Source organism: Ochotona curzoniae, unplaced genomic scaffold (genome assembly GCF_017591425.1).
Source record: "Ochotona curzoniae isolate NIBS_2020 unplaced genomic scaffold, NIBS_Ocur_1.0 contig_883, whole genome shotgun sequence".
In the NCBI taxonomy this organism is placed as follows: Eukaryota; Metazoa; Chordata; class Mammalia; order Lagomorpha; family Ochotonidae; genus Ochotona; species Ochotona curzoniae.
This window is the reverse complement of record NW_024466599.1, coordinates 72,560,309-72,821,142: the sequence shown is the minus strand read 5'-3', so window position 1 is coordinate 72,821,142 and position 260,834 is coordinate 72,560,309. Positions and strand designations below refer to the sequence as shown.

The 260,834-nt window shown below is 42.3% G+C and overlaps 3 protein-coding genes across 3 annotated transcripts; 1 reads left to right on the top strand and 2 right to left on the bottom strand.

The window, feature by feature from the left end:
- The first annotated feature begins 17,891 nt into the window (after nucleotides 1-17,891).
- MFSD9 (major facilitator superfamily domain containing 9) lies at nucleotides 17,892-42,027 on the top strand. The gene is made up of 6 exons (XM_040993878.1): nucleotides 17,892-17,950; nucleotides 22,276-22,363; nucleotides 26,865-26,908; nucleotides 33,385-33,514; nucleotides 36,427-36,636; nucleotides 38,865-42,027. Exons 2-6 carry the CDS (start codon nucleotides 22,294-22,296, stop codon nucleotides 39,650-39,652), a joined length of 1,242 nt encoding a protein of 413 aa, XP_040849812.1. The 5' UTR covers nucleotides 17,892-17,950; nucleotides 22,276-22,293; the 3' UTR covers nucleotides 39,653-42,027.
- Nucleotides 42,028-50,062: 8,035 nt separating this feature from the next.
- SLC9A2 (solute carrier family 9 member A2) lies at nucleotides 50,063-144,254 on the bottom strand. Its single transcript, XM_040994148.1, has 12 exons — nucleotides 143,804-144,254; nucleotides 111,799-112,262; nucleotides 105,121-105,371; nucleotides 90,121-90,338; nucleotides 89,341-89,543; nucleotides 71,546-71,635; nucleotides 70,951-71,021; nucleotides 65,113-65,274; nucleotides 56,617-56,713; nucleotides 54,349-54,480; nucleotides 51,889-51,979; nucleotides 50,063-50,424 (listed from the first exon to the last, which is right to left on the bottom strand). The coding sequence occupies exons 1-12, from the start codon at nucleotides 144,093-144,095 to the stop codon at nucleotides 50,063-50,065; spliced, it is 2,433 nt and encodes an 810-aa protein (XP_040850082.1). The 5' UTR covers nucleotides 144,096-144,254.
- Nucleotides 144,255-205,744: 61,490 nt separating this feature from the next.
- Nucleotides 205,745-250,027, bottom strand: SLC9A4 (solute carrier family 9 member A4). Its single transcript, XM_040993378.1, has 12 exons — nucleotides 249,772-250,027; nucleotides 246,053-246,516; nucleotides 230,831-231,090; nucleotides 229,853-230,070; nucleotides 226,448-226,650; nucleotides 225,805-225,891; nucleotides 222,957-223,027; nucleotides 221,035-221,196; nucleotides 214,399-214,495; nucleotides 210,262-210,393; nucleotides 208,713-208,803; nucleotides 205,745-206,067 (listed from the first exon to the last, which is right to left on the bottom strand). Exons 1-12 carry the CDS (start codon nucleotides 250,025-250,027, stop codon nucleotides 205,745-205,747), a joined length of 2,364 nt encoding a protein of 787 aa, XP_040849312.1.
- Nucleotides 250,028-260,834: the final 10,807 nt, after the last annotated feature.

Genomic DNA, 260,834 nt, shown 5'->3' with positions numbered 1-260,834 from the left:
GATATATAAAAACCCTGTTATTTGCTGGATTAAGGTTAATTCATGTAGTCTAGCCTTTCATTTTTCTTTATTTTAAATGTATAAGTCCACAAAATGAGTTCTAGAAACTATTCACAAAGGCCACGTAATAGCAATGAATCTACACTTCGTTCAAATCTGTCTGTAATTCATTTGTTTTCATGTATGAATTTGTGACACAGAATTTTTAAGAAATTGAGTATAACTTTGTCTTTTTAAATTTACTTTATTCACTTGACAGAGGGAAAGAGAGAGAGAGAGAGAGAGACATTTCACCTGTCATTACGAAATCCAACTTCCTGTGAAAGCTGAAAATCTTTTGGGAAAGATCTGACTAGCATGAGTCAACAAGGTCCTTACAGTACAGAGCTTTACTTGTATTGCATGTGAACGTGTTTACGGGAACACTCATGTTCCACTGTGGTGTCAGCGAATATTGAATATATGCATTACAGGGTTTTAATAAAATTCCAAATATTTAGGGGGGAAGGCATTTGGCTTAACAGTTAAGACATCTGTTGAGACACCTGTGTCCCATATGCCTGGATTCAGTTCCTGACTCCAAACAGCTTCCTGCTCCTGCAGACCATGGAAAGCAGTGGAGATGTCTTAACTAATTGGTTTCTTGCCATCCATGTGGGAAAGCTGGAGTGAGTGCCTGGAATTGGCTTTGGCCAAGAACAGGCCCTGGCTTTGGTGTAGATGTTGGGATATGAATCAGGAGATGAGAATTCTCTCCTGAATTGTATGTCTGTCTGCTTTTCCCTCTGTGCCTTAGAACTTCTCAAAAAAAAAAAAAAAAGAAAATCAGTAAAATAATTTTAGAAATATTAAATTTCCTAAATTCCGAGTTCCAAATACAGATAAGAGGGTGTTGTATAACATTAAAACTAAAACATTAGTCTGAATGATGACACTGAATACGAATTGCTTCCCTGGAACAGGTTACTCTCTAGAAGTATGCATCTCTAAAATAATGAACTGTTTTCATCTTAGGTTTGTTTGGTTTATAGTTTATGGCTCTTGGATAACATTCTCCTTATTACCTCCTTGACCCATCACTACATCATAAGTTTTTTGCGATGTTATCCACATACCTTTTGGTCTTACACATAGTACAAAGATGACAAATTTATAATGGGGGAAGGCATTTGGCACGCTATTTAAGGTGCAGTTTAGGATGGCTGGATCCCATAGCAGAGTACCTGAGCTCAAACCCCATCTGTGCTTCAGACCCATCTTCCTGCTAATGCTTTCCCTGGAGGGCAACAACTGATGGACTCCTACCGTTCACATGAGAGATCAGGACTGAGTTCCAGGTTTTCGCTTTTAAAGGCCTGACACACGCTGGCTGTTGCAGACATGTGGGGAGTGAACCAGGAGATTGCAGCTCTGTCTCTTCTCCCACACTCCTGCCATATCTGCCTCTCAAATAAGAAGGAAATAAACGAATGGAAACTAAAAAGAAAATAAAGCTGGGATTCCCACTCCCCCCCCCCCAGACACTAGCAGTTTAAGGAGGGTAATAAATCATTGTGTTTTGTTTACTGCTGCATCCCTGACACCTAGCTCTCTGCCGCAATGATGCTAATAACTTGGTAGAGTGAAGCACAGCAGGTGCAGAAAGAGATATCACATGTTCTCAACTAAACGTGGAAAATAGAGACATTGATCTCGTGGAAGTAGAGAGTAGTTCAGTGGTTAGCAACATCTTGAAATTGTGTAGAATGGTGATGATGGTTAACAGCTACAGGGGAAGCATTGGATTCAAGGAATAATTGTTATAACACACGACGGGAGCTAGGTTTGGCAAAAACTACTTGTATCATTCAAAACAACTCATAGAGGGGTTGATGAGTGCTCCCAGTGTGAACAAATGGTAACTATTGGAGGTGATGGTTATACCAGGTAATCTTCAGTGATGGGAAATATCTGACCTAGGGACCACATAAAACCTACTAAATCATTTGAGCTGGTCCTTCCTAGATAAACACGGTGGGAATCAAAATGCATCAATCTTTATTAGGCTAATTTTTAAGCTGATAATTTTGTAAAGTCTGTAAATGATACAATGAATATCCAAATGCCCTTTAGAAAAAAAAAAGAAAAAAAAGAAGAAGAAAAAGAAAACAGTTCCCCACCATAGTTTATGGAACATTATACACATGTATTTAAATTTCACATTGCACCCCATAAATATGTAAAATCAATATATGTCAATTAAAAGTTTTTAAAAACACATTAAAAAAGAAACGTATCTAACAGGTTGAGTTGTATTGAAATGGTTTAAACACTGCCATCTTCTGGCTATAGGGGAAATTTGCATTCCACAGTTACTGGATCAATCAAAATGTTGCAGAGTAGATACTTTGTATTTCACAATCAGATACTTTTTGTTTTCACAATATTGGACACAAAATATCCTTAACTAAGACGAAAAACTTGACAGATCCCAGCTGTAGCCAGGTATGGGGTGTGTGGGTGCCTCAGTCATTGATCTGGGTGTTTCCTCCCCACCCCACCGGGAGCTGACTCCAGCAGGTAACTCATGGTAAGAAAGCTGTATGACAAACTCACCTGCTTAGTCCAAGCGACAATGGATTGAAGGGTCTCTTATCCCAATCCCAGAATCTAAATTTGGACTTAGTCCTCTCTCTGAGTACCCACTAAAGAAAGGCAAAAGCAACCCCATGAGTCATCATTTTTATAGGATTTTACTCTGACAGTTTGGGGAAAATGTTCTATTTGTGGCAAGTGAGACACAAGGACAAAAGAAGACAATGAAGAAAGAAAAGGTTCCAGAAAGGAGCCCTTGTCATTCACATGGCAGTGGTAGTATTATCAGTTTAAAAGGCCATGGCCAGAACTGACTCAGCAATTGCAATCACCAGCATATGCATTGGCTGATAGGGGCAACAGACTGCACCGGACCCTGGACTGGCAAGCACACTCAAGAATCTGGTCTGGGATGGCTGCAGACCAAGTTTCTTTGGAGATCCTCCTAATCAAACTGCCAGACTCAGAATCCCAACCATGAAGAGAATTGCAGCTTCCATGGTCTGACTGTGGAGTACGCATGTCAAGGCTGAGCCTCCTTGGTGGCTCAGATGGAGCAGTGGACAAGCATACCCAGGTGCACATGGAGGATATGGGAGTACATTAGAGTCTGCAGAGGACACCACAGAGGACAAAGCAAATTGATCAACAAATGAAGCATCCTGGAAATGCGAGTTACTTGGCTGAAGTAGTGTATTAATCCAAAGAAATATGACTTCCTTTTATTATTGAGTTCAGCTTGCTCCCTTTTCCAAACTCATTAGAGCTCAGTAGAGCTTCTGCGAGGAAAACGGAAGTGCTCAGACTAGGGCAGCACAGTCTGGGATAATCCAGACCCGGCTGTCATTGTTGGAAATGTTTTCCTGTACGTTCTTTCATTCTCTGTCCGTGTGTCCACAGGCACATCTAATAATTCTATGTTCAGGACACAGGGTAACTTTATACTTTTGACAATGAAATGAGATTTAATTTTTAAATTTTACTTGAAAAATCTGTACTCGAGTCCCTTTATGTTGTCATATTAATAGAAAATCAATTTTTTTCTGAAGCAGAATTAACTATGTGAACCATGCATATACCAATATACACACAAATGCTATTATAAATACAATTATCAAAACTTTTCTCTAAAATGTCTTCACTGGAACTAGTGCAATAGCCTAACACACCTGCTGCCTTCCACAGTGGGCATCGGCAGGAAGCTGAGTCAGATATAGAGGCAGAACTCACACTCTGGGATTCTGATACGAGTGTGGGCATCCCCTAAGGCAACTTATGTGGATGCAGAATCAGCACTTCAGAAAATGAGGAGACCGTTTAGGACCGACCAACCCTAAAGAAAGAACAAAAGGCTATCTTAGTGGAATGAATGTTATTGTAAAGCCTTCATAAATAATGCCATTTCCTTAGCTTAATTTCAGAACTCAAGAAACAAGAAGGGGAGCAAATGTGTGAGATAGGAAGGCCTCTGACTGTCTTAGGCAGCCATTGTACCTGCAGCAAATCCTGATTCCCTAATATTACTTGCATCCAACATGAGGAAAATGAGGCAGAAAGCAATTAAGAATTTCATTTGATTTGTTCTTAGACATAGTAAAAACTAGTACAGATGGGCAAATACCAGTTTTAAAATGTCTTAAATGGACTTCCAATGAAACTGTTTACTCTATCTTGACAATAGGATGCTGGACTCTCTGCCATTGTCCATGTCTGCAATGATGGACATATGACTGTGTATGAAGAACTATACTATAATAATAATATAGGGGAACTTAGTGAGGGAGGAAGCAGTTCAGGAGGGAATAATGGAAATCCTAGGGCCCATGGAACTATATCATAAAATGATAACAATAAAAAGAAGTAAAAATTTTTAAAATGTCTTAACAAAGTGCCAAAAGAGTATTGGCTATGTATGTATGCATATAATCTATTTAAAAATTGTTCCATTTTCCCTTCCCACTCTAAGTACTCTGTTCACTTTCTAAATTCTCTTCAAATCAAAATGTTTGATTTTTCATTGCTGACTTACACCTGGGCCACAGGAAGACTTGAGGAGCCAAGAGAATAACGAAAGTCACTCACAGAAACAGACTCCAGGTCCAACATGACTCCGCCATGCCTGCCTTCTCCAGGCTCCCTCGACATGGGATTGGATCCATCACTCCGCCATGCCTGCCTTCTCCAGGCCCCCTCGACATGGGATTGGATCTGTAAGTCTGCACTCAGCTAAAAGTTGCTTCTCAGCTAAGGCTTCTTACAATGGGTCAGATTTCCTTTCTCTTGCTTTGCTTATGGATACAGTCATGAAACCTCAGTGTCCACAGAGCAAAGCCAGGCAAGGGAAGAGACAGGCATCCCCGAGTCATCAGAGGGGAAAGCTTCCACGCCAAATCACAGAGCTTGCACGGCTTCACTGGTGCTTGCAGCAGAAGGGATAGGTGCCCTTGAAGACTCACAGGACTGCAGGATAGTCACTAAAGTTCCACATAACAGCGTGGTCAGATAAGACCATCACGGAGTAAGTGCATCCAAACAAGTTGGCATGTCTGGAAAGGAGACTTCCAGGCAAACCTATCTGGGCAGAGCTCTCTGGATTCCTGTTGTAGCTCTTCTGCCTTCCAGCTCTCTCTCTCTCTCTCTCTCTCTCTCTCTCTCTCTCTCTCTCTCTCTCTTTCTGTCTCTCTGTCAAATAAACACTAGTACTGTTCAAGGAGTTTTTAAAAAGATTTTTGGAGTAATCAGACAAACTAGTTATAGACTTGGTAATAGATAATCCCCAGGTAACCTAAAAGCCTAAGGATTTCCATTTGTTCAGTATGAAACAACATTACAATTTTGGAAGAAAATATGCCTTTTTTAAGAAATGTACCATGTATGTAACAGATAGCGACAAAAAATCCTGATAATTATTGAAACAAACGATGTTTACCAATGTACTAATTTTAAGCACACTTTAAAATATTCATAGTGAATAGTTAAAACTTTAAAGCAATCCAATGTCCATCTAAGGATGAATGCAAAAATAAACCTTGGTAAGAAAAACTGATAGAATATTATTAAGCCTTAAAAAGAAGGGAGTTCTCACACATGCTGCAATGTGAATGAGCTTTGCAAAGTTATTCTAAGTGAAAAGAACCTGTCCCAGAATGAAAAACATCATTTGAGTTCACTTATATGTGATAGCTAAAATAGTTAAACCCAAAGAGATAGAAAAACACAAGAATGATTCCCAAAGACTAGGGAGAGGGGATATTGGACAAGCATCTTTAATGAATTCTGAGCTTCCTTTGAGAAGACGAAAAAACAATTCTCTACATGAATGATGCCAATGGATACACGACTGAGTAAATGAACCTACTGATGCTGTACACTGATAAAACAGTGACTGATGTGTTGTGTCCCTACACACAGGAAAATGTGGGAGTGGGTGTTTGGCTCAGTGCTTAAGCCCTAGTTAGGACAGCTCTATTTCATAGTGTTTAGCTTTGTATTTCCACATCCCTCCTGATTTCAGTTTTTTGCTAATATTCCCCTCGGGGGGCATGAGTGATAGTTCAGATAGGTGAGCCACAGTCATCTACGTGGCCGACCTAGTTTCCAGCTAATGACTTCAACCTGTCCAGCCCCTAGCTTGTGTGACCACTTGGGAAGTGTACCAGTGCCTAGTGTCCTGTCTGTCTCTTGATAGGAATACAAAACAGCAAAGCCAATTACAAAAACAGCTTGACAGTACTTGCAAAGTTTAAATGTATGGGTACCATATGATGTTAACAACATTACTGCAAGAGGAAATAAACATATTTCGACACCAAAATTTGCACACAAACCATCGTAGCAGCATTCTCTACGATTTCTAAGAAATGAAGTCAACCCAAATGCCCATCAACTGATGAACTAATAAAATGTAGTATATACATGTATATATGTATAGAAATCAAAAATGAAAGTAAAATCTTAAAGATAAGCAACAAAGAATACAAATTAGAATAAGCATAAGAGTTACAACAGATTTCTCATCAAGAAACATGCAGGGGTGTAGGAAATAAGCAAATAATGCTGAAAGAAAAAATACATATACCACTGAGAGTTCCGTACTTTCCCTTTCTATTTCAATTGGTCTATTTAAGCCACTGATGTTGGAAGGGATTATTCAATTGGTTTAGTGTTGGCTTATGCTGTTTATGAGTTTTTCTGTCCCCTCCCTTTTATCCTCTCTCTTCTGCTTTCTCTGGTTTTAAAGGAGCATCTTGAAATTCCATTTTGTCAGTTCTATTAAATCTCAAAATTTTTTTCTCAAATTTTTATTTGGTTTCTTGAGTATTCACAATACACTCTCTTAGAAAATATGAAATATGCAAAAACAGACTTTTACAAGTCCAATTTCAAACATCATTTTTCACCAGTAGCATTGGTATTCTTCAGTTTCTGCCGCCAGTTTCTGATATCACTGTTATAATCAAGTACACTTATCTGTATATTATAATTGGTCAATGCAGGGCCCAGCGGCGTGGCCTAGTGGCTAAAGTCCTAGCCTTCAAGGTGCCAGGGTCCCATATGGACGCTGGTTCTAATCCCAGCAGCTCCACTTCTCATCCAGCTCCCTGTTTCTGACCGGGGAAGGCAGTCGAGGACAGCCGAAAGCTTTGGGATTCTACACCTGCACGGGAAAACTGAAGGAAGTTCCTGGCTCCTGGCTCTGGATCCGCACAGTACCGGCCATTACACTCACTTGGGGAGTGATTCATCAAACAGAAGATCTTCCTCTGTATCTCTCCTCCTCTCTCTATATCTGACTTTGTAATAAAAATAAAATAAATCTCTAAAAATAAAATTGGTCAATGCATTGATACTACTGCTATTTTGAACAATCATTTGCAATAAAATGGATAGAACTGGAAAGCATTACACAGAGGGAAATAAGCCAGTGCCCAAAACACAAAGTGTATTTTCCCTATCTATGATGACTAAACAGAGTACAGAAAGAAAATTTTATGAGTGAAATTGACATTTTGAGGTTTGATTATTATTTATAGCCTTTGAGTGTACTCCTGAAAAATAGTTTTTTTTTCCTACTATCTGTTGAATTCCTTACCTAAAAGAGTGTTAAACTCATGATCGTCAAGCGAGCTGAAAGCACGTCATTACAGAGTTTTTTAAAAGAAGTCAAGAAGAAGCTGTGTATCCCCATTTTTATAGGAGTTTAATTCAGAATAGCTAATAAATGGAGTCAACCCAGATGCCCATCAAGGGATAGCTGGATTAAGAAAATGCTTTGGAATATTACTTAGCAACAAAAAGATTGAAATATTATGTCTGATGAAATAATATAGTCTATAAAAAGACAAATATCCTGTTTTCCCTGATCTGCAATAATTAATAGGCAGAAAACAAAAAGTGTATTCTATAGGTGTCGGCCAGAAAATCTGGGATGTGATTACTGTGTAAAGCCCTTGTTTATACTCCCAAGGAATAGCATCTCTTTTTTTTTTTTTTTTTTGTTCAATTGGGTTTTAAAGTTTTCTTCTGTATTACAGCTATTATTTGCTACTTGCGTTGTATTGATATCTATCTAATGGAGTGTAAACCTACAAAATAAATAATAAAAAAAATAAGGATCAGGGCCTGGCACTATGGCCTAGTGGCCAAATCCTCACCTTGCATGCTTCAGGATCCTATATGGGCACTAATTCGTGTCCCGGCTGCTCCACTTCCCATCCATGTCCCTGTTTTTGTGCTGCGAAAGCAGTAGAGGATGGCCCAAATAACAACAATAAAATAAGCATCAGGGTGAGAAATGCAGGCAGGAGGGCAGGCAAGATGGGAAGCAACACTCTATCCCTGAATCTGACCTGTGAAATACATGAAATTTGTTCACTTTGTATGTGGAAGCTCACCCCTGGATCTCGGCCTACTTGGCCCATGTGGAAGGTCATACAGAGATGCCATGCTCCACATACTGTGTCCTCAGGGGAGCCTCCTGGCAATGGTCTTGGCACACCAAGACCTGTCAACCTGACCAGATCGCTGGCCATGCAGGCGAGAGCTGTGAGATGCATCTTGGACAAGCTGTGCTGGCACTTCCTTGAGAGGAGCTTTGAGAGGCCGGTGTGGTCCCAAATTACCTGCCAGCCACATGTGGTATACATGTCCGACAGAATACCTGCCAGCCATACACATTGTACGTGACCTTCAGCATGACTGGAAGGTCCAGATAGACAGACATGCCTTCTAGCCAATTACAGTGCCATCAGTGGGTGGGAGGATTGTCAGGAGACGCTCTTCTGCCTTCCCCTTTTCTTAGTGCATGTAAGTTCGTGCTTGCTTTACAATAAATGGACATGTTCCATCAGACCGTCTCTGGAGGTTCTTGCCTATAAACATTGCCTTCCTCATATCCTTGCTGGTCGTGGTGGGCTGCCGGCCAGAAACCTCCGAGAGTTGTATAAATGTAATAATTTAATAAAAATCAGATATTACAAAGAGGAAACAACAGAATAATAAATGATTTTTCTTACTATATCTTATATTCATTTTCTGACATTCTTCTCTACATAATATTGACTTGATTATCTGGGCCTATGCAATTTTTCTTTTTCAAAAATTTATCTTCCCATATTTTAAAAGTACTTAACCATTGTAGATGAATGCACTTATGGTGTGTGTGTGTGTGTGTGTGTGTGTGTGTGTGTGAGAGAGAGAGAGAGAGATCGAGAGAGAGATCAATTTTTTATTTCACTTCCATTTTTGAAAGATACTTGTACTAAATACATATTTCTATTTTTCAATTAATACTTTAACTATTTTACTTCTTTCTTTTCTCCTTTGCATATTTTCTGTCAAGAAGTCAGATGGATTCCACAGCCTTGTTTCTCTACAGAATATTTTTATCAGGGCAACTGTCAAGGTGCAGTGTGTTAAACTGTTGCCAGTGACACCAGCATCCCGTATGTGTCCTGGTTCATGTCCCAGCCACTCTACTCCCAGTCCAATTCCCTGCCAAAGAACCTGCAAAAACAGCAGAAGATGGTCCAAGAGCTTGGGCCCTGTACCCATGTGGGAGACCTGGATGAGGCTCCTGGTTCTTGGCTTCAACCTGACCCAACCATGATCACTGTGGCCACTTAGGGAGTGAACTGGAGGTTGCAATTTTTTCCCTCTTTCTCTCTCTCTCTCTTCCTCTCTCCCATCTTCTCACTCTTCCTCTCGCTATGTAACATTATCTTTCAAATAAATCAATCTTAGAAAATGTTTTTATTTTCAAGCTTATTTCAACATTTAACTGGCCTTTTAAATATATTGTCTCTCAGGCCCGGCGGTGTGGCCTAGCGGCTAAAGTCCTCGCCTTGAATGCACCGGGATCCCATAAGGGCACCAGTTCTAATCCCGGTCGCTCCACTTCCCATCCAGCTCCCTGCTTGTGGCCTGGGAAAGCAGTCGAGGACAGCCCAACGCTTTGGGACCCTGCACCCATGTGGGAGACCTGGAAGAAGTTCCTGGCTCCTGGCTTTGGATCGGCCTAGCATCGGCCGGAAGATCTTCCTCTCTGTCTCTCCTCCTCTCTGTATATCTGACTTTCCAATAAAAATAAATCTTAAAACACAATATGTTGTCCCTTATATAATCATTCTTTCTTCTTCTGGTATTTCTGATACTCAGTTATGAATATTTATATCTTAAAATTTATTTTTATTTCATTCAGGTCCTCTTCAAATTTGTTTCCATAGGATTTTTTTTGTTGTTGTTGTTCTGGCATTTGTCACTTCTGGTATGTTCTTTTCTTTTCCCTTTAAAGATTTATTTTATTTATTTGGAATGTGGAGTTAGAGAGAGAGGAAAAGGGAGAGAAACTTTCATCTGCTGGTTCATTCCCCAGATGGCCACAAGGCTGGGTCTGAACAAAGCTAAAGTCAGGTACCAGGAGCTTCTTCCAGGTCTCCAATGTGGGTGAAGGGCCCAAGCATTTTGATTGTTTCTCCATTGTTTTTCCATGCACATTTGCAGGGAACTGGGTTGGAAGTGGAGCAGCCAGGACTGCAAATAGTGTCCATATGCAATGCTCTATCAAAGGCAGTGGAATCACCTGCTACATCCCAAGCCTGTCATCAAATCTGACATTTTTTTTTTTATTGACACTTCTGGTTCAATGATTGGAATGGCATATTTACAGGGAGAAAGAGAGACAGAGAGAAAGATTTTCCCTCACCTGGTTCACTCCCCAAATAGCTAACACAGCCAGAGCTGAGGTGGTCCAAAGGCAGGAGCCAGGAGCTTAGGAGCCTCATCCTGGTCTCCCACATGGATGCAGAGGCATTGGGCCATCTTCGACTGCTTTCCCAGAACACAAGCAGGGAGCTGGATCAGCAGCAGAGTGGTTGGACATGAACTTGTGCCAGGACGGAATGCCAGCATTTACAGGCAAAGGGATAGCCAATTGAGTCATTATGACCACCCCAGAAACCATTTTTGTTAATGTTCTTGATTTTATCACTTCTGTCCATTGTTTGTTTCCATCTCTGCTTACATCACCTCTGTCTTCTCATACAGTATCTACTTTTCAGATAGTGCCTATGATATTAAGCAGGAATAGTTTAAACTTCATTTCTGATCATTCAACTTGTGTCATGTTTGCATTGTATGTGTGCTTTGTTCAGTCAGCATTTAGTTTATCATTTTAACATGCATTATAATTTTCAGATATGATGTAATGGATAATAAGGTCTCAGGTAACAAGTGTTTAATATGAGGTCTGATGTTAATCCATGAGGATTTAAGCTGTGTTTACTATTTTCATAGTGGGAAATGCCTTAGGTTTCAATTTTCTTTAGTTCTCTTATTTATTTTTTCTCCCCTATGCGTTTTGGGTTTCCATAGAAACTTCTTAAATAGATTCTGCGTCTGGCCTGTCTCTCAGGTATAATTTTCTGTTATTATAGTAGAGTTCTGTTAATATTTTCATCAGCTATTGAAAGGGGAAAACGTTCTATAATTTTATGAATACATTATGGTACTTTAGTGAATTTAAGGCCATGAGTTGTCAAGAAGTAAGTGTAAGTTACTTGCATTAAAAGCATTTTTTAGACTTTTTGATCCCCATTTATGAGACAGAAGGTTTAGAGAAGGGTTGGATAGTGGAATTTCCCTTTGTCATATCAGAGAATGTTCTACAGTAATTTCCATCAGAGAATAAACCATTGTAATAGAGAATACTGTGAGTATTTTTCTGTGACTCGCTTTCAAATGAATAACATAGAAAATCTGTTTTAAAAAGACATAAAAAGACATAATTTCATATATTTAGAGTACTGTTGCTATTTGGTGCCATAATTTGAGCCTTCAGTAAGCCACCTTGGTTCAATTAGAACAGTGTTTTCTAAGTGATAAGGAATGATTGCTAATTCAGTAAGGATGAATATGGGGCCTCATCTTGTTGTCTTTATATTAATTTATTTTTATTGGAATGGCAGATTTATGGAGAGAAGAGACAGAGAGAAAGATCTTCCACCCACTGATTCACTCCACAAATAGCAACAATGGCCAGAACTGAACTGATCTGAAGCTAGGAGTCATAAACTTCTGGGTCTCCTAAGTGGATGCAGGGTCCCCAGGTTTTGTGCTGTCCTCTACTGCTTTCCTGGGCCACAAGCAGGGAGCTGGATGGGAAGTAGAACAGCTGGGGCATGAACTAATGCCTATACAGAATCCCAGTACGTGCAAGGAGAGGACTTTTAGCCACTAGGCTATTGAGCCTGGTTGCTTATCATATACATTCTGAAAAGAGAGTGGCAGGATCTGTGTTCAGGCACAGTAGGTTAAGTCATGATGCAGTGGTTTGCCACGCTGGCATCCCATATAGAAGTGCACATTCAAGACCCAGTTACTCTGCTTCTGAGTGTTTGCTCCCATATGGGAGATCCAGATGGGGTTTCCCAATTCTGTATTCAAACTGGCTCAGTCCTGACTGTTTTGGCTTTCAAGTAAATAAAATAAATATTTGTTAAAAGAGGGAGATAGTGAGATATTTGATGTGTTCACAAAATAAAAGGCAATGTGGATGTAGAGTGGAGAATGATCTAAGGTTTGCAGCCTTACAGATGGGAATCAAGGAGCCAGTGTCACAACATAGCTTATAAAGCTACCACATACTAGCTGGACACCCCATGCGAGTCCTGGTTCATGTGATCCAGCTGCCTGCTAATGGGCTGAGAAATCAACAGAACATTTCCCAAAGCAGAGGATTGCTACCCATGTAGGAAATCCAGATGAGGCTCCTGGCTCCTGTTTTTGGCTTGGCCCAGCATAAGCCACTGCGGCCATCTAGGGAGTGAATCAGCAGATGGAGGATCTCTCTTTCTCTTGCCCCAAGTACTAAATAAATTAAGATTAATTTATCTTTAAGATTTTATTTTTATAGCAAAGTCAGATATATAGAGAGCAGGATAGGCAGAGAGGAAGATCTTCTGGCCATTGATTCATTCCCCCAAGTGACTGCAATGGCCGGTGCTGCGCCAATCTGAAGCCAGGAGGAGAAGGAACCTCCTCCATGTCTCCCACACAGGTGCAGGGTCCCAAGGCTTTGGCCATCCTCGACTGCTTTCCCAGGCCACAAGCAGGGAGCTGGATGGGAAGTGGGGCAACTGGGGTTAGAACTGGCACCATATGGGATCCCAGCACTTTCAAGGTGAGGAATTTAGCCACTAGGCCACTCTGCCATGCCCCAAGATTTATTTATCTAAAAAAAAAAGAAAGAAAGAAGGAAGGAAAAAAAAAAGGTTGGAGTGACAGAAATGCAAACCAATAAATGCTGATATTCACCAAAAACCAAAACCAAAAGAGGCAAGAAATAAATTTTAAAGTTTCTAAAAGGGACACAGTTTTTCTTATCCCTTGAAATGGACTCAATGATACCTTTTTCAGGTTTCTTGATACCAGTACTATAGGAAACTAAATTTCTTCTGCTTTCAACCACTCACTTTTTGGGAATTTTTCATGGAAAATATCAGAGTTAAAACATCAGAGTTAAAGAAAGCAATCAGCTCATAGTGGTAGATTCAGGCCACATGAGCACCTCACATTCGAGTGTTCAACTTAAAAAAAAAAAGAATTTATTTATTGTTCTTGGGACAGAACGATATAGTATTTACAGAGAGAAAGATCTTCTATCTGCTGCTTCACTCTGCTGGATCACTGGCTGCAATGGCAGGAACTGAGCCAACCTGAAACCAGGAGCCAGGAGATTCTTCCAAACCTCCCACATAGGTGCAAGATCCCAAGGCCTTGGACCATCCTCTACTGCTTTCCCAAACCACAGGCAGGGAGCTGAATGGGAAGTAGAGCAGCCAGGACACTAACTGGTATCCATATTGCATTCCAGAACGCGCAAAGTGAACAATAGCCACTGGACCATTATGCTGGGCTCACGTCATTGTTTATCTTATAGAGCATACCAGGCCCAGAAAATAAGCTAGAAAAAAATAATAATAATAGATATAGACTAAACAGGAAATTATTTTGTGGATCTGCAAGACCTGCGCTATGATACTTATACTGGAACTTTGCAAGGCATGAGCCAGTATCTCTACATCACAGAGACTATAAAAGTCATTCATATAGCCTGTTTCAGGGAACACGTCCATCGCTCTGCGGACTCGCTGCTCAGTGTTCTCACATTTTTCTGTACTTGGGAGACTGGCAACCTTCCAGGTGACATTCTAGTTGGCTTGCAATAGCACACTCAAATGTGATACATGTTGCTTCCAACACCCAAGAAGGCTTGCCAAGTGATGTGCCTTTTCTTTCATCATAATTGGCAAAATTTATCATGATGCATCTTTCCCCTTTTGGGGAAAGGCAAGCTTCAGATCACTAGTCCATTGGAAACTACAGTGTGAATGGTCATGAATTATTGTGGCTTTATCTCCCATTCTCTATCTTTTACCTCTTACTAGTTTGTTAACAAAACACATTACATCCTATTTATCAGATGAAACAAGCATAAAGTTTTAAATACATAACATGTGGAGTGTCTTGTGGAATGTCGGGATGATCAAGATTTCTGTGAACAACATGGCAAGAGGCAGAAGAACTGCAAGAGCTCTGAGGCAAAACTGTGAATGCTGCTTTTGACACTGTGAGGTATAAGCAAACTTCTCTTTTCAATTTGTCTTTGCAAACTGCTGCAGGAAAAAAAAAATCATTACCCAGATCAAAGGTGTTCACCATTTCAGGAGCCATGTTGGTTTAATCTATTAGAAGCAACCTGGCACACCAGTTTGGGTGACAATTGGAACCTCAGCTTTTTAAGGGCATCTCACAATCCTAACTTGTCAAGTGTTGCATTGTGCCTTACTATTTGTTCAAACCATGTGTTATGACGAGTGTATCCTACTTTAAGGAGTTTCCTTTAGGAGTTGTAATAGGTGCTAAACAGTAGGTGGCCCATACAATCAGCCCATATAATCAAAATTATGGACACAAAGTCTACAGTGAAGTTCCCTGGTAGAGCAGCTTTACAATCCATGGCTAGAGGAATAATATCCAATGGGACTTCACTGGAGGAAGTCTCTTGGCATCTCATGCTTGTTTTTCTCCAGAGCTTATCCTGTGCCAATCACTTTGCTGATTTTCCTTTGTATCTTTTCCTTAATAACTTTACATCACATGCAGGATCATGCAAGTTCTCCTCGTGACTCATTGAGTCTGGGCAGAGGAGGTCTTGGACACTATCAACACAGTTCTATTTTGGTGGGACACAGTGGCTTTTGAGATTTTAGAATTCATGTCAATGGAGAGCCAGTCTAGGAATCCCCTCAAGATGAAGATAATCCCTTTTCCACATTCCACATTCTAAGTCAACGGCTTCAGCTTCCCAGGGGCCAGCTTGGAGGCAGCCTTATGGAATGGATGCAAGTGAGTGCTAGAGGATCCTACTTCAAGGGTACCCGAGCTCCCCTTTAATCAAGAGATATTTTTTGCTGAATTGAATTAGATCGAGTGAGCGACTAAGAGGTTATAACACTTTTGATTTATGTCAGACAAGTCAAGATTTGGAGTTCCAGTCTAGAGTGTCTTCTAATATGTAGCTTAAGCAATATTTTAATGGGATTTCTATTTTATTCCTAGATTTCCCAGGAATTAGCCATAATCAGAGATCCCTGCAGGTTGAGGCATTCTGACTCGTTATGCTTTCTTGATACCCCTTATAGTTAACATGCCCACCCTGTCTTTGGAATGTAATTGCTGCCACTTTGCTCCAATAATCTACAAATCTTATCCTCACTTAAATCAGGTAGTACACCTCAATGGTCGTACCCAATCAAGTTTCAATGAACTAATTAAACTATTAAAGCTACAGGCAGATCTGTTTCACTTGGGATCTTTCATACATGCAGCCACATCAGTGACTTCTCCTAATTTCATGTTATATTTTCCTTTCTGACTCAAAACGCTCTTAGAATTGCATTCTGCCCACCCAACACCCCAGCACAGCTGTTTCTAAGGTTTCCACTGGTTATACATTAGTGGAGTCTTTCAAATCTGGTGTGTAAGCAATCTTCTCCCATTACCTAGGGCTGATTTCACCTTACCTGTGATCTAGTGGCCTCTGAGGTGAGCGTGGCATACCTTGAAGCCCATGAATATCCTCTTCACTGCCTCTATCCCAGAAGAATGATGCATCAGAGAGTACCCAGAGACCAAAGCACAACCTCTCCTACCGCCAGGAGAGCCAGGGTGAGCTGGGCTTCCAGGCTGTCAGTTGTATAGCTCTGGTGCGGTGCACTGCCTTCAGTTGTCGTTCGCAATGCCAGCATTCCACACTGAAGTGCTGGGTGGAGTTCCAGCTACTCCACAGTAGTTGCCCCCATTACATGAGACTCCAGCAGAAGTCAGCATTCAGCAACCTGCACAATTGTGAGTAAAATCTCAGTGAAATCGGACCCATCTTGAGTGAGAGTAGTATGGAATGAAGTGAGTTTCTGAATATAGGAAAAGCCAGGAACTGTGGTTACTATTCACTAAGTCCTCACTGTGCGTCAGACACCAGGCTCCGATTTATACATACTGGTGTCCCACTGCATTCATTTTACTACGGGCAGAATAAGACACCCCCCCCCCCCATCCCCGCCAAACTCTGTCAGAGCCTCTTAGGACCCAAGCAACCTGCCCCCTGCCGGTCCTTCTGACCTCTGTTTAGGAGGTTCCATCCACGTCTCAGCTGAACAAGCCACCCCCTGCAAGCTGCCTTTCTCCAGTACCTCTCTCTCCACCCACCTCCACACTAAGGTTGCTTTCTTTTGTAATCTATTATATTACTTATTGTTCATTTTTTAACATTCATTGTTTCCTATTTTATTAGTTTATTGTTTCCTGTTTTGTGCCCCTCAGAAAAATTCTGTAACAGGAAATTTTATCAAGAAGACCGCCTCCATGTGTCAAATGAAGCTAACGGGTCGAACAAGAGGCACAATAAGGAGTTTGGAATTGTCACAAAACTGGGAAGCTCCTGATTTTTTGATGCTAATGATTTTTAATGAGCAGCATGGGGCAACCCGCTTCCTTTGGCATCATTCCGGGCACCTCCATACCCTCTGACAAATCTGAGCAGACAGAGAGCCTGGCCTGGACACACCCAGCCTCAAGATGGACTTCCGCCTTCGCCACCGAGGTCACTTTGGGTGAGAAAAGGCGTTTCTGTGCACCGACGCCTGCTGGACACTGTAACCGTGACCCAGGCAGACAAGGCCTCTGTCTTGTTGATGATACACCAGAACTGCTCCGTAAACGCCAACATGCTCACGGTGCTAACCTTGGGCAGCGGGACTTCTCCCGACTTTTCAAAACAGGCAAGCCATTGCTGGGCGAGCCACATCAACTTATCCCAAAGTGCGTGCGTCCTAGACACTTGAGCAGCCAGGGTCTGTGGCTCTTCCTCCACGGCCTGGGAGGCGCTCAGCCCAGCAGGTGCAGCTCATCACAATTCCCAGCGACAGGAACGGCGGGGCGGGGGGCGTCGCCTCCCCACGAGCAGCCGCAACATCACCATCACAAAGCTGGCACGCGTGGAACGCGCAGGTGCCCGGGCCGCCGTCCTCGCCGCCCAGCGCGCCTGCCCAGCGCCGCGGAGCCCCGCCTGCGCAGGCGCGAGCGCCGGCTTCCGCTCGAGGCGGGGCGGGCGCGCCGGGTCCGGGAGGCTGTCCCGGGGTGCGCGCCCCCCGCCGGCGCCTCCATGGAGTCCCAGGCTGGTCGGGGCGTGGGCTGGGCCCGGGGGGCGGCCTCGGGGACCCCGGTGCCGCGGCAGGGGCAGGGGCCAGGGGCAGCGAGCCCCCGTGCTGTCGGAACCCCCCGCTTCCTGCTGTGTCTCTACCTGGTGGGCTTCTTGGTGAGTGCCAACGTTGGGGTCTGGGACTTTGGACCCTGTGGGACTTTTTCCCCCTACCTGCTATGGGAATGCTGCGGGGGAATGAGGAACTCAGCTGAGGCTGGGAATTCGTCATCTTCCGTTGCCAGTCTAGGCACATGACCCCGTCCTATCTGCACCTGGCCTTATTGGTACTCGTGTGTTCGGGTGGAAGCAGTCTGCTGCCCTTTGCCCCTTTTGCCCTTTGCCCCGCTGCCCTTTGCCCTCTGGCCACCCCGGAACCACCCTCAGGAATGGCTCCTGGAGCTAACCTCGCTGGAGAGCGAGCTCAGGTGTTCAGCGTTGAGCAGGTGCAGGGCTGGCTTGGCAGGTGGCAGGGGTCTCAGGCAGGCTTGGAAAGGCCAGGCCGATGCCCTGTGTGCTGCTGCCGTTTCTCTGCCAGTTTTCCATATGCTGTGTTTCATGGCCTTGGCTTGGGGCTGATCCAACAAGCCCAGTGTCAGTTTTTAATCACTTCGATAATCAAGTAAAGTAAGAAAGAAAAAAAAAAATCAGATTTCCAGGAAGTTTAAAGACAGTGAGATGTTTCTCATGCAAAATGCTTCTAATAATTAAAACATATGAGCTCTGTGTATCTTTGAAGTATTCAGTGACTGTTAGGTGATAGTACAGAATGCCGTGTACAGCTTAGCTGATGTTTTTGGTATATATGGAGATTAAAAAAAAAAATAAGACTTTTGGGAAGATCATTTCGGATCAGGAAAGAAGGAGGGCAGCTTCTGGAAGCCACTTGCCAGAATGGCTCTCCTCTGCCCTCCCAGGTTTCAGCTTGTTTCGTGGGAACCTGCAAGTGACTCTTTGACTTGGGTTTTGGGATTTGGTTTGGATTGTGCACATTGAAGCCAGTGATTTCAGCTCTGTCTTTCTGGCAGCCTGTGTGCAGTTTCCTCTGCTTTGCGGGGGCTAATTCATACTGATTGAGGTAGTCCAGCCTTCAGGAAATGGTGCAGTTGCTATCGCCAGTGCCTGCGTCAGCTTTCATGGAAGGATGCTCAGATGAAGGTTGAAGTGGCGACCTTTAAACTGGTTCCTTTATAAATGATTGCAAGCACACGACTTATTGGCCGATGCCAAACGGTGATTTTAAGGAAGTTACCCGGGAAGATAAGGAAGGGGTACCTGTATAGGGAAGCTGGCGATTGTGGAAGATTCCTGCAGGGAGGAGGCCAGAGACCAGCCTTGCTGGGAGAAGAGAATGCATTGCCACACTCAGGTTATGAGTCTGTGGGTTTTTTTTTTCTTTTAAAGATTTGATTTTTTATTGGAAATTTAGATATACAGAGAGGAGGAGAGACAGAGAGGAAGATCTTCCATCCGATGATTCACTCTCCAAGTGAGTGCAACGGCCGGTGCTGCGCCGATCCGAAGCCAGGAGCTCTTCTGGGTCTCTCACGCAGGTGCAGGGTTCCAAAGCTTTGGGCCGTCCTCGACTGCTTTCCCAGGCCACAGGCAGGGAGCTGGATTGGGAGTGGGGTCACTGGGATAGAACCAGTGCCCATATGGGATTGCGATGCATGTAAGGTGACTTTAGCCACTAGGCTACCACGCCGGGCCCATGAGTCTGTTTTCATACCTACCTTCCATAGATTGCAGCCTATTGATTGGAATACTTCTCTCTCACCCTTAAAACAGTAATTGAACATTAAGTGACATGTGCTGGGATGATTTTTAAGATCTTGCAATTGACCCTTGGTGAAAGAGCCAGGAGACTCATTTAGTTGCTTATGTGTTAGGACTCAAAACAAAGCAAAACTTAGCTTAGGATTTTTTTTTTTTTAAGCAGGGTCTTTATTTGAAAAAAGAGGGACAGACAGAGATCGGGAGGGGAGAGATCTTCATCGGCTGGTTCACTCACCAAGTAGCTGCGTCCGCCAGGGCTGGGCCTGCGTCTCTGATGTGGGTGCAGTAGCACAAGCACTCAGATTCCTTCCGCCACTTTCCCAGGCGCACCAGCAGGAAGCTAGATCAGAAGCAGAGCAGCTGGGATGTGAATTAGCCCCTAAATGGGATGCTGGCATGGTAGGCAGTAGCTTAACTCACTGTGCTATAATGCTCACCCCAGAAATATTAAGTACTCATATATAAAATTAAAATAATAAACCATACGTCTGGTAGTGCAAGTTTGTGAGCTATTGAAGATAAGTGATTTTTATTTTAAAAATTCATTTCTTTATTTGAAAGTCAGAACTAGAGACAGAGAGACAAAGATATTCCGTCTGTTGGTTCATAATGCAGATGGTTGCAACAGGCACGGCTGGGCCAGGCTCAAGTCAGGAGCTTTCTCTGGATTTCCTACTTGGGTGCTGGGGACTCAGATCATTGGTCCATCTCTGCCTCCTGTTTCTAGACCGTAAGTCTAGAGAGCTGTGTCAGGGTAGAGCAACTAGGATGCGAAGTAATGCCAGTGTGGATGCCACCATCACCCTTACCTGCCAACACAGCTGTTTCACTCACTGTGTCACAGTAATGGCCCAGGAGATCACTGAATTTTAGGATATATGTCCCCTGAAGAAGTAATTACAGAAAACGAGCACCAACGTGTAGCTTGAAGTCCATGTTTTTATACTCATGTGAATTCACAGCTACTGGCTCGGGGAAGCACAGTACTAACCTGTGTCTAAGTGAAATCTGTTTCATGTGTGTTTTGCTTCAACAGGGTTTATAGCAGAAGGAACTCAGGTTGAATATAGAGAAAGCTATGTGTGGATAATATGTTTTCTGTCCCCCCTGAACTGGATGTAGCAGGTAACTAAATAACAGAATGAAATGTAAAACAAAACCAAACAAAAATCAGTCTTTATTAACTCAGTATATTAGCAAAAAGGATTCATCCTTATCCCAAGACTCAAGAAAAGAGCTTGAGCTTCTGTATTGTGCCAAACATTTCTTCCCATTGTGCTTTAGCAGATTCCCATTGTGCTAGGCAGATATTATTATTAACAAAGCTGGAGTTGAGAATTAGCTGTCTGACCCCAATAACCATGTACTTTCTGTGGCTGAATTATAAAATGATGGCCTTCCCCACAGAAGAGCCTCTCACTTGTCTGAGATATTCTTCTTGTGTAATGCTTTGCTGAGAGTGTGAGGCAAAGCTGCCAGCACATTAGCTACCTTTTCTAACTCTCAGGGGTTTCCTGACCCAGAGACCCCCAAAATCCCTGAGGGGTGAGGCAACAGCAGTAAGAAGCACAGGAGACAGTCTAGTCAGGCGTGTCTGTTTATTATAAAGCCTGCACAAATTTATATAGACTAGAAAAGGGCAAGGCAGAAAGGCATCTCCTGACAGTCCCCCCACCCTCCAATGGCGTTGTAATTGGCTAAAAGGCATGTCTGTCTCTCTGGACCCTCCAGTCATGTAATAGGTCACATACAACACTTTTGGCTGGCAGGTATGCCTCAGGTCATGTTCACCTCATGTGGCTGGCAGGTAGGCTGTGGGTCCCACTTGCCTTTTCATAGTTGCTATCAAAGAAGTCCCAGCACAGCTCATCCAAGGGCAGAGAAGAGACTGTATGGCCAGTGGTCAGGCCAGTTTGAGGTCTTGGTGAGCCAAGACCATTGTCAGGGGGTTCCCCTGGGACACAGTGTGTCCTGTACCTTTAGCCTCCCACACAGGCCCAGCAGGTAGAGGTCCAGGGGCCATCTCCCACATCTAACTACAGAAGAGTTATTTCTTTACTAAGCAGATCTCTTAGCCGTCCACTGGTTTACTCTCCAAATGTCCATTGTAACAGCTGAAGCCAGAAGCCTGGCCCCCCATAGTGAGTGGAAGGAACCCCAGCATTGGAGTCTCCACTCTCAGGGTCTGGATCCACAGGGAGCTGTTCAGGAGTCAGAGCTGGGAAACGGGCCCAGGCACTCCACTGTGGTGTTTCACCTGCTAGGCCAAGCACCCGCTCCAAAGATTGTTCATTCATTGTGAGCATGTGGTGCTTCCCCGCTAAGTTTGAATTTCTCTCCCTCCTTTACTTACCGATCTCTCTCTCCCATTCACAGAGAATAAGAAATGTGTTTTCTTGTGTACTTTGGGCACAATTTGCAGCATGTCCTGTTTGAAAGTTGACAGTCATAAAGATGCCAGAGTTCAAATGCATCCTACCGAATGGTAACTCAGGGGTTTATAAGTGGCAACAAGATTAGCATGAGGTACTATAGAATATATAGTGTGAAAACTTATTTTTTTGCAGAATCTTAGGTGCACTTTTATTTGAAAATATCATCATGGTTTTAGAGATACCATTTTAAAGATGCCCAGGTCATGGCTAAGCTAATCTGTTTGTTTTTAGGATTTATTTGGCGTCAGCATGGTTGTCCCTCTACTGAGCCTTCATGTCAAGTCCCTTGGAGCAAGTCCAATAGTTGCTGGAATAGTAGGTGAGTGGGTAATACTGCTTCCTTTCAGAGTGCTCGATTTTAAATCCCTGCACCAAGTACCCAAAACAGCTTAATCTTACAGGAAATTTAAACGTATTAACCTGCAACAATTCTTTCCCAGATTTAGTCCTTTTCCTAGACTCCCTTTGTTCAGAGAGCTTTTGAAATGTAAGCGTTGTTTCCATTCCCCGATACTGGTGCTTACTGATTCCGTTCAAGAAGCTGGCTGTGCTCATTGAAAGGTACATACTTGTGCCTACAGGATCTCTAGCCTGGTGTGAGAGACCAAATAATGTACAGAAATCACAGCCGTAGGAAATGGCTGGGGTGAATCTTGGCAACTCAGTTGGAAACTTCCCTCACCACTACCATCCTTTCTTAGGAGCCTAATGGGTTTTCCTGTTTGTATGGCATAGAAATTCTACCCAGAAGCCATTGTTTCACAAAAGGGATAGAAAATCACAAAGCCTAAAGCTGTGTAATTTCATTAGAAATTGTTAAGGTGGACAGTCCTTGTTACGATTTGGACAAGTGAAAGTAGCGAGCCAGTTTGGTACACAGCTGCTAACCTGGTCGGTGCCGTCATCTGTGTTGTCCAGCAAAGGATGCTAAGAATTTTCTGGACTGTTTGGCAGCAGCATGGTGGTGAAAAGGGCATGTTATACAATCATCGAAGTACAAGGCCTATGTCACAGTTTGTTATTTATAAAGTTAAAAAGTATTTTGTAAAATTTTAGAGATATAGAAAATGATAACTTTTTAAAGTTTTATTTTTGATGATGTTTATGAAGTTGATTAGGGTGGAAAGAATTGAGGATTAGGGGAAGGTGGTTAAAACCACTGTTTCCAAATTGTATTTTTCTTCTTTCTGTATCAGGGGGAAAGAAGGGGAGAAGCCACACTCAGCCACCCAACTGCCTCAGTACCCGGGGATGGGGAACAGCTACCCATGGTCATCCCAGGGTTCCACTTCTGCTCAAGTGGTTTTGATAGTTTGGAAATGCTGTTGATCTTGCTGACCCAAGGATAAGGAAATAAATCCCTGGTCCACTGGTTGTCATAGTCCACCTTAGAGTCTCCATTCACCCAGATATTTGCTGCCAACACTTAGCTGGGATGCTTGACCAATTTGTTCTGCCTTCCTTCTTCCACCGTGGTACCAGATGTCCTCTGCAGGCCCCGTTGGACTGCCACGTCCTCCATGTATATTTGGGCCTGCCGAGCACAGCTCCATGTAAGCCACTGGGAAGGCCCGGTTCTGACACATGCACTCCACAACCAGACCACAGATCTTACAATTCCCCCCACTGGTTGGAGTTCTGATTTCAGCAGTTCAGTTGGGAGGATCCCTGAAGAAACCTCATCTGAGGTGATCCCAGACCTGATTACTGTGTGTGCTTGCGAGTACAGGGTTTGGCTCAGTCTGTCACCTACATCAGCCTATACACGCACTGCTAGTTGCAATTTCTGAATCAGTTCTATTTCCAGCCTCATCTCTTACACAAACCACTGGGTATCACGGCCCAGCCAGACCCTGCCCACCACACACTTGGCCCTCACATACACCAGTGGGAATTACAGCCTACTTAGAGCAACCCCCAATAACTCCCACCAGGCCCACCCCCCACCCTGTATCCTGTGCTTGCAACAAACTGGTCCAGTCTGTCTCACACCCCATTCAGCTTCCATGCACATCAATGGGCATTGAAGCCTAGCTCAACCCAACCAACACCACTATCCATCCCACACTCATGCCAGCAGATGCAACTGCCTGTCTAGCCAGGCCTACCCCCAACCCTGGTACTCATGTTCACCAGTGGGAGTTGCAGCCCATCAGAGAGGTGCCTGCTCTTTACATACTGGATCTACTTCTAGTCCCGAATCTTGCACCTTCCAGGTGATTCTGCAGTCTAGCTTGACAGTACTTTCCCCCAGTCCCAGCACTTACCAGTTGATGCTGTGGCAAAGCCCACCCAGCTTGCACTTACTGTGGCTCATGCATGCACCAGTGGATACAGTTACTTAGCTCAACCTGATCTCCCCCTAACTGAGTTCACATGCAGGCCAATAGATGTTGTAGCCCTGCCCAGCCTAGTCTGTTCCTGGTTGCAGTTCTCACACTCACCAGTAAGAGCAGTGGCCCAGTAGGAAAGCTCCCTACTGTCCCCAGTAGGACAGTCCCCCTCCTGGGCTCATCCACTTCCTCACCCTTGTCTCTTGAGTACTGGTAGATACTGCGACCCAGCCTGGCTTGGCCCATCTCACCTCGGCATTTGCTGGTGGGTGCTGTAGTCAAACCTGGCCTGGTTTGCCCCCAGTTCCAGCTCATGCTGCTGGTTGCTGCAGCCCAATCAGCCCTCAGCCCTACACCCAGTGTGAACTGGTTTGTGTTGAGGCCTGACCTGATGAGTCCTGTACCCCATCCTGGTTCTCTGATCTGCTAGTATGTGTCATGAACTGGCCCAGCCTGGCCTATCCCCATACCTGACCCATATGTATGCTGGTGGGTACCGTAACCTGGCCTGGTCTGGGCTGCTCTCTATTTTGGTTCTTGAACTCACCTGCAGGGACTGCAGACAACAGAGTTTCCCCAGGCTGCTCTAATAGGTCTCTTTCCCATGGCAAATTTTGTGTACACTGTGGATCCTTGGCCAAAGTTGACGTTGTCCAACTCTTGTCCTGGCAGGGATAGTGGACTCGCCCAAATGGCCCAAACCCAATCTAGTTCTTACTGTTGGGTGCTATAGACCAGCTGCGCCTGGTCCACACCTAGCTCAGTGTGTCACTACCCCCAGCTATTAAACAAACCAGCATAAATTGCATTTGCACAGGGGTGAACCCACATATCCCCAGTATTGTCTGTCACCAGATCAGATTCTCTTGTGTGCTGATTAGTGTCATGGCTTAGCCTAACATGACCTGTACCCTATTCTGACCCTCACTGATGGGTACTATGATATAACCCTGCCAAGTAGGCCCCCAGCCCTGCCTTTAATGTGCACTGGTGAGTGCTGGTCGGCAGTGCTCCATGCTAACTAGCCCAGCTCAGGTCTCCCACGTGGGCTGGTGCATTGATCTGACCCATAAAGGTCCTCCAGCTTCCCACCAATACATTGCTCAGTCTCACTCTTACCTACAAATGCAGTGTCCTTGTTGATGCAAGTCCCTCAGAAATCATTCCTCACCTGCAACATACTCCTTCAGCACTCCTCCTTCCCACGCATCTCCTTACCCCCTTTTCTGATCAGTCCATAATCCCTGTGCCCAGGAGCGCATGGGTTCTGCAGCCCAGTCTTCCGAAGCCCATTGTTCCGATGGGGTGATATGCTAGGTTGGTTTTTGATGCAGGTGGACCGGGCAGGGCTGGGCCAAACCTTACCCCACTAGCCTGTGCAGGAGCCAGGCTGGAGCGCGGGTCATGCCAGGGGCTAGGTTAGCACACCCACTGGTTTGCATGAGCCAGGGACAGGAGCAGATTGGGCTGCAACACCCACTAGCGAGAGTTGGGACTGGGGCTGGCTAGGACAAGCCTGACCTTTGCCTGCTCACTAGGGTCCCAAGCTTGTGGCACATGTGCTTGCCTGGGACCTTACCCCGCCACGCACCCAAGATCCCGGCCCATTCAAAGTACCCAAGCCTGGTCCACTAGCACAGCAGGCTAGCATGCCAACCTAGAGCTCTCCTTTCCTCTCCTTCTATCCCACCAAGGACCAAGCATGGGGGAAATCCCCAGGCTCACTCTGCCTGCCTGGGCCTGGGTGTCCAGGTCCCTGCAAGCCCGCTGCTCAGCCACCCCTGCAAAGCACAAAGGCACCCGGGCCCCAACTGACAGTGTTAACTTGTAAGACAGAATCTATCTGGGGTTCATATTTTCACTCCCCTGAGTAATCCCTACAGATGTGAAAGTCGTAGTCATTTGGTTCTCACACGAAGGACCGGCTCCGCAGTCCCTAGGGTCACCCCTTGCCTTTATTCTCACTTCCGCCACCTCTCCATTTTATTCTAAATACATTTTACTAACCATTTCATGTCTTAATTTCTTCCAGCTAGGTAAAAAAAAAAAAAAAGGTTGGGATAATTTCCTTCTGATTTTTTCCAAGATTAATTAGTTTATTTGAAAAACAGAGTGACAGGGGGATCTTGCATCTGTTGGTTCGTGTCATGGATGAACCCTGACACCCAGGGCATGGGCAGGCTGAAGCCAGGAGAAGAGTACTCCAGCTGTGTCCCCTTGTGGGAGGGCATGTCAGCAGGACCTCTGCCACCCTCAGCTGCTTGCCCGGGGACATTCCCAGGGAGCCACATCAAAATCCGATATGGACATCCTGAGTGCTGTCTGAATCCGCTGTGTCACAACACTAGCCCCCGTTTCCTTTTTTTTTTTTTTTAAAAAAGGCCTTTTCCTCCTCTGTATCTTTCCTCTTCTCTTGCTGTTACCATGTTGTCCATCTGGGGCCATGTCTAGCTGGTTTTGTTGACCTCCAGTTCTGTTCTTTTACAGGGTCCTCCTATGGCATCTTACAACTATTTTCAAGTACGTTGGTGGTAAGTGCTTGTCCATCTGGTCACCTGTCTTGGAAATACAGTCTTATGCCTCTGAGTGTCCACCTTCATAGCTATCTAAAATTTAAGTCTCAAAGTCCGCCAAACAGAAGCAGCAGGTGCAGAGATGATCAGAATGTACATAATTAGATCAAAAGGATCTTTCCCCCTCTGTCTTCCACGTGTGACCAAGGAAAAGGCACAGGCCAACAGGGCTTAGATGACTAGTCCCGAATCGAACACTGACTCAGTGATGGATTAAGAACAGTTGCTGCTATAATTGCTGGGAACCTTTCTACTGCAGACAGCCATGAAAGCAGAAGTATTACCAACTGTACTCTGGTTCTTAACTGACAGCAAATCCATTTAGATTTGTAGGTTCTTTGTGAAGTTGTGCATGACGAATGGCATGCTTTATTGTTTAAAAAAAATAAAAAGACTTAAGTGAGCCTGGCATAATAGCCTAGTGTCTGAATCCTCATTTGGCGTATGCTTGGATCCAATGTGGGTGCCAGTTCATGTCTCAGCTATTCCACTTCCCGTCTAGCTCTCTGATTGTGGCCTGGGAAAGCAGTGGAGGACAGCCCAAAGTCTTGGGGCCCTTCAGCTGCATGGGAGACTCAGAAGAGGTAACTGGCCCCTGGCTTCGGATCAGCTCAGCTCCAGCCATTGTGGCCACCTGGGGAGTGAACCAGCAGACGGAAGATCTTTCCATCTCTTTTTCTCTCTTTTGTAAATCTGTCTTACCAATAAAAATAAATACATCCTTAAATTAAAAAAGAAAAAGGACAAGGGAGTCTTTAGGAATGATTTGCTGTTTAATTGCTCCATGGAATAGAAAATTGTGGAGGTGATGCTGTCACACTCCTGCTCTGACCTCCCCGCTAGGACTTGAGAAACATGAAGTGACCTTGTTCTGTCGGTGTGGCACCTCTGATCTGAAGATGCTGGTGCCCAGCGCCGCACAAGCCCAATAGGACAGCCAGTCGGGTCTCAGAGGTTAATCATTAGTGACCGTGGAACCGAGTGGCTGGCACAGAGTCCTCACAGTGCTTGATCACACTGTTGATCTACTGCTCTGAGTTTCCCAAGTTGCTTTCTGGTAAAATATGTTTGTAAAAGAAACTTGATCAAATTGCACAGTGACATCTTGGATAAGTATGCAGTTCCCTCCCTGATTTGTGTTTAAGATGGTAAATAGTTACTTCCTGCTTTGTGTTTTCTATTTAGGGTAACAATAGTCATGTTGTTAAGCTTTATAGTTGTCTAGCAAAGTAGTTTAGTATCACCCTTTTAAGAAGAAAAGTAATGAATTGTGAGGAAATTGATTCACAGAGTTTAAATACTTCAACTAAGTACCAGATTCAGCATCCAGATGCTAAACCCTTTTTTCCCCCTAAACATCATCTTACATTATAATGAAAGAAGCAAGTGGGTAACAAGCTATCAGATGATATAGGAAAGTAGGACACTTGCTTGGGAGGTATGATGTTTTATTTCACAATCTTGTGAGAGAAAAATTTAGAATGTTTGAGATACACTTTTTATGCCTTATTTGGCATAAAAGTACTTAGTACCTAAAGTACTTGGTGTGTGGTAAAGTTCCTGTTAGGCCTTAATAAATGTTAGTCATTCTGGTGCTTTTCTCCTACGGGACTCTAGCCTTGGAAATAAAGCTCACACTTGATATCAAAGTACTTGACACAGAATTATCATTGTATGTGTGCAAAGTTGTGTTGCCAACTGTAATCCACCCTCTCCAACTGATCCTTTGTTGAGTTCTGTTTGTTGTTTACAAAGTACTCTCCATACAGCTACAAGCTAAGTTTTAATGACAATCTTAAACCCTTATAAATCCTTCCTATAGAGAAATATCTATTTTCTTTGTAACAAATACTTTTATGAATTCATTTTTAATGATCAGTTTTGTAAAGAACCATTTTCGAGGGCATCATGTGTCATGTGACTCAGAAGATATGCTTCGGTTAGAACACTGACATCTGATCTTGTGGTGCCTGGGTTGCGGCCCAGCTCCTGGTGCCAGGAACCTGGTGGTGCAGTCCCTAGCAGCAGGCTGGAGTGGTTAGGTCCCCTCCATTCAGTTGGGAGACCTGGATTGAGTGCCTGGCTCTTGGCATAAGCTCAACCCGGTCCCAACCATGGTGGGTATTCGAGGAGTAAATCCATGGGTGGGAGTTCTTTCTCTGTCTGTTCCCCCTTATCCCCACCAAAGGAATCGAATTTTAATACAACTGACTACTGTTGATTAATATATAATTCAGTTCCTGTGTCTGGCTCTGTTCTGAGCAGTTGATGTCAGTCAATGTTCGTAGAACTATCCAGAGAATATGGTTGTGGGTCTTTCATGACTGATTTCATATTAAACACTTAGTGAAGGCTAGTAGGAGCTTTCAGGCAGGTGCTGTTCCTGTTTTACTGATAGAGAAACTGACACTGAGAAAGATTAACACGTCCAAGGCCACGAAGCAGGGGCTAAGAGCTCAAAACGTTGAACCTAAGCGACCTGACCAGGTTGTAAAGGCAGCGTAACCAGGCAGGCACAAGGGAGTCTGTGTCTCCTCCGACTTCTCCGGATCAATCTCTAAAGCCCGTTGAAATGAAACTTGGGGAAAGCATAGATGGCATGTGTAGCAGTGCAATTAGTGCATAAACTAATGGAGACACTTGTAGAATGAGCTGTAAGCAGAAAATGTATTTAGGTTGGCCAAGGCAAAAACAAGGAACCAGGCTCCCTGAGCAGTGGAGAATTAACAGATTTTATGGAGTTCATTTTTAGGAGACTCATGCATAATATTCATTATTTTTGAGGAAGTCCTGGCAAAGTTTGTGAGTGTTTAGAAAGGGACGGGCACTCTCAGCTGTCCTCCAGGTCATTGTATATGTTTCTTATATCTCATGTTGAGGGCTCACATTTAACATTAAGGTGGGGAGTTGTGGGGTTTTTTTGTCAGTAAGGCGAAGGTGAAGCTATCCTGGAGCTCTCTGCCCCCCTCTGCACAGGCTTCCAGAACGCCATGGTTGCCACAGACCCTGTGCCTTCATGGTTGGAAGCATCAAACACTGAGCTGGATCTCCAGCCAGTCAGCGCCTCACATCCACCTGCACCAACACCTGCTTCTCCTGGAGCAGGATTTAGTTGACGTTAGGGCATTGAGAGTGAAAAGGATTGTTAGAAGGCTAACAATTTTTTTTTAAGAATTCACTCTGAGCTTTTTGTTTTTATTTGTGTATGTGTGTGTTTCTGAATGTGGTGGTGGGTGGGTGGGATGTGTTGTGTAAAAGCTACTTATTCGAAAGGCAGAGTGAACGAGATCTTGTTCCGTGTTGGAGTTGCAGGCTGCATGTTAAGCCTGCTGTGCCCACTGTTGTGCTGCACCCCTCCAGTGTGTCATGGTGGAATTTTAAGACAGTTAATAATCTTAAGTAATAACAACAACCTTAGGGCACTTCCACAAAGAGAAATCTATCAGTAAAAATAGAGAAAGTGCAGGAATGGACATAGTTAACTTTTTGTTTTGTTTTAAGATTTATTTTTATTATTTTTTTATTGGAAAGGCGGATATACAGAGAGGAGAGACAGAGAGGAAGATCTTCCGTCTGATGATTCACTCCCCAAGTGAGCGCAACGGTCGATACTATGCCGATCCGAAGCCAGGAGACTCCTCCGGGTCTCCTACACGGGTGCAGGGTCCCAAAGCCTTGGGCCGTCCTCAACTGCTTTCCCAGGCCACAGGCAGGGAGCTGGATGGGAAGCGGGGCTGCCGGGATTAGAACCGGCGCCCATATGGGATCCCGGGCGTGCAAGGCGAGGACTTAACCACTTGCGCCACCGCTCCGGGCCCCATAGTTAACTTTTAAACAAAAAGTGGCAGGCCAAGGGTCTGTAGTTAATTGGAGGGGATAGAGAAAGCACCCCTGGAGCTAGACTGAAGAATGAAGAAGACGGGAAACATTCTCAAGCCACCTGCCGGTGAGGACTAGCAGAGACCAGAGAGGAGCACATTGCTTAGGACCCAGGGGTCACCCAACACTGGGAACCCTCTTTTTGATCCTTCTAGGTAAGACTTGTTTGCTATCATAGTGCTTAGTGACTTTTATTTTAAAGCACTTGCAGGTTTTCTTGCAAACTCGGTTTGCTTGTGTAGCTTGGGTCAGAAGGTTGTCGGGGTGCACCTGGGTGCCTTGGTTTGGCTGGTTCTGCCTATGGATACATAGCCCTTCCAAAGCCAGACAAGGCAGGGAAGTTGCAGTGCAAACATCCTGAATGGCCACCAGAGGGCCCCATGCTGCCGTCTCACTGCCCTGCCACCCTTAGCCAGACAACTGCACAGCCTACAGCACCACAGGAATGTCCTAGCCAGGAACTCAAGAGGAGGAAAAGCAAAAGCCGGTCAGCCACCACCCTCTATCGCTTTAAAAAAGATTTATCTTTTTTTAAAAAAAATTTATTGGAAAGTCAGATATACAGAGAGGAGGAGAGAGAGAGGAAGATCTTCCATCTGTTGATTCACTCCCCAAGTGACTGCATCGGCTGGAGCTGAACTGATCCAAAGCCAGGAGCAAGGAGCCTCTTCCTGGTCTCCCATGTGGGTGCAGGGTCCCAAGGCTTTGGGCCATCTTCAGCTGCTTTCCCAGGCCAGAAACAGGGAGCTGGGTGGGAAGTGGGGTCACTGGAATTAGAACCAGCTCCCATATGGGATCCCGGCATGTGCAAGATGAGGACTTCAGCCAAGGGTTCCACACCAGGCCCCCTCCACCACTTTTCTTTTCTTTTTTTTTTTTATTGTTGCTTACATTGTATTATGTAGTACAGTTTTATAGGCGCTGGGGATTCCCCCCACCCCTCCACCACTTTTCAATGAACTTTTCCAGAAGCTTCTCTAGGTGACTTCATCTGCCTCTGCCAAATCTTAACAGGAGGCTTGTTTTTGTTGTTGCTTTTGTTTTGTTTTAGTTTTTTTAGTGAGAAGTTTTGCTACAGTTTATGGAGAAAGTTCAAGGAAAGACCATGCAAGAGATCAAAGCAGAGTCCTGTCGCCCTTGGCTGGCTTCGTCCCACCAGGTGCCCCTGCTCCGTCCCTGCACACGTTAGAACCACACACCACCGAGCTCCATCGCTGTGCCCTCTGTCATTGCCCTGGGCACCTCAGCTTCCACTCCGTGTGGCTGTTTTTTCTCTCTCTCTGTGTGCCCCACATTCCCCCTCTCAGAGAGGCTCTGAAAGCAGGTGCAACCTCTGTCCGTCAGGCAGGCCTTTCCCTAGTGGGCAGGCTTTCCTGTGGCCGCCTCTGGAGTCTGGCTGAATATCCTTTCTTGAGCACAGGATGGCTCAGAAGGGAGCCCGTGCCCGTCAAGACCCTCAGGCCTCCCAGCTGTGGCGACTGGAACTGGCAGACTCACTTAGTTGCTTGCTTTTCTCGAGAGAACATGCAAACAGTTCACCAGTTACAAAGGGGGAAGGAAAACTAATGTGAGAAAAATCTGCCACTTAAGACATTTTGTGCCTTTTTTCTTAAATTGATGGAAGACAGAGCTGTTTGCCTTATGGAGAAACCAAGAGTCGCTTGATTATACTGTTGTTGAGACTATAGATCTTACTGAGGAGTTATTTCTCTATGTATGTCAGAGGCCTCAACACCAAATAAACTGTAATTGTCTGATTCTAGGGATTTATTCTGAGTACATTTATAAAAAGTGTTGTATTACTTATCAGAGCGTGATTTGTATTTGGGACAAATTTAAAAGAACTGAATTAACCACATGTAGACTAATTGAGTCGCCATCAGCTCATAGTAGGATATGGATTGTAACTCAGAACAGCAAAGGCAAGTTTTTAATGACTTGAAATGGTGTCCAAATCACGTCCAATGAAGAGGCAAGTAAGAAAATACAGTGTACTTGTATGACCATTTGGTTCCAAAGAGATAGATTTGGGATCGTGAGTTATTTTGATATGCTTCATTTTATTTTTTCAGAATTTTCTAGATTTCCAAACACTAAACATTGTTTCTGGGGATTATCTAAAGAAATGAGAATGAAGATTAAGGCTTTAGAAGTTAGACAAGGACCTTCAAATGGTTAAGAAAAAAAAAAAGAATTCAGATATTAAGAAGTGACAGGTTAAACTGAGTGGAAAATGACTTTTAAATCCAAATGGAGCACGTTCATGGTGTGCTTTGCATGAACTTAAGACCCCTGATGATTTGTGTTTCCGGTTGATCTCAGTTCCTAGGTGACCGGGCTTTGATTCAGGCAAGGAAAACTGCACTGTGCCTTGCTACTGCCTTGTGGGTAGACCAGAGAAACCTAATTCCAGCAAAATGGAGCTGAGCGGCCAAGAACTTGAAACCGAATAGCCTGCCATTTTCCACTGGTCACTTTGTATTGTTGGGCGTTTGCCTAGTTGCGGGTTGTTACCGAAAAGTGGGTCAAAGGGCTATCTCGGTGGCTTCCCCCAGGGCTGCTGGAGCGACGTGGTCGGAAGACGCTTCTCCCTGCTGCTCTGCATCCTGCTCAGCGCGCTGGGTTATCTCCTCCTGGGAGCTGCCACCAGTGTGTTCCTGTTTGCTCTGGCTCGGGTCCCTGCAGGTGAGTCCTGGTCCCTGTGCGTGTGCATGCCGTAGGTCAAAAGAAGTCCATCCCTGAAGCCGATGTCTGCTGAACATGGCCTCTTAGATCAGGTTTCCAGGAAGGCGCCGTCATGGCCACAGCTCTTACGATGATGACTGTAAGGGCAGCAGCTGTGCATGGGGCTCTTAGGGTCGGGCAGATGCTCCGTCTGCAAGGACCACCCTCGTACTTAGCAGAGCTCAGAGTCCATTCATGTGAGTAGCACTGTGCCTGCATGAAGGCCTGTCTCCTGCCTCTGGTGCGCTCTGCATTCTCTCAGTAAAAGTACGTTTGATGTTTCTGGCCAGCAGTGAGATTACAGGAGTGTGTAGCTTTATCAACAGGCTTCCCAGCATCAAGTTGGGATTTGTCTCCACAGGTGGGATCTGAACTGTGCTTGGTGGGTAAAGGTTGCCCGTGGAAGTTCCTCATTGCCCCATCTGCCCTTCTGAGCAATCACAGCCCTGACTCATACTGTGTCGCATCTGGCCTTCCCCAGGAAAGCACACACACATTTCCCTGCTTCCGCCTGCCCGTGTGAGGCACCAGCTGTTTGCCTACATCCTGTTAAGATGCTCCTTCCAACCTACCCCCCAGATGAGGAGAATGTACAGTGCAGCACAGAATGGTGTGGTCATTTGGGATTTCTACACCATTTCTGTCACGTATGTTGCACACTTGGCGAAGAGCTCATTCTTCAGAATTGAAGTGCTTCTGAAGCAGGGCACTCATCCTCGCAGACCCACCTCTGCGCTCAGAATCCCGCAGAGTAGATGCCCAGTGTGCGTGGGATGTCGAGCCTGTTGTGTGTTCTTGGTGTGGTTGGCTATGTGTCTTTTCATAATAGTTCACTCTACCAGTCCATGCTTTATACTGTTCATCATTCTGAAGATGCACATGGCAATGAATAAAAACCTACAAAATGGATAGAGATTTCTGGGGACGATTAAGCTTTGTAATATTTAATATGAAGCGTGTCAGTCTTGTCTAAGTAGCAGTGGTTCCATGATTGTGGTAACCAGGGGAGTGAACCGTAGGATTTCCTGTGGGTGGGCATTTTGACTAATGAAAACGCCCACTGGGACACCTTCAACCTGTAGTTCCTGGGTGCCAGTCTTGGCTCTGCTCCTGATTCCAGGTTCATGTTAATGTAGACCCTGGGAGGCTACAGGCAAAGACCTCAGTGATTGGGTCCCTGCCACCCGAGTGGGAGACTTGCACTGAGTTCTCGGCTCTGAGCTGACCCAACCCTGGCCACTATGGATATTTATGGATTAGACAGTGGGAATGCTCTCTCTCTCTCACTGTGTTTCTCTGCCTTTCATCTAAACTTAAATAAAAATCCCTTCTCGTCCACTAGCCCCCAGTGTGCTGGCTGACCCCTGAACAATAGGAAGCCCAGGTGGGGGCAGATTCCGCTGCACACATTCTTTTGTGCCTCCATAGCCTTGTGTCTGACAATGAGTCGCTGCCTTTTAATGTGCCTGGGTAGCCCCTCCCCTCTCTGTCCACCACTCCAACCACAGAATTACAAGGAAACCCTCCAAGTTGTTCATGTGGCACTGCTGCCATCGTCTGCCTTCCTCACGTGCAAGGTAGCATATCCTGCCATGTAAGATATCAGTCATTGTCTCAGAGTTGCCCTGAGACATCTTGAGCATTCCCCCCCTAGCCCGTTTCATTCGTCACTTAAGGGAGCAGGTATAGACAGAGGCAGGCTACCTATAAAGGATAGCTAAACTGCTCCCCAAGAGGCTGGCTGATAGGTGCCCACTTACACTGGCTTCCATGCAGAGCTGAGAATACCCAGGACTACGGCAGAGTTGGACTGCCTCCAGAAGATCAGCAGAACCCCTTGTGTCACCTTACCGTTGGTGACTAAGGAAGACCCACCGGCAACACGTACTGTATTCAGCTCTGTGTTCTCAGGAGCCTCAGTGGTTATTCCTTCCTTGGCGTCTGTGTGCGTGGGCGTCACATACATATGCAAAAGCATGAGAATAAAGTTGCTACATACACTTTAAATGCCCACCAAAAGTCCCGTGACAGCTTTGAGTTCACTTGTGGAAAACCAATTGGTATTTATCATATGGCAGTGCTGTGAAACCTGAAATGAATGACCAAGAGATTGATGTTTTAGAATAAAAGTTTGTTCAGGAGCAGCAGCAAAGGATTGCAGCCCAGGCTAGAAGAGACTGCAGAGGACAAAGTCTTGTGAGTTGCTTTGAGACAATTTTCATCTGTTCCCAGCCTTCACTCTAGGAGTTGGTGGTCACTCTTTAGTAAGTCTTGGTTGTGAAAAGGAAACATCTTCAGAGAAACGGCTTCTCTGGGAACTTTTCTAGTTTCTGGAAGCGCAGGCATGCCCTTCCTTCATGGCCTGCCATCTGCATCTTGTTTGGGCTTGCCAGAAGTACTTCCGTTTTGGTACTGACAACTTCCTCTCTCTGTGCTCTTCCCTGCTGTTTCTCTCAGTCACCTTTCTCACATCCTGCTGTACACCCGGTGGAAATCCAGGCTCTGTCGCGTCAGGGGGAGGGCATTTTTTTCTTTCTTGCTTTATCTCTAAGGTGCTGAGCACACCAAAAGAACACCGTGACTTACGTTTGTTTTCTTTTAAGTAAGCAAATGAATGAAGAATGAAAACTTTGTTAAGGAGGACTGGAGACATTGGAACATTGTGGTAGTCTGAAGGCTTAAGAGCAGTAAGGGGATGGATTAGAATCATGGCATGTAGAAGCCCAGTTCCCACAGGATGGAAGCTGCAGGCCACAGCAACTCAGAGAAAACCAAGGTCAGAACTCCAGCACGGACAGAGAGCAAGCGCCAAGTCGCAAGGAAGATCCTTCCGTTCTGGAGAAAGTGACAACACATTTCTTGTCCCCTTGCAGGTATTTTTAAGCACACACTGTCCATATCAAGGGCTCTACTCTCGGATCTGGTGGCAGAGAAGGAGCGGCCACTGGTGCTTGGGCGGTTCAACACGGCTTCCAGCGTGGGCTTCATCTTGGGCCCCATGGTCGGCGGCTATCTCACTGAATTAGACGGCGGATTTTATCTGACAGCCTTCATCTGTTTTTCTGTCTTCATGCTCAACGCTGGTAAGTTGATGCTTAATCTGGACAAGGTTGTTCTGCATACACGTATTGCCAGCTTTTTTCTCTGTTGTGCTCAGAGTGGGCAGCCTCAGTCACAGAAATTCCAGATTGTGATGAGGAGCCTGCTGTTGGTGTGCGTAGTGTCTGGGCTGCTTTCTGTTCCTGGCAACTGTGTGCCAGAGCTTCCCCTTTCTCCTCATCCTCACTGGCACCTCTTACAGAGAATGGTCCTTCCAACAGGTTTGAGCTGAGGTCGCATTTCGTAGCATTGGGCCATCTTCCATTACTTGGCCCAGATCAAAAGTGGAGCAGCTGGGACAGGAACCAGTCCCTCTATGAGATGCCAGAAACGCAGACAATAGTTTTACCCACTACTGCCAGCCTCTCTGCCTAGCGCTTCTGAAATCCCATTATTAAATTGTCTTCTGGACTCCGGATTCTGCTTGTTTCTCTTGCCCCACACTTACAGTAAGCAGACTAATTAAGGAGAGGGATTTGGTCGTGTTCGCTCCCAGCCGTCACTGCTGTGCACAGCAGGTCTGGCAAGCTGCAGACATATTAATGCTGTTTGATAAGAGGTATGTACCAGACTGGGAGCCCCCTTGGGTGCAGGGCCTTGCTCAGATCTGCCACTCTGCCTGCAAAACCCTTCTCAAGCACGGAGGGAGTCTGATAGACACAGATTCAAATCCCTACACTGACACTTCTTCCTGTGAGCCTTGCTTCCATTTTCACATCTGTAAAATGGGGTAATAGCCTTCTTAGAAGCACCAGGAGTTTTCGTAGTAAGCGATGTATGGGTCTTGTGTTGAAAAGCACTCAGTAGATATTAGTTCCTGTCATCATTGTCCTTTTCATTCTCTTCTTTTAGTTTTTCAGCAACGGATCTGTCTCATTTTTACCCACGTTTTGTGACGCATCTAAGATTCTTATAGAAATATTCCTAAGTGACAAGTCCAGGTCCACATTGTGATTGATTTTCTGTTGTGTCACACATTTTTCCTTGTTGAAACACTTACACAATACCTGGACACAAGCCTGCATTTAGAAGCATTTTGAGCACAGATTGGTACGAAGTCATGCTACTCGGCTGGCATGGGGGAACTGAGCAGCTGGTGGGTCTGCATCAGCTGAGAGGTAGTGTAGTCTGCAAGGCAGGGCTGCTGGGAAGACTGTGTGTCCCACAAGTGTCACCTGTGAGAGGACCTGGCACCCCTCAGTGGGGAAGATTCCTAGCATGTGATTTCTGAGGGTCACTGCTGTAGCCCTGTCCCTGCCTGTCCCAAGCCAAGGCCAGCTCTCATGGTACACAGCCCATGCCTCCCCACTGCTGCCCTGGTGTTGTCATTTAACCACCTGTTTCCTTGTCTGAGTCTCATTTTAGTCTTAAGTTCACTCACTGGATAAGGAATTTTCCAGGCCTTGTTTATTGATTTGATCAAAGCAGTGATCAGTGCTTGGGAGGCATTGGGTCAGCATGCAGATGATAGAGAGGGAAAAAATTCCTTAAGTTAATTAAGAAAAGGATTTCATGTAAATTTAAATTTATAAAATTTAGACATGAAACTAAGGGATATTGGAGACTGCCATAGGCTTTTCATCTGGGGAGACACTTTCCCAGAGTACCTGGGTTCAAAACCTAGCTCCAGCCGGTGCTCTGGTTCAGCAGGCTAATCCTCCTCCTCCAAGTGCCGCCATCCCGTATGGGCACCGGTTCGTGTCCCGGCTGCTCTGCTTCCCATCCATCCAGCTGTCTTCTCATGGCCTGGGAAAGCAGCAGAGGACGGCCTAGAGCCTTGGGACCCTGGACCCATATGGGAGATCTGGAAGAAGCTCCTGGCTCCTAACTTCGGATCAGCTCAACTCCCTCCAGGTCCCTACTAATACGTACCCCGGGGAGCATCGGGCATGGCTCAAGCGATTCAGTTCCTGCCACCCACACGGAAAACCTGGACTGAGGCCAGCTTCTACCTTTGGCCTAGTTTAGTGCTGGTCTTGAGCGACATTTGGGGAATGACCCAGCATGTAGGCATTCTCTATCTTCCTTTCAAGTAAATACATTTTTTTAAAAAAAGTAAACAAGGTCTTGTAAAAGGTCTACAAGGCAGTAGATCTAATATAAAAACAGACATTAGTAATTCAGTGCCAGCAATTTGCTTCTCTAGATGGCTTCAGTGAGTCAGGTGCAGGCAGCCACGTTCATTGTTTACGTACATTTTATTTTTTAACAGCTCTGGTCTGGCTGGTCCCATGGAATGAAACACACTGCGATGGAGCAAAGCAGAATGTGCAGATTGCAAAGGCTGGAGTGCTGTCAGTAAAGACACGCTCTGAAGTACAGGATACAGCCACCGCCCATGGGCCCAGGGAGGGAGAGAAGGCGCGGCCATCCTGGGTACAAGTCACGTGGGCCCTGCGGGACATGAAGAGCCTGGTGTTTTCCGAAATGTGGGACCTGTTTCTGATCCGCTTCCTGATGGGCGTGGCGGTCATGCTGTATTACAGTAACTTCGTCTTGGCCCTGGAGGAGCGCTTTGGGGTGCGGCCCAGGACCACTGGCTACCTCATTAGCTACAGCAACGCACTGGGCGCCCTGGCCGGCTTTGCGCTGGGGCCGATCCTGCGGCTATACCAGCATAACTCACACGCCGTGCTGCTGCGGTCCAGCGCGCTCACCTGCGCGCTGCTGGGCCTCCACGCCTCGGCCCATACCATGGGCGTGGTCATCTTCTCCTCCACACTGCTGGCCTTCTCCACCTCCATCGGCAGGACATGCGTCACCGACCTCCAGCTGACTGTGGGCGGAGCCCAGGCCAGTGGTACAGTCATCGGAGTGGGCCAGTCGGTGACAGCAGTGGGTCGCATCGTAGCCCCGCTCCTCTCCGGAGTGGCCCAGGAGGTGAGCCCGTGCGGCCCGCCGAGTCTGGGGGCAGCCTTAGCCTTAGTGGCGATTTTTATAATGTCAGTACACAAACGTCACTCCGGCAGTCCCGAGAGCAAAAAATTAAAAACTGAGTAATATGCTTTTGGATAACAGGAAGAGATAGTACCGCAGGTGTGCAAGCCCAGGACAGGGGGGCCCTTGTGAGAAGCGGCTTTGGATTAGGGTCAGTGGTGTCAGGAGAGGTTGCTCTGTTGGCCTTCCATCTGGGTGCTCATCTGGCCACAGCTGGATCTGCGAGTTGATGCAAACCCCAGGCCCACAAAGGAAGGGCAGGCTTGGGGCAAAGCTTTGCCAAAGAGAATGTTCCGCACTTACCTTCCTGTCTGGGCCAGTGAGATTCAACTTTTCAAGGGCAGGAAAGCACTCACCAGCTATAGGACAGAGATGCGATGATAGAAACCACACACATTTCTCTGCTCAGCACTGTGTTAATTCAGACTGTCTGGAGGAACACGGGTGCCCTGTTGGATTCCATAAGCTAAGAAGGAGCGTTTCTGCTCTCAGAATCCTGGACATTGAAAAGCTGCTGAATGACGTCTAGCCTGTTTCCCAAAGGCTGCTTAAGAACCACATACTGACCTCACCATCCGCCCAACCCCACCATGCCCGGACACTGACCCAGTGGCCTGGTGAAGTGGAGAAATCTTGGGGATTATGAAGCAGCACAGGCACGGCCTCATGGCGGTTGGGCAGGCACCGCAAGGAGGCATGCTTCCAGAGCCTTGACTGGCTTCATTCCTACCTGTCCATGACTGTTGGGATGCTCTCTGTAGCCACAGTGTGCTGGGCCCTTGCTGCCTCACAGCAGGTGTACTCTTCAGAAAGAAATGGGCGCCGAACCCGTACACACTGGGGTCAGTGCATTGAACAAACAGCGTGTTCACAGTCTGACAGTATCTGCATGTGCACTGGGCACCAATGGAAGGCTGCCTTCCTGTCCCTTCTGGCAGACATGGACCTGGCGGGGAAACCACGGCACATCCTTGGATTTCAGAGGAATACTTGACGCATTCATCTGAAAGTAAGGGTCAGGTTGTGGGCCCTACCTGAGGAACTGCATTCTTCAGTGTTTGTTCCATGTTAATGTCTTGCTTAAGACGACAGGCCATTGGTCCATGGGGAAGCTTTTGGGTGTGTTTTCCCAAGGAGCTGGGGAAGAGGCCCTAGTGAAAGCTAACGCTGACTCACTGAAGGTTAAGGCTGATGTGCCAGCCACTGGGTGGATCAGTTACTAGGAAAAGCCATAGAAGGGAGCCCTCTTTCACACGTAAACCACTCTAGTTCGCATTCCTTTCATGTCCTCAACAAGTCCACTAGGACATTACGCTGTGTCCAGTGCAGCACGTGCATAATTGTAAATGATATTTTGGAGACACTAATCTGCCACAACTTTAGTATTTATTGTTTACAAAGCAGAAACATTTCCATAACTTGAGAAGTTCTATATGAAGTAATTGCAAATATTTATGATAACTAATAGGAAATAAAGTTTTGTGGGAAGACTGTCCTTCCGCCTACCTGGCTACAAGGGAATGGAGAACTTTTTCTCAAGTGTCGCAGTTAGGAACACAAGCACCAGATGCTCCCAAGGAGACCGGAAGCTCGTGTGCAGTGCAATGGCCTTGCCTTCCGGGAGCGTGGGGAATAGACGCGCAAGGACAGTGGGTGAGCACTGCCTTATACAACGTGTACATGCAGAAAAGGAATGCCTTTTCCCCATTTTCAGTAAGAAGCACATTACTTAGCAACTTTTAAATGTGTAGATGCTGTTATTACTGTTAAATTCACAGCATTTTCCCCTTTGAAGTTAAAAAAAGATAGACCTCTTAATGAGGGTTTATAGTTGATCAGTCAATAGGAATATTGAAATCCAATGATTGATGTTCATATTTGGGACATTCTTTTGCACTTTTGCAGTAACGATTGTAGTCTCATTAATGTGATTTTTGTTTCCAAGATGTGGTGTCCTAGAGTTTTGTATTACGAAGTCTGACACTTTGCTGTTCACAGTGTGGTGCCACTGCAATGCCCACATCCCATAGCGAGTGCTTAGGTGCCAGTCCCAGCTGGGTGCTCCAGTCCAGCTTTCTGGTAATGGGCACTGTGGCAAATGGCAGTGCTGGCTCTAGGAGTGAGGACCTGGACTGAGTTCCTGGCTCCTTGCTTCTCTACCTGCCTGAACCCCCAGCCTCTGCCTGCCTTCTGGGAGTGAACCAGCAGGTGGGAACTGCTCAAGCAATCAGATAACTAGATCTGTGGTGCGGCAGTCTCATCACCCAGGAGCGTGTCGGTCATGGAGACACTCAGACTCCATCCGGGACCTACCAGGGACCATTTCAACAAGGATTTCTGACAATTTGTTTGCACAGTGATGTTTGAAAATCACCCTCTACTGGGTAGCATTTGTATTGTTTATAGGATGTAATCTCAGGGAAAATTAAAGCTGCTCAATTAACATTTGTGCTGCTCTTTCTTTTTTTCTTTTTTCTTTTTTTTTTTTTTTGGTTCGTTTGAATAGCTTTTGTAATCTTCTCCAAACTGTAAGGTGACTACACTTGAAATAACTGTTGTTGAAAGATATATATAGCTTTATATACAGAAGTATCAGGTGCAAGGCTCCTCCTGGAACAGCCATGACTGGAGCCGACTGGTGGGACCAGCATTTCCAAGTCCTTGCGCTGCCTTTTGACACACTTGAGGTTGAGACATGAAGAGCCTTGAGTCAGACAGAGGGCTCTGCCGCCCTGCTCAGGGATCGGCGTTTGGTTGACAGGTGAAGGCAGCCACAGAATTCATGGCGAGGAGGAAAAGGTGGCTAGTGCTCTGAGGTCATTCAGGTTTTGGAAAGTCCCTTCAAAAGAGGAGCACTCTAGAGTTGGGTGGCAGGGATGCCTGTGAAGGTAGGGGGTCTCGGAAGCATGGGCACACGGCGGGGGGGGGGGAGGAGGGAGAGGCGCCAAGAGGGGAGTTTTGAGAGTTGCCCATGAGTCGGGTCTCGATGGAGTTTGGGATGAGGTTGGGAGAGCTGGTGCTGGCTGTCCCTTCCGCCACCTCCCTTGCTGACCAGCAGGGAACTTGTAGGCATTCATGGGAGTCCTTCCGCCGTAGTTCAGAGGGACAGGGTATGAGGAGCGCTTGGCCTCTCGGTAAGGGATTTAGAAACCTTTGAGGAGCGAGAGTGCATTCAAGGGAAAAGTGCAGGCGCTTGGTCTGCTGCTTCAGAGTGTTACTCCAATAAATCGTGACTATGAGAAGTTACGTTGTATCTTGATGTATATATAGTTCGGGTTCCTGAATTACTGCAAAAGTTGAATCTCCAGTATGCTGAATCTGTGCTTGAACCATAAAAGCCAGCCTTTGGCTGTTAAAGTCTTCAAGCTGTGGCTGGCGTGGCCCAGCTCATTAAGTGTCTGCCAGTGACTTTGGCATCCCATATGGGCACTGTTTCTAGCCCTGACTGCTCTAACTCCTGATCCAGCTAGCTACGTGCTGATGTGCCTGGGAGAGCAGTAGAAAATGACCCAAGTATTTGGACTCCTGCTACTCCCATGGTGGGTGACTGGGATGATGTGTGAGGATCCTTCTAGCTTGGCCTAGCCCAGCCACTGTAACTGTTCAGGGAGAGAACCAGCAACTGGAAAATTCCTTCCTTCCTTCCCTCTCTGCAGCTTGGCTTTTTAAATAAGCATTAAAAAAGAAAATAGTTGATATATTGCGCTTTACAACATGGATAGGAGATAACATTTCTTTAGGTTTGTCAAAGAAATTCTATTCCATTTAAGAGAGTGGAGATTTAGGCTCTTACCCCGTCTACACATTACTCTTTTGCTATGATAGCTTATCTACCAAAATATCTTCCGAGTTTGCTTGAGGAAATGGAAACCACAAGAGGCATCCAATAGAGAGCTGATGTGAATGTGTTCTGCTGCCAGCTCGGAGCCTGGTCCTCATGACTGTGTGCATGTAACCAGCTGCGGAATGACCTCGAGTAGGCTGCGTTGGAAGCACAGGTCTGGGCGTCTCTGAGTCCAACTTCTGGGAGTGCCAATCTGACATCACTGAAGATGGTGTTTTCTTTGGATCGCCTTTAAAGTGCTTTCAGATGCTATTATCTTCAACGTGAGTAACACAGCAAAGTATGTCAGGTTGTAACTGCCAGACAAGATAACTTCATCTTCTGAAGGTTAAGGACCTAAACTGGAAAAGCCCATTTCGCAGATTCTTAAGTCTGAAAACGATGTAGCCGTGGTTTGATGAGTATCTCTAAATAAAAAGCATTTAATAAGGCAATGATATTGCCTCTTTTGTTCAGGCTGAGTTGGGAAAACAGTATGTCGCTATACTTCCAGAGGTTTCTGGGGAGCATTTGCTGTAATGGTCAAGACATCAGCTGAGGTGCCTGGTACCTGTATCAGAATGCTGGGTTAAAGTCTCGATTGGTGTTCCTGAGTCTAGTTTTCCTGCTGTCATAGAACCTGGGAGACGGCAAGTGATGGCTCGAGTGCTTGGCTTCCTGCCACGTGTGTGAGACCTGAGTTGACTTCTGGATCCCAGCACTGGTCAGGCCTAACCCTGGCTTTGTGGTAAACAGTGGATAGAAACACTCTTTCTCTCAGATTCTTAATTTTTGTAAAGGCTCATGTACATTGAGTTGAAACATTGAGTGAAATTATTTTAATATCCACACGTTTCCTTCAAAAAACACTTCTTACGAACAGTGCATTTTATATAAAATGCACAATATTTGCGATAAATAAACAGCTGAAAATTCTAATTTTTCCAGTATCTTCTTGAAGCATTTTCCTATTTCATACCCTTACAATTATCTTTGAATCCTTTGCAAGGGTTCATCACATGTGAAAATGAACAATGTTCATATCTGTGGCTGGTGTGGTGGCATAGCCTGCTACACTGGCATACATTGTGAGCCCTGGTTCGTGTCCCAGCTACTCCACTTTCCATGCAGCTCTCTGCTGATGGCCTGAACCACACGGGCAATGAAAGTGAAGTTACTAGGCCCTGACTTGAGCCTGGCTCAGTCCTGGCTATTGTGGCCACTTGGAGAATAAACCAATGAATGGGAGGTACTTCTCTATATCTCTCAGTAATTCTGACTTTCAAATAAATCTTTTAAACAAATTTTTAAACTAGGGACCGGCATTCCAGTATATGTTATAAAGCTGCCATCCATGACACCAGCAACCCCTCTGGGTGATAGTTCTTGCCCCATTTGCTTCTCTTGCCATGAAGCTCCCTGTTAGTGGTCTGGAAAAAGCAGTGGAGGATGGCAGAAGCGTCTGCTCCTTTGCCACCCATACGGGAGTCCCGGAGAAAGCTCCTGGCTTCTGGCTTCCAACTTGCTCCAGGCCTGGCCACTGTGGCCATCAGGGGAGGTTGTCAGAGGATGGAAGATCTCCCTCTCTCTGTAACTTTGAATTTCAAATGAATAAATGTATCTTTAAAAAATAACAATAAAAACTGTAAAAATTTTTCCATTGGTTTTATCACATTCCGTTGTACAGTAGTATTGTCAGCTTAATTATATATGGATACATATATATATATTAAACGAACAAAATTGAAATTCTTTTTTAAGAATTTATTTTTGTGTTGGAAAGGCAGACAATAGAAGGAGAGCCAAGTAAAGATCTTCCATCTGCTGGCTCACTCCCCAAGTAGCTGTAATGGCCAGAACTGAACCAATCCAAAGCCAGGAGCCAGGAGCTTCTGGATCTCCATGCAGGTGCAGGCCCCAAGGCTTTGGGCTGTCTTCAACTGTTTTCCCAGGCCACAAGCAGGGAGCTAGATGGGAACTGGAGAAGCTGGGATGCAAACTGACACCCACATGGGATCCTGGAAGTTATAAGGTAAGGGTTTAATCACTGAGCCACTGCTCTGGGCCCTGGAATTTAAATTCTAATCTTTCAGGCAATTCCAGCTATCATGATCCCATGTAGTACAGATGGTGGCTGGTTTGATTCACAAATGTAAAACTTGGGGCTTCTGGAACTGCTCTGCATCATTTTCTCTGTAACTAGTTGATGTTTACATATGGTTTTTTATATGCATGCTTTTGTATGACTTTTCTCAGAAGGAAGGGAAAATGTCCTTATACAGAATTTCAATTTGGTGAGCCAAGTTTCCATAACTGGATGCAAAGCGTATCATTTAAACTAGAAACTCACCAGCCATGCTCATAACCCAACTGGAGCTACTAAGAGCAGAGAAACATTAAGATGCATAATTCAAGTTTTTGTTTGTTTGTTTAACAAATATGAAACACTGAAAAAAATCACCATATTGTGTTTGGGGTTTTGTCTATGGATAGCTCATTGGGCATCACTTCTGTGCCCTACAGTAATAAGGCACTGACTCCACAACGCCTCTGTGACACACTGAAACATCTTGAGGTGGGTTTTGAGTCATTCCAAATAGCCAGTCCGCTGTGCAGACCGGGAATCTGATCATCTGTGTACGGTGGATCAGTGAAATCTACACCAGAAAAGCTCATTCCTGGCCACACATGTAAAAGAGCTGACCCACAGTTTATGCATAGAGGTAAGCAAACAGAATGTTGTTTGAAAAACTGGAAAAACTAGAAAATCAAAGGGACCAGTAAAGTATGTTCCAGCGCAACATTAAAGAGGTTGTTGGGAAATGATGCAGCTGAGTGATTCATTGGGTGGCCAGGCTCACCCGAGGGCATGGGCTGCATGTGGAGGTGGGTGACATTGGAGGAATTCTGAAAGAGCCTGACAACTGTCAGAACAACAGCTCCGGTTAGGGCCATACAACTACTACCTGGACAGACTTCCTGCTTTCCTTGAAAGGGGCCTGTAGAACAGACCTACTTTATATATATATATATATAGGGATGTAAAGTAATTGTGAGCTACAGACATTGCTCTGAACACAAAGAAAATGAGACGATTGCTAGTCTATTCTGTATCAAGGACATGGCAGGTTAACTGAACAATCAGCACAAAATCTGCTGTCTGTGTCTAAACATGCAACCAACCAAAGATCAACTTAATTCAGGAGCAGAACTGGGTCTCTATTGAACATTCACACACCTTTTACTCTTGCTATCACCAAATGATAGAGTATCAGAATTATTGACATAGCATTTACATTGCATAATGCATTATAAGTTCTGTAGATATGAGGCAAAGTATGTGGAAAGAATAAAGTGGCCATTCTTGGAGACTGGGGCACCACTGATTTTATCTTACTACTTTGTGTCCAAGCCTTAGCCAACAAGGCCAACAACTACTTCATCCGGACAAGGCCATACTTTCAATTTGTGTTTTTTTTTTTTTTTAAAGTTTACTCACTGATGTATTGATCTGAAACAGAAAGACACATGAAGACATACCGAGAGATTTCCTATTATTGATTCATTGAGGCTGGACCATGCTGAAACTGGAAGCCAAGAACTGAGTCAACATCTTCTACATAGATGGCAAGAACCCAGCCACTGGAGTCATCAGCTGTTAACCCACGCCAAAGTGCACATTATCAGAAAGCTAAAGTTGGGAGCAAAGCCAAGACACAGCCCCATGGATGCTGATGGGGATACTGGTGCTCCAGTGGCATCTAAGCCATTACATCAATCACTCGTCCCTTCAGCCTTTCAAGTCCAAAGTAGACCTGGAAATAATGTCAATATTGTCATTGTGATGACATGCTGGTTTTACAAATAACCTGATTTGCAGGTACCACATCAAATGCAAAAACATGCTGAGACATGTCTGTCTCTATGATTTTCATATTAATACTCTTCTCTCCCCATACTACACTTAACCTCTACAAAAATTAACAAAAGCCGAAAGAGATTCCATGCCCAACAGTTCAGGGTATCTAAATATAAAACATATTTTTCAAATAGCATTTCTGGATGCTATTTTCTAGGTGTTTGCAAACTAGCATAACTGTTTCCGACATCCCTTGGCAACATACATGAAGCAGTGATCTCTAGCTTTTCACTTAGAAGTAGTCAAAATCAAATGTTGCTACCATAAACATCAAAGGCCTTTGAGGATTCTATAACCACTCTGCGACTTGGGTTGGATCAAGTGTTGCTTGGAATAACAATCATTCACAAAGAGATGGAACTCTTTATGCTGCAGACATTTATCTGGTGGCAGTATTTAATCGAAGGTTTCATCTCCATATCTTCTCTAGGGTAACTGGAGTTTAGTACTTAGAAAAAGAGAGAGAGAAAAAAAATAGAAAACAAGCTAAATGAAGTTAAATTAATTTTATTGCCTTTGTTTTTCCATAAAAGAAAAAAATTCTTAAACACTAATTAAGATGAAATGACTCAGTTTTTTTCATTTTGCAAATTTATACAATGACATCCAAATTCTTGGTGTGACTTCTAATTAGTGACAGCTGAATTTGAGCTACCTAACATAGAGTGCGATAAATCTTCTGTGATATTTACTTTCATTGCAGAAAATTTAAACCGATGTAATATTTATTTATATAGGAAGTGAGAAATGGCAAATTTGTCACGATGATTTTCAATTTCTGCCTTTCCTTGCAGATTTCATAAACTCTATTCAGAAAATATGTACTTCACATTCCCCAAACTACACACCACATCTTGTCATAAATTCCTATAACAAAATCTCATATCAATTTTCAGTATAAGAAATATATATGTTTGTATAAATATCTTTAAATAGAATTTTTTGGCACAGTCTTAGCTGGTAGTGTCAAATTGTGTCCTACACTCTTTTTACTGATCAACAAGGGTGACTGGTGAAGAAGTGGTTGCCATATAAGTGTATACTTTTTCCATCTAGTCTCCCTACCTCATGCCAACAATATAAGGACACTTTAAGATCTTAGAACATAACAATAAAGGTGAAGTATTTCTTCATATTGCTGGGTTTGGATCAAGGGCTGGAGAACGACTCCTGCATGTTTATCAGATTACAGCAATTCTATAGGCACTTGTATCCTTTTCCGTCTCTCTGATGAGAAAGTAAGGAAATACAGAGGTGGCTTCGATTAATATCTAAATCTAGAAATTTAGAGACTTGTTCCAATCAATATTTAGAGCAGCTACACAGGAAAAAAAAAATGAAAGACCAGTGAAATCTACAGTTTAAGAGACAGAGACCCAAATACCAATCTTTAATGTTTATGTTCTACTTCTGTTCTTGGTGTATTAAAAAAAAAAAATGCTCCCATGAGTAAAGGCCCATTTAGTATCAAGAATTTGAGTCACTATATGGTTGAACAGGGAGAAGTAGCAAATTACAGTCTAGGGCAACAAAAAATAAAATAAAATAAATAGGACGTCTACATTCTCCAATGTGCTTTCTGAGTAAGAACCAAAAGCTGAAAATCTCACCAATCTGTTACACATTGGAATATTGTTTATGTAAGCCTCCATCTTTGTCTCCTTGGGATCTCTTAGGGGGATTCAAAGTTCTAGAATGTTTTTCAGAGAAACTTGGTTGAAGCAGGTGTGTGTGGATGGCCATGTTATGAATCACCCCTTCCTCCTCCCAATATTGCACCACAAGAAAAGAAAGAAAGAAAAGACAGGAGGGAGAGAGAGAGGAAAGAAAAGGAAAGGGAAGGGGAGGGAAGGGAAGGGAAGAGAAGGGAAGGGAGGCAATAAAACCAAATATTAATATGTGGTAGGCAGTGTGCGCCCCGCTGCCTGACTCTAGGACACAAGAGGCCCTCAAGGGTGGGATTCATCGAAAGCTGTCACCAAGGCTGGTTTTGCATGGGTAGCCTCTTATTCTCTTGGTAACATTTAAATAAGAGAGAGATGACTTTTAGCTGTTTCCAGACATAGGGTAGACAGTGGAACAAATCAAAAGCCAAGTAACCCTCATTACTTCATAGGCATCCAGAGAGTTGTCGACTGTGCTGTGCAAGCCAGGCCACTTCGTCCACCTGGGCATCTTGCCCCCTGAGATGCCTTGGCTTGTGCTTGGTTGCCTTCTAACCCACTCCTACACCAGTGTAGGACCAGAAAAGGCTCCCAACCTTGCACTTGAGACCCACCCTATAGAAACAGTTCTTTTTCCTTTGGAAAGATACTCTCAGCACTTTTAGTGTCATTCACAAAAAGCTGACTACTACAGATAGACATAATTTTTTTTCTCATAAATAAAATCTGAGGCATATATGTAATATATTAAAATTTTCACAAAGTTGTGTTAAAAATGTCAAGTTCTGTTATTCAAGTTCAATAAAGGCACACATTTGTTTGGTTTTCTTCAGACCTGCAGAGAATGCAATTGCAACACATCCCTCCCCGCAAAAAAAAAAAAAAAAAAAGTGGGACTTCTTTGATTTTCCTCCTCTTAGGATTAGCACTTGTTTCATTAGTCAGCACAAGAAAGTGTTTAGATGCTCAGAGAGTTGTGAATGGATTTCATAGTCGTGCCAGGTTTGCAAGTGACGAATTACAGCCAGTCTGGGTTGGTCATCCCCAGTCTACTCTGTCCACATCCATTAAGGCTTCTCACCCCCAAATCGTGCTTTTCGGTTTCCAGGTTCAGACGCCCTCCGGACCAGCCGCGGGGGCGGCTTGGGTCTGACATCTTGAGTCAAACTGTCCTGCCTCCCCTGGTCTTTGGAAAGAAGGGGCTGCCGCAGGACAGCTGGTGTCTGGGTGCCCCCCTCTTTGCTGCGGGGTGCTGAAGCGGGGCTGGGCTGCCTTTGCCCGGAATCCACATCAACCTCGTTCTTCCATTCCATTTTATAGGACTGCGAGGCTTTCTTGGAGAACTGTTCCGGCAGGAAGCATCTGGCTCGGGGCTGCAGATTGAGTACGGTGGTTCCAGGATCCGCATCGGAGTCACTGCTGTCACCGTCTGGCACAGAGCAAAGGAAGCACAGTGTGGGCCAGTGTAGCAGAAACGAGGTTCAACAAAAATGACTTTGGTCCCTTAGCGAATCAGGCTGACCCTGTGCCATGGGTATTAAGGGAGAGGTCACGAAATGCAGTTGAGCCACCTTGGTTACCTCATGTCACCTCTGAGAACCTTCCTGTCCAAAGGTGCATAGTAACTGTGAACAGCTTATGGTGTGCCAGGCACCTGTAGGTGGCATTGAATGCATCCATGTTACAGGTGGAGTGACTAGCAAGTCATGGCGCGGGAATGAGAACTGAAGCCCTTTGGCAGTAGTGGCTGTGTCCTCCTCTGCCCCACAGTAATGACCCTGAGAGGGCTCAGCTCCACAGCCGGTACATGGTAAGCTGTCTGGTCAGTGCCTGCTACTGGGGGAGAGACTTGATATTATGGAGGCTAGGAATATCCTGCCCTCCAACCATCTAAGGCTGGAGAAGTCAATGGGTCTAGACCTGCCAAAGCAACTGTAGGAGGAAATTGATATTCAATAAATCTATGACAGGCCAATTTCTAAGTTGCTCATTGTGTAGCTCATGCAAATGATGTTATGAATATCTAAGTGGCCCTTGGCAGGAGAAATTTTCCACCCATGGCCAACTCTTACACAAAATTGTGCTTATTTTCTTTATATACTGCTCATGAAAGTGCTATGCCAACAGGTGGTTTCCCAAATAACAATCAAAGGAGGCACCAATAACAGCAGAGTCCAGCAATGAAGCTGTGTGGAGGGGCAGTGGTTAGTGGACAGGGCAGGCTGTATGCCCAGCCTGTTTGGCTGGTTATGCGAGGGTAACAAGGACCACTGTTGTAATCTACAGTGCTGCCTCAGCTCTCCAGTTCTCACTTGTCTTTTCTCAGCCTACCCTCCAACATCACCTGCTATCCTTAGATCTGCCTCTTTTAATAATTACACAACCAATCAACTAAGCCAGGGAAATAATAACCGGGCTACACAGAGTTTTAAAAGCATGGAATTCTAAATTTGTTCTTTGTTCACGGGATGTGGCTTGAGTAGTTAAAGAGAGATTTCCATCAAATAAAGACAAGTTAGGTAAATGTAAGGAAAAAGTTTAACAATTGCATGAACAAAAATACATGGTTATCTTTATGAAAATATACTAGAATTATTATAAAAATGTAAATATACATTTGTAGGTATAGAACTATTTGTTTACTTGCTCTGACACTCTGTTGACGATATTTGGGTTTTTTTTTTTGCATCAAAGGATCATTCTGGAAAATACAGGATTTGATTATGTATGGATCTGCTCAGAATGCCACCCAGGAAGGCTAATAAAATGTTATCCTGTTATCATTTTGAATTTGTAAGCTATTGAACTTGTCCTTCAAGAAGAAGATAATAGGTAAACTTTTATATTTTATAAGCTTCGATAAATAAAGCTCTTCTCTATGTGTACCCATTACCTGCATTAGAAATATTCTTTCTCTTCTGTAGCTTTTCTGGAAGCTTTGTATTTTTAGGTAAAGATAAATATCGGGAAGTTGAAGTGGAAGCCTGCAAAGGAAATATTAAACCTTGTTTAGACTAGATAAATGCAATCACTATATATTAGGAGTTGGAAATTTTCTAATAAAAATTGATGTTAAAACTAATTTTAGTCCTTTTTTTAAAAGCTTATTTTACTTATTTGAAATGAGGAGATACAGACAGAGAAAGATACAGAGAGAGAAAAATACAGAGTTCTCCCATCTGCCAATTTACCTCCAACATGCCTACAGCAGCAGCAGAAGCTGAGCAAGGCCACAGCCAGGAGACCAGAAATCAGCTTGGGTTTCCTGTGTGGATGACAGAGACCCAACCACATGAACCATTGCTTGCTGTCTGCCAGAGAACACATCAGCAGGAAGCTAGGATAGCTCTGATATGAGACATAGGTTCTCCAAGTAGCATCGTAAATGCTTGTCCCAGAACCTTAGACAAAAATTCCACACCAGGGCTGGTATTTGGCTGAATGTTTGGCACCATTTGGGACACCTTTATCTCCTATCAAAGAGCCTGAATTTAACTTCCGTCTCTGGCATCCTGCTCACACCAACGCTGAGAAGCAGTAAGTGATGGCTCACATGATTGGGTCCCACCCACATGGTAGACCTAGATTGAGTGCCTGGCTCCTGGCTTTGACCTGGCCTAGTCTCAGCAATGGAGTATTGGGGGATTGAACCAGCAGATGAGAGCTTCGTCTTACTGTCTTTCTTATGCTCTAGTTCTGCCTGTTGAATCAACAACACCATCTATTAAAAACTTTGAAAACCAACAAACCTACTTCAAGTGGCTGTAACTTTTGCATTTAAAATAACTCTATGTTTTCTAAAAGCTGATAGAGGTAGGAAGGCAGTAAGCTACAAGGAACCAGGAGACTGCCAGCAACCCTTGTGCCAGTCCAGCATGGCTGCAGGCTCCACATGTCCCATTTCCATCACGGTCTCAGCCTCACTTCTCCACATGCATGAATCACCGTGATGATCACACGTGTGCCACAGCTCACACACTGACCCCAGAAACCTTTGGAGAGTCCCAGAAGGGGATACGGAAGCCTGAGTAAAAACCCCTCCCAAACTCTGCCTCATCTGAATATGCAATTAGGGTATCACACCCTGCCCCATAAAAATCTACACCTACTTCGGTGGGGACATCAACTCTTCTCTCATTACTTAGAGAGGCTCCTGCATTTACATCCGATTATGCACTATTCCTTTAAAATTTCCCCTGCTTACACCTCTGCCCATGTCTGCTTTGAATTCTTTTCTCACTGGAAGAAAATAACTTGGAACATATTCAATCCTGAACACCATACCCCACAAAGGGACCAATAGAAATAAGATGTGATAGTTAAAGAACATTTACCAAAATGATTGTAAAGGTCTTACTCTTTGGAAAGACTTAGAACCTAAATGAATGAAGAAAAAGATGCAGCATGTTTTATTTTTTATTTACTTCAGTCGTGAAAACGACAGACTAGGCAAGATTACTATGATAAATGACTGACTTGGCAAAGCCACAATCTAGTTTCTTTCATTTGTTCTGGACACTGGGGCATTTTGCATGTAAAACTAAATGGATGGTAATAAAACTAAAATACCACACCCTCCTGGTAAATTAGTCCACCCTCATGTCCTTTCTATGTGCTACTGACAGTGCTCACTGTCCCGTGTTTCTCACTCCGGCCTTCCTGCAGTTCCCCCATAGATCACGCTGGCCTACGTGCCTCCTGGCCTTTGCCCTTGCTGCACACTCTCCTTGGAGAGCTCAGATAGGACTGTGGGCCATTTCAGTCAACACCAGACTGTCTGTACAGTGTGAGTCCATAAGGTTTTATGGCCTACTGATGCTCAGTTGCCTTGGTTTCTTAAGTACACTCTATCATGGCCATACAATTACAGATTTGCCTAATGATGCATTTCTGAGAATGAATCCTTACAGGATACAGGATGTCTTACTTTCAAATAAAGCCTGGCCATGTGATTCTGTTTAGAAAATGCTCTCTTCTGTGTATTCTCACCCCCCTTTTTCTGATTTCCTTGGAGCTTATTTGCTCTATAGCACATTGTCTTACAACAGACAATTCAGTTATTCTGTGCATGACCGAGAGCCTTCCTTGCCACTAGAACAGAAATCTTACAAGCAAGTGTAGGAATCTTCATCAGCTTTATTCCCTAATGCATCCCAGTGCTTGGCATTAGCAGGCAGCCCAAAAACCCTGGGGAAGTTGTCATAAATCACTCGCCCTGAGAATCCCTGAAAAGCAAGCCTCTGCAGTGACTGGGTCAGCAGAGCAGGTGATCAGCCAGAGGACCCACACTGCAGTTCTTGGCCCTGCCCCTGAAGGCCTCCTGCTGCGTCCCAGGCACTCAGACCCCACGCACCCTGCGCTCTCGATTCAAGCTGTTGTCCTTCCTGATGCTTTCCCGCAAACTGTGCCGACGTCGGATGAGGATCTCCTTGGCTTGCCTCTCACTCGTGTCAGCTGTTAGGTTGTGTCTGTTGTAGGACAGAGTCTGAAATGAAAGCACACGTGTAGCATTTTATAAACAAAGGGAAAACAACAGGCAAACAAAAACCCTGATCATTTCCTCAGATATTGCAGAGCTGCACATTTCTTTAGATTTGCCCCATCAGCCAAACACAGACAACTTCTGTTCGGAGAAAACCAGAAGACTTTACAAGTATTGAGGTTAACACTATGAAATTTTAAAATACTTTATCTTTCCATAAAAGTCTGTGAATACATTTTTTTTCCTATTGAAAAATGTGATCTTTACATATAAACGAGAAAATCAGTGGAATTCATCAAGTGGCTTTCTCTACCTTGAAGTACCTTGGTGCATACTTAGAATTATTAATATCTGGGAGAGAGAAAAGACAAGTCATCTTCATGCATTTTGTATTGACTTTGAATTCCTGACATACAAACCACCACTCTGAGCCACTTGGTGGTGCCCTGTCCTTTTTATTAACACCAATGCTCCTTTTTCTGCTGAACCGTCTCATTGAAAAGCTGTTCTTCCCCTCAGCAATGAGCATGCCCCACTAGTTGAGCTTCTAAACTAGGACTGTTTAGGGAATGCCACTTTTAGTTCTGTAATATATGTACAAATTTCCTAAAATAAATTATAAACAGCAGTTAATTTTATTATTTTTTTTAATACAATTGGCATGCACTTGTTGAAAGGATCCCTGTGTCTGGAATGGTCTGCATATAGGCTATAGAGAAGATGCAGAATAAAATCCCTGCCTTGAAGAGCTCATGAACTAATTGTGTAGCTAAGGTTACCAAAAGAAAACAATTATGAAATTAAATATTGAAATCATGGGATATTGTATAAGCCCCGAGTGGTACCCATTGAGGGTAGGGCTAATAATAACCTGATGGTTGTTGGGGAAAATATAAAAGATAAAAATACGGGCCAGGTAGTATACTTCCACTGTGGAAGGAGGAGGAGAGAGAGAGAGAGAGAGAGAGAGGGTGAGAGAAAGAGAGAACCCATCACACCACATTAGTGTCTGGGGGTAAGTAGGGGAGAGATACAGGAAAAGAATGTTGGATAGAATGGATCTTAGAAATATGGATATCAGATTTGGGAAAAACATCCTACCCTGGAAGCCATAAATATTTTGCTTCTTTATAAATAGGATAATACTGCCATTAAATGGTGCTTTGGGAATGGATGCAATACATTACAGTCCTTTGAGCTAAGGTACCACTTGGGACACCATAGCCCATATGGGAATTCCAATTTGAGTATTGGATGTTCTTCCTCTGATTCAGCTTCTTATAAATGCATCTACAGCAGACCCCACATGGAATTCTGGGCTCCTTTCTTCAGCCTGGCCCATTTTCGGTTGGATTTGGGGGACTGAATAAACAAATGGAAGTTCTCTGTTTGTCTATGTTTATTTCCCTATCCTCTGCTCTCAAATGAATTTTAGAATAATATATAAACATGTCTAAAGGAATTAGAGAAAAGGGGAGAGTCAGGAGTTGTCCTATGGTGGAAAGGCTAAGAAGATATTTTTAAAAAGGCCCCAGAAGAGTACGGAAAGATCCTTGCCTGGCTATGGGTCACATGTGCCACCCTGTCTCCCTTTACCTCATTCTTTCACCTGTAAAATGGAGTTGGTAGGTGGAAGCGTGAAAGAGACAATGCTTGCAATGCACTGAAATGGGGCTTGTCATATCGTACACATCCCCCTAAAGATTAGCTGTACTATAAGCAAATTATCACAATGAATGTCAACAATGGAAGCACAGCGAAAGGAGTGACTATGATGATAGATTAATGCAAGACATGGAAGCACCTTGAGAATGACAAAGAAGAATGAATATGTTCGAAAGGTCTAAGCTCTAAAGCTATTCCATATAAAACAGTAACCAAACCATTTCTTCACCCTTGGTCAATATGGACTTACCTCCCACCCACACCAGGAGAACTCCCCAGGGGATTTCACTGCTTTTGCCACAGCATTCCAGAGGGGAGTTATACCTCACAAGTCGGGGGACTCGAACAGGGTCTGAGAGAACCAGCCAAGATTCTCTGTGGAGGGCCCATTGGGGTGGCCATCCAGTTACAGCACCTGTTTTTACATGTTGTAACTAAATACATAAACGTTTTTGTTAAATGAAGAATTCTCACCCTTTGACGTATTTGGTAGAGATTTCTTGATAATATTTCTCGAATTTCATCCATCTCTCCAGGGGTGAGCTTCCTTATTTTTTCTTCACGGCAATCACTGTGAAAATGTGCAAGAAGCATATTTGATCTTTGAACAAATACTAGAAATATCATTATTGAAGAAGGACAGACTTAGTTCTCAAGCAGCATTTGCCAATGATTCAATATGTTCAGTGGTTCAAAAATAATTAAGGGTTCTAAAACTTAATTTAAAATTCACACTTGATAAGTTTAATCCTAAAAATAATCACAATCACACTCCATTAGTGCAATTATCTTCTTAAAGGAAAAAAAAACTATCACAGCCTACAACATTATCACTCTTATTTTTAACATACTGTTAACGAAACAGAACAGGAACATTTTTTTTTTCTAACAGAAACTTAATTAGCTGTGTGGGACAGGGTTCCTCAAACAGTTCATAGAAGCTACATATTATGAAAAAAACTATGGATGCATTTCAGAAGGTTTTGCATCAAAGGAAACACGTTTTCCATGGATTGTTTGCATTGTATATATTTTTGGTTTAAAGCCTCATCTTTCAAATACCTACTATAATTATTTGGAAAAATGTATACTTATTTGCGCATGTTGTATTTGTGAATTTTCCTACTTCAGTTCATCAACAGAATAGCAACATCTGCAGCACCTTTGCAGTTACTCACGGACATGCATAGGGTGCCAGTAAACACACATTTTAGGAGGAAAAAGGCAATGTTCAATCTTGTCGCTCCAGCTCCCACACTATAAATAATGACCTTTTCACAGTCAGTTTCACAATGTACTTTTTGCATCTTATGCAGTTTATGGGTGATTTCACTGTTCAAAATTGTCTTAAGCATAGAGCTAAAATGCTGTGCAGGGGTCTACCTGTAAGACTGTCCTCCTGTGCCTTCCCAAGAAAGCACATTAGTAAGCTATGTCTACACTTGAACTACAGTGCAGTTGACCATGGGTTTATTGTCAATGTAAAAGCAATGTATGCTAAGTAAGATGTCTCTAAACATGAGCACACATTCAGTAAGCTGTGAAAATTCTGAGACCAGAGGCTTAAGAAAACCTAACTTTGTCTATTCCCAGGGTGTAACGCTTCACAATGTGCAACTGAGCATTTGAACCTACTTAACCACTGCAAGACACAAAAATTGTTGCAAGGATCTACAAAAAACACATAGTACAATAAAACAGATAAAATGATCAAAGCTGGGGAGGCTGTGATGATTATTGCAAATATTACACAAACACCAAAGAACATAAATCTCTTCTAATTTGAAGATGCAAATTCATCGCTCGTGCAGTCCTGTCAGAACAGTAATCACTGGGACACCAGAAGTTGGCACTAGCAGGTAGTGGCAACACAGAGGAATTAGCACAGTGATGTGAAATCCCATCTCAAGATTTCTCCAGCTTCAGGAATCTCAGTTTTGCCCCAATCCCTGCTGCTCAGAAGCAGCATCTGTCTATGTAGAGATGGGTAATCAGACACCTGCCCTGCTCTCTAGCCAAGTGCTTTTGATCAGCAAAAGTAATTCACAGAACTTTAGAGTTGGAAGGGATATAAAAGTTCATCAAGTAACAATTTGCTTTACTATCTTATTTTCTTGTGTACTTTCCCACCACGTCCTTGCCAACATCCATTTGAATACCTTCTGTGAGGAGTTGCCATATGCCTTGTTTTTATTTAGACATTTTCTTGGAATCTAATATGAATTTCATGTGTATGACTCAATGAATCATCACAAAGTGACATATAAACTTATGTAACTACAACTCTGGTCAAGAAATGGAACCTTGAGGTTGGCGTGTGACATAGTGTCTAAAACCACCACCTGTGATGCCAGCATCCCATGTGGGCAGCAGGCTGTGTCCTGGATGCTCCACTTCAGATCCAGCTCCTGCTCATGGCCTGAAGAAAGCAGCAGATGAGGTCCTGCTACCTGCATGGGAGATCTGGCAGAAGCTCCTGGCTTCAGCCTATCCAAATCTTGAGCCAAACAGCTATTTGGGGAGTATAGCAGCAGATGCAAGACCCCTGTCTCTGTCTCTCTGTACTCTACCTTTTGAATAAAGAAAGAAATCTTATCAATAAAGGATACAGAACGTTAATGAAACCCCAGAAAATACTTCATGCTCCCTGACATCAATCACTTCCTCCTTTCCTCTTAATAAAAGTTGGTAACTCTTAACTTCAACATTAGTTGCAACTAAGTTTGAACGCTAATATGAATAGAATAATCTAGAGTATATTTTACATTTTATTTTTTATGCCTTGTGTTCTATTGGAAATCCATGTGCTCTGTGATTTGGACTTTGTAATTTTTGTATTATACAATGGAATACACAAAAACCTTATGATTTTTAACAGTCCAATGCCTCTCATCCTTCACATTTATAGTTAGTGATTTGAAGACTTGCTCAAGAAATCTTTGGCTTAAGAAATATTGTGGCATAGCTGGGAATGGATGCTGGTTCAAATCTTAGCTGTTCCACTTTAGATGCTGTCACGGCTGGGTAGGTAGAAGAGGATGGCCCAAGTGCTTGGACCTTTGCCCTCACATGGGAGACCTGGAAAATCTCCTGGTGTCATCCTGGACCTGCTCCAGCTGTTGTGGCAACCTGGGAAGTGACCCAGCAAGTAGAAGATCTGCCTCTCCCTCTGTGCCTGCGTATCAATCTCTCTCTCTCTCTCTCTCTCTCTCTCTCTCTCTCTTTCTGTTTTTATACTTTTCCAACAAATCTTTTTTTAGAAAAAAAAAATCTTCTCTATAATGGTCTTTCAAAAATTGATTAATATGTCTTACATCCAAATCTACAATGCACCTGGATCTGAGTCAATTTCACTCATATCTTTAAAAACACCTAATGAGCCCAGTTGCTGACACAAGCTAGCTTTTCTCCAAAGCTTGTACTGCAAGCTTGGTCATTAGTCATTGTCCACTTGTGAGTTCTCTGTTTCTTTCCAGTATTTTACTCATCTTTGTCCTTGTTCCAGTATCATGCCGTATTAATTAGACAGCTTTATAACAAGTCTGGTTATCTAATAAAATAAATGTTTTGAGTTCTTCCTTTTTGAAAACTGTCTTGGTTAATTTTGGTCCTTCTTGCTTACACACACACACACACACACACACACACACACATAGAGGGAATGATATTTTAAAATCTATAGATCTTATCATACAATACTGAAATGTTTGCCTTATTAGACATTTCTTTTTTACTAATATTGTCTTTATCGATTTACACTAAATGTACAAGTATTTAAATGGTGATTTCACACATTTTTTCTAACTTTGAGGTTAGTATCTTTTTTCTAAATTAAACATTTTGCACTACAAATTTTATCTCCCACATATCATAACGCTTATACATGCCATTGAATTTTTAAGATTTATAATTCAGAAATGTATATGAAGTTAGTTATTGAGTCTTTATCTGGAGGTTCTTTCGAATTTTCTACGGAAACTAACAAATTGTAATAACAGCTTTATTTTGTCCTTTTCTAGCTTACTTTTTCTTAATAAAATTTCTTTCTGTCTCTTTTTTTTCTTGCTTACCACTGGTTAAATATTAAATAGAACTAGTAATAATTTACATCTTTGCATTTTTCTAGAGTCTTAAAATAGGTCTTTCAACATTTTAAACTAAAAATACTTTCCGTGGAGTTTTTGTGAAGCTTGTTTTCTGAACTTAGAGAAGGGCTCCTTACTTCCAGTTTGTTTGGATGTTTCACACAGTAAGAAATAAATATTGAATTTCCTCATTTTTCTGCTCCTGTTTCAGACAGATGCTAATCTATGACTTTATACATCTTCTTATCACAGCATTTTTGACTGTGAAACATCCTTATATTTTTTCCTGAGGGGAAAAAAAAAGCCCCAAGTGATTTTGATGAATGTTCCTTTTATAGATTTTATTTGTTAGTAATTTTTTACAGAAAAACTTTCTTCTGTAATTTTTCTTCCTTGTGTATGCACCTGTCAAATTTTGTACTAAATTTAGGCTGACGTATGAAGACAGCCATGAAAGTTTCCTTTCCTTGATATCTGTAAGAGTTCGTAAAATTGCAATAATTTTCCCTTAAATGCTTTGTGGAATCACAAATGAAGCCATATTACAGATTAATTTACATAATGCTTATGGGGTTGCACACATTTTCTGTTTTTGTTTTTTTTTTTTAAGATTTATCTATCTTTTATTGGGAAGGCAGATATACAGAGAGGAGGAGAGACAGAGAGGAAGATCTTCTGTCCAATGGTTCACTCCCCAAGTGGCTGCAATGGCTGGAACTGAGCTCATCCGAAGCCAGGAGCTCTTCTAGGTCTCCCATGCAGATGCAGGGTCCCAAGGCTTTGGCCTTTACTACTTTCCCAGGCCACAGGCAGGGAGCTGGATGGGAAGTGGGGCTGCTGGGATTAGAATGGGCAGCCATAAGGGATCTCAGTGTGTTCAACACAAGGACTTGAGATGCTAGACTAACGCGCCAGGTCCACTATTATTTTTTTGAAGGTCAAGATTATTGACTTTTTAACCTAGTGTCATTTCTAACATTTTCCTCAAGGCTAAAAAAAAAAAAAAACTCCCTAAAACAAATTGTTTACGCTTCTTCACACAAGATTTAATTTCTCTTATTTTCGCCATATTAAAATTTAAAATATCCCTACATGATTTTTTAAGTTATTGATTTTTCACTTGTAAAATGTTGATGAAGTATAGTTAGGTTCACATTATTTCATTTTGTTGCTGATTAGCTTTTGGCAAAACAGTATAATTTGTATAAAACTTTTCAAGACTTTAGCTGTTAATACTGGTGCCAAAATGTTCTATAGTCTTTTTTTTTTTTAAGATTTATTTATTTATTGGAAAGTCAGATATACAGAGAGGAGGAGAGACAGAGAGGAAGATCTTCCGTCCGATGATTCACTCCCCAAGTGAGCGCAATGATCAGTGCTGTGCCAATCCGAAGCCAGGAGCCAGGAACCTCTTCCGGGTCTCCCACACGGGTGCAGGGTCCCAAGGCATTGGGCCGTCCTTGACTGCTATCCCAAGCCACAAGCAGGGAGCTGGATGGGAAGTGGAGCAGCCGGGATTAGAACCGGTGCCCATATGGGATCCTGGTGTGTTCAAGGCAATGACTTTAACCGCTAAGCCACGCCACCGGGCCCAATGTTCTATATTCTCAAAAAATTTTAATCTACTTCATTCTATTAGTTATTATAAGACTTAAAATATTTTACTACAAATAAAACTGTATTTTTATTTGTGGTTCTGTTAAGTTTTGTCTTATGTATTTTGGAACTATATACTTGTATTGAAATGATTTTATATTCTTATAGATTATTATCTATCTAATTCTTATAGATTAGAACAAGGCTTTTTCTAATGTTTAAATTTTGGGGCTAGCACTTTTATTACATATGATATTTTCTTCTTATTTGTAAATTCTTTGTATTCTCATATAAACAAACTATTTCAGGCATTATATAATACATTTTGTGATTTTATCTATCAGAGTATGTCTCCCTTTTAATCATGAAATTTGATAGCTTTCGATTTCAGCTATTTCTTGAATTCAAGACTCCCATTTTACCATTCACGTTCAATTTGTCACTTGTTAATTTTTCTTCTTTTCTTTGGTTGTCTTTTGAAAATATATTTCATTTCATTTTTACTTCCTCTTTCTGTTGGCTTGTTAGTTACATTTCTTGCATTGTCCAGGTTATCATGGAGTACAGAATTAATCATTGTGCTAGAGAGGTTCAGATAAGTTACTACCATTACTACTCTTGGAACGACATAAGGACCTTAGAGCATTATTAATACTGAACTTATTGTTGCTCATTTTGATCTTGGTATATACGAAGCCCAGTTACTCTTTTAAACAGTTAATGTTTACTTAGATTTTCCAATATATTTGCTCTTTCCATTGCCTTTAAATTTCTCCAACTTCAAGCTGCTCTGTTTCTTAGATCCTCTGATGTGATTATTTTTATTTTAGAAGGTAATTATTTTATCCTATTTAAAAGTAGCTACTGAACAAGGTATGGAAGCCTCCGTTCCGTATCTTCCTTCCTCCAAGCCATCAGTGGTATCTTTCTTTGTTTTCACATCTATTGCTAGGTATTTTTATTTATCTGAAGAAATACAGTGTTTTTCCTCCTATCACCAGTGGGTCTGTTTAAGATTTTCTTTGTGTTTCAATTTTTGGTAATGTTACCAGCTTGCATCTGGATTTGGTGTTCCTTTTTATCTCAGCTTCTTGCAGTTGTATTTCGTATCTTTTATCCCTTTTGGAAGCTCCTCCATCATTGCCTTCTAAAATATTGCCTCTGTCAATCTGTCCCTCACCTTCTGTGTCTAACTTTCATAACTACTACATTCACCATTTTATTCTCCATCTTTTATTTTTTCGTGTGGTGCTGCATCATGATTATTTCCTTCTCAACTGTCTTCTAATGAACAATCTTATTCAACTGTGTTCAATATGTGCTTTTACCCATCTGGTAACACAAGAAGTTCCACACAGGTATTTTTTTTATTATGTAATCTTTATGGAAATGCCAAAGGAGTCAACATCATTTTCCTTTCTATAACATATGTTGGGTATGTGCTTTTAATTTAAAATCCCTGTGCGATGGATGACTCAGTCACCGGGAATCACTTTATGAATGTCGCTGCTCTGTTTTCTTTCTTCTGCAACGTGTTAAGTCATGTCTACTTGTCTTTTCAGTTGTTTATTATTCTCAAAAGACATTGCTTTTAATAGTATCAGAGGTACTGTAAGGCTTTTATAAATCAATCTTTTTGGGGAGTATTTAAGTTTGTTTCTCTCAAACATCCCTGTCAGGGGTGATGTCAATGGATTGTATTAAGGTCATTCTAGACTAGACTTTCTTATATTGACGGCTAGAGTGGAGGACATCACAGTAACACTTATGGCTAGATACAAGAGTCCATCACTTTGTAGGTGCTGAATTCTAGACGGATGCATAGAGATTAGGATTGGTAGCCTATTTCTTAGTTGAAGACAAGCTCAGGGCAATAGAGGAACCAGTTCAAGGTCACAGAACAAGAAACTTGCAGAGCTGAGACTGTAATTCAGACAGCTATTGTTCAACACATCGCTGTTTCCAATGAAATGTAACATCCTTACTTCTGAGCCATCCTGACTACTCCTTTTTACTCAGGATTATGGAAGCTCACCTAAGTTTTATAAGTGATTGAAAGTCCTGGTAAAAATAATGATTTACATAGTTTTCTCCTCTCCAACCTTCCCTAGTGGTGAACATTTTAATTCGGTGTAAATTAGTCTAAATGAGCTTCAATCTCATCAGTAGAAAAAAAAAATCACTGGGGATCTGTGGTTTCTGTTACATTTGTTACTGAGAGAAAAAAGGCTTGCATAACGAAATGTCCTCATTCACTGAGTGTTAATGCTCTGATGGTTATGCTACAGACTTGCTGAAATACTTGGGGTGACTCATTTCAACCTTTGGTTCTTCCTGTCCTTATTTTATAGTTTTAAAGATCTACTTGAAAGCTTTGCCTATCTATTTAATGGAAAGGGAAAGACAGAGCGAGCTCTCTTCCACCTGTTCACTTCCCACATGCCCACAATAGGTAGGATGCCAAAGGGAGCAGTCAGAACCTGGGATCTCCACCCAGGGCTCACATGTCGGTGGCAGGGACCCTCAAACTTGACCCATCACAGCTGCCTTCCAGCATCTGTATTTTCAGGACGCTGGAATCAGGAGCCAGAGATGAGTAGCAAACTCATGTGAAACTTGGCATCTTAATTTCTGGGCTAATAATCACAACCATCACTTTAAAATCAGGGAGGAAGATTAGATTCGGTGATTTAAACTATAGCAGGATGTTGGAAACATGGAAGAACTTTGACATATATCTATTGCTCGACCTCAAACCCAGTGATCGTTATTTAATTGGCCTGAGGTGGGACTCAGGTCTCCAGATAATTTAAATGTTCCTAAGGTGTTCCCAACATCCAATCAAGCTAGCTGTGTCCTGACCGTTCCCCCCAAGTCTTCAGCTATGATTCTGTGGGACAATCTGTGGACAAAGAGCCATCTAGTTACATGAACGTCCATAGTCTCAAATGTAACACACTGTACCATTGCCCATGTCACAGCGTTTGCTGGACTATTTTACTTTTTGTAAGTATCAAACTTCCCACAATAACAGGAATAAATGCATAATCATCTGAAATATCATTGTCTTTTCTGATTTCTCACTTTTAGAAAAGCACAAAGAGGAAAAGAAATCAATATAATGTGCTGTACACATTCCTGGGCTTTCACCATCAATCAGAATCTTCCTCCACTGTGAGAATTAAAGTCATCAGTCCAAAACATGAGTCAAATATTTAACTATCACTGATTCTAACAACGATCAAGGCTTTAATCCCATAGTACTTTCCCTTGGTAATGACATACTTACTTCAGAGATGCAAAAGAAGGTACAGTGCTTATCAGCCCCGTTTCTGCCATCTCAATGGCATGCTTTATTTCAAGCTTTTTATACAAGGACACAATGCTTGACTTGGGTTGATTTTCCCGAATCAAAAGCTTCCGCAGGTATTTTTCATCAAACTTCTTAAACCTGTAAATAAAGTCTTGATCAGTATTGCACGAAACATAAGAAATTCATTTTTAAACAAATAAATCATTTCCATCATTCCAAGTGAAAGCATTTAGAGGCAGAATTTGCTAGCCTGGTATTTATCTGCATTTCTCATGTGCCCACTTGTTTCTATGTATGTATAATAACTGCATGCTATATGCATGCGTACCACTCTGGTACATATATATCTATAGCAAGTATTTATATTATGTAAATATTATTACAAATATCTGTATAAATATGTATGCATACTTTGTATAGGACTATCATGTAATGTCTGTATCTAATATTAATTATGGACTATAACATGAATTTCTTGTTTTATCTTTTCTCTACACTCCATTTCATCACAATTACTCCAAGGTGTTGTGAATACTTGCTGTTTCCAATTCCTCTCTGATTCTCTTTTGAATGTGTTTGCCTTCAACATTCCACGGAAACCACCCTCATCAACATCATCAGTAAACCAGTATTATAGACCCTACTGCCCATTAATTCCCATTTACCTCAACTTTTGCTTATTTCATTGTCTCCATTGGCTTCTAGGACATAGCATTCCTATGTGGAGTCCCTCCTGCGCCTCTCCAGGCCTCTCATGTTGTTTTTTTTCTTTGTGATTTTTTTTTGTATAGCAATGGCTTTGGTTAATCCCTTGGTTCTCCTCTCTATCTCCACTCACACCAAGGGCCAATCATATCTAACCAGGCACATAAAACTGAACTGATCTATTCCTTCAACATCATCTCAGCTAATTATGGCTCTTCCAGGTTAAAAAAAAAAGATGGAAAAAAATGATGTCATCTGGAATTCTCTTAATTCTCTCATATTCCAGTTTATAGACTGGATACCACGAAGACTCAATACATTAAAGTCCTAATCCTTTTTTTTTTTTTTAAAGATTTATTTTTATTATTTTTTATTGGAAAGGCGGATATACAGAGAGGAGAGACAGAGAGGAAGATCTTCCGTCCGATGATTCACTCCCCAAGTGAGCCGCAACGGGTCGATACTATGCCGATCCGAAGCCAGGAGCCTCTTCTGGGTCTCCCACGCGGGTGCAGGGTCCCAAAGCTTTGGGCCGTCCTCGACTGCTTTCCCAGGCCACAAGCAGGGAGCTGGAAGGGAAGCGGGGCTGCCGGGATTAGAACCGGCGCCCATATGGGATCCCGGGCGTGCTAGGCGAGGACTTAACCACTTGCGCCACCGCGCCGGGCCCTAAAGTCCTAATCCTTTGAATTTCAAAAATGTGATGCTATATGGAAATCTGATCTTCACAGAGTTGATTAAGTTAACGATTCGTGAAGATAATCCAATCTAAGATAACTGGTGCCTTTATGAGGATGTTTAGATATAGACACATCTAGAGTAAAGATGATATGCAGAGACAGAGATAGGACCATGACAAGGCAAGGAGAGAGGCCTGGACCGGATCTTAACCTTACAGACCTCACAGGTCTTTGACTTCTAGTTCGAAGCACTGTGATATGATTTATTTCTATGGAATAAGCTACCCAATCAGCAATAGTTGGATAGGTTAGCCCTGGCAAACTAATATTCCATATCTACACCTACAGCAATTTCTGTAGGTCCCATTGTCAAAATGTGGATACAATCCAATCATCGCTCATCACCTTTAATGTTATCATTCTGACTGAACCATTTTTTTTTTTATTGGTATGTCTGCTTCCACCACTGCATTTCCGTATCCTAGTCTCAAGATGGAAGCCAGAATATTTCTGTTAAAATGTTAAGTCAAATGACAGACCATTCTGCATTTCACTTAAGTAGAACAATGGTCCGTGAGGCCCTGCGAAGCCCAGCTCTGTCTCCCTTAGCGCTGTGCTCCTCTTTCCGAGACACAGACTCACTGGGGTCAACTGTGCTCTGGCCTTTATTCTTATTTTCTATTCCATCAGGAAGCCTCTTTCTTCTGGTGCCTACAGGGTGCTTTCATGCAGTGCCCTTAAATCCTTCCTTGACAATCACTTTCCTAATAAAAGCCTCTGCTGGACCGGATCCTACTCTTCCTATCTTACTTTCCAAAAGCACGTTTTATTTTTATAGTTGACACATTCTAATGTGATATATTATTTGCCACATGGTATTTGCATATTTGACCTTTCCTTTTTATGTTTATGCCTAGAGTGTCTCCTTCGTCCTAGGACAAAGAATGTCACAGCAAACTCACCGCCCTCACATCAGGCAAGGTCATCCAGGGTTAGCTGACAACCAACCCACTGCATTGACGCACAGCCCAGATCCTCCAAGCCCAGTGCGGCTGACTTACAGACTCTTAACTCATGTGCCTCAACTATAAAAGGCTGCTGTCTTGAATAGCTGAATGCTTGGGTGATATTTTATGATATTATTATTGTCAATATAGAAGTGAAACACAGTGCGATAAATATTACAAAGAAATGTGTATTGTAATAATTACCATCAACTCATGGAGTTTTATGGGCATACCTGTGCTGTGAAAGAAATCAGTGCCAGCCCACACATCTGGTGCCAGTTGTTTATTCTAAACTCCAGAGGGCTCAGAAGAATGAATGAGCCATCCTGAATGTGCTTTCCTATTGACTGGCCACTGCCCTAAAGGCAGAGCCTACTGTTACTACATCTGTTTGAATTTTATGTTACACCCATTGAGCCAACACACCTGCTCGTCACCTTGCATCTTTCTGAACATGTTTTATCATCATTGTTGTTTTAGCTTTTCACTGGAGGCAAGCAAGAGGAAGAACAAACATTAAGGACAATGTCAGGAAATCTATTTTGTGGAGGGATTATGTCCTTTTTTTGGCGGCTTTGTTTCCACACCTTTCATTGTTCTGCTGACCTACACACAGGCATTCTCATCAACATCAGAGTCTTTGTGCTGAGTCTAAGAGATGTTCCAACAGTAAAACATTTTCATTTTTCTCTCAAAGGAACCAACGCCTTTTGAGGTTGCTCTGAAAGGACTTCGAAAACCCATGAAAGAGGTCTCTGATGGAAAGGGTACTTACTACGCCAAAGAAAGCATGACTTTTTGCATGCCATTTTTTTTGTTATGTCAACAATTGTGTACATACAGGACATCTAAATAGAGTTGGTTGGCAAATTGGCCAGTTTCAGCCCCATATCGCTCCAGACCCTGTTTTTCTGCTCTACCTGTGATGTGTAATGCATACAACAATAGGAAATCACCTGGAACTTTCTTGGAAGACACATGTGTAGCTCTATAAAGGTTTCCAAAGTTAATAGAAGATATCACACTGCAGAGAAGACTATCATCTGTTGAACAATGCTATCTTCAGGCATGAAATAGAGTGGGCTCCGCCATGCTTAGCACTGGCAGTCCCTTCAGCCTGGCTGCCTGCAGTTGGCCTAAAGCCAACCAAGAGACACCTGAGGCTGGGTCTCTGCCTGGGAGACAGGACAAGCCAGACTTTCTGGGGCATTCCTTCAGCTCAGTCCTAGCTCATGCCCATAGGATCACAGTGTCCACCTCTGTCCCCTCCCAGCACTGCCCCAGGCCCTGCTGACCTTATTCATACACCTCCTCATGTCTGGTTTTGCCTTTGTCTGGGAGACAAGGATGGTAGAAGCATGGGGTTCTCCTTTCGCTTCTGAAAGGGAACAATCTTTCAGGTAACCCCTCTCAATCTTTATGTTAGGAAAGCATGAATAAAATGCACAGAGATGGTGAAAGGTGCTTGGGCTGAAAGGGAGAAGAGGAGTAGAAAACAGAGCTGGCTACAAAACACTATTGAAAGGGAATGAAGAAACTGAGTTTCACTGGCATGACACAGACAAGGACTCAGCTACATAGAAAGGTCTTAGTGTGTGAACTAGGATAGGAAAGCAAGTTTTGCGGTAGACACATAGAATACTCAGGCCTACCTTCTGTTTCCAAGGGAAATGGCCATTGTTAAAACATACTTTCTTTTGCTTAACTTTACTCTCAAGGCAAACAAGGCACATTCTAAGTATATCATGTTTCTTCCTTCCTTATCAACTAAAGCTAAGTCCAAGAGGGTTTTATAGATGACAAAACAGCAGCATAAAACTTGGAAAGGCTATTTTATCAATTACAGTTGTTGCAGTGCATAACGTTATTTAATAAGCTGAGCCCCCAACATATGCACACATATGTTTGTTGTATCTTTATCATGTTGCAATACTTGAAGCTAATGTCTATGGCTCATCTCTCCTTTGCAGTAACACATCAGGGACTGTAAACAAACAGAAACCTCTCAAAGATCACATTAGGCTATATAAGTCATATGAAAACTAGTACGGGAGAAAGTATTTGTTAACAAGATAGGAAAGAAAAGGCAATAGAGTCTCCCAGCATAGTTTAGAATGTCTTCAGGGATCAACGAGAAGGCTGCCTCCCTCCAAAATCTTGTCTAGCCCAATGGCATGCTGAGAAGCGCTTAACAAAGCATTCTATGAAGAAAGGGTTACTTGTTAGTTCCATGCACAAACACTCCCAACCAGGCTAATCCTAGCAGCCATCCTGGTTGGCAGTCAGGTGTAACAGCAGCCAAGGGAGAAACACAGGACAAATGCTCCTCCGGATTGGTACAACTGGCTCCTCACCCTGCTATGCCTAACCTTGGTGTCAAAATTAGCCCATACTTCTTGACCTCAGGAAGCTGCTGCCTTTTCAGGAATTCTGGCTACTTTATCTCTCTGCATTCAAAACAAAAAAAAATTTAAGTGCACGGATTCTTAATCCAACTATCTTGTTTAGAGGTAGAGATTTGCAGAGGCGGGATTAGAAAAAGTCACGGAGGTAATATAATTGAAATTTGTGGCTTTATATTAGTGACAGATCAAATGCCACCCTTGGATGCTCTCTACTTCTTGCCATGGGATAAGGTATGTCACTAAGCCCTCAACAGAGACCAAACCTATGGGCTTGCCAATTAAATAGACTTCGATACTTTAAAAGTAGCCTGTTCCCAGAATTAGTGCAGACAATTCTTAACCAAATAGATCACATTCTCCAGTCCCCTTTGTAGGGGGAAATGTCTACAGGACCAAGTCCTAGCCCTTATGAGGTAACTGGAGAAACGGTTTCAAAGTAAGGGGCCCAGTGCAGCAGTCTAGTGACTAAATGCCTCGCCTTGCACACACTAGAATCCCATATGGGAGTTTGGGGAGTGAATCAATGGACAGAAGATCTTCCTCTCTGTCTTTCCTCCTCTCTGTATATCTGACTTTCCAATAAAAATAAAATAAGATAAAGAAAGAAAATAACTCTTTTAAAAAATCAGTAGGGAAGGAGTCGCCATATATTTTTTCCTTTCCTTGCTGTCTTTCTTCTGTAAAGAAGCTTAGAATGGTTACTGCTGGAGGAACCATTTTGGTCGAAGTCACTGTTAGACACTTGGGTCCCGGGACTTTGACGAGGCCCTAAGTAGATCCCATCTATTAAAATCTCAGTTGTATACCTCTGGCTAGTTACACGAGAGAAAAATATGTTACTACTTTGGCTAGACTACCGTTTTTCATGTCTCTGACATAGCTGAACTTCATCTTATAGAACACACTACGGCACAGCGTAGGCAAGTTTGCAGTTCTGAACAATGACATGAGTCAGTGTTTTAGGCTGCCCAGGAATCCAGGACCACTTCAGAACACAACAGCCCAGGAAATCCTTACTTGTCACGCCAGAAGTTGTGACCCCAATGTCCACAGACGTCTTCAATCCCAGTCTTCACATGATCAAAAAACTAAAACAGAAACAACAGTCTGATTAAACCTGAAATCCGTCATTTTCACTCGGCATGCATCATTCTAAACTCTGAACGTTTGTGTGTGTGTGTGCTTTACTAAAAACATTAAAACAGTTTATTTTCGAACAGATTGATATTTTTGTTTCATCACTACTAGGCAATTCATAGATTATTTTGCTCACCTAATAGTTTTTTAATAGTCTGGGGAAGCATGAAAAAAGGCAATAGTTTTTCAGAAGAAACCTTTGCAAGGGCAGGAAAAAGTAAAAAAAGTAAAGAAAAAAAGGAAGGAATTTTGTCCTTCTTGTCATGAAGGAGCTTACAGCAAGCTGACGCAGGGAAGCTACCATGGGATTCTGTTTATGTGTGGTTCCCTTGCAAAGGTCTTTGGCATGCCTCAGTGCCCCGCACCTGCCCACCTCTGCCATTTTTCTCCTCTTTGGGAAAGGGACCTCAGATGTTAAGCTGTGGGACTCGTCCAAAAGATTTCTTCTTTTATCATCTACACTGTCAACACTTACCCGACAGTGGATTTCCTCACTGACAGCCTGCTGTTTCTTATTGGATCTCTTAACGTCTAGAAATTCCACTAATGGTCTGATAGTTATGCCCTGAAAAGAAAAAGAAATTAAATGACAAAGTTAAATTTACTTACAAACAAAATGACAGAATCCACAATAAAATTAGTAAGTTAAAATAACATGAGAACTTCATGAATAGCTTCTCCCAAGATTCAACCCATTAAACGTAATACTTTGTTGATTTTTTTTTCTTCTTCTCAATAGGTACTTTATTCTTGGAAACTATATCTCAACAAAAAACAATGGAAAATACTGAGAAAGTAAGTTAAGAACCATCTACTTGTATGGATCCATTGAAATTTTTCAATGGTTTTCATCCATTGTCATAACTTTGAGTTTTTCTTGCGTGCAGGTCAAGGGCTTGGGAATTTGGGACACAGACTTCAATGGGTAAAGACCTCAGTGCTGGCGTTTTGCAGTTAAACAAAATCAGATGTATCTAATGCAGTTACAAAGCAGACAGGGGAGGAATTATCTAGATAAACCCAAGGAGTAGGTCAAGGCAAGCTTCCTGCTAAGACAATCTTGGACAGGAATCTTAAATGCTGGAAGCATTTGTCAGCAGATTGCCACAGAGTCATGCATATTCGTGGGAAAGGACATTGGTGAATTTGCTTGTTTTCATGGGTGAATTGGAGAAATGGAGAGAAGGAGAAGCTATGCAACAAATGAGGAAGAAAACAAGAGATTCTTTAGTGTGTTGAAAGGCATCTACCAGAAATCTGTTGTGAACGCCTAACTTCCTAAGGATGCTTAAGATAATTTCCATTCCAGAGAGACATAAACACGCTCCCAGCCTGCTACTGGGTGCCCCTCCCCCTTCACATCTTCATCAACTCTGCAGGGAGAAAGAGAAGGCAGGTGTGCACACATTGAAAACCAAGTGACAAGACTTTCTGCACCTCTTACTAAGAAATCTAAAATCATCCTTTCTCATTAAAAAAACATGCAGAAAAGCATAGTAAAATAATTAGTTAAAACAATATGCACAAGCAATCCCATATCCAAATTCACATCCTATATTAGCAATGAAAAACAGAGTATGCATACTAAGTATTGTATAAACTAGTATATTGTAAATGCAGCTAGTATGTTGTACAGACAATAAGTATGTAATAGCACGCATATTTTCTCTGTTAGTATATGAAACCATATGACAAATATTCTGAAATTTCACAAAACTATCAAACTAAACCAAAGCTATCATAAAGATCTGATTTTGATGGGAAAGAGGTTTGGCCTAGTTGTTAAGATATTGGTTAAGACACACACATTCTACATTAAATGATGTCTGGTCAACACCTGTCTGTATCTCCTGATTTCAGCCCTGCTTAGGCAGACCCGGAGGGGCGGCCATATTGGCTCAGCTAATTGGGCTCTTACCATTCACGCGGGAGATCCAGGCTTAGCTCTGGACTTCCTGGAGTGAGCTTTTTCTAATCCTTGCCTTTGCAGGCATTTGAGGTAGTGAATCAGCAGATACCAGTGCTCTCTCTCTCTCTTTCTCTTCTCTCTCCCTCTCTTTCTTCCTCTTCCTCTCTCTGTCTCTCTTTTTTCTCTCTCTCCCTCTCTCTGTTCTTTTTTCACTCTCTCTTCCTCTCTCCCTTTGTCTCTTTCTCTCTTTCTTTCTTTCTTTCTTTCTTCCTTCCTTTCTTTCTTTCTTTCTTTCTTTCTTTCTTTCTTTCTTTCTTTCTTTCTTTCTTTCTTTCTTTCTTTCTTTCTCAGTATGTGTGCATGTGTCTCAAATAGACATAAAAAGGAAAAAGAAAACCCTTAAACATGGACTTTTATAAGAAATTACACAGTTCCTAGATAGGTTAGACAGTGTGATGATAATCTTCTCTCCAACAACATATTCCCAAGGTCTCTCACAAAAATTTGATAGTTGACTTAACCCAGAAAAGTAACGTAACTATAAACTTTGTGAAAAAAAGGAGAATGAATTGGGGGGGGACTTATCAAACACTAATCAGCTAATACACTGAGAAGTATGTGATAGTGACCCCCAAAATAGGCCAGATGAAAATGGAGTGAGACCACAGGGTGAGGAGAGACCCCTGCTTCATGCTTGGTGGATAGAAGAGCACCACTACACAACATGAAGAGGACATAACCACGGGGGGTTCTGGGTTCCTTGGGGACAGCGGGCAGTGCTAGATAGGTACGCTGTCAGCCAAGCATTTGATTTCCATCTCACCTCTCCCCATATGTCTGTGTCTTAAGGATGCTTTTAACAATGAAAACTGTAACATACACAGAGTAATTAAAATAAAGTCATTAGGGCCCACGGTGGTGGCCTAGTGGCTAAAGTCCTCACCTTGAATGTGCTGGGATCCCATATGGTCGCCGGTTCTAAGCCTGGTGGCTCCACTTCTCATCCGGCTCCCTGCTTGTGGCCTGGGAAGGCAGTCGAGGATTGTCCAAAGCCTTGGGAAACTGCACCCATGTGGGAGACCCGGAAGAGCTCCTGGTTCCTGGCTTTGGATCAGCGCAGCACCAGCCGTCGTGGTCACTTGGGGAGTGAATCATCGGAAGGAAGATCTTCCTTTCCTCTCTGTCTCTTCTCCTCTCTGCATATCTGACTTTGCAATAAAAATAAATAAATCTTTTAAAAAAATAAAGTCATTGATTTTGTTCTATTAATCTACATTTGGGTATTTTTTTTAAAGATTTATTTTTATTTTTATTGGAAAGGCGGATATACAGATAGGAGACAGAGAGGAAGATCTTCCATCCTATGATTCACTCCCCAAGTGAGCGCAAAGGCCGATGCTATGCTGATCCGAAGCCAGGAGCCTCTTCCGGGTCTCCCACATGGGTGCAGGGTCCCAAGGCTTTGGGCCATCCTCGACTGCTTTCCCAGGCCACAGGCAGGGAGCTGGATGGGAAGCGGGGCTGCTGGGATTAGAACCGGCGTCCATATGGGATCCCGGGCATGCAAGGTGAGGACCTCAACCACTTGCGCCACCGTGCCGGGCCCTATTTGGGTGTTTTTAAGTCTAAGTTTCACTCAGCTTTTTAAAGTGAACTGACTTGGACCCAGCTCAGTAACATTTCCTGCATTCTCTCTGGATATCATTCAGCCAGGCTGAGATGTCATTAGAGGTAAGAACAGGTTTTCACATCAGCACTTGTTCCATGCTTTCAACTTTTGTAAATGAAAGTGAGTATTAACAGGTATATTTTTTAGAAATGGAGCAATTGCACAAAATCCAAATCCCATGAAACCTATGGTTTAATAATAACTTAAGGAAAAGTCAACAAAATCAAGACCCTCTGAAAAATTATGACACATTCTTTTAAAAAAAAAAGATTTAATTACTTTTATAGGAAAGGCATATATACAGAGAGAAGAATATACAGAGAGAAAGATCTTCTGTGGGCTGTTTCACTCCCCCAAGTGGCTGCAATAGCCAGAGCTGAGCTGAACTGAAGCAAGGAGCCAGGAGCTTCTTCTGGGTCTCTCATGCTGGTGCAGGTTCTCAAGGCTTTGGGCTGTCCTTGAATGCATTCTCAGGCCACAGGCATGGAGCTGGATGGGAAGCGGAGCATCCAGGACATGAACCAATGCCCATATAGGATCTTGTTTTGTGCAAGATGAGAATTTTAATCACTAGGCCATGGGGCTGGGCCCTACATATTCTCTTTTTATTGTATTTCTTTTAATTATTATGATTTTATGATACAGTTCGATAGGCCATGGGATTTCCCTTATCAGCTCCCCAATTCCTTCTCCCTTCACTGAGTTCCCCTATATCGTTACTATAGTATAGTTCTTCATATACAGTCATATGTCCATTGTTGTGGGCATGGGCAATGACAGAGAGTCCAGCATCTTATAGTCAAGATATAGTAAACAGTTTCATTGGGAGTCCATCTTTGTCTGGAAGTAGAGATGCATACTGCATTGTATCCTCACATCTGGATATGACAGTCTCCACTACACAGTTACTATACATCGCCTTAAATGAAAAGCCACAATACAAAATCAACTACAGGAAGAAAAAAAAAAGAAATTAACAACACCATGAAGTTAAATAACATGATTCTGAATGACTAATGTGTTGCTGAAGAAATGAAAAAGAAAATCAAAAATCTTCTTGAAGAAAATGATGTTACTGTATGATCTATGAGCCATTGAAGAATTTGATGAGAAGAAAGTGTTTTGAAGAAGTGAAACTAAGAAAAAAAATCAAAATACATGAGATACAGTTTCCACTGATTGGTGAAATGTGTCTCCTGTTGGAAACAAATACATAAGTTTTGTTTTTTAATCCAGTCTACTAAAATCTATGACATTTGATTGATGAGCTTAAGCCATTTCCATTCAATGTTAATAAGAATGGGTGGTAATTTGGTCCTGCTGTTTTAGCAATGGTTGTTCATTTTCTTCCATTGTTATTTTACTGGCATCTTCTTCACATTTGCCTTTGGTTTTGGTGGACGCTATTTCTTTTCTCTGTCAAGAGAACATCTTGAAGTATCATTTGTAGGGCAGGTTTGGAAGAGACATATTCTTTTAACTTTTTTTTACTGTGGAAGAATTTTATTTCATTTTAAAAGACAAAGGAAAGCTTTGCTGGGTATGTTATCCTGGACTGACAATTTTTTGCTTTTAGAATCTGGAATATGTCGCTCCATTTTCTTCTTGCCTGTAGAGTTTCCTCTGAGAGGTCTCCTGGAAGTTTAATTGGCATTCCTTTATAGGTCAGTTGATTTTTTTTTCATGTGCACATTTAAGGATATTTTTCTTATGTTTGGCTGAAGAGAGCTTGATTATCATGTGTCTTGGTGAAGATCACTTGTGGTCAACCATGTTGGCAATTTTGTGCCCCCCTTGCATATTGTTTCCCAATTCTTTCTCTAGATTAGGGAAATTTTCCCTTATTATTTCATTGAATGCACCTTTAATCCCACTGTCTTTTTCTGCACCTTCTGAGGCTCCCATAACTCTTATATTTGGCCTTTTAATAATGTCTTTCAATTTTTGAATTTTTTTTAGAATGATCCAGCTCTGCTTGCAGCTTTTCCTGGTGACAGGATATATCTTCTAATTTTGAGATTCTTTCTTCTGCCTCCTTCATTCTATTTTGGAGACTCTCCACTGTGCTTTTAATTTGCTCCACTATATTCTTCATTTCTGATATATCAGCTTTCATTTGATTCATTTCAGGGTGACATATTCCTTAAATTCCTTGACTTCTTGCTTTATGTGCTCCTTGTTATTGATAAAAGTTTTATAACAAGTGTTTGGAATTCTGTATCCCCCATTCTCTCAGTGTCTTCCTCAGTTAACTCTGAGGTTGGCAAAGCCATATTCTTAAGAAATTAAATTATGGCTCACGTGTTTTTTCCCCAGCAACAGACATGTAGTAAATAACAAATGATTTTACAATACTTGTTAACATAGGACATTAAAATAAAGATCGAACACAGAGCCTTTCCCAATCCATATATGGATTCCTTCCAATAGACAAGTAATCTAGAATTAAAAGCACTATCATAAATTAATCTAATCCAAACAACTCCAGAAAGCAAGAGTGGCGTAGTGTCCAGATCATTCACAACTCAAATTTGTGATAAGAGCTTCAATAATTTCTTAGAAAATGTGTATTATGAAATAAAACAACACATGGATTTAAAATATGTTTGGTAGCCACATAAGCCTACTCTATCATTTCATTTCCATGAGCTTTTTGAAGCACCTTGTCTATAAACTCATAATTAATTTAGCGTATATAAAGTAGGTTTTTATTTAAACAATTCCTTTTTATCTTCCCCTTCTCTCTGAATCCCTGCAGTTGTCATTTCACGCCACGAACAGCAGGAATTACTTTGTCAATATCATCTTACTTCCTCTCCTTCACTTCTCTTTGCTGCCTCAGACCTTCTATTTTGGATGCAGAGTTCTTGGTATTTGGGTAACCCATACTAAGATTCCCAAGCCAGATATATTCTATCAGCCTTGATCTCAGAATGAGGACTGAGTGGGGGGGTGGGGCAGGTGTGAGGAACATCTTGAGAAGTCACCTTAATTTGACATATTGAAAAAAAATTAATTTAGGTCACCTGGAGAGCCAGTTGACAAGTCCAAGAAAAATAAAATAGGTGTTATCACCTACATAGGTTACAAAATAAAACTTGGGTTTCTCACAAACCACTAAAACACATACTGGAAAACTAAATCAGCTACATCTTCCTTCAGTTTTGACACAATAAACAGAAAACTCTAGGTTTAAAATATCCTTTCCCAGCAGGTGCAGGAAGAAAAACAGGGAAGTGAGTTCTTTTCCCTCTTCCTCTATTTCTGATTTCTTCCATCTGCCTCCAGTGGTTCCTATTATTGTGAAGAGACACGAAAGAGAAGAAAAATCCAACTAGTTTCTCCTTAAAATGAGCACTTCTTGGCCGGGCATCTAATCAAACAGTGAAGACAATCTTGAAGGTATCCTTATCCATCAACTCATGGCTCTAGCTCCCAATTCCAACCTGCTGTTAATGCAGACCCTGGTGATGGCTAAAGTAGTTAGGATGTTATAACCTGCAAGGGAGATCTAACTTGTATTTCCAATTCCTGGTTTCTGGGTTTAATCTGGCTCTAAGGACAATTTGGGAAGTAATTCAACAGATCAGAGGTCTCTGTAATACTCTTGCTTTATCTAAAATAAGTAGCAATCTAAAATTAAATTAATGAAATGACCATTCTCTGGTGGAAATTAGTTCTTTCATTTTGTTTGTTTTCTTTAAGAATTGAGATTTGGAAGAGCCAAAGATGAAGGAAAAAAAGAAAAGGAAAAAAGAAATGTCCTTACACTTCCCAATAATTTAGCAGACAGTTTTGAGGGGGGAAAATGAAGAAATTGCTTTCTTGACTTCTAAAAGAGCATTTATGCATTTATTTTAAAGAATGAACAAAAAGAGAAAGAGATATTCCATCCACTAATTCACTCATCAAATGAGTGAAATATTTGGGACTGGACCAGGAGCCTAGAACTCCATCTGGGTCTCCTACATGAGTGGCCATTTTCCCAGGTACAACAGCAAGGAACTAGACTAGAAGCAGAGAGCCAGAATGGTATGCTGATCTTGCAAGCTGATAACCCACTGCACCACAGTGCTGGCTTTCATTTGTTAAAAAAAGATGTTATTGTAATATTATCTGGAATAAGGACTGACATCACAAAAGTTAAAACCTGGTTGTACAAATAGTATCTATCTGAGAATGGGATAAGCAGAATGAGGACCATAAAGGTGACTGATTGGTCTTCCTGATCCTGTTTGCCCTGCTCATGTCATTAATGGCCATGAACAGTCTTGCTTTGTTACAGATCTGTTCTCTTCCTTATGTGTGGGCAGTCTCTACTGTACTGTCAGGGTTTCTCTCCCCACTGTATCATCACTATGCAAACATACTGCTATGGCTTCCAGGTATTTTAACTTTTATTTGTTTATTTGTGGGGCCAAGAAAGAGAGAGAGAGACAGGATGGTCCATCTACTAGTTCTCTCCCCACCTGTCTGCAATCTGTGAGGCTTGACTAGAGCTGAAGTCAGAAGCCGGGAACTCTATTGGAATCTCACCTATGGGTGGCGGGAAGTCAGTTACCGAAGCCATCACCTGAGAAATGAGAAACAGAAGCTGTGCTCCTTTCTTTCCCTGGCTGCCAGGCTCCACTATCTCCTGACTCTAATTTCTTTCTCATCCTCAAATCCAATTAGGATTTCCTTCTCCCAGCCTGGCTTAGAGAGCTCTTGCAATGACAGCCACACAACACATAATCACTACATAGTGGGATCAGTTCCGCATACACAACCTGCATTGAACGGCACTGGAATTATCATTTCTGTCTGAACACTTTCCTCACTCGCCCTCTCAGGCTCCTCCTCCCTTCCTAAGCCCTAAGCCATTCGGAGCTTGGGTAGCCACATGTACACAACCAGTGTGGAACATGTGATTTCCTACCCTTCAGACCTAGTAGTACTGAAATTCCCCACTGAATGAAATATCACCTTCTTTCACCTGCTCACTCGACAACACTAGGACTTCTCTTTTACTGTCCTTCTGCATTTTTTATCTTTAAGCTTCCCCATCTCAAAACAAATTATTGTAAATTCGAAGGAATTCTACTGAATAATGGCAAATGTTAATCTAATACAGGGTTAGTGTCATAATTGCATATATACTCATTCACTTAATAAAAAGATGCATGTTTGCGGGTCCTGAAATTTTATGCTTCTCCCTGTTCCAGGTTAAGAGGCTGAATAAGTAACTGTTTAGTTGTCCAGAAAGCTACCCCTCTTGCACTCCGAGTGTCCTCCACACTCTTGCAGTAGGTGCCAAAAATTTAAACTTTCACTACTTTTTACTCGGCCCATTTCTTGGGGCTACAAGCAATGATCAGTCCTGTACCCGTTTCCATTCTGTGTCCTGTGTGTCCCCTCCTGGGTCTATAGGTGAACACAGGCCAGCATGGAGCTCTAGCTACTCCTTTCACCATGAGTAACAAAGTCCTTTTTCCCTGCCCCAGGGTTTATTATAAGCATCCATCAAACATTAACAGGCTAACTTTTTAGCTGCAATGGGTCAAATCCCAGATGGAGCCAAAGGCTACACAATGACTTACATTGAAGATATCACTAATCTTGCGTTGGAGGCAAAGGGGATTTCCATCTCTTGAACTCCTTCAGCTGTGTCACTTGTGCACAGACACCAGAGGGATTTAAAAGAAGCTACAACACAATCTGCTACATAACAACAGGGGTTGATTATTAATTCTTGTAACCTAATCATTTTTTTCCAAGTAGAGCGTACTGAAAGAAGCCAAGGTCTTCTTACTATTTCTGTCACTGTCTAACTGAATCCTGTGTACTAAAATAAAGTGAATCACAAGGTTAAAGCCCCGATTCAGGTACTGCACTTTACATTCGCTTCCCCCTGCATTACGAATGATGGAGACATCTTACCTGAAGCCAACCAAATGAAATCCTTCGGCAGCCCTAAGGAGGAGGGTCAGAATATCCCGTCACAACACCCTTACTCGGAAGCCTGTGCTTTGTAACATTGTACTCCAACCTCTTCATTGGCATATCATTTTAAAATGTGCAAAACTGACTATGTTTTATATGAATAGCATAATCTATTTTTGAGAAGAAAATATATGTAAGTCCCAAGGAATCAGAGCTGTTTGTTCAAGAAAAGGCTGTGTTATGTTAACATGATAATGTGCTTCACAAATAAGTCAATTTCTTCAGTCATCAGTATGGGCAAGTTTAAAATTCTCACTATGTGTTATTGCTTCAAAGCCTAAATCATATATCACAGGAAAGTCTATTTTTAGAGGTAGTACTCACTAATACCATTAGAGATCTCACCTTATAGGCAATATTGAAATGAGATGAGTTAATGCATTTTAAAGTATAAGAAGCATATAGCCACACAAAATTTGTCATTTCAAAACGATACATAACTCCCAATGAAACTGCTAAATATACCTCAGCAATATGATGCTAAATTTTCTACCATTGTCTATACGTACAATGCCAAGATACACTTAAATAGCAGAATGTTGGATCCGTGACTGGTGTTGAAGGGCTATGCTATTGTAACGATGTGGGGGGACAAGGTGAGGGGAGAACAGAGTGATGGGATGAGGAAGTACAAGTGGGAATCTGTATCTACAAAACCACATCATGGAAAAGAAAAGTTAAAAAATAATAAAGCAAAATAAAGTAATACATATTTCATAGCTCAAAGACAAACTTGTACGTATAGATGTGCATTTTGTCACTCCTACTATATTTGTAGAGCATTAAGTATTTCCTTTTTGGATTCTCTGAGTCTCTCAATTCTCGATGTATCTTGGAAAAAAGAACCCTTTCTAAAGGTAATGTAAGCATGCACGTGTGGGGGGGTCTGTGTCTTCATGCAAGGATGTATTCTTTGTTCTTTAAGAACCAGCCACCAATGTGGAGAATGGGTTGGTCAAAACAAGGTTACAGTTAAAGAACCAAGCATAGTGCACACGTGCGCCCCCTACCTATTGGTAGCTAAGACAGAAGAGGCAGAGAGTAGAGAGGGGAAGGTACCCGCAGGTATGAGACTTCAGCCACTTTTTTTCTCCAGGAGCAGTGCAGTGAGCTTGGCTGGGATGTTTTTGAACTTACTGGAGGAAAAACTAGCATTGGTACACATATTACCTCGCAATATTTACCCCTAAATATTTCCTCTTCGGGAGGATTAGCTAGGTATGTTCACAGTATCAAATACATCCAGTGCATTTTCACTTATTCTCTTGTTGCCATAGTCTTTCTCCTTTCCCACCAAGGCTTTTACTCACTTCCTTCTCTCTCCTCTCTTCTTCTCATTCAGAGAAAGCCATGACGCTACTTCCCTGGGAACAGGTGGGTCAATGCATATGAACTTCTGGACTTCTAACCCTGGCATTGCCCTACTTGCTACAAGCTCCCTGGCTGTCCAGATCTCATGCAGTTCTAAGTTATCCTCAGTTCTTTGTCTCACTTCCTGCATTGAGCTTTGTTGAACTGGCCCCAAAAGAAAAAGAAAAAAACAAAAACTGAGGGTGGGGGTGGGGAGTGGAGAGGTGGTATCCACTATTTTCATCTTTGTGGCTATTACCCAAGGCCACATCATCATCATTTCTGGTCTGGCTTACAGTTGGAGCACCCAAATTGGCTGCACTGCTTCTATTTTTGTCTCCTATAATCAATTCTCTTTTTTTCAAGCCAGAGTGCTGTTTTTAAAACATACCACTCTCCTGATTAAAACCCTCTCATCACACTTCAATTAAAACCACAGTCTTTCCCTCAGCATCCAGGGTTCAACAATGTGTGGCTTCCTCTGTATTTTCATTTCAACTCTCTCCTTACCCACTTGACTGCTTATTTCTGTTCCACAGACTTCTCATCTCAGGATTTTGAATCAGTTCTTCTTTCTGTCTGGGAGGCACTGTTCTTAGAGCCTGGCTGCGTTTATGTCTCCATATTGCAGATTAAACATCACCTCTGTAGAAAGATCTTTGGTATCATAATCTACAATAGCCAATATGACTTACCCCTGGATTAAGGAAATATGCATTTTCCCTTGGATTTTTCTTGGGAGCCAGCTCAGTTCATGGGTCATAAAAGTTTTGAGCAGTGCTACTCAAAGCATCATCTGTTCATTGAAGTTGCTCTAATGAGCAATAATGGCCTGAAAACTACTGATTACTAGCTGGCAATGAAATAACTGTGGAAACACTACTCAATGGAAAAACCAAGATTATTTGTCACATTAAAAATTTCAAATGTTGAAGTTGGAGAGGTGGTGTATCAGACTAATCCCCCACCTGTGGTACCAGCACTCCCCATGCATGCTGGTTTGTTTTTCAGCTGCTCCACTTCTGGTCCAGCTTCCTGTACTCAGGACCTGGGAAAGCAGCAGAGAATGGCCCAAGTTCCTTGGCCCTTTCAGTCATGTGGGAAACTCAGAAAGAAGTTCCTGAGTTGGAATCAGCTCAGCTCTGGCAATTGTGGCCATTTGCAGAAGGAACCAGTGGATGGAAGACCTATCCTATGTCACTGTCTCTGTAATATCTACTTTTCAAATAAAAAAATAAAGAAATGTTTAGAGAAATGCCAAATGTTGAGATGCATGGCATTCACTGAAAGTAGGCTTATAGGCATTCATACAATTAATATTAATAATATTAATGCAAATAATTAATACTAATATCTCTTTTGCTCACATTTCAGTTCTAAACTGCCCCAAAGTTATAAGGATCATAACACTATGTATTAATCATCCACACACATATTCAATGAAAGATACTATTGATGCTCACTTGGCAGCTCTCATTCTGAGAGGGTGGAGAGAAGCAGGGACACACTGAATAACCTTGTTGGGGATTGCAGAAGGTGGTAAGGACAGGAGCACTATGACCAGAAGAGGATGAATCACTGACTCACCTCTGGCTGGCCTTCCCCTCCAAGCATTTACCCAACCATGAAGAGCACACCGAAAATAACCAACTCTAAACTGATTCAATTCAGTCCCAAGCAAATTGAGAGTAGTAGATTGGATGACTTATTACAAGGATTCCAGTTACACTGAAGTTAAAAGTTAAAAGGAGATAAGGAGATTTGCTTCCCCAAATCCCCTAATGACTTATTCCTCAGAGTATATCCCCGTTGTCCAGCATCACATGACAGTACTACTCATCAAGCCACAGTAAATAAACAATGCCTTCTTGAAGCAAAGTCAAACTCAGAGGGTTCCACGGTATTCGAGTCTAAGGGAGGAATATGAATCCACATGGAACATTTGAACAAAAACAAGTACATGACATTGGGCATGCTTTTTTCGGTCTAGAGGTTAAGATGTGACATCCATACTCCACACTAGAGTTCCTGGGTGTGAGCTCCGGCTCTGCCTTAATTTCCAGTTTCCTGACAGTGCACAGCCTGGGAAGAAGCAGGTGATGGCTCAGCTGGTTGCCTCCCATACTAAAGACCTGACTTAAGTCAGTATGGGAGTGAACCTACGGATGAGAGAATTGTGTGTGTGCGTGTGTGCATATCTCTTTCAAATGAAATGCGTAATTACAAGTACAACTGAAACTATACTTACGTGTCTCATGGGGACATTTAAGCATGGACTGTCTATAAAATAGAATCCCATGAGTTTATTACAACATCATAGCCATCATTCGGGCTATAGATCAATGTATTTGTTTGCCTTGATTTAACCCGTAATTTTTTTTGTTTATTTGTTTGTTAGTTTTTGAACCTGTCATTGATACTGTCTCAACCCATGTGTTTTGAAAAATTGAACTTGCATTAATTCTAACATATTGTCTGCTCAATACTGTGTCAATTAATTCCATGACACTATATATTGTTGCTGATGTTTTGTTGGGGCTTTTAACTGACCGGGACTTTACTCTGCTAGCTCTGCCATCAGACCAGGGAGGGTCGCCCCAAGTGGCCACCAGGCTTGTCTGGACAATAGGATGCTGGACTCTATGCTAGGTATATGCTTGCAATGAAGGAATCTCAACTGAACTTGAACTGTGGTTATGTAGCAAGGTGGAGGAATCCACCATGGATGGAGGGTTGTGGGATGGGGTGGGGGGAATCCCAGTACCTATAAAACTGTTTCACATAATACAACGTTACTAACAATAAAAAAATTAATTAATTAATTAATTTTTTAAAAAGATCAATGTATTACTCTAAAGTGTATGTGATCTTACTGCTATAAACAAACCTACTGTATTTCCAGTCATATGAAAGTACAGCACATTATATTATATAGAGCATAATATAGAGCACAATACTTGATAATAAAGGACTGTTACTGGCTTATGCATACACTACATTATACCTTTACTATTACTGTAGGGTGTATTTTATTCTTGGTTTATGCATATATGATATTATATTAGACTTTCATTATTATTTTAAAGTGCACAGCACCTGTTTATTGAAAACTGATGACCCAGGCAGGTCCTCAGGACGTGTCCAGGAGAAGGCATTGCCATCATGGCAGATGACAGCTCTGTGGGTATACTGAGTCTGAAGGCATTCCATGGGACATTTGGGACAAGACGTGAAGTTGGAAAGTGGGAGCAGTGATACCCATGATCTAAAGTGTTCTTGACTTTTAACAAAAAAAATTCTGATTTTTTTTTAAAGTTAAAATTCTAAAACTGAGCTATTTTTTTAAAGATTTATTTTTATTATTTTTTTATTGGAAAGGCAGATATACAGAGAAGAGAGACAGAGAGGAAGATCTTCCGTCCGATGATTCACTCCCCAAGTGAGCGCAACGGGTCGATACTATGCCGATCCGAAGCCAGGAGCCTCTTCCGGGTCTCCCACGCGGGTGCAGGTTCCCAAAGCTTTGGGCCGTCCTTGACTGCTTTCCCAGGCCACAGGCAGGGAGCTGGAAGGGAAGTGGGGCTGCCGGGATTAGAACCGGCGCCCATATGGGATCCCGGGCGTGCAAGGCGAGGACCTTTAACCACTTGCGCCACCGTGCCGGGCTCAACTAAGCTATTTTTTTATAACTAGGTTTTTTTATAACCTAGGCTTATGTACACCATTGTCAAGTTTAAAAAAAACAAAAACACAAAGTCACATTTCTCAGAGTATATCCACATTAGCAACACCAATAATATTACTGGTCACAACATGTGCTGTTTCTTTAAGCAAAATCAGTACAACCAAATAGTTAAGTTAGCTTCAGCCCCCTTTACAAATTGAATTGATCTGTATCTCTGTTAAAGTTCCAGTTTAACTGAGGGAAATAGTGGTTTCTATCTCAAATGTTTGTTTCGAGGATTAAAATGAAGTGAGGCAGACGGAGAATACCAAGCCTCATTGCCCAACACACACTGTGCTGTCCACAGTCAGTGACGAGAATGGGCACTTTTATGTTGTTGATGGTAAACACGGAATGGAATGTATTCATTTTTTTCGACTCAGGAAGGGGGTCCCACAAGGTATTCTCCAGGATTCCACATGACCTGCCAGCATTGATGCTGAAAGACAGGAATGAATGAAGGATGAGCCAACAGTTGCAGAAATTAATTGATAGGAGGAAGGGAGAAAGAAAGAGAGAAAGAAAGAAAGAAAGAAAGGACGAAAGAAAGAAAGAAGGAAAGAAAGAAAGGAAGGAAGGAAGAAAGGAAGGAAGGAAGGAAGGAAGCCAAGACATGGTTTTCTTTCTTTTCAATACTGAAAACTCATTACACAGCAGGCTCTCCACTGGGCAGTTCATTTCGATGAAGATCAAGCTATTTTGGCCTCCTGTTCTACCTGTTTCTAGCTGTATAAACGTGGTAAAAATCACTTAACCTCAGTTTCAGTGCCGTGCTTTCCTCCTCTAGAAAATAGGAGTCATTAATAGGAACTCTTTCTACTTCTGTATCAGAGAATTGTTCTGAGAGATTAAGTGTTCATAAGTAAGATGTTTATTTTAGATATTCTTACTTCCTTGGAGATCACGTTCAGTTTAAGCTTTCAAATATCAGCTATCCACTACCAATGGCCTCTTTCCCATATTCCAGAATCGTAATATTACCTTACATACCAGCTCCGCTTGGAGGTCTCGCAGACCACAGCACATCTATCACTGAGCTATCACTTTCCTGCTTCCACCCCCTTCCATGCACAGAGTTCCCCTTGACACTTTCATTGGACATGCCAAAACTTTGGGGGTATCTGTGCCTTTTTCCTCATCTGATCTTTCATAGAATCCTGGCGCACTCACATTAGAATGTATTGTAGGTCCAGCAGGGCCCAGGTCACCTGGCCTGGGTTTTGGGGCCCAGCTGCAAGAATGGGTCCCCTACAATGGAAAAGACTGAGCAGTGGACGGCAGACCCTGATGCACATGGAGGATATGGCAGCCCATTGGGGCCTGCAGAGGACATCTGGTACCACAGCAGAGGGAGGATAGAACAAACTGTACAACTACCCCAGTATATGATGACAGCAAAAATCTGGGTGAATGGTTTCCTTATCCGTGGATCGGTGATAGCATGAATTTATGAAACCACCTGGGCAGAACTCTCAGAGTGTGTGCCACATCAAGACCCTGGGTTGATAGCAGATGGCTGTTCTCCATCCCCAGAAAGTGGGGTGGTTAGGAGGCTGGGTATGGCCTCTCCCTTTATATCCCCACTCTGCCACCAGCTCCAGAAACCGGAAGAAGAAACAAAAAATGCAGAAACTATGATCACACCCACTTTCCCCTAACCCTCAATCCTTCTCACCCTGATCAACTATGTAAACATCATCTACAATAAAAAATTTAGAAAAACATTGTAGGATCCAGCCACGATTCACCAACTCAGCCACCACCACTTTACAGTTACCTTGCCCCCCACCCCCGGATGTGCACTGCTACCCTTCTTCTCAGAACAGTTTTATTTTACATGAAAAAAAAAACAATTTATGTATTTACTTGAAAAGCAGAGTTAGAAGGAGAGAAAGACAGAGATCTTTCCTCTGCTGATTCACTCCTCAAATGGCCACAATAGCCAAACTGGAGTGGTCTATTTCCAGGAGTCAGGAGTTTGTTCTGGGTCTCCGACAAGGTGCGCAAGTCCAAGCATTTGGGCCATCTTGCACTGATTGCACAGATGCATCAGTAAACAGTAGCATCAGAAGCAGAGCGACTAGGACTTGAAGGCAGTGGTGTGAGCTGCTAGGCTACAGTGCTAGTTCCCTGAAAAGTCCATTTCCTACACAGGATTTGAAGGGATGCTTCTGTTTTTATTTTTGTTTTTATTTTTGAAAGGCAAAAATGTGTGGGGCATAAGAGAGAGGGGAAAGAGAGAGAGAGAGAGACACAGAGCATGAATCTTCCACCTGCTCATTCACTCACCAAACAGCCATGTAAGCCAGGGCTGGGTGTGGGTCTCCACACACACACACACACACACACACAAAACTCCAGAACCTGGAAATCTATCAAGGGCTCCCAGATAGGTGGGCAAGGGTCAAAGAACATCCTACATCGCTTTCCTAGTATATTAGCAGAGAGCTAGAGCAGAAGCAGAGCAGTCTGCACTCAAACTGGAGCTTCAGTGTGGGAGTTGGTACTGAAGGTAAAGGCTTAACCCTGTGTGCCACAATGTGAGTGACCAGAGGGATCCTTTTACAGACAAAATCACAGCACATCATGTGTCTTCAAAGATCTTCCGACAGCTTCAGACGCACTTGAAAAAGAGCCAAATTCCTGAATCTGGCCTGTCGGCCCAAAGTGATCTAGACCCCAGAATTTCCCTACTTCATTTTTGTACTACTGTACTCCATACTTCACTCCAGCTACACTACTGGAAAACGCTGCTCTCACAATGCTATCCTTCAGCCCCATTGCCTGGAATGTCTGATTTCACTAATACCCCTACCTCCTACATGCCTTCACTCAAATGTCATTTATCTTACTGATCCCCTTGCATGACCAATCTATTTAGAAATGTGACACCTCCATTAATTCACCCTTGCTATTACTATTCACTCTCTTTCCTTTGTTATATTTCATTTCCACATTTCTTTAGGCATATGCTAACATTCACTTCCTTTTTATGTTTCTTATCTACTGTGTGCTCCCAGCCCCACCTCTGGTAACACAAGTTGTGCAAGGACACAAAACTACTTACATTTTGCAGACAGAGCATTGTTTGGCACATAGCAAGAATCTAGCATAGTTCCAATAAATTAATATGTACAAAAGATAATCTTCAAAGAGCTAGCATACTAACTTAAAATACAACTAACAGGCAGAATCAAGATGAGGGCCTAGTTTGAACATTCTGTCTTCCTAATACTGAATTTGCATTTGCTCATTGCTCTGTTTGGGGGAGGCATACACACAACTAACATTTAAGAAGTACTTTAGTAGGTCAAATAGCATGGCAGATGACAAGGATTAGCAAGTGCGGTTTGTAGGTTTCCAGTAGTAAGCTTAGATCACTTAGCTGAGTTTCCTTAAATAACAACTCCTCTGTGTAGATCAAGTGACCAAATTAGACTCTCTCGGGTCCCTGAACAATCCGGTGACATGAACGGTGACAGGAAATATCATTTCTGCACAATAACATAATGACCGATGCTTGCATACCCCTTTGCAATTGTGCGTCTTGTCAGTGGAATTCATGGCAGCAGTCTGAAAGTTCTCGCTTCCTCCTGCAGAGGGAAAGATGAGGCTGCCAGGAAGAACACTACTCACCAGGATGAAGACGGTGAAGAATATGACAACGATGGCAGCCGTAATGAAGAGCTTCTTCCGAGGAAACACGGCAGCAGGAAGGAGAAAGACCAGCGCAAAGCAGATGGCGCCACGGAGGCCTCCATAGGCAATGATGAATTGATCTTTGAAGGTCAGTGGAATGGTCCGGAACCAATTAATGACCTGAGTCAGGACAAAGACACCTGCAAAAAAAACCAAAAATGCCAAAGCAAAGTACGTCCGATGTGATCCAGATTGTGAATTATCCAAATTGGGCAAATTATTTAAGAATAAGCCCCAATTTCATTCCATGTTCTCTAATGTGCTGGTATTACTAGGTTTCCCAGTCTCTGCTGTAGTTGATCAAGATAATGGGAGGATAATGTGGGGCCAAAGCAGCCTAGCAAGAGTAAATTTCCTTGTAGTAAAAGCTTGACGATATGAAGAAAGAATCTATCTAGAAGGAGGGAGGAAGATAAAGAAAGGAAGAGGAGAAGGAGCTGGAGAAAGAAAAAAACATAGGTAGGAGGAGGGGGAAGCAGAGGAAGAGAAAGAAAACCAGGAAGAGGGACAGGTATCAGGTGAAAAGGAAGAGTAAGGAAAAAAGGCTAGAGAGTAGGAGAAGAAAGAAAGGAAAAGAAGGCAAGAGAGGCGGAAGTAGATGGTGAAGTAGAAGCAAAGATGAAAACTCAGCCCTGACAGAAAGGAAAGGGCAGGAAGAGCGTTCCATTCTGCCATAAGTGCCCTTAGCTGCTCCTTGGGCAAACAAGCGCTCATTACCCAGCGCCCGCCAGATCAGACAGAAGGCCAACGTGAAGCAGACAAAGGCCCAGTTCCATTCGTGGTTCTTCCCAACGGTGGACACGCCCATGAAGATGAAGATGAGGGTCTCGCTGACACTGCTCAGCATCTTCATGAAGTACTTGATGGTCGTGTAAGATTTCTGAGACACATTCTCTTCCACGTACTTGTTCATAGTCATGGCACAAGCAGTGATTCTGAAAGAGAAGATTTTTTTTTTTTAAATTAAAAATGACAATGAGTTCAATTAGAATACCAGTCATCTCCAAAGAGCCAAATGATGACTCCGGTCAGCTGCCTGTGGTTGCATCATCAATAGCTGTTTTTTTCTTAGTTAATTAAATGTGTTTGAGAGTCAAAGTTAATGTGAGAGAGAGACAGACAAGTGAGATCTTCCAATGACTGGTGCATTCCCTAAGTGGTCCCAATGGTGAGGCCCAGAACCTTCATCTGAATCACCCACATGGATGGCAGGGGCCCCAGCACTTGTGGCATCTTCCATTACTTTTCCCAGTCCTTTACAGCAGAAAGCTGGATCAGAGGTGGAGCAGCTAGAACATGAACCAGCACCCACATGGGATGGTGTCCCAGGTGACAATTTCACCCACTGTGTCACAATGTTGGCCCTCTCAATTGATTTTTATACGTGAATGTAATTTACTGAAGAGGAGGTTCTACTGTTTTTGAAAGTCTTTGTTAATACAGTTGACTTGAGCTGCACACTCTGCCCAGCTTTCCAGTTTCCTTTGATTCCTCCCTTACAGAGCACTACGGACACTTGCCCCATCAGCTTGCCTTTCAGTACCCCAAACAAACAAGGACAAAATCAACTCCATATCCATCATCTTGCCATCAAACCAATTCCGACCCCTGTGTATACTTTATTTCTCTGTTATATAAAACTCAGGGGGCCAACATTGTGGCATAATCATCTAAACGTCCCTTGGCACACCCATGTCCCCTACTAAAGTACCAGTTCAAGTCCCAGTTGCATGGCTTCCCATTCAACTCCCTGCTAAGGTCCCTAGAGGACAGTAGCTCGAGTACTTGAGTCTTTGTCACTTCCTTTGGAGACCTGGATACATTTTCAGGCTCCTGTTTTTTGTGGCCCTTTAGGGAAGTGAGCCAATGAATGGATGATTCTCTTTTTCTCTGTCACTCTGCTTTTCAAACACAGTAATCCTTTATTTTAAACATCCTAAATTATCACAACAAATTTTGAACTTAAAATTAGAATGACACTGGGCTTCCAGTCCTTGTCCTAGCCCTTTACTCTCCCCAAAATGATTAATCACCACTGGTTTTCAGTTTCTCATCTTGATTATGTCTTGCACTCATCCACTTCTCTTTATCCTAATAAACTTGGTTCCTATTTATCTGTTGGAACCATTTCTGGGAAATAGAAACCGTGCTAATGGGCTCTGAGAATTCTGGAAGGAAAGAAACTCTTGTGCTTGTTTTCTGTACATTTCCAAAACTTCACTACCACAGAGATCTCTTCCTCCAGCGCACATAGTATCTATTTTAATTTGGCCTGATCTGCCACACCCAGGTAAAGGCAGGCTCAGGACAGAAGTCATAACACTGAGTAAGACTTGGGAAGCTCCTCTAACTTCCCCAGTGGAGAATTCCAGCCGCACCTCCACCTTCCCTCCACACTTACGCCTCAGCTGTCTCATGACTCTCAAACACACCTTCAGTCTTTATCGTCTTCTTGTCTTACACAACAACTTACAGTGAGCTCTACTCTGTCCAGAATGCCACCCAAAGAAGGAACTGTAGAAGAAGATACACAAAGATATACAAAGTGCCTAGACTAGAGTGAATCCAAGGGACTTTTATCAGAAAGTGCTGTAAAATTCAACCAGGAGGATGGAACGAAAGTGTTGTGTGTGGCCTTCTACTGACTGGAAACATGGTGTAAATCAACTTGCGTTCCTGACCGTACAAATTGCCCATACTGATGCTATGCACTCTTCCTGCCTGGCCCCCACCTTGAGCCTCCTTGTACACTGAGAAGATTGCTGCTGTCCTAAGGAAATCCTCCCGCAGTGCATATGTGTATGCGATGAGGAATATCAATCCAAGGGCTCTGAAAGTTAACACTGCAAGAGGAATACCTTTCACTGCAAAAGAGTGTTCCTCACATAGGGAACATGTTTGTTGATTTTTGTGCCCCCATTTAAAGTAAAATAAAGATTTCACTGAGTCTAAGGACCAAGCATGTAGTCACCATTTCGCGGTCTTCAGCATAAACAGGTGTTCCTTTTAGATTGATGTGAGTGAGGAATGCGTGCTTCTCCAAAGAATGTGCTCACCAAATGTGCTAATAAAATTCAGCAGTTCCAAAGCCATGGAAGAGCTTTTGAGCAACTGAGGGCTTCTAAACAATAATAATCAATGCTTGCAGCGCTTTCATGTTGTGTCTGGCACTGTGCGAACACTCTGTGTGACTTATGCCAGTCTTTGTCACAAGTTTATGAAGCAAGCTATGTTATCGTTCTTACTTTTATAGACAGGAGGACAAAAGGCAAACAGAGGTTCAGTTATTCAAGTTTACACTGATAATAAATGCTGGTACCAGTGTGGGAACCCAGACAGTCACCCAAATCAGTCCCCAATAAAACCCTGCCTCTTCCCGAATCCTCACTGAGCTCAGGGATCTCCAATGGGAACACTGTCCCTCCCCTCTCCAGCCTTTCCTCATCCTTTCTCAAGCACAAGTCTGTCTGCATGCATTTCCACCAGCTGCCATAACATGAAGTGGCTTCAAATGACATCATCCTATCACAAGTCATTTTCGGTCAGCTAAGACGAAGGCGTTGGCAGGGCTGCCACCTTTCTGGAGGAAGGGGAGTGAGATCACTGCATTTGCTTCCATGCCTTGGCCAGTGGCTGCATCACCCCCCCTGCTTCCCTACCTGCTGATAGCACCCCTTCCACCTCTGTCTGGCACGAGAATCTTGTTGATGGCATTCAGCCCACATGGATGAGCCTGTGAGGTCCCTTCATTATTTAATGCGCCGTATTAGGAGTTTTTAAGACTTAAGCTACGGATACCCTTAGAGAACACTGGTTAACTATACCTCTGGCAGTCTTCATTATTCACATTTGACCTGGCTTTTTCTTTAAGCAGACTTTTTGAAAAAGATGCCCATAATATGGACCAAAGAATAAAGGCCATAGCTGGATTCAGTTAATGAAGGGTCTGTATTGTGATGTGTTTTATAAAGAAAAAGCACATCTGATATCACACAAAGGAGCCTTTCTCAAACATGTCAAATAGAACATCTTCAATAAAAATTATTTAGAGCCACATTACTTTTCAAAACAAGCTTCAAGGGTTTAACTATGAAGTATTTAAGCTTACAAAAAAAAAATGAAAATAAGGAACATTAAGTACCTACTACCCGGCATTTTCTAACCACTTTAATTTGAAGATATAAAATAATTTAAGTTATGGAGCAAAATCTTGCAGGTTACCCACAGTTGTCTCATTTCCACCTCTTTCGCTTAGATTCAGATTTCTTCTATCACAGGCTAGAGAACAGTGTTTTTGTGAACAGACCAAACAATTTCCTCTGGAGTCTTGTTCACATCATTCATTGTGCAAAATGTAAGTCACACAGAGGACAAGTGTTCACCTGGGCGATTAGGATGGTGCCAGCAATATCCCTGTGAGAGTGCCTGGGTTTAAGTCCCAGCTGTACTTCTTACGCCAGCTTCCTGCTGATGTGCACTTAAGCAACCAGGTGAGGATGGCTCACGTAGTTCCCATCCATGTGGGAGACCCAGACTGACTTCTCAGGTTCTAACTTCACTGGCCCAACACTGGCTGTTCCAGGTGTTTTGGCGGGGGTGGAGGGGATAGACCGGGGAACAGATATTTCCCTTTACTTTCATCCCCTCCTCTCTTCTCTCCCCTCCTTCAGTTTCCTTCCCTTCCAATTCTTTCTCTCTCCTCTCTCCCTTTCAAACAAATCAATAAAATTTTTTTCAAAAGCAAACCACACAGGTCAAAAGTAGTCTTCGATACCTGAGTAATTTGGCAACCATCGCAATTTAGAAATAATTAAAAATGAACCTTTGGTGTAGGCAATGAGAAATGAATAGATTTTTACATGGATGTCTATAGGATCATTTTCCTTTGTTTTGTATCTTTTGCATGACACCAGGACACTCAGATCTGCTGGACACTTTTGCGCAACTTAATACAGTTTCCAATCAGCATCAATGAGACATTTAACGAGAATACCTGGGGAAGGTCCTGAACGTTGAGTGAGTGTGTGCATGCTCATTCAGGGCTAGGGGAATGCTCTAAATGTTCCTGTTTTGGTCTGTCTGCTATGTGCAATGTGATGCATTTGACTACTCACAGCATGAGAAGTTATCATTGCTAAGGATTGTTGCTGCTGTTATGGTAAGCGCTGACCTGATGTCTAGTCCCCTTACCTTCAGAACATCATAAGACCACAAACTGCAAATAAGCCAGCGTCCCTCCCTTTGGAGGTACAGACAGAACAGCCCCCCAGGAACAGAAAAAACTAAACCTCTACTGCTCTACTCAGTCCTCTTCTAGAGTTGAGAGACATCCATATCATGCTAAACCTGAGTCCCTATTGCTCTTCTAAAAGCATCACAAAGAACTTTCAGACACGGCAAACGACACAGGCAGGTGTATGACTTCTCAACCTTACTGTGTTTGCAGTTTGAGTCAAGAGTATCCTCAGGTACAATGTCATTTCATAGTAGAGAGGTAAGATTTCTTCAACTATCCTTACAAGGACACATGAACAGACTTCATACCTAAAACTCACAGCTCTCATCCTCACTCTGTGATGTCAACCTAGTGATATCCACACCTAAATAAAAGCATGTGCACTCTGACTTCTTGGACAATACTCAGCTGTAACTGAATGACCATCGATTGTACCAGTATTCACTGAAATACATTTTTATAAAGCTCTGTGGATAGGAAACCCTTTCACCAAAGTTATGAAAATAATCTCTTTAAGACAGGAAATCTCTTAGAAAGGTAAAGTTACCTTTATTCTTTGTGCCTGTAATCACTTACATGGATTCTGTTACGATTTCAAAACACGGTGTCCTGTTAACCTGTTTCCTAAATTAAGTCACTAAGTTTTCTTATTCAATGTGGAAGACAGTCATCAAAAGGACATTAAATATTTTACAATCGAACAGCCCCAGGATAGGAGGAAGAAAATTAACACCTTTTTAAAAACGTCAAGAACAAAAGAAAGGACAGTAGACAGCAGAAAGAGTAAAAATTAAGTAAAGCATAAAACCTTACCATTTTACCATAAAGATATTAGAGCGTGGACCATGGCAGCACTCTATTCCCCTGGAAACCCCTAACTCCCTCACTTGTGGCCCTTTGTATGCAATTCATCCTGATTCTTCTGTCCTTATTCAGCGATGGGCTGAACAAATTTGGGTTTGCCATTTCATTTAAAGAATCTATTCCCAGCCTGGCCCAGATAACATCCTGAAAAATCCCCATGTTTGGACAGGTGTTAAGTTCCACACCACGGGACCACATGAAGGTGAAGCACATAGGACTCACTGGTACATTTGCTGTGTTATTATCTTGCCTTTAACATAAATGTATGGTGATTAGCATCAATATAGAGACCAAGAAGTGAAAGCTCTGTAATTAGTGGGTTTTACCTCACCAGCAATTGAGGCTTTTCCTTCATCCCTGTGTCATTCAAAATAGAGTTTAGGAAAAATTAGGGGCGGAGGGCTAATCCTACCTAAGTGCAGTTTCCAGAGGTAAACAACTTTTCTATTTAGATGGCGTCTGTTTGCTTAATTTCTAAATAGAGAATACAAATACTTTTCTTCTGTATGACTCTGTAACTCTGTTAGAGCAATCAGTGATGTCCACTTTCCATAGATTTTCATTTTCTTTCACTATAATAAGTGCTTTGAAAGAACAATGGACAAGCATTTACTCATCATGACTGCATGCCCAGAGTGGTAACAACTGCATGTTCCATGTATGCAGGATGTCTAGTCTCACGACTATCCACGGTGCTTAATCTAGATGGCCATGGTCCTCAGAAACAAAGAGATCAGGCATCGGTCTTCAATGACCTTGAGACGTGAAGGCAGATGTATGGTTGCAAAGATGGAAAATGCATAACCTGTCTGTGTTTATATGCATATAGAAGAAGCTATGCATCGGTCACTTCTTTTTTTTCAAAGGTTTTTTTTTTTTTTTTTAGTTTGATTAGCCCATTAGCTTTTATCCCTAAGATTATGAGATTGTTTTCTGTAATATGAACTACTTGGAATCAGAGGCAAGCTGAGAGACTATTGCAAAATGTTTTTGCTCCTACTACACATTTGTATCTATCCCGTTAAAAACTATGGATTCAACTGCAGGAAAATAAAGCCAAATAGTAGCTGCATGTTCTCATTTTTGATTTTGCCAAATACAAAGGCATACCTCACCAATCAGTACAGCAGCAATGATGGAGACCTATTAAAAAGCCTTCTTTGTATTGGCTAAAGCAAGATCTTGTGGTGACTCAGAGTACACTGCATGTTCTCAGAATAAAGCACCCACTCATGTGAGGTAAATGAATTATTCCAGGGTGTGAATGTACTACAGAGTGAGTCGACTTTTTCAGGAAACCTGACAACCAAGAGAAAGTGAGTTTGACACATGAGAAAGTGCAACAAAAATTGTTTGTCAAAGCAAGATCCAAGCACAAAAATTGAGTAATCTTTCTTCAAATGAATAAAATAAGTTCAAACTATCAAAAATCCTGGATGCCTCATGTACGATTATCCATTTCACACACAACATTTTTTCACTTATCCTTTATAAACATTTTAGATGCAATTTAACCTCTGGCAATAGATTACTTACTGGAACCTACAAAAGCCACGGTTTTGTTAACAGAGAGTACACAGAGGATTACATCCAAAGCGTAATGAAGCATAAGGCATCACAAGACTCATGAAATCTATTGACGCTAGTGGGGACTGTTGAGAAAGGCCTCAAAGAGATAGGAGGATCTGATGAGGATCTTGAAAATTGAATTCAAGTTTTCCAGGTGGAGAACTCATGGTGTGTATTTCAAGAAGGGTGCACATGGGACCTGGGGTGTGAGCAACCCTGCACCAGAGGTATGCAAGAATATTTTCAGGATTCAACATGACTTGGGAAAAATCCACTTGAGTCACTGAATTCTGAGAGCTCTCATAGCTCCCATTAATTAGCAGGACACTTTATCTTGAAATCTAGTCATTTAAGGAATCACAGAAAGAAAAATAAAAAGATTACACATGGACTTCAAAATGGTTTACACCAAATAAAATCCATCTTTTAATTCCATTTTTAAAAAGCATTTGGAGATACTTTGATACAGTAGAGAGCTATGATCTGAGGATCACATAATTCTTGGAATTACTTGGAAAAATACAAATTCCCAGTCACTGACCGAGATCTAGAGAGAGAGAGAGACGGAATCAACAGCTAGGGCCTCAGATTCTAAATATGTAATGATCTTTCCAGGTGATTTCAAATGTATTCACTTTTGAAGAAAGGCAGTGGCAGGTAGGCAGGAGACTTGGGAGAAAAGAAGAATGGGAAAGAACTGAAACTGGAGTTAATCTCTTTAAAATTTTCTTGGAGGATGAACATAAAGGCTAACATGGGATTTGAGGACCTGCATGGATCAAATTACACTTTACCACTTATTCACTTTTTTCTTGTTTCAAGTATTGTGACTTGGTTGCATCTTCTCTCATATGGACACATCAACATGTAGATGCCTCCACAAATTTGTTTCTTGACTGACACTATTCCTAGGCTCCTTCACTTGAGTCTCCAGATGGTCCTCCATAGACAAGTCCTAGAGGTAGCCAGTGAACCTCTCCATTTTACTCCAAACTGTCATCAAAATGCTGTCTGTTGTGTGTAGAATGGTGTTTAAAAAAAAAATCTTGGGAAGCACTTCAACGAGATGTTCACCACACAACACTAATACACCTGTCACTGCAAGATAATTTCCTGGAGCTGTGCCTCACAGCCTCTCCACCAATCTGGTCTTTATTACTTAGGCTATAGCCCAAACATTACCAGCTCCACCCTCCCCACCCGCCCACACACACACTCGTTTTATTGTCAAAGGCAAAGCTTTGTTGAGGACTCTTCGCTCAAGTGGAGATGATGCTCTCGCCACACTACAAGTGTATTTAACACCAATGCCTTCTTCTGGTGACAGACATCACTTTTCATACCACAGCACTGGTTTCCTGCCAGTGTCTGCATCCATCATGGTTTTCCAAGACCATGGGTCTCTGCTATTTTTTCCTAAATAGGATCTAGTACAGTAGAGCTCTTCTTGCTTTCCAGTAACAAGGTGGCAACAATAAAAAAAGTCCAATTTGTCTGTGGCCCGGGTTTCACATTTTGCAGATAGCTAAACCAAGAGAAGGAGGCCATCACACAGTAGAAGGCAAACATGATAGAGACAGCTCAGAGTACATGGCAGCCCTGGGTCCCTTCACCCCAAGAGCAAACTCTTACCCTTCTTGCAAAGAATTTATTAATAGGAGCCCATAAATTTGAACTTTTGGGCTCCATGCGCTTGAATCTGGTTTTTGTTTGTTTGTTTATGTTTTCCCTCAGTTACTCCGAGCTTCCCTCTGTTGTCAGAGGTGCAACCCTGGCTGAGGAAACCAGGTGATTCAAGTTGCTACAGAGAGCTGAAGATTGACTGTGAGGTCACACATGCAAGCATGGCCACTCGGCCAAGTCCCCTAAGGACACTGAAAAATTCAGATCTCATGTTTGAGTGACATAAACAGAACAACAAAAAGGGCGAATGAGGGAAGCTACATCAAGAGTTGCTATTCACAACCTCTTCCTATCAAGTAAACCAACAGAAGTAACCTCCCATCAGGCAAGCATCCCTCAATGGGCAGAGATTGCAGGCAGGTGAGCTGAAGTTTGCTAAATGAAAGTCAATGATCTCTCGTTATGATTAGGCCATCAATCACGTCATTGGAAGAGAAAAACTTGACTCTGTTGTTTTAAGGTGCTCCTCCAGGAGGGGCTGGAAACATTGATTTAAATTGCCTAAGCATATGATTTTCAGAGTACAAGCAGCATAATCACTACACAATCCACTTCAGTATCAATTCTCTAAAAAAAGTTCTAGTGAGGCAAAATCTACATATTTTTAGCAATTATAATGATACTTTACATTTTTGATATATAATTGTTTTGCATTTGGATCTGCATTTTACTAAAAAGTAGTACTATTTTCCACAATATTCTTGAACCAAGATCCAGTAGTGAAAATCACCATTTTTAAAAATGATTGTAAACAGTAGTCAAGAAACTATTCAAAAAGGGAGTTAAAAAAGACCTCTTCAAACAGAATTAGATCCAAATACAGAAGCTAAATTTTCCAGTTGCAAGGAACTGATTTTAGCATGTAAACACCATTTTCTCCCTATAAATAATTCCCAATCCAACCCTAAAATCTTCTCTAAAAGAAGAATATCTTGATTTCTTTCAACAATTAGAAAAACTGCTATAATATTTATTAGCCAAATGTCACTCTGAGAATGCTAAACCATTCTTCTGACCAACCAGCCAAACCTCGGGACTTTTTTTTTAAATCATCAATAGTGCATGTTATTTTTAAAAAAAAAAAATTACTGCGCATGGGTTTCAAAATTACTTGCACCAAAATAATTTCCTTTTTCTATGAACTTTTTGAAGTGGCTTAACACAGCATTTATTGGATTTCTTTTGCACCAAGTCAGTTTCTCCCAGAAAATTAATGCCTCAATTTCTTTTTCCCTTAAACTAAAAGTAGCATTCCTTGCATACACTCTATCTAATCAACACAAGAAGAGGTCATGTTAAGAGATGGGGTGAAGAGTAAGTAGCTCAAAATTCTAGCCCTGTTAATCCTCAAATATGGAATATATAATTTTACTTAGGATATATGCATATATGTATTTAATTTTGGTTTTTATCTCTACCAAAGAACTAGAGACTTCAATATATGGAATTTATTGATTTTCAGTCTGTAGAGAAAATTCAAACAATAACAGGTGAACATGGTATTTCTGAAATTATCTTACCTCTCAGAAGACGAGGCAAGAAAATCCAGCATTTTGAATGCTGAATATTGCATAAATTTGCACTTTTGATTTACAGGAAGCATGGAACACGCCACCTGAAGGAATCTATTCGAATGTACTTTGCTCGTTCCTGTGGGACTCACAGCTTTCCCTGAGGGACAGTCCTGCTCCTCGGCAAAGTTCTGAAAATGTCTGGATCAAAGCCCTTGAATGTGAACTCTGGGGCAGTGTTTTCTTCTTTTAATATCTCAAAACAATTTTATTATGACAGCGTAATTAGCACAAGCCAACTCTGAAAAACTTCCACTTTTCTTCCATTTCTCTTTTTTCTTACTCTCCTTTTCCTTCAACATTGTAAACATGATTCTATAACAGACACCATTACCATCAAGGTAAACTTTCCCTCCCATACCCCCTTGACCTTCATGCCCTTATCTTTTTCTACCTTATCAAGGTGAATAAATCATATGTCATCTTCAAATATCCAAATAGTAAAATTTCATGGCAAGCACTACCATTTTTCCCTGATGCAACTTTTCCATTGGGCATATAATAGGGACTGCATTTGCAATTTTCAACTTACACAGCTTTCATTACAAAAGCAAATTGGATGGGACCGGTACTGTGGCACATAGGCTAAGCTTTCACCTGTAGCACCAGCATCCCATAGGAACATCAGTTCATGTCCTGGCTTGCCACTTCATTTCAGCTCCCTGCGCTTATTGCTTGGCAAGATGGTGGCGGATGGCTCAAGTTCTTGGGGCCCTGTACTCAGGTGGGAGAACCAAAAGAAGCTCCTGGTTTTGGATTGGCTCATCTCCAGGCTTTGCAGCCATTTGCGCAGTGAACCAGCACAGGGAGGTCCTATCTGTCAATCTCTCCTCTCTGTAATTCTGCCTTTCAAATAAAAATAAAATAAATCTTTTGAAAATGAGAATAGTATCTATTCAAAGTTCACATCAACAACTACTTTATCTCCCAAAACTCAATCAATCATCTGCCATTCTTTAAAAAAAGAATGTGATAAAACTAAACTTATACTATATTTACTTAGCCTAATAGAACCATATATTGTTATTTTACTATAAAGCAATAATAAAGTGCTAACATAGTAGTTTACAATCTTTTTTCTTTTCTTTCCACTTTTAAAAATCTCCCGTATATTTTTATCGTAGAGCACAACTGAATTTTGTTGATCACATTTTAAGTGCTAAAGATATATGTAGCTGGTGGCCACCATATTGCATGAGACTAGAAAAAAAAATTCTCAAAATCTGTAGCTACTAATCCCCACTAAATGTGTTACTACAAACATTGAAACACAAAAAGTGTCCACTGTTATTGACATGGGAAATCTCCTGCTTAGGGAACCATAGGAACTTTCTCTTCCCTTTAGTTTTAGTGTAGTGCAAACTCACTGATACACACACACACACACACACACACACACACACACACACACACGCACACACATGCACACACATTTTTCCCTGCTGCAACAATTTCTTACAGTACAGAAATGAGTGAAAAGGGGATGGAACTTTTAGCTGAGTGGCTAAGATGTCCACATCTCATATTAAATAGCCTGAATTTGACGCTTGTCCCCAGCTCTTGATTTCAACTCCCTGCTAATGGAGGTCCAGAGGGGCTCAGTGAGCTGGATCCTGAGACTCCTATACAGGAGTATTTTTACACCTGGCTTTGACTCCTGCTCAGGTCTGACCATTATAGAGGTGAACACACAGATAGGAGAGAGTTCTGTGTTTTCCTCCGCCTCTCTGCTCATCTAACCAATAATTAGTAAACATTTTAAAAGACTAAATGACTATAGAAATATCAGGAAATAACACTACATTATTAGTGTTTGAATCAAAAATTCTTCTGGACACAGCCAGCTATGTAAGTAATTATTTGACACTGATTTAGGTTTAGAAGTTCATATTAGAAGATGTCACATAGAATCTAAGTATGCCCAGAAGTCATTGCCCCAAATAGCTTATAAGACAGAGGAAGATAATAGAGGTTGATTCTACCTCCTATTATCTATTCACAGTGAGTGAAAAGCATATAAAACCATTGTGGTGTGTGGGTGGATATTTATTTTCATGTCAAAAAGAAACAACAGCAACAGTAGGCTTTGTACGCATCTGAGGTGTTCTGCTTGCAACATCTCCCCCAAAGAGATAGGTGCTGAAATCGTGAACTAGTGCATTCCTACTCAAGAGATGGGTTGCATGCTGAACCTAAACCCTGGTCTCTATTATGCAGAAGGATATACTTTTTAGACGGGATTTTTTCAGGAACCAGATGCTTGTGATCTCCTATTAAGACAGCCTGCCTGAGAGCTTGCTGAAGATGGAAGCGAGAATAAACGATGCTAAAGCATCTTAAAGGTAATAAAAAGAGGAAGGAAGGGAAAGGGTGGGAGAAGGTTGTAGTGCAGGAGAGAAAGAGGAAAGATTGTGGACAAAGCTCAGGTGGACCAGGTTTCACAATGGTTCTGCAAATCCTTAGGAAGATAGTTCACCCCATCTCATGGCTCACCTGCCTTTCTCCTCAACCTGTTTTCCTTTCTATGCAGCTGCTGATTTCTCTTAAACAAACCATGGAAAATACTGAGCATGCTCAGTACCCTACTAACCTTCCCTACAGTTAACCTTAAAAATTTGCCTTTGAATCACAAAAGCTACAGAGTAATTAACATGAAGCAGAAAAGGAATTAGCTCAATGCAAGCCCAGAAAAGAGGCACAACCTGGATGTGCAATTTTAATAGCATCATTATGCCACATCCCCTGGACCAATATCCCAAGGTGGAATGAGTAATTACAATGTGGAAGCACATATAATGCACTTCAAATGCACAGCTGTGATCTCTACCATATGACAACATTACACACACACACACACACACACACACACACACACACACACACACACACACAGGTTTGACTAGCATGCTAATCGCCTTCCACTAGAAAGTAGGACATCACTTCTGAGCACAAAATACACCCCAATGTCAATCAGTCTCTTCATTCGCTATCACAGAATAACGAGTGCTCACACATCTATTCTAAGTATAAAAATTGCTACAGCTCCTAGAACCTCTTATTTAAGGGTCCATTAGTATTTAGGATGACAAATATAAATGCAATATAACATTTTTGTGATGCTGAGCTGTAAAATAAATTTTCACTTTGAAGTTGATAACAAAGAAAGTGTTTTTCATTCACCTGCAAAAACATAGCAGAGAATTTTATGTGCTGTTTTTCAGGAATATGCAGTCCTGTTTGTCTCTGATTTCAGAACTTCTGCAGCAAGTAATCCAGTGGTCCCATTTCCAAAAGAGGCAAGTTCTTGATATAACACCAGCCTTTGCAGCTTTGTAAATATATCAGATGCACCAAGTTTCCAGTCCCCAGCCAGCCCTCCAACTATCTACCCTTCCACACTGTGGCTATTCATAGACCCCACTTCCTGACTTCAGCATCAAACAAACTGATCCATTTAGATAGTTACCTTGTTATTGTTCTAGAACATTTCTATACCCACTTGATTAGGAGTCTAATTCCTCAGATACACAAAGCTGCTGCTAGAACACCTCTGCTGTGGAGCCAGACCTAAGTCCCACTCCAACACTCTGGGTAGAGAACTTGGGACTAACTGCTCACACATTTTCAACGACACTCGTCAAAGAACAGTAAGGAACTGGAAGTCATACAGATGATATGAATAGCAACCAGGAAGACATGGAACATTTCATGACTGAGTCAAACTGGATTAAAATGTTGCTTTATTTAGGTGCTCCATGTAATAGAAAACCAGCCAATCTTTAAATCATGGCTTTCATGACAATGGTTCACTCTTCTCACAGAGAAGCCGCGGACTTCCTCCACCACACATCAAACTGTTTTCTGATACAGAAGTGCTGATACAGGATGAAAAACAAAGCAGACCTCCATCACAGCAATCCTTAAATCAGGCTGGGAGAGAAAGTCACGAACAACCATGTTTATAGAAGCAACACTCTAAATAGGTACAACAGGTTCTTGAATACTGAGCTGAAAATACATTTTTGCAAAAAAAAAAAAAACTGTAGAAGCATCCCATTACTAAGTTTTTGCCATTAACCCTATATAGAGTGTGAGCATAATGCAACAGGCTTGTTTTAGGAAGCTACAATACTACTCCTATCCAGTGAGAGTCCTTCTCCACAGCAAGCCTCGGAAGACTGACTCGAGTTCTGAACATCCGCATTGCTCAGCTCACGTGCCGAGCTTTTGGAGAATGTCTGCTAATACGCATTTCTTGCTTCATAACCAGACGCCTTTAAGTCAAACGATGTGATCACATGTTTCATTCATTGTACTTTGCTTTGAATGACTTTCAGCAATCATCTCAAGTAGAATCCATCATATTAAATGTTTCTACCACTGAGGTTGTTTACATGATGACATATCAACATTCTCAAAGCTCCAAGAGCAATTCAGGTCACACAACCTTGTTGAAAAACATCTGCAGCCTTCCACATGGACAACACGGAATGGGTAGCAAATCCAGAAAATTATTAACTAAGTTCAACCTCAGCAGTTGTTTATTAATTTCACTTGAGAACCAAGAAATGACCTTTAGATGGCTCTCCATCTTAACACCAGGTCATGTTAGTATAAAGGTGACTGATACATATATTTTTTTTAAATAACCAAAAGCAAGAAAATCTACTTTAAACCACTCTTAAAAGAATTTAGAAGTCTACTCTTTCATCTAAGTTACCCACTTTGATAACTTTGAACACACAAACCGGATGGCACATACTGCTCAAGTGTTTGTAGCAAAGAAGTACTTACGCCATGATGCCCGAGAGGTGAAACATCTCAGCTGTGATGTAGGACAAATAACTGTACAGGAAAACAAAGAGCGGCTCAATCACTCTGATATTATGCGTGAAGCGGGTTGTGAATGCTGCTATAAATCCCAGGAAGATGCCGATCAGCACTCCACCAATGCCCACGACAAAGAAGTTAGCAATTCCAGCAAACACATCAATGGTCTCAATGGTTTTCATCTGGCAAAAGGACTTGAACAAGTTATACAGGACCTGTGGAAGCAAGAGACATGTGGTCAAAATATCGCCCATCCTCCAGGATCACTCTGTATACAGAAACACTTGGCCTTTCAAGATGACATGGCTGTTCAATAACCAAGTGGATTGTATGAGGCAATTCATGGACATTCATCTAGGATTTTAATGTGGGTTTCAAACATAAACACTTCAGAAAAATTCTATTGTCAGGGAAAGTATTTCTAAAAGTAACAAACAGAAGACCTGAAATTTATAATACCCATAAAATCTAATTGTTTTTCTTTTTTTTTTTCCCAGGTTAAGTATTTACTTGTTATCTGGCATACCTCACTCAAATCAACATTGTTTGGGAAGTCCTATGTCAGAAAGGATGAGTATCAGAGCTGCTGGGAATATATTTATTGTGGGAAGTCCACACACCAAGGAAGGAAATTGCCGGTCAGTACAGGTGTCTGATCTGAGCAAGTCCTCTTCCTCACTCCATCCCCAGCTCCTTGTCCCAACTAGACATCCATGTCTGGTGTGATACAAGATCTGAAGGAAGTTTCTTTAAGCAAAAAGGCAGCAAAAGTGTACACAAACACACAAATGTACACACACACACACGTGAGAGAGAGAGAAAGAGAGAAAGAGTACCTACCAGCTGTAACATATATATTGTCCCTGCCCTGTAACTTATACATTTTGTACTTCTCAATGAATGAGTCTACACTACTGCCTCGCTTATTTCCATAGCCTTGGTTTAAGTAATGCTTCAGTAACACAAGGCATTCCGTGTCTGCCGAGTCAGACACGTGTCCTCCATCTTCAGTCTGGGAAGAGGAAGTGACAGCTGGAGTCCTACCACTTTTCCCACCCAGCAGGAGGTTCTTTGTCGCTTTTCAGTGTGGCATTTACCGCTCTAGAAGCACAGGGAGTTTCTAGCAGGGCCAAGGGACAAGGACACTGGAGACAAAGGCTGTACTAACTTTTGAGAAAGTCAAACTTGATTCAATTTGCCCACAGTCAAGTGGCACAAAATGTCAAGGCAATATTAGAATGCAGGTTTTCTGACCTTCCGGGTAAGTTGTTCAAGGTTCAGCCACGGGGTGATGAGTCAGTCGATGCCTGCTAGCCAGCCTGTGTCCTGCAAAGGTCCCCTCACCCTGTTACACTTCACTGTGCTCATTAAAACCTACCACATTTCCTGTCTGGCATACTTTCTGTATTTTTCACTAGATTAGAAACTGCTTGGACTCAATCAGCATTCAATTAAAATGACTTCCACGTTGTCCAAAGGATAACAAAATGGTCAACATTTTGGTGCAGTGGGTTAAATTACAACCTGTACTCCCACGTCCCGTATGAAAGTAGTGGTTCAAGTCCAAGCTACTCCCTTCTGATGTAGCTCCCTGTTAATCCACCCGGGAAAGCAACACAAGATTGTTCCAGAAGCTTGGGCTTCTGCTACACCCACGGGACTTGGTAAAAGTTCCTGGCCCAGTCACGGGTTCGGGAGGGAGAGGGAAGAAGCTATGGTCATTTGGAGAATGAATAAGGAAGGTTGTTTCTCTCTCTCTTTCTCCCCTTTCAATGTATTTTATTTATTTGAAAAGAAGACCTACAGGGAAAGAGAGAGAGGTAAAGAGATCTACCCGCTGGTTTATTCCCAAATTGCTATAATAACCAGTGCTGGATCAAACTCTGTGTCTTCCATAGGTGTGGCAGGGTCCATGTACTTGGGCCATCTTCCACCACCTTCCCACATGAATTAGCAGAGAGTTGGATGGGAAGTGGATCATTTGAGCACCCATGAGGGATGCTGGCATAACAGTCAGCAGTTTAAATGGTAGCACCACAATGCTGTCCTCACCTCTCCCTCATTCTGTAGTTCTGTCCCAAAAAACTACAAATCAGAATATGTTTTTACATAAGCTGATCTCTTTTCCTCCTCTCATCTTCCTGCTCCATCTAGTACAGTGATGAGGCCTCCAAGAAAAGCCCAGGAACTCATTTTCACAAAAGAAATCCTATTCCTAACCCTCCCAACATCACCATTCCATCCACCAGAGGCCCATTCTGTTGTAAGTATCTCGGCAGACAGCACAAAGATCAAAGCTCAGCTGTGGGCACTTGGCCATCAGTATACCACCAAGGTCCCTTCTTATTAGGCCGAGGACCAAGATGCTATATATCCTTGAAAAACCAAAGGGTTCCCATTACCACCCAGCTACTTCACATTAAAACTGATGCCTAGTGACAGCCATGAGATAAAATTCCTTTAGTCACAGCAGCCATAACGCCACAATTAGGTGATTTCAGTTTAAGTCAAGTCATTTTGCCCCATGGTACCTATGTAGAAAAATACCTTGGAGTTTTGATTTACATATTTATCAGTGTTAGGTATAAGTGAAAAAATTGAGTTTATTGTTTTTAAGATCAGATTTTGTTTGTCTGTTTTTAAAATTTCGGGTTTGTTTCCCCTAATCATAGACTGTTTACATATACATCATGAGATATCTTGGAGATGTGACTTACGTCTAAATATGAAACTTACATACATCTATTTTTTACAGGTTTATTTATTTTTGAAGGCAGAGTTAACAGAAAAAGAGAGGGAGAGAGAGAGAGAGACATCTTCCATATGTTGGTTCAATCCCCAGGTGACTGGCTCTGGGCCAGGCCCAAACAGGGAGGCAGGAGTTTTCCCCAGGTTTCCCATGTTGACAGAAGGGCCCAAAGCCCTTCTGCTTTTTTTTTTTTTTACCAGGCCATGAGTAGGGAGACATACAAAAAATGAAACAACTAGGTCATGAGCCAAGACCTAGAATGGATACTGACATTGTAGGTGCTGGCTTTACTCACTAGCCTGTGACGTTGGTCATATTCCATATACATCTTCTAAGCACACACTGAAGGCAAATGTAATCAGTATTGAGTGCATCTGTATTTTGACTATGACTCATTAGTCGAGGCCAGGCTTGGAATTTTCCACTTGAGTTTGTCACATCAGTGCTCACAAGATTTTCCAATTTTAGAGACTTTTATGTTTCAGATTTTGGAATAGGAATTTCCAACGTACATACGGATGCAGATTACAAACACGTTTCTAGGGACTCAGCCAAGATGACCTCTTCCTAACATTTGTATCTTTATGACATTGAAAACCTCACTTTGTAATGGGCTGATTTGACAAATCAGGGCGTTTAAAACTTTCTTATGACCAAAGGTCTGCTTAGTATGAGTATTTTTAAAAATGCATAAATATATTACATGATGAGTGACATATTCTGAATGCTAGTTTTGGATGCGTGCTAAGTCAGCAGCACCGTGTACAGCAGGGATGTAAACGAAGTGAATGAGGCTGACTGCCAGCGGAGCTCTGAGCCAAAAGCAGTCAGGTCGCATTTTTAAATATGAAATTTTAGGGATGATCATCATTTTTTTAAACACTTCAAACCTGTGTTGCTATTTGCAAAATCAAAAAGAATTTTGTAGTATTCACTGCTTATCCCCTCTTTTCCTAAAGTCTCACTCTATGGTCCAAAAAGAATAGCAATGGAGGCATGGTACTAGCTTCTTTCTACAGAGTCAGCACTCCTTAAACGACCCAGGGTAAGGACGGATCACTTTTGAGGAAATACTGTAAGTCTTCTTGGGAAATACATCTGATATACAACAGTTGCATTAACATGCTCTAGGAATGGCGTTGGAGATGATCATGGAACCCAAGTCATGTGGTGAGGGACGACCGTAGAAACATCAGGAGCTTTCAGGTAACTGAGCACCTGAAAAAGCTTCAGATTTTAAAACATCTTCATGATTTTTTCAAGCAAAATCACAGCAGTCTAACTACATATCAGATTTGTCTTCTTCTGAGAGGCAGAGACAGGGAGAAGAATCAGGCACAATCTCCCCTCCACTGGTTCACACCATAAATACCTGAAGAGGACAGACTACGTTTGGTCAAATCCTAGGAGCTGAGAGCCCAGTCCAGGACTCCCAATGACTTTAGCCATGACTGCTGCTCTCAGAGTGTGAATTAGTGGGACACTGGAATCCAGAGCGGAGCCAGGACTGCAACCCAAGCACTCCCATGTGGAACATGTGCCTCTTAGCCAGAATCGTAACACTTATGTCAAACACCTATGAGTTAATGCTAATCTATGTGAGTCCTAGACAGCTGAGTGGGTCGGTTCTTCTTCCACATCCATGAGACCACAGTTGATGGCTCTGTGTCCTGAAGCAGCAGCACAGGGCACATGTGTGGATCTCCAACTGTCCGTGTATACTGGGCACAGTGATTCAGCGAGGTCCTCCCTGAGATCCGATGCATTACTGAGGTTGGTACTAAACAGGAACAGATATTAGAGTGGTGGTGTGTCCTTCTGCAAGTAGCCTGGGTGTGCTGAGTGCTTAGATAGAGTGCACAGGTGTTTTTATTTCTTTGTAAAAAAAAAAAGTCCCATTGCATCTAATTAATTTACTCTGAGAATGCCATGTGCAAGTGTCTGCAATCTGCTCAACATAGATAAAATTTACATATCAAACATAAGTCACAAAGGAGAACCTGACGTCTCTAAAATCAGTTATAAATAATGTCATCACTATTATGGCAGTTTTCCACTCCAAACTTAATATTGGCAAACGAATGACTAATCACTGTAAAGTATGAAGTATACGAAGTTTGTTTTTTTTTTTACTGCAATGATACACCTCAGCTGTCTTAAAATGGTTATCTTAGCAGCTATTCTGAAAATTCTGATGTTATCAAGGTATTATTTTCTACATAATAGCATCCATGGAATTAATGGACATCCTTAGAGATAATATTTTATTTAGTTCAGGGATCTTACTTTATACTGGAATACAAGCTAGCAGAATAATGTTGACTATGGAGACCTTAGAGTGAGTTGGGAAAAACATTTTAAAGACAGAAGCTAATGGAGAGGGTATTAAAAATTTAGTTACTTAAGTACACACTGTGGGGGCAGCATTGTGGTGCAGGTTAAGCTGCCCTGTATGCTCCAGTATCCCAAATGGGCATCCGTTTGTGTCCCAGTCGTTGCACTTCTCATTCAGCTCCCTGCTAATGCCCTGCGGAAAGAGTGGAAGACAGCCCAAGCACTTGGGTCCCTCCCACTGAGGTGGGTGAGATACTCAAATGAAGCTCCTGTTTCCCAGCATGGGCTTGGTCCAGCCCAGGCTCTTAGAGCCATTTGGTCTTTGCAACTATAGTTTTCAAATAAATAAATGTTTTATAAAAGTATACATTACTAAATCTTTCTCAATATTCTCATCTGTCATATGCAACGAATACCTACTGTATAGGTTTATCTACACAAGGGTAAAGGCTTTTCGTTGCTATCACCTCTGCTGCTACAGTGGCTAACATCAGACAGCCTCACTGAAGCCAATTAATCACGGTCTCAGTCCTGGATCACCTGAGTGGCTGGCTGGGGCAGGCAGAGGCCTGTGGGTGAGGGGAGGACCTTCGTCATCCATTCTCTCCACGGTTAAGTTCTACCTCATTAAGACCATAACAGCCTCTGACTCTAACTATGCTGCAATTAAAAGAGAATTAAAAATAATGTGTGTTTGCTGAATAAATACCCACTTACAAGCAAATGAGTTCGCCCAGAACTGTGCTTGTTGAGTCGTAACAGAAAGTGAGCAAGTGATGAAAGCTGTCGCCTAATGTGGGCCAGCACTGGGGTGCAAAGGGTTAAGTCACGGCCTGCAATGTTAGGATTCCATGGTAGCACAGGCTGGAGTTCAGGCTGATCCACTTCCACCCAGTTCCCTGCTAAAAAATGTGCCTGGGAGAGCAGCAGAATGGCATCCAGGTACATGAGTTCCTGCCATCCATGTGGGAGGCCCAGGTGGAGTTCCAAGTTCCTGACTACTGATTGACTGAGCTGTGACTCTTGTAGCCATCTAGGGAGTGAACCAGGGTATGGAAGATCTCTCCATCTCTCTCCCTTCCTCCCTCTCTCCAACTCTGCCTTTCAAATAATAAAATAAATCTTTATTTTGAAAAAGTAAATGTTTGAAACTGTAAACAAGCCAACTCTGGTTGAGAACGGTACTCTCATGGGGTATCAGCACTTGTCATGCATTGCACACATTGCATGGGGACAGCATCACTTCTTAAAAATAACTCCGGCTTCCTTTCCACTATGGTCAAACGTCATCCTTTGGAAATGCCTCAAATAGTAAGTCATTACAGGTCCAGAGGCCACAATCCCTTTTATATTCCTCAGGTATGAACCACGCCCTGCCAGAAGGCACAAACTATGTTGTACCATGGGGCCCAGATCAAAAGGAAAAGTACAGGTCCATTAGAGTAAGTGAAAGATGAAAACACATAAAAGCACGCATTCAGAGTTTCAAGACCCAACGGGAGCTCCTTCAAATAGGTTGGGTCGCTTGGTGGTACCCATGTGTTGCCATGGTGACTCACCACTGTGACTGCATCATTCAGCAAGGACTCTCCAAAGACGAGGATGTAGAGCTGCTCGTTGACACGAATGTTCTCGAAGACAGCAAGCACAGCCACGGGGTCCACGGCTGAGATCAGGCTGCCGAAAAGCAGGTTCTGGAGCAGAGTGATGTCGCTGAGACCAAAGGCTTCGATCTGGCAGATGCCAAACAATGACACCCCAATGCCGATGGAGTTCCACAAGGTGCCAACCACGGCGTACCAGAAAATAGTGCCGAGGTTCTCGAAGAAGGGGCGGGTGGGCATGAAATAGCCGGCGTCGAGCACAATGGGAGGGAGGAGATACAGGAAAAACACGTCAGTCTTCATCGCGGGAGGGGACTTCTCATCCACCCCAAAAATGATCCCGCCCAGCAGAAGTCCGACCATGATGAGAAGGCAGCTCTCAGGCACGATGGTGGGCAGCTTGTGGTAGAGATGGAAGCCTGGAGAGGAAGGAAGATGCGAGATATGGGTTCTGCAGAAACTGCAGAGAAGAGACCATGATTCGGGTCAATGTAAAGAATCGCATTGTGGAATCTCCCAGGCCAGTAAAACAACGTAAATCAAATGACTCACAAGGTGTATTTACACTGAATTTAAATCAGAGCTAGACTGCTGCAGATGAATATTACCTACACGATTTTCTTTCTTTTTTTTTTTTTTGCAATTTTAAACAAATTCACATTTGCTTTAGATTGAAATAAACTCTAAAAATTGACTTTCACCAAAAAGAACACCAATTTTTTCTGTATTCTTTTTAGATATTATTATTATTTGTCTAAACTCCTGCTAAGTTTCTCCTAAATATTGAAGCTACAAAAACAGAATAAGACCACACGATTTTATTTCAAAACATTTTGGTGATTCCCAAAGCATTTTTAGATAATAACCCATTTTTACCTCCTAAGGACATGAATGAGAGGAACGGTGGTAATTTTCAGACTTCTTTAAAACTTACATGGAAGTTGACACTGGTTCAGAAACTCATGCTATATGTATTTGTTACTAGTTCCCTCCGATTAGGATTTCACAGTGTTGCTCTTTTGTGGACCCTGTTATCTGGAAGCTTCCTGTATTCTTTCTCATTTTGTCAAGCTCCCACATCTTCAACAAAAGGCTATTTTAGATGTAATAAAAATATATATATAGGGAGTTAATTGTATTGCACTGTTATTCAGCTTAATTTCAACACCTTTATACCGAGAGATGTTAAAACAGATTTGACTTGAGAAAGGAAGATCTGTGGTTTTTTAATGATAACCTTGAATCCTGTTCTCTTTCACATTTGCTAAGGATTCGTTGCCTTTTTCTTTTCTTCTATCTTGGTGTTCTCTTTCACTGATAAGGAGTCTCCTTCTGTCGTTAATCCCTCCATGTGGCCCGTGACTTTCCCTACAGACCATTCGTTTTGGAGTTCAGGCTATTTTAAAGTTTTTAATCGCATGATTTTGGACATCTTAATTGTTCAGTTTCAATGTTATTGATTTCATTGTATTTATAAGAGAGTAGGGGGTGAGACATGTTCCACTCGCTGGTTCATTCCAGAGACACCCACAAACCCAGAGCTGCAGAGGCAATTTGCAGGGTCAACGTGAGATCAGCAATCAGGAGCCAGGGAGGGACCTGATCGGAGTCTCCCACATGGGTGGTGTTCCATGTACTTTATTTGTGATCTGTTTGCCTCCAGGGTTCACATTACTAAGCAGCTAGATTGGAAGCCAAACAAGACTCAAGCCAGCACCCCAGCACGGGGTATGGACATCCCCGGCGGCGTTTTAACCATTGATCCAACTGCTGCCCACCCAGCTTCTTACTTTCACAGGTGCTGCCTCACACCCATCCCATTACATACTTTCATCAGACAATGACTTTTTGCATCCAGTTTTATGAAATTCATGTTTGGCTGCTCTGTGAATTGAGATACATAAAACCAGAAATTTTAGATTTCAATAAGCGTATTTCCCTCAATAATTAAAAATAGGTTTAATGCACTTTAGAAATATTACTCTTTTTCTCCCTAACCAGAAAGGCATGACTTCTTCTAGAACATTCTTGACTTTATGTTCAATATTTTCCAGGGTGTACTTTAGCATAACCAGCCCTGGGGCCCAGTGCTGGGTCATACAGCTCGGTCACTGAAGTCTGGTGTACTCATACCCACGTGCCTCTGCCTTACTTAAAATGGACTTTGTAAATACCTGTTGGTTCCATGGGTGCCTTATTTTTTTTTCTTTTCAGTTTGGGGAAAGTGGAATCAAAGGTTTTTTTAGTGGGCCTAGCATGATAGCCTAATGGTTAAATCCTTGCCCTGCATATGCTGGGATCCCATATGGGCACCAGTTACAATCCCAGCTGCTTCACTTCCCATTCTGCAAAATACTTCTTGCCTGGGAAAGCAATCGAGGATGGCCCAAAACCTTGGGACTCTGTACTCGCGTGGGAAACCCAGAAGAGGCTCTGGCTTCCTGGCTTCAGATTAGCTTAGCTCCAGTCACTGCGGCCACTTAGGGAGCGAACCAGCAGATGAAAGATCCTTCTCTCTATCTCTCTTTCTCTCTGTATATCTGCCTAAATAAATAAGTAAATAAATATATAAATGTTTTTAAGTGTGGGCCAGGCACAATAGCATAGTGATTAAAGTCCTCACCTTGCATGCACCAGGATCCCATATGGGCACCGGTTTGTGTCTTGGATGGCTATTCTGCTTCCCATTCAGCTCCCTGATGATTAGCCTGAGAATGGCCCAATGCCTTGGGACCCTGTAAATGTATGGGAGACCCAGAAGAAGCTCCTGGCTCCTGGCTTTGAATTGGCTCAGCCCTGGCCATTGTGGCCACCAGGAGAGTAAACCAGTGGACAGGAGATTTTTCTGTCTTTCCTTCTCTCTATAAATCTACCTTTCCGATAAAAGATTAAAAATACAAATCTTTTTCAAAAGCTTTTGGTGTAAATTTTCTTTTGAAATCTAGTACACGTTTTCTGCTAATAGCTTTGGAGACCCCTTGAAAGGAACATTTTTCTGAAGTCTGCATGTCTTCATCTAGAGCCTGTGCACTCTCTCCTGAGGGCGTGGCTCCTGTTCCCCTCTCCCACTTCCCCTCCTCCCTTCTGTGTATGCTAATGAGAACGAAGAGCTTTGTTTTTTTTAAATACTGGAGCTATGGGAATGAAATAAGATCACACAATTTTATATTTCTGAATCTCTTGGTGGTTCACAAAGTAAAGTATTTTCAGATTTAATAATCCATTTTAACCTCGAAAAAGTTCGTGGACATTGGATTACAACAGTCCAGAGCTACCGAAAGGATCCCAACCATGGGAACTCCACGATTCTCAAGGAAGCAAATTCCATTCCCATGATCAGCTTGTCCTTAAGTGAAAAAATTATCATTTAATATCATTTTCTACAAGCTTCAGAAAATACTTTCATGTTCTTTTTAAAAAATGTATATTTATTTGAAACCCTGTATAAAATGAAAGAGTGAAACATAGTTGAAGAACCTCCCTAATGAGGGAAGAAAAGAGAGTGGAGGTCCTTGTGGATGGTGTCCTCAGGATATCTGATATAGTTCCCAAACTGAAGGTGATAAAAGCTGCTCAGCTCAGAGATGCCAACTGGCTACCAAGGATAACCTGCATGATGGAGAGCACAGGTTAAGGACATAGTGCAGTTACAAATAATGCTTCTTGGGCAGTTGTGCATGTCACAGTAGATAACTTCTGGCTGTCCTGACTACAGTTCCTTTACAAGCGTAGGACAACAGTTACCCTAGCTAAGAAGGGACTGCCTCCGGCCTGCACACTTCTCAGATTACAGTCCACAGTGTAGCAGCAGTTACACCCTACTTGTGCTGGTCCCATTGCTTCCTTGGAATGAGCTCAATAAATCTATCTGTGCTCACTCTATCTGCTCTAGTCCATTTTTCTCACTATCTTGGAAACTGGCTTCTGCAGGTCAATTCCTGTGACATTGTGGTGATTCATACGAGACCCTACTCTGTGATCACAGGGAGCCATCCTCCGACGTGAGACATGAATGGCAGTGTCAGCTCGCTCACGTGAGTACCCTCGCAACACACTTCTGGCCCTCTGATCAGCCATTCTTTCTCCTCTATTGCTGAGGCTCAGAGAACAGCTTGCAAGTTTGTGGGCAACTGGTATTTCCTGGTTAGGGCTACTGGCTCGTGGAACTCAAAGTTCTCATTCTCAAATGCCTAGTACTTCAGAAATGGGGATTCCAGTTTCCAGTATTCTTCTACTTCTGGTTCTCAGCAAATGGTTTTCCTATGTGAAGGCTGATCCTTGGCCAAGGAGATTCTCTGGAGGAATCAGAAGGTCCCCATTTTGGAAGGCTTAGTATCTGTTGCCCTCAGTGCTAAGGGCCAACTCCATTCCTTAAGCCACAGAGCTGCTAGTTCCCCTTCAGTGGTCATATCTCATCGAAAATAATACCTATGCACTATGTCCCTTGGTGGGGCTGTGTTAAGAGAATAGGACAATCACCTTACGTGGCATCGTTTATTTCTCAAAAAGAAGCATCTCATTTTCCTTTGTCTTGCTTTCATACAAGCTTTCAGAATAAGAGGCCTAGCCCTTTGACAAAGCTACAGTCCTTTCCCACAGTTCGTCCTCCCTGTCGCAGATCTTTAAGGAGATCTTCTGTGTTCTCTGCTGTTTTTCAGTTCTGAATGCTTGAGAAGACTGAGCCTTGAAAAAGTTAAGACTGTTATCTTGAAAACAGTCTAGAGATCAACTCCCATGTTTCCCAACTCCATGACTGAGCCTCTGGGTCATCTTGGGTGTGGCAGGTAGCAAAATTGAGTTTTTAGTAGACAAGGGGCTACATACTCAGATTTTTGTGTTTGCATAGCAGTGTAAGTTAAGCAAGAACCCGCTCTACTTACAACAAATTGTGCTTAAATACGTTGGCATTTCTAAAAATTAAGCAGAGAAATCCATGCTCAGAGGACTCCAAGCCTTGCAGTGAGTAAATAAAGTTGGCACTTCCCGATGTGCCCTTAAATTTCCAAAGCTAAGACATGGATAGTTCAAAATAAAATCCAAATCTGCCTTGGATTGGCTTTTGATATTGCGACTTTGCCAAATGCAAGATTGCTATATGGTAGAGCATTTGCTCTTATAAAATGCACCTGCTTTTGCAGTGTAACTCTCATTCTTTTTTCAGATTTGTTAACTTTGATCTTGTTGGTTTTGTTTTATATATTCATTTTGTAACTTTGTGCTATACAAGTACAATTCTCAGCAATATAATGGTGGCCTGACACTTTAATGACTTGTACCAGCGGGACAGATGACTACAGGCTAGATTACCTTAAGAACCACTCCTTTTAATACCTCTTTATTGCTCAAATATGCTGACAGAATTTCTGCCACAGCTCCTGGTGGTCAAATATTGCCTTGCAGTGTGGAACTGGACCAACAATTAGATCAAATCGAACCTGGCAGGGAGGGACAGACAGAACCTAGCTACAGAGTGATTGGTCTGTGGTATGTTCAGAATAAGATCTTGACCACAAGGAGGGAAGAAAGATCAAGATAGAGTCACTGGTGTCAGCTCTGAATAAAATTAAAGACAAGAGGTTCTGCAGGAAATGTTCTTAGGCACGAGTGCTGAGTATTAACTTGGTGCTTCAACTTCTAAAGAGGACTCCCATGTCAAAAAGGAGACGCCAGATACGACACCTGTTTTTCTCACACCTAATGCTAGAGTATTATCACCAAAGGTCGGCTGACGGATGTGACAATAACAACGCCATGTGATCCAGCACAGGAGACAGACTGGCTAACATTTAGGAAGCCCTTCGCAGTGTAATCAGTGGACTATGTTTTGCCCCTTATGCCCAGAGATCCATCCTTGCTAAATACTGGAGTTTTCCTACTGGTCAAAGCAGTTTTCATCAAAATGACTCTAGATGGTTCTTGTAGCTGCCCAAGGGAAAACATGTGCCCTCATTAAAATATAATGTTGTGCATAGACTTCTGCAGTTCTGAATGTACATTATACTCATGACTGTTGGACAAGAAATATTATACCTAAGAATAAATAATTCAGAACTCAAAATGTAAATTCTGTTTTCTCTCATGTCCCTAGTGAGTTTTCTAATATCTCCTCCTTGCTCTAACTCCTGGGGCCTCTTTTGAACAAACTAATTCAGTTTGTCTCTTTGAGAATGCAGCAACTCCATCAACAATTCTGTCAGACAAGGCCATATAGAGTCCTGTCATTACCAGCAGACCTCTCCAGAATGAATCTTCTTTTTCCCTGAGGCCTTGCCACATGCTGGACTGTGCAGAGTGGAGTCCAGGACCTTGGGCATCCCACATTCCACACCCCTGGCAAACAGATGATCTTAGATGGGGTTGATGTGAAGCCCCTCAACACCCTGAAGTAGTTATGAAAAGAGGCCTTTGCCAAAATGCCAATTATTTTTCATTGTCTTCCAGAGAGGAATGTGGAGGGTGGCCCCAAGGCATTCGTGGAATCTCTAAGTTAAAGGTGACACCGGCTTCCGAACTTCTCCCCAAAATGCAATTCACCCACCTGGACAACCTGCTGAATCATAGAAAATATGGCCTCACTGAGAAAATACTGCAGTTACAAGTATGCTTCTTGGATTGTAGTCCATATTACAAAGGGTATCTGCCTTGCTATCCTGCCTGTTACAGCCTTACAAGCTATGACCACAGCCACCTTAGTTAGAAGGAACTACCCTACAGGTATTTCACTAGAACAACTAGCCCATGTTCCAGCAGTGGTCAGCTCTCACTTGTCTTGTTTGCCTGTTGCTTCCTTGCAGTGTGTTCCACAAAGCTAGCTGTATTCACACTACCTGTGCTGATGAATTATTTTATTACCTATGACTGTGGCCTCTACCGATCACCTCCTAAGAAGGTCCTGAGTTAGGAAGACCATGAGCAAAGAAGCTATTTTTACTGAAACTCATGGAGTAAAGAAGAACCTGGGAAGAAATGAAGACACAGGAGCAGGAAATGTCTAGTGCACACAGAACCCAGAGCAACAGGAAAGACACTAGAGAGGTTCTAGAAGCGATTAGGGGTTATGGGAAGTTTTTGAGTTGAGGAATGTCATGACCACATTCACACAAAAGACATTGTGGATGTGGCTGAAGAATGGAAGCAGACAAACTAGCCAAATATGTTTACTGACTAATCCAGCTGAAGGCTAATGTTGACTTTCATTGAGATGACAGTAAGCATGAGAGGAGGTCCAGTGAGGGATTTATTGTGTCCCTGGCAGGACTGATGGATATGAGAAAGATGTTCAAGGATGGATCCACAGTTTGAGCCTCAGAATCCTGGGAGAAGACAGAAAATTGCAGGGAAGAAAATCAAGATGACAAATGCAATTAGAATCTTTCTGAAAAGTATCATGGTACTTAATTGTCATCTAGCTTTGGCTGCAAGACTTTTCAGTTTCTATAGAGCTCTACAGGATAACTCATTTCTTGATGAATGCAACACAACACTCTCCCTGGAACACTATCCACACATTCTGCCTTGTTTCACCACACAAAGAAGACTAGACTCTAAATAATGGTTGGTAGGGACATAAGAATGTTAGATAAAGTAAAATGTGACACATAAATGTGCAAAGAAAGCATAGTTGAACCACTACTATTGGCTCAGATAAAGAGAAATAACCAACATGCTCAAAGAAGCTTTTCTTGTACTTCAACAACTGTGGAAAATTTCATGAAGGTTGGAAAGCTTAAGGTTTTTAAAAATCTATGAAAACCAAAGGTCATCCTACGCTGAAATCATCTCATGCATTATGAAGTAACAGATTAAGATCAATGACAAAAATAAAGAATATGAAAATGGAATGCATTCATCTTTTTAAAGTCTCAAACGAAAAAGGAAAGATCAGAAAGGAAACAGACATCCACTTATGTCACACACAGAACACCTAAAAAGCCAAGATGTTACTGTAAAACAGCATAGAAAACTCTGACAGGTGAACATCATATGGTGAGTTCTCTGGATGTTTTTGTGTTCTCCAATACCCCATTCCAGAACCTGAAGAAGCAGTAGCCCAGAATTGCCAATGGGCATTAACAACCAAAGTCCCAATATTGGCCTGCTTTTTGTGGCAAGGAACCAGGAAGGGGTCAGCTTTGAAAGACAAAATAGCTTTTGGACAAAGCCTGCTCTATTCCAGGCATACCACAAATATGGCCCCTGTAAAGATCACTTGGGGCTTCTGCTTCCCACCTTTGCCAGGGTGTTGGGAACAGCCTAATCTTCCCATTATACTGGTGTTGGATGAGGGCAAAGAGAGTGGTGGGATGCTATTCCTATGGTTAACAATGAGTGTCCCCTTCCCATGGTGCTAGGAAACTAGCCCGAGAACATCATCCTGCTTCAGCTAAGAAGCTCATTCCCAACTGATAAAGGAAACATAAATTTTAAATATCTGAACTGAAATAGGGGGTGACATTACATACCCTGAAGAAATAAAAAGTGATCATAAGGGTATACTACAAACACATTTGAAACAGGGCAATTTTTCAAATAATGCAAGACCACCACAATTCATCCACGATTTATGAAATAATTGGAATTGACCTATATTTAGAAAGAGAGAGAAAGAGAAAGGGAGGGAGACAGAGAGAGAGAGGAGGAAGAAGGAGAAAATGGTGGCAGCAAGAAAACAAAACTGTGATTTAAAAGCTCCTCTTAAAAGAAAGCCCAAGATAATAGGTTTTCACTAGTAAATTTTACCAGAAAACACCAGTTGTACCCATTGTCTCTTCTAGAAAATAGGAAAGAGAAAATACTTCTCAATTCATTATACGAACCCAGCATGTTTCTGATACCAAAAGTAGGAAAAGGAAAGCAATATAGTAATATGCTTTATCAGAATAGATGCAAAAATCCTTATCACAGTAGAAGAAAATAATCAACAAAATATGATACCAATAAAACGCCAAGACCAAATAAGGTTTATCCTAGAGATGAAAGGTTGGTTCTATATTTTGCAATTTGTCTATCTCATTGACAAGACAAAGAATAAAACTTGCAACATTAATTTGTGTAGAAAGAAAATCATTTGATAAAATTCAACTTCCATTCATGATTAAAAATAAAATCTCAGCAAAGTAGCAAGGAACTACCTGAACTTGAGAATGATCATTTGCAAAACCCCCGAGTCACTCCAAATACCAAGTTTCAGTCAGCTCATGGAGAGCATGTCTGTTCATCTTCAAAATTCCTTCAAGAGGAGGGTAGCTGGGACATTGAGCAATCAGTCCCATGGTGCAGCACCTGGGTCCAAATCCCTGGCTCCAGTTCCTGACTCCAGCTTCCTGCTACTGCAGACTCCAGGAAGCAACTGTAATGGCTCAGTTGGTCAGATACCTTCAGTGCATCCTGGAAACCTGGACTGAGTGACGCTCCCAGCTTCAGCTCAGCCTCTAGGCATTTGGGAGCCAGTCAGCAGATGGGGGCTCTCTCTGCCTGTCTCTCGGTCTATGTTTCTATCTCTCTTGCTGCCTCTCAACGAAATAAAAATCACTCAAGCAGAAAGTTCAGAGACCCATTTGAGGATCTGATGTATGCATAAGAGCTCAGGACTGGATTCAAGTTGTATTCGCTTTTCCCCCTCCTATTCTCACGTAGTATTTTGCAAACTGTAGCACAAAGCTCTCCAAACCCTCCTATCTCCAGAGCCATAGGGGAAGGGATTTCTATTTTACTATTTGGTCTTAGGCCCTGTATTCTCACAGAAGAGTTTCCAAGACACTTAAGACCTCTGAAGCAATGACTTTCCATGGTATGCCAATGGGATGATTCATGATTGGGGCCCCAGGTGGCCTTAGGATGCAATTACAAGAAAGACAAAAGCATGACCAGAGTTGGGACTTTCATCTCTCGTCCCCAAGCCAAAGATGAGGTCAGTTACCCATGGTCAAGGATTTAACCAGTTGCCTGATGCAGAAGCTCTGGTACATTCATGGGAACACCAGATAATAAAACCAATAGCTTTGTGGATGGGCACCTGGAGGTGCTGAGAAGATGTTGCATCCAGAGAGAGCACAGAAGCCTTGTAGCCCTTCTCCATCCCTTGACCTAGGTGCCTCTTCATCGTGCTGTTCTTCCATGGCCTTTATAATAAACTTGCAACCTTTTGAGTTTTCCCAGACAACGTGAACTGTTACAGAAAATCATGGAGCCCAAATAAGATGTATATAACCAGCTGTTCGAGAGGATGGCAAGCTGAGGTTTTTAGCTGGGCGTCTAAGTTGAGAACACTGAGCACTTCACCTGTGGCGTCTGCATTTATTCCACTTAGTTACTGTCAGAATTACACTGTACAGCACTCCAGCTGGCTTCCAGCAGAACTGGAGAATGGGTTTCTGGTGTAAGGAAAACCGCCAGGCATGGTGTCACAAGTAGTGTGAGAGATTAAAGAAACAGATTGGATAAAAACAGCCGTGAAGAAAAAGGCTCTTCATTTGTCCTTTGAAGTGGCGAGTCCCCTTCAGGGACTGAACCAAGTTGAAGGGGAAGCATGCAGAGAAAACGTCCCAGGTGAGCATGTTGTAACCGGAGACCCCAGCAGCAGAAATCAAACGATGAGGATCTCATCTTTTATCACAAGCTCACATTCCTCATTCTTCTTTCATTATGTGGATGTTTTTGTTTGTTTTCTCGGTGGAATCTGCAGTCAGCTGGGTTATATCTGATTACCCTAGCTGTGTGCTTTAGCACTGTTCGCCCCTCACATGTTGTCTCGGTTTCTTTACAGTTTTAAGAGCTGTAGTGTTCTTCCTCAAAACCTTTTATCAGAGGTAAGAGAACAACGACTTCATGGCTCCCCTGACATGATCTACCTAGATGGAAAGTAGAAGGGAGGTTGCCAAAGACTGGAGGCAGGAGGTGCTGGGAGTGGGTGTAAAATGGACACGTAATATCAGCTGGGGAAGGTAAGTTAGTCTTGGAAAGAGATGGTGGGTACGGCTGCACAGCCCCAGCAATGTGCTTACGGCCACTGAGTTGTACACTTCAAAACAGTGAAAACGGCAAACGCAGTTATGCATACTTAATCTATACTAAAAAAAGTATTACTTTCATCTCTTTCTTATTCACTGTTATAAAGTGAAATCGGCAAAGCAAAAGTACATATTGACCTAGCTGCATTAGTACTACTAAAGAAATGACAGCAAAGACACTGCTGTTGAGTCAGGCTTCTGGCAGAGGCACACTCTCCAGGTGATCCCAGCTCAAAGCACCTACGGATGGGCTGGGACCCAGAGACTGCACTGGCCTGCAGAAAGACAACTCTACAGCTGTTGGTATAAGCTGTGCAACATTGGAGCTGTTCAAAGTAAGAAGTCCAACTGTTTGACAGTACAGAGAGGGAAAGCAAAGTAGCTTCTTCTTTTTTTTCTTTTTTTTCCGCATTTAACTACCTAAAAGACAGACTTAAGAGAGTGAGGCAGAGAGATCTTACTGTTCCCTTTCCAATGTCCACAACAACTGAAGCTAGGCTGGTCCGAAGCCAGGGGTCAGTAGAATCTTCCAGGTCTCCCACACGAGTGTACGGCCCCATACATTTCCCATTGCATTTCCAGGTATTAGCAATGAGCTAGATTGAATGTGGAACAGTCAGAATTCCAACAGGTGCGCAAATGCAATACCAGTGTCCTGAACAGTGGCTTCACCCACTCGGCCACAACATGAGCCCAAAGTGACTTCTTAAAGTCCTACTAAGGCTGGTGTTGCCTGATTTGAGTATTGGTTGATTCACAATCCATTCAGTTTCCTGATAAAGAGCTTAAGAAAGCAGCAGAGGATGGCCCACTTATTGAAGCCCTTGTCACTCATGTGGGAGACCAGGCATCAGGTCCTGGCCCAGACCTGGCTGTGACAGTCACTTGGGCAGCAAACCAATAGGTAAAAGAAAAATCTCTGCACAGATCCCCATTTCCACATTCTCTATCTACCTTTTCTTTCCTTTATTTTTTTAAGATTTATTTATTTTTATTGGAAAGGCAGATATTCAAAGAGGAGGAGAGACAGAGAGGAAGATCTTCCATCTGATAAATCACTCCTCAAGTGGCTGCAACAGCTGGAGTTGTGCCAATCTGAAGCCAGGAGCTAGGAGCTTCTTCTGCATCTCCCTTCTTGAAGTCCCAAGGCTTTGGGCCATCCTCAACTGCTTTCTCAGGTGACAGCAGGAAGCTGGAGGTTAAGTGGAGGAGCCAGGATTAAAACTGGCCCCCATACGGGACCCCGGGTATGCAAGATGGAGACTTTAGCCACTAAGCTAGTGCACCAGGCCCTGAATCTATTTTTTAAAGACATTTATATTTATTGGAAAGACAAACCAGATTTACAGAGAGAAGAGACAAAGATCATCCATCTGCTGGTTCACTCCCCAAGTGGCCAAAAGGTCAGAGCTGAACCCAAGAGCCAGGAGCTTCTTTCAAGTCTCCCACATGGGTGCATGGTCTCCAAGACTTAAACCATCCTCTGCTGCCTTCCCGGGTCACAAACAGGGAGCCAAATGAGGAGCAGAGCATCCAGGACCATCCAGCTCCCAGAAGGAATTCTGGCGCTTGCAAGGTGAGGATTTAGTGATTTAGCCATTGTGCTGGGCCCTTGCTCTACCTTTGAAAGAAAAAGAAAGCTAGGAAGAAAGTCAGCTAGGTGAAAAGGAAGGACGAAAGAGAAATCTCTTAGAAACTGAAAGAAATTGAAATGCTCATAAAAACATGGTTATGGAAAGAGAATTTTCCTGAGCCAATTTTCTGTTAAACTGCTATAATAATCTACCACAGCACGTGTGTTTATCACATGAGTTCTTTCATGGATCTATCTGAAATAATATTAAATGGAAAAAAAACCCACAAAGATAGCTACACTGTTAAGATTTTTATTCTCTTTAGAACTCTCAATTTGATTTTTTAAAATACGCTTTTTTTTTTTTTAAAGGAAAGCACCTTTCTTTAACTAAAGTAACACTTTCATTAGGATATCAATAATTCACAGAATTTCAATTGATTTGCCCAACTGGCTTTCATCAACAATGAAACTGTTCTGCAACTTAATTCAGTAAAATGCTGAGTACTATTCCAGCTTGCCTTCTGTTTTACCCAGGTAAAGAAACCAAGAAAGCAGTTTTTAGATATTACAATGATCCTCCCATTCTTAATAGAGTATGACTTCTTACTATTACTTGTAACACATTCACTTTGTGGGGACAATATTCATTTTTATCAGTGCTAACTAGACTATGCAACAAATTCAAGCTGGCCCTGGGTACACAAGTATTATTTATCATAGGCTCGGATCTCTGAAACACAATCAAGCAAAACTTTCCCTGGAGCATGAAAAAGTCAGGAGCAGAGTTTGCGAACAGGCAGGCCATGAGCCACCACAGAGAGCAAGTCTATGTTGTATTATTCTATCCAGTGCTTTCAATGTATGGAGCTTGTCTTTAGAAATTAACACATTGTTCACACAAATTCTCCTGTCTTGTTTAACTTGCAATATACTCAGAACTGGATCCTCTATGCCCAAGGATCCCATACCAATTTTTGCAAGGCAACCATCAGCTAAATATGAGCACAGATTCCCTTTGTTTAGTACAACAGCAGCACCCCTGCTTGCCAGTCCTTATTCCTCCAGCCTACCCATCGTACAGAGTGTGCAGAGGCAGTACAGGGTCCTCTGCGGCAGGTTAGCCTCTTAGACCCAAGTCCAACAAGCCAAGTCTACGTATTAGATCCTGCGAAGGTATTAGTGGACACCAGTGCAAGACAAATGCTTCTAGCTAATTCTCTTCATCATTTGTTTTTGATTCCTGACTTCAAATCTCAACTACAATAAAGGCTTCCAATCTCTTAAGCAAGTAAGTGAGAATTCAGCTTCCCATTGCTATTTTATAAAGTGGAAAATACAGCGCAGCACTGTTGGTTGATGATGTTCATCCACTTCCACAGGCTTAGGGAATTTGCAGGTGAACTACCTCCCTGCACCTGCTCTCCTAAATCCAAATCTGATTGCCAGGTCAAGGCTAGGAACAGGAGTTGACTCATGACTAAGCCTCATTAGTGTCTGCATGAAACCATTTTCTGAAACTCAGAGTCATTGTTTGTACTCCATGACCATCCACAAGATAAAATCTATTCTCAGTAGTACGGGCCCCCAACAAATTAGCCAATATCCAATGAATTGGAAAAGCATTTAGTCGAGTAACCAGAAATTGCACGTTCAGTTATTAACCAGCAAGTTGTTCTGTGTGTGTGTGTGTATGAGCACGTGCTAAGTGTAGGTGTATGCAACACACACACACACACACACACACACACACACACACAGCCCTACGTCATCCTCATCAATTCTTCTGGGCAATGTCATTTCATAGAAGACATTGAATCTAATACCGTCATACAAAGGGACACATTCTATGGGATCAAAGACAGAGCCAGTCGGAGGTGCTGATCCTGCTCGGGAAGTTAAGCCACCAGGTAAAATCCATGAACTACATTTTCAAATAAACGTCTCCACTGAAACACTGCCCACCTGCTGACCTGGCAGCATTTCAATAATGCTCTACCATCTCTCTAAAATTCATCCCAACAAAGTAACAGTCAGGGGCTCTAGACAGTAGACAATTTGGTACTTTCATAGCTCAAACGGTCCCTGTGTACAGTCTTCAATATTATATTTATATATATTATATATAATATTTATATATACTATAGATATATTTACATATAAACATATATAGTGAAAAATCAGGACTTCTACTTTGTTTTGGCAATCAAAATTAACTCTAACTTTATTATATTTTTCCATAAAATTTCTGAAGGGTCCTTATATTTCTGCAGAAATTTGAAAAGAGATTGACTGAAACAGGTTAGTCTGTATCTATATAAAGTACAGATATTGAACACTTTCACATAGTAATCTTGTAAAGCGCAAATAAAGAACAGTTAAATATACCATTTGGGGTGCCTTTATCCCATATTTGACTGCCCTGGTTCAAGTCCTAACTGTTCTTCGGGGAAACAGAAGGTTATGACTCAAATAGACGAAATTCTGCTTTTCACATGGAAGACCTAGACTGAGTTCTTTGCTCAACCTTCAGCCTAATCCAGGCCCAGTTGCTGCAGATATTTCGGACACGAATCCATGCACAGAAGTGTGCCGTCTCTCCCCGCCCCCAACAAAATAAATAACTTTCTTAATTTTAAAAAATTACTTCCTTTCTAAGCTAAGAAAGGAACTCAACTTCCAGCTTAGGATTGCCAGTGAAGAAATGGCCAATAAGTATTGTCTCCATCTGTAAGCAGTATCACTCACTTGTTATTTAATATTAGTTATAGTTTAGTACCTTATATTGCTAACTGATTTTCCATAAAGATGAAACCAATTATGCAGTTGACTGCCTTGGATGTTTCCTGCTAAATAAGATCTTAGTAGATTCTTTTGTTCATGAATCCCACTTTCTTTTTGAAACTCGAAGTAGAATGGGCCAGGGGAGGGAGGTGACAGTCCCTCTCTGCTTCCGATGATGTTTACATTTGGCTACCAGCATGCTCAGATTCCCTGGCATTCAAGAGAAGAACAATGCTAGATCTGTGTCACATGAATTCTACAAAGCGTCCCACAAACTCAGGGGAAACGAGCCAAACCACATATGTGACACCCTCTAGACAGTCCAGAAATTACAAACAGCACGATGTACTCCCATTGCAACCTGCCCCAGGGAATAACAACACCACCCCTGGACAGATTTCAAAGTATTTCTGCACATATTATCTCTGGGTGTGAAATGCATGCCTCCTCAAGTGGGGGAAAACTAATCCACAGATGCCGGGAGAATTGCGAATCTACCCAGGTGGGAAACAAGATCCTTGCCGGTAAGAAACTGGGAGCTGCCCTGAGTCTTATTTAGAAAGCTCTGGGACTCACGTTTCATGGGAGCATAGGACCATCTGGGAACCTGTTCAGAATTGGTTAGGATTGTAAATTGAGGCTCTGCAGGGATGAAGCAGACTCCACTGAACTTCTATGGCCTCAAACATCTTTAACTTCATGGACTCATCACCCTGTAGGTCCAGGCATCTCACTTTTCATTTTCTTCACACTCTCACCCCACTTGAGAGACACCGTTTGATCAACAAATTAACCAAGAAAGGATTCAATTTGAAGAGCTCGTTCTGAGGATGGGCACTATGTAGAGGGAATCACAGAACCCATGAAGAACTCTGGCTGTAGTAATTGCTTCTGTATGGCCTGCTGGGCTACCCCAGCCCAGGGGCTGATGGTGGTGATAAGAACCCTGGTCTACTGTAACTTAGATTCCAAACATTCCCTGACAGCTAACAAGTGAAAGCAATTTTCGTTCTGTTGCCCCCAGCTATATGTTAAATTTGAGGACCTGACATTCTTTCAGCCCTTGTGCTAAGTGAATGATTGATGCTAATTTGGGGGGAGTTGTTTGCACACTGCTATCATTAAGTTGCACACGGCTTCCCAGGGAGCCGACCCCACCCACCCCACCATCCTGCACGGGAGCCTTATTTTCTCTTCGGTTTGTGTTGCTTTGAGAGTTTGCCTGCTGAACAAATTTACCACTTGCTTAAAATAAATACATCAGAGTATCTGAAAGGAGCCCACAGTGGCCAGTAATTACTATCTAATTCCATTTTTCAATTAAGTGGTCGCTAACAATCAACTGCAGTCACCAGTTACTTACACAGCACGGGCAATAGCCGTGCATTGGTGGTCCTGGCTAAAGTAAGAAACTACCTTATTTGGTAAATGACGCTATTTTCTTAAATTACCTGATTCATGTCCTTTCATTCGCTTCACCTCCTCCCTGCCTTCTGATTAGCCACGCGGTGGACTCACACAACCATATGCGCTTCCCATTTGGTTGCAGAGACAAAAGAGGATTTGATGAGTGTGGGGATGAATACACCTTAAAGGCAGATAGAGATCGTATTGATTCTACTGTTATCATAAATAGCATGTTTCATTGAAGTAGCAGTCAACCTGCTAACATATTTAGTGAAAAGAGGAAGGCTTGGATCCTTGCCAATTACACACATTTCTTCAGAGATTTATAGACAGCCCTGCCTCCCCTTGGCTTCAGGGGTTCCAAAACACAGAATTGAAACATCCAAATCAAATGAAAAGAAAAAGTTCAAAACAGTCGTCACTAGGGTAGTAAAGCCATTAAGCAAAAAAATTACCAATCCCCTTTAGTCAAATCATTAGCATTCATGAGCAGCTCTGGAATGTAAGTACGTGACAAATGAGCATCAGTAGCAACACAAAAAGAAAATAAAGGCTCTTAAGAGGATCCATGTAGATGCTATGTGTGAAAATCCACAAGTATGATTGGGGATGTACATATCATTAATTTTAACTCTATATGTTGTAAGCAGACACTTAGATAATGGCCTGGGACATCCAGTTTTCACTTAGGAAGGATGGACAATCAGTACAGAGCCAACTAAAAAGTAAAATGACCACAGGTCATATGGTGAGGAAAGTCAGAAGGAAATTAACTTGAGCATGAAACTGCAGGGAGATGGAGGCTGGAGCCACTTCAAACAAGCAGGTGTGCTTTCTGATCCCCTGTAAAAACATGAACTTCTCCAGTTGGAGTCAGAATCTTCCAGTTCCTTCCAGACCATGCCCAAGAGAAATACAAAGAATGATGCTATTCTCCTAAGCAGGCTGCCCGCCCAGGCGTGGTTCACACTCACAATGTATCCTCTCCAAGCCTGAAAATCGGAAGTTTCAACCAAACACAAAAGAAAGGACTGCAATTTCTCATGATCCTCTCTCCTCACCATTTTAGTGTATTGCTAGAGAACATACAGATCAGCCAGTGCAGGATTCTGTCTAGGATGAAGAGCTCTGGACTACGAGTTTTTAAAAGCAATAATTATTTTAAGCAGCATTTTATTTTCAAGTTTCCTGAAGAGATTCTGTTTGTACAAAACACACAAGGGCACTTGGAAAGCATTTAATGTTAAAGATCACTCGTGTTTTATGGACTCCAGGAGCGCAAAGGAGACCCAGCAGCTCCAGCCTTTCCAGGAAGTGTCAGCAGGAACATTCAGGAAAAAACCTGCTCCTCCAGAGAAGTTTGCACCTGACCCTCAATTCTGCAAGCTGAGCTGCTCCTGAGCCCTTCCCCTACCCTGCCTGACTGCTCAACTTTCAGTTGCCAAGGCAGGAACCTGGGGTAAAAGAAAGGGTGTGCAATGCTTTTCTTTTTCATTGCAAACTAATAGCAAAAGCAGAAAGATACTTTTTTTTTCCACTTATGCAACATTGGAAACCAAAATAGACACAATTTGGGGGAAAAAATCTATTCATAACACCAACAGCAGGAGACCAGGACATCTAAACAATCTAATAACTTGCTATGGAACAAATGAACAAAGCAAACTTTCATATGATGATGCTATTATGCCTTGCAAAAGGAAGCAAGAAATCTGTTTTCATCCAAGGCTATCCAAATTTTCAAGGTATATAGGACAGGAAGTTCATTTGAAGTGTTTGAACTCTGTCCTTACGACAACCTGGTGATACTGCTTCTATTATTATATCATTTTACAGGTGAAGTAACAAGTGTTAGGGAAGTTTGTTAATTCACCAAAATTCCATTGCTGGTAAATGGAAGGATGGGGGAAGTGAACATTAGAGTTTAAGTTGTCACTCAAAGTATGTCCAATAATAGCATGTATGAAAACTAAAGTGATCCAATAATCATCCAAGCTAGATATCGGAGAGGGAAAGGGCATAATAATAATACATGTGCCAAGACAACAAATTTAAATTAAGGGTACTGTGGGAAAACCAGGATGTGGGATGATCTTACTTGCCATAAGATCAAACTATTATATAACAGAAAATGTCTCTAAATATTATTCATTTGTGCACTCGGTGTAAAATATTGAACAACTCTTTTGTGCAAGGTAGTCCTTAAAAATATTTATTTAGTTTTATTGGAAAGTCAGATATACAGAGAGGAGAGACAAAGAAAGATCTTCCATCCAATGATTTACTCCCCAAGTGGCCACAATGGCCAGAAACAAGTTGATCCCAAGCCTAGAGCTCAGAGCCTCTTCTGGTCTTCCACGTGGGTGCAGGGTCCCAAGGCTTTGGGCTGTCCTCAACTGTTTTCCTAGGCCACAAACAGGGAGTAGGATGAGAAGTGGAGCAGCCGGGGTTAGAACTGGCACCTATATGGGACCCCGGTGCATATACAAAGCATGGACTTTAGCCACGAGGCTACTGCACAGGGCACGGTACTGTGTTTGATAGTGAGTCAAGCAAATACAATCCCAACACACATGGAGTTTATACCCTAATGAATGTCATTTACGTATGCATCGTTGTCTCTGTGGACATTAGTATATGCAGCTCAATATGTTGCAATTTAGGCAGCAAGAAAACACATTAAACCTGTCTCCAATAAATCTGTTGGGACTAAAATCTGGCTTGTTAAAATTTACACAGTAGCCCAAGTGATTGGGTTGAACTTTTATTTAACCCATGAGTCTTTGACACATTTAATTACGTATTTCAAAGGCATTTAAAATCTACATTCTCTAAGCCATGGATGTTGTAATAAGATAGATAAAGACTCAGAAGTTCTAGACTCCTGTTCTAATGCTGAAACTACTGACAGTTCCTACCACCTTCCTTTAGTTTAGCTCTTTCTTCCTTACCGACTTCACAGTCATTGTGAGATAATACCTATCATAGCATTGTGGTCACAACTGACTTTCATATATGACTTCAGTTGGTTCTCACAGCCATTCTGCAAAAGGGAGGACGGAGGTTTCTTATTATTGCCTGATCTGACAGCAATGATCTGAGATGGTCACAATAAGGTGAAAAGAAGATTGAACTATGGGACTCTGACTCCAGCTTAACCGTGTGTAAGAGCCAACAGCTCAACGTCCCCTGGAGGCCATGCAAAGAGCTTGGGAGAACTCCTGTAACTCTGCAAAGAACCAAGTCCCTCATATCAACTGTGTGGTACTTTCATACAACCTATGCACAATATGTGGTGCAGTTCAAACCTCTAAGTTACCTTTCCTACCTACTTCATTGTAACCACTAGGTAAATAGTTGCTATACTATACTATTTGGGGAATCGTGACAAGATTTCTACACATTCAGTACAAATGCAGCATTTCAGTATTTGGGATCCTCAGGTGACTCCACAGCAGCAGAGGCTCTGAGAAGGATGACAGTACAACACACAGCACAGTGAAGAGGAGCCAGCAGCAGACCACTATGACAGCTTGACACCTGCTATGTCTTAGACAAGACACCTAGGTCCCCTAAAACTGTGTATCTTCATCAATTTTCCCCAACTGGAAATAATAATAATGCCGACCTCTCAGAGTTACTGTGAAGATTAAATAAGATCATGAATTCAAAGTGATTGGCCCCAATATAGGGATGGAACAATGCTCCTTGTTAACCGTTACTATTTTGTAAAAGAAACTTGCAGAGTGGTTACTAATTCTCACTCTCCTCCACCCTCCAAAGCCACAAGAAGAGGTAACACTGGTTGTATTACACTGCTCAGGTTTCCCAGCCTATAAGTCCCCGGAAAATCAGCTCAGGACTTGGGAGTAGCACAATGACCAGCGGATAGTCAAAATTAGGGCACTAGAGTTGTTTCACTAACTCTATGGTGCCCTAAGGAACTTTATAGATATATATCATGTTTATATTATATATATATATATGTTATATATATTTATATATAATGTGTGTATATACATACACACACACAGCAGAAATTTCTAAATTAATTGTTGGATTCTCTTTTATCGTTTACAGGTGAGCCTTCATAATAACATGAAACTTCACACTATGTTATATTCTTGTGGAGAACTTTCAGAGGGATTCTCCTCCTTTTCTCTCTCCCCAGAATTACTGGAGAGGAAGAGAAACGCAAGAGATCTTCAAACGAGGGATGACCTCAAGATTAGACAGCCTATGAACAGTGATGAACAATGTATAGGATTGTTGCAGGAAGTACTTCAACTATGACTCATTCCATTTAAAAGATGTAATCGCAAAAGAGTAGCCTGTAATTGTATATGTATCATTTAGGATGACAATACGCCCATGTCTACACATCATTTTATTATAATTAGCACTTGGTTCTCTTGACTTAAAATGTATTTTGCTATAAAAATAATATCTATCTTATAAACTATTTCCTCTGCTACAGAGAATCTGGTATTTTCCACATGGGAGTATTAAAGAAGTGGAGCAAAAATATATCCTTACTCCTGCTAACTAAATTGGAGAGCCAATTAGGTGAGGACTTGGGAAGGGTCAATAAAGAATTAATGGCAGAACAAGAAACACAACAGGGTATTCTTCTAGTCTATGGATATTTCTCCCAAAAGTTAGATCAAATTGATCTGTAAAGTATGACTGTGTTGGATTGCTGGACTACTCCTATAACAATATAAACATATACAAAATAAGCAACATCAATATAATCATATTTCCACCCTGTATACTAAAAAAAAATCTATGAAAGTAAATATTATTTTCCCCATAGATTACTGAAAAGCTATGGTGTTAGTCTGTGAACAATCAAATATTATATAGAGTGTATTTCTTTAAAATGTGCTAGGCACTCTGGGTTCATTTAAGAGTAGAATCAAAACACAGTCACTGAGTTAACAGGGAAACAGATAAAGCCTCCTATAACAATGAGTGTATATTAACCCTGAGCTAACCACAAAATAAGCTGTATGCGTAGCAGGGAGAAACCAAAGGGGAATCAATCAAAGCAAGATATGAAGGATTCCAAGCCACAGCAAACCAAGGGAATCCCAAACACACCTGAGGTGCTAGGACTGGCTATTTTAACACCTATATGAAGGTAAGAAATCTGACTTCCCATCACACTAAGGGGAAGGCTATTGCATTCTGAAAACTCAAAGAACTACTTTGGCCCTAAATGATACATGAGAATTGGGAAAGAAGATGTCTGAGGCCAAGCAAAATGCAAGAAAATGTGCCAGTCCTTCATGGGCTTGGGTTATGACGAAAAAACACCATCTATACTACCTGCAGCTACAAATTCCAGGTTTACACCACACACAAGTATAAAGTCTATATTTTTAGTGCTTGAATTATGTAGAAAAACCATGCTAAGAAGTTAATGTTCAAACCCATCACTGAAACTCTTGATCCCCAAATGAAGTCCTCTCAAAACCATCGTGTAAGAATATTTTACAACATAGGAAAAATGGATTCAACCAGCAAAATCTGCTGAAGTCAAGCTCACAATCAGACCAATAAAAACCATAATCTGTAAAACAAACAGGTAACCAAGAGGGAGAGTCAGTAGTTGTGACAAATACACGAATCTACACACCTACTCACTGGAAATAACAGAAAAATCTGAGGCTGCAAAATGAATATATCATTGAAATGAGCTTGCCAATGAAGGGAGGAGGAAAAACTGTAAGTAGTATAACAGCATACATAGAACCCAGATAGACTTGAAAAATTAAATTAAAAAAGAAGGAAAAAAGGTGAAAATCCCATCAAAATGAAAAACTAAGAGGAACTTTGGATTAGAAATGCACTAAGAATAATAGGATGGGAAAACATGTGAGAAACTGTCAAGAAATATTGCATATAAAAATATGAAAAACATGCACAGTAATTAAGAAATCCGGAAGTATGACAAGTTCCAATTCAGAAAAGTCCAAGTCCATATTTAGACACACTGATGAAATAACGGAATATCCCTAATAACCAAACAAAAATATTCAACACAACCTAAGACAAAACTCCGATTAATTTCAGAGGGCAAGCAGAATGACAATATAATTTCCCTTAGCAACAAAGGAGAGCAGAAATGATGTGTTCCAAGTGATAACTCTAAATCCTGCATATATTCATTCATGCTTTCATTCAAGAGTGTAATCGAAATGAAAACATTCATAGCAAGCACTAAGGAGACCTCCCAATTTCTTGTAAAGGCCATGCTTCAATAAAACTGAACACTCAAGAAGGAAGAGATAGAAAAAGCAATGATCAAGAGCTTTCAAATGTATTACAAACCTGCACAAACATTACCTACACACACACACAAAAAAATATTTGGAGGAAATTGAATACAAATCAGGTCTAAATTGTAAGATAATAAATTACACTTTTTAAATGGAAATGCATCCAGTGCATGCATTATTCAGGAAGAAGAGAATAAAAACTAGCAAAGGCCACGTTCTAGGAGGATATCTTAATGCTTTACTCATACTAATGAATCTAATTATATACGTCAGTTTGTTTATTGTTTCCATTTTCCCAACAGAGAGCCTGAGTTCTGAGAGTTTAAGTCACACACACAGATCATCTAACTGCTATATATAGAGGAAAACACGGCTGAATGTAAGCCATGCACTCTCACCTGGCTCATGCTAATTCAGATGGCCACATTAAAATTCAGGCGCAACAACAAATGAAGTTGACTTAGACAAAAATAATGCACAACTTTTTCAAAAATGGACTACACCAAAGTACGTCGAGAGGAAAACAATGACATTCAGGAAAAAGCACAGTGAACAGAAAAATAAATCCAATGATATACTCACAAGGAATCTGATTTCATATCTCTGTTTCAACTGCAGAGATTTGAAATCTTATCAGTCGAAAAATCCGGTTGTGTATAGTTTAATGAGACCCATCCAAATGAAAATGATACAGTTGATTTGAAGGTAAAAGTATAAGAGTAGATATTTAAGAAATGCTGAGGTGGAAAACACGTGTAGAAAAAAGTGTGTCAAAAGTACCAGTTTCATTTCAAATGCCAATAGTATTCAGAATAAAGAAGGCAATAACATAAAAAGTAAAGGCAGAACTCACTCCGAAGATGTAAGAGTATCAAACCGGTATGTACTTAATGGCATAGCATCAAAACATAAAACTGACAAAGTTCTAAATATTAGCTGTTACTGTAATCTGATAGATTAACTAGCCAAAACATAATGTTTCTGAAGATTTTAATACCATAATTAGAAACTGGACTCAATTTTTTTGTGTATTTGTCCGTTTAGATTCAAGCATTTGTGTGAAAAATCCTATACCCAATAAACAGATAGTACACTTAGTCTTTCATTCCCTAAGTGGCCAAAGCTGCTGCACTGAGCAGATCCGAAGCCAGGAGCCCAGAGTCTCTTCCAGGTCTCCCATGCGGGTGCAGGGTCCCAAGGCTTTGGGCCGTCCTCAATTGCTTTCCCAGGCCACGAGCAGGTAGCTGGATGGGCAGTGGCATTGCAGGGACAGGAACCAGCACCCATATGGGATCCCAATGTGTTCAGCTGTTAGGCTACTGAGCCAGGCCCCAAATCACATACTGTTACGCTTACTGAGTTAAAAGTTAAATCCTAAATAATTATAAAGTTAAAGTGAAATATTGCAAGGTAATTTGAGAATGCTGAATGGTGAATTTCAGTGAAAATGCTATTATCACAGCTGGCCAACGCAGATGTTCAGCCTAGCAGTTAAGATGTCAATCAAGATGGCTGTGTCCTATATTAGATGCTCTCAGTCCAATACGGCTCTGGCTTCTAGAGCTTGCTTCTTGCAGCAGAGATGCTGACAAGGAGCAGGTGTTGGTTCTGCTCACTGGGGACCCTCACCATCCACAATAGAAAAACGGATTGAATTTCTAGCTTCGAGCAACTGAGGGCATTTGCACAGTGAATTATTGGATAAGAGCTCTGATCTCTCTTTATCCTATCTCTTCAAAAAAATTAATTAAATAAATCAGAAAAAATTCAGTTAAAACTATGCAATTAGGGCCCAGCGCGGTGGCGCAGTGGTTAAGGTCCTCGCCTTGCACGTGCTGGGATCCTATATGGGCGCCGGTTCTATCCCAGCAGCCCCGCTTCCCATCCAGCTCCCTGCCTGTGGCCTGGGAAAGCAGTTGAGGATGGCCCAAAGCTTTGGGACCCTGCACTCACGTGGGAGACCTGGAAGAGGCTCCTGGCTTCAGATCAGCATAGCATCGGCCGTTGCACTCACTTGGGGAGTGAATCATTGGACGGAAGATCTTCCTCTCTGTCTCTCCTCTCTGTATATCCGCCTTTCCAATAAAAAAATAATAAAAATAAATCTTTAAAAAAAAACTATGCAATTAAGTAAAATAGGAAAAAGAACATACTCCTACCCTTAAATAACATGTAATGTCATTTTCCCCAAAACACCCATTTGGATAATGAGAATTTATCTTTCAGAAGAATTTAATATGATGTGATTTTGGCTCACGAGGCATTTATTCAATATCATGAGGACTAAATTGATCAAATTGACCTTAAATAAAGTTTAATTTGGGACCCAGCGCAGTAGCCTAGCGGCTAAAGTCCTAGCCTTGCATCCGCCAGGATCCCCTATGAGTGCTAGTTCTAACCCCAGCGACCCCACTTCCCATCTACCTCCCTGTTTGTGGCCTGGGAAAGCAGTTGAGGACAGCCAAGGGCCTTGGGACCCTGCACCCATGTGAGAGGTCTGGAAGAAGCTCCAGGCTGCTGACTTAGGATTGGCACAGCTCTGGTCCTTGCGGCCGCTTGGGGAGTGAATCATCAAATGGAAGATCTTTTCTCTCTCCTCCTCTCTGTATTTCTGACTTTGCAATAAAAATAGATAAGTATTTTTAAATGCATAATTAATTAATGAGCTAAGTTTTTGATTCAAGAACCAGATAAATTAAGCCTAAAGAAAGTAGGAGTAAATAAAGAACAGAAACAGATGAGTTGGAAGCCAAACAAAAACTACTATCCGAGATATCCTAAATGAACTTAGGAGAACTTTGATCATAGAGAACAATGACTAAACAATACTAGGAATAAAAAATAGAACACAGACGCAGGTAGATTGGATTTTAAATCATAAAATAGCATTCTTGTAACAAAGCTAAAACTCAAACAAAATAATGATTTTCTAGAAAATCTGAATCATTACAAATGACCCGTAAACTCACAGGTAATCTACACACAATGATGAAGTAGCTGAATTAATTGAATCATTAGTCAGGAGCGATTCATATACCCAAATCATCAAATGCACTTGGCTTTACAATCTGATAAGGAATGAATCATTTTACACAAAAAGTTCTTTGTGTACCTCCTAGGGCTTCAAGAGGCCTGAGAGAATTCTCTATGAAAGAAAGCATCCCATTGACATTGTTGCCCTTGCTAACATCAATACAGAATAACACTTTCAGTTGGTGAAACATTATCTATTATTTTAAAAGTTGCAAAAACACTTCTGCAATGAAGTGGCATGACAAAATTGAAGAGACAACTGAAATGTTCCTTATAAAGAGTGCAAGAGAAAGGCAGTGAATCATCCTTCAGAGAGAAGAAAATATATGGATGGCCTAATGGGGATATGTACAGACTTTGAGAGACAAAGTAGTCAAATGACATTTTTAACATCATTCACAACTAACACTACCAGAAACAACCTGTCTTAGAAGTGTGCTCCAAGTAGGATTTGGCTCAATAGTGAAGACCTTGACCCTCCTCCAGCGATCACTCATTTGGCAAATACACGAAGCATAAAACAAATAGGACAGGCAGAAACAGGCCAAATGCCAGCATAAGACTTTTTCAGAAATCAAAAAAATCTCTTTAATTCAGGCATATATGAAACCCTGGAGTTTTACTTTTCAAATTCAGGAGATCCTGTAGCTCAAGTTCATGGGCCAACCTGCTTTCTGACTTAGCCTTAAAGTAATAACAATTCAACTTGGCCAGTGGAAAGGGAAAAGCAAAGGTAAAAATTCTGCATTTTTAAAACCCCAAGTTTTGGGGTAAAGAAAAATAAAGGGCAGACCAATTAGTGGTACATAGCTGCAGAAGCAAACAGAGTCCTTCCCAATCCTCCGACAGGAGCAGGCACTGGTACGGTGAAGACGTCACTTGGATACCAGCATTCCACACTGGGATACAAAGATTTGACTCCCAGCTCCACTTCTACTTCTAGCTTCCTGCTGATGAGCACTCTGGAAGGTGGCAGGTGACGGTCACACAATGGTGTCTCTGTTACCCAAACATGAGACCCTGATGGAATTTTCCACTCCTGGTTTTGAACTGGCCCAAGCCAGGTTGTTGTTGGCATTCATCTCTCTCTCCTCTCTCTCTCTCTCTCTCTCTCTCTCTCTCTCTCTCTCTCTCTGTGTGTGTCTCCTCTCTCCCTCCCATCCCTATGAAAAAGGAAATTTTTAAAAAAGACCTCAACCCACAGGGATTGGCATTTGGAATTCCTAGGAAAGAAAAGGTACTCCAATGGCAGGAGACCCAACACTCTGTCCCTGCGACTTTAGCAAAGATAGAGTGCACATCCCTCCCCAGCCCTCCGAGTTCACCTACATTAACACACATCCCACTGATCCACTTCATGGGCAAGGCCAATCAGAGATGACAATCTAAAACACACCAGAGAATTTTCTTCTTATTTATTTGGTTATCCACTCTTTTGGAGTGTAATACATCAGCCTTGGGTACAGAATTTACTAAGCAGAGTGTGTTAATAATGACTATAAAAATAATGAACGCTGTTCAAAATGTAACTATTAAAAGTGTAAAACCAAGAGTGTAACTATGGTGAGTTCCTCAGGGAAAGGCAAATTAGGAAATGTGGAGTAGGTGTTTGACATGGAGGTTAGGATATGGCTTGAGTGTTTGTCTTTAAGTCCAGCTCTGTCCTGACTATGGCTTCTTGCTCTTGCATATCCTGGGAAGCGACAGGGGCAGCTCAAGGACTTACGTCCCTCTCACCTGTTAGCAAGACTCAGATTGAGTTCTTGCCTTTTAGCTACAGCCAGGCCCAGACCCTGCTTGTTAGCAGCATTTGAGGAGTGAACCAATGGATGGGAGATCTTTCTCTACACTCTCCTCCTTTAAAATAAATCAAAATAAATATTTTTAAAAAATCAGAAACTTCTCATTTCAGCTTTTGCAAGATATACTAAATGTATAAAGTTTTTAATTTTTTTAACCTATTTTACATGTACGTGCACACACATAATCCTCTTAGGAAAATTCTACAGAGTCACTTAAAAATTTTTTTTAAATATATTCATTTATTTGAATGGCAGACTTAGAGATCTAAGTCTTCACGCCACAAATGGCCACAACAGCCACAGATGGTCCAGGCCAAAGTCAGGAACCCAGAGCCAGGAGTTTCTTCTAAGCTTCCCATGTGAGTGCAGAGGCCCAAGTACATGAGGCCATCTTTGGCTGATTCCCAGGCCATAAGCAGGGAGCTGGATCAGAAGCAGAGCAACTGGGACATGACTTGGACGCCAGCACTGCAGGCAGTGGCGTAACTCATTTCGTCACAACACAGGTCCCAACGTTATTTTTCATTTACCCAATAATTAGCAAGACAGTTTTTCCAGGTAATCAGGTAAAATAATGAAAGGTTAAACTCAATCACTCAACACTTTATCAAAAATATATTCTTTACTTCTAACTGGAATATAGCTAAGCTTATACTATGCTATTGTCTAGAAAACTTGTCTGAGTTCCCCAACAAGCAGTAGATAAGCGGCCTACAAATGGCAGTAGGAACCTCCACTTTGGAACACCTGACACCTTGGTTAAAGAAATCACAAGCAATGTTTCTCCATGCTCTCTGGAGCAACTGGCTTCAAACACAAGAGGTACAATGACATTAAGAATGCCTCAAACGGTAACCTAGAGGCTAAAGTCCTCCACTTTCATGCCCGGGATCCCATTTAGGTGCCACATTATATCCCAGCTGCTCTGCTTCCCATCCAGCTTCCTATTTGTGGCCTGGAAAAGCAGTCAAGGGCAGTCCAAGGCCTTGGGACCCTGCATCTCCATAGGAAATCCAGAAGAAGCTTCTGGTTCCTGGCTTCACATTGGCTCACCTTCAGCCATGGCGGCCCACTTGGGGAGTGAACCAGTGGACAGAATATCTTTCTGTCTCGCTTTCTCTCTGTAATTCTGATTTTCTAACAACAACAACAACAACAACAACAATAAATCTTAAAAAGAGTGTCCCAAAAGGAAATCACAATGTTTCACATGCATTAGCATGCGTTATTACAAAGCCGCATATCACCCTGCACAGATCAATTCACTCCCCTTCCTAACTCCACCAAAGTAACAGCTTTGGCAAGAAAAAAGTTACGATAGAAACTGTGAATATCTTGAGGACTGCTTAATATGTTTTAGAGGTGTCCTGTGGTACCAAAAAAGTCTTGTCCATAGCCAAACAGAAGATTCAGGGCCCTGGAAAGGGCAGGGGATGAAATTAAGATTTTTTTTGAGCATTTTCACATCCCTCTAGGAACAAAGTGAAAGATGCAGGGAAGGCCTTGGTTGTGTACAAGACGAAATTAGCCAAATGCCACAAGTGCCAGTTTTCTGCATCCTGAACCTCCACTTTCTGTTCTGGGAGCTATGCCCATCCCCTCACCCACAGCAGTGTGCACCTGCTTTCTCGAGCCTTCTTTGGATGGAAGCCTGGACATCAGTGATGTCATCTCTTCAATGCTGCACACACATGAAGGAAAGTAAAGTTGTAGCCACAGGAGGCGTTCACCATTGGAGAAGGTAGGTGAACAGACAGCACTCAGGGCAAGGTAGAATAATCGGCAGAGGAAAACACAGTGCAGGAGAGGACAAGCAGAAATGAAAAGTGCCAGGAAATATGATCACATCCGAGTCGGGAACACTGCTCACAGGCACGTGTGAGCTCTGACACCAACCAGTTTGAATGACTTTTCAGAAAATATCATGGAATTCAAGCAACATCGTCAAAACAAAATGAACAAAGCATGACAATCAGACAGCATGTACAAAAAGACAGTCCACTTGAAAAGGGTTGAAACTAAGAGTAGAGATACAGAGGAGCCATCCCAGGACAGTGGAAAAGGAGCCGAAGTGCCAGCAAAAGCAGGGTTACTGCTGTTACCCTCGTGTGCTGTCATGACCAACTGCTACTGCCGATGGCAACAGCCACAAGGTGCTTGCTGTTTGCTCAGCACCGCTCCAGGCACGTTGGACACAGTCACATCCTCCAGATGGAACAAGCTTTCCGGCCGGACACAGAGTTGAGGATCAGACAGATGTGGCTGGCACCGTGGCTCACCACCCACCGGCAAGTTAACCTTCTCATTTCTCAGTCACTTCCTATATGCAACAAGATCATTGCATCTACCTGCAACGGCGGTTGTGCAAATGAGAGATAATGGACTTAAATGCCTACTAGCAGCTGTTATTAGTGAGATTAATCCGATTAAAATCATCAAGAGTGAATAATAGAGGAAGGAGTTGGGATAGAAAAGGCAACCAATGAGCCACCTTAGGAACAGGGCACCGAAGCAGCCATCCCATGATGGAGGCTCCAGGCTCAGAGCCAGTGCTTGAACAGGACATCGCTGTGGGCTACCCTCAATGTGCCTTTGGAGCCAAAGGGCTTCAGCGTCTACCTCTGCCAAGTTGCAGTAACAATGCCTGCGCATTGTAACATGCAGGCTTGTTGCAAACACTGCCGGAAGAGATGGCGTCTCCATTTATTATTAAAGACCACAAAATTATCTACAGATGCTTATCTGCTTGATAGCGGGGGATGTCCATCTGTGTGTACAGCATTGCTCAGGTAGAATTAAAACATTCTGCCAGTAGGACCATGTAAAAGACGGACAATTATAGACTGTGGAATCATTACATAGTACGCGGTTCCTTGGGTCCCCGTGAATAGAATCTTGGTCATTTAATCTGACATTGAACGTGTACTCCACGCTTACTTCCCACAACTTCACCCTCTCCTAATCCACCTGCTTTCCACCAATGCATTCTTCGCTTCAGACTTCTCTGGAATGTCTTCCTGATCATCTCCAACGGATGGGATCTTGGTCATCCTTGAAAGTTCTGTTTAAACGCTGCTCCTTCGCCTCCCTCCAGTCCTGTAGGTGTTTCATGCGTGTCTCCCTCTATTAGCATTCTCCTAGGCTGTAACCTTAGTAGTAGTCATCTTTCTCCACCTGTCAGTAAGCTCCTTAGGAGAACAAGCAATGAATGTGTCTTTCCATCATTTATGAATACCTGCCTCCACTGCCAGGACAAACACAGAAAACATACGTCAGGCATACGCTCATTTGTCCTCACAACTTCTTCCACATACTGCAACAGCGATTAATAGATGTAAAGAATTTCTTTTTCAAGTCCTTAAAATCTACCTTTAAAAGGAACTATCGTGATCAAATGTAAAATATTTTGTTTTGTTTTGTTTTGTTTTTAATGTGAGGTTGGGGCAGTAATGCGGAAGAGAAAAACACATTCTAAAATTTCTGAGATTAGTGTGAAAAGTGGGTTAATTCGCTTTGAAGTATCCAGTTTGCCAGGCCTTAGTCAATCCAAAAGCAAATGCTTCCTGGAGAGTGACAGCCAGAGCCCCAGCCCCAAAGAGGGAGGAGTCGGGGTGTTGCTGCAGCAGCTGCAGGTCCTCAGGTGTGGCTGGTCCCCTTCCGTGTCTCTGCCCAGGTACACCTGTCTTCAGCATCCAGGTCTTCAACCGTGTCAGCGCAGGTGCTCGCCGGCGTCTCTCCCTTTAGGTGAAGCGGCCACCCTTCGGGCTTCCTGGTGTCCCTTGCCTTTAACAAATCTTCCCTCAACTCAGGCAGAGGGCTGTCCAACTTGGTCTTCCATGTAGAACTGAGCAGCAAATTCTAGTCTGTATGCCCGCACAGTATCCATTTCAGAACCCAAGCATGAGAGTGGCCCTTTGCGGGGGCCCTCTGCAGACAGCACAAGTCACCTGTGGCCCCCACCTGCGTCCACCGGGGGAAGGCCACGACTGAGAGGTCGCATCACCCACCCCGTCGCCCTTCGGGGGTGCCCCGTCTGCTCGCCCCCACCCGCGGGTCCAGCTCACTCACCAATCTTGGCCAGGGAAGCCAGAAGGATCCACAGGGTGATCTCGAAGGGGATCTGCACATGCGGGTAATCCAGGGTGAACACGGGCAGCCGACTTTCCTCAAATGGTGTCGTTCCCGGGGCCACCACGCTCGCGGGGCTGGGCGGGCTGGAGCTGCTGCCCACGGCCCTCTGCGCACTCAGCAGGGTCTCCGCCAGGGCGCCCGCCGGTCCCACCACCTGCAGGAGCAGGAGCAGCGGCAGCAGCCGAGGCTGTGGCGAAAGCAGGCTCCGCCCGGTGTTCGCGGGCTCCATGGGGTCCGCAGCGGGTGCAGCCCACGAATCAGACGCCTGGGACTCTGAGCCCTCAGCGCATCACTCCGGAACACTGCCCCGCTGCTCAGCCCCGGGTACGGCGGGGCAGTCAGAGTCACCTCCCGGCCGCCTGGGCACCGGGTGTCTTGCAGCCGGCGGCCTGGGTCCCCGCCTCCAATAGGCGCACCAGCCGGAGGAGGGACGCGCGCGGCTCCAAGAGGCCACGACAGGGACGCTCAGCCGCCCTCGGTCGCCCTCCGCCGAGGCTGCAGTCCCATGCCGGGTCCGCGGCTCGCCGGCCGCAGTGGCAGGCCCTGCCAGGGGCGGCCCGCAGGCGGGGGCGGGAGCGGGGGCGGGACGGGCGCGGCGCCCGGGCCTCGGGGCGGGAGGACTCGAGGCCCCGGCTGGCGCACGGCGCACCTGCCCGAGCCCTGGGGGACGAAGGGCCCGGGGCCGCAAGGGCGAAGGCTGTGCTCCCTTCTCGCTGGCACTGCGTGCTAAAACCTGCCGCCCACGGAGCTGGCGAGCAGTGGGTGAAATCGCCGTGCAGGGTGCACGGTGGCCGGAGCTGTCTCCGCCCCGGAGGCAGCGTCGGGCGTCCATCCAAGGAAGGGACCGACGCGACCCACGCGTCGCGCCCTTTCCCCCGCAGGCTCCTGTAAGGGGACACCCCGGTGCGCTGGGCACACGGGGAGGAGCCAGCGGCTCGGTGCGGGGGAGCAGAAGCCGAGTGGGTAGAGTGGGGGGGGGGGGGGGCTCTCGGTGCCGCCTGGGCGCACTGGAGCTCTCTGAATGTACAGAAAGTTTCAAAAAGTCTCGTGTCTTTGTTTGCTTTGCGAGAGTTGTCAACCCGGGTGCAAGGCATTCTCCCCGGGCACTGAAACGGAATCCATTTCTTTCCCTCCTTGTAGCGTGTCTCATTCTGGGCAACTGTAGCTTCCTCTGTCCCCTGGTCTTCTCCCTCCTCCAGCTCACGGGGAGAAAAGTAAGAAAGTAAGAAAAAAGAAAAATCTTTTTCTGTTTTTAGCTCAAGAGGTGTCGTACATGTCCAAGGGCATCGAGCAATGTAATTATTTCATGGAAAACCAGTGATTTGCCTAGCTCAAATGGACTTGCTCTTGCTAATTACAGGACAGGATCAGGCTGTGGTTTGGGGAGGCAGGGATGGGGGCAGCGCGACTCTGCTGCAGGTCACAGGGCTGTAGCTCCAAGCCCGGGTTCCCTCCTACAGCGCCTAAGGCTCCAAGGCTGTGCCCCCGTTGTCCCAGTGTCTCTAGCATTTCAAAGCTGAAATTTCGAACAAAAAGCAACTGGACGGCCGCTCTAGCCCCTTTGATATTCATGAAATAGAAATCTTTCCCTTTTCTGCATTTAAAAAAAAATATTTTAAAACATGTGACACCCCACCATCACCATCACCAACTATTCAACAATCACGAAGTATTTCACAACCAAAGTGGGTTTTTTGGAAGTTCTAACGCGGGGTTAGAGGGTACAGAAAACAAAGCAGTTCTCCACCTGAGCAGGTGCACTGTCGGAACAGTTATCTGTAGACCTGAAAGGAAATGCAGGGGAAAGTCCGTGCTGACAAGGACAGAGGATTCTCAGAGAAGACATAGAATACTGCAGTTAATATTTTATCAACATTCGTTTTCCCCAAGTGCAACAGAGTTGGGTCTCAGGATATTCTATCTTCTTAAAAAGAATCACCATTTCTTCCAAAACTCAGCCTCTAATTCCTTTTTGATACGTTTAATAGCAGTAGTAACTTTACATATCTTTGGGAGAGAAGAGGGAAAAGTAAGAACTAGTTTTTGTTTTATTTTAAATGAAGTTCTGAACAAGGCGCTGGACTTCTACATTTTGTTCATTGTTACAAATATGCAAAGTCAGAGGCAGCCATTTTTTTAAGAGCTATTTATTCTTATTGGAAAGGCAACTTTATGGAGAAAAAGAGAGACAGAGAGAAAGACTTTCCATCCATTGGTTCACTCCCCAAGTGGCCGCAATGGCTGGAGCTAAGCCAAGCTGAAGCCAGGAGCCAGGAGTTTCTTCCGGGTCTGCTATATAGGTGCAGGGTCTCAAGGTTTTGAGTTCTCCTCCACTGCTTTCCCAGGCCACAAACAGGGAGCAGGATGGGAAGTTGAGCAGCTGGGAAATGAACTGGTCACATATAGCTTACCAGGTACATGCAAGGTGAGGATTTAGCCACTAAGCTATCATGTTGAGCCTGAGGCAGATATTCTTGTATTAATTTTATTGGCGAAGAACTACAGATGTTTAAATGTTTAAAAATGTTTAAAACAGACAGACAGACCCACTCAAGTTTACAAAGCAAACAAAGAAGGTTTTTGGGATAAATGTGCACTCAGATCTGCCCATCTAATGCTGGTTTCATCCAACCCTTTACTGTAGTGAGTCATTGCCTAGAAACTGCAAGTTAGTTTTTCAGGTGCTTTCAAGCTAAACAGCACTATTTCAGTCATTGTTTTATAAAGCGATTAGCAGAATAAAGTTTTTAATGGTTATAAGTGGAGAGAAGCAGCTTTGCAAGCTAAGCGAAGTTAGAGGTCAAGTTCACATTCACTCAATGGTTTCTATGAGCTGAAGTCACACAAATTCTGTTTAAGAACCAGAATGGTGAATGACAGCTCCAAATTTCTGGAACCTTAATGTCCATAGGAACAGCGGTTACAGACTCTAGTATATATTTAACTTCATGAATCTGTGCTGCTGCAGTTATAAAAGTGATTCACTTTTCCTTATAGTTGGAAAAGGATGGCCTTTTATTGGGTCTTGTCATGGAAAGATGGCTTTGTGTGAGCAACGGTCCTTCTTGATTTGCCGAAAGCAGATTGAGTTCTAGAGTGCCCCTATGCCAACCCAGCCCTAGGAGCTCAGCTCCGATGGTGGTCGCACCGTGACCCACTGCGATGGTGGTCACACCGTGACCCACTGCTGCTGCTGTGGGATGATTCAAGGCAAGAATCCATGTTTCCATCACCTTAGTCTCTTAGTGGTTTCTCCGTGCTTTCTAGAAACACCAAAACCCCGCACTTACTTGGCATCTGTCTTTCCGTAGGCTGTCCAGCTTTATGAAGTTTGACCAACATTCCAGATTCCCTCATGCCTTGGGGTCTTGGCATATCTATCCCCTTTCACAGCGCTTCAGTTGGCTAACTACTCTTACAGCCCCAAATCAAAGGTAATTAACTCGAGGAAGTCTTACCTGGTATCATTTTTATTTTTCTGGCTTACTTGGAGTTCTTTTTAAAGCCCTTGAATACCACCCATACCTTTTCTTCTCAACACTTCATCGTTTCCATTTTCTTCCATCAAAAAGCTTCATGAAGCTGAGCAGATCCTATTGGTCTATTTTATGAATTCTTTCATCCCTGGCTTTTTAGCATAGTATCTGGAATATGGCAAGTATCCACAAAATATGTGTTGGATGAACAAAAATGTGACTTGGGTAAAAATGAACAATTGCCATGCCTTAGGGAACCGGCCTTTCTTGGGATTGGGTTGGTTGTGCAGGATAGATATGAACTCGCCCTAGTTTCATGTGCAATGCTTCCTTCCAGCAGTACCTGATTCACCTTTTGGGTTCTCCCATGTCTATTCCTTCTACCTAAACACTGTGAGAAGCCAATCACATCATGAGGTTTCTAAATGTTTTCAGACATAATGATTACCTAGCTTAAGATTGACCTTGTTGCGGCATCAATGTACTTGCCAGGTATTTATTAATTCTCTCAGGTAAACCACTTAATGCTTTGTTTTCCCTTTGATATAAAACGATCTGTTGGAATAATACATGCACTTCAAGGAGACCTTAAATTCCTGTAACAGGAATCAGCCAGCTAGCAAGCAGGACAGCATCTCCAGAAGCCTTGGAAGTCACTTTGAAATTCTTGTGTGCAAAAGGTATATGTCTGCTAGCAGTGTAGAGGCGTTTAGTATCATCACCCAATGCAGGACTGGTCTTAAATTCTTTCTTGTTTCACTTCTTTCACTGAAAACCTCTGGATGACCCGAGTTCAACTTCATGTCTCTTGTCACATTCAACTTGGAGCTTAGTGAAGTGTTATCGGGTATAGAAATCCCAGAAACCTCTGCGTGAAGGAGGAGAATCCCTCAGACACCTGCCAGGGAAGGAGTGTTCCCCGGTGCAGTGACTCCCCTGCACCACAGTGGGGCGTTAGCACTCTCTGCACAAGGTTCCTATCACACTCAGCCTTGGTGTACAGGGTAAACAGACAAGGACAAGGAACTGACTCCCTTCCTAGATACTACAGACGGGAAGTTTGCAGATTTCATAGGTTTTCATATGTTGGAATATCTAACTAACAATGTTACTTTAAGAACATTCATTTTAAGGGTTTTGGTTTTCATTTTCATTTCCATAAAAGAGGAGATGGCCTAGCAGCTAAAGTCCTCACCTTGAATGTGCCAGGATCCATATGGGCTCCTGCTCTAATCCCATCAGCCCCGCTTCCCATCCAGCTACCTGCGTGTGGCCTGGGAAAGCAGCTAAGGACAGCCCAAAGCGTTGGGACCCTGCACCCACGTGGGAGACCTGGAAGAGCTCCAGGCTCCTGGCTTGGGATGGGCGCAGTACTGGCTGTTGGGGCCACTTAGAGAGTGAATCATCAGATAGAAGATCTTCCTCTCTGTCTCTCCTCCTCTGTATATCTGACTTTGTAGTAAATAAATAAATAAATAAATAAATAAATAAATAAATAAATCTTTTTTAAAAAAATCTTTTGGTTTTCTCCTCAAATGCCCACAGCAGGCCAGGGCTGGGCCAGGCCAAAGCCAGGAGCCTAGAACTCCACACAAGGTTCTGGTATGGATTTAGTGACCCAGTGATGACTGGAAATATCACCAGTGCCTCCCAAGAGACATATTAGCAAGTAGCTTGTTGGGAAAGGGCAGGTGGAACTCACTCCTAGGTACGTGGGATGCGCCTGCTCTGCTACAACTCCCACTGTGTACAATGAGTAATTCTTCATTGCGAAATGAGAGTTCAATCCAGAATCTTTGATTATGAAAAGCCAGTCTTTGCAATATAGGGTTTTTTTAAAATCAATTAATTGATTTGAAAGTCAGAATTACAAACAGAGATTCTTCCATCCACTCAGTCACTCCTCACATGGCCACAATGGCCAGCACTGGGCCAGGCCAAACCTGGGGAACCAGGACATTTGTCCAGGTCTTACACATGGGTGCAGTGACACAGACCTTGGACCATCTTTCACTGCTTTCTCTGGCACGTCAGCAGGAAGCTGGATTGGAAGTGGAGCAGCCACTTCCAAATAAAGGATCTCACGCCTGTACGAGATGCTGGAGTCACAGACAGCCTGATCCACTACACCACAATGCCATTGTGGAATGCTTGACTTCGTTGATTTTATTATTGTATTTCAAATTCTTAGCTTCTAAGCTAGCTTCTTTGTTTTTAAAAAACAGGCTAATTTCTTACTAAAAAACCCAGTCTGCAGGGCCATGCAGTGATATGAATGCTTGTTGTTAGCCCTCATTAATTACATGTGCTCCTCTGCCTTGTTGGCCAGAAATCTTTGATTTGTTTCACCAGAGAAACGTTTTGCTTCGTGAAAATGCACTTTGTGCAAATTCAAGCTTACACATAAGGATGATATTTTGGACAGTCAATTCTCCTGGTACTTTCTTATTTATATTTAAACCAAGAGTCCATTTTTTCAGCCAATTAGCCACTAAATTTTTCATTACTTTAGCTTTCCTCCATAAGACAGAAGACTTTTTCACTAAGATCAAGTATAGCTCTTACCAGTTTCTGAGAGACCAAGAATTAAAAAAAAAAGTGAGCATTTTTAAAGGCTGAAGAATCTCATATGTGGATACATCACAATTGTGCACAAGGGGCACACAGCTATATCCTCCTTCACTCAGCTGTACATACTGTGACATATTGTGGAAGAAGGGACTCCTGGTCCTCTACACTTGTTCACATATTACCCGAACTCTGACACATAATGTAGTCATAATGCCGAATAACAGCAGGTACTCATTTCTGAAGAGAATCCCATTATGGCATGTCAATTGCCCCCACTCAGTAGCTGTGCAAATATTCAGAGTCTTTGCAATCTCCAAGCACCTGCAACTGAAAGTCACTTTATAGCTGTGGAGATCTAATACAGGAATATCCTGCCAAGATTCATGCCCAGGATGTTGGCACAGTCGTGGGTGTGAAACAAGAAGTAACCTTGCAAGTGTGTATTCTATGAACTCACACAATTCAGTTTCAGCATTTATTTAGGCTTTGAGACTCCATCGTGTGCTAAGCATTCATTCCAAGGGAAGACACAGTAGTAAGTCATGCAGATCTTTCATGAAAGACAGAGCATGACAGCAAAGGTAGAATAACAGCGATTGATGACATTTAGTGAGCGCACACCATGGGATAGAATGCTTTCCAAACAGTAGATCCCACTTATCATTAAATACACATCAAACCTGTAGCTCTTACTGCACTAGATCTACCACCACGTTAGATACCCAATATACCTTAAAATAAAGCTATTATTAGTATGCATATTTCACAAATGAGCAAGCTAAAGTTTTCAAGACAGGTCATCTTTGTTATTGAGAAGTAGTGATTGTGATAATAATGATAATAATGATGATAATGATTGTGATTATGGTGGTGGTAATGGTGTGGTGATGATGATGTTGGTGGTGAAGCTAATGATGGTGGTGATGAGGGTAATAGTGTGAATGGTAATAACTGATGGTGACTGACTTTGTAGTTTCCAGTATGTGATTTTTTTTTTCCTTACTAGTAGCCAACAATCATGAGTCGAAAATATTGTTTCCCTAATGTGGGACAAAAGAAAGGTGAGACTTAGAAAAGTAAATAAAAATGTTTTATTTCTAAGGGATAGAGCTACTGATAAAACTGAAGTTTCTACTTTGTAGGCCAAAGTTTTACAAACTACAAAATCTAGAAGGTTGCAGAAATCAGAAAGGAGATATGGCCTTTACTGTTTAGAGTTCTGGAACTCCTGCAAGGACATTGGCAGTTATAACGGAGATGAGAAGGCTTTGGGAAGTTTGAGGGAAATCCAATTAATTCTCTAACTTATTTCAGCAGGACAATCTCAGTTGTTTCAGTGAGGAAGAGGCAGTAAGGGACAAGTGTGAGAGCAGAGATGCAAGTTAGAAGACCTTTCTGATAAACCAGGGCAGAGATGATGTTAGTCGGACTCAATGTGTTTGGATCCTGGGGATATTTGAATTCTGGATGCATGTTGAAGATAGAGCTGAAATTATTACCCAAAAAGTTAGATTTGGAGGGCAATAGAAACGAGAATTATTTTAGGTGAACTGGAAGCTATTTAGCTCTGAGATGCTGGAAGGATGAAGTTTTCTAGAAAATAGCAGAGAAGATTCAGTAGACATTATTTTGGGGAGCTGTTTATCAGTAATTTTGGAGATGATATAACAAGGGTGCCTACTAGACTTTCTAGTGGGAATGTCAAAGACAGTTGAAGATTTAGGTTTGAAACTTAGCAGAGAGGCACAGACAAGATATTAAATAAACTCTAGTTATCTGCATACTATTTATAAGAATACTGACGCTATTACAGAAAATCACAGCCCCTAAGCAACAATGCCAAACTCCAGGTGGACAGAAGTATATCTTGTTTCAAAAAAAAAAAAAGATGGAAGTGTGCAAGGGGTTCAGATCCACATAGGCCTTCAAAACGCTAGGCCAATGCAGGTTGTTAGAATCATAAGTGATACGTGTAGAATGTTGAGGAGAATGCTTGAAATGAATTGGAAAGAATGAATTGGAAGAGAAAAATAAAACTTGTGGAAATATTATTTTAGGAGTAAAGAGAATGGTGTCTTCTATGATGGGAGAGGAGTCGGGCTTGTCTCAGAATACATTAATCCAAAGTAACACCCAACGAAGGGCACAATGGTGGTTGGTGGGCAGATTTGAGAAAGAGAACTTGATAAAGTTTTGATGTCGTTGCTTCAAGTTTTCACTCATTCAAATCCTGACTGGGCATGCTCTGTGCTGTATTCTACCTAGGTCTGGAGACTCAGTCCTGGCATCGTCTAGACAGGCTCTTGGGTTGGAGAGAGGAGCATGCAGATAGACAGGGACAGTCTCGTGTGGGTGTAAGAGTGCATAAGGGAACTGGCGCTATAGAGTGATGAGTTAAGCCATCACTTCTGATGCTATTCATACATGTAGCCCTCCATCAAAGGGCCTGTTCAAGTCCCAGCTACTCTGCTTCCTATCCAGCTTCCTACTGATGTGCCTGGGAAAGAACTGAAAGATGACCCAAGACTTTGGTCTTTGTTACCCATCTGGGAGTCCAGTGGAATTCCTGAGTCCTGATTCCTGGTTTCAGCCTCGTCCAGACCTGGCTTTTGTAGTCAGTTTGAGGACTGAACAACATCTGGAATATTCTCTCTCCAGCTGTGTGTGTGTGTGTGTGTGTGTGTGTGTGTGTTACTCTGTCTTCCAAATAAATGTCTTTAAAGAATGGACACAGAGAGGATACTCATGGATTAACTTGTAAACAGCTAGTTAGGAACTATATGAAACCACTGGTAAGATTGTTCCTCATTGTATCAACCCTCAGTATTCCAGAGTAGACAAAACCATCTCCACCTGTACACAATGTCTATGATTCAGATAGAAATAAGTTTCTAGAGCAAGATTAGAGGATGTTGGTCAGGTATAGATTCCACACTATTGGGTTGTCATAAAATCCAGTTGGCTTTTATTATCTGTGGGTTCCTTGTTTGTATATTCAACCAAATTCAACCAAATTCAAATTGAAAATTATTTAAAATACACTTTTATTAACATACACATTTACAAAATACACTTTTATTAATTATGTACAGACTATTTTTTCTTGTGTTTTTTTAAAATGAAATAGTTATAATGTTACAACAGTGGTCTCCATCTGATGTGGAGGCAGGCATCATAAAGAAACTGATGCTTTCTCAGAATCTCTTCCTCCTCCTTCTTCTCCTTTTTCTTCTTCTTCTTCTTTTTCTCTCATACAATAAAAGAAAATGGGAAGACCCAGTGCAAGGGCTCAGTGCCTAAATCCTCACCTTGCAAGCACTGGGATTTCATATGGGCACCAGTTTGATTCGAAGCTGCTCCACTTTCCATCATCCTGCTTCCTGCTTATGGACTGGGAAAACAAGCAAAAGATGGCCCAAATGCTTGGGACTTGCATCCATGTGGAAGACCTAGAAGAGGCTCCTAGCTCCTGGCTTTGGATCACCTCATTGTGGTCATTTGGCCTTGTGGCCGTTTGGGGAATGAACTAACAGAGGGAAGATCTTTCTCTCCGTCTCTGCCCTCTGTAAAATCCAACTTTCCAATAAAAATAAATAGATCTTTACAAAAATAAAGAAAATGGTAGTTTTGTGCAACACCTAAGTGGAGCGTTTAAGGCAACATGATTGGCATGTTGGTGTATTTTTTTTTTATAATCCTAACCTATCATTGGACAAATGAACAAGGTCTCTCCAGGTAAAACTAAAGGTGAGCCGCATGCAGCCAGTCATCATGGTCCTGCTTTTCGGAATATGTTCTCTGGGGTCTCAGCAGTGCTGCACCTCTATGTCCAGGACAATGTTCCCTCTTGTCCCTTTCTATCCCTAGGGAAGATAGCCTGAGAACTTAGGTTATTAATTAATTAATGTGAAAACCTTGATGAAAAGTGAAAGAAATTCACACAACCGTTCAGGCAAGTATCACTCATCCTTTTTCAAAGCTTCTTTGTTCAAAGTGAAACCGCTCTGTCCTTCTAAAACTGAACTTCAGTTACAATCAGCTATATATGGGCTGGGTTCTGACATTGGGCTGCGTTGGCCTCAGTGAGCAAACTGGTTCCTGGCATGTGAGGCCCCACCAAATGTTTGCAGATGAACAGAAGTCTTGCAATTTCAATCATAAACATATTACACTTATAGCTCAAATGTATTCTGACAAAGGGGAATGTAGAATGCATTAACCTGGCCACTACTAAATTAGAACGATTGGAAATTAGGACGAAGGTTTTTTTTCACCCTCCCATCTAAAATTTTTCATTTGTAAAAAAAAGAAGTTATTGCAGAATATTACACATAACTCTTGATTCAGTAAATAAACTGCTTACAAGTTTTAGATTTTTTAGATTTTTGCAAAATACTATATACTTTGTGATTATAACACAATCCCAATGAAAAAATATTTTGATAATTTTGGACTTAGAAAATTAAGAAAATTCATATAAGCTATTTTCAAAGATCCTTCATGTGGCTTCCACACAAATAGCATTTCGTGTATCAGGAAAATGTTATTCTCTAACACTAATTTGAGTGTGCATTTTAAAATATGTGAATATTCACAGTAAGTTAAATTCAATTACTTTTATTTCAGTTTCCCAGACTTTTATTTCAGTTTAATTGATGAAATAAAATAATAGTGCCTTCTTATACAGTTCCTGTCAGGACTGATTATACAAATATGTGTTTAGGTGTCTAGGACAGATATGTACATAGACCATACTAGATAAACATTAATTTTCCTCCCTGTATGGTCTTGAGACGTCTTTGTATCACATGAGACAGAGGTCTTAAAAGCCATCAGTATTGATTAATAACAGCTGGCAACTGTTTGAACTACATGACTGTATCATGAGACTATCTTTAGGTCGGGTCTTTCAGTTCACTTACACAAAGGGGACTAATTGGAATGTAAGTGTGTCTGGGAAGTGAAGACTTTGTATCTGTATAGTCAAGAATCTTCAGTGTCAATAATTGATTCACAGATGAATTGTGGTCCTGCATTTACAAGGCTATCAAGAATAGAGAATGGGGACCCGGCAGCATGGCCTAGCGGCTAAAGTCCTCGCCTTGAATGCTCTGGGAACCCATATGGGCACTGGTTCTAATCCTAGCAGCCTCGCTTCTCATCCAGCTCCCTGAATGTAGCCTGGGAACGCAGTTGAATATGGCCTAAAAGCCTTGGGATTATGCACCCACGTTGAAGACCTGGAAGAGGCCCCAGGCTCCTGGCTTCGTATCAGCACAGCACTTGCCATTGTGGTCACTTGGGAAGTGAATCATTGAACAGAAGCTCTTCCTCTCTGTCTCTCCTCCTCTCTGTATATCTGACTTTGCAATAAAAATAAATAAATCTCAAAAAAAAAAAAAAATAGAGGAGGGAGTTTGGCCGCAGGGTTTGGGTGGTGGGAGTTTCCAGCAGTGTGACAGCTGGTGGGGGTACCTGAACCCAGTCAGACTCAATGCTTGGGGCCCTGGCCACAACCACCTTGCCAAGTGGTGAGAGTCTGGGTTTTTGGTGGCCATGGTGCCAAATGGCACCTGGCTGGCTGCCTGACCATGAGCTCTAGGGTCTCGGGGGTATGTAATTGCTCCCTAGGGACATCCATGGATAAGGCCACTGTGCAAGTAGGTGAGGAATGAGTCCTATGTGACTCCCAGTGAAGGGGTCACTGTGCTTGCAGCTAAGCGAGGGTACTGAGACCTATTGGTTTTAAGGGGAGAGTCCGTAGGATCTGTATGGGTCATACTGATTCACCAGCCCACGTGGGAGTCCTGAGATGGGCCATTAGTGCAGATCATTGCTGACTGCCACACACCAGTCCACAAGAAAGCTATTTCTGGGGGCATGTCTGGCAGGGCTAGTTCCCAGTACCTGACTGAGTGTCAAAACAATGGATGGGTCACATTAGGCAGGGTCATGGCACTAACCAGCATGGGAGAGAACCAGGGACGGGGGTAGAGTCTGTGGGGAATAAGTGGGCCCAACCCTGTGGAAATATGAGTCCCACTGATTAGCTCAAGAGTTGGGGTGATGATGGGCTGAACTAGGTGTGAACATGGAACCCACAAACACTCATGGATACTGGGGCCAAGAATAGGCTGCAGGTCCAAACTGCAGCATCCGCACATGCATCCTAAAACAGGATGTGGGGCAGGCCAGGCAGCAACACTCTCAAGCTCATACAAAGGCCAAGAGAGAGGGGCAGGCTATGTCAGACAAGGCCCTAGCACCAGTTGGCACATGTGAGACCTGGGTCAGCAAGTAGGCCAAGGGGGGAACCTAGAAAACTCCCCACTGGGGTTGTAGCTCCTGCTGGTGAGCATGTGTTCCAGGCCTGGGTGTTGGGCAGGCTGGGCAGGGTAACTCCAACTGTTGGCTAATGTGTAGGTTGTTTTTGGAGGGGGGCAGACCAGACTGGGTCGAGCAAAACTTAGCTCACCAGCAAGAGCAAAAACCAGGCTGATCACAGATCATGCCAAGCTATGTTCTCATGTCTACTAATTTGCATGAGACAGAGATGGGAGTAGACTGAGCAGGACAAGGTTCCAGCACCCGCCACTGAGTGGTAGAACTGGGAGCAAGCCGGGTCAGGCCAGGCAGCAACATCCAAAAGCAAAGGTCATGACAGGTGAGGGACTATGCCAAGCTGGGTCAGAGCAACCTTTGGCACATGTAAGATCTATAGCTGAGAACAGACCTGGTTAGGGAGCTAAGGGGATGCCCTGGCTGGGTTGTGGTTCCCAGTGCTAAGTGTAGGGGCTGGAATGGGAGCTGCATTCGGGTCTGGACTTGGCTGCAATGTCCCCTGGCACAAGTGTGGACTGGGGCTGAGTGCACCAGACTGGACTAGACTCCATCACCCACTGGTGCTTGTGAGAAGCAGGATAGGTGTATGACTGGCTAAGCTAGGTTTTTGCCCTTGCTGAGCCAAGTGTGAGCTTTGTCTGTGTGTGGACCAGGTTAGGCTGGGCTGTAACACCCAACAATAATTGGAATGGGAGAGGGCCAGTCAGGAAAGGCCACTGTTCCCGCTAGGTGGATTGAGTAGGAATAGTCCCTGGATCCACTAGTGTGTGTGAGATCTGGCACTGGGAAAGGTTCAGATGGAGGAGCTTAGGAAATTCCTCTGCCATGACAAAGTCCCTGTGGGTGAGCGCAAGAACTATGATAGGGAGCAGTCCAGACCAGGCCAGGGAATGGTATCTAGTGGCATACATTTGGAGCAGGTTGGGAGCGAACCAGGCAGGGCAAGTTCATATCACCCACTGGCAAATCTGAGCACCATAATGGAGTGTAGGTCAGACCAGGTTTGGTCGCAACACATGCCAGTACAATGGGGCTGGGACTGGGTGCCTGTTGGACTTTGTTAGGCTACAGCCCCCACCAGCATGAGCTGGAATTTGGGGTGGGGTGGGCTGTGCCTGGCCAGGCTACAGCACCCACTGGCAAAAGTTGATGTGAAGCAGATCATGCCAGACCAGGCCACGGCACCCAACCAGCAAATGCAAGACCCGGGGTGGAGAGGGTAAATCTGGTAGTGGGATTGCATGGCTCCCCTTCTGGATAACCATTCCCACTGGAGAGCGGGAGTTGTGATGGGGCAGACCAGATCAGGCAGAGCTATAAACCTGTTGGCCCCATGTGAGCTGGACCAGGGAAAAGCCAGGCTGGGTTGACTGTTCCTACTGGTGTAAGTATAAATCAAAGTAGGTGTGGGTTGATTGGCTGGCACAAAGGCGTAATTCTGTCAAGCCAAACTGCAGAACCACCTGGAGAGTGCATGATGTAGGAGTGGTTGTGGGCCCAGTAGGCAAACAGTAGGCACCTCCCTCTTGGGTTGCCACTCCATCTGGTGAGCATGAGAACCATCACTGGACCAGGTATGGCTAGACAAAGACAGGCATCTGCCAGCACATGTGTGGGCTGGGTAGTGGGGTTAGTTGGGTTGAACTAGGCTTCAAGGCCCATTGACATATACGAGAGCTGAATGGGATGTGGGACAGACCGAACTAGGCTGTGGTACATACAGGCAAGCACGGGAACCAGGGTAGGGGGCAGGCCTGTTGAGGGTTATTGTGGGCTGCTCCGACTAGGCTGCAGCTCCCATTGGTTTGTGTGAAGGCGAGGTATGTTGTGGGCAGGATCAGGATGGGCTCCAACGCTCACTGGTTTGTGTAGAAGCAGGGGCTGGTGGCAGAACTGACCCAGCAATTGCAATCCCCAGTTTATGCATAGGCTGATTGGGGTGACGGTCTGTGCTGGACCCCGTAGCGGCATGCACACACAAGAATCAGGTCTGGGATCATCTCGGATGAAGTTTCTTTGGAGATCCCCTCAATTGAACTGCTGGACTCAGAACCCCAACCATGAAGAGAATTGCAGGATCTATGGTCTACCATGGAGTGCATGTGTCAAAGCTGAGCCTGCAGAGGATACCTGGTATCACACCAGAAGACAACTAATTGATCAACTACCCCAGCCAAGTGTTGGCAGTGAAAATCTGGGCAAGTAGAGACACTAGAAGTGGACTATATCAGTTAGTAGATTCTGAAGAGATTTCATCATGCTTGGAATGGCGAGATTGGCAGCAATTCAGAACAATTTAACCACCAAAACCACTTGAGCAGTGGCCTCGGACATGCCCCACATCGGGGACCCTTGGATGGTTGGAAGGGGTGGTTGTGGCTTCTCCCTTTGTCTCCCCCCTTCTCCCAGATACAAGAAGGAAAAAAGAGAATGTGGAAACAATGGTCTTACCCACTTTCCTGACACCTTTGACCCTTTGAGCCATAATCAGCTATGTAAAACTCATATAAATAAAAAAAGAATAGAGGAGGTAGAATATCTGTACCATGTATCCAACCCAGCAATTTCCTTTGGATCTTCAGTGACAGTGGACAACAAAATGGCTATAATTTATCGTATATGTAAATTTAAAACCTAATTTTAATTCAGTGAGACTTAATTTCAGTTCTATCCCGAAAGAGAGAGAGAGAGATGGAGAGAGAGAGAGAGATGGAGAGAGACTGAGATTGAGATAATTGATTCTTTCCCTAAATATCCGCAGTAGCCAGTCCTGAGCCAAGCCAAAACCAGAATGCACCTTTGGTCTCCTGTGTGGCTGGCAAGGAGCTGAGTACCTGAGCCTAAATCTACTCCATAGCTGGATGCACATTAGTAGGAGGATGTGTCATCAATGGAAGGGTCACAGTTTGAACCAGACACTCCAATATGAGATGAGGCATCCAGGCACTTGACTGCTGTGCTGCCCTTCAATTCAATCCTGTTCAGGTTTACATTCTGTGCTAAAGGCATTCCTGCCCAAATTCATTTCCAGCCACTCCACCTAGTCAACAGAGTTTCTAAGCTCAGCGTTAACAGCTGAACTTCGCCAGGAGCTCTGTGCAGTCCTTGAACTCAAAGGTCAGCAGAAAGGATTTCCAACAACATCTTAACAGGACCACACAGACTACAAGCATCAAAGGGGCCTCCTGTGCAAAGTCACACCACGCACTGTTTTCCCAGATGTTCCTGTTTAGTACTTACATCACAGGTGCAAACCAGTAAGCCCAAGGAATCAGTGAGAAGGGAAAAGTTTCAGAAGTTTTCTTAGTAGTACTTTGTGATGGAAGAGTGCCAACTCTCCCAGTACAAAATAAGAGCAGAAAATAGCAATATCTATATCCCAGTAATTACAAACAACATCTTCCATCCCTTTCATAAGTGAAACTCTGGTGTCTCCCTGGAGGAGAGGTGACTTCCTGTTATAGGGAAAGAGTATGCACATAAATATGTGTACATTCACACGCTAACACATGCACTCCAGTCTCTTCCATTCCAATACTTGGATTCACAGAGAAGAGAACAAGGTCCTAACAATGTATTGAATAGCTCAAATATCAGTGTCAAGGCCTGTTTTTGCACACGTGGTTTCTTCACATTTGGCTTAATAACAGGTCAATATAGGGTCTAAATGAAAGGAATACATGAATAAAACATAATCACAGCTATCAGTCAGACGTAGATTGGGTGCAATTGGATTGTCATTATATTCACGATGGGTTCCGTGTTTGTGAAGTCAACCAAACTCAGATGGAATATGTGATTTTCAAATGCACCTGCAATGAACATATATAGACTATTTTTTTGTCTTGCCATTATTCCTTAAAGAGTGAGGTGTAGGACAAATAACACAGCGTTTACATGGTGTAGAAAGGAGAGTATGTGAAAATGTAAGGAACTTGAATGTGTATATTTTGGCAAATTCAGGACATCACAGAACAATTCCCTTACTGACATGGAGAGATAGCTAAATGTGATGCAGGAGGAAGGAGGTAGCCAAGGACAGAAGAGAAAGTCCAATAGCTTTTCTGTTCCTAAAGAATGCAGTAACAGTATCAGCTATCTCCTTGACTCCCTGGAAAGAGAAAAAAAAAAGTGTGTTACAAATTCTTGTCCAATTTCTATGAAGATACATGCTCACTCAGATGCTGAAATCAAATCTAGCTCACCACGCACATCTCCCAGTACATGCGCATGCCCACACTCAGGCGCAGGCTCAGCATGGCTGGCTTTCCTGACGCTGGCACCTGCTGAGGACCATGCCTTGTTTTTTCACAATGCCCACAGCTGGCCCGCTCCTCAGGCAGAAAACAGCTGCAGAGAGGAGGCTCCGGTGACTAAGCGAAAAGCAGATGAAGCCCGCTTCCTTGGGCAAAGTCCAGAACGGTCCCACATGGAAAGAATCCCCAGGGATGTGGGTAACTCGGCAACGAGGAAACAAGATTAGAAAAGAAATCCCAGCACGTTTCCTTCTGGGTTCTAAGTTTAGTCTCATTTCTTCAGGTCCTCACTAGCTTTCCAACTTCAGGTACTTGTTTACTGACAAGTAAAAACCTTAAATCATTTATGCACATGAAGTAAAAAGAGCAGGATGGCTATGTCAATTGTCACATTTTTTTCTTTCTGAATTATCTGCAAATGTGTTTATTTTTCCCTTTTGTGTCTATGATAGACGCCGTGTTTCAGCAGAAGAGCCTCACAAGGCAGTTTGCTAGTCCTACATGAGGCTGCATGAACATAAGGATATAACAAAACAACAAAATATTTTTATTTTCTCATTAATTCCATAGGTCTGTGTTGTGCATAAAAGGACACTTCAAATAGTTCATAAGGATGGAATTAAAAGATACACTTATTAGTTTAGAGTACATTTTTGAAACGCACTCATAATATGGTGTCATATGCATTTTGCACTAACTTTTTGAAAGCATTACATAAAACTGAGTTTGAAAGATTTAACACTAAAAAAAAAACGATTGGTATATTCATTTGGATGGTTAATCAATAAATTACATCACAAGTTCTTGTTACATTACGTACAAGTAAGTATGAAGTAAAATTGATTAACATAGAGTAAGATCCACATATGATATCTCTAGATTTTACAACAAGTATGGTAAATTCATTCGGAAAAGAAAGAGTGACACAGAGATTTTCTATCTTTTGGTTCGTTCCTCCAATGACTGCTCCTGTGGAGTCTGGGCCAGGCCAAAGCCAGAAGACTAGAAGTCCTCCTGAGTCCCCCACATGGATGGCGGGTTCCAAGTGTTTGAGCACACTTCTACTGGTTTCCTAGGGTCACTAGCAGGAAGCTGGACTAAAATTGGAGCAGCCAAGACTTGATTCAGTGCTGATTTATGGGGTGCCCTGTCACAGATGATGACTGAACATGTGGGTTAACAGAAAATCACCCCACATTTGTTTTAACTCTATTTTTCAGAAACTTTTTTTGCAGAAGAGGATAAGGAAGCTAAAGTTATCCCTTAAGTCGCGCAGGAACTGTGCTATGTATTCTCCACAGGTTTTCCTTAATGGCGTGTTTGTATCCTTTCCTCTCCACTTCTCTCCCCTGCCTCCTCTTTTTCCCCTTTTTTCTTTTCTGTTTCTTTTCACACATACACATCCTTATTTTGAAGTCATATATTGGAAAATGATCTTTATTATACATGTGCTTCTAGCTGATGTTAGCAAGTCTCCAATTTTGTTCATGTTAGATAACAACATGAATATTTGTATCTTCAGAAGTTTTCCATAGCTAAAGAAAGAGGTGCACTTTCTTAATAATGCAATCCAAATTTAATCTATGGCTTACCATATATATATATATATATATATATATATAGTTTTTTTTTACATGAACCAAAGCATCATCAGATACCTGGGAGAGCTTTTCGTATCACCAATGCCATTTGATATGGTTCTAGGAGAAAGATTTTTTAGTGCAGTTTAGACTTCAAACAATGACATGGACAAGTCTGAAAGTAAAACTGTAAGGCAGAAATGACACACCTGTTTATCTGAAACTAGAGACCAGGTTATGTTCGTAACAATAGCCTACAGTTAAATCATTCTTAATAATTGATGCAGCTTACACGCTAACCTTATCAAAGATAAACTGAATGTGAAAACAGCTAAGTTTGTGAAATATTTTGGTTCACTCACCTTGTACCTATCCAATTGCAGGTAAAAACCAACAGTCAAAAGATCTATTCACAATAGAATGCAGTTCTTACTGGTAAGAACCCATCCTTAAGCCATATTGCTTAATTCGCTGACATCAAACAAAGCTGAAAACCAGTTCTTCTTTTAGACTCTAACGAGAAAATAAGAGAGTACCTCTATAATCTTTATTATTTAGATTATATGATTTTCTCTGTAAGTAGAGATGCATTCTTCCACTCGTAGTTGAGTTCTATTTTTTATACCTTAAGTGTTTCCATTTCAACAACCCATGGCTTACTGGTCACTAGATGCTGCATTGTAAGTTATGAGTCTAATAGCAATCTCATGTTTTCCACCAGTATCTCAGTGTTTTTCTATCTTGAGATAAGTTTACTGCAGTTTTATCTTGAATCAAAAATCATGCTTAAAATAATTTCCATGAAAGGTATGTTTTTAGAAAAAAAAAGCATGCGCATTGTTGCTCTGTATAAAATTTTCAAAATGTTGAGAATGTCAAGATAAATTAACATATGCATCCCTGGGTATTAGAGCACAGGGAATAAAGGAATCCCTATATTCATTGTCCATTAAATCACCTGAAGACAAGCACAAGGATGTCAACAAGTAACTGAGCAATGAAACATGTGCTGTTATGAGAAAATCTTGTTTTCCCTCCTTTAACATTCATCAAAAGATCGTGTTTGTGTAACATCAAAAATAACCGACTTCCGAATTTCTCAGTGAACTCTAGGGAGATGTTAAAATTTTAGAATGAGTTGTGTTTGATCAAAATAAAAGCAGTATCATTAAATGTCTTAACTCTGTTGTCCTTCTAGCATTGGCATTTTCAAAATGTTTAACTGAATCTAGCAAAAAAAAAAAAATCTGCTCTCTCCCACATATCTCAAACATTGCTGGGAATAAGCACACAAAGTCTTTAAGATCTGATGTGATAAGGCCATATCCCACCACCGCTGGACCCCCAGCATCACCAATGAAACAACAGGTCTTCTTAGTTTCCTCTCCCAGTTTTCATTGGTTTATTTCCAGGCATGCTCTAGTTTCCTTAAACATAATACTCACCTCTTTCCCCATAATATGCTGCTCTCCTTTTTCAAAGAAAAGAGGAACATGCATTTTCTCCCTTTCTACAGATTAACCATTTATTTGCTACCATATCCTCCTCCCCCATTTTCAGTTTCCCTACTGCCGTGAAAAAGAAATGATTCAACTTCTATTGAATAAGGTAAGGATTGTTCTTGTTGCATGTGAGCCCCAAATCTCATTTGCTTCTCTCATATGGAGAACCTCACGGATTATTCCTTTGCTCTTGCTACTCAATGTCTATCAGCACCCACAGCCCTCCCTTCCTGCTGTGATGCTGTCTGTACCTCCTTAAGATCCATGGCAAGCTACTTGCATGTTCACAATTCAACTACCGAACAATTGATTTACCTCCCTGTCATCCTATCACTCCGTCATCTTACCTCTGTTCTCCACAGGCTCCATGATCTTCCCCGATGCTCAAATCTGATCATGCTTGAGATGTGCACATTTCCCACTAGCCCTAAATTCTCTGTCCAGCTTACTGCAAGACAATGCCTCCTGGATTATATGTAGGATAGTAATTTTTATAATATAAAGTTGGACTCTTAGCTGACAACACACACACAAATCAACTCAAAAGAATGTACAGGTGTAAAGAGTAAGACCTGAAGCTATAAAATCCTGAAAGGAAATATAATACTAATATGTATTGATATATTAAATATTAAATATATATAATTACATGTTATTAATTCATTGATTTTATACTAAATATAAATATATACTAATGCATTTATCTCAGTGTCATGAAAATGACACCAAAAGAAGGGACAACCAACTAAAACTGGACAAGCAGGACAGTAGGTGACTGAATGACTTCTGCACAGCAAGGGGGTCAAACAACAGTGAAAAGCTAGGCTTCAAAACTGGAGAAGATACTTACAGTCTGTATAGTCTGTATCAGATAAGAGGTCCTTTTCTAGAAAGAACTCATACTACTGGCATCTCAAATTGCAGGGAACTCAAATGAGCTAAAAACTTGGATGGAAAATTCTCCAATGAAAATGCCTACATGGCACAGTGAGTTGTGAAGTTGCTGCCTGGATTCTTGCATCCAACACAGGTTCCTGGCTGCTTAACCATAGATCCAGCTTCCCCCTCCCTTCCTTGCCTGGATGAGGAAGATGGCCCAAACACTTGGGTTTCGATCAGCAAGGTGAAATATTAAAGTGGCGTTCCAATTTACTAATTTTGGCATTGGCCCAGCCCCAGCCGTGGTGACTGTGTAAAGAGTGAGCTGGCACATGGAAGATCTCTCTCTCTCTCTCTAACTCTGCCTTTCCAATAAACATATAAATAAAAAATCCTTGAAAAGAGTAATTTCATTTAAAAAGACACATACACAGTCAACAGGTTTATGAAGAGACGAATGAAGTCACTAATCTTAAGGCATTATAACTCAAAATCTGAACTGTTCTGATAGATGCTACCCAAAACAACAAGTGTTAGTGAGAATGTGGTAAAATGTAAATGCTTGTATACTGTTGATGAGCATATGAAATGGCACAGTATTGGAGAGCATCAGAGATAATCCTCAAAAAGTTAAAAAAAAATGTGGCTATCTTAAAGTTCAGCATGATAGCTTAGTGGTTGAAGTCCTCCCATACGGGCTCTGGTTCGTGTTCCAATGGCCCTGCTTCCCATCCAGCTCTCTGCTTTTGGCCTGGGAAAGCAGTCAAGGATGGCCCCAAGCCTTGGATTCCTGCACCCACATGAGAGACCCAGAAGAGGCTCCTGGCTTCGAATCTGCTCAGCTCCAGCTGTTGTGGCTACTTGGATAGTGAATCAATGGACGGAAGAGCTTCCTCTCAGTCTCTGCTCTTCTCTGTATGTCTGACTTTCCAATAAAAAGAAATAAATCTTTAAAGAAAAGTTCAGCAGTATCTCTCAATATCTCTCCAGAGAATTTACCCAAGCAACTTGAAATTAGAATTCCAGAGATACATTTCCATTCTCATGTTCCTTGCAATTACATATGGAAAACCCCCAAATGCCCATTAATATGTGAACAGACAAGAATGTAACATATATCTACAATGGAATGTTATTCAGCCTTCAAAAGGAGGGAACTCTGGCAGTATACATGAGCAGACCCTGAGGATAAAATAAGCCTGTCTCAGATGATGAATACTGCATGACTCCACAGGCAGGAGGCGTCTGAAACAGGCAGTATCTTAGACGCAGGTGGGAGGATGTTCTGGCTGGGAGCCAGGTACAGGGGAATGATGAGTTACCAATGGCTCACAGAGTCTGTATTAGTCTATATTATAAATTATTGGTCCTAGAAACTGTCGTACCACATTGTCCCTATTGTGAATAGGACTGTATTATGTATTCATAGAATTGTTAAAAGAGCAACTTGCATGTTCTTCATACAACAAAGCAAAATTATTTTTATGAAAGAAAAAGAATATGATCTATTCCTTGTATAAATCCAATATGACATGTCCCTGCTTCCTGCTTCTCCACTTTCAGCTTCACTCTCCATTTGTCATCACAAAAATATCTAAGTACTTGAACTTCGAAGCCATGTAACCTTCTTCACCTGTTGCACATGCTAAAGAAATTCCCCCATCTCTTTGCCAATGTAACTCCTATGTACCTTCCTTAGTAACTCCTAACTTAGTTGTCCTTTCTTGTAAAATTCGGCTTTGCAGTACGCGCCTCCCTCCTTAGTTGTCTGTGCCCAGTCCTACATCATTGAAACGGCGCCCATGCCAATTATTGCTGTGGATCTACAACGTGCTAGAGTATCTGGCATATAGGCACTTTTCTAATTAGTTATTGAATGGATGATTTGTCTCTCGACAAGTTGAAGACTAAATGGAAAAAGGAAATCAGAACAGCAAACCATTCCATAAGGCAGTGAATGAGAGAATAATAGGTAAATCAAGCATCTATTTCTATGATAAATTCTTAAAAATGGAGTTTTAAACATGACTTTCCCATGTGTACTTTAGAGTCTACCAATCACCTCTGCATTTTTTCCTTCCTCCCGACACCCATGTCATTTTCAAGTAGTTTTGCAGATGTTTCTCACTGTGGGCGTGGTATGTTTCTCTGTTTCTTGTTTCTAGTTCCAACCAGCAGGCGTGCTCTGGGAAGAGAGCAATGGAAACTGATGCTGTGCCATTCTGAGTCTTGGACTCAACAGGCCATGCAGGCTTCTCTGCTTCCCTCTGACTCCTGCTCACCTGTGACCTGGGTTAATATAAAAAAGAATGTTTACTATACAAAGCCATTTGATTTTTCACTATTAGTCACAGAGAAAAATTGTGGCGATAACTATCTAATAATGAGGATATTTCAGAAAGCCAGTGGAAATTGAATTCGGGGAAAATAATTCCATGTGTATAAGGGGGTATTCAAAAAGTCATAGAAAATGCACAGTATGAGAGAGTTATACATGAATTTCAAACATGTCTTGTCCATAAAAATTAACTTCTCTCTTTTTTCCCTGAGCATTTTGAAGCACCCTCATATGCATCTGAATCTTTGGGCCTGGACTTAGTTTTTCTAGGAAGTGGTTTTGACATTTGCATGCTATTGTTCATTTAGAAATAGTAACAGAACCCAACATGATGGCTCAGTGGTTAAATCCTCACCTTACAGGTGCCAGGATCCCATATGGTCACCGGTTCAAGTCCTAGCTGCTCCACTTCCCATCCAGCTCCCTGCTTGCGGTCTAGGAAAGCAGTAGAGGATAGCCCAAAACCTTGGGATGCTGCAACCATGTGGGAGGCCTACAAGAAGCCCCTGTGTCCTGGCTTCAGATCAGCTCAGCCTTGGTTACTGTGGCCACATGAGGAGTGAACCAGCACATGAAGACTCTTTCCCTCTGCCTTTCCTTCTCACTGTAAATCTGCCTTGCCAATAAAAACAAATACATTTCAAAAGTAAATATAAATAAAAGAAACAATAATTTCTGGGCCACAACTGTAAGATAGTGGATAAAGCTACCATCTGTGATGTACACTGGCTCAATCCCTGACCCTCCACTTCCAATCCAGCTTCATGCTAATGACCTGAGAAAAGCAGAGGATGACACAAATGTTTGGGCTTCTCCTTCTCAGATGCGAGACATGGATGAAGCTCTTGGCATCTAGCCTTGGCCTGGGGCAGCCATGACAGTTGCAGCCACCTGGGAGTGAACCAACAGATGAAAAATTCTTTCTTTTTCTCTGTAACTCTTTCAAATAAATAAATGAATAAATCTTAGGAATGTGTTTTTTAAAAAAAATATGTTGAGAAAATATTTGTAATGCATACATATCTGAAGATTTGGATCTAGAATCTTAAAATTTCACTTGAAAGTAATCAAAAGACAATGCAATAAAAAATGACCAAAATGCATTACACCATACTTAAATAAGCATGTAATAAAAGAAGGTGTACAAATGAAAAGATGTCCAACATCATGAAATCAAGGGTCATGCCAGTTTAAATCAGAAGGAGGTACCATCTCACTGATAAGACTGTGGTCATTAACAAAAATCCTGACAAAAACATGTCAGTATCTGAACCAACTGGAACTCTGCTTCCAGTAGGAGCTTTAAAACGTCCGATATGGGGCTATCTCCCCTAGACCTCTGCCTGTGTAGTGTGTGTGGGTGGTCAGAGGCACACGGCACACCGTGTCCCTGGGGAACCCCTTGACAATGGTTTCAGCTGAGACCTCAACCTGGCCTGTTTCAGTGGTCATACAGGCAAGGGCGGTGGGCTGCACCAGTCTCTCTTATCCTTGGATGAGCTGTGCTGGGGCTTCCTTGATAAACAACTCTGAGAGGTCAAATGTGCCTCCTGACCTACCTGCTTGTGACCTGAGGCATCCTTTCTGACCTATGTGTTGTACGTGACCTGTGGCTTGATGGAAGGGTCCAGAGAACTACATGTGTCTTGTAGCCCATCACACTGTCATTGTTGGGTGGGAGGGCTGTTGGGAGATGCCTTTTTGCCTTCCCCTTTCCTAGTCCGTATAAGTTTGTGCTTGCACTATAACAAACAGACATGCTCAACCATGCTGTCTGTGGTGGTTCTTGTGGATGAAGAACCCTGCTGCCTCACACCCTCCGTGGTTTTGGGAACTTGGTGGCAGAAAATCCCAGAGACAACTACTTTAGAAAAGTCTGGAAATTTCCTGTAAAGTTATACTTATTCTACAAAGGAGAAAATTCACCATTAGGTATTATTCAAGAAAAGGAAAGCCCCTAAAAAAGAGTCTTATAGAGGGTGTTCATTAGAACCTTATTCACAACGGAAGTTCTAGCCACAGGAGAGTGGATAAGCATTGAAGTATACAAAAAGAAACAACCTGTGGACAGTATCAATCCAGGAACTCCATGCTGGTCTCCACATTGGTGACAGGGCCCCTCCTCCTTTCACTGCTTTTCCAGGCATTTTCCCTGGAAGCAGAGCTGCAGGGGTTTCAATCAATGTCATAAATGGAATTCCAGCATCACCGACCATACAGTTTTTGCCCGCTGAATGACAAAGCTGGTCCTGCTTTGTTATCTTCTTGGATGTGACATTGAAATCATTGTAAACAGTTGACAAGACTCACATTGCACACCTAGATTTTAAACATCTCTGCCTTTTATTGCATATAATTTTCTTCATCAATAAAAAACCATTGTGGCCAAAGAGTGTAGAAATGAGAAATAGATGATAAAGAGACAGAAACAGAGATGGAGAGAGAGAGAAACAGGGGAAAATCATAAAATTCAGATATTCTTCCTAGAGCAGTCACTGTGTTATGCAACCAGAGAAAAAGATAAGGTGCTCTCCCCACGGAAAGCTGAATAAGACTAGGAGCTAGTTCCTTTCACAGAGTATGCGTGGGTGGTACTCACGAGCAGCATGAATGAATACTGCAGAGTCCTAGGTAGTCCCAGCAAAACCGAGCAACAGCCCAGTTCTGTAGAAAGAACCCTGGAGAGGATGACGAGCCCCAGGGACCACAGCAGGGTATGCTGGAGGGGGAGAGGGGAGACCCCTGGAGCCAATGGGCCGCTTCCGGGCTAACACTGCAAACCTGGACTGTGAGGGCTTCCTTGAATTGTACAGCTTCCTGCCTGGACTCCCACCTAGCACAACACCAGACCCCAGGGGAGCGTCATCTGCTCACTTAACCACATGCATTTTCAGTAAAATTTTAAAAAGCTGTAAGTAGAAAAATGCTCAGGTATTATCAGTCCTTAGAAAAATGCCAGATAAAATTATAGCAGAATACTGTGTCACATACCCTAGCATGATTGTTATCGAAATATACGACAAAACCAAAGTTAACTTGTGAAGCAATTGTTTTTGCTTTCTTGGCCTGCAAGTTACTGAATTAAAATGAATGTATTTGGTATAGATCCAAGTCTTTATTTGTACAAATCTTGGAAGTCTGATATCAACAAACTTCAGTTATCATTGCTCTGTGTCCTGTTCTGAACTTTGCACATCATTTCTCTGTCTGTGTGTGTCCCTCTAAGTTCTTATTGTAATATTAAATTTTTAACACACAAAAACACACCTAGTCCTAATGAAAGTTGACTGTTCTCTTGATAAGTTCCCTAGATAAGTAAGTCTTTTAAAAGTTAGATTTGCTTTTTCTTAATACGATACACAAATTCCTGAACGTTGTATATATAAACCCATACAAGTTATTTTCGTGTACTGGAAGTGATCACCATTTAAGGATTTCATGTTTTAAAGGAATATTATCCTGGATGCCTATATGAATGTGGCAGTGTTCTTGGTGACAAGCAAAAGGAATATACTGAAGATTTTCTTGAGGAACCGAATATGTTGGTGAGATATCGGGGGCTCCGAGAACTAATATGTCATGTTCCAAATCAGAACAGAGTTTGAAGCGCTAGAGCTCTGTAGAGCAAGAACCACAGCTGTGAGGCCACTGTGTGACAAGGCAGTCCAGACACTGGCTAGGGCGCTCATGTGCCACAGCAGAATGCCTGATGTAGCTATGGCTCTTGCTACTGCAGACCCTATGAGGTGGCAGTGACAGCTTCAATCGCTGGATTCCTGCCACTCATGTAGCAGATGTGGACTGATTTACTAGTCCCTTGCAAATACCTGGGGGAACATTCCAGAAGATAGGACTCTGCGCTTCCCTCTCTGCTAAATGGATAAACATGATGTAGTCTAAGCAACACTGAAGCCACTGAATGTCCAGTGCCATGGCTGTGGCACAGTGTGTACCACATGCCTTTCATGCTTGCGAGCAGGAATGTCCTCAACAGGGCCGGATGGCTGAAGGTTAGCCACACTGGGTCCTTGCTTTGCTTAGGCTGCCCTTAGGAAGAGTTGGAACCTACCCAGCTCTCCAGAACACTAGAGTTGTCGTTGAGAGGACAACCCTGTAGTTACCAGGCAGTGTGAGGAGGAACTGAGCCTGAGGGTTGGGGCCACTGGCCAGCTGTGAAAGGGCAAAAGACAGTACCAATTTCATTCCTTCCTGACTGGTGCATTTAAAATTAGTTCAGAACTGTAGATGTTTCGTGTATCTGACTGGCAAAGATTAAAGCGCGACCGAAGGTGCAGAAAAGCAGGCTCACATTTCATGGGTTGGCATGTAAGCGATGTAACATGCATAGGGCGGAATCTGGAAATTTCTATTAAAGTGGGGATCTCTTTGATCCCGCAGTTGGCCTTGTAGGATTCTACCTTGTACTGTATCAATGTGTATGTTTTGCAAGGATTGTCTGTGCAGCACTGCTTCTAAAACAGAGGGCGAGAAACAAAAAGAAGCTTTCACCCACAGAGACGTTGTCAAGGAAATTGTCAGAATTCATGTTCTTCTGGAAATTTGACATTCAAAATTTTGGCTTGTGGATGCTGTAAATTCTTGAATGTCTCAAATCAGGGATTGGTTTTGAATTCTGACTTATGGGAGGAAGGCTTTATTAGTACAGATGCAAGATTTGGAAAGTGATCTTCTAAAGCTATCTTTAAGAATACTGTTTTGATTGTGAGGAAAGAGAATATTAAGTCCTTCAACTTGTGTTTTAACTTGTTACCTTGAGAAAATGGAATGTTTACAAATTCATGCTTAAGTTATGGAATTCCATTCCATGCTTAACTCATGGAATAAGTTATCAAATTGTTAAAGCAGCTGCCTGTATTCTTCCTGATACCATCAACTGTGGTAGGGCTCATTGATCCAGAGAGGAAGAACAAGCCAAATGGCTTAGATGACATCCTTGCTTTACAAGAAACTCAGCGACAGCCCTTCATATCTGATGGCTGTGCTCTCAGGAATTCAATCAATCATGAGCTAAAACACATTTTAAAAATTACATCTGTACTGAACACGATCAAGCGTTTTATTCTTGCAATCATTGTCCAAATCATGCAGTGCAACCATCTACATCGCACCTCCAGTGTACGGGGTGTTGGGAGTGACCAAAGGATGAGGCCAAGTACATGGGAGGACGTATGTGGATTCCACACAAAGGAAATGCCATTTTGATATCCGTGGAGGATCCTGCAACCAGTCTTTCATGAATAACAAGAAATGATAAGCAATGAAGTGTGGTTCTGAATGGGTTAATAGTTTAGAAATATATGTAGCTCTATTTTAAATGCCAACAACCGTTATGCAGTTATAGCTAAACCATCTAAAATGAAACCACTCATAAAAATGCGCGCACTGTCATCTTTGTCAAGTGTCTTCCACAAATTCATGCTTGGCAACACATGTAAAATACCTCACTAGGTGCTGACAATCCATTTTATGGAATTGAAACTCTGTTTCAAGATAGTAAATCATATCAGCATCTACTCATTTTTCTTACAACCTCAAAAAGAAAAAATATATATTTATAAAGAAGCAAAAAACACCACTTTTCCACATATTATCAGGGATAGGTAATGGCCTGCCAACATAGTTGGTACATACACATTTTTTAAAAAATAAAATTTCCTTTGGTTCTCAAGTTCCCTAAAAATGCCTTTCTATCAAATCTCTTAATGTTTGATTGTGATTGAAGTGTTGCTTTATTTTAAGAACTGAAAATCAGTAAGCCGTAGCTCTGATCTGCTCTGGGCCCGGCGTAGTACCCCATATTTGACCAGTGCCATAAGCATGGGCAGATGCAGTCATCTCCATGGTAACCAGGAGGTCTTCCTCCACAATTGCCAGATGTGGCAAATAATACTGCAGATGCTCAGTTAAATTTGAATCACAAACAATGGATAATTATTTAGTGTAAATATGTCTAGGTTTGTTTAAATTCAAATTTAACTGGGCACCCATGGAGAGAAATAATTTACAGAAAAATCCTAAGAAAATTGTATTAAAATATTGAAATCTTACTTAATTGTTTATTACCATATGGTTTCTTTGTTTTTTTTTATACACACATGCGTACACACTTTATACAGATACAACACAAAGCTTTATTAAAAGCAGAAAGAGTTGGATTTTTTTTGTGAAATTGGCTTATGTTTTCCTCATGGTACTTATGACAGGGTGTTCAGGCGATTCATTCCATCTTAGTCCCTAGGAAGCTGACATCCAATCTAGTCAATATGATCGCCACATGACTTACAGATATGCACGCGTTCTGGTTATGCATACTCCTAACTTCTTTTCTGGCTCCATATCTTTCCTTCGAGTTCTCCCAGTTTTTTATTGCCACCTTCTTGGATTTTGTATCATTTTTAGCACACTTCAGAAAGTTTAGGAGACAGGGTGTGTAAAGACAAATAAATAGAATTGACCTGTGTTCTTACAAAAATAGCTCGATAACTCAATAAGGGATTCTTTGTTTTGAATTCCATCTAAAGTGGCTTTGTAGCTCAAGGTTTACTTCTTACACTCTGCAGGTCCACACCACCAACCCACTGGGAAGGTGGTCCCATGGCTGAAGCCTCAGTGGCCGAAGCGAGGGAGACCAGCTGTTTTCATGAGTCACTTGGAGAAGATCATGTTTTGAACACTACAATGGCATGGGACATACTTTTGCTTCTTTACTACCTCTAAAACCGTGATTTTTTAAAAAACTTAGATAACAACTAAATTAATATGGTGTTTATAGCCAAATAAGTACCTCGCCTCATTCTGTTTAATTTGTTTAAATTCCAGGTTTTCAGCCTGCAGACAAGCAGTTATATAACCCCTTTGTCTTCTGTCAAATAGGACCACAGTCCAAATGAGATATTTTATGTGTAGTCCCATCTGAAAGTTAAGTTTATTGGGCAGGATGTGAAGTAATTCAGTTGGTACAAAGGTTGTAACTGGAATGCTTAGTTTAGAGCTGGGGTCTCCAGGTTAACCCTCACCCATATCCTTTCTGCTTACGGTTTTTATAACACAGCTCCTACGTTTTCTCTGCACACCATCTTTTGGAAAAAAAAAAGATTTGATTTTTTTTTTTTTGAAAGGCAAAATTAGAGAGAGAGTATGAGTTCTTCTATCCACTTGTTCACCCCTCCAGTAGCTGCGAGAGCTGGGCCATTTCGGAGCCAGGAGCCAGGAGGTTCCTGCGGGTCTCCCACATGGGTGCAGAGGCTCACAGACTTGAGTCATCCTCCACTGCTTTCCCAGGCCACAAGCAGGGAGCTGGTTCGGAGCAGCCTGGACATGAACTGGCACCATATGCCAGTACGGCAGGCAAGGGCTTGGCTCACCACTCCATAGTGCTGGCCCAAATTTGATTTCTTAAATAGGCATCATCTTAACCATGTCATGTCAGCAAGCTCATTTCATGTCTTCTTCCCCTGGAGTTTCACACCAGGCACTGAGAGTACGTAGGATGGCAAAGGAGTTGGCGAGGTGGGTACATCACAGGGGCGCTGGGCATCATATCCCCTGCCTCATTACAGAAACAGCATGAGGAAATCACAATGAAAAGTAAGAGTCGTTTTAAAAACCTACTCTAAATCCCTGTGGCACTTTCTTCTAGAAACACGTTGTGTAGTTTGTTCACTGCCTCATTTATAATGCCTTGAGTCGTATGTGAAACATTACTGCACAATGTGAAATGCTTAATTCCTTAAAGAACAGACCAATAAAAGCACTTTTAAAAATGTATTGAAGCGAGGGCCCTGAAATACGAAAAAAGCTGAGTCAGACGCTCACAGAGCCATTTCCTCTCCGCAAGTGGCACAGAGCTCGGATTTCAACCTCAGCTTGACTTTCATTTAAAATAGCTCCTTTCGTTTTTTTGAAGTTTCTCACTGCACTTCCTGGTTTCATCAACAGAGGTCACTGTGGCACTGCTACTGTTAGTACTGGCCTATCCAGTTCCAGTCAGAAAAATAAACAAATCCATCAGCTAATGATAAATCGCACACAGGCTGTTATTAGATACTCTTACCAGGCAATAAGGATAAGGAGGTGCATTAACGAGGCAGCCTGAGTGTCACCAGATGTGTAATAGTAGGAAAAGTGGATGGAGTGAAACACAGCACAATGATAAATACAGATACGTGGGTTGGCAGAAACATCAACGTGTTTTAATAGTCAGATAAATCCAAATAGAATTTAACAACACTTCTGTAAGGTAACAAGTATGAACTTTGTAAGAATTCTGATCAATTTATTCTATTTTTTGTATTGGATAATATATTGCAAGTATTTTTTTATAAACAAGAATATCTCATACGTCTTTGAGAGATAAATGTATATGTGTTACTATCTATCTGCTGTGAATGGCATGCCTGCAGCAGGACGTGCTCAAACTTCTGCTTCCTTGGAGCTGTTTCTCCATCTTGGTCAGCGGATCTCTTCACAGTTGCCATATGGGGGTAGACAATTGGCACAGCTCTTAAGCTGCTGCCTGGGGCACTGCCCATTTTCCCTGTGGAAGGTCTTGGGTTTAAGTTCTGGCTCTGCCCTTTTGAAGGCTGCCAGCCCTGATCCCTGGGTCATGTGAAATGAGTTTCATGTCAATATCACTGAAGCTGTTTTCTTCTGAACTGGGTAGCTACTTTTGCCTTGGTAAATAAGCAAACAAAGGTGGACTAGGGAAAGGAGGAGCGTTTGATTAGCCTTCTGTTCCTCTAAGATAAGGCTTTTTTCCCTTTCTCTTAGTTTGATCTAGAACAGAAACTCACTCTAGCCACTCCACCCCATTTGCAATTAATTAATAACAGGTGCCAATGGTTACAAGGAAGTCAGTGGCTCGCTTGCTCATTCGCTTGTTCTTATCACAACAAGCTTAGGTACCGAGAACGCTTTTAACAGCTTCCTTTTTCTATGACAGTCCTGTCCTTCTCACGGGTGTGGGCTGTAAGTTGCACACTAATCACGGGATGAGAACTGGGATTCTTGAAAAGATGGTTTTAAATGGCTCATTTTTAAAAAAAACCGAGATTGTCCTTGTCACACACAGAAAATTAGCTAAAATATTTTCCATTACGTTATGGACGAAGTATGTAAAATGGCAATTCCTGCCACTAAAGGAAATAAAAATGTATAAGCAAGTGGCTGCTGATGTGGCCCAGCTGGGTAAATCACCACTTTTGCCATTGCGGTCAGGGTGTTGGGCATCAGTTACCCTGCTTCTGATCCATCTGGCTGCAGGTGAGGGCCCAAGTACCCACGCTCCTGCCACCTGTATGTGAGACCTGCGTGGAGCTCCAGCCCCAGCCTGCAACCACCCAACAGATGGAAGGTCTCTGTCTTGGACAACAAAAGGTGTCTCCCCTCTTTCTGTAGTTCTGACTTTCAAAAAAAAAAAATGAATGTCAGGGGAAAAAAGATCCCTAATAAATTACAAGTTAGGAATATTAGTATAGTATGCAGTGCTGGCAATGTTATAATTGAGCGTTATAAAAGAAAAATATATTTTAAAAGTATGGAACCACTTGTAAGTAAGCCCAAGGATACGTCAAAACAGGCATGGAAAAGTGAATTAAAAGGTGTTTATTTTGGTGCCAAAAAATTGAAGTTCATGCATAGTTGTTTTAGGTAATCCATTCTCCTTGAAAAATTTGAAGACTCCTCTTTTTGAGGAAATTAGCAAAAAGTAGTATCTTTCTTTAGAATAAAAGTTAAAAAATGGAGCAAGTACATATACTTAAATATCTTCAAATCAAACTGGAAAGTAATTGAATCTAAGTAACTCACAATATTTCATGTTATTATGCTTAAATATAGGATACTACTACATTATGTTAAATATACTAAAAACCTTAGTTTAATCATTAAAAATTTGGTTGTAAAACAACACAGAATAAGTGCATGGTATACAAGTGATCAAGAATGATTAGCCAAAAGATTAACAATCTAACAATGAGTAGCTTAAGGTTTTGCTAAGAATAAGAAAAATCAAGCAGCATGCAACCTTTGCCATCATTAGAGGTGATAATTTTTAAAGTTATCGTTGATTCATTTGAGAAGCAGAGAAAAAACTCCCATCAGTTTGTTCATTCTTCAAATGCCCAAAGTGTCTACCGCAGGGCCAGGGCAGGACCAGGAGCCCAGAACTCACGCCAGGAGTGCTGTCAGCTGACTTGTTACCTGCTGTTCCCAAGGGTGTTTATTCACACCGAATGGGGATCAGGAGTGAAGTGGGGGTCAGGATCCCCCAAGTGGGGATCAGAATTGGACTCTTGGCACCCCCATGTGGGACTTGGGTGTCTTAGAAAAAAATCTTAGCCACTAGACTGAACACTTGCCACGAGGTGACCCTGGAGGACTTAGTAAACCTTTGGAATAAAGATCTGAAAGAACAGTATCAGGCAGACACATGGATAAGTAGGTTAGCTGGCTATGGAATGTAGACTAATCAAAGACAGAACTTCACATATGCGGAAGGCATACTGGGGAAGTTCAAATAAACCATTTTGTTTAGCACAAAACGAAATTCCTATACCCTTTACCTAATCACTCAGCCACGCATCCATCCAGTTAGCATCTACTGAGAAATTACTTTGAGAACACACTCTTCCACATCTATGATTTGCTTCTTTTCCAGTGAGTGTGTAACTTTAGGAATTTACTTATTTTTATGGACTTTTTAAAAAATCATTTAATACTTCATTTTATGTTAATGTGATAGTAATACAAGCAGAACGGATTGACAGAGGTTCATAGATACAATTCTAGCAACATATCAATATTTTTCCTCCCTGTTACTCCCAACCTTTCTCGCCTCTTCTTTTCTTTCCCTTGTTTCTTTCCTTCCATTTCTTTCACTCATTTCCCTTTGTTTCTTTCTTTCTGCATATCTGCCTTCCTTTCTTTTTCTACCTCTCTTCTCTTTCTATATTTCTTTCTTTCTTTCTACCTTTCTTTCTTAATTTTTGAAATAAAATAGTTTAAATGATCTTTATAGTCCAGGGCTTAATGCTCCACTAAAGAAAACGTTCAGCAAATAAGAAGACCCTAGTTCAGTAAGAATATAACCACGACCTGGATGTGAGGGCGATCTGGCTGCGACATCTGTCATCCCATTGGTCGCCAGGGTTGATTCGGCTGATCTGGCTGGCTAGGCGGGTGTCCTCTTCCTCCCTCACCGCTCCATGTAAAGGACGACCATCCCCGCTAGAGGAGGACCTGTCTTCAGTAAAGGGTGTACCAGTAGCTGCGCTCCCCTGCTGGAACCTCCAAACAAGCTCTCAAGAATACAACCACGACCTATACAATAAAACACAGGGGGACTGATGCAAAGGCCTAGTGGCTAAATCCTTGCCTTACATGTGCCAGGATCCCACAGGGATGCCAATTTGTGTCCTGGCTTTGGGTTGGCGTAGCTTCAGCCATTGTGGCCACTTGGGGAGCGACAGCAGACATAAGATCGCTCTGTCTCTCCTTCTCTCTGTACATCTGCCTTTCCAATAAAAATAAGTCTTAAAAAATTACACATGGTCTGTGTTCTTGGGGCTCATGTTCTTAAGCATGAGACAGAGAAGTAGTCAACTGACAGGTGCTATGCAGAAGAGTGGTTTGGGATGACAGGGCTCCTAAACACTCATTATTAGACTTAATGACAACAACTTTAAAAAGTAGAAATTCTGTGCCAGACTTCTTTAAATCACTTCAGCGAAGGAATAACAATTCTACCTGCAACACACAAACTAAAACTGCACTCCTGAAAGGGACCTTCCAGTAAGGATGAGATGGGGGAGAGGATTACACTATTCTCCTCTGTAGGATTATCTGGACTTTGAGATTTTAGTATAAAATCTCCCCTTTTCTATTCAATATAGCCCATTTCATTTAATGAAGAAATATTTGCTTGTTACTTAGTAGGCGTTGGGCATACTATTTTAGGATCAGGGAGATGCAGTTGAACAATTTAAGGAGTGTGAAATCTAGATGGGGAGACCAAAAACTGTATGATTAGTGCTTACATTTAATGTAATTAAAAAATAAGGTGGAACTCAAAGTCAGTTTCCTGAGAAATGTGTGATTTGAGCAGGTTTGAGAGCTGACCACAAGTTCAAAAGGGAAGAGAAAGAAATGTGGGATGGTGAAAAACATTCTAAAGGAATGATTTGATGAAAATAACTTTATTTATGAAACATAAGAATATGCATTTACATGCATTAATCAAATAGTAACATTACTTATGACAGAGGTATAAAATTCTATCATCATCTCTATTTTAAAGGGAAAGAAATTATGACAAAAACTGCTAGGACTGTGACTATTGAGACTTATTTTTATTACTAAAGGTGAGACTATTGCACTTCTTGTAGTGTTGGACACCTCTTCCAGACTGCAGTTCATTCTAACGGTTCTAGTGTATTTTATTATTTTGTGTCCATGGATATGTTTTTTTTCTCTCTTCTGGCTACACTGCCTGTTGAGTCAAGAGGAAATAGTTGCTCTTACCAAACAATAACAAAACAGCAATGACAAAGCAAAGGAAAAGAAACTTTTTTGAGAGAGATGATGCTGCACTTTCCCAAATGTTGAAGGTTAGCTTCAACATACTTAATTTTCCTTGTTACTTCTTCCTGCATTGAACATCCATCAATGACACAATTCTTTTGCATTACTTATTTTAGCAATGTATTTCCTATACTTAACTCATAATCTCTTGGGTAACACGCTTCTTCTACTCTCTTAAAAAGCTGTGGAGGTCATTTTCTTTATCAAGCAGACAAGGCCAAGTTCGTTTGTGTTTATCCTCTTGTTTCTGCTAGAATGAGAGATCAGCACGTTGTTATCCCCATGGCAGCTATCCTCTGGTTCTGCCAGTCTGAGTTCTGGGAATTTTGAACATAGAAAATGCATAGATTTTTTTTTCTCACCTATATTCAGCTTCCTAGGAAACCTTCTGTACCACTTGGGGTAAGTTTTTTCTCCAGATCTCCTTTGGTTTTTATCAAGGGTGGCAGCCAAATCCACATGACCTACTTCCAGATGGATCATTTTTCCAGCGGCATAAAACTTATCCTAGGACAAATGAAGTCACAGCAAATGGGTATTTGTTTTTCATGTGACCAGCACCTGTCCCAAGGATGTACATCACAATATGGGATTCAATTGTGTATTAAGGAAACAAGGTACAGCAGAGCTTAGCTCACTAAGGGAATAAGACAGGCAAGAGGAGGAAGGAGTGTGTGTGTGTGTGTGTGGGGGGGTCAGCACAGGTGAGAGCAAGAAACAAGTGAGTCCAGGATTGGTAATGGTCCTGCACAACAAAGGAAACTCTGAATTGCCCAGGTCAGGTATTCTAAGGTATTCCTCAAAATGCAGATTCCCTGGCCCCAGTACAGGGCTGCTGGATCAGTTAGGAGAGAGAGGATGCTGAGGGTGCAGAGTTCTGCAGTTTTCATATCCTTCCAGGTTATTCTTAAGAACAGTAGTATTTGAGGTTCAGGAAAATAGACTGTTAGTATAACAAGCAAAAGCTCTTTATTTGACATGTTACTGGCTTTTCTTATAAGAAAATAGTTAGCATGTTCAATAGCCTGGAGAATAACCTGCTAACCATTTCTACTTGTTGAATGGGCTCCATTAAAAGGCTTCCCCAAAAAAGGCAATTGGCAGTTTAAAGCTCTGTGGTGAACCAAGATAGTAGATTTTTCTCTTCCTTTCAAGTAAGCTTAAAGATAAGTTCTTAGGCTAGGGAGACCAAACTGCTTTCTAGTTTTTATTTCAATAGGTTGCTGCACTTAAAGTGGTTGCTTCAAAGACAGCTCAAGTTAAGCTAAAATACCAGTTCAGACCATGTTTTGTTTTGGCTTGGATTCTGACACTGATTTGTGCACACATCCCATTTCCTCTTAGGAGAGCTGCCCTTAAAATGAGAGAGAAGACTTTCTATTCAAAAACCCCTGTCAACCACTTTGATGCTCAAATCAAGCTCAAATGCTAGTGCTGTGAGAGATCTAACACACCAAAATGGAAGGTGCTTTTTCTAAACCTTTCTAAGAGCATATTTTGATAAAGTAAGACAGGAGGGGGATACAGGGAAGGGAAGAAGCGTGCATGTAGGAGCAAGGGCCTGGGTTGCGCCAGATGGCTACGGCTGCTTTGCTACAAGCATTTTCCCAGGACCAACTCAGCTCTTTCCCAGTACTTGCTCCAGAAGGAAAAGGAATGGACATTTGATGGATGGCCACTCCCAGAAATGTAACTACTGCAGCTAAAGGAATCACTTGCTCGCATCCCAGCTCTTTGTCTAAAAGAACCATAGAAAAGATTGTCTCCATTTTCCAGACAATAGATTAAATCAAACAAAAATGATTAGTCCATAAAAACACTTTCAGCTCAGACTGTGTTTGCAATGGGAAAAAAAAAAGAAAAAGAGAGAGAGTTCTATTTTAGCTTCTCAGTGACTCCTCCAGCTGAGTTAATTAAGGGTCACTTCAGGATTTCCAGTTTTCTTTGGTGGCTTCAGAGGGGAAAGATAGGAGGTGGCTTTGAACAAACAGGAACCTCACCCATAAAGCCGATCTCCTATTTCAATCTCAGTTCTTTTGCCAGCTAACACACTGCATGGAGCTGGGAGTGGTCCATTGTGCCAGGGAATTCACCCTTAGGGAAAGACAAATCACCAACAAGCAAGGACTCATGAAAGATGAACTCAGAAACAGCTAATCATACTGGCTGTTCTTTTTATTAAAGATAATATGACCAAACAGGGAGAGTTGCCTGCTTGAGGTGGAAGTTACAACATGTATGACTTGTAATGAAAACTTAATGTGATCCAAGCATAGTCAGGACTTAATCTTAGTCTCTTTACACTTTACTGATCATTAAGAATAACTCTTTTGGTTCTGTCTGAGTGTAGTGGGGAATCCAATATGAAAAATGACAGCAACTAAGAAGAATCTTCATGCAGATAATTTCAGCGTGCAAAGAGAGATTTATTTAGGAAAGAGAACCTCCTGTCGTAGTGACAAGAGAGGGCTCCAAGGGAGGAAAGGCCAGAGAAAATGGTGGAGGTGATGTCTTTTATGCCCATCTCAGGGAGGGGGGACAAATGAACCAAAGGGGAATGAGGGGAACTCATTCACATTGGCAATCTAACTCCTGGTCGGAAGGTTGTGACTGGTGGCTCCATTCTCTTTGCTTTGTGATGACGTCAACTCCAAGTGAACGGGATTAATATTCTGACTGCATTCTTTTGCTCTCCCACAAGAGAACTGAGGGACAAAGCTAGGAAGAACACGCCTCTGGAAGAGTAAAATGGAAGAGAAGCAAGATTTCAAATTTTCAAAAAGTAACTTCACCAGAGAGCAGAAGCCCTAACTGCCTATTAGCCCATCTGACTCCTCACACTAGGCTACAGTCTGATAGTTCTTATCTGTTACTCTCTGTTCAAGTGTCATAATGATTTATATTTAATCCACAGATACACAGACACACACATAATTTCATCTATTTAGAAGTTAGAATTACAGAGAGGGGGAGAGAGAGAGAGAGATTTTCTATTCATTGGCCCTCTCCACCAATAGCTGCAGCATCCAGCAAGGGGTCTGACCGAAGCCAAGAGAAAGGCCCTTCATGCAGCTTTTCCACATGGGTGGCAGGGGCCCATGTGTTTGGGCCATTTCCTGCTGCTTTCACAGGCTCTGAGCAGGGTGCCAGTACACGTCTTACAGAACTGAGATGCCACAGCATGTTGGGCTAGTGTTTGATGCCAGGGACAGGACCTACTGAGGATCCCATATGACCAGCCTATTATACCAATATATTCCAGTCTGATTCTGTGTTCCCCAGATGATATAAACCTCTTGTCCAAATGGGGGCTGGCAAGGGAAGAGAAATAGAAAGAGAGAAAGAGAGAGTCCCTCCCCATTTTCAGGCTTCTTGTGAGCTTGGAAAGGGGAATGGTTACCTAACACCACTCCCAGGTCCCAGGAGAATGGACATACATCCTGGGGAAGGGGTCCATTGATTGACGGGTGTGTGAACAGATGTACATATGGTGGGAGATGTTTGACTTCTGATTCATGATTCTAAGCTAGTTACGTCATATAGCCTACTTTATTCCCACCACAGAGATTTCCAAGGCCTATCTTTAAGGTTGCTGGAGGGTACAGGTTTATGCCATCTTTATTTATTTATTTATTTAAAAATAATCTTACTTAGTTGATTAGGGTACAAAGGGTCAAGGGCTTCAGGAAAGTGGGTAATAACATTGTTACCACACTAACATCATCAGTTCTTTTTCCCTGTCTCTGGGGTCAGGGGAGAAACAAAGGGAAAAGCCCCACCCAGTCTCCCATCCATCCCAGGTCCCCTATGTGAGGCGTGCTCTGAGGGTCCTGCCCAAGCAGTTTTGATAGTTCAACAGCTCTGAATTGCTGCCAATCTCGCCGTTCCAATCATGATGAAACCTATTCAGAATCCACTGGCTGATATAGTCTCTTCATGGTTGGGGTTCTGAGATCAGCAGTTCAGTTGGAGGGATCTCCAAAAAAGCTTCATCTGAGATGATCCCAAACCTGATTCTCGTGTGCATTTGCCAGTACAGCGTCTGGCAGCGTCCGTAGCCCCAATCAGCTTATGCACATGCTGGTCGTTTCAATTGCTGGGTCAGTTCTGTTTCCAGCCCTGTCTTCCACTTGAACCAATGGGTATTGTAGTCCAATTTGTATAACTACTTCTTGCTCATTAAGGACATAGGCCTTGCCTATCTCGGATTCGGAAATCTTTTCCTGTCTCATCTAAAAGGTTCCTCTCGTGAGACGGAAGTTCTACTCAGTGATGATAACTGTGTCTCCCACAATGGACCTTACTACTTAGAGAAATTGTTGGGTATTTTTCACCTTTTGAAATGCTATTTGATATCCTCATTTGGTTCCCTGGAGTAGGCAGACTTATGTCTCAAGTGTACTTGCATAAGTTCATCTCCTTTGCGCAACCATCTGCGAAGGCAGTAGTCTAATATATGGGTCAGGTTAGGGCACATGCCCACAGGCTCTGTCCCTGAGACATCTGAACCTAACTGGACATAGAAGCAGAGACCAGCAGGCTTAAGACAAACCTGATCAAGGTTCCTGGAAGGCTCAGTTGATGACTGGCCCAGTGAATTTTAATGATCAGTGCTAAGAGAGAACATCTGGGTACTACTGTTCTATTTACAGATGCTCCTCAACTTGAGATGAAGTTATTTTTAAGGCTTTATTTTATTTGTTTCAAAGGCAAAATTACAAAGAGACAAAGACAGAGAGAGACAGAATATATCCACTGACTTACTCCCCAAATGCCTTAAATGCCCAAGGCTTGACCAGGTCAAAAACTAGGCACCAGGAGATGCTTCCACATCACTCATGGGGTGCAGAGGCCCAGCTACTTTAGGTATCCTCTGCAGCTTTTCCAGACACATTAGCAGGGAGCTGGATCAGAAGTGGAGCTGCCGGGACAGGAACTAGTACCCATAAATATGCTGGTGTCCCATGTGGCAGCTTTCACTGCCAAGCCACTGAGCAGGTCTCTAAGCACATACTTAAAGCTGAAATTATGAAATTTTAAGTTTTAAATAGTACAACTACATGAAGCATTAACCATGCACAAATTGAGCATTTCAATAATTAAATCCTGTCAGATCATTTCTAGGTTTAGTTTTAAGTATTTCCAACATTAAAAGATATTTATTCACTAAGGCAACACTTGTGTCACCTTGAACAATTAGCGGTTGCTTTGCCTTGCAACTTTAGGGGGTATCTTCTCAACATGATGAGTTTCTTAATGACAACAGAATGCAGGGCTTGGCACAGTAGCTTAGTGGTTAAAGTCCTCGCCTTGCACTCACTGTGATCCCATATGGGCACTGGTTCTAATCCTAGCAACCTCACTTCCCATCCAGCTCCCTGCTTGTGGCCTAGAAAACAGTTGAGGACAGCCCAAAGCCTTAGGACTCTACACCCGCATGGGAGACCCAGAAGGAAGCTCCTGGCTCCTGGCTTCGGATTGGCTCATCTCCGGCCTTTGTGGCCCATGGGAGTAAATCAGTAGACAGAAGATCGTCCTCCTTAGATAGAGATCTCTCCTTCGCTCTATATATGACTTTCCAACCAAATAAATAAGTCTTTAGAAAGAGAGAGAGAGAAAATGCAGATGGGCCATGACTGACTCTTGTTCTTGACCCTGATGCTTCTACTCTGCCCTATTTGTGCTGGTGGGCTAATGACCCCATTGTTCAATGGAACTTCAGGAAACATCCCTAAACATTGCACCATAACCCAGAATGTTAATTAAATTTTGTATTTTTTGTTTGTTTGCTTCTGTTAAGGTATTTTCATTTTCAACAAAGCTCTAAGGAACATGAGAATTGGTGGATTCTTCCTTCTTTTCTCAAAAATTTCCTCTCTCTTATTGATGCTAAAGAATATTTGCCTCAGTGGTGACTCTCTTCACATGGCTTTCTCTGATTACTTGATCATAATCTTATAATCATTCCACCAACATTCAGATTAAACCAAAAATGGAGTTACAGAACCACCTGAAGGAATGTTTGGGCCTGGTTCATAGGCACTCACGTGAAAAAAAAATGAATTTGAAGATGTCTTTTACTACAACAGAGAAGGTTCTGCAGGGTAGCTTACATGGTGATTTCAGCCTTTGTCTCTTGCTCACATCCTTGCTATTATTACTATTTTCCAAAAGTGTCAACACTGCCAGAACTGAATGTGGGGAGCCAAGTGTAATGGGGATGGGCTCTTGGCACAGTCATTCATTCAGGAGCCCCCTGGAATGCAATATCACAAAGAGCACTGGCCAGGTCTGAGTTCCAGGTGAGTGTTGAATTTGAACATGCTGCTGAGACACATCCTAGCAGGCAGTAGATGACAGGTAAGCGCTCGGACCTCTATCACCTCCTTGAGAGGCCTGGGTTTAGATCCATGCTGTTGGCTTAGGGCTAACTTACCCTCGCTACTGCAGGCATTTGGAAAGTGAATAGCAGATGTGCCTTTCAAATAAAATGAAAATGAAATAAAATTCATTACAAAAGTTAGTTGATTTCAGAAGGATTTACCATATTCTAAAGGACCAGATAGAATAGACAAAGCGTCCACTGAGAGCAAATCTTCACTGTCCACACAACTCCATAAAGAAATAAAGCTGTTTGAAAGAAGACCTAAAATAAAGAACCACTCAATCAAAAACTCCAGCAAAATAATAATAAAACTGTGAGCTTGTTGCCAATTGACCAAATCTATTAAAAAAAAAATGAGTCTGAGGCAGACTCTTAGAAGCTCAGGTGTCTTCATTCACCAGCTAGTGCCAACCAGTGGACTGTCCCATTCCATCACATGCAAGGAGGGGAGCAGCCCCAATCAGCCATGTTCAGAAGTTCTTAGATCATCAACTAAGAGAGCATCCGACAAACCAAGCTTCCATCTGTGCACAACATAGATGATCCAGTCAACTGGAGTGGCATGGAACAGATACCAAGTTTAAATATCATGCACTGCACTTTATCCCATCAGTAAGAGTTATATCCCACCTGGTAGCGAACATCAGAACTAGCCAAGCAGGACCTTCTAATTCTGTTTACAGAGAAAAATTTGGGTGAGTCAGCTTACTGCTTACAGCTTTACTGTAAAAAAAAAAAAAAAAAAAGAAGCAAGATCTCATTCTGGAATGAGACAAGTGCTCTCACTTCTCTTTCTCAACTTTTTTTTTAAGAACCAAGGTTATGACCAAAGGTCAGGTTATGGACTTGTCCCAAAAATGTTTCAGAAGACCTAGCCTTACTGTCATCATTTTGTATTGTCTTGGTTGTCACAGTTTAGTTGTATATGACAGAATGACCTGTCCCAACCTTATTCTATTAATTGCTAACTGTGTGATCTTGGGCAGATAAAGGAATTCTCCATTTCATTCTATGCTTCCTGTCTATCTCCCAGACAGAGGTATGTACCTCGAAAGGGACGCATGTCACTATTTAAGGCACCTGAAAAGGAAGCCTACATCAAAGTACAGTTTTGTTATGGGACTGTGATAGCTGATATTTCAAAAGATAAATGATCAGTGTTGTGTTACAATGAAGATTGCATTTGCTGCTTTTCCTCATACCTACATTTTGCAAATTAGAATTATTTTAACATGTTTTCTTATGTTAAGCATAATCTTTCCAGCCCATTGAACCACTAAAGGTCATTATTTGATTCAGTTTTCAAAATTATTATGACAATTATGTTCCTGGAAAATTAGAAAATGTCAAAAATATAATAAGCAGCTGGTAATTTTAAAGAGAAAAAAAAAAGTTTCACAGCTCATTTGCCTCAGTTTATTTGTTGGGGAAAACTTAGCCCTTGGCTAAAGGCATTGAAGGTTTCCCCAGCTACGCAACCTTACTGGAGCTGGTTTTGTTTCACAGCATACAAACCTGATGAAGAGAAAAAGGGCACCAAAATTCAATTATTACATACGAATAAAATTACATGCTAAAGGAAAGAAGGAGAGCTGAGAAAGGACTTGAGCCCCAGCATGGTCATGTGAACAGAAGACTGAGTTAAGCATTGGCAGACCGTGACTTCTAAGACAGAAGGAAAATTGACCTTTACAGCATTTTGAAGCATTACAGCTTTGGTAGCTATTAACAGCTGGCCCTTTCCTAAAGTGAAGAATTATGCGACTTTTCAGTTGTTTTACTCATCAATTACTTTCTATTCCAAACCTGTGGTGTGACAACTTCTGAGGTTAGAGCAAGCGATCCTAGCCCTAGGTAGACAATATTATAGAACTAACTGCTGTTATCACCAATATTACTATTATGATTTAATGCCAATATGCAGAGGAAGACAGGTGGGCTTCGTTGAAACTGTGGAAGCAATGGAAGTGAACTTGTGAAGAGCAAGCACTTCAGACAGAAACGCCCTGAGTGGCAGTTCCAGTCCTGACCCAGACATGCTCCAGGCTGCAGTGTTCTAGAATTCAGGTTTCCCAGCATGCTTTTTACTCATGATTTTGAGGAGGAACTATTCCAACATCTGTGCTAGACTAGCTAGGAAGTGTTTAAAAAGCACCATAAAATCCGATAGCTACAAGGAAGAGGATATGACTCATTTTGATTAAAAGAATTAGAAGCTAAATTCACAGAAAAGACAGGAGGTTTCTACTGAATTTCGAGCTATTTGAGATAGTTAAGGCAAAGGAAAATGCCACAACTTGATATTTGTGATGATAAGCATATTTCACTGCTATCCTTCCTGTTGCAGAAAAAAATGATACATGAAGAGATCTGAAAGATTGTAGGAAAAATAAAAATTAAAGATTAATTTATTTTGGTGCAAAATGTTTTGAATATGTGCATACATTGTCATGGCACAAATTTTTCATAATAAAAAATTATTTGTATTTATTTTTTATAATGTTTACATTGTTGATCGGGATGGGAAGGGTGGAGGATTAGGGGAAAGTGGGTGTGATCATTGTTTGCAAATTTTCCATTTCTCCTTCCTGTATCTGGGGGAAAGAGGGTGACAAAGGGAGAAGCCACACCCAGCCTTCCAACTACCCCAGTACCAGGGGCTGGGGAATGGCCACTCCATATGAATCCAGGGTCCCGATGTGGCACAAACTCTGGGGGTTCTGTTCAAATGGTTTTAATAGTTCTGAAATGTTGTCAGTCTCACCGGCAGAATGGGACCTCTTCCAATGTCCGTTGACTGACATAGTGGACCTTAGAGTCTCCATTCACCCTGATTTTTGCTGTCATGCTTTGGCTGGACTGGATGTCCAATTTGCTCTGTTCTCCTTCCATGGCACCAGTTGTTCTCCATAGGCCCTATGGACTGCCATCTCCTAGTATGTATCTGAGCCTGCTGTACAATGATCCATCTTCTGCACTGAGGAGGCCAAGCCCTCACCGGCAGGCCCAAGGACCCGGGCCAGGTGACCCAGGCTCTGATAGATGCCCCACTCCTGGGATTCAGGGACCTGGCTCCCACCATGCTCAGACTGGCTTGGCTGGCCTCAGCTTGGCTTCCACCAGTGGGTGCTTCAACCTGGTTCTGTCCAATCTGCCAGTAGGCAATCCACACCTGAACATGAACCCTCAGGTCCCTGCTCAGCCTCACTTGTGCCATATCCCAGACCCCTGTAAACCCACACCCAAGTCTTCAGAGCGAGCCACCAGGTGACCTGATCTAGAGTTGCCTCTGCCACTGCCGGGGGTGCAGGGGCCAGGGTACCTGGTGCAGGCCCCATCCAGAGACCAGCTGCTGCTGCAAAGCACCTGGGGTCTATTTTCCAAAAATTTTAGGTACCTTCATGTGTGTGTACAATATTTGGAAGCCTAATAATGTAAACAATTGAACTCTCAGAAAAGAAAGAGAAGAAAATGTGAGAAAAGATTTTTGAAGAAATGCTAAAATATTGTCCTAAAAAGTTCAAGATGCAAATTCAAAAATCTCGGTGAAATTAAAGTATAATAAAAACAAAGAAAAGCACCCTTAGACTCCAAATAGTAAAGGTAATTAAAACTGATGATAGGGCACTGGGTGGTGGCTTAGCAGCTGGAATCCTCGCCTTGCACACAACAAGATCCCATATGGACGCCAGTTCTAATGCCAGCTGCTCCAATTCCCAACCAGCTGCCTGCTTGTGGCCTGGGAAAGCAGTCCAGGATGTCCCAGAGCCTTGGGACCCTGCACCTGCATGGGAGACCCGGAAGAGGCTCTTAATTCCTGGCTTCAGAATGGCTCAACTCTGACCATTGTGGTCACTTGGAGAGTGAATCATCAGACGGCGGATCTTCTTCTGTCTCTCCTCCTCCTTTGTGTATATCTGCCTCCCCAATAAAAACAAATGAATCTTTAAGAAAAACTGATCAGAAAGAGAAATTCTTGAAAGAATATAGAAAAAAGATGAGGGAGCTGGTAGAATTGTGGCTGAATTAGTGTCAGAAACAACTGAGGCCAGAAAACATTGAGTTACATCTTTAAAGTGATGAAAGGAAAAAAGTCAACCCAATAGTCTGTGTCCACTGAATATATAGATATAATACCACCATGGATAGGAGAAAGTAGAAAGAATTATAGTTTTATAACATGTTATAGTAAAGGGCAGGTGTCATGTCTCATAGCCTTAAGCCACACTTTGGGATGCCAAATTTCCTTTGGTGTACCTGGCATCAGGTGTAGTTTATACTTCTGATTCAACTCCTGCTAATCCATCTAGGAGTAGCAGATAATAGGCCAAGGACCTGTACCTTCATTGGAGACTCAGAAAAAGCTGCTGGCTTTGGATCGGTTCAGCTCTGGCCATTGCAGCCACTTGGACAGTGAACCAGCAGATGGAAGGTTTTTCTCTCTGTGTCTCCTTCTCTCTATAAATCTGACTTTCCTGTAAAAATAAATAAATCCTTAAGATAGATAGATAGGACCTGGCATGATAGCGTAGTGGCAAGTCCTCACCTTGCACACACTGGGATCCCATTTGGGCGCTGGTTCTAATCCTGGCGGCCCCGCATCTCATCTAACTCCCTGCTTGTGGCCTGGGAAAGCAGTTGAGGATGGCCCAAAGCCTTGGGACCCTGCATCCGCATGGGAGACGTGGAAGAGCTCCTGGCTCCTGGCTTCGGATCTGCTCAACACCAGCCATTGCGGCTACTTGGGGAGTGAACCATCGGATGGAAGATCTTCCTCTCTGTCTCTCCTCCTCTCTGTATATCCACCTTTCCAATAAAAATAAATAAATCTTTTAAAAAAGATAGATAGATAGAAGCAGCTGTTGAGATGCTACTAAGATGTTATAACATCTGACATTACAACATCAAATGATGGGCAAACACTGGTGTGACAATGACACGGAATAACAGGGGCCAAAAATGAAGCAACACAGTGCCCTCTCTGTGCAGGAGTACAGATGGAGGGGGTGGCACCAGTGGTACCATCTGGGAACTAACCCCTGAAGGGCATCAGTTAAGTTACCTTGCAGACCTGTGGATGGCAGTTTAAAAATTCGGTCCCAAGGAGGAAAATCTGACAATCTGAAGTGCAATGACCAGGGGCAAAAGAAGAAGCACAGACAGTAAGGAAGAGTTGACCCACACCTCCTGCACAAAGGATCAAAAAGATATTTCAATGTCAGAATTAGATGATGACGACATCAAAGAGCTGCTGGAATAGGAACTTGAAAAAATATCGGGCCTGGCCAGATGGCTCAATTGGTTAATCCTCCTCTTATAAGCACCAGGATCCCATATGAGCTCCAGGTCAAGTACTGGATGCTCCACTTCCCATCCAGCTCCCTACTTGTGGCCTGGGAGAGCAGCAGAATATGGCCCAAAGCCTTGGGATCCTGCACCTGCTATTTTATGTGTAATACGTTTCTTGAGCAGCATTGCAATGAATCAAACTGTATTATTAGAAATGATGAATACAGTAACATAAATTTAAAAATTCAGTGGAAAAATCTTGGAATGGGTGAGGCAGAAAAAAACAAAGAACTAGAAGATACTTCCTACAAAAATCTACAATCAGAAAAATTAAATAGAAACTGAGTAAAGTTTAAAAAAAGCATCCAAGAAAGAAATGACACCATAAAAACACCAAACATAGGGGTCAGAGGAGTTCCTGAGGGCATGGAAGGAGAAGTCGGATTGAAAAACATATTCCAGGGCCCATCGCGGTGGCCCAGCAGTCCTCGCCTTGAACGTGCCGGGATCCCATATGGGTCGGTTCTAATCCTTACGGCCTTGCTTCCCATCCAGCTCCCTGCTTGTGGCCTGGGAAAGCAGTCGAGGACAGCCCAAAGCCTTGGGACCCTGCACCTGCGTGGGAGACCTGGAGGATGTTCCTGGCTCCTGGCTTTGGATCGGCACAGCACTGGCCATTTCGGTCACTTGGGGATCAGACAGAAGATCTTCCCCTCTGCCTCTCCTTCTCTCTGTGTATCTGATTTTCCAAAAAAATAAATAAATCTCAAGAAGAAAAGAACCAATCTGAAGGAATCACAATTCCAGACATAAAGACACTCCATAGGATAGTGGTAATCAAAACATTCTAGCCCTGGTACAGAAATGGAAAGATGAATGGGACAGAACAGAAATCCCAGAAGTGAGCCCACACATGTACAGCCAACTCATCTTTGACAAGAGAACTGAAAATAACCCCGGGAAATAGGTTGTTCTCTTCCACAAATGCTGTTGGGACAATTGGACATCAGCTTGCAGAAGAAACAAGACCCCCACTTTTTACCTAATGCGAGTATCAGCTCTAAATGGATCAAGGACCTAAATCTGCATCCAGGATCCATCAAACTATTAGAGGAAAACATAGAAAGCACCCTACAAATATGGTGTTGGTGAAGACACCTTAGAAAAGTTGCCAAAAGCACAGGCAATCAAAGCCAGAATAAGCAAATGGGACTACATCAGATTAAGAAGCTTCTTTACTGCAAAGAAACAATCAACGAAGAATAGGAGAAAATATTTTCACACTACACATCAGGGGACTAACATTCAGGATTTATAACGAACTTCAGAAATTCAACAGCAGCAAACTAACAACTTTGTTAAGAAACGTGTGAATGAAATGAGCAGATACTTTTCAAAAGAACAAATTCAAATTGCTAATAGACATATGAAAAGATGTTCGTGGACCCTACGTGGTGGCCTAGTGGCTAAAGTTCTTTCAATGCTCCAGGATCCCATAGGGGCGCTGGTTCTAATCCCAGAGACCCCCTTTCCCATCAAGCTTCCTGCTTGTGACCTGGGAAGGAAGTCAAGTACTGCCCAAAGCCTTGGGACCCTGTACCCACATGGGAGACCCAGAAGAACTCCTGGCTCCTGCCTTCAGATCGGTTCACCTGTGGCCGTTGCAGTCACTTGGGGAGTGAATTATTGGACAGAAGATCTTCCTCTCTGTCTCTCCACCTCTATATATATCTGACTTCACAATAAAAAAAAAATGCTCATTTTCCCTAGCTATTCAAGAAATGAAAATAACCACACTGAGGTTCCACTTTACTCCAGTGAAAATGACCCACATTTGGAAGTCTTAACACCGGCTCCCCTATGGGATCCTGGAGCACTGAAAGCAAGAGCTTTAGCCGCTAGGCCACCCTGTAGGGCCCACCAGCATCTTTTCATATGTCTGTTAGTAATTTGAATGTGGGGTAAAAGGTACCCTGCTCCACTGGTGGGGAAGTATGGGCTAGTGTAGGCACTATAGAAATGACTATGGAAAGTTTTCAGACAACTGAAATTGGATCTACCACACGACATAGCCACAGAACTATATGCAAGTGAAGATAACTTTGCAATTGAGAAAGCAACATTCAACCCTATATTATATGGATAGCAACACAAACTGCAATAGCAAAAACGTGGAGAAAAAGAACAGATATCCATTGGAGGAGGAGTGGATAAAGAAACTTTGGTACGTCTACTCTACAGAATGCTACACAGTTATTAAAAAGACTGAAATGCTACCATTTGCAACAAAATGGTCCCAACTGGAGGTTATTTTACTCAGTGAAATAAGCCAATCCCCAAAGGGCAACTATCATGTGTTCTCTCTGCTATAAGGCAACATTCACACAAAACACAAAACAAACATATGTGTGACCAAGTAGATACATATGTCCTCAGATGAACTGTATAATAGAGACTTGTATAGCCAAAGCGAGTAAAAGGAGGACTCCTAGTGAAACAGTTGAACATACTTTAACAATATGTTACTAGATTCTCTATCTTTGTCTATACTTACAAGCCATGATGTAACTTAAAGAGCAGGCTGTTAAACCTGTAACTGTTACTAAAGGACTATACTGCTATAGTAATACAGGGGAAATGTTGGGAGGGGAAAATGTGGAGGGAAAAAAGGAGAGAAAAATGGGTGGAATCTCTATGCCTGAAAAAAATTGTCATGGGAAATAATAAAAATAATTTCTTTAAGAAAATGAAGCAGATAAGGCAGTACTCAAAACTGGCACTACCCTATGGAATGCCAGTAAATCAATGGCAGTTACTCCAGTGCACCACAAAGGCAGGTTCAGTCCAAATATTTTGTTTCTTTCTCTATGTCCCCATTTTACTTACCTCCCCCCCCACACACATACACAGACACTTCCTGGAAAAATAGGGTCACTTGCTTTTTATCAGGGTTCATGAACGCTTTGCCTCATTGTTCTCATTCTCTTTCATCTTCCACACCAGTGGTAACACTACTACTGTCCCCACTTTATAAATGCAAAAGTAAACATCAATCAAGTTTCTAAGAGTTACAGAGTACTTGTCTAGGGTGCTGTCACTTACATATTAAAGAGTTGTGGCTTGATATTATCTCCATTAAATCCCAAATCAAACATCAAAATAAAGATTGGAGTAATAGAAAGTAGGGACTGTGAGACGTGATATTTGGACAGCTTTGCAAAAGTTGGGAGTTGTTTAAAAACATTGCTAAAGACTATTGTCCCCGGGGTGATGGTGGCAATGACTGTTGTCTACAGAGGTTTGTTGGTAGAATCAGCAAACTTGGGAGATTCAGCTGCATTCCCCTGACGAGTGGGATCTTCACACATCATGTCTACTAAAAGCACAAAACAAAGGAGCCACATTTGAAGAAGATGTAAAATTGAACCCCAGACAATAATCTGAATGGGGGGCTTTGTTTTTGTTTTGGCAAATGATTTGGAGCTTTCTAGAGTGGCAGATGTTTGACAGCTCCTTTTGCTAATGGGAAATTTAAGTAAGGGTGCAAAACATTCCACTTTCTATAATTTTTATATTAGCTTTCATCTGTTCCAACCACTGTTTTAAGAGTTTATTGTCCTTGAATTATTTTATTGTTTTCCAGGTAGTAGAAACTCTATAAATTATGGAAAATGGGAGCATTGTGAATTATTTTTGCACTTACATATACTTGGACTGTGTCAGGTGAAAAGGCCAGTGGTGTCCACCAGAATGTGCAAAAAGCTTGTTTACCCCTCCTTGTAAGTTAATTTTCGTATTCCTGATTGTCTAGGAAGCTATGGTACTTTAAATTTTTTTCCACATCACTCTGAACATACTTCCTTCCTTGTTAACTAGTAATTAAATATCATCTTTGACAAATGTTAATTTTATATTTGAAGCTCCTGATTTTATCTCTAAGACTATCTTTTTATAGTCAACTTGCTCTGTAACACACGCCTCATAAAAATTTTATGCTTCATTAAAAATGAGACCCAAATGGTGTACTTTCTTGTAAAATCTGTTTCAGCAAAGAATCCTAAGAATCTGGTCACCTCTGCTATTTCACTGGGTTCCTCATCCTCCACCAGTTCACAGATACCTGCTCACTTTGGCATCCTCATTGAGAATCCTGCTGGGTCAGTTTATCCAGAGTCCCCTTCACCCAGTGTTTCCTCTTAGTAATTTTCCACCCACTGGCCCTACTGCTTAGATATAAATATCCATTTGCCCATGCTGACTGTGGAGTTTTGGAACCCAATCTCTTCCTTCACTCCATTACAATATCCCTCTGTCATTGTCCTCATTGTGATCTGTATCATGATGCCCTTGAAAGAAATCTATCTTGTTGGACCCTAAGTATCATCAAACATTTTTTTAAAGATCTTTTACATAAGATTACCTGAAGCCATTAATAATATGATAACAGCTGAAATTTTCTGTGCACTAACAGCTTGTTTGTTTTTAAAAAATAACTCAGCTAAGATTTTTACAAAACTACAGTATCAGATGCAAATCATGCCTGTTTTTCTATTACCCCTGCTCTTAGTTCCTTGCTGTATTCTTTCCCTGGGTTCTTTCAAACATAGAACAAGGGTTGTATACTGCAAAGTTTGCCAAACTCAATCAAACCTCACGTTTTACCAGGTAGACAGGAAAATTGTCATAGTCCCAAATTTGTTTATACCTTATTGACAAAAACAAAGATGGATTTATATTATACAAATGAGGGAGCTAGTATCTGAGACCACACCTTCTGTCACACAATATCACATAAGCGTTAGGCAATGGAGCTAGTCTACACCTAATTCTCAATTCTTGTTTGTTGCTTTGTTGAAGGAGTAGGCTGCAGGGTTATCACCAGACAGGTGACTGTGGGAAGACATCCACTGCAAAGTGGGCTACATTCGCCACCTCCTGGAGGATTCAGAAGGCTGCAAGAACTAGCCTTGTGGTGCTAACCTGAATTGGAGCAATTCTCTCAAATACTTAGATCTTGGGACTTCCTAAGACACATCAGTTCAGCAATGGTCCCAAGGACTTCTTTAAGTCTAGCAATTAAAGAGTTCATTTCCCAGAAGAGAACCCAAGGAGGCATACTAAGGGTTCAAATATGAGATCATAACAAAAGTGAGTAGAAAATGGGATCAAAGCAAGTCTATTTTTTCTGTATTAGGAAAGTCACTCAGAAAGCAAGGCCCCAAATGTTAGGAAAGAGGCACAGAAACAGGAGGAAGAAATGGGGAGTGATCCACTCCTGAATAGAATGCATTAGCAATAAATTAAAAGAGGTGGCAATTTCCCCGGGGAATTGATGAAATGACCACTTGCTGAGGTCCGGGCTGGGCTTTAGCAGTTGGGGTGTTGGGGCATTCCTAGGGGAGAGGAAATTCCAAGAAAATGGCAGAATGAGTGGATACCCGAGGAGGTATTCTTGGGCCTTTCAACCTTGGTAGGTCTTGCTCTGGGAGATGAGGAAATGCAGACAGCAATGGGGCAGGTTAGCCCAGTTTTGGAGAGGCAGTATCAGAATCCCTGGTGGGAGATTCTCCAGTTGCTCTTCTAAGGGCAAAAGGCACAAACTTGTGTTCTTGTGTTCTTGTATTCTTCATAGTGTAAAAAAAAATTCTAAAGCCATGCATAGTTCTTAAGTAATATGCTCTTCCATGAACTTTCTCGAAGGTTCCTTATAATTTATGAAATGCAAACTTTTCTTTCCTGTGTATGAAATCTTCCTGACCCAACCCTAAACACTGGCCAAAATTTAGCGTTGTAATTTCATCACAATAGTGCTGTTTGCCTCCAACAAATTCATCCTGCCTGGGCAGATCTGTATTGTAATGAAGCCCTCTTTGTGAGGAGGTATTTTCAGGTATTCTATCTTCTGCTTGTTCTGCCTGGGAGAATTTAAATCACCCAAATTCACTATAGATGTGATTCCCTTTCACTTCTTCTTTTGCATTCTTGCAATATTGGTCCAGATTGTTTGGCCCACAGAACTGCCTGAGACCTTGTGTTGGGGAGTGAGACGGCAGAGACTCCAGCTGCATTGTTTAAATTGAAAACTTGAAATCCAGCTCCAGGGTGTGGGTGGAGCCCAGCAAGGCTTGTTTATGGAACCTGGTGCTCTTCAGGCTGCTGGTCTGTACAGCCCGCTGTGTGTGACTTTCCCATGGGTGTGTCCTTGGGTGAGGACCTATCCTTTTGTCCTCCTTTCATTTTTTTTTTAAATGTATTTCCTTTTGAGAAGACAGCCATTTACCCCTTTCCTTCTCTCCTGCAGGTTGCTTGTTAAACTTCTACACACAGAACCGTGGTGGCAAGCTCGCTCCCTTCTCCACGCATACAACCCCGTTTAAAGATGGCACAGTTAGATAATAACGTCACTCCTGAATGAAGGCCAGGACAGGAACGGACACAAAACAAGGACAGCCTTGACAACAGAAACAGTACACCACTGAAACCTAGAGTCGGAGTTTCACTTGCTCTCAGTTACTTAGAGAGATTCCTGTAAAGAAACAAAATAAATGAAGAGCCCTTGGGCCTGCCTTCCTTTGAGCGTAATCCAGTACCATGGCCCTGCGTGACCCTTGCAGTTTCTAACTGGTACTATTTCTAGTATTCCACTAATTTAAAGACAAAATTTGGAATAAAAATACTGAAATTGAAAAGCAACAGGGCCGAGTGCGATAGCCTAGTAGCTAAAGTCCTCGCCTTGCAAGCACCAGGATCCCATATGGACACCAGATTGTGTCCCAGCAGCCCTGCTTCCCATCCGGCTCCCTGCTTGTAGCCTGGAAGGCAGTTGAGGGTGGCCCAGGTCTTTGGGACCCTGCACCATCTTGAGATACCTGGAGAAAGCTGCTTGTTTCTGGCTTTGGATCAGCTCAGCTTCACCTTTTTGGCTGCCTGCGGAGTAAATCAGTGGGTAGATCTTCTCTGTCTCTCCTTCTCTTTGTATATCTGATTTTCCAATGAAAATAAATCTTTTTTTTTTTTTAAGCATCGGAGGAATAATTCGTGTTGTTAATTCTCTATACTTAACCAAAGACACCGACATCTGACTGGATGATTCGGCCACAACCATCATGAGCTTCAAGTAACATCTCAACATCAAACGAGACAGAAAAAATATTGGGACAGTGACTGAAGAGCAAAAACAAGACCCCCAATATTGCCCAACTTGATGAAGTTATCTTAAGAATTGAACTGATGGTGACAGAGGGCATTACTGTTAAGGCTACAGGTCCTGTGTTTTAGAATAGCTATGGTAGAGTTATTTTAGGTTCATGAATAGAATTAGACTTGGAGTCAAATGTTTGCAAATGATCCTGCCACCTGTCAGCTGTGTGTCCTTGGAGAAAATTTCTCTGAGACTCAGTTTTCTCATCTGTAAAATGAGGATAATTACCATAGTAAAGGGAGATAATAATCCAAAGACTGAAGAAGTTTAATTTTTAAAACTGTGCTGGGGTATTGGTGAAATGCTGAGCACATATTACTGCTAAATTCATTTTTTAAAAATTATATTTATGTATCTGAGGGAGCGGTGTTGTAGCATAGTGGGTTAAGCTGCTATCTATGATGCCAGCATCTTATTTGGGCACCAATTCAGCCCTGGCTGCTCCACTTTTAATCAACCTGGGAAAGCAACAGAAGACAACTCAAGTATGTGGGTTCCTGCACCCATTTGGGAAATCCCAATGACGCTTCTCGTTCCTTGCTTTGGTCTGGCTCAGCCTTGGCCTTTGCAACCATTTTGAGAATGAACCTATAGAGAAAAAAATCTGTCTCTCTTCTTTTTTTCTTCTTTCCCTCTCTAACTCTGCCTTTCAAAGAAATAAAGAAATCTTAAAATAAGCTTCTACCTGAGGAGGAAACACACACAGTCTAACACACACACACACACACACACACACACACACACACACACACACACGAGAGAGAGATGAGAGAAAAGGAAAGAGATCGACTGAGAGCAACAGCTCCTCTCTATTAGTTCCTCAAATGCCCACAGACAGCATGACTGAATCAGGATTTTTTCATGTGACTCACAGGGAGCCCATGGTTGGAGCCATCACAGCTGTTCTCCATGGTCCGCTTTGGCAGGAAGCTGTAAACAGCAGGAGTATATGTCAGACTTAAAACTGGGGCACTCCCTGACGTGGGGTATGGATATCTTAACCACTAAACAGTTACATAAAATTTGGGAGAAGTCGTTGTTTAGGACTGAGTTAAATACCACGTTCAACAGACTAAACTAAAACGAAGTCACTCTTGTTGAACTTGCGAATAATCATTTTGAGACTAAGTTGTTCATCTGGCTTTTAAAGAATCCAGAGAAAGAGAGCATGCCCAAATCCCCGAGCAGGGCAGGTTCAGCTGCCATGACGAAGGAGCTCCTTTCTCCTTTAGCCTTTGTTTTTCAGTAAAAGTTGGAACTGTTCAGTCTAGGTTTTTGTTCTATTTCTGCTTTCCTCAACCCTCTTCTGTCCACATAACCAGCCTTCTCTGCCTGGCTTATTGGCCCATTCTATTTGTTGAAAGAGATGTTGCCTGATTGCTAGAATTGCAACTTCAAACCAGTTGATGCCTTTCTGTTTGCTTATGTTTTGCATTTGTGACCGTTTATTTTTGATCAGTGGTATAGGAATTCTCACCGATGTGTTCCTTTTGCATCCTTTCAGTGGGGTTGCTGTCATCCTTCTGTGATAAGCAAATAAGAGTTCGATACTTCAGGATGACGGAGATTGGTTATCGGGAGCTCACTCAGGAACCAGGGAAATCAAGTCTTTGGAAATGGTACACAATTAAAATGAAAAAAGAACCTCAATTTAAAATGAGACACAAAACATCTATTATGTCTTTAGAAAAACATAGTTTAAGATTATTGATGTTTATCATATTCTAATATATAGATTATTCATTGAGTTTATTAAAAAAAAAACAGAAATCAGGCTTTGGGGGCCAGTACTATTGCAAAAGCAGGTTAAGGCACTGCCTATGAGGCCTACATCCCATATGGGCACTGGTTCAAGTCCTGGCTGCTCCATTTCTGATCCCTCTCCTTACTAGAGGGGCAGCAAGAGATGGTCCAAGTCCTTGGGCTCCTGCCTGGTCTCCCACCCTTGGGACTCACAGACCCAGCACCCAATTCGCAGGCAAGCCCAGGGTCCTGGGCCAGGACACCCAGGTCCCTGCGTGACACCCAGGTCCCTGCGTGACCCCCAGCTCTTGGGCTCACAGACCTGATACCCACCACACAGGTGGGCCCTATGACTTGGGCCAGGTGACCCAGGACCCAATGGATTCCTCCTCCCCCCCCAGGCTCATAGACCCAGCACCCATCACACAGGAGGGCCCAGACCCGTTCTGACCTCCCACACCTGGGGATCACAGACCCAAAACACCCAACACTAATATCTTAAACTACAGAGTGGATGCTTTGATTTTGAAACCACCATTTTTTTTATTAACTTCTGTAGTACTATGTCTAACAACTGAAGTGACTACCATGGTCGTGTCTACAATAAGATTTTGTGTTGTTGAATATGTCCCAGTCAGCCTGTTGAAGTCTCAGCAATGCAAATGTTGATTTTTTTTTTTTTCACTTGCCATACTTACTTACACTCAGGCCCTAGAGGCTTATTAGAAGGAAAAAAAGGAATTTATTAAACCAATTACTGTCCCCAGATGAAAGGCCACATCTCTTGCTAGTTTCAGGAGTGACTGACACCATTGCAGGCCTCTCTTTCATTGCCTTTGGCTGATGGCTTCATTAACAACGAACATTCGCTGATGTCCTGAGAATGAAGCCTTCTGTCTGCAGTGCTGGGCTTTCTCAGCAGGAGTTAGAAATAAGACACTTGACAGAGTACAGTCCAACAAATATTATAAATTTCCTTGTAACATTAAGATGATAAAAAAAAAACCCTGCTTGTTTTATTTGTGGATAAAACACAGTTGAAAAAAAAAAAACAGGGAAAAAAAGCAGTGCATTCACTGAATTTATTTATTACAAAATCATTAGGTAATTTTGGAACACTGAAAACCTTCCTAGAGATTTTTTTGTATACATAAAATATTTAGACACTTAATTTTTAATTTTATATTCAACTAAGAGAATCATTTTGTGGAAGAAAAATCTATCATAGAAAAGACATTTCCAGCTGAGGAGTGACATCTCAGTGGGTTTCTACCCAATGGGGACACGCTCTCCTCTCTTCACTGGCTTTCCACCAAGAGACACTGATTCAGGGCCTTTGAGCCTAAAGCCAGGTTAAGTTAGATATCAGGGCAGCTCTCCCCGAAGCAGAAATTCTGAGGGAATGACACTAAAATAAGCAAGATGGGGTTGTGCCTTGACCGATATAATTCACATAGAGATCTTGTGTCTGATTGTTCTCTTGATTGATGGATTCTGGATAGAGATAGGTCAAGTTGTGAGCGTCTTTCTCAATGCCTTCTATTTCTGTCTGACTTTATCCCCAAACCTCTCAAGGATCCCCTACTGTTATCAATAGAACAACCTCTCAGAGGAGTCTCAAATGTCACTATTTTTTATAATTAAATCAATCACAGCAACTACCAAGCTTAGATTTTCTAACTATATTATCTCGTCTAATCCTTGTGATCATTCTGTGAGGTAGATACAATCACTACTCTATACATCACCTCTTCATAAATCCTTACATTTCAGCATTTGGGTGATAATCCACTGACCCAAGCTCTCCTGGCTACATGTGGTGTCAGAGTGTGAGCTCTCAACCAGTTCTGTGGACTGACACTGTAAGTGCTCAGGGCGGCTGGCACCTGCATGGATGAAGGAACATTCAGGAGCCTGTTCTGTAGGCACAAATCAAGTTTTCCAAAGAAGAGAATCGCAGAAGTAGATAACCTTCATGAGAGAAGGGAGAGTAAATGGAATGTGATGAAGTGTCCACCATATCACAATGCCAACGTTTTCCCCTCAGATGTTGACTAAGCGCAACAAGGAGGTACCCATGGGATTGAGTTAGAGCCACAAACCAGATATCAGAATATACATTCAAAGCCTTTTAGCCAAAGGTGGCAAATTAAGAAATCACCAAAACCCAAGAACCTTCAAGCTAACAATATAGATAGGCTTCAGAAAGTTACAAGCAAACGAAACACAACACGCTCTTGAAAAGGGGAGATTAGGATACTGTGTCTTGAACATCTGATTTTTTCAGGCTTATGGCAGAAGGACAAATATTTTGGAGGCACTGGCAGGAAATTTTTTCCTGTTAAACTCCCTCCCCACGGTGAACAGAGAACAAGAACCCCATCTTCCTGGACAATCAAAAGGAGACTTGCTCTCTGCTGACCTGCCTGATGTCTCCTGGAAAAACTCACATGCAACTGATATTCAGAAGCACTCATAGGGTGCCTGTTACACCATAAACAAACCTCCAGAGTGGGTTGCTGCTCAGGACATAGAGGGGGACCCAATCACAAAGCATTTGGAAACAAAGAGGATGAGCAAACAGAGAGGCCATTTTGGCCCAGAGCTCACCTTGGAGCTCTTGGAGACACCAGCACCCCTGGGGCCTTCCACCTGCTTTGCCATGTACAGGTAGCATGGTCAGCACATGCCTAGATTAACAAATGGTCCCCAGCAGACCAACTGCCATCATTTTGCTGTGAACATACTTTCTGGGCATATGGTCATTTAATAGGTGGTGAAACACAAGCACCACAGGATCAAGATAACTACAACTGCCCAGAAGAGGGGGCCAGATTGTGGGGAAGCCAATGAATTCCCTTAAACAGACAGTAAACAGAACAGTCCCTGCTTATCCCTGGTTTTGTTCCTGTGCTTTCAGCTATTGTCAACTACAGTCTGAAAATATTAAATGGAAAATTCCAGAAATAAGCAATTCATATCTCTTAACATACAGTTTTCACTCCATATACTGAAATCTCATGCCATCATGCTTTCTTCTGTTTTGGATATGAATCATCACTCTGTCCAGCCTCCTTACCCTTGAATATGCCACCTGTCCTTTAGTCACTTAGAAACCATCTCAGACCACCTTCACAGTATTACAGAGCTTGTGTTCAAGTTCCTCTTACTTCACTTGACAATGAAACTAAAGCATAACAGTAGCGATGCTGACAATATTACTGCCATATATTATTATAACGGCTTCATTTTATATTAGTTATCCTGGTTAATCTTTTACTGTATCTAATTTATAAATAAAACCCTATTCTAGATATGTACATATAGAAGAAAATACAGTTCTATCTGCAGTTTCAGGCATCCACTGGGGGTCTTGGAAGGTATCCCTAACAAAGGGGTCCTAGTATAGATGAAGAAGGTAACCATCCCATTCCTTCAATGACTTAGTGGTCTTTTCTTGCCTCTCCCTTTGTCTCCATGTGATACAGGTGTTCATTCCTGGATCAGAGATCTGCCTTGCCTTGCTGTCATCCAGGACTACACTTTAGGTAATTTCTTTGGGGAAAAAAATGATCTATCTACCAGCATAAGGTCCTCCTCCTTTTTCCTTTTTGTCTTTCTCCTCTACTTGTACAGTGGCTCATAGGTCTTGCCAGTTTTCACAAAATCTTCTACCAAGTGAATTTACCCCATAAATTGCACTGCTCTTCTCCTCTCCCCATTGGCAATGTCATCTGAGGGAAAACCAAGGTAGTCACATTTGGTAGAGGCCATTAGCAGGTGATGGCTCCAGTACTGGATCTCCATCATCTGTGTAAAAAACCTATACTGCACTTTCTTCTACACACACACACACGGCAAAAGCACAATTTCATCTCCAGAAGTTTTGGGAAGGTGAGCTCCACCTCTCCATCTACAAGAATGCGACTGACAAAGTCATAACCACCTTCTTATGGCGCTTGAAGCTTTTCCATTGCTTTGATTGCTCGCTTTTTCCAACTAAAAGAAAAACCTGCTATCCCTGAGTTTTATATACACCCATTCTATTCCTTTGGCCTGATTGTTGTTATTTGGCAATGTATAATTTATACTATAATCAAAATACTCAATGAGCAGCTATATTTCACACTCAGGAAGGAGGAGTGGAACTTTTTGTTGTCATTGCAACCACTGCAGTAGGAACCTGAGAGAAAGTCATTCATAAAAGATAAATCCAGGGGAAAGTCACCTGTCTTTAGTCAGTGACTGTCATGTACAAGTTGCTAGGACAAGCCCACATTTTTCACAGGAGGCTCACACTGAACTGACATCAAGTAGCATCTCAAGATCTCATTCTTGCCACCTGGCAAATAAAAATGTCTGACAGCATCTTCTGTATCATTTTTAAAGCTATGACAAGGTATTCTCAGTTCATCATTTATGAGTAACATTCTGTGTACAACCTCCTATGATAACTCATAAAGTGTTATTGAAACAAGTGGTTAAAAACAACAAAAAGAAAATAAGTTAAAAATACAAATGCTGAATGGATTAAGTTTTAAATGAACAAAACATCCTCCATGTTCTTTGGGCCATAGATTTCTGAAAATTTCATGCTGATACATGTATAAGTCACAGATAAGTTCCATGGTACATCCAAACATATACAAGGCACCAAGGGGTCGAGGAGGATGAGACGGGTCCAAAGAACAAGTGTATTTGATCATGGTTTTTAAAGATGCATAGGACTGAATCAGTTGGGTGTGGTAGAGATGCCCAAACAAGAATGGGAGAAGTATTCATGGTTGTTGATTTTTGTTGGTTAAGCATTTGGCACAATAAACAGCACTTGGTGTTTATTAACCTAAAGGCAGTCAGACAAGCAAGGAGAGGAGGACTTGAGGAAGGCAGAATTAAAAATAAGGTATTACTCTGGTGAAAGTGATGATCTGGTAAAGGTCAAGCTTTGGGATACTGAGAATGGAAGAGTAAATTAAAAAAAACAGGCTCAGACCTGAGGTGAAATTGCATGTCTAATGCAACCTGTTGCTTGTGTATTACTGTGAAATCTGTCTGCGGCTCCTGTGCCTCTAATAATTGCTTTAGAAATAAATATTCCAGCATTCACATACTAAATTTGTGGTGCATAACACATCTGCTATTATTGCTACTGATTAAATCTAGTACTTTTATAACAAATTTATATCTTCTTTGAAATGTAATTATTGCATATTCATTGGGAAGGGAGAACAACCCATGCATAAAGGAATGTGACCACTCACCACGTGGCCTTAAGCAGGGGTCCTCATCTGTAAACCTACATGTTGAGTCAGGTCACTTCAAAGACCCTTCCTGGTCCTAATTTGATTATAAGTTGCTTGTGCTCATAGTCAACGAGTCACTGATCAATCATTCTGCATTTCAATATATATGAACCACATGACCTTGATTAGAGAGTTGTAGGCATTTTCAGTGATTAATTCCTGGGTTTGTTAACTGCTATGGCTCATTGGAAATGGATCGATCAAGATCCACCAGCTAAGCATGTGGCATAGCCTTGGGTTTGTTCCAATCCTCCAAAATAACTTTTGGCTTCTTCTAGGTGTCTATTTGTCTCAAGAAAAAAAAAAAAGAAAGCAGTATCAATGCTTCCTTCTCAACTTTGCAAATTCTTCTTTCACAGTAAGAGGAAGATGAATTCTTGAAAAATATCAAAACAATCTTGTGGACAATCAAGCTATTTTCTTTGGAGCAGAGGGCTGTGGGACTTGTGGTGCTCCCTGCCTCGTTCTTGCTCAGCTGTCCAGCTGGACGCGACCTCCCCCTCACTCTCCTCTCCAGATTCAAAATCCTCATCCACTATGTGAAACACTGGTTGGGGCCTTAAAATCCCCCTCATGCCTCCTCCAGCGTGGGTGTCCGTGTCCAGTGCCTTCCGTCCTCTGTGGAACTTCCTCAGGGGGATGACTTCACGGCCCTGGCTTCTTTCCTGAAGCGACCCGGTTCGAGAGTATGTGCTGAATGTCACGGATGGGAATCCCGGATGATAGCTGTCATCATCTGAGAACATATCGCAAGGAGAAGGTAAATAACAGGACTTCAGATCAGCATTAAGATCTGGTATTTGGATGGCAAGAACTCAGAATGAGGCAGTCCTTCCAAGAGTTTCAGCTTTCGCACAAATCCCTCTCATGAGATGATTTTACCTCTACAAGGTCACTGCCCCAAAAGACAGAAGACAGATGTGCAGTCTTATAAATAAATAGAATAGCCTGCTCCCCTCCCCTTCTTCTCTGTCCTGCTGCCATCCAAGAAATCAAGGCAACATCCTTTTAGAAAATTCAATCAACTGGCTATAGACATAAGCCATAACATCTAACGTTTTATCAAAGGTCAACGTGAAAGACAAGGTTTCATGGAACTGCCAAGTTGAAGCGCCTGCACTTAGTGGAAATGACTGTGGGAACTTCCAGTATTTTCTGGTGTTTGCCGAAAGTGAAAGTGAAATAAATGCCTTTCACTAAAGCAGATATTTAAAAGATAAAGAGGGCTTTGACATATTAGTTTGGTTATCAATGTAAATACGTTCACATATATTAGACAAATCCACCTTTTGGACCAATACCCCTTCCGTAAGTGCTGTATTTTATTTCCAACTCTTGTTTATGATTTGGATGTTAAGGTGGATGTGAGACCGATATTCACCTCTTAAAAAAACACTGTGACACTTCCTTGTTGTCTCCTCACTCAAAGCATAAATAGCACTAGAGTATTTGCACCCAGAGGACATTTTAAAATCAATCTATTGTCACTTTCTATTTGCGGCTCTGGAGGAAAAACTGTTGCCCATACACACACACACACACACAAAAGAAAAGAAAAAGAAAATGGATGACTTGCTTGTTATGTATAATTTATCTTCTAGAGAAAATCAACAACAAAATTGGAAAACATGGACAAAGTAGAAACAGAACAAAAGTCATCACAAGATGTTTGGTTGTCTCCCAAAATATGAAAATCAACAAAAGTATGGAAAATTTATGTTATCACATTATGCATTTCTCAAGGTTTCATAATATTTCAGTGATGATGAAGGTATTAAGTGAAGAGCTTTTGCGTTGTCAATCTTTTGGAGAGTATTTAGTAATGCATTTGAATATTTAAGAAGTGAAATTTCTGATCTGAAAACTTTTACTTAAAGGAATATAAGACTAGGGAAATACTGAACTATTTGTAACAAAAATAAATCACCAGTGATTTAGTGCTTATTATACATCATTGCTTATATTTGTCAGAAATTGGAAATACCCTTGGTATCTATTACTTAGAAACTGACCAAATAAGGTATGAAACAATATCACTTTCCTGTCTACAATGAATCTGTAGATCTATCCCCAACATCTTATTGAGTGAACTAAGTGATTTTTAAAGAATGTTAACAATGACTACACTTCGGTTTTATAGGATTGTGATATTTAAAAACATGCATTTGGTCTTCTTCTCCATATCCTGACATAGACGCCCTGAATTCTTGGAAGCTTCAATGCCAAGAATGCTGTCCAACCTGAGTGTGAGCTGTGGGAATGGAAAGGAGACTGTCTTGGGCTCTGAGCCCTCCACGTGTGGGATCTGACGCTTGATGCAGGTGGGCAGCGTCCGCATGAACAGGGCAAGAGGACACGCCACTGGCAACTGCTGCTGCAGCACTGCTTTGCTTGATGGGTAAGAAATTAACTAAGTCAGAAACAGGTCACTGAGTAAGAGAATCGGGGAAACAGAGCATTGTTCCAAATCCTGTGCTGCTTCTGTGGCCTGCAGAAGGAGGCTCTCTTAGCGTGTGGACCAGGAGAACGTAGACACAGAGGGACGCCCATCCAAACGTCCTATTGTCACGGCACACGGGGACTGGCGTTCTCAGTGATTCGATCTTATTTTTTAGTCTTTACTGATCTATTCAAATTTACATCAAGCATGTTTGCACATAAGAAAAAAAAAGGTTTTTAGGAATAGTTACATTTACTACTTAAAGATCTAATTCTAAAATTTTCTGTGTTTTGTTTGCTTGAATCTTTAATGACTTGAAGGCTTAAAATTAGAAAAATTAAAAACACACACAGTGTCTGATAAACGCCACATGCCACCTTTTACTAACAGAATGTCATTTTACACACACATCTTTTAAAGAGAAACTTGGTGTTTCCTTTTTCAAAGTAATAATAGGCAGGCTCAATAATTCAAAGAATTCTGCTTAATATCTAAGTATAAAGGAGGAAATATTTAATCAGTTAGCTAGAGGCTTAATCAATTTTTCAGAATTCTACTCAAACTCACACTGCGGATGGGTCCCCCAGAAGCCCAGTGGTACAGCCAACTTTTACCACTTGTCTAAGACAGGGGATAGCCAAGTAGGGGCCTGGGGCTGTATCTGGCCTGCTACCTTCTCTGGAATGTTCACAGAGCTAGGAATCATCTGCTAAATTTTTCAGTGACTGAAAAAAATTAAATTTTTTTATGAGTAAAAATTATACAAAATTCCCGTTTCAGTGTCCACATAGTTTTGCCCTTAGTATTAATTTTTTTTCCTTTCCATATAAATAACCTGCTTAATTTTTCATTATTATTTTTCTTTTGATCCACAAACATCTGAATATTTAGCAAGCAGTCTTTCCTTGCAAAGAGGTAGGAAATCTAAATAAAACGATCACCTGTGAATTCAGCAGCCCTCGCATCTCTTCTTGCCGTCAGGGGCTGATTGCCATAGGGAAAGGAAAGGTAGCGGATGTTTTTGGTGCCAGCCTGTGAGGGAGAGGGGAGGAAACAGTAGACGTGAAAAAGCAGAATTAAGTACCCCGAGTCAGAGTTTCACACAGCAAACAAAGTGAGGGACACAGATCTATGCGGCATCCTGTGTGGACTACTGGGTTTCAGTTACTTCTGTTTGAAAAGATCTGCATGAGAACTTCAAAATATTCGTGGGAATGGAATTAAAGGAGACATTTATTTTAGTGAAAAACATGGACAATGTTTACTTTTTGCAAAAACCATTTTCCTTGGCAGCATTGTGGTTTAGCAGGTAAAGCCCCAGCATTCTTTAGGAACACTGGCTTGTCTCCCAACATTTCTGATCCAGCTATGTGTTCATGTGCCAGCGAGAAGCACTGCATTGCAAGATGACCCAAGTGTCCAGGATCCTGCCATCCACATGGGAGACCAGGAGGAAGTTCCTGACGCTACCCTGGCCCTTGTAGTCATTTGGGGAGTGAACCAGCAGGTAGATTTCTCTGTCCTGTTCTCTCTCTCTTCAACTCATTCAAATAAAAAAAATCTTTAAAAAATTGTTTTATGAACATTTTTGAAGGTTTTTCTGATATAGGGATTTCCGATGTTTTGCACTATCTTTTCATCCCACTTCTCACAAATTTATGATGAGATGGATCATTCGGAGCCTCTCAAGGTGTTTTCCACATTCTCATTGATATAAGGTTCCAGATTAGGGGCTGCTCCCAACCTAGTATCTGTCTAGAAAGCCTGGTAAGTTTGATATGATACAATATCCCACATGCGGAAGTCATTGGGCAGGGGGTCTTCGGCCTATTGGCTATGACCCTGCATCCCACAGTGCCGTATTTTTGTAACTGACTCTGTCTTCTGATGCCACAGCTTGCTACTAATGCAAACTCTGAAAGGCAATAGTGCTCGCCTTGCTAATTAGATTCCTGTCACCCTTGTGGGAGATGGGCTGGAAATTCCAGTCTCTACCTTTGGCAGCACCATCATGTAGAGGTAATGGCAGGTAATTTGGTGATGATGAAATTTGTGTGTGTGTGGTGTGTGTGTCTCAGATAAACAAAAATCAATCAACTAATGCAATAAGATAAGATGAAATCCTAAAGTGTCCACAAGAACAAATTCCTCCATATCTCTTCCTGGGAGAGAAATCAACCTCCTAGAGCCAGAAGGCTCCACCCCTGCCCACCTACCCATATACATATATGGTCATTTCCCCATCCAGGATGGTAGTTTGTTGCCAAATGCCCAAGGAAAGAAGCTTCGGGTCCTTAAGGCTCTGTATCCAGAGAAGGAGGCTGCCTTGATGTGTCTCCTTCTTCTGTATGTCCCTGGCATCGAGTGGAGGTTTTGTTCACAAAATTACCCCTCATGGCTCCCCTGAGAAGGCTGTGGCCCGGGCTGTGCGGATTCTCAGCCAGTGAACATTCGCTCAGAGGAAGGTCCTGAGCCCGCATGCCCACTTACCGGCTTTCCCCATGGCAGGCTGTGGCCTTTCCGCAGACTCTCCCTCAAGGTGTTCTGGCGGCGGATCAGAATCTCCTTGGCTTGTTTGTCACTTGTCTGGGGCTTGAGGTTGTATTTGTTGTAGGATAGGGTCTGTGGGGAGAGTAGAAGGCCAGGTAGGAGAGAGCCTTAGAGGACCATGGAAACCTCAGGAAGCCCAGCCAGCAGGCACGGCAGAGGGGAGCTGACCATTGGTCCCTTCTGCAGTCCCTTCTGCAGGCAGGCCAGCCAGAGCCTCTGTAAGAAGGGATGGTGATTCCCGCCCACATTCTCAGGCCCAGCTGTGCATGGCCTGTTCTGTCTTCTCTCTGCAGCCATCCATGCCATGGTACTCACAGACTCACACTTATCCTTCTCAGAGCACAGAGTTGGCCTTAGGTCAGTGGTTCCTGGGTATTAGGACTTCACAGATAAGTCAGATATCCAGACTATGTTGGGATGATGGACAGGGCCGATGGGTTTTGATTTTATCATTTAGAGATGTACACACAAAAAGGTCAATCAATTTCTATCACTATTATTTCATTCATGAAAGAAGAGGTTTTCTGGCCCATGCAACAGGAAAGACCCAGCCTCAAATTGACAATAGTCCTTCAAATGGAATCAGTCTAGCTCATAACAGACTTGTTCTCCTTTTCTTTACCTGAGAACACTGAAAACTTTTTGACCAACATTTCTCTCTACTTCTGCCTCTGATTAAGGAGGCAGTGATTGGTAAAATCTTGTATTTCCCCCTAAACTTGGAGCTCTATAAAGAGCTCTGTAACTACTTTCTGGCATCTTCTGGTTGTGCGTGCCACTGTTTGCTGAAGGGAAATGATACTAAACAAATGGCTTTCCACCTGAGGTCAGTTTGTAGACAGCATTTGTCAATCTTGATGCCACTCTGTTCCCTGTGGTCCCATTGGGATTCTCGAGAGGCCAGTCCCTTAGCCACCCTGCTTATACAGATGAGTCCTGGAGCAACAGAACCAGCAAGAGTCCTCTAACAAAAATAGATCCAGCAGGTCTGGCTCATTTTCAGATCAGCTATGTATCAGAGTGACCCATGCTTAAATCTTGCACCTGAACTAGGACCAACTTGAAGCTCCTCCAGACCCCAGGGATGGCATTGTCTGAGGTAAACCACTAGACCGGCACCAGCCACCCATGCCATGAAAGTTCCACAAAATCGTTTGGCCTGATTCTGCCAAGAAAATCACAGCCAGGACTCAAAATTCAAAAGACCTTCCACAGGTGAATTTTTTAAGTTCATAATTTTGTGTCACCTACAAATGATATTATAAAAATTGGAATAATCTTTGGGAGAAGCAAAGTTCCCCATACCTCTTTGGAAAGAGGTTGATCTGTTTCAGTTCGGAGGCAACAAAGAAGTATGCTGTGTAGCTTGGAAGGGAGATTCACAAAAGGTGGTCTTTTTCTTTTTTCCTCCTACTTATTATGTGTTGATAACTTCAATTATTGAAATATTGAACTTATACTTTCTAAGTGAAAGTCCTTGTCAGTGTAAGGCCTGGAGCTGCGAGTAGGCCTAGCAGGGAAATGGTGGGCACCCGTCTCTGATGGGCTGCAGTTCCTACCAGTAAACATGAGAACCAGGACTGAGGGTGGGCCTGGATGGACAGGCATGACTGTGGGCTGACTGTCTGGGTTGGTTGGGCTGAGCTAGGCGCCAGCATCCACTGATGTATACAAGAGCCAAGTGGGATGCGAGACCAACTGGACAAGTCTGTGGCACATACCATCATATGCAGGAACATGTGCCTGAGGTGGCCCTGGTGGTGGTTACTGGGAGTAGCTCCACCTAGGCTGCAGTTCCCACTGGTATGAATGAGGGCCGAATGTGTAGTGATCAGGGATGGGCCGGACCACAGCATCCATTGTTTTGTGTATGAGATGGAGCTAGAAACAAAACTGACACAAGTAACTGCAATTGATGGTGTGTGTGTGTGTAGGCTGATGTGGGTGACTGACTGAGCTGAACCCTGCACTGGCTGGCACACTCAGGAATCAGGTCTAGGGTCATCTCTGGCAAAGTTTCTTGGAGACCCCACCCCAAATGGTGCACTGGACTCCAACCATGAGGAAAATCACAGGATCTGTGGTCTGACCATGGAGTACCTGTGTCAGAACTGGGTTTCCCAGGTTGTGAAGTCTGTACAGTGGATGACGTGCCTGGATGCACATGGGGAGCATGACAAGTTCATTGAGACCTACAGAGGATATCTAGTACCATGGACGTCATGGACAGCTCTCCTAGTCAAGCTTTGATAGTGAGTATCTGGGTGAGTGGAGACTCTGAGGTAGACTATGTCAGCCAATAGACCTTGGAAAAATGTTTTGATCCTTGCTGCAATGAAATCAACAGTGTCTCAGAACTATCTAAACCCCTTAAGCAGTACCCTTGGAATATGCTGCATTTCAGGGATTCTGGAATGACATCAGGTGGCCGTTCCCTATGCCTGATGATGAATGCATTGAGCTCCTCAGCGTGGCTCTCTCCCCTTCTCTCTCTACTTTCTTCAGATCCAGGAAAGAAAAAAAAATGAGACTGAAAAGAGTTGTCTCATTCACTGTTCCCTATTCCTCGACATTCCCTAATCTGTGGTCCACACGGGTATGCATCCTTCTCAACTGCATAAACATCATCAAAAACATAATGCATTTACTATTTAAAAATTTTCTAAGTGAAATCAAAATATGTCCTTGTAAAATTAGGGAGGAAAAGGGATATAGGGAAGGAGGAAATGGAATGGGTCAGAATTGCAGCTACGCCTCTAAATATGTATTGTGGAATATATGAAATTTATACACTTTACATAAGTAAAAAGTAACATAACTGAGGTATAATTAGAATTCACCAGCAAATTTGTCCATTAAATTCATTGCTTAAAAAAAGGTGGGAGGAAGGAAGAGAGCTAGATTAAACCTATATGAAGGGAGAAAAGAAAGGATTGGCATTGGTCTTAAAGTAAACTGGACGTCAAGTATCTCCATCTCCATTGTTAGACCTTTCTCTAAATCCATCACCTTGTGGAAAAAGCTAAGAGCCAGGTACCTCTTGAACCCTGCCTTTCATGAAGCTGGCCACCTTTGTCAAACCAGGAAGTTTCTATGTTCCTAAGCAGGGTGTGATAGTCTTACTGAGCAGTTTCACTTGGACTGATTTAAAAGCAGTGCTGTTTACTCTAAACATGCTCTCACTGATAACTTGTCCTCCTTGAGCTGGTGTGGACATTTCACTGACACATTTTCATTAACCACTGACTTTCTCAATCAGGAAACCGGGAAGCAATCACTTTCACTGAATTCTGCAGGTCTGGAGTCACAGAAAGGGCTCTGGGTAGGTGGTCAGAACCCCAGCATCCTCAATTCAAGTTTGTTTAATGACCTTGAACAAATGCAAACAACTTCTCCTTGAAAATGAAGGGCTTAAATAATTTGGTCAGTCCCATCAAAACTGTGATTGCAGTGACAAAAACAAAGGCGCTCACAACAGATCCGCTTATATTCATTCCAACGAGATAGGACAAAAATTAAACCAGCTGACTTGAAAAAAATCCTACCCGGATGTCACAAGTTTGTTTCAGGATGCGTCCATTGGATCAGGAATGTTGTTGGCATGCACTTTGGACACGTTCCGAAGGACTGCTTTAGATCTCATATTATCTCCAAAATTAAAATGTAAGATACATGATATGCCTTCTTTTACTTTGCCTTTCAGCTTTGTGTTTTTCAATACTGCAGCCCACACTGCCTCATCTTGATGACTGTAGTCATGAGCGTCCTGTGATGCCGAGGCTGACTTGACTGCTTCTCTGCCTTGGGAGAGAGAAGCCTGATAGTTCTGGAAAGCACCAGGCTACAGGGCTAGGGCAGCCTGACCTCTAGAGACAGCAACTGGATTCGCATTTGTTTTTATGCCTCAGGTGCCAGTCTGGCAGCAGAAATCTGTTGACTTTCTGTTCTCCGAAGAAAGTAGAGAGAACTGGCTCTGTGAGAGACTGCTTTTGAGACGACATGGTGAGCGAAAACCGATGCCCGAAGGACTGGCTCCAGGCTCAGGTCCTAGGCACGAGGCAGTCAGGTTATACTCACCCTTTTCCGAACTTGGTACATGTTGCGCGTGAGGATGTCCCTCATGGACTCCACGTCTTCCGGGGAAAGTCTTTTCACTCCTTGTATCCTCCGAGCCCTGGAAAGAAAAATGGTGGAGGAAAGAGAAATGTTATTCATCTCTCCTGGCAAGAATTGCCACGAACACATTTGTGATTGGTACTCACAGCTTTTAAAATAATAGTCCTTTGCCTATGATCTTTACTCTGTGATTGTTCGAGCCTATTTTAAAATTTCTAAGCTGATAACAAGTTCATTTTCCCTCCAAATTTGTAATGAATGGGCCTATTTGTAAAAGACAATAATAATCAACCATTGGAGAATGAAATCACAAAAGACAATCCAAATATTCTACTGTTGAACGCAACAGGAATAAAACGACTCATGTCAAAGTCTGACTCTTAGTGCTGTACTTACTGTGTCCATTTGTGGATCAGCAATATTCGCCACTCTTTGAATACTGATCTAAGAGAATGTACAAGTTTGGTGGGTACACTTCCCTTGTAATTGCACTTTAAGGATTTTAATCTTTGGTGGCAGGAGAATTTAAGAAACTGAAATCACCTGTGAAGGCAGAATCAGCTAGTCTAGTTCTCTGGGATTTGAGCACTGGGACCATTTGCCCATCGAGAGTTCAAAAAATAAGTCATGCCCAGGTTAATAGTCAATGCACAGTTGTCCTCTGGGGATTTCAAAGTAGTGACACTGCTATGAGAAAAATTCTCATGTGACAAATGTATTTGATTACATTCCGTGAAAGTAATTAAAAATCCTCTTTCTATTACACAGGCTATATATATATATATATATTTTTCACTGTGAAACACAAGAATAAAAAGTGAAACAATCAAAGAAAATTAACCCTCCTATTTGATGCTTTCATCTTCCTTTACATCTAGATGTTAACCCCCAACGGGACTTTCTGTTTGCTTGCTTCTTTTTTCTTTAGCTTTCCTTTGAATGTCCAAGGTTTCTGCCTGCAAAGACCCTTAAGATAACTGAGCAGAGATGAGCAATGGCTGTAAGGCAGGCCACCTTTTAAGTACTTTTTTTTTTCTGAAGACTAATAACAATACAATCCCAAACAGCAAGGATGTCTGCAAAATTATACACAATTGTTACCATTTTAAAGGCTTGGAACTGGACACCACCGTGTGCCAGAATTTCATTTATCAGTGCTATTTGCAAACTGACTAATGTCCTTTCTACAAAATCATTGAAATCATAGTTTCCATATCCTAGAACTGCCAGTCTCCCTTACTGATATTCAGCTAACACCCTTGGGCAATCCAAACATTATTATCAGGACATTTCAACCTCACTGTTTAAATGTGCTTGAAATAGAATTTATTCTGACTGAGCTATGCCCACACACCTTCATAATCTGAGCACATTGTTTTATCATGGGGAGTATAATGTGCTGCTAATCAGAAACACCAGCTAGTCAAATAGTTCCATATTATGTGTTCATCAGGGAAAATGGGGAAAACATGCAATAAAAGAAATGGTGAAGTGAAACTTGATCCAACAGTGTGTCTAACTTAGTGGTCTCATCAGTTTGTAGCTGACCACCGTGCAAAGGACAAGACCACACGGAAGTCCATTCAGGCTGCTGACCGGAGGGAAAAATGGAGACATCTCACTGAGTCACAGCAAGAGGCTATAACTTTACAATCATGGGGTGAGATGTTTCACTTGGGCAAAAAGATACCTGGAGTTTTCTTCATTAACAAAAACATCCCTAAACTACTGATGCCACAAGCATAGAAAAGACACCCCTTAGGAAGCTGAGCTGGCAATAGTCTCTAGTCCAAAATGCTTAAATTGCAAACTGAAAGACTCATTACTGAACGTTTGTTCATCATCTGTAGAGGAAATCCATCAACTACAATGAAAGTTTCATGGTAATTTTATGGCTAAGAAAACCCCAAAAAAATCTGAATCTAAAGGTATTTGAGTACAAGGTCCACAAATAATTGCCAAAATGTTTAGCGAAACAGGCTTTGTTTCTGTAATAAATCTAGTCAATGTTGAATTTGTATCATAGTACAAACAACCAAAGAATCGAAAACAGGTATCCTTCAAAAAGTTCAGTGAAAATGGAACTAAAAAGATGAAAATCTGGGCCCCAGTGCAATAGCCTAGGGGCTAAGCCCTTGCTTTGCGTGCACCGAGATCTCATATAGTCACTGGTTTATATCATGGCTACTTCACTTCTCATCTACATCCCTGCTTTGTGGCCTGGGAAAGTAGAAGAGGATGGCCTAAAGCCTTAGGACCTTGCAGCCCTGTGGGAGACCCAGAAGAAGCTCCTGGCTGCTGGTTTCAGATGGGCGAGCTGTTGCAATCACTTAGAGAGTGAACCAGCAGATGGAAAATTTTTCCCTCTGTTTCACCTTCCCTCTGTATATTTGTCTTTTAAATAAATAAATAAATATATTTTTTAAAAAGATAAAAATCTTAGTTTGGAACATGAAATTTTGAAATCTTTGGAAATTCCTTGAAACTAAACATGGCTTTCAGCATTTTCTAGGGTTTGGCAGTATATCCTGGTTGATTCAGAAGAATCTGTCTGGCTTTTACTGGCTTACGTGGAGAGTCAGGCTCAGAAGCCTTGCTCACTGAGCATGGTGGTGCCCTCTGATTGCAACTACATTGTGTTTTTGTACAGAAGTCACCAGGATGATTGACAAACTGTATTCATGAGAAAATGGCTTAGAAATGGGTCTTGCTCTCAGCAGCACAATGTTCCACCATGGAAGTGAAGTGTGGAGTCCAAATCCGCCTCTCCAGAGATGTGGTACAGTGGATAAAGGCATTGCCTGTGACACTGGCATCCTATAACAGGTTCAAGTCCCAGCTGCTCCACTTCTGATCCAGCTTTCTGTTACTGAGCCTGGGAAAGCAATGGAAGACAGCCCATAGGCTTGGACCCCTGCACCTATGTGGGAGTCAGGAGGAAACTCCTGCTTCCTGATTTTGACCTTGCCCAGCTCCAAGCTACACTTGAAGAGTTAATGGTGGAGGGAAGTTCTCTTTCCGTGTTTCTCACTCTCAGCTACTTTATCTTTCAAATCAATAATTAAGAATTGTGAGTTTAGTGCTGCCAAAAGATGCAGTAAAACACCCTTAAACTATAATAATGCTATTTTATGGCTTTCAAAAAATTACAGGTGAGAAATCTGGATAACTTCCTGGCTGCTAGCTTTTGTCTGGCTCAACTACAGCTCTGTTGTGACCGTTTGGGGAATGAATTAGCAGATGAAAGATACCTCTTTCTCATTGTCCCTCTCCTACTTTGCTTTTCAAGTAAATAAGTAATTTTTTTTTAAAAAAAGATACATTATTCTGCAATTTAAAAATACAATATTTGGAATTTGTAGTTATAGTTTGCCATGCCTATATATTTATATACATATTAATATGTATCAGTATTAACTAATATGTTTTTAAGACTTCAACGCTTTTAAACATTTTGGGTGTATTCCTCTGATAATTTCTAACAGCTTACCAGTCTTGGTGAGACAAGCTGTCTTGTATTTGAAATAATAATCAAAATATACGTATTATCTTTTCTGTATGGTTGTTTTAAGGTTCAAATAAATTAATGGTGGTTGTAAAATCCAGGGGACAGCACAAACTCGCGTGGACAACCCTGGCAGAAACATTTTTCCTGAAGGCTACAGAATTTGGAAGCCTAAATGTTTTGCAGAACAACTGCTTGAATTATGAAGAAAAAAGATGCATGTGCATTTTTCTTTTATCATTTCATACAGAATAATAAAAAGTGAGCTAGGTCTACGTCTTTTTCCTATCATTGTATGAAGGTTTGTTTTTTAAGAAATTTGCTTCTTTGATCTCAGAAGAGGAATTCCTTTTTGCTTGATGTCCTACTGGTTTCTGGTGAGATCAAATAATAAATGTGATTTAACCACTAAGGCTGCATTAAACATGAACTTCAAAAAGTCTCCCCTCTCATCCCAGTCAACCAACCGGTTTGTAACACAGGAGGAAAAAAAAATGAATCTCTTACTTTTAAAGCACTCTCACTAATCTTGAATCAATGTCTGAAGAAATAATTGACCCAACCATGAGATTCCTCTCTGACAAAACTGATTTAAAAATGGCCTTGAAGTCAGAAATTGGGCCGTTGCTTATGGCCTACGCAAAAGCAATGCAGAAATTCAAATATGTTTGACCACATGCTACATTGATTTTCATTTGAGATAAGCAACCGTACATTCCTAGATCAAGTTGTCACATAACTGAAGAGCAAACCAAATGAGGAAGTCCCTTGTGGTCTAAACTGCCCAAAGCTATCAAACCCTCCTCCACTGCATTAATTTATCCTTGAATGAGCAAGACCCAAATCAGATCAGATGTGGTTCACTACTCACACTTGCTTAGCTCTCTAGTCTCTGTAATTGCACTCTGTAGTATTGTCACTATCATGCTGGAGGATGGTGTCCAGGAAGACAGCGACTGTGTCTGCTTTCACTGTGGTTGGCATATGCTAGAGTCCTTCAAAAAGTGTGTGAACAATGAAAGTAAAAGCTGCAAAATATTTTAAATCCATGCCTACAAGAGGTCTTCAAAAAGTTTATAGATGTGTGTTTAAAAACATAATATAAAAACCCTATGGATAAATTGTAAGAACATTACATTATCTTGTAATTCAATTTTTGTGAACTCTACAAAGTGTCCTAATACTAGATGGCTAATGAACAGGGCAAGCCACATATCCAACAATTCAGAAAGAGTTCATCAAAATAGAAAGTGCAAAAAGAGAAATCACGGATGAATCACTCAGTGCCATTTCAAATATAAATAGGTTGAGGATGAGTACGGCAGCTTAGGTTTCCATGTGGGAAACCTAGAGCCCTTACCATTGATTGCTCTAGTTCCAATCCAGCTTCCTGCTGGTATAAATCTGTAGATAATGGCTCAAGTGCCTGGGTCTGGTCCCCAAGTGAAAGACAGGCCTGGATGGAGTCTTGTGTTCTGGCCCATCCTTGGTTAGTCAATACATTTGCAGAGTGGGCCAGTGGGTGGGTGATTTCAGCTATCTCTCTTTGCTTTTCAAATAAAACTTGAAATAAAAAAAAAATAAAATTTTAAAAAGTGATAGCAAACTTCACAGTCTTACGGAATTAAAAAAGAAAAAATAGTACAGGTTGAGTGTTTCTCATTTTCCTGCTGCCCCAGGCTGTACTCTGGCTATGAGGCAGTAAATTTTCTATTTGTGCCCAGCTACCCTCAGGTACCCTGGCATGGCTTTTTCCCAGGCTGTGTAAAAAGGCAATCATGTTAGATTAATTATCAAGGATGGAGGTGTGAGCGGAGACATTACACTCGGGTATTAGTGACAATTCTATTACTGCTTATTCTTAGCTCTACAGGCGACTTGCCTTTCAGAAGTGAAGACATAACTGAAGCTCATGATCAAGTGTTTTTACTTGCTGGAGAGAAGGGTCGGGTGGGGGCAGGCATTCCTTTTCATAAAGACAGATCGCAATTACCGTTCTCAATTCATAAATTGTTAAGTGGAAGAAAAGTTGTTTCCTGGAAAATGGCTCAGTGTGTATCTTTAAGAGATTAATTCTTATGATCTTGTCTTTCATCTGTTGCTAATTATAATATATTATACATATATAAACTCCCAGAATTGTATAAACACTTTTACTCCCTTGCATTTATACACACACATACACTCACACATTTATATAGTTTTGGGGGACAACTGGTTAGCAGGTGTTCCAAGAGATACACCATGCTCCCCAGAAAGCCACCTTGTTTTGGGAGTTTGTATTATGATTGCCCCTCCTGATGCTCTCCTACCTTCCAGGCTGGCGTCATATGTACTCAAGCCACATTTCACAACCTCACACAGACCTTTGCCTAACACACAATTACCAACACAGCTTTCTCTGTCATCAATCCACCTACTACCATACTTCTTGATGCTACCACACACCCACATGGGAGACCCAGAACAGAATCCTGGCTTCAGAACGACGCAGCGCTGGCTGTTGTGGTCACTTGGGGAGTGAACCAGCAGATGGAAGTTCTCTGTGGGACCTGAGGCGATAGCCTAGTGGGAAGATCTCTCTCTCTCTCTCTCTTTCGTTCTTGCTATATATCTACGTTTCCATCAAAATAATAATAATAAATCCTTTTTAAAATAAATCTGTCTCTCCTCTTTGTGAATCTGCCTTTCCCATAAAAAAAGATAAATCTTAAAAAAAAAAAAGATGAAGAAAGCTAACTTGTCTGTCCTCTTAGAAGAAAGGAAGAGAAACGATTCATGGAACGAGAAGCAGCAGTAGGAGGAACAGAATCAAATGAACAGGGCTGAAAGGGTAAGACTTTCTAGGCAGGTGGAGATAAAGACAGTCTGTGAATATATGCTGCCAGGCTAGGAATGTGTTGCTTCCCCCAGAAAACAGGCGAGTTTTAAACAACACTGAGTTTAAACCATGTCAGAAAATGCCAAGCAGAGCTATACATTTTTTGCGATTCTGTCTTCATGCTTCTGCCTCTTTGGTCTCATACAGCTTTCGTGTGGAGCAAGAAGTTGATATCCCTCAGAATTTGGACCAAAGAGCAGGTGTGACTTACTGATGAGATACGGAAAAGGCTGTGGAACTTAGTATCCCGGTCTCAACCATTTCAATAGCTTGCTTCATTTCCAGCTTCTTGTACAAGGAAACAATACTTGATTTGGGTACATTCGTTCTGATTAGGATTTTTCGTAAGTATTTATGATCAAATTTCTTAAACCTGAAAAATGAAAAACAACATTTTGAACTCCATATGTGATACATTAGTATGCATATTTTTCTGAAAAAATACTTTTTAGCTTTATTTTTAAAAAAAAGAAAAAGAAAAAGAAAAATCAGGACAGTGCCTGGGACTCATAGTATTTGAGCTTCTTTTACTTTCAGCAATTCATATTATTTACACATATCATTAAATAGAGAAAGAGTACCCCACTGGACTGACTACATTCAAGATCAACTAAATTCAAGCAAGGACAAGCCGAAATCAGAACAGAAAGTGTGCATCAGTAAGGAATGGGTGAGGCCCAGCCAGGCTCAACCGCAGTTGTAAGAGAAGAAAGAAGGGTTAAGGCTTTTGAGCAAGCGTTCCCTGTTATTAGCTGATAACAGCAGCAGCTGCACTTCAGTTATACTGGCCTATTCAGTTGGAACCCAATAATGGCTGAGAGTTATGGTAGTCTTGCCCCATTATGCTGTAGATCATTTTGAATCCTGCCAATTAAGGGAAAGAGAGAAAATACATGCACACATATGTCTCCCAAATCTGAATGATGGAGACTGAACAGGGTAGACATTGATGGCTGTTGACTATTGAAGCAAAACTATGCTCTATCCATGACACTGAGTTACACAGATGCATGTGGCGCCTTTGGAAATGAGAGTTTGTTTGGAGTTGAAATTTGCAGCACTTCCCATTGTTTCACATTCAAAGTGTAGTTGCCTGCTTCATCTTCCGAAGGGATGATGACTTCCTGGGCTGCTGACTTATCATTTGCTAACAAGTTTCTGGCCTGTGACAAGGCAGACTCTCTCGGTGAAGCAGGTGCATTTCCTGAGCTTGAGGATTCTTTATGAGACCATCACCACCTTTGTCTGCTGGGTAACCTTCTCAGCCTTCTGACTTCCTGGTGTGCTTCATGACAGGCAATGGTTCCAAGAAATTGTAAGGCATATAGTAAGCACCTCACCAACCTCATTATTTGTCATTCACTGAGCTCACATTGACCTTAGACTACTCAACTCTCAAGACTGCCACTGCTCTTACTGTGCTGGCTGCTTTATGGTGCTGGTGAGTTAGATGATTCTTCTGTGCTCTCCACATCCTGGGTTACCCCCGTTTTCCTTTCAGTCTCCCTACCTACTTCTTCCCCATCTCCTTCTGACTTCATTCTCAGGGCCTCATCTTCAAGCCTCTGTGTTGATTTCTAACCAATTATCCATTGGCACAATCTTCTCCTGAACTCGTGGCTAAGTCCCATAAGAGAATCAATTCTGAAATATGAGGTAAGTGGCAAAGACCATCCCTAGCATCATTAAAGAATCACTATGAGAAAGGATCCATGAAGTTCTTCCATGTTGGTGTCCCCCATGACAGAGGAATCCCTTCCACAGGATCTGAAATGAGTCCCCACACTCTCTCTGAAGCCACATGGAGCTTGTCATTCCATGGTTGTGTTACTTTTGTTACTGGGAAACTTGTTCTTATTTTACACTCAGATCTGACTTCTCTAATTTTCATGCATGTTACGCTGCTTCTCTCTGCAGCAACCTACACCAAGTCTACAGACTCCATTATCTGAAAGCTCTAACATTCTAGGCTGAATATGCCCAAGACTCCTAACTGCTTCTTGCATGACATGGCATCTGAGTTCTTTATCCTGTTGGTTCCCTTCTGGATTCTGGGACTTTTATTTCCAAGACAGTCTTGGCAAGTTTCCCATGCTATCCCTTGTTTAATCATGAAACCCTGAGTCTCCTTACTTGTCTCTCACTTGGTAGTGGCTCCAGTGCCCGCACACATCTTCAATTCCAGCCTTCAAATGATCCATCAGCTGCCAAAGGAATCACAAAAAAAAAATGATCGCTGGTGAAATGCTAACATAAAAAGGCTGTCAAGGAAACCAGAGGAGACGTTCATTTCCTGGGGCATATCATTCTATTCATGTGACTAAAATATGCTATGTCTTTCATAGTAATTCAATTTCATTTCATGACAAGAAGGCTCTGTAGATAAGTTACTTGATAATTTATATAATTTGCCAAGAAAGCAGTGTGCCTGGCATTTGCTTTGAATAATGCTATTTCTAGAATGATCTAGAAAATTTCCCACTAATGAAATTATATGGACATAAAGCTTAATAATTAACTGTCACTTTTGTACCTAATTGGAAAAAAAGTATATATCACTATCCAATTTAGATAGCTTCTCAAAATATAGTTCTACAGATATTTTGTTGTAGTAATAACATGTAAGAATATTTTTCTGTGTTTCCAATATTTCATCTGATTATTTTGTCTAGGATTTTAAAATTCACATCCAAGCTCATTGTACTACATTATTTTATTCAAAATTGCTTGAAGGGATCGAGGGAGAAATCCACAATCTTAAAATAACAACAAATTGCTCTGTTACTAATTTAAAAATGAAATAATTTAAATACACTGGCTTCTGACTTCATTTTTGAAACTACGTTAAAATACTATCTTGCTTCTCAAATCATTAGTTCACGGTATTCCACCAACAATACAACTTTTCTAAGCAAAAAGAAAATAAGCTAGAAAACAATCATTGAAATTCTATAAGCTTAAATATATCATCTAGTTTGCCCAAATCCTAAATCGAAGGAGATAAAGATACAGCCAAAACCAGACAACCAAATTAAAGCATCACATATTTTAAAACATGAATTCCCTATCCTAATCTGTTACCTATTCAAATGGCCTTAAACTGTTTTAGTAAAAATTTCATGAAATTTAAATTATTTTGTTTTCTCAAGTGCTCCGGTCAAATTGGTGATAAACTTTAAGGCTAATTCACAAACATTTATCAGTTTCTCCTTTTCTGGAATTGGCTATTCTGGGAGGATAGAATAAGCTTAATTTTTATTTGATCCAATCATCTCATCGACATTTAATCTCCTGTCTCTTAGACAGCAACTAGACCTTGCCTCCATCCATTTCACATGTGAATGTGATAAAACTCATGGTCAGAATGTGTCTTCATAACTGATCTACAATTTCCCTGTGTTTGTTCTTCATTTATTAGTTCTCATTTCTATTCTTTAGAATCACAAGAAGGGCAATGATGTTCTCAACTTGAATGAATAAACAGAAACCATGCTCAATTTCACATTCATTTTTGCCAAAGTGAGATGTTTTCACCAAAAATTGCCACTAGTCCACATTTGCAGAAATAAAAATAGCCTTTCTCTTTTCTGTGATAAGCTTTGGTAAGGGCCGAGAGTACCCACATCCCACTGGAACAACTGTTAGGACAAACTTGAATGTTAGTCACCAGCATAACCTTTTGAGGTATCACCATAACTGGATTATTCAATCACACATTTACAGAGGCACTGCTATGAATGCATTCATTAATAGTGACATAGGCTGTGGCCAGCTGTCTTTCATGAGACAGATGGGGCTAGATGTACTCAGTTGTCTGATTTCATCTTTGAAAAGCTTTAATGCCCTATGTATTTCTCCTGCTGGTGCTGATTGTCCACTGAAACCTGAGGAAAACTGCCCCCCACCTGAAAACAAAAGTGAGGAGCAAAATAAAAGAATTATAAGCCCCCAAGATTCTAATAAGCAACAAAAAGGATAAAATGATTCAACCACAAAGGCATCTCTCCTTTCATTAAAGAAGACATGAGATTGAGGTTGGAACTGAGAAACCAGGGGGTGAAGCAGGAATCACAAGGAATATGGAGAGGTCTTATCTGCTGACTGTCAGCCCAATTTGGGAGCAGACAACTTGCTTTGTGTGTTTTTTGGGTATGTAGATCCAGAGGAACTGTCCCCTGGTATAGTGCGCTCATAGTCTCAGCCGTCTGTGACTGAAGTGACTGAGATGCTGAGATTTAGGGTTTTTGAGTTTTTAAGCTTTGAATGAGATTTTTGCCTTGACTTGGTGCTGAAATGCCTGTACATACTAGGGCCTGATGATGACATGTCTTGGTACAGAACACACATCTGTGAGGAACACAGGGGAGACTGGTTGGCAGAAAACAGCCTTCCAAAGTGGTCCACATCTTGATGCCTGGAATCATGAAGATGCTAGAGAACGTGCAAGAGAGAATGAAGACAGCACATGGATGTACAGTTGCTTAAACAACTGAACTCAAGAGAGAATGTTATGAATTATCTATGCGCACCCAATGTTAGAAAGATCCTTCAGTGTGGGAGAAGGAGGCAGAAAAGTTTGTTGGAGTGAAGCACCATGAGCATGACCTGAGAAGCCATTGTTGACTTGTAAGATGGAAAGGGCCTTGGGCCAAGGAATGCTGGCAACCTCCAGAGGCCGAAAGAGCAAGAAACAAATTCTCTCTTAATGCCTGAAACTCCTTGAGTGTATCCCAGTAAGACCTGCTTCAAACTCCAAAACTACAAGGATACAAGCTTTGAACTATTTTCAGCCCCTGAGATTATAGTAATTTCCTACAGCAGCAATAGGAAAATGTAGTCACTTTTTTTAGGAGGGACCAAAAAGTAAGAGACTATCAGTCAATGACGTGTAGATGAATTTCATCAAGGCTCTTTACTACACCCATCAATGATAAGGGGAAATGACTTATTGATTTATTATTTATGAAAAGAGATAACTTACACGGGTATGCAGCTCTTCATTGATGGATTCTTTTTTATTGGTTTTTCTAACATCCAGGTACCTGACCAGAGGGCCAATTGTGATTCCCTAGATTGTGAATTTAAAAAATAAAGGATTTAATTGAGGTGCATATTGGTATGACAAAGAGCAAATCAGTTACAAAAATTATTATAACAACGTGCTATCATTTGTTTTGTACTAGCTTCTACTGGACAGTTGAGCCAATGTTTCAGTTTTTAACTGATTCTCTTAAATGCTTGATCAAAAATATACAACATTGTATCTTACTATAGGCATTTGAGTTCATCCCTCAAAGTAACTTTCATTTGTTCAACAGTTAATACCAATTAAGACAAATGCATGTCTAATCAAACACTAATTAGGTCCTTCTTTTCAGAATCATTGTGTAGTTGTTATACTGTTTCTCAGAAATATGCTGACTTAATCTGTTATATTGATTAAAAATTAACATATTTTAAAAGCTAAATAATGACCATGAACATAATTCTGAAATATTTGGAGCATCTAATTAGTATTGAACCAAAACTTGAAAATCAGATTTAGTGACTTCATTTATATTTTTCTAATTTAGCACATCACTCTGAAGAAATTATTTATTTTAAATATAAAAAAATCTACCAACCTGAATGAACACAGTAAAATATATAACTACTAAAGTAGCAGTGACAAACATTTTCTTCCTAGGAAAAAGAGATAGAGGAAGCAAAAATGCAAGTGAAAAACTTCCAGCTCCTCGAACACCACTGTAGAAAATTATGCACTGGTCCTTGATGGAGAAGGGGAAAGTCCGAAACTTGTTACTGACATAGAAGAGAGCAAACACGCCTAGAAAGGGGGAAATACGTGTTAGAGCCAAGAGTCGTGCATGGGTGACCAAAGGGTGCATGCATGATTTTACCACATGCCCTGTGCATTCATCTTAGCCACAATCCCTTAGGAACCTTTCCCTTTGGCTCAGCGTGGGCCAGTAGGGTCTCAAATGTAAAGTCTTTCCCCAGTAGCTCTGTAGAGCTTGGAGTGTGTGTGTCCCTGTAATTAAAGTAAGAAAATACTGAGTTTTAGATACCAGGCACATATTTTTATTCTATTACCACAATTTCTCTTTTTAAAAAAATTAAATAGAGCAAGGGTATTATTTGAATATTAGTGACATCATTATCACATATACTTATTCACTAACCAGAGGAGACTCATGCATTAAATAGGAAAGAATCCCTTCCAGTGGTCTCTAAAGAGTGAGGGATTCTTCATAATTGGCTCAAATCTTCCCAAGGTTCATTGGAAACAAGAAAGGAAGTTGACAAAGTGTTTATTGCTAGCGAGCCTTTATTGCTAGTGAGTTTCTCAAGTGCAAAGTGGGAGAGTTTATTCAAAACATAGTTTCTCTCTAGTCCACTCATTTTCCATCCTTAATTGGTCCATTGGACTTAGCCACCATCAAATCAGCGGTTTCTGGGTAAAATGATCCCTTGACTAAAGCTGTTATTGCCGTAGAATAAAGCTCTTCTCGTCCTTGTGTGCACAGACTACACAGACTAACCAATACTGTGGCCTTGGGTGAGGCTCTTAGTCATTTCATGTCCTCAGAGTCCTCATCAGCTCAGAGATCACAGTGATTCAGGCTTCCTTCAGTCCATGCAGGGAATTCCTTCCTGGAAGCCACACACACACTAGATTCTGCAGGTGCTCAAGTCCCTCATATCCAAAGGTGCGTAATTTACACATAATCTACATGTATCCTCTTCTATACTGTGCTTATTTATTTTAACAAACAGAGCAAATGAGAGATCTTCCAAATACTGGTTCACTCCCCAAACAGCCACATCAGCCAGGTCTGGGCTGATGTGAAGCCAGGAGCCAGCAATTCTATCCAGTTCTCCCACATGGGTGCAGCAGTTGAAGTGCTTGAGCTGTAATTTGCTGTCTTCCCAGGGACATGGGCAGTAAGCTGGATGGAAATGAAGTAGCCAAGACTTAGATTCAGGTTCCAATGAGGGATTCTGGTGTAAGAAGTAGAAGGTTAACCCCCCAATGCCAGAACCCCTACCCTTCCTTTATGCTTTGAATCTTGCTTGTAATAGTGACACTATAAAATCACATAAGCAGTTGTTACACTGCATTGGTTGGGGAATCATGAGAATAAATCACACAGATGCATTTCTTTTTTCAGATTTTTCATCCATAATTATTGGAATCTGAGCGTGAAGAACCCGAAAGCATAAAAGCTTTTTTTGCCTCAGAAGGTAGGTGAAAGGCTAAAGATATGCAATATCCATAAATAACACAGTGCAGGGCTTTGTGTGTTAGAATCCTTCATAAGTGCAAAGGATTGTTAGCGAATGGATTGAGAGGAGAGCAGAGTTCAGGGGAAGAACTGGATTCTGATCTGTGCTTTGGCAATCGCCGCCGTGATGGCTGCATGTCAGGCATTCCATTGTCAGTCACTCCAGTTCCCTTAACTCTTAGGTTACAGAGCTGCCTGGCTGGTCTCTGCACTCATGCATAAATTCTCTCCTTCACAGTTTATTTTCATGAAGGCTGGACTGTAGCGTTAGCATTAGTTCCACTTCTCCAGAGTTGTGAAGTAGTAGAGCTCAATGAGAACTGGTAAATGTAGACAAGGCATAGTGATTATTGGGGAACATGGTTTTTGAATGATTGACTGTCAGTTCAAGTTTGTACAGGAAGTTAGTAGTGATGCTGAGATCTGACTTACTATTTTGAAGTTTCTATCAGTTTTCTTTCTTCTTTTCCCAACATGGACCCAAGAGGCATAAACATACAGAGCTATCAAATGAATATTTCAGTATGTTCTACATTCATAATATTCCTTCACAGGCCCTAAAATGCATCCCAAATCAATTTGGAATAGGTATGTTCTAGATAACTTCTCTACCATCTCTAATTTTTCCTTGACTATTTGGCTTCAACTCATTCATCAGAATCATTTTGTAAAACCTTCAAGCATCATTCAAGGTCATTCTGAACAAAAAGCAAGATATTTAGTAGTATGATGACTAGTCTATTTTACTCCTAGAACATAAATATACAAGGTAAAGCAGCAGCCACTAGATCTTATTTTTAAAGAGTCGGGTTGTATCAGACCAGTGTTGCAGTTGCAATGGATTAAGCCATTGCCTATGAAGCTGGCATACCAGTTAGGTTCTGGTTTAAGTCTTGCTTGCTCCATTTCTACCTTCCTGATAATGTGTCTGGGAAAATAGCAGAAAATGGCCCATGTACTTGGGCTGCTGCCAATTGTATGAGGCCCAGACGGAGTCCCTAGCTCCTGTTTTGGCCTAGCTGGTGCCAACCGTTGCAGTCATTTGGAGAATGAACCAGCATATGGAAGATCTCTTCAGTATTTCCCTCTATCTCTGTAACTCTGACTTTCAAATGAATAAAAAAGTAGCTTTTAAAATAATTAACCATGGCATACAGGCGTGAGGCTAGTTATACTATCATTGCCCTTTACCAATGCTAAACTCTTTAAAATGTAGATTGACTTCTGGGTCCATTGTTTACTGTGTAGCATGTACTCATGCAGTCAACCCTCAAATGAAACCGCCTATGCTATTTAGGAGTCCGCTGTCTAACTTCCCTGACTTCCAGGGAATACAGTTTGTGAGATCTCATCTATCCTGTAATAAATGTGCCTATGCCCACAGGGTAAATGGATTTTAAGAGACAAAAGGGTTCAAATTGGCACTGACGTGTCAAACAAGCAATCCATGGACAGAGTTATATTTAAGTGCGTAGACGTGAAAGTTCTCCCTTGAACTGAAAAAATAAAAAATATAGCCATTACTGCAGCTTTGCTTCAGTGCAGGACCTTGTTAGCCACTAAGCACTTACAGCTGAAGACTGCAGCAAACGCCTGGTCAGGGTAAGGTGCCTACGGTCCCTAACCAGTCTAGTTAGTTAACTTCGACTCACTACTTCTGACTTTTCACTGCGGAATGCTATAAGAAAGCTTTGAAAAAGAAGCAGCTATGCGAGAGCTTTTTGGGGCCCTGCTGGCTCTTACTGATGGCCCTCCAGATCTGGCAGAAGATCAACGTGAAGCAGATGAAGGCCCAGTTCCATTCGTGGTTCTTGCCAATGGTGGACACGCCCATGAAGATGAAGATGAGGGTCTCGCTGACACTGCTCAGCATCTTCATGAAATATTTGATAGTCGTGTAGGATGTCTGGGACACATTTTCTTCCACGTACTTTTTCATTGTCACCGCACAGGCTGTGATCCTACAGAGGGAACAGAGTGTCAAAATGAACAAGGCGTGGCCCCTCCGCCAATGGTCCCCATCCTGGCAGTGATGCAGGGGTAGGACACCTGCTTTTCTCCAGAAAGGCCATCTGCATTGCCCTTCTTCGGCCGTAGGCTTCCCACAGACTTTCATTCTTCATCGTATTCCCTCCCAAATACGTTCCCACAGATGCAAGCTGATGGTGGTGGGGAAAGGAAGTGTGCATGAGCTTTTCACAATAAAATTGTGCGCAACTTATGTAAGCAAACTGGGAGTGGAGCACTGTCTCCTCTCCCCCACGGAGGCCTTGGGTCCTCTCTCCTTCACTCCACATGAGTCATGGGTACTGCAATGTGGATTATAGGAAAGAGAACACACCAGAAGCCAGGAATGCCAGTTCTTCCCTGTGTGCCTTTCTTCAGCTTTAGAATTACATTTTCGAAGAAAAAAAAAAAGAAGCCTACCAAGATGCAAATTTACCCTTCAACTTTTCCCAACTCTTTCATGCCTCAACATTTCTGAATATTCTAAATTGATGTTATAATTGCTACACTCTCCTTAGGCAAATCATGAGGGGGGGAAAAAAGGTCAAACACAAATATTGAAGAGAGCATTTGCTTGGCAAAGGACCTGAGTCAGATTTTACAGCTTTAAGGATGATGGTCAGCAACCATGCATTTTCTGGAAGCCTGATTCACACGAGGTACTCTACAGTCTCCGTATGTTACTGCGAGGGTTCAGCTGCTGTTGGTACTCACGCCAAGATGCCAGAGAGGTAGAGTGTCTCAGCGACCAAGTAAGACAGATAGCTGAACATGAAGACGATCAGCGGCTCAATGGCAGAGATATTCTGGGTGAAGCGTGTAATGAACGCAGAAATGAATCCAAAAATAATGCCGAAAAATACCCCCCCACAGCCCACAACAATGAATCGCGCACATCCAGCCAAAATGTCAACAGGTTCTATGCTTTCAAATTTATGCATCTTTGTGAAGGCGATCAGTATGTTGTACAAGACCTAGGCAAAAAAAAAAAAAAAAATTACTAATTAGAAATGGTAAATACTACACATGCAAATTCACAACTTTGCATCAAGCTGAGTAATAATAAAATATTCCACATCAGTTATTAACACAGCCATTAGTTTGTAATATTATATTCTTAATGATTCTACTAAGTGTGGCTATAGTGAAGAGCTTTCACACTAGTTTATCACTTTATACACGCTTATGGAGATAGAACTGATAATTCTCAGATTTGATCATTATACATTGTATACATGTTTGTTGATTTTTTACACATTAGTATCAACTGATTATGTCAATTAAAATATTAATAATAATAATAAATTTTTTTGGAAAGGTTTTTGGCCTAAGAGATTAACGTTTCTGTATCAAAGTGCTTGGGTTCAATCCCTGCCCCTGGTTTCTGCCTGCAGTCTTCGGCTCGTGCAGACCCTAGGAAGCCATGATGAAGGCTCAAGTGCTTGGATTACTGCTACCCTCAGGGGAGATGTGCATTGTGTTCTAGCTCCTAACTCAGGCCTGGTCCACCCCCAACCAGGATGGACATTTGGGAAGTGAAACAGCAGTTGGAAACTTTTTCCGCCTGCATAGTTACTGTGTGCCAGTGTTCCTGATCAGCTTAATCTGTCAGCGGGTTGTAGTCCCTGTAAGCTTCTAACGCAGCCTTCCATGTGTGCTCTATAATCAACAATAGAGTCCTTTGAAGCGTTTCTCGTTTTATTTGAAAGGTGAAGAGTCAGAGAGAGAGAAGGATAGAGTTCCATCTGCTAGTTCTTCTCCAAAAGAACCCAAGAGCCAAGACTGGGCCAGATCAGAGCCAGCAACCACCAACTCAGTTCGGGTCTCCCACCAGAGTGGCAAGGACTCAATTGTTTGAGTCATCATTTGCTGCCTCCCACGGTGTGCGTTGAGAGCAGAGATGGCTCTTGACTCCAGAACTCTGCTGTGGAATGTGGGCACCCCCAGCCGATGCCTGGCTCAGCATTTCTCTTCTAAGGTGATCAAAAGGTTAAACTCCCTAAAAACAGGGTGTGGAAGGGACATTGCAGGAGAAAAAGGCTTCTGGAAATTTCCTGGGCCTTTTGTGGACAATCAGTCCTGAGAGTGTAACTCTTGCCTTGACTGGAGTCTGTGAGAGCCATCAAGGTGTGAAAATGATTCCTGTGCATGCGTGCACCTTGAGTTGGAACATCCTGTTAGGGTACCATGAACTGTACAAGAGATGGTCCCTGGGGTGGCCCACAGGCCATATGGCATTCCCTTTAGGTAAAAGACTGCTATTTTCTTACCCAGAGATGGGCAATACATGCTTGACCATCTGCTGAAGCTGTTCCTAGAGTGGTTCTTTGTTAGTTGGAGTACACTGAAAACAAACCTCCCTTTCATTTCATCTTTTTTTTTTTTTTATCTCAGTCTAAGCTGTATATCACATTTGTTAAAGATAATTTGTGACTTCTGCTCTAAGGACATACAAAAGTAGGATAAGTCATTGGACTATGGGGATAGGAATCCTTGTGTTGGGGACCCTAGATTCTAACCATTAATCCATTTCTCACTATCCATTTCTGCACAAGAGGTGAAAGCCAGGCAATGAGGCTCTTGGCTTTGGAATGTGGATGCAGAACCAAGTCAGGCCTCTCGGCAGCTCACCCGTGACTTGTGCTCATTCAGAATATTGTTACCAGTAGACTTTGCTGATGGGAGAGAGAAATGATGTGCACAAATCAGATTTACTGAGAAAAAACACAAAGGAAAACCCCACAAATAATGTACAAATCATCTCAGAGAGAAGCACTGTAACCATTAATAAGTCTTTTCTAATCTGTTTGGCACCTGTCATCCACCTGCTCTCTGTGGAAGTTAGAATCTGTAAGCCTGATGGGAGTGCAACTGCCCAGTCCCTGGCTGCATCTTTGTTCCCAAGTTGCTACCAGCTAAGCATGGAGCGTGGCAAAAACACTAAGGCAGACCACTTCCTGGGAGGCACAGGATGCCTCTGATGAGTGTCCTTACCCTGAAGACTGCTGGATTAGCCTGATAAACTCTGAGAAATTCAGGAGGATTATCCTACGTGGTTTCTCTATATCACCTGGCCTCAATCTACACTGTGACTTGAGGGGTTGGCCCTTGCCCCTGGCTCCCATTCCATTGTCTCACATAGATGATTCCTGTAATAAATGTCTGTGTTCATAATGCTCTCAGGATATCCAATCCATGAACAGGCCAGATAACATCTATCTAGTATCACCCTTATTTTCCAAAACTCACACAATACTGACCTTTTATTTAAATAGAAACCATGGTTTAACAATTTCTTCAACAACACATTAATCATTCCGTAGTGTGTTATTTAACTTGATGGAGTTTTTAAATTTCTTTTTTCTTCCTATTTTCGATTTTGTATTGTAGCCTTTTATTTAAGAGGATATATAATAACTGTGTAATGGAGACTATCATATCCAGATGTGAGGATACAATGCAGTATGCATCTCTACTTCCAGATCAGATATGGACTCCCAATGAAGCTGTTGTCATATCTTGACAATAGGATGCTGGATTCTCTGCCATTGTCTGTGCCCACAATGAGGGACATTGACTGTGTATGAAGAACTATACTATAGTAATAATATAGGGGAACTCAATGGGGCAGGGAGGTAACTTGGGGAGGGGGAAGGGAAATCCCAGGGCCTATGGAACTTTATCATAAAATGATAATAATAATAACAACTATTATTAAAATAATAAAAGAAACAAAAATAATAAAAAAAGCAAAAAAAAATCTTGACTGAATATCTGAAGTATATTTGTGAATTTTGGTTCAAAATGAATGTGAAAGGACAATAGTGGTCATTTCCCAGTTCAGTGAATTTGTTCAGTCTAATTTCACTCACTTTCTGTCCACAGAGAAACCCATGCCTGGGTCCTAGAAGCCCAGAGCATTGAACCTGTGGAGTGCAAGTGACCTTCAAAGGAGTGAAGCCAGACACCATTCCATAAACCCGGCAAAGGAAACGTGAATGTGGATCAGTGAGACCTAGGAGGTTATTTGACTCTCAAATTAGAACAAACTAAGGGAATATGATGGGACCCACATATTTAAATATTGCTACCATGAACCAAGACTCTTTTACATAGTTCCCCAAATTGTCAGTAGCTACCCAGTCCATTTTAATGATTTAGAATAGTCAAACAGATGAATTCTGTTCCTGGATACCACCATGCCAGGCCACAAAAGTACCTCACAAGCTAAAGAAGCCTCTAGAATTTAAGATTGTACTTGCAGACACAATCTGTAGAGCTACAAGGAAAATCATTCCTACCTTTGAAATTACCAGACTCTGGAATAGCTTTATAATATCAAATTATTTTCTTTTGATTCTTTTTAAATCTTAATTTAATCTTCTTCCTTTTTAAAGTTTGAGTGATAAATATTATTTATTCCTTAAAATATTGACATCATCTGTGTATTTAAAATTTTACTACCTTTAATATTCTCGTCCTTTTATTTAACTTGTATTAAATTTGCTCTACTTTCTATAGTTTCTTCTGGTAGAAATTATGTCCCATTTTTTAAAAATTGGTTTATGATGCAATTCCATAGAGTCTGGGATTTCCCAGCCCCCTCCCCAAGTCCCCTCCTCCCCACTGATTTCCCCCATAGTGTTACAATGGGTGGTCCTTTATGAGCAGTCATAAGTCCATCATTCCACTATTGAAGTGTTTCCCGACATGGTAGGCATGGACAATGTAGGAGAGTCCAGCATCCTACTGTCAGGTATTTTCAACTGTTTCACTTGGGAATCCATCTTTGGTGTGGATTCAGAGAGACATATTGCTCTATGTCTCCACCTCTGGGCATGTCATTCTCTGCTACATTTCTACTATACATCCCCCAAATACAGAGCCAGGAAACAGTCCAAAACAGGGAGAAAAACACAACAAAAAACCAGCATGCTACAGAATTACCAATGCATCGCTAAAGTGATGAAAAGAAAATCAAAAACCTTGTAGAAATCGATGCTACTGCATGTCCCATGTGGTAATGGAGAAATGACAATTAAAACAAAAACATCATTGCCCATGAGATGGAGCAAAAGCAATGTTGAAAGGGCATGTACTTAATTTTATCAGAACTCTTTCAATTATAATATCATAAGCATTCAAAGCCATAAATTTTCCTTTCAATACATATTCAACAGCAATCCGCCAACTTAGATACATTGGGTTTCCAATATCACCTAGTTCAAAATATTTTCTAATTTCATTTATACTTTGTAAGTGTATTGTTTAACTTCCAACATTGGCAATTTCGTAAATATCTTAATTTATCTTCAATTTAATTCTCTTTTGTATAAAAATACACACTGCAGGTCCTCAAGGCTTCTATATATATTAAGGCATCTTTAATGTTCAAATACATGCTTGTTTTTAGCGAATACCATGTGCACTTAAAAGTAATGGTTACTTTTCAGTAATGAGCATAGCATTTCATAAATAACAAATAAGAAAAGGTTGTTAATAATGATTAGGTCCTCCAAGTCTTGCTGATAGAGTATGGACTTTTTTCTAACATTTCCTAAAATAACGATATGAGACTCTACAATTATGAGTATGAAATTGTCATTTCTTTTATGTAACATTTTTTTTGTTTACCGTTAAACAGTTTTATTATTTTTTTCCTGTTATTATTTAAAATTATTTTTCCATAGGCACAGGGATTCTCCTCTTCACCCCCAATTCTCCCTCACCCTGTTTTAGCTTCACACATTCGGTGGCATACTATATTGCTAACTGCATGCATATGTAGAATTATAAGTATTTTATCTTCTTTCCCACTCAGCCATTTATTATTATGTGTTTAATTTTTACTTCTTATGGATTTCCCCTCCCACCTTCCCCATTTCCCCTCTCTACTATTGTTTTCCACTATGATGTAACAATAGTTTAGTCCTTCAGAATACAGTTACAAGTCCATCATTTTTCTGTTTAAGTGCATCGTGATGTTGTAGGTAGGGACCATGGTAGAAAGTCCAGCATCCTATTGTCAAGATACACTTAAGAGTTTCATTGGGAGTCCATCTTTGATTCACAAGTGGAGCTGTATGCTACAATGTATCTTTACTTCACAGTATACTTGCCTTCATTATACAGTTCCTTTACATTTATGTACGTATGCACTTGTTTACCTACAGGTCTATTGGCCTTGTATTTTGCATGAGGTTTGCCTTGTATCAGAAAGAACATGCATTTGTCCTTTTGAAGCTGGCTTATTTCAGTGAGCATAATGGTTTCTAGTTGAGACCATTTTGTTGCAAATGATAGAATTTCTTTCTTTTTAATGACTGAGTAGTGTTCCAAAGAGTAGATGTACCACAGTTTCTTTATCCATTCCTCTGTCAACTGGCATCTGGGTTGTTACCACGTCTTTGCTATTGTAGATTGTACGCTTGTAAATATAGGATTACAGGCAACTTTCTCACATGCAGGTTTCATTTTCCTTGGATATATTTCCAAAAGTGGAATAGTTGGTCAATACAGTAGATCATTTTTCAGTTGTCTTAGCACTCTCCACACTAACTTCCATGGTGGGTGTACTAGCTTACACTCCCACCAAGAGTGAAGTAGGATGCCTTTCTCCCCATGTCCACTCTAGCAGATGTTGTTAGTAGAGTTCTGAATGTAAACCAATCTCGGTGAAGTCAGGTGGAACCTCAATGTAATTTTTCTTTGTATTTCCATGATAGCTAGGGAGTCTGAGTTCATATGTCTGTTAGCCATTTGAATTTGTCCTTTTGAAAAAATGTCTCTTAATTTCCTTCACCCATTTCTTCCAAGAGCTCTTTGTTTTGCTGTGATTGAGTTTCTGAAGCTCTTTGCAAATCCTGGTTATTAGTCCCCTACCTAACAACTGACACTTTATCATTATGATGAACTCCTATTTATCTTTGTTACACTTTCCATTTTGCTTATTTTCACACACTAAAGCCACATCAGCATTTTTGTGCTTCCAGGTTACCTTCTCTTTTTGCATCCATTTGCTTTTAATGTATCTATGCTTCTACAATTAAATTGCATTTTTGTAAACAGATTATATTTGGGTCTTGCTTACAGTCAGTTGTAGCTTATGTGATTTTAATTGGCATATTTAGCACACTAACATTTTATGTAATTATTGTTTTGGTTGTACTTAAATCTACTACATTTTTATTTGGTTTCTGTCCTCCTGCTTTGTTCATTGTTCTTCCCTGCATTCATATTGTTTTCTTAATTATTTTTTAGATCTGATCAACTGGTATGTTTCTTTGCATTATGTTTGGTGGTGTTCTACAATAAAGTTCTTGACTATTTGCAGTCAAATTTGGATCGCACGATATCACTTAAAAAAAAAAAAGAACCCTCAACAGCTTGGAAGCTAACTTCTATGGCATAGAACTTGAGAAGGGGCTTTCTCACTCCAGAACACTGCTAGTATACAGATCTTTCAGAATCTCACCAATACACTATCGGCTATGACACACCTCAGATGAAACTTTCCCCAGCTTTGATCCATGGTAGTTATCCTTTCATGTTAACACAGATAGAATTGAGTAGGCACAAACGAATTCAAAAACAACATGATGTAGATTGAGGAGCAACGATGGGACATTTAAAACTGTGATTCATAGGGAACCCAGAAATTAGGAATAATATAAACTAAGTGGATAAGTAGAAAAGATAATTAGTAGAATTAGTAAACAAGTAGAAAAGACAATTACGTACACAGTATGGGAAACTAATTGAAATGGGAAGAAAATGAAAATAATTCTATAGAAACAGCAATCTGAGAAGTGACCTGATAAATCAATAGGGTTACTTTGGACTGACAATGATTCTTGTCAGGACATGAGTCCTGGCACTTCTGAGGCTCTTTAAAAAAAAAAAAGAGAGAGAGAGATTTGTTTATGTATTTTTTTTTTTTTTATCAGAAAGTCAGAGTAACAGAAAGAAGGAGAAACAGGGAGAAAGATCTTCCATCCACTGGTTCACTCCCTAAGTGGCTGCAAAGGCTGAAGCATGGCTGATCCAAAACCAGGAGCCAGGAACTTCATCCGGGTCTCCCACATGGGTATAGGATCCCAAGGCTTTGGGCCATCCTCAATTGCTTTCCCAGGCCACAAGCAGGGAGCTGGATGGGAAGTGGTGCAGCTAGGACACAAACAAGTGCCCACATGGGGTACTAGCAGCTGCATTTAAGGCAAGGATTTTAGGGCCTGGCGCGGTGGCGCAAGTGGTTAAGGTCCTCGCCTTGCACGTGCTGGGATCCTATATGGGCGCCGGTTCTAATCCTGGCAGCCTCGCTTCCCTTCCAGCTCCCTGCCTGTGACCCGGGAAAGCAATCAAGGATGGCCCAAAGCTTTGGGACCCTGTACTCGCGTGGGAGACCCCGAGGGGGTTCCTGGCTTCGGATCGGCATAGTATCGGCCGTTGCGTTCACTTGGGGAGTGAATCATCGGACGGAAGATCTTCCTCTCTGTCTCTCCTCTCTGTATATCCACCTTTCCAATAAAAAAAAAAATAAAATTAATCTTAAAAAAAAAAAAAGGCAAGGATTTTAGCCACTAGGCTACCTCGCTGGGCCCTACTTGCAAAGCACGTTGTAAGACTGCTCCTGCACTCCTGTGAACCTGGTTGTCATTCTCTTTCCAAAGCAACACGGCTGTGAACGTGAACCTGTTCTGCAGGTGTGGCACGTGTCGTTTCCGGGATGGGGCCCTGATTTGGCAAGACAGTTTCCTCCAGACATCTCTCTCCCGTTTGATACAGGGACCAGATATGTGCAATGTGATAGAAATGAGCTCAGAACGGTGAATGACCACTACGAAGAGAGGGCCTCCTTAGCAATCAAAGGACAGCAGTGTCGACAGGAAATAAAACTCTGTGGTTTGATTCGCTTAGTTTTGGAGCGAGCTTTATCACCATGGCAAAGTTTAGTTCATTCTAGCAGGAAGAGAACATCCAGACATTCTTGTTCTGAAATCCCCCAAATCAGCTTGGTTCTACTGCAGCCCTTGTGAGATCTCATCTTAAAACCCTCCCTGCTCCCAGGTTCCTGAAGCCTCAGCTGTGAAAGGAATTGTGACCCCATTAAAAAAAAAAACCTATGCTCAAGTCTTTACTTTCAATACTTAGGGATGGGAGGTTATCTGGAGATGGAGTACTTCAAAAAAATTGTTTTATTTTTATTCGAAAGTTAGATATACAGAGAGGAGGAGAGACAGAGAGGAAGATCTTCCATCTGATGATTCACTTCCCAAGTGACCCCAACGTCTGGAGCTGAGCCGATCTGAAGCCAGGAGCTAGGAGCTTCTTCCGGGTCTCCCACGCAGGTGGCCCAAAGCCTTGAGACCCTACACCCACGTGAGAGACCAGGAAGAAGTCCCTGGCTCCTAGTTTTGGATCAGCCATGCTTTAGCCTTTGCATCCACTTAGGGAGTGAAACAGTGGACTGAAGATCTTCCTCTCTGTCTCTCCTTCTCTAGAATAGATAGGCAGAGAACAAAAAGAAAGGCTTGGTCACCATAGACTCACATATACCTTACCAGGTAGGACACAGAGTAAGTATTCCTCACCAAGGTATTGAAAATTTCTCTGCACACCCCTCCATAAACTGTCTTGCACCTCAATTGTTGAAGTGTCAACGAAATAGCCACAGGATGTGGCTAAGAACTTGCATTTATTTTTAACATGTTGTTTACTCAATACTATGTCAATTAATTTCACCACGTTATATATTGTTGTTGATGTTATGTTGGGGCTTTTAATTTGATTTGGATTTTACTCTGTTAGCTCTACCTTCAGACCAGAGAAGGTCTCCCCAAGAAGATGTTGAACTTATCTGGACAATAAGATGCTGGACTCTGTGCTTGGTATATGCTTGCAATGAAGGAAGTGCAATTGAACTTGAACTGTGGTTATGCAACAAGGTGGAGGAATATACCATGGAGGGAGAGTTAGAGGAGTGGTGGGGGGAATCCTAGTGCCTATAAAACTGTATCATATAATACAATGTAATTAATAATTTTAAAAAAGGAAAAAAAAGAAACACGAAACAAAACACTCAATGAAAAAAGCTAGTCCTGATGGGGAGTGAAATTTGGACTATTACACACTGGAGGCAGTTCCCATCTTTCTTAGCCATCACCTGGAGATGAGGCTAGAAAAACTTGCACAACAGGTTCTGCAGGATGCCTTCTGTTTATGTAATCACTGAGAAAGCTACAAGGAAACTACAGGTCTGTCAGAGCCTTCCAAACAGCTGGCTCCTTGGGTTTCTCACACTATAGCCTAACACTCACAAGCCTTCCAGAATGTAGGCAAGTGTGTTGGAGGAATGGAACATCTGTTGAAAATGACAGGACCAGAAAACTCTTGAGGCTGTATTTGGAGTTCTGGGATCTTCTTCCAGGTCAGGGATGTCCATTTATGCATTATGCAAGCTCCTAGGATGTGTCTGTAGCTGGAAGGATTTATAGGAAAACATAGCAATTGGGGCAGACAACAACGTGCCGTGGATAAGTAATGGAATGGAACAAATCTATCACATATCTGATGTCCTTTATGGAGTCCCACCTCTGCTCCTGACCCAGCTTCCTGCAAAGCGCACCTGGGAGGCAGCAGATGATGTTCCAAATACTTACCTCCTCATCACCCAGGTAGAAACCCAGGCAGAGTTCTAGGTTCCTGGCTGTGATGTGGAGAGTGCTGAATCAGCAGAAGGAAGAACTTAGAGAGAGTTGTCACTGTGCCTTTCCAATAAATAAAGCTTTAGAAAGGAAAGGAAATGCAAAAGAGTAGGTAAATCCTTGCCTGCAGGTTGAGACGAATGGTTTACAAAGATCAAGGAATAAATCCAATCTTTGTAGCATGTCTCTCGTGCAAGGCAAGGGACTGAGTCTGTTTCCTGACACTAAGTGGACACTTAGGGCAGCTGGGGAGAAGTTCAGGCTGTTGGAAGAGGCATCGTACCAACAGCTTCCCCTTGCCACTCAGCACTCATTCCAATGATTCCCCGAACAGTTACCCATAAAATGCTGTGCTCCTTAATTTTTTTTCTAAATCCATCTGCATAGCTGCTGCTCAACCTTTCCTCTCAGCAAAGAAAGGCCAATTTGACAAAGAGCGAGGCTTTGTTCTGTTTTGCCCTTGTGAGCCTTGTGAGCTGGAGTGAGCTGCATTCACCCCTAAGCGGAATGCAGCAAAGACTGATGAAAAGCAACCTGCACAGTCCACACTTCAACCCTTCTGCTGCTCCTGCACTGAGGGGCAAATGAACCGAATGAGAGATACGGCTCTGCTGGGGAAAGAGTATGATGACAGAATGGTTGAAGTGTTCCCATCTTAGCCTGTCTGTCTTCAGCATACCTCCGAATCATTAACTCTCCCTAAGGGACCTGAGCTTGGGTTAAGGGAATCTGGGCCCAGAGGAGCAAGAGGAAAAGACCTCAGGGGTTGTAGAAGGTTTGGGTCACTGGCTACTGTCCCAAACATCTCAGAAGTTTCATTGTGACTCATTTCTATTTCAAGATCCAAAAGACATCCATTGCTTTCTCAAGTTGACTTTCAGGTTGTTCGGCACATTCCTGGGAGAAGTGCAGTGTCATCAGCTCAAGGGGGGCAGGGGCGCGTGACTCATCCAGACCCTATTGTAATAGCTAGTCCTGAGTCCTGAATAAATGTGTCAGAAAGTATTCAAATGTCACTCCTGGTTTCATTTTAGTGCTAAGATCTCTGCCACAGGAGGAACTTAAGCCTCGTGATCATATCATACAGCCTACGTTGGGGCATGTTTCTGAACTGGGCCTGCGTGAATCTGTACCAGCCCCAACCTGTGATGACAAGAACTTCCCCTCTTCCATATTCATTTTCCCCAAAAATACAAGATGTTCATATGCCCAGCTTGCAAAAATCACAGCTTTGGGCATTATTCCCTGTGGCAAATAAAATCACTTTGCATGACAGCTCCTTCTGGCAAGTTTCTTAGAACTTTAAGCAGGAAGCAGGGCCCTGATTCAGGGTGGGTGAGTCAGGAATCAGATTTACTTCCTCTGTGTCAGTGAATGTCTGCCCCTTCCGGCACACAACTGTACCTGCTGGGACCTGCTCAAGCTGCCCTCATGTCTCCCGGCTACTCTCACCTCCACAACTGGGAAGGGAGCTTCTCTCTTTCTCTCTCTCTCTCTCTCTCTCTCTCTCTCACACACACACACACACACACACAGCCCCCAGTGGGCCTCACTGCACAGGTGGCTGTGGGCTGAGGTCAGCACGTAGACCTCTTGGCTTAGAGTGTATATTTGAAGGTGATTACCATGTTCTTACACTAGGTTCCCACGCAGACCTGTGCAGCCTCTGGTAGGTGGCAGTGTTAGCTGCCAGGCACCCAAAGCCAACCAAATCACAGGGCTCTGGTTCTCCCCATCTCTGGGCCTGTGGTCGCCAAGCACACTGCTCTACCTGGATCCTCTCTGGCATACATGAAGGGCAAGGGGACAGACACTCATCATCTACCATGTCCCTGCTGTCTTGACTTCTTACCTCCATCCATCCTCTGAGGTTGCCTCAATTATTCCTGTTTTACATGAGCTGAGGAAACTGAGGCTCAGCTTATGGAATGTGCCTCTTGTTCAAGAGGCACACAGCTTGTGGGTCCACATCTCCTATATACATTGAGCGCCCCCTGTCTCTGCCCAGCGGAACTGCCTGCTGGACTCCCCCCCTCTCTGAATCTAAGCAGCATGAATGGGAATGAGGTAAAGCACGCGAAGAAAGGAGCACCTGCCTGTGCTTACACCAGGGTTCTGTTCCAGCCTGCTTGCAGTTCTTCTCTAAGAAGAGTGCACATGGACAGACAGAAGACACCAGGGTGTCACTTAGAACGTGGAGGAAGAGGCTGGCGCAGTGGTTTATCAGCCCAACTCTCCACCTGTAGTGCCAGCATTCCCATATGGGCACCGACTCAACTCCCAGATACTCCACTTCCCGATCCAGCTCCCTGCTTATGGTCTGGCACAGTAGTGGAGGATCGCTCAAGTCCATGGAGCCCTGGATTCACCCGGGAGACCTGGAAGAAGCTCCTGGCTCCTAGCTTTAGATCAGCTTAAGCTGTTGTAGCTATTTGGGGAATGAACCAACAGATGGAAGATGTCACTCTGTCTCTCCCGTCTCTTCCTCCCTCTCCTTCTCTCTCTTTCTCTCTATCTCTGTGTGTGTGTGTGTGTGTGTAACTCTGACTACTCTGACTTTCAAGTTAAATAATAAGTCTTTAAAACAGAAAGAACCTGGAGAGAGCCCTAAGGCTCAGAAGCATGCACAAGGGTGGACTTCAATGGTCACCAAATGCCATGCAGCCCTTACTGTGCTGGGTGCTGTTTCTAGTGCCTCCTTGTGTGTCGGCTGGCTGAAACCTTCCACGGTCTGAGGCTCAGAGACACTGAATGATTTGCCTAGAGTCACACAGTTTGCAAGGCATGGAAGCAGGCCCTGACCAGGGCATGTCCCCACTGTTTGTGGTTCCCATTACACCAACTGCATATTAAGTGGAACTGGAAAATGCCCCATATGCAGCCTGCTATGGCAGCTGCAGCTGCCTTCCTGCTATGATTTTGGCCATGAGCATGAACTGAGAGAATGGATCATTTTCTCCATCCCCTTGGAAGCAACACTGTAAAAGAAAACAAAAACTCTACCTCTTTAAGTGGTACAGCGCTATACTTAGGGCGGTCACTGCAGTCAAGGTAATAAGTGAATCTGCCTCCTGACTTCCTTATCCGTGCGTGTTTGTGCTGAGAGCACCTGACATCCACTGTTGAGGCAGATTTCCAGTAGCCGACAGAGCACTGCCGTCACTGCTTCCTTTGCCTACACATGCAGGGATGCTCAGGTGACTGGAGTCACGACCTAGATTACCCAGCTTGGAGGACCAAGAGCCAGAGGAGGAGACACCGCACTGCTCCCACCGTGCTGGAGCGCCTCCTTCTCTTCGGGGACATGGCAGTTCTTTGGCAGAGAAAGATGTGGACAAGGGTCACATGGAACCCACAATCACAGACCGCTCTTGGGGTGCGCCAGACCTCCTACTGGACAGAGGCCCTTGGGCAGGCTCCCTCCTCAATCAGAGGGTTAGTGCAAGGCCTCAGCTCAAAATACAGCTGGACTGCAACACGGTTGAAAAGTACCAGTTACTTCCAAGCTGCTTTCTAAATGCGGCCCTGAGGCTTCTCTGGTTTCACTGAGGCACCCGGCAGTTGCCCTGCACACCCCTACACACACTCAGATGCTCTCAGCACTCCAGGTGATGGCACAGTCCCCGGGTGTGACATGTGGGCAAACCTCACTATGGCCAATGCAACAGCAGCACTGGCAGGCTGGCGAGGGCCACGTTCTGCACTCTCAAAAACTCTCATTGAAACAGTAAAGACCCCTGTGGAAGCAGGGAAGCCTTGAGAAAGTGCCACAGCTGCTGCTGGCAGAGGCATCACAGCCAGAAACCCAGCTGTGACTGGCTGGACCCGGGAAATGTCCAGCTCAGGGCAGCAGCACCCCACGGCAGCAGGTCACCTCTGTGCATTGGTGAGAAGTAGAGACTGCTTCCCCACAAGAATATATGCGTCTGCATCATACAGTTCCCCAGAGCATTCAATTTGCTGTCGGCATAAGCATGTGCCAACAGAGACTTTCTGGAAAGTCTTGGCAACTGTGGAACAAGGCCTGAAAACCAAGTTCAAGGTCATGTGCTGCCTTGACAAAATCAGCAGGGCCCCACCAGCCCAGATGCAAATTCTCAGCATACAGTACCTTAGATAATGTTCCCAATCAGCCTTCACGCCTGCTTATCAACAGGGCCAGGCCCAGTTCCTGCTTATCCCTGGGTTTTATTCCCTCACAGCCCATAGAGTTACTCACACAGGCCAACCCTATTCTCCTTGGCAAAGCAGAGTTCACCTCTCTCCCTGTCATTATCAGAAAGCCGGCCCTGCTGAGCCCATTACAGCTCATCTATTCCCAAGTGAGCCTCAGGGTGGACTTGAATAGTAGGGTGCAGAGTTACAGAAAAAGAGAGAGAGAGAGAGGAGGAAAGGTCTCCCAAGGATGGGAGCTGCATGTGGGCCTCCCACATGGGTAGAAAGGGACCAGGAATTTATGTCACCTTCTGCTGCTCTCCCAGGCACTCATTACAAAGAAACTAGCTTTGAAATGGAAGAGCTGTTAGGGTTCCATGGTTTAATGGTTAGCACTCTGGATTCTGAAGTGGAAGAGCTGGACTTGAACTAGCACATGTGTAGCTTGGTGGCATTGCTGGCAGCAGATGAAGCTGCTGTGCCACCATGCCAGCCACTATTTAACTTCTTCCTTCAGAGATAGACAAGGGCACTTTTCAAAGCTCATGGAAAAGTGAAATTAACAGATACAGAGATATGGGTCCCAAACAGCTTGAAAATGCATGGATATTTTCATGACATGCATTTATAATGATCTTTCGGAAGACTTCGTAAGCACAGATTTCAAAACAATTTTGCCACAAAACGACTGTATCTTTTAATTCTATTTTCCATGAGCTTTTGAAAAACCTTCCTATGTTAACAACAAGAGTATATAAAGGGGGTGAGGATGAAGTTTGATGGGTGAGAGTAAATGTCAACATACGCTACTGTTTTGGCTAATACCAAAAATTGGGAAAACCATTAGCATGGGTTGCTGCTTGGTCACTGCAAATCTGCCTTGAAGGAGAGAATTCCAGGTCGTCACTCAAGAACATATGTGAACAATGAAGTACAAATCAGGTGTCAGGAAAAGTCCCCAGGCCTGGGTCCCACGGATGTCCCACGGCAGCCGAGCCATCTGCAGCCTTCTCCACAGTTCTGTGTACCTTCTCCTGTCGCCCTCCCAACCACTGCCCCTTGACCCTCGCCATCTCACCACACTAATGCCATCATTGAGGAGGGCCTCCCCGAAGATCATCATGTAGAGCTGTTCATTCACGTGTGCCTCCTCAAACACAGCCAGCACAGCCACGGGGTCCACGGACGAGATGAGGCTGCCAAAGAGCAGGTTGTGCAACAGATTGACATCGCTGAGGCCGAAGGCCTTGATTTGACAGATGAGGTAGAGGGAGAGGCCAGTGCCAAAGGCATTCACCAGGGCCCCTGGTCCTGCCCACCACAGGATGGAGCCGATGTTCTCAAAAAAGGGCCTGGTGGGCATGAAGTAACCGCTCTCCAGCACCATGGGTGGAAGGAGGTACAGGAAATAGATGCTGGAATCCATGACGGGAGGGGATTTGTGGTCAGTGCCAAAGATGATGCCGCCCACCAGGGCCCCCACGAGGATGAGGAGGCAGCTTTCAGGCATGAGGCCAGGCAGTCTGTGGTAGAGATGGAAGCCTGGGGAAGAAGAGAACTACGTGAGCTATTTGCTCTTGCAAAGCCCAGCAGATGGGACCGTGGGCACGTGGGCTGGCATCTCTGAGCTCATCCGTCACAGGAACTGGAAGTGAGTGCTATGGGGGCTGTAAATGAGATGGAGCAGTCAACATACCCAGCTCAGGGCAGTTTACAGGAGCTTGCAGCTCGTTCTCCTTCCCCCCCCTCCTCCTCTACCTTCCTGCTTCCCCATTGTCCATGGCCCCGAGAGGGCACACGCAACAAAGCGGAGGACAGTGAGGAGCCCAGCATTAAACACACACAGGCTGTCGCAGTGCCCTAGAACTCAGCTTCTTACCCATCTACCCAACTCTCTTCCTCACCAACGAAACACAAAAACTAAAAACACACAATTCGGAATAGCAAGCACACTGCCATCTGGTCACCCACTGAAAATAGAAGCCAGCTTCCTTTTCATGAACCACGTTCCATCACTATGGCTCCCTCATGCCCTCAGCTCTGAATTTCTGCAGCGACGACTCTCCCTGAAATCTGTCCCTTCCCTCCTAACCCATCCCCATTGCTTTTATGTAGGGTCTCCCATTTTTAAACCTGATTGTTGCTTTTGCCTCTTGATCTCCCACCTTACTCTTTGGTCTTCAGGCCACTCCACACTGTACTACGCAAACATTCTGCTACACTATGTAAAATATCTGTTTCTCCTGTCTAGGACACCAGAATGCATACAAGCCATCTCACAGATTTTAAACTCAGAATACTTGTTGAACATCTTTGTTGAAAGATCAAACCACTAGTAAATACCTTTGGTGGCAAACGAAAGGCGTTTTCTCTATTGGCATTTCAGAAACTTAACAGGAGCCAATATGCTTAGAGAGCATGTAAGTGCACAAAGGTACTCCAAAACATTTGTGGGAAGTAGGATTAGAATATAAGTTTACTTTCATGCAATGGAATTTTAAGTCCATTTTAAGTTCACTATCTTCATTTCCGTGAATTTTTAAATGATTTTAAGATGATTTATTTTTATTAGAAAATTGGATCTACACAGAAAAGGAGAGATAGAGAGAAACAGCTTCCATCTGCTAGTTCATTCCCCAAGTGGCTGCAACTGCTGGAGCTGAGCCCATCTGAAGCCAGGAGCCAGAAGCTTCTGCGTTTGCCATAAGGGTGCTGGGTTCCTAGTTTAGGGCCATCTTCTACTGTTTTAACAGGAGGGAGTTAGATGGGAAGCGGAGCAACTAGGACACAAACTGGTGCCCACATGGGAATCCCAGAACATGCAAGATGAGGACTTTAGCCACTAGGCTACCATGGGGTCCCTTCCATGAATTTTTGAGGATCTTATACCCTGAAGTGCATATTGACTATGCCAAGAAATGTGGTATGATGCTGGAGTTCTGTGAGTCACTTTGGGGGCTCTCTCAAGTCCCATCACACCCTCCTCTGCTTTTATAAACTCCACAGAATCCCTTTCTTGTGCTTTTACTGCATTATTAAAATTATTCGCATTGTCTTTTTTTCTGATATTCTTTGGATTTTTCTTGTTCTCTGTCTTATCCCATTCAGTCTGGAAGGCTAAGCTTTCCCAAGAATCCTCTTGAAGAAATAGTGTGTCTTCTAAGGAATTATTCAATCAATAACAGTGATCCCTGTCCACCATTTATTTGGGGCATATCTCCCCTGCTAATCGCTGAATGTCCCCAACTCAGGTAGAATGATGTATGATTCTATTTTAACAGAGCATTCTGTCCACACCTTATCTGTTGGCTAAATGACTCAATAAGTGGATAACTGAATGAATGAAGGGGCTTCTTCAGAGATGCTCTTCCACAGGAAGCAGCTGACCAAGCTGTTGGAGAGTGACTAGGATGCAGGCATAGTTCAACTGCAGAATGAGAGTCACTTTCTTCAGGGAAAACTTGCGGAGCCAAAGAAGAGAAAGTAGACTGGCTGGGCCAGACACTTTTGATGCTCAGTGAACAGATCTACTTCCAGCAAAAGTTCTGAACTGGAACAAGAACTGGAAGAGCTGGAAGATGGTTTTGACTCCAGTAATAAAGGATCTTGAATTCAAAATTGAGGAAAGCAGAACTGCTTAGTAAATCACGGGGAGGCAGGGAAGGTCTCCTTGGCAATCTTTGGTTCCTGGATTCTCCATTCCAGATGACAATTTCTTTCTCCTTCCTTTTCTCCCCTCAAGTCCCCCCTTTTCTTCTCTCCTCCTTCTCTCTTTAATCCTCTCCCTACTGCTTTCCCTCTTATTTCAGTACCTACATTAGCAAAACTTAGTGTTCATCCATTTGGTAGGGAGGGAGGGAGGTAGGCAGAACTTGCCTACTGGACTGCATGGCTCAGCTGTATTTACAAAGAAACTTTATATTTAGATATGCACACATATATATATCAGCATCAAAATGTTTCAGGGACTCCGTTACAATATGGTAAAACTGTGAATTCTAAAATTACAAAATATGTGGGTGACATGAAGGAGACGTCATATGTACTGAGATAATTGTATCAAGATGACACTTTGGAACAGTCTGGTTCTGAGGAGACAACGGAGGTGGGCTTAGGGATTAAACAGTCACGAGGCATAAACCACTGCTTTGATGCTTGACAGGAAGCTCCTTTGATGGGAATTGAATCCAATCACTGGAATTTATTCATTTCACAAAGTAAATCAGCCCCACCAGCTCTGCTTAGCTGGCTGTAAGTCAGTGGTTCACTGATACTATCTTATCTGCCCTGCATCCCATTTCTGCGTAACTTCAGAGTCACCTATGTTTCTCTTGCTCCTTGTTCTATTTGCAGTGAGCACATGTCCCCTGTAAGGAATAAACAATGGGTGCCACTGATGAACTCACAAGCCCACAGCAAAGAACTGGAGGAGAAACATGACGTCAGGCCTGAAAACTCCCACCTGCAACATCCCGAGAGCTACATGCTTTGCCCTAGATATTTTAAAGCATGGAATTCAAGACTTGGACATGACAACGTCACATGACTATCACTCCGAAATGAGACAGAACCAAAGCAACCCAGGGCCAAGAAGTACACACGTACATTTCAAAGCACAGTCGCGGAGCACTTGAATAGCTTTGTGAGAGATTTGCTGACGTTTTTCTGCTTTGAAAGAATTGCAGTGTAATATCACTATCTGTCAAAACCTGCTTCACCCTAACACCCATAAGGCAATGTCACATACACCTTCTCACGGGCAAAACGACTTCTCCAAGGAAGCATTTGAGCACTTACCTATTTTTGCAAGGGATGCTAGAAGTATCCATAGGGTGACCTCATATGGAATCTGCACATAATCATAATCCAGCTCAAAAACAGATATTCCCTCATCTGGCCCTGAGCTGGCAGCAGCAAACCAAGCCTTAGGTCCATGTAGGGCAGTGGAGTTGGTGGATTTATCCAAGTCAGAAGATGCTTCAGAAGGTGCAAGGGCCATGAGCAACAGCAACCACATCCAAGGACTGAAAGGCTCAGAGGGCAGCAGACCCATGCTCATGGGTTTCTCCTACCTACACATCTGCAGTAGCCAGGGCTTCCAGAGACAGCTGTTTGCACACAAATCAGCAGCGAGGCACACACCATTTGGGGGCCATTCCAAGAGTCTGCAGGTGCTGTGGAGTTCTGCATGCAGTTGCTTTCTGATCTTCTTTAAACCATTTGTGTTCAGGCAACCTGGCTTCCGTCTCCAGCACAGTCACTCAACGGATCGGGTACAGCGCAGTGGGTTATCTGTAAGACCTCTGTCTGAACATCTCTTGGAGAAATCTGAAGGGGAGAAATAGCTCTCCATTCAAAGCTGTTTCTTCACTTCAGTGCAGACTGATGTCATCTTGTGAGTGAAAATGAAAAAGGACATGAGAGCGCTCATTCCATCTGTCACTGGGATCCGGACAGTGAGGAGCAGAATCCGGCTTCTCCGGCAGACTGCTTGAATGAGCTACCTTTTTTTGCACCTGTTCCTTCCTCCTCTCTCCGCTAACTGACTTGTTTTTGCGTGGCCAAGGCAGCAGGTAGCTGAGAAGGCACACTTAATTATTTGCTCTGATTTGACTTCTGTAATGAAATGCTGCCTTCTTCGGAGGTTGCGCTGCTGACACCTGGTGGGCCCTCCCTGTACTACGCCTCTGAGATCAGTAAGAGCAACCATGCACTTAACACACAAGCTAGGCAGGGCATTTTTGAAAAGGAAGAACTTTCCAACAATTAGGTCAGGCCATAGGTGTAAATGTGGACTTTTCTGTCAAACTTCTGTCACATCTTATGTATGAGTGAACAGAGAGCTGGAGGAGGTGGGAACTTGCAAGCAAGCCCTGCCTATTTCCAGATATTTCCAGATTCTGTGAGCTGTCATCCACAGAATTCAAGTGGCGGATAAACTTTTCTCAATGTTTTGAGAAATCAAGAATCAATGAGCAATCTCCACACTCAGACCTCAAGCTATCAAATTCTAAGGCTTTTAAATGAAAATTTGAAATTTTTATTGTAGCCTGTTTGTCCAAAATAAGAAATATCACAGAGTACTTTCAGAACAATTTTGAAATCAGTTTTTTATGAATCTACCTTTTGTCTATATTTGCACTTGCAAATAAAAAAATACATCTTTTATTAAGGAAAATACACAAATAACCTTGCTTTAGAAAATGTATTTAAATGTTCTGTTTTCCTTTTCTTTGTTTTTCATTTTTTTACTTTTCATCTAAACAGAAATTAGTGAAAATTTTATCACAATGTTTTGTGCAGACACCGGAGAGAAATGGAATGGAATGGAAAAGCCATCTATTTTGACTGATTTTGTAAAATTCACTTTCCTTGTCAGAGCCTGTTATCTCACCTGTAGAATAAAGATGTTATCCACCAAGTACTCCAGTCCTGCTCTGAATTTCCAAGTCATTGCACAATAAGGCAACATATTTACCTAACTGCTATATAACCACTGTTAGACAAGTCACACCAACCCAGGGTGGGTAATAGCTTTATGTCAGCAGCAAGCTACTCATTATAGTCAAGGTTCATCAGTCCTTCCACCCTTGTCGTCTTTCACCAAGATGCATGAACACTCTTTCTGCATCGCTTCCCTAGTAGAGTACCCAGAGGGTGATGTGGAAGCTTCCATGACTGGCACAAACCAAGGCTGGCACGCACGAGAGGAAAAGGGAAGCCAGGGAGAAGGATGTCTGCAGCTCAAGGAGCTTCACTTACTCTCCAATGAAACAAACCTCCCTGATGACCCTCATCATAAATAGGTGTGGCATTAGTATAGACTCTTGGAGATTGGGTTAAGTATCTTCAGGAGCTGGAAGAGTCTCTGACTCAACCTCTTTGCTCTCCCTAAGTCTGCACTCAATCTGAGGGACCCAGTACATCGGATGGATGGAGCCAAGAGATTCTAGACTAGGGCTGCAGTTTCTGCTCAGAAAAGTCTGGCCTTCCTTCAGTGTCACAACACCAAGATCTGTGCCCCAAAATGCATGGCACCCACTGCCTTGCAAGCAAATGTGACTGAAATCCCTTTGGCCATGCTGCCCCACTCATAGGGTTGAAGTTCTATCCAAGATAAAGCAGCCCAGGAACAGTGGACTCCAATCATTCTCACCCAAGCTTACTTGGCAAATTGAGCTCAGCAGACTGAGACACAAGCCAGGAGATGGGGGTGATGTGGAAGGCTGCAGCTGTCTAGCACGCTATCCATAAAGCGGGCACTCCTGCAGAAGCAAGTCATTGCCATGTCCCTGTCTGCAGGGCAATTGAAGAGAGCTCTGTCAGAGCAGGGAGGTGCCCTAGTCAGAACACTACAGCTGTCTTGAGGAGCACCAACCTTAATTGTAAGGAAGTACATAGCAACTCAAGCCAATGGGTGCTGTCAGACACAATATATAATTAGCTTGTCAGCCATGGAAAGGAGCTAGTAACTCCATGATAGTTACACATAATAGGGCAGATCAAACAGATGATTAACAGCAGAATCATAGAAACAGCTACCAAGACACCCCTGAAGTCAGGAAAGGTATCAAAGACTACCCTTCAGAATTGCACTAGAAAGGGGCCTGACTTTAATTGGATAATTATTTAATAGAACAATTTATACCCGATTGCTTGAGAACAAAAGACATTGAGCTAGCAGTGGCTAGACGCTGACAACTGAATATATCAATGAAGATAATAGACCAGCTCAGAATTTGAGAATGTCATCTTTGTAGGTATCTGCATTTAAGGTAACCAATGTTCCTAGAGATAAAAAGGAATATATTAGAAAATCACACAACCCAATAAATCAGAGCAATTAAAAGCTTTTATGTATTAAGTCAGATTCATTCATGGAAGCCAAGGACGGTTTAATACCCACAAACTACTTATTTTAACATATATTATGCCCATAGAATGGAAGATAAAACTGCACATCCATTTCAATAGACTGAGAAAAAAAATGACAAAAATCAGCACCTTTTCATGTCAAAAACATGCAATAGACTAGCAAAGGAAGCGAATTTTCCCAACTCGACAAAATCCAAGGACAGCATCATACGTGAAAGCTAAATGCAATTCCCCTAAAACCAGGACAAGAAAACATGCCCATCTTCACCACTTCAATTGAATCATATACTAGAAGTTCTAGCAAGGGAATTAGGCAGTAATTTTTTAAAGGCATTCAAATGGAAACTGAAATAGTAAAAGCCTTCCTATTTACAGATGACATATCATTTATACAGAACATACTAGATGATTGACTAAAACGCTTTAGACTTAGTGTTATAAGCAAGTTTGTAAGATATACAAAATCATTACATAAAAATGAATCTTATTTTATGCTAACAAAAAAGAAATGAATAAAATTAAGAAAACAGTACAATTTAAAATAGCATTGAGATGCTAGTTTTTAGAAATACTTTATAAAGGATCTGACACAATGGCTCTACCACATAATCCTCCCCCTTTATGCACTGAGATCCTTTGTGGGTGCAAGTTCATGTTCCAGCTGCCCCACTTCCCCTCCAGCTCTCTGTTTGTGACCTGGGAAAGCAGTCGAGGACAGCCCAAAGCCTTGGGACGCTGTACCCGTGTGGGAGACCCGGAAGAAGTTCCTGATTCCTAAGAATGGTTCAGCTCTGGCCATTGAGGCCACTTGAGGAATAAATCAAGAGATAGAAGATCTTTCTGTCTCTCCTCTCTGTAGATTTGCATTTCCAATAAATAAATAAATAAATAAATCTATTTTTAAAATACTTAATAAAGTAAGTGTTGGGGTCTAGCCAGTTGAGCCATGTCTGTTGAATGAGTGCAGGCTCAGTCCCAGATGCTCCGCTTCTGAGTGAACCCCCTGGTATTGTGCCTGGAAAGGCAAAACAGAATAGCATAAATATTTCTGCCACTTACACACACATAGGAGACCCAGGCAGAGGTTCTGGTCCCTGGCTTTGTCTGGGTCAGATAAGGCCATAGTTGCCAGTTGGACCCTCTCTCTTTCAGCCTTTTCAAGTAAAATAAATGGATCTTTAAAAAAATAAAGAGAGTCAAACTTATAATCCAAAAAGCAAAACATTGTCAATAGCAGTTCAGATAAGTAGAAATAAGGCTTTTTTCATGGATCAGAAGACCTGGCACTGTTATAATGGCAATACTTTTACAAAGAACCAAATTGTCACCATTTCTACCACAATTCTAGGTGTCTTTTTGCTTTCTTAGAAACTAACAAGCTTGTTCTAATATTTTTATGGAATTTATCCAGACCAGCCTCCCTGCAATTCTCCCCCCCAAAAAAAGAAAGATAGAAAAGATAAAATCTTTTAAGGAACAAAATTGGAAGATTTATGCTTTCACATTTTAAACTTACTAGAAAAAATTTTAAAATCCAAACATGGTGACACTAATGTAAGCACAGACATCCAGATCAACAGAAGTGAGCATCAAAAGTAAACTTTGACATTTATAGTGATGCTGCGGTAATTCAACACGTGTAAAACAGCCTTTCATAAACCTAGACACATGGAAGAGCATATAAAAATACAAGGGACCTGGGTTGGATCTCCACTGGACTAAGTTCTTACCTGTGACGCCACTGCTACACATGATGCTGGTTCAAGTCCTGGCTGCTCTGCTTCCAATCCAGCTCCCTGCTAATATACGGGATAGTGCTGGAAGATGTCCAGTGTTTAGGCTCCTGTCACCCACGTGGGAAATTGGATGAAAGTTCCCAGCTTCCAGCTGCTTTTTGGCCATTTGGGGAATGAACCAGCAGACAAACAATCTGGTGATTCTCTCTCTCACAAATAAATAAATTTTTAAAAGATTCAAATGTGATAAATAAACGCATGAACACATATGAAGAAGTGAGCACAACATGGGGTTGAGGAAACCCTCTGAGAATTCAGCTGTCCCTCTTGTAGGTCCTGCGGATAACAGAGAGAGAATGGGAGGTTTATGAACACCTTTTATGTTGTGGAAGTTTTTAACACCAGGAGGATGCAGACATTTAAGCATGGTCATGACACTTGACAAAAGGAAGCCTTATGCTGATAGCCTCACAGCTAATCTTACAGGCTTGTAGTTAGGGATTCATCTTGACATGGTTCATGGAAGTAAGATCTAAATGATAACAATGAACTAACCCCATGGAAACTTCACAGAGGTGCCGGGGCATCCCAGGGTGCTGGGAACATACCTGTGTATACTTGTACACATACAGAATTAATTCAATTGTTTTGAAATTTGAAATAAATAGTAACATCTTGAATTACCTGGAATGTATCAGTCTATTTATCCAGGTAACTGACATTAGAGATCTATCCTATTGTAAGCCCTAAAGGTGACAATCCTTGCAGTTTTTGCCATCTGTTCTTGCAAACCCATCCATCCCCATGGCCAGTGCTGAGGAAGGAGTGACCTGTCTTCCTTTCCCCAACCCTTACAACACAGGCTGCCACGTTCGTTCAGACTCATGGGACTAACCAAGCATGTAACCCCTCCAGGAGATTCTCCAATCCACAAGACTTTAGCTGTGTACCACCTGAAGCAGTTTGGTGGTTCTTTCCTCTTTTACCCTTAGTTTGTGCTTCAGAGAAACTTCAAAGGAAGCAGGAAGAAGCCTGATATCATATCTGGCATGATATGATCATCACTTTCCAAGAACAGCTTTCAACACGGTGAACAGCATACTTGTCTCCCTTGCCATGACTTGGTTATACTTGATTTTCCCAGGAAACGCTTGTACAACACTGAGAGGCTGAAGTCCGTTGCTGCCTCCTGAGCACTTGTTGCTTTGTCAGGGCTCAAATTTCCTTTCTTTTTTTAGGGAGAAAAAAGAAAACAATAATGAAGAATTGCTTATGTTGTCCAGAAACACGATTTGCTTTCCAAGCCTTTAGCTAGCAATTAAGCTGAAAGACCACAGATCAAGTTCTGGGCCATCAACACCCTAAATTGAAAGCCTTCTCTCCATCCTGAGCTGGAGAGGAGTCAAACGTCTTGACCCTGCTTTCAGGACAGCCAATGTGAGCTCTGTCGCTCCTTGCAAGCTTCCACCATTCACAGAGAAAGCAAGGGAGCTGAGGAAGGAAACAGGCGACTCCAGAAGACAAGATACCACAGTGCAGCAGGGTGGGTGGGTGGATCAGCAGGAATGTGAATTCTGGAACGAGGCAGGTTTGCACAGCAGAGTTGGTGCCTCCTTCTAGCTTCACTAAGGGGATAGGAGTTTTCTAAGAGGGAACATTTAGGGCATGTATTAGACTCCTTCAGGCCTTGGTGGCTTTGATGAGGAGGATGACACTGACTACAGATTATTTTTATCTGTCTTTTATTCATTTTTTTTCTTAATTTGACTGCAAAGCAACAGAGAGAAACAGGGAGAGAGAGAAAGAGATCTGTCTGTTGGCTCACATCTCAAATGGCCATGATCCAGGAGCCAAGAACTCTGTCCTTAGTTTTATTTCAAATAGATTGCAAACTCTTTATCTACTGCTAGTAGTATGTTCATTTCTAAGATGTGTTCTACATGTTTTGGATGGTTGATTTAAGATATCCAAGTGGGTCAAAAATGTAATGCAGCCTGCTTTATTATTTTATTTTTGATGATGTTTACATTGTTGAGAAAAATGCATGCCCTTGTGGACCACTGAGGGGAAGTGGATGAGACAATTGTTTCCAATTTTCTTCTTCTTCTTCTATCTGGGGAAAGGTAATAAAGAAAAGAAAAGCACTGCACCCAGCACCCTAACTGCATCAATACCCAGATATGGAGACAGCTACTCAATGTCATTCCCGGGTCCCCAATGTGGAGCATGTTCTGATGGTACTCCTTAAGAGGTTTTGGTACTTCTAAGATGCTGGTGATTTTGTTGCTCCAAAGTTTAGGAAATTCTTCCAAGACCCATTGGCTGACTTAGTCCACATTAGAGTTTTGATTCACCCCAGATACTTGCTGTGAAAACTTGGCTGTTCAATTTGTTCTGTCCTACATTCTCTGCCATGGTACTGGACATACTCTGCAGGCCCCACTGAGCTGTCATGTCCCCAAATGCACTTGGGCATGCTATCCACACTAAAGGTTTCAGCAACCAAAGAGACCTAGTTCTGACACAGGAACTCTATAGTCAGACCACAGATCCTATGATTTTGCTTAGGGTTGGAGTTCTGAGTCCAGCGGTCCAGTTGAGTGGGTCACTGAAGAAACTTCACAACAGGTGAACCCAGATATGATTCTTGTATGTGCCAGCCAGTATGGGGTCTAGCTCAGTTTATCACCCACATCAGCCTACACACGCAGTGGTTGTAGTTCTGTCCCTAAGCCCGTCTCATACATAAACCAATGGATGCTGAGGCCTAGCCCAACCCTGCAATACCACACTAGGTGCTCATACACACCAGTGGGAACTGCAGCCTTGTCAGAGAGACCTCCGATAACCTCCAGCCTCAGCTCCTGAGCATGCAGCATGTGCAGCAAATTGGTCCAATCTCTCCTAGTTCCCATTCAACTTTTGTGCACATCAATGGATGCTGCAGCCTAGCCCAACCCAACCAACCTCAACATCCGGTCCACACTTAATGCCAGTGGGTGCTACCACCTGTCCAGCCATACCCACTCCCGGCCCTGGTTCTCAGGCTGTGGGAAGCTGTAGCCCATAATAGGGGTATCCACGTTTCCCTATAAGGGCCAATCCCAGCCCCTAATCTTTCACTTTCTAGGTGTTTCTATGGTTTCCCCTGACAGAACCTGCCCCTGTTCTCAACATTTGCCAGCTGATGCTGAGGTAAAGCCCAACCAGCACTTACTCTGGCTCATGCCTGCACCAGTGGTACAGTCAGTTAGCTCAGTCTAGCTCTCCTCCTAATCCAGCTTGCATGCAGGCCAACAGGTTTTGTACCTCTACTCAGCCTAATCTAGCTCCAGTCCCAACTCTCACATTCACCACCAGGAGCAATGGCACAGCAGGAAAGCCCATGTCCCCCTACCAGGCATGTGCCTGTTGGGGTCATGAGGCCCAGTCTGGCATAGCCCACCTTGCCTTGGCATTTGCCGGTGGGTATTGCAGTTTGGCCCAGCTTTGTATGCCCCTGATTCCTGCTGATGTTGGCGTGTGCTGCTGTTAAGCCCAGCCAGTCTCTAGTCTCACTAATGTGAACTGGTTGGTGTTGCTGCCTAACCCAGCCTGTCCTGCACCCCATTCATCCTAGTTCTCACATCTGCCAGTGGGTACTGTGAACTGGCCCAGCCCATCCTACCCCGAGACCTGACCCACACGTATGCCAGTAGGCACTGAAACCTGGCCTGGTCTGGGCTACTCCGCAGCCTCAGTTCTTGTGCTCACCTTCAGGGACTGTAACCTGACAGAGGAGTTTCTCAAGCTTCTCTAGCATGTCACCTCTCAATCACAGATATCACACACATTGGTGGGTTCTTGGCCTCACCTGGTTTGGCCCATCTCCTGTCCTGGCAGGTACAGTGGTCTTGCCTGGCTGGCCCACACACATTCTGGCTCTTACCATTGGATGTTGCTACAGCCCCACCCCATATAGTTCACCACCAGACTCAGTTCTCACGTGGTGCAGTAGGTACCAAGACCCACCCTGGCCCTTATGAGCTCCAGTAGGTGCTGGAGCTTAGCACAGTCTGGCATACCCCAGGCCCAGTCTGAGAGATGTCCATGCTGAGTGATGCTGCAGCCATGTCCAGCCCAGTTTACCACCCCCATTCTGGCTCTTGAGCTCACCAATGAGAACCATAACCCAGCCAGGGTGTCCCCTTAGCTCCTGAACCAGACCTGTACCAAGCCACGGATCTTGTGCATGCTAATAGTTGCTCCTGCTCTATCTGGATAAACCACCAGTGACTACTGGTCAAAAAATCAGCATTCACAAGGCTAGTCAAGCATAAACTAGAACAGCTCAGCTAACAGTTGCATGTTGTACAACTGCTCCCCCTCCTTTCTGGGGACGGGAGCCCTCCCCCACTACTCCATTCATCATCATTACTTCTTGTACTAGCGATGCCTGTCTTCATCCTCTCCTCTTTCTAGAGTCAGTCTTCCTTTTCTTTTTTCCTCAACAAAATAGCTATTCCCTTAAGGTAACATTGGGTTCCATTAAATTTCAAAGAACACTGATTCTCACACCAGACAAGTAGATAGCACACACTGATATTGCGAGAGGCTAGCTTTGTATGCCTGGAAGAACTGCTGGTAGATATTCAGATAGTTCAGATAACTGATTAGACATGACAGGCTCAGGCTGCTGAGATGGAGAGAGACATTGTGTGGGTCTCCTAGTCCAATTTGTGCTGTTGTAGCAGACTACTACAGAGTGAGTAATCAACTATGAAAAGAAATGTTTTGACTTATAGTTCATAGGTTAGGAGGTCCAAGATCATGGTGACAGAATCTAGCAAGGGCCTTCACACTATGGGCTGACATCATGGAAGATATCACATGGCAGATGAGCAAACCTTTTGAGCAAAGAACGACAAGCTTGTATGGCACACCCTACAATGAGAAATCCACCCCATGATAATGGCTCCCCTCATTCCATTCATAGGCAGCCTTTATACTTAAGTTTATCTTAAAATCCCACCTCTTCAACAAGCTCTCTTTTATATGTGGAAGTTTAGGCCATTGGCATTGCAGTGAAGGCTCTCTACCTAGCTTACCTATCAATCAATTCTTAGCTATTGTAGCAAAGTACCTGAAGAAGGCTACTTTATAAAGAAAAGAGGTTGGGTTTGCAATCTTGAAGTCCAAACAGCATGATGTTAGCTTTTTTCAGGCACCCTGGCTACATCATATTATGGTAGAAGCCATGTCTGTCTCATTGTAGCACAGAAAAAGCCACGAGGACTCATTCATGGGTCACTATCCTACAGATGCTCAACTCACGTTCCAAAGGCTCCAGTATAGACATGACAGTTATATTTCCACACTCCTTATACAATCAGCATAATACTGGAGGAATAAAACTCATGCATGAATTTGGGGATAAAAAATGATTCAAACGATATTGTCTGCAGAGGTTTGCTTGTTCTGTGACATACTCATGCAGCTTGTTAAGAAAGAAAGAGATGATAAGAAAGACATGAAGGAAATGGAGAGGGAGAAGAGAGAGAAGAGAGAGAAAAAAGAAGAGAAAAAGAGACTCCGGTGTCTCTTTGGATAAAATTATAAACCCTAACTGCAAATACAGTACCGCTGTGGCTTAGGGCTTCAACACTGAATGACATTTGATGACACAATTTGGTCCACACCAGGAAGCTTTTGGAAAAGCTTTGTTGGTAACCAAGCTCTTGACTTCCCATGATGAGAAATGATACCTACTGGATTGTTCTTTTTTCTTGCCTTGTAGAACCAGAGTTGGTTTTGGTGCACTAATTGGACACAAAAAACTGTCGGTGTTTCTGGCATGGGCAGCTTCCACAGGAAGCTTGTAATTTCTGAGATTTGCTGCTTTGTTGCCAGACAGAACTTTCTGTGCCATTCACAACACTGAGACTTAACGCTGGTCCAGGCTGAGCCCAGGAGCTAGGTCATCCAGGTCTCTAATTACCTTTTATGTTAACTTGTACTTATATCACAAAACCATACCAGAAAATATCTCCTTTTCTAGTTTGTTTTTTCTTTCAACAGACCACATTTTGAATGCTTTCAATATTGTGATATGTAACATAGGGCTTATTGAAATACTAAGCAGTGCTCATCAAAAGAAGATGAAGAAGGAGAAGAAGAAGAACGAGGAGGAGGAAGAAGAGGAAAAGGAGGAGGATAGCTTGCAAGAGCCTGGGATGGGAGCAAACAGAGCAGGGTCAGATTGCAGCTCCT

Bases quoted from the DNA above. Each gene is read 5' to 3' on its own strand.
- MFSD9 (XM_040993878.1), top strand. From the start codon at position 22,294: ATGGTTGTCCCTCTACTGAGCCTTCATGTCAAGTCCCTTGGAGCAAGT. The intron at 33,515-36,426 runs GTGAGTCCTGGT...GTCCCCTTGCAG, and splicing joins TCTGGCTCGGGTCCCTGCAG to GTATTTTTAAGCACACACTG. The intron at 36,637-38,864 runs GTAAGTTGATGC...ATTTTTTAACAG, and splicing joins TGTCTTCATGCTCAACGCTG to CTCTGGTCTGGCTGGTCCCA.
- SLC9A2 (XM_040994148.1), bottom strand. From the start codon at position 144,095: ATGGAGCCCGCGAACACCGGGCGGAGCCTGCTTTCGCCACAGCCTCGG. The intron at 65,275-70,950 runs GTAAGGATTTCC...CTTTATTTACAG, and splicing joins CACAACTTCTGGCGTGACAA to GTTTAAGAAGTTTGATGAAA. The intron at 50,425-51,888 runs GTAATGGGTACA...GCTCTGTGCCAG, and splicing joins AAAGAATATTTCTAATGCAG to ACGGTGACAGCAGTGACTCC.
- SLC9A4 (XM_040993378.1), bottom strand. From the start codon at position 250,027: ATGGGTCTGCTGCCCTCTGAGCCTTTCAGTCCTTGGATGTGGTTGCTG. The intron at 226,651-229,852 runs GTAAGAGCCAGC...CCCCCTTTCTAG, and splicing joins CCAGATCTGGAGGGCCATCA to GCGTGTTTGCTCTCTTCTAT. The intron at 206,068-208,712 runs GTGATCGTTTTA...ATATGTTCTCAG, and splicing joins GAGGGCTGCTGAATTCACAG to ATGATGACAGCTATCATCCG.